This window comes from Aulonocara sp. 'chitande type north' Nkhata Bay, linkage group LG10 (genome assembly GCF_057382095.1).
Source record: "Aulonocara sp. 'chitande type north' Nkhata Bay isolate Kocher_YH1m ecotype deep benthic linkage group LG10, A_spYH_male_GT1.1, whole genome shotgun sequence".
In the NCBI taxonomy this organism is placed as follows: Eukaryota; Metazoa; Chordata; class Actinopteri; order Cichliformes; family Cichlidae; genus Aulonocara; species Aulonocara sp. 'chitande type north' Nkhata Bay.
This window is the reverse complement of record NC_141353.1, coordinates 2,877,302-3,165,659: the sequence shown is the minus strand read 5'-3', so window position 1 is coordinate 3,165,659 and position 288,358 is coordinate 2,877,302. Positions and strand designations below refer to the sequence as shown.

The following is a 288,358-nucleotide window of genomic DNA, read 5'->3' as shown; positions in this document are numbered from 1 at the left end:
TAGTTACCTTTTTCGACATCATAGTATGTAAATGTTGACAACAATTACATATGTACAATGACTGTACTACATACTTTACCACAGTAAACATGTTTCAGTACATCACTGTGCCAGTGTACTGTAGTTTTGTAATGGATGGTTAGTCTGACTGTTTGCAGGCCTATTCCATGTATGTATTTTTGTAAGTGCATGCTCTGTTTTTGTAGAGTTGAAAGCTGATTAACCACCCTTTAATTTTTAATTTGTCACGTCTTGAACCTTTTCATTTAAATTTTACTGATGTACCTGGAGAGGTGTGAGACATGTTTATGTACTGGCATCACCTTTATGCAATGAGATGACAGGAAAAGTGATGTAACTACCATCACAGAAGACAGATGCATCTATAGGCGTTGGGATCCCTGGCCACTGCTCCCCAATCTAGTATAAGCAGTTGCACACTGCTGAGATCTTACATAGATGGGTGTTCCTGATAGTAGGTAGATGAAAGAGCAATCAGATATAAGAGATCCAGACTGTCCTCTTCTGTTAAAACCAGCAAAAATATGTTAAAGAGTAATAATAAAACAACAACAAGCTGCAGCCAACATAAAGTGGAAAAGACTGCTTACACCTTCATATGGGTTTGGGAGAATATATTTACTTTTTAAAGATTGTGTCCAAAGATGTTTTACACAAGGTTTATGTAAAGCGGCCTACTTGGGTTTGAAGCACAGTTCGTCAGTTCTAAATAGGAACTTGAATTAGAAGTTTAGTTCCCCGTTTGGACTTTGGTCATTATTTTCACATTGTAGAATACAACAAGGTTGGTGATAAGTTGGTAAGGTGGTCAGTGAAGACGTGGTTGCATTAGTAAATGGGTCAAACAGAGAGCTCTCTAAACAGGATTGTGACCCATTTATCTATTTTAAACCTTCAGATTAAGAACATTGTGATGGAAATGAAAAAACACTAGCAGGTATGGATTAATTCAAATACATTTCATCTATGTAGCGGTGCACTGACAGCAGCCATCATTCCGCAGTTTTAAAATTTACTTTAAAGAATTTTGTATGGCTATGTGTGAGTGCTGTTATTATTTCACACATAGAAACAGAACATCATTGCGTGAGAACCAGTCTAAACCAGACAGGCTTCCTGCTTACGCTTTGATGTAATACAAAATTACACATCTCTAGTACAAGTGGTTGCAGAATCAACTGTTGTCACCAACTTGACTATTTGTCATCAAAACGGTGCTTTAAGTAAAGTAGTCATGTAGTTTATCACACTTCCCATGGAAATGTTGTCATCCATAAACAAGAAAATACTGACATTAATCTCTGCTTTTCTAAAATAACTATTATATTTTATTATTATATGTGATAATGTAGATACAACGAGGAACAAAGGTTGATGGAGGGATCACCAATGTCTGTTGAGGAGCAGTGGCCAGAGATCCCAACGCCTATAGATGCTGCTGTCTTCTATGATGGTACTTACATCACTTTTCTTTTAGAGCCCTTTAAAATGTCAATTTCTCATAAAAAGAAATTCAATCCAACAAAATTTACAGTACATTTACACTAACACTTCATAGTTTTCTGCTCCTTTGCTGTTTGACTCTCAGATTAATAGAATATCTTCACTAACTGTGATTGGAAAATACTTGCATATAGACATAGAGTAAAATGTAAGGTATAAAGGTTTATAACCAAGGCAGTACTATCCAAGGTACTTAAACCTTTTCATTATGAATACTTTTGAATGCACTGTACACAGACAGTCCTTGCCCCATACAGCAAACACAGTTTGCCACAATACATTTTAAGTTTCAAATTCTAAATGAATATTGATTTCCCCACAGGATCTGTGCACTTCTTCAAAGGAAACTTGGACTACAAATACGACTCCAACTTCAAACGTGTGCACTCCATCAGTCGTGTTAATGAGCTGCTGGAATGTGAAGTGAAGGAAGGCAATGAAACAGTGACAGAGAGGAGATAAGTGAAGTAATGCTTTCCCTGGAGCTTGACGGTGCTGTGCATGCGTACACAAACTTTTACGTCCAGTAATAACCACAATGTATCGAACAGAAAATAGAGAAGTGGTTAGTGTGTGGTTAGTCTTACCTCAGTGTGTAATACAGTGATGTAACATTGGAATTTGTACAGTTTTCATGATTTGAAATGTGTGTTTTAATCTAATTTTGCTGCTAATTTTAATTTTAAATCTCTCTATACAAACATCAACATGTGATATAGAGCTATTCAGCCAAACGTAACATTTATTTTAAGCTCGTGTCGTTCCATCAGAGGGATTTATTTTTTACTTAGCAAAGAAAATTTGATATTTTCCTGATTAAAAAACATCTTTGCTTTTATGTTGAAACATATTCACTGTGTGTGTGTGCGTGCGTGCGTGCGTGCGTGCGTGCGTGCGTGCGTGCGTGCGTGCGTGCGTGCGTGTGTGTGTGTGTGTGTCTTTTTACTGCTGTTGCCTAATTTACCTGAGGCTGAACATTACTTTATAAAGTCAAAACTCTTCATCCCTGTGTCCAGTATTGTGTAACACTGACAGAAATGTAGTTTTCCTATAACAGTGACACAAAGTGTTTGGGGATAATTACAGGTAAGGTGGAAAACACCCACCTGCAGTCGACTCACAGAAAAAAAAAGTTTCAGTTTCCAAAACTTTGTGCGGTTGGGCACTATTGAATGTGTAGAATAAACTGACTTGAATTTTTTTTATAATAGAAATGTTGACAATGTCATGACCAATTCCTGGCAAAATACTTCTTTTCATTTGGAATCATGTTGGATCGTGCAAAAACCAAAGTGTTCATAATAAAAAAAACACTTTCAATTCCTCTATTGAGTCTTTGACAGAATATTAAATTTATGTTAACACATCCATTACAAGAAAACACAGGTGAAAGTGTTTAATGTGACAAGAACATCTAACTGTGATAACTGTTCTGAGCTTATTAAGTCCAGATACCAAATACCATGTGTGAATGTGTGTGTGAATATGTGTGTGAATATGTGTGTGAATGGGTGAATGACTGAATGTAGTGTAAAGGGCTTTGGGGTCCTTAGGGACTAAGTAAAGCGCTATACAAATACAGGCCATTTACCACTGAGAAAATAATTTTTAAATAATTACAGCTAAGAATTAAACTAGCTCTGGAAACTAAATTACAATAAAGTGATAAAAATAGTAATAATTCTGGAACAAATACACACAAAGAAAATCCTCAAATATGTTTAAATCTGCTTTAAATCAGCTATAAAGTCAATTCTGCACAAGAGCTTGAAAATAGGAATAGTTTTTACCCTCTACACCACAGACTTCAGCCACTGCACAGAGACCTGCCATCTTCAGAAGTTTTCTGATGACTCTGCGGTGGTTGGATGCATCAGCAGGGATGATGAGACAGAGTACCGGGCTGTGGTCGACTCCTTTGTCACGTGGTGTGAGCAGAATCATCTGCAGCTCAACGTGGCAAAGACCAAGGAACTGATCGTGGACTTCAGGAAGACCAGGAAACACTTGACCCCTGTTTCAATCCAGGGGGTCAGTGTTGACATTGTGGAGGACTATAAATACCTTGGAGTACACACTGACAATAAACTGGACTGGGCTAAAAACACCACAGCACTTTACAGGAAGGGCCAGAGTCGTCTCTATTTTTTGAGGCGACTGAGGTCCTTCAACATCTGCCAGAAAATGCTGAGGATTTTCTATGAGTCTGTTGTGGCCAGTGCGATCCTCTATGCTGTTGCATGCTGGGGGAGCAGGCTGAGGGTCGCAGATGCCAACAGACTTAATAAACTAATCCGTAAGGCCAGCAATGTTGTGGGGATGGAGCTGGACTCCCTCAAGGTGGTGTCGGAGAGGCGGATGCTGTCCAAGATAAAGACAATGTTGGATAACACCTCCCACCCACTCCATGACATGTTGGTCAGTCACAGGAGCTCGTTCAGTGAGAGACTGAGATTACCGAAAAGCACCACTGAACGACACAGGAAATCATTCCTGCCTGTGGCCATCTCCCTGTACAACGCATCCACTTAACACACTGTTTGCTGCTACAACTACACATGTTTCTTTTCCAACTATTTATTTATGAGTGACTTATGTATGTATGTATGTATATATATGTATATATTGTACTATTCTTAGTTAGCGTATTGTCTGTCTTGTCTTAATGTTGGTTTAAAATGGAGCACTGTAACAAAAAATAATTTCCCCCAGGGATCAATAAAGTATTCTGATTCTGATTCTGATTTTAATTTTATTTCTAGAACTTTCATAAAGTTGAAAGCTGAGCTTCTGTGAGCTTCATAAAATCATTAAATCAATTTGATTTTCTTCACACTGTGGGATATGGAAGTCAGATCTGAATAAAAATCAAATGAACTAAAATCTGATAATTACATATTTGGGGCTGTTCTAATTATCTCATGACCAATTTCCTCTGCAAACTGCAACAATGATTCAACATCAGTGTTTTTTGTACATGTAACACCGTCATGAGCAATCAAAGCCAGAGTTCCCCTCTTCACCATAAAAGGAGCATTTCGTTAGTCACTGACGGCAGGTAGTTACTCAACACATCCAAACTCCAGCCTATATAACAGCTTCTCACAGCACTGAGACACAAGTTGCACACAACGAGGAAGCATGAAGACTTTGACTCTGAGCATTCTGCTTGGCCTGGCAGTGGCAGTTTACTGCATGCCAGTATCTCAGATTACTGGGCAAGATGAAAGTTTTGCAAAGGTATGTGTACTTGGCTGTTTTTTATTTTTTGGCATAGGCTAGAGTGGACAAACGTTGTGATTATTTTAATTGTCCATCCCATGTTGTTATTTGTCTTGTTTCTTGAGCTTAAACATGCTGACAGATATTTGAGTGTAAAGCTCTGAATATTTCTCTCTTCCAGAACTACCTGAAGAAATTCTTCAACCTCACAGAGGAGGAGGGTCCAGCTGTCAGAAGGGGCATCAGCCCGCTGAACAAGAAGCTGGCTGAGATGCAGAGATTCTTTGGTCTCCAGATCACCGGGTCTCTGGATGCTGACACTTTGGCCATGATGAAGAAGCCCCGCTGTGGGGTTCCCGATGAACAGGTCGCTCGTTTCTCCACTTTTGATAACAACGCTAAATGGCAGAAAAACAGCCTCACATACAGGTGAATGATCTAAAGACACAACATAACACACAACGTGAGAAAATGTGACCACACTAATGATTTTCTTGGATATTGTTGTGCTCTGCAGGATAGAGAACTACACACCTGACATGTCTGTGGCAGAGGTGGATGACTCCATAGACAAAGCTCTGCAGGTGTGGGCCAAAGTCACTCCACTGAGGTTCACAAGGATCTACAGCGGCATTGCTGATATTATGATCTCCTTTGGTCGCCGGGGTGAGTCTAAAAACACACTAAGTAATATAATCACTGAACGTTTTTATTGTATTATTGCACAAGACATGACCATCCCACCTATCAGTCAGGAACACTAAGCTTTTTTAGTGTCTGTGTTTTGTTTGGCCAACCCTGAAACTACTATCTTCTAACAGCACATGGTGATTATTACCCCTTTGATGGCCCTGATGGCACTCTCGCCCACGCATTTGCTCCCGGTGATGGCATTGGAGGGGATGCCCATTTTGATGAAGATGAAACGTTCACGTTCCGCTCAAACACGGGTAAGTTTGTTTACTTTTATGAACTGTGGTGTCCAAATTATTACTCTGTAGTGTGCGACCTGAGTTATCCTTAGCTGTAACCAATTGTCATTCTGTGTTTTCTACTTCAGGCTACGTCCTCTTTATGGTTGCTGCCCATGAATTTGGTCACTCTCTGGGCTTGTCTCACTCCAATGACCCCGGTGCTCTCATGTACCCAGTGTACTCATACAGTAACCCTGACACCTATATTCTTCCCCGGGATGACGTTAATGGCATCCAGTCCCTCTATGGTGAGTGCTAAATTCTTTTTTTGGTTTTATTCAATTAAAAATATTTGAGTTGACCAAAATCTTAGAAGAGCCTGTGCATAAATAATTTTACAACTTACAACAGTGTGATATTTATTAAATTACCTCCAGGTCCAAATGAGGATATCATTGTACCTGGACCTACAGCCCCCACTACTCCTGATGCCTGTGATTCAACGATGGTTTTGGATGCTGTTGCCACACTGCGAGGAGAGATGCTCTTCTTCAAGGACAGGTATCACAAAATAAATGCATGAATACCTGAGCTACTGAGATTTGCTGACTGATCATTTACATTAATGTACATTTTCTGTGTGTCTTCACAGATTCTTCTGGCGCAACCACCCTCAGAGCAACACACCTCAGCAAACTCTCATCACAAATTTCTGGCCCGATGCCCCTGTTGACATTGATGCTGCTTATGAGAGCCAACAATCAGACCGTGTCTTACTTTTTAAAGGTATGCTTTCTCAGTGTCCACCTAATGCAGCACTCCTTTGAAGTCAGCATTTTTGTGCCTTTACATAGCTTTACTATAAAGTCTACTTCTTATTTGTTCACAGGTCAGCAGGTGTGGGCTTTCAGCGGCTATGATCTTGTAAGTGGCTATCCTAAATCAATATCCAGCTTTGGTCTGCCTAAAAAAGTGAAGAAAGTTGATGCGGCCCTCTATGACGAACAAAGTGGGAAGACTCTGTTCTTTGTAGGCAGTGAATACTACAGGTGTGTTCCACTAAGACCTGAGAAAATTAGGCAACTGATTTTCATACAGCAGCTTACAAGTTGTATTACAAATGTTAGATGAATCTAAATACATTTTTCTTTTCCCAGTTATAATGAGGCCACAAAGAAGATGGATAAGGGATTCCCCAAACAGGTGGATGAGACCTTCTTGGGAATGACCTCCAAAGTGACTGCAGCTCTGCAGCAAGGAGGTGAGCAGCAATTCAGGCTTGAAGACCACTGAAACGAGACAATGATTTCTGTTTTTGATATTTCTGTTTTTATCTTTTGAGTTTACATGTAATGAATGATTGCTATTTTAACATGTTTAAAAATCCCTCTGGTCTGTTATGCAGCACTAACATGTAGCATCTCTGTTCTGCAGGGTACACCTACCTCTACAGTGGACCACAAATGTTTGAGTACGCCATGTGGAGCGGGAGGCTGTACCGTGTGCTGCCGAACAGCTACTTCTTGCCCTGCACCAAATACTAGAAAAGATTTTGAATGCTAAGGCACAGTAAAAAAAAAGAAAAGAAAGAAGAGTAACTGTGTCAATATATTTTTGGATATTTAATTTTATTGTTAAAAAGTTAACAGCAGCGTATGTACTTAATACTGTTATTGTTATGTTAACTTTATTAAGCTTTACCATAACTTTTTATTTTGTTTTATTTATGTCACACTCATTATTTAATTTTTCCGTTCGCTAATTGTTGTTGTTGTGTTTTGACCTATTTATGTACACAAAAGGTCAAATGGAGTACAGTAAAAATAAATTGACATCATCAATAAGCACATTTTAAATGTGTTACTGTTGTGTTACAATGTTACAACCATAGGTGGATAAAGTACACACACTGGTAACTCAAGTATAAGTACAGATCTTCCTGCAAAAGTTGAAGAACTGCTTCTTTACTCAAGTAATAGTATCGTATTTTTCGGACCATAAAGCGCACCGGATTATAAGGTGCATTAAGCAAACAAAGCAGTCATATAAGTCAAACTTTACTCAACTCATTCTTCTTGCTTCCTCCACTTCCGTACCATTGAATCATTAATACTGAATTCTGTCGCAGCTGCTCTATTCCCGTGTTGTTGCAGTATATTAATGACTAACCTCGTATTGTGGATGGATTATCTCAGTTGTTCTCCTGACTGAAGTTTGGTCCGTTTACAGCATTCTGCCATGCCATTGCATTTGTCCCTAACCATCAGGAACCCTCACGTTAACTTTTATCGAGTGGAAAAAAGTTAGCGTTCATCCTCCAGCTTCACTGTGTTTATGTTATGCTAACATAGCTGTGTCGCTAGCGATCATGTTGCACATCATTATATACCAGCTAGCCCAACTTCAGTAACCCTACAAACGCCACTGCTGTTTAGTTTTCTGTCTTCATTTATGTTTGAAGTGATAGCAGAGCTGTACGTTTGAATTTTTTCAGAAATCTCTCATTCAGAACATGCTATATCATGTTTAGGTGGAAGCTAGCGAGCTAACTTCCTACTAACTTCTAACTCCATTAAATTTACTAAATTCTGTTTTCATGGATGCCTGGATGTTAAACTTAATTGTTACACCTGGTAAAGCAGCAACACTGATCATTTTATTAAAGATGAAAGAATTTAGACAGTTTTTAACTCTCACTGATGCCGCAGTGTTTGTTTGACTTTGGGACCTGAAATGGACGGAGTTTAGGACCCAGATTACTCTGCGAGGCTCCTGACTACAGTAGTCATAATGCTCCGACAATCCATTAAGCCTGTGGCTTCGTAGTTTAGCAAAGTCGTACTAAAATGTTTTTTGACAGATTTTTGAGCGCTTTGTACCACATAAAATCGGTTTGAGGTCAGTAAGCACAACCAGAATTCATACATAAGGCGCACCGGATTATACGGAGCCCCGCAGGGGACATGGGAGAAAAAAAAAAATTAAGACGGACTTTTGCGAGATCTCGCAAAACAAACTCAGGATCTCGCAAAAGTTTTGCGAGATCTCGCCAAAGTTTTAGCCGCATTCTTCGGAGGCCGCCAGCTCAAAGCCAACCAACTACATTCACGCCTCAAAATATCTTAAAAGTGTATTTTGTGACCCAGAAAGAGTAATATTACAACTAAGTAGCTGCCGCCATTGTTGGAATTCAACTTTTGTGAGATCTCGCAAAAGTTTTGCGAGATCCCGAGTTTGTTTTGCGAGATCTCGCAAAAGTTTTGCGAGATCCCGAGTTTGTTTTGCGAGATCTCGCAAAAGTCCGTCTTAATCTTTTTTTTCTCCCATGTCCCCTGCGGGGCTCCGTAGGATTATATGGTGCACTGTCGATTTAAAAAAATAAAAAATAAAAAATTAAAGGACTTTAAATGGTAAATGGACTGGTTCTTATATAGCGCTTTTCTACTCTCACTGAGTACTCAAAGTGCTTTCTACATCTGGTGCATTCACCCGATCATACCCATTCACACAAGCACATTATCTAAGGTTTTTAGTGCTTCTATCTGACATTCACTCGAATTCACACTCCAATGGATGCATCAGGGGGCAACATGGGGTTAGTATCTTGCCCAAAGATATTTGGCATGTAGACTGGAGGAGCCTGGGATCAAACCACCAACCCTCTGGTGAGTAAATGACCCGTGATTTTTAGCTAACTGAAACACAGTTGGTCATATTATAATAAAATTCCACAACAGAAAAGAATACAATTTGTATTTTAACTTGGAATTAAATTCTTAGGAATGTAGGGTAGCAGAACAAGTAGAATAAAAGTAAAATACAAGAGATAAATGATTCTAAAAAAAGCCTGCACTAGAGTGCCTCTTTTGTTCAAGCAGCCTTTGAATAACACAACGTTAGCATACTTTGTTTTGTTTTAAATGTTGCTTCACAATATGCAAAAACAGAACTTCAGCAGTGACAGCACAGTGATATAGTGGTTAGAGCTATTGCCTCACAGCAAGAAGGTTATATTTTTAAATCCATCCTGGGATCTTTTCCCTTTGTAGGTACTTCAGATTTCTCCCAACAGCCCAAAGACATGCATGTAGTTGGGTTAATTGGTGATGCTAAATAGGTATGAATGACTCTGGTGAAGCCTGACACTGGACTAGATAAGTAGACAAAATACAGCAGCTGCACCTTCGACTTACAGATATATGTAGCAAACTACACTGAAAGAGTTGGTGTTTATAGATGCACAGTGACAGGAAACAACTCACCTCAAATATCTTAAACCTAAAGTAATGAGCTGTTTTGATAATGCAGTTATACAAATAGAGATATTTCTGTAAAAATGTAGGAAGTGATAGTCAGAAAATAAAGAAAAATGGTAATAGTAAAACTATCTGCGAGTTTTACACCTGAAACTATTACAGCTTTGTGCTAATGGATAATGGTGACTAGCATATTCTTATGCTTAATATTTAGCGTATATAAAAAATAAAATAATTATCACATTTAACCCTATAGCTTTAGCTAGTACACAAGCATGCTAACGCTTGCTAATTTGCACAAAACACAAATGATATGTCAGCATTTTGATGTGATGAGGGAAGGTCACAGGATCACCAAAAATATTACAAGTCATTCTGAGTACTTTTATTCGAATTAAGTTCTAATTATTTCATAATGGAAGTGGCTGAACTACAGTAAAATCATATAAAAAATATCATATTAACTATTGAGAGAAAAATTCAGAAAATATCAGCTTTGATTTTGAATACCGTGATCATTAGTTCATTGGTCTCAGCTTACATAGTTCACAAGTAAAAACAAAGATTTATCAAAGATTTCTAGTTCTTAGGTTTTGTTCCTGTGCCCCTGATGTTAAGTGTAGGTTTAATTCTGTCATGTTTATTTTCTTGCTCCCTAGTTGTGTCTCATGTCGCAGTTTGTTACTCCTGTCCCTGTGCGCCGTGTTTGTCCTATTCAGTGTCAAGAGCGTGCCTCTGCGCCTGTCGTGTGTTTCCTCTTTTATTTTGATAGTCCCTGTCCTGTGTGCAGTGTGTCTGATTTTGCTTCCCTTGTCTCATTAGGTCTTATTTGTCCCAGCTGTGTTGCCACCTGTTCCCAATCGTCTCATTGTCCTGCTTGTGTATTTAAGTCCTTTGTTTCTCTGTTAGTTGTTCCATTGTACCCTTACTGTGCTGTGTTTTTTCCTCTGAGCTCCCTGTGATCCTCGTCCTTAGTCTCTAGTTTTCAGGTTTCTAGTTTTCTAGCTTCCTAGTGTTAGTGATGGCCAAATGAAGCTTTCTGAATCATTGAAGCTTGTGTTCATTACTCAAAGCTTTTCAACACAGTCGTCTTTGGTGACATCTGGTGGCCAAAAATATGAAGAGCAGCTTGAATCCACAAAATAAAATGAACTGCTTCATTATGACTGCCCATGCTACAGAGTGGAGTTCACAGTTGTTAGGTTTATGTTGGCACAAACCTGTTGCTGACTGAGACGAGCGCTGTTCCTGCCGCTCGAACCCCAGTCACTCTCAGTCAGCTCCCCTGTAGCACTGCCTTTTATTGTGGTTACATGAATATGCATAGGTTCCTTAACATATGACATCTTACACATTGTGAACAAAGAGTACCTCGTCTGTGTGTAGTGTAGGTATGTGTGTGTGTGTGTCAAGATGTGACCCTGTGAATGATCTGCTGGCGCCCGTGAGTCCAACAGTTCACCTAAACAGACACAGAGTAGGTGTCCTCCTATACTATAAATCAGAAAAAGAAGGTACGACCTCTCTCATGACCTTAGGATGTGTGTGTATGCCAGAGTGCTCTGGAACGCACACAGAGTCTTTGTAGACTACTAAGGATCAGACATCCTGTCATTATACAATCGATTAAATACCTCTAAGCATATATGATTATATGTTTCTAAGCAAAAATAACAATCCAACAATATAACTCTGACAGCAGATCTATCTGATGTTGGGCCACCGTTGTGTTGCTTTGAACATGTATTTTTGGGGGTGAAGAAATTGTTATGTTTATTTGTTTAATAAATAATTTTCATCAATAAACTTTCCTTGTGCCACGGTGTGGTCTTCCTTTGCTTGTGACTTCTTGATGTTGGTAAATACAATAGATTAAAATTGCATATAATATACATATAAAAATGCACAACTCATTATGGAGTATGCTTCTGTTGTGACCAAAATCAACTCAAAATACTCCCACATGACAGAACCTCCTTCCACCCTGGCTGGCTGCATATCTCTCAACAGAATAATCACTGGTTTGCTGTCTCTCACCATCAAAAAACTCCACAAATCCCGCAAATGATTCACTTCCTTATAAACCACCGAATCAAGAACCAAAGCATTTAATGAAGCTTTTTAATGACGTCACTGATCATGTGACTCTGGCCAAATGAATCAACTGCATGGTCCTCGTCCAAGTCTCCGGTGATCAGAATGGGAGGCTCTCTGTCAACATTCACTACTCCTCCAATCTCCAGCTCACCACCTTCTCTGCTGTTTGAATCCCAGGCCTGCAGCGGCGGCTCGCGACGAACGAAGAAGGATGGTGAAGTGAACAATACAATACAACTTCATTTCTATAACACATTAGAAATCTTGCCTTTCCCTCTAGTTAATATTTCTTTTATGACTTTATATCATGCACTTTTATGCTCATTTAAATTCTTGTTTGCTCTGTACCTGTTGCTTTCCTATGTATCAGTGACAGTTATCTTCTTGCATACGTAGTACTTGCTTTGGTCCTATTTCTATTATCCTCCTCCTATACTCTCTTACTTGTTAAGCACCTTGGCATACCCTTGGTTTTTAAGTGTGCTTTATAAATAAAGTTTATTGTCATTATTATTATTATTATTATTATTATTATTATTATTATTATTTAAAGACCAGAGGTACACCAAAGTGCTTCTAAATACAATAGTAGGAAATAAAAATAAAATTACATAAAATTAAAGGATAAATCAGCAGTCTAATGTAATGCAAATCAGTTTAACAAATGCAATAGTTATCAGCTTCTTCTAATTCAGGAGAATAATGCAAACTAAAACTACATAATAATTCACAATCTTTAGTTAGGGGTATAACATGGCATAAAATAATATTATAATCTAACAGATGCAATAGTAAAGTGCAAAAAACACTACCAGATGAAACAAAGCACTAATTAATCGGCAATGCTAAGTTAAATAAATAAGTTATTGATCGTAATTTAAAAGATCAAATAATTCAGACACGGGAATATCAACTGGAAGATTATTCCGGTAATATAATAATATAAGTTAAGATTGCATATAGGTGCAATTGCAAAGTACAATGAATACTACCTAATAAAAACTCTAACTAGCCAGGAATGCTAGATTAACCCTTTAAGACCTACCATAGAACCAAGTCCGCCAGAGCTTATATTATATTTTTACATGCTGTGGAGCCATTTTTGGGAGCATTTCAAGTTGCTGTACATCAATACAACCATTATAGCCCAAATTTTAATAATATGTCTGCATTAAGTGCATAGTAATTACATAAATTACAAAAAAGTGCAATAAACTACAAAAAGATTGAAAATCGTTTTTGTTTTTTTAACATATATTTCTAGTTAGAGAAATTTAAGAGGCTTATCTCTCAAAACTGTAAATATAAAAAAGTTGCACAAAATAGTTTCCCACCACAGGAAATTTATTTTGAGTGTCTTAATAGGTTTATTTTTGAAATACACCAATTTTTATACACTGCAGGAAAAATGAATATAAATATAAAAACTACAGGCAGACGTTGTTTTATTACAAGAGACAAACAGACCTGTCACAGCTATAAATGAACTTAAAGTACCTGAGTTTCCCACTGTGTTCTTCGCCTCCTACAGCTTTAGACAAAGGGGAGAAGCAATTTTAATACATAAAGATATTAATTTCTCAGTACTCACATTTATAGATCCAGAGGGTAGATTCCTAATCATTAAATTATCTATACTTAACAAAAAGCTATGTAAGTACATAGCTTCTTCCACTTTTTTTTAGTGCACTCTCTGAACACCCAGATTGCGCACTTCTTGGGGCAACCTCAACTTTGGACTACATGAAGAAATGGATAGGCTCAATACAGCAGGAACTCAGCACAATTTGCGGTCCACAAATATAATAATCAGACAGTAGATGAGCGACTTTGGTCTTGGCGACGCATGGCGCTCCCTTCACCCCAACTATAAGGAATATACTTTCTTCTCATATGTCCATCACTCCTACTCTCATCACGATTATTTTGTAGTGAGCAGCTCACTGTTGAGTGACATTTCAGACACTGAGATACACCCTATAGCTGTCAGCGATCATGCTCCTCTGTCGTTAACACTAATACATCAGAAGAACATTCCACCAAGTAAAAACTGGAGATTAATACATCATTGCTCAAAGATGAAGAATTTATTCAACATTTTATAAAAGGAGTGGACTTTATATTTAGACTATAATGACGTTGGAACATCAACATCTGTTCTCTGGGAAGCAGGGAAAGCTGTGATGAGATGTAAAATAATTTCTTTCTCATCACATAAAAAGAAAAAAAAAAAAGAATATTCAGGAATTAGAAAAAAAACCCAAAATCTTTAGAAGAAGCCTACGTGTCCCATCGGGAACAGGAAATGCTGAACAAAATACACAAAACAAAACTAGAATTAAATGAAATTATGAATAACAAAACCCTCAATTCTTAGTACAGAGACTTCGCTTGCAAAATTTTGAACACCAGGGCCGTGCAGAGATGTTGAAAGGGGTGGGTGCTCAAAGTTAAAAAGGGGCACATAGAACCAGGGTGAAGAACAACAACACACATTCATCAAGAATCTAATATGGAATCTCATCACACTATATCACTGTCATCAGGGCTGCCACGATTAGTCGACTATCAAAATCGTCGACGACTAATTTAATAGTCGACGCGTCGTTTGAAGCTTTGTAAGATCCCAAGAGACGCAGGAATAAGTAGCAGGATTTAAGAGTGCAATAACGGACTGAAACAGAAGATGGCAGCACTGCATGTACAAGGATGCCAGCTGCCGTTAAACCCCGAAGAAGAAGAAGCTGTGTCCCACAATTCATAGCGCAGCCCATCTCAGTTTCCAACAATGGCGGCAGCTAGTTAGTTTTAATATTACTCTTATTATTCTTTCTGGGTCACAAAATAAACGTTTAACATATTTTCATAAACTTCACCGAAACTATCTGCAGATTTCATTAAAATTTAGTGAAATATCATCTTGTCTTTATTTTTAGTTAGCACAGACCTTAAACACTTAAAGATGTAAGCTAATGATAGTTATATAAGAGCAGATGCTGCTGGTGCAATAAGCTGTACGTTTTACGTCCATTTGATGCATGATCTGATTAGTCAACTAATCAAAAATAATCAGTGACTAGTCGACTATCAAAATAATCGTTTGTGGCAGCCCTAGGTACAATGTTGCTGTTGAGGGGTTGCTGCTGCTCCTGCTGCTGATAGTGCTGAAGGGCAGGGCTGTGTTGATCTGAGACTGTAGACATTAAAGAATCCATAGGAGAGATGGTAGCTGATTACAGTTTTTCTTGATTGCTTAAACACATTTCTTGAAACTATGCCTCGTATTCCCAAAACAGTAAACACAAATCCATAACGTCTCACCCAATTTCCCAAACACCGTATTGTTAGGTCAAAATGAAGCTCTATACTCAAAACCAATCACTCTTGCTGAAAAACCAAACTTTGCCACAGACAGCATTCACAAGGCCCCAAACACACACATGACAACATAATCTTACACATTGGTGCAATAAATGTAAAACAATATTCCCCAAACTGCCAAGTTATGTTCCTTGTGGTTCTTCCCCTCAAAAACCTTTTCAAATCATGAACAAAAAAGATGAAACCAATGTAGATACAGTGGCACATTTTTATTCATGTACCATACAGTATAACACACACCAAAAACATTAGTCCACCTCAGCATCCTGTCTGTGGTCTGGGTCAGGCCAGAGAATCTCATCCACATCACAGGCTATATTGGCCCTAGCCAGGCAGCAGGGTTAAAATCCTCATGCATGCCTGATCCACACTGGCATGCATATACTGATATGTCAAGGTAGGCATCTTCCATGGCCTGGAGGAGGTGCACATGGACATATGGTTCTTTGTCGTACACTTTCCACCGCCATGCCCAAAATACTCCTCTATCAGGTTTAGAAACGGAGAGTATGAAGGCAGAAAGATGTTAGAACACCAGTCATCAACCATAGCAATGCGATGGAAGCTAATGTAATCCCAAACAACAACGCAGTGGGACTGCTCTGGTTTGTGCTGGTTCCCTGCAGTCCCGCTGGAACATATGTTATCTCAGACTATCAAGAAAAGCAATGAGAAGCATAGCGTTATAGGGTCCTAGAATGGCATGGCAGTGGAGTAACCCTCGTTGGCTGATGGCTGCGCACAGAGTGACATTCCCTCCTTGCTGACCAGGGACATTTACAATAAGCCAATGGGCAATTATGTTCCTTTACCTCCACCTCCTCCTCATTCCCTGGTGTCCTAGACCTCCTCGTCCTCCTCAAACTCTTGCTTTGCATGTCTTTGGATCCATTGTTTCAAACCTGAATGAGCTGACTTTTGTCTATCCATCAAAGTTTCTGATTGGTGTGTGATACATTTTGACTCCTAGTGTTTCCACTTTGTTACAGTTTTTCTCGAAAACTCTATTGTTTGAACCAAAGTCTCAGTTGCCTGAACCCACTTATTGAATCAGTCACTCTTTTGGCAAAACCATAAGCACTTTTCACCTGTTTAGACACATCTTGTCAACATATTATCATTGTGATGCACCTGTGTTGCATAATGGTGAGCACTGGTGGCAAAAGTCAAACACAATTAACGCTCAGGTGTCACCGGTTGAACACAACTCAAAATTTATCACACTTGTGGCTAATGATGTAAGGATACATATAAGCCAGATCACTGGTTTGTGAGGCACTACAATGGTTAGAAATCCAAGAAGAGGAGTTCGTATGAGAGGAGGTCAAGGTGGTCAGCGAGGACAAAGAACAGTAATATCAGATGAAATCAGAGCTACTGTGATTGTCCATGTTCTTGTCCATAGTATGACAATGAAGGAGGCCAGACTAAGGGTACAACCAAACAGTAGATTCACTGTGTCTACCATGATCCGAAGAGCACAGGTAGTTACCTTTTTCGACATCATAGTATGTAAATGTTGACAACAATTACATATGTACAATGACTGTACTACATACTTTACCACAGTAAACATGTTTCAGTACATCACTGTGCCAGTGTACTGTAGTTTTGTAATGGATGGTTAGTCTGACTGTTTGCAGGCCTATTCCATGTATGTATTTTTGTAAGTGCATGCTCTGTTTTTGTAGAGTTGAAAGCTGATTAACCACCCTTTAATTTTTAATTTGTCACGTCTTGAACCTTTTCATTTAAATTTTACTGATGTACCTGGAGAGGTGTGAGACATGTTTATGTACTGGCATCACCTTTATGCAATGAGATGACAGGAAAAGTGATGTAACTACCATCACAGAAGACAGATGCATCTATAGGCGTTGGGATCCCTGGCCACTGCTCCCCAATCTAGTATAAGCAGTTGCACACTGCTGAGATCTTACATAGATGGGTGTTCCTGATAGTAGGTAGATGAAAGAGCAATCAGATATAAGAGATCCAGACTGTCCTCTTCTGTTAAAACCAGCAAAAATATGTTAAAGAGTAATAATAAAACAACAACAAGCTGCAGCCAACATAAAGTGGAAAAGACTGCTTACACCTTCATATGGGTTTGGGAGAATATATTTACTTTTTAAAGATTGTGTCCAAAGATGTTTTACACAAGGTTTATGTAAAGCGGCCTACTTGGGTTTGAAGCACAGTTCGTCAGTTCTAAATAGGAACTTGAATTAGAAGTTTAGTTCCCCGTTTGGACTTTGGTCATTATTTTCACGTTGTAGAATACAACAAGGTTGGTGATAAGTTGGTAAGGTGGTCAGTGAAGACGTGGTTGCATTAGTAAATGGGTCAAACAGAGAGCTCTCTAAACAGGATTGTGACCCATTTATCTATTTTAAACCTTCAGATTAAGAACATTGTGATGGAAATGAAAAAACACTAGCAGGTATGGATTAATTCAAATACATTTCATCTATGTAGCGGTGCACTGACAGCAGCCATCATTCCGCAGTTTTAAAATTTACTTTAAAGAATTTTGTATGGCTATGTGTGAGTGCTGTTATTATTTCACACATAGAAACAGAACATCATTGCGTGAGAACCAGTCTAAACCAGACAGGCTTCCTGCTTACGCTTTGATGTAATACAAAATTACACATCTCTAGTACAAGTGGTTGCAGAATCAACTGTTGTCACCAACTTGACTATTTGTCATCAAAACGGTGCTTTAAGTAAAGTAGTCATGTAGTTTATCACACTTCCCATGGAAATGTTGTCATCCATAAACAAGAAAATACTGACATTAATCTCTGCTTTTCTAAAATAACTATTATATTTTATTATTATATGTGATAATGTAGATACAACGAGGAACAAAGGTTGATGGAGGGATCACCAATGTCTGTTGAGGAGCAGTGGCCAGAGATCCCAACGCCTATAGATGCTGCTGTCTTCTATGATGGTACTTACATCACTTTTCTTTTAGAGCCCTTTAAAATGTCAATTTCTCATAAAAAGAAATTCAATCCAACAAAATTTACAGTACATTTACACTAACACTTCATAGTTTTCTGCTCCTTTGCTGTTTGACTCTCAGATTAATAGAATATCTTCACTAACTGTGATTGGAAAATACTTGCATATAGACATAGAGTAAAATGTAAGGTATAAAGGTTTATAACCAAGGCAGTACTATCCAAGGTACTTAAACCTTTTCATTATGAATACTTTTGAATGCACTGTACACAGACAGTCCTTGCCCCATACAGCAAACACAGTTTGCCACAATACATTTTAAGTTTCAAATTCTAAATGAATATTGATTTCCCCACAGGATCTGTGCACTTCTTCAAAGGAAACTTGGACTACAAATACGACTCCAACTTCAAACGTGTGCACTCCATCAGTCGTGTTAATGAGCTGCTGGAATGTGAAGTGAAGGAAGGCAATGAAACAGTGACAGAGAGGAGATAAGTGAAGTAATGCTTTCCTTGGAGCTTGACGGTGCTGTGCATGCATACACAAACTTTTACGTCCAGTAATAACCACAATGTACAGAAAATAGAGAAGTGGTTAGTGTGTGGTTAGTCTTACCTCAGTGTGTAATACAGTGATGTAACATTGGAATTTGTACAGTTTTCATGATTTGAAATGTGTGTTTTAATCTATTTTTGCTGCTAATTTTAATTTTAAATCTCTCTATACAAACATCAACATGTGATATAGAGCTATTCAGCCAAATGTAACATTTATTTTAAGCTCGTGTCGTTCCATCAGAGGGATTTATTTTTTACTTAGCAAAGAAAATTTGATATTTTCCTGATAAAAAAAAATATCTTTGCTTTTCTATTAAAACATATTCAGTGTGTGTGGGTGTGTGTGTGTGTGTCTTTTTACTGCTGTTGCCTAATTTACCTGAGGCTGAATGTTACTTTATGAAGTCAAAACTCTTCATCCCTGTGTCCAGTATTGTGTAACACTGACACAAAGTGTTTTGGGATAATTACAGGTAAGGTGGAAAACACCCACCTGCAGTTGACTCACAGAAAAAAAAAAACTTTCCAGTTTCCAACACGTTATGCGGTTGGGCACGATTGAATGTGTAGAATAAACTGACTTTAATGTTTCTGGTAAATGGACTGATTCTTATATAGCGCTTTTCTACTCTCCTGGAGTACTCAAAGTGCTCTATACAACATGCCTCATTCACACCCACTCATACAAGCACTTCTAAACACAAGTGCAAACTAATCTGCATTCACACACATTCACACTCCGATGAATGCATCAGAGGACAATTTGGGGTTAGTATCTCAAGGATGCTTGGCACGCAGACTGGGGAAGCCAAGAATCAAACCACCAACCTTCTGATCAGTAACTGATCTGCTCTGCCATCTGAGCCACCCCACTGATAACATTAACACTTCACTGTAGCAATTTCAAGACTTCAGGTAGTAAAGTGAATCTGATCTTGTCTTGGCTCTGTGTGAGGCACACGTTTAAAGTACATGTTGTGCATTAAGGACAGGGTTTTCAAGAACTTCAGCTAATAGACTTCAGCTTGGTCCACGGGTTTGTTCCACGCACCTCAAAAGGTGGCTCATTGTAGAAGATGTGGTTGCACAATTGTAACAGAAATGGTGGCAATGTCAACATTAATCATCCTTTCCTGTATGTGATGTGCAGCACTTGAAACCCTCCATGACCAATTCCTGGCAAAATACTTCTTTTCATTTGGAATCATGTTGGATCGTGCAAAAACCAAAGTGTTCATAGTGAAAAAAAACCTTCCAATTCCTCAATGCAGTGTTTGACAGAATATTAAATTTATGTTAACACATCCATTACAAGAAAACACAGGTGAAAGTGTTTAATGAGACAAGAACTGTTCTGAGATTATTAAGTCCAGATACCAAATACCACTGAGAAAATATGAAAGAAAACTAGAAACTAAGTTTTAAATAATAACAGCTAAGCTAAAAGAAGGAAACCAGCTTTGAACCCTATATTAAAATGAAGTGAATCAACAACAACAACAATAATAATAATTGTGGAAAAAACACACAAAGAAAATCTTCAAATATGTGATTAAATCTGCTTTAAATCAGCTATGAGGTCAATTCTGGAAAAGGAAAAATGGACGCTTGTTTTCTTTGTTTGAGAGCTTGAAAATAGGAATAGTTTTACATTTTATTTCTAGAACTTTCATAAAGAGGGAAAACAACTTTAACCTGAGTTCACTGAGCTATATAAATCCAATCCATTATTATTATTATTATTATTATTATTATTATTATTATTATTATTAAAATCTGATAATTACAGATGTTGGGGCTGTTCTAATTATCTCATGAACAATTTCCTCTGCAAACTGCAACAATGATTCAACATCAGTGTTTTGGGGTTTTTTGTACATGTAACACCGTCATGAGTTCCCATCTTCACCATAAAAGGAGCATTTCGTTAGTCACTGACGGCAGGTAGTTACTCAACACATCCAAACTCCAGCCTATATAACAGCTTCTCACAGCACTGAGACACAAGTTGCACACAACGAGGAAGCATGAAGACTTTGACTCTGAGCATTCTGCTTGGCCTGGCAGTGGCAGTTTACTGCATGCCAGTATCTCAGATTACTGGGCAAGATGAAAGTTTTGCAAAGGTATGTGTACTTGGCTGTTTTTTATTTTTTGGCATAGGCTAGAGTGGACAAACGTTGTGATTATTTTAATTGTCCATCCCATGTTGTTATTTGTCTTGTTTCTTGAGCTTAAACATGCTGACAGATATTTGAGTGTAAAGCTCTGAATATTTCTCTCTTCCAGAACTACCTGAAGAAATTCTTCAACCTCACAGAGGAGGAGGGTCCAGCTGTCAGAAGGGGCATCAGCCCGCTGAACAAGAAGCTGGCTGAGATGCAGAGATTCTTTGGTCTCCAGATCACCGGGTCTCTGGATGCTGACACTTTGGCCATGATGAAGAAGCCCCGCTGTGGGGTTCCCGATGAACAGGTCGCTCGTTTCTCCACTTTTGAAAACAACCTCAAATGGAAGAAAAACAGCCTCACATACAGGTGAATGATCTAAAGACACAACATAACACACAACGTGAGAAAATGTGACCACACTAATGATTTTCTTGGATATTGTTGTGCTCTGCAGGATAGAGAACTACACACCTGACATGTCTGTGGCAGAGGTGGATGACTCCATAGACAAAGCTCTGCAGGTGTGGGCCAAAGTCACTCCACTGAGGTTCACAAGGATCTACAGCGGCATTGCTGATATTATGATCTCCTTTGGTCGCTGGGGTGAGTCTAAAAACACACTAAGTAATATAATCACTGAACGTTTTTATTGTATTATTGCACAAGACATGACCATCCCACCTATCAGTCAGGAACACTAAGCTTTTTTAGTGTCTGTGTTTTGTTTGGCCAACCCTGAAACTACTATCTTCTAACAGCACATGGTGATTATTACCCCTTTGATGGCCCTGATGGCACTCTCGCCCACGCATTTGCTCCCGGTGATGGCATTGGAGGGGATGCCCATTTTGATGAAGATGAAACGTTCACGTTCCGCTCAAACACGGGTAAGTTTGTTTACTTTTATGAACTGTGGTGTCCAAATTATTACTCTGTAGTGTGCGACCTGAGTTATCCTTAGCTGTAACCAATTGTCATTCTGTGTTTTCTACTTCAGGCTACGTCCTCTTTATGGTTGCTGCCCATGAATTTGGTCACTCTCTGGGCTTGTCTCACTCCAATGACCCCGGTGCTCTCATGTACTCAGTGTACTCATACAGTAACCCTGACACCTATGTTCTTCCCCGGGATGACGTTAATGGCATCCAGTCCCTCTATGGTGAGTGCTAAATTCTTTTTTTGGTTTTATTCAATTAAAAATATTTGAGTTGACCAAAATCTTAGAAGAGCCTGTGCATAAATAATTTTACAACTTACAACAGTGTGATATTTATTAAATTACTTCCAGGTCCAAATCCAGATCCCGTTAAGCCTGGACCTACAGCGCCCACTACTCCTGATGCCTGTGATTCAACGATGGTTTTGGATGCTGTTGCCACAATGCGAGGAGAGATGCTCTTCTTCAAGGACAGGTATCACAAAATAAATGCTTGAATACCTGAGTGAGAAATCTCTCATAGCAGAGCTGGCTTCTGACATTGGCTGATTGGTCATTTACATTAATTTACATTTTGTGCATGTGTTCACAGATTAGTCTGGCGCAAACTCCCTCAGATCAGCACACCTCAGCAAACTCTCATCTCAGCTAACTGGCCCGATGCCCCTGTTAATATTGATGCTGCTTATGAGAGCCAAAAATTAGACCGTGTCTTACTTTTTAAAGGTATGCTTTCTCAGTGTCCACCTAATGCAGCACTCCTTTGAAGTCAGCATTTTTGTGCCTTTACATAGCTTTACTATAAAGTCTACTTCTTATTTGTTCACAGGTCAGCAGGTGTGGGCTTTCAGCGGCTATGATCTTGTAAGTGGCTATCCTAAATCAATATCCAGCTTTGGTCTGCCTAAAAAAGTGAAGAAAGTTGATGCGGCCCTCTATGACGAACAAAGTGGGAAGACTCTGTTCTTTGTAGGCAGTGAATACTACAGGTGTGTTCCACTAAGACCTGAGAAAATTAGGCAACTGATTTTCATACAGCAGCTTACAAGTTGTATTACAAATGTTAGATGAATCTAAATACATTTTTCTTTTCCCAGTTATAATGAGGCCACAAAGAAGATGGATAAGGGATTCCCCAAACAGGTGGATGAGACCTTCTTGGGAATGACCTCCAAAGTGACTGCAGCTCTGCAGCAAGGAGGTGAGCAGCAATTCAGGCTTGAAGACCACTGAAACGAGACAATGATATCTGTTTTTGATATTTCTGTTTTTATCTTTTGAGTTTACATGTAATGAATGATTGCTATTTTAACATGTTTAAAAATCCCTCTGGTCTGTTATGCAGCACTAACATGTAGCATCTCTGTTCTGCAGGGTACACCTACCTCTACAGTGGACCACAAATGTTTGAGTATGCCATGTGGAGCGGGAGGCTGTACCGTGTGCTGCCGAACAGCTACTTCTTGCCCTGCTACTATAAGCCAGTTTTCTAACTTGTTTACAGAAGATTTTGAATGTTAAATAAGGCACAGTAAAAAAAATAAAGAGAAACTGTATCAATATAATTTTGGATATCTAATATTATTGTTGAACAATTACCAGCAGCTTATGTACTTAATTTTGTTTTTGTTATGTTAATCATTGCTTCATTGAGGTTCACCTTTTTATTTTGTTTTATTTATGGCACAGTCATTATGTAATTCTTTCACTCGCTAATTGTTTTTGTTGTGTTTTCAACTTTAATTACTGTGACTTTATGTATACAAAAGATCAAATGGAGTGCAGTAAAATTAAATTGACATCATCAATAAGCACATTTTAAGTATGTTACTGTTGTGTTACAATGTTACAACCAAAGGTGGATAAAGTACACACACTGGTAATGTAAGAATAAGTACAGATCTTTTATTTACAAAATACTGATGCAAAAGTTGAAGAAGTGCTTCCTTACCTCTCATATATAATCCAAGTATAAAAGAAAAAGTATCTCTTTGGAGTTATTTTTAGCTAACTTAAACTCAGTCATATTATAATAAAAATATACAATAGAAAGTTCTTACGAATGTAGAGTCGGTAGAATAAAAGTGATATAGAGATAAATGACTACTAAAATATTAGGGGTGCAACGATACACAAAATTCACGGTTCGGTTCGGTTCGATACTTTGGTGTCACGGTTCGATATTTTTTCGATACAAAAAAAATGTTCATGCCTTTTTAATTTGTCATTTATTAAAATTATAACTATATATTTTAACTCAAAAGTACAGTTTTTAAATTTAATGTTGCTGAAACAACAAAGTAATAAAATATATATATATATATATATCTGATTGAGGAATCACTCATCTTTGGAAAAGAGAGTTTATTACAGAGAAATGGCTCTTACCAAAATAAAAGCTATACGCTTCTTCTGGACTATATTCTCAGCAGCATATTAAACATATCAGTTCCCCATGAGGAGAATCATGTGCTAACGGCTGTCTAAATGACTCGGGTAAAGTTTGTAGCATGCGTGCTTGTTGTTTTTGTCTGCTTCCACTTGTCTTTGCACGAGGATGATGTCGGAGTAAATGTGCAGTCATATTCGTTGTGTTCCCACTAGTGCTGTCAGCGTTAATCTCGTTGAAATGACGTTAACGCCACAACACGGCAAGTTTACGAGCTACCGCGGATCGCCCCGTGCCTGGGGCTGGACAGCCAACACGTTAACGAGCTAACTGCGCTAACGCAGTAGTTCCCACCAATGTAATTGAGCATTGCACATCCGACATACTGTTTTACTTTAGTCCATGACGCGCTTACCTTCAGGGTCATATTTCACATGAAAACCAAAATAGTTCCAAACGCCAGATCTGAATGAGGGTGGGGGAGGTTCAATTTGCCATGTTGCAAGGAGAGCTAAACTTCTGTCTCGCTAGCTTGCCCTGCGCTCAGTGAATCTGCGTTCGACTACTCCGCCTAGGCTGCACTGTCGAGCGCAGATCCACTGAGCGCTCAACACAGACAGCATCGTCAGAAGGAAAGTTGATCAAATAAATTAAAAATTTGTATTGTTCAATACATATGAGTACCGAACCGAAAGCACTGTATCGAACGGTTCAATATCGATACGAGTATCGTTGCACCCCTATAACATATATCAGGATGTGAGAACTAATAACTGAGTAGTGTTAAATATCAACACTTCATCGAGTTCTTCTGATCCCTCAGAGGCATCTGATGGAAGACAAAACACTGTTCAGTAGACCATTTCACACTTTATTCTCTTACACAATACTTCTAGAAGGGTGATGCATCCTGCATGACACATTGCCGTGGATCTCCAAATGGTGGTGCGCCCCTAACAGTTTTATTACAGAAGCTTGAAACTGTGAGATGGTGTGCAGTTGTGGGTCAGCAGAGTGAAGAGTAGGGGGCTCAACACAAATCCTTGGGGAACCCCTGTATTCAGTGTTCTTGTGCTGGAGGTGTTGCTGCTGACCCCGTGCTGTCTTACTGTCAGGAAATCCAGCAGCCAAAGCGAGGTGCTGATCCCCAGCAGATCCAGTTTGTGAATTAGTTGCTGGGGAATGCTGAACTGAAGCCTATGAACAGCATTCTAATGGTCGAGCGGTTTGACCAGTATGCGAACTGAAATGGATCCAGGTTGGGGGGGAAGAGATGTCTTGATTTGATGCATGACTAACTGTTCAAAGCACTTCATAATGATGGGGGGAGTGCGACCGGATGGCAGTCGTTAAAGCAGGAGGGAGATGACTTCTTTGGTACAGGAATGATGGTGGAGGCTTTGAGGCATGTGCAAGCCTGGGTCAGTGATGTATTAAAGATGTCTGTGAAGACATCTGTGAGTTTTGCAGCACAGTCCCTCAGTGCTCGTCCAGGGATGTTGTCAGGACCTGGGGCCTTGCGTGTGTTGATCCTGGCAAGGGATCTCCACAAACTGTCTGGGGATAGTGTCACCACCTGATTGTTCGGGGAGCGGGGGGTTGAATCTTCTCTGCAGGGGAGAAGTTCTGTGCCTCAAAGCAAATAAAGAATTTGTTTAGCTCATCTGATAAAGGGGTGGAACTGACAGCAGTCTGTGGAGTGGGCTTGTAGTCTGTGATGGTTTGTATTTCTTGCCACAGCCTCTGAGTGTCTCTGCTGTCGCTTGCTTATTACCCACCAGTCTACTGTTGTTTACAGCACTGTTACACCCCTGAAAACAGGGGGAAAAGAATCACGAGAGTGATTATGACTTGCGTCTCTCATGCAGTAGTTTATTGCAGTGAAAATGAGCAGAAACGTTTCACATTCTGTACTGCTAAATGTCACATGGTGGAAGAAAAACACTAATTAATAAACCGAAATACTAAAGTGCTTACTATACATATACTTGAGCAGGTTTCCTGACAAAATGGCTGACAATCGCGGCATTTTTAGCTCCTGCAGTTATCGTAATGGCCATTACACAGTACAAAACACAGCTCAAAACCACCACGCACATGTGCACAAAACTGTAATATAATGCTTCTAACGCTTACAAAACAATGAAGGATTACCTCTTAAATATCTTAACAGTGTACACATTGAAAATATATCAACTTTTAAACACTTTTACCTGAAAACAGGGGGAAAAGAATCACGAGAGTGATTATGACTTGCGTCTCTCATGCAGTAGTTTATTGCAGTGAGGAGAACGCGCGAAAGCCCCCTAGTGGAGAATAGAGACATTACTAATCGATCCCAGAAAAGGCTTACTAGCCGATCACTGATGTATAGATTGCAGTTCTCTTAAATAACATGAAAGCCATTAATATAACATGAAAAATAATAAACTCTTAACCACTTTCTTACCATATTTACATTATTTGCATCCTTATATCAACAGATATGAATTAGTATTAACTGAACAGTTTTATATGCAGTAGTTCTTCAATCTGTCACATTGACCGCTGTTTTTTTTTTTTTTTTCCAATGACTGCCGACTAGAAAGGCTCATTTCTGCTGTTCAATACCGAAGAAATTTAAACTTTTTTAAAATTATGCCAAATTTTGCTCTACTGCAGAATATTTTTAAGGTTATCTGCTATAAAAAGTCAGGTCAGGAAAATCTCCATCCATCCATCCATCCATCCATCCATCTTCATCCGCTTTATCCGGGGCCGGGTCGCGGGGGCAGCAGCCTAAGCAAAGAGGCCCAGACCTCCCTCTCCCCAGCCACCTCCTCCAGCTTATCCGGGGGAATACCAAGGCGTTCCCAGGCCAGCCGAGAGATATAATCTCTCCAGCGTGTCCTGGGTCTGCCCCGGGGCCTCCTCCCGGTGGGACATGCCTGGAACACCTCACCCAGGAGGCGCCCAGGGGGCATCCTTGTCAGATGCCCGAACCACCTCAGCTGGCTCCTTTCGATGTGGAGCAGCAGCTGCTCTACTCTGAGCCCCTCCCGGATGGCCGAACTTCTCACCCTATCTCTAAGGGAGAGGCCAGCCACTCTTCGGAGGAAGCTCATTTCTGCCGCTTGTATCCGCGATCTCGTTCTTTCGGTCACTACCCACAGCTCGTGGCCATAGGTGAGGGTAGGGACGTAGATCGACCGGTAAATTGAGAGCTTCGCTTTTACACTCAGCTCCCTCTTCACCACGACGGACCGGTGCAGCGTCCGCATTACTGCAGCTGCAGCCCCAATCCGTCTGTCGATCTCCGGCTCCCTTCTCCCATCACTCGAGAACAAGACCCCGAGATACTTGAACTCCTCCACTTGGGGCAGGAACTCATCCCCGACCCGGAGTGGGCACTCCACCCTTTTCCGGCTGAGAACCATGGCCTCAGATTTGGAGGTGCTGATCCTCATTCCCGCTGCTTCACACTCGGCTGCGAACCGTTCCAGTGCGAGCTGGAGGCCCTCACCCGATGAAGCCAACAGAACCACATCATCTGCAAAAATCAGAGATGAGATTCTGAGGCCACCAAAGCGAAAGCCCTCCGCCACTTGGCTGCACCTAGAAATTCTGTCCATAAAAATTATGAACAGAACTGGAGACAAAGGGCAGCCCTGGCGGAGCCCATCACCCACCGGGAACGAGTCCGACTTATTGCCGGCAATGCGAACCAAGCTCTTGCAACGGTTGTATAGGGATCGAATAGCCCGTAGCAATGGGCCAGACACCCCATATTCCCGCAACACCTCCCACAGGACACCCCGAGGGACACGGTCGAATGCCTTCTCCAAGTCCACAAAACACATGTAGACTAGTTGGGCAAACTCCCATGCACCCTCAAGTATCCTGGAGAGGATAAAGAGCTGGTCCAGTGTTCCGCGACCAGGACGAAAACCGCATTGTTCCTCCTGTATCCGAGGTTCGACTAACGGACGAACTCTCCTTTCCAGCACCCTGGCAGAGACTTTCCCAGGGAGGCTGAGGAGTGTGATCCCCCTGTAGTTGGAACACACCCTCCGGTCCCCCTTCTTAAAGATGGGGACCACCACCCCGGTCTGCCAGTCCACAGGTACTGCCCCTGATCTCCACGCAACATTGCAGAGGCGTGTCAACCAGGACAGCCCTACAACGTCCAGAGCCTTCAGGAACTCGGGGCGGACCTCATCAACCCCAGGGGCTCTGCCACCAAGGAGTTGTTTAACTGCCTCAGTGACCTCGCCCCCGGAAATTGGCGGGTCATTCCCCTCATCCCCAGACTCTGCTTCCTCCTCGGGAGACGTGTCAGTGGGATTAAGGAGGTCCTCAAAGTATTCCTTCCACCGCCCGACAATTTTCTCAGTCGACGTCAGCAGCGCTCCGCCAGCACTATACACAGTGCAGGTAGAGCACCGCTTTCCCCTCCTGAGACGTCTGACGGTTTGCCAGAATCTCTTCGAGGCAGTCCGAAAGTCTTTTTCCATGGCCTCTCCGAACTCCTCCCACACCCGAGTTTTTGCTTCAGCCACTGCCCGAGCCGCATTCCGCTTGGCCTGTCGATACCTGTCGGCTGCCTCCGGAGTCCCACAGGCTAACCAAGCCTGATAGGACTCCTTCTTCAGCCTGGTGGCTCCCTTCACCTCTGGTGTCCACCATTTGGTTCGGGGATTACCACCACGGCAGGCACCAACCACCTTGCGGCCGCAGCTCAATGCAGCAGCTTCGGCAATGGAGACGCTGAACATGGTCCATTCAGACTCAATGTCCCCAGTCTCCCTCGGAATGCTGTTGAAGCTCTGCCGGAGGTGTGCGTTGAAGATCTCGCGGACTGGGGCCTCTGCTAGACGTTCCCAGCACACCCTCACTACGCGTTTAGGTGCACCAGGTCTGTCCAGTGTCCTCCCCCGCCACCTGATCCAACTCACCACCAGGTGGTGATCAGTTGACAGCTCAGCCCCTCTCTTTACCCGAGTGTCCAGAACATATGGTCGCAGGTCTGCTGATACGATTACAAAATCGATCATCGACCTACGGCCTAGAGCGTCCTGGTGCCACGTGCACTTATGGACACTCTTATGTTCGAACAGGGTGTTTGTTATGGCCAAACTGTGATTAGCACAGAAGTCCAATAACAAAGCACCGCTCGGGTTCAGATCAGGGAGGCCGTTCCTCCCAATCACGCCCCTCCAGGTCTCGCTGTCGTTACCCACGTGAGCATTGAAGTCTCCCAGCAGGACAACAGAGTCTCCAGGTGGAGCACCCTCCAGCACCCCCCCCCCAGGGACTCTAAGAAGGCTGGGTACTCTGAACTGCCACTCGGCGCATAAGCGCAGATGACTGTCAGGACCCGTTCCCCGACCCTAAGGCGCAGGGAACAAACCCTCTCGTCCACCGGGAAAAACCCCAACGTACCGGCAGCAAGCCGAGGGGATATTAGAATACCCACCCCAGCCCGCCGCCTCTCACCAGGGGCAATTCCAGACTGAGACAGAGTCCAGCCCCTCTCCAGGAGACTGGTTCCAGAGCCCAAGCCATGTGTAGAGGTGAGCCCGACTATATCTAGCCGGTACCTCTCAACCTCACGCACTAACTCAGGCTCCTTCCCCACCAGAGAGGTGACAATGTCCCTATTGCCAGTCTTGGCAGCCGGGGGTCAGTCCGCCAGGGCCTCCGCTCCTGGCCGCCACCCGGCACACAATGCACCCGACCCCTATGGCGCCTCCTGCGGGTGGTGGGCCTGCGGGTGGATAGGCCCATGTCTCCTCTTCGGGCTGTGCCCGGCCGGGCCCCATGGACTAAGGCCCGGCCACCAGACGCTCGCCCTCGGGCACCCTCCCCGGGCCTGGCTCCAGGGCGGGGCCCCGGTAACCCTATCCCGGGCAGGGTAAACTGTTCCCTCGGTGTCCTTTTCATAAGGGTCTTATGAATCACTCTTTGTCTGGTCCCTCACCCAGGGCCAATTTGCCATGGGAGACCCTACCAGGGGGCAAAAGCCCCCAGACAACATAGCCCCTGGGATCCCTGGGAAAATCTCCTTCATGATATTTTTTTGGTTTTATCCTCAGTTACTGTGATACAAAGCCATGTGCTGTGATGCTTACACCTCTGATGAAGTGTCGGTACTGATAAATGATCAGAATTGTAATATTTCTGACTGTCTGACTCAAAATTGAATCGAATTCAATCGAATCGTTGATCAAATCAAATTGGGACGTTGTGATTTGGAATTGAATCGATTCTAGAAATCAGTGACGATACCCAGCCCTATTTGGTCATATTTGTTGAGCTGCTGAAAAGTTGCATTTGAAGTAACCTCTGTTGTGTCCACATACTATTGCATTTGTTCTGTAGATGCATTTACCAGAAGCGCTAGAGGGCGCTAGTGAGTATGTTGTTCTGGTTGTGGTATTTGAAAGAAGAAAAATAAAAATAAAGAAAGGAGTTATCTCCGGTGATCATCTGTTCCTACCTGCATGTGTGTGTAATGCCTGCTGAACTAACACCATACAACAACCTCCCAGTTCATTCACATCACAGCCCACTTTAATTTCAAAACCTTGTTACAGGTCATCCTATTGATGAATGCATGCGCCATATTTTCAATTACCGTCCATTCATACTGATGGATTATGAATAAATGAATGAATGTTGGAGAGAGAACAGCCAAAAACAAAAATGAACAAAGAACAAGCAGTATACAATCATCAGGTTAATGGCAGGTTAAGCATTACAGAACAAGAAAGAAAAGGCAACTAGCAAAGACAAGGAATCGTAGGGAAGCCTGGGAAATTTTGAAGAGTGGAAAGAATATCAATAAAAGTTTAAAAGGGGGGTAACACAAAAATATATTACCAGGACACATGACCATGATGCAGTTAGGTCTGTAGGTTTTTTGTTTATTTGTAGTTTTGCCTCTTTACACTACCACCTCCGCATGTGTCTGATTTGGCAGCTCTTAAATGTTCTGTTTTGCCCTTCATTTACATCCACATCTCATAACATCCCACAAATATATCAAACAAAAACACTGGGAATGAACTTGAAAAATTGAGGAAACATGGCTCACCTGGCCATGAAACTGTCAAGGTTCCTGGGTGGTTCACCCAGTGTTTTCCAGTGTTTCAGCAGAAACTGCTTAGCCCACCTGTCTCTCAGGGGCCTGCACAGGCTATCGTTTCAAGGCTGTTGCTGCCTCTCAAGCCTCCAGAGTGGCCTCTACCAATGCCTGAAGTGGGAAGAGCATCAAGGTAGATAGATAGATAGATAGATAGATAGATAGATAGATAGATAGATAGATAGATAGATAGATAGATAGATAGATAGATAGATAGATAGATAGATAGATAGATAGATAGATAGATAGATAGATAGATAGATAGATAGATAGATAGATAGATAGATAGATAGATTAGATTAGATTAGATAGGGACAAACAGTTTTTAAATTGTACCCAAGTCTGTCTTCTGAAGAGTTTGTTAATAAGTTTCTGAGTATGTTTAATAATGGTTCTTGACGCAATGGTTCATAGATTATTTACAACTTTTTTCATTAACTTTCTCAGGCAACCATGTAGAGCAAATTAGCCTTTTCCTATTCGAAGCACCTTAAACACTCCTGGTTTTCGGTCCTCACAGACTTAGTACTCATAATCCCAATATCTATTGTTCTAAAGATTGCATCTCCAGGCAACACGTTTTCACTCCCAAAGCGTAACATTTTATGCTAGGTGACAAATCGTCAGTATATTACGCCTTTGGCCACCTAACACATCCCTATATTAAAATGAGGAAACATAAGAACTGTTTGGAATAAATCTACACATGTACATTTATTTGACTTAAATCGCTTTGGAAAACACTGTCTAACACGATTAAGGTGGTGGTTAAAATTAGGGATAAGGTTAGGGTTAGGCCCGGAATACACAGCTGGAATGTGTGTTACTGCGGGAGCGTCATTCAATTAGATTTCATCCACAATCCGGCACATTACATAGGAACGCAGAAAGGTAACCTTTCGCATTCCCTGGAATGCCTCGGGACGTGACAAATCATCTGTATATTACGCATCGGGAGTGAGAGCGGGCTGCCCTAGGTGGAGTATAAATTGCCATCTACTTTTCCTCAGATCCACCACCCCTTTGGTCAATTCCTCCATTAGAGCCAAAACACCTGAACCCCGTCCCTCCATGCCTCAAGTGTAGCACGATCTTGCAGAAGTGTTCGACAAAGCTTGGTGCTGGGTTCTTTTTCATGACAAAGAAAAAATCAAGGTGACAAACAAGTACCCCTCACCCCTCCTGTAAACTGAATTGGAACTCCTACAAGGCAACACCATTTTCACTAAACTGGACCTTTGTAATGCCTATTACTTGGTAAGGATTAAAGAGGGAGACAAATTTAAAACAGCATTCAAACACATCTTGCGCACTTTGAATACCTTGTTATAGCATTTTGTTTGACCAGTGCTCTGGCAGTTTCCCATTCCCTTGGAAATAATGTGTTTCAATACTTCATTTATCACTTTGTCTTTGTTTAGTTTGATGATATTCCCATTTCCTCTAAGACCCTCCATCATCATTAAAGCCATGGCTGTTTGGTCCTCTAGCACCATCTTAAGAACTGGCTCTGTGTTAGCGGTGAGAAATGTGAGTTTCACACATACTCTGTTTCATTCCTTGTTTTCATTGTGGTTAAAGGACAACTCAAATCTGACCCTGTAAAACACCAACTTTCTACAGTGCAGTTTTGAGATTCCTTTCCAGGCACCTCAACTCCCATTGAGGTTACTTGACAGTGTGAAGTAACCTCAATAGGTCGCCTAATAGGGTAATGCAAGGTCTCACAATGGTTTCACCTGAAACCTGTGGTGATATTGACCCACGCCTTTTTTCACACATTGGCTCAGAAGGGTTGGTTGTGTACAAAAACATTCGTTTACGAACTGAGAAACTGGGATCGAATTATACTTGTCCCTTTGAGTTGACTCTATCATTACTCCTGTCTCTGTCCGGTTGAAATGACCACAGAACAGGAAAAGTCACCATATTTTTCATGTCTCGCAGTCTGGATCAGTCCATTGGCTCCTCACAATTTTGAAAGTTTCTTTGCCTTGCCTGCAAAAGAGTATCTTACCTGCTTTTCCTGTGCTCAGATTTGCTTGGTGTCTGTAAGTAAACATTTGGAATTGAAATGGTTTGGATTCCAAGGAGAACCCAGACGGTGACTAGAACTCTCACTCCTGGAGGAGTATGTTTTTCTGATATGATGAATGGTGAAATGTTGAATGGTGATGGTGACATTTGAAAGATAATTTTCACACTTTGGTTTTTATTTATTGCCAAATCCATGCCACATCTTTGTTATGTCTGAGCTATTTTTTAGCCATTTTGACATCTATCATTCCAGGAACTAACATCTGAGAAAATTGTTGATAAGCTGCCAAAATGGAAATGTCTGGATTTCTTGTCTCACTGTCTCACACGCACACTGTTATGTTTATGGGTGTGGATCTCTGTTTCATCATAGACTGCCCACATACACCTGACTGTGGAGATAGACCTGATGTTTGAATCATAATCTCTGTTTGGAGGGAAACTATGATGACTACTCATATAACGATGGGGTTATCAGCATGGTTTTTACACACTGTACTGCAAAGTTACCAAAACAAAAGCCAAAAGGATGTATAACAATGAGCATCAGCCTTTGATATCCATTCAGTCGTCTCAGCATGGTCTGGAATTTTTTCTTTTTTTTTTTAATACTTCATTACCTCATTACCTTAAAAGGCAGCAGATAGAGGGTACTATTCTTGAGAAGGAGGAAGAGTCCCTGAAGTGTTTGGGTAATTTCAGTCATGACAACTCAACATTCAGTAGTAAAAGATCTTCTGCCTACAACAACCTCTGTGATTCAATCTCTGTGATTCATGCATCAGATCATCAAGCTGCAGTAACAAGTCATAGGTTGAGTTATCAGTTCCCATCAGGTTCCGCTGCAATCACAGTGGACAAACTGGCTTTTTAATGAGGTTTTCTGACTTCTGGAACAGAAGCATAAACATTGTAAGAATGCTGGAAATAGGTACTGTTACTACAGTAGAGTAGTGTATTTTGAAGCCTGTTTCTAAATATGAGAAATTTTAAAAAGTGACAATTTCAGTTTCTAATTGTAAAAGCATGAACACTATACCACTGAAGTATGATTCACAAAATATCTATGACGTTCAATGAATTTGCCCCAAATAAGGTTAAAAAAACCTCTTTTTTCTTGCTGTCATGCAGTCAAAATCCTGACGAGTCTCTGATTCATGTCACAACAGCACTCATATATATACAAAATGATGAAAATGCATACTTTCTTTTTTTTGGTTCTGTTGATGCATTACAAGCTCTCTTGTTTTCCAAGACAGTCATCGTGCCCCACTACCGGTGGACCTTATACAAGACTTCTTGTAATCCTTATACGAGACGATTGCGGATGACTGATGCAGTCTGTGTTAAAATCTGTTAACATCAGCCCATTGTGTAATGGAGTGTTGTAATATTGACCCATATAATTGCCCCCAAAATAGGTACTCATATATGCAATCATGGAGACACAAAAGAAATGATCATCATGTGGTGCATATTTAAACCATAGAAAAAACTTTTTTCAAAGTGTTTCATTTTATGTTTTCTTAAAAAATAAAAGAAGAAAAGAAGAAGGACCTAATAGACACTTAATAGATACTTTTTCATAACAGGTACTAACTGGTCATAGTTTACACATGTACTAGCTGGGTTTTTTTTAGCATTGTTCAGTATATCTAAGACACAATCCAAACGATACTACCATCAGTGTCCAATACTGAAAAGAATGGCAGCACTGTTGTGCACCACATGCAAAATTGAGAGTAAACAGAGGGTTTGTTGACAGCACGATATATCTTGTTTGGGTTTAGCCTCAGGACACATTGCTCACTTATCAGTAGAAAAAATAATCTAGGTACTCCCTTTTGTGATGGATTCGATAAATATCTTCTGACTTGTGCTAAACCGCCTTAAGCAAAATTTACAGTGTCTGTTGTAATATAACTTCGAACAACATGCAAAATTAGGAAACATATTCAAAGTAAAATGACAAATATACAATAAATGTTTCATCTCCCTCCTGTTTAAATACATAGAGACAATATTGTCTGAATGAGTATCAGCAAAACACTGATGAAGAAATACACTAGCATGATCCTACAATGATATGTACAGCAGTCAAAACTCACTGGTTTTATTATCCCTTACTGTTTCACTATTAACATAATATTTGGTTTAAAAATCTGTAGTTTTGGTATGTAATGTTTTGTAATGTGTCATCTCATAATCACAGAGTTGATTTGGGAATTTTCTATCTGTGCTGATCTTCTCCTCAGTCATGTCATCCTAAATATAACTATTACTGAGTCATCAGCTCTACGATACTTCCCCTCCACAGCCTATATAACACCAGACTTCAATGTATGCACACAAGTCAAAACAGTGAAGAAGTATGAGGTCTCTCACCGGGTGTATTCTGTTCAGTCTGGCGACTGCAGTTCTCTCTGTGCCGCTTTCTGAAGTTTCTGTGGAAGATGAAAGTTTTGCAAAGGTATGTATATGTTTCCTTTGCTTGTCCTATAATTGTAACACAAGTCCTAGGATTATGGGGTATTAAGAATATTGTTCAGATCTCATGTTTTTTGACAGAACTACCTGAAGAAATTCTTCAACCTCACAGAGGAGGAGGGTCCAGCTGTCAGAAGGGGCATCAGCCCGCTGAACAAGAAGCTGGCTGAGATGCAGAGATTCTTTGGTCTCCAGATCACCGGGTCTCTGGATGCTGACACTTTGGCCATGATGAAGAAGCCCCGCTGTGGGGTTCCCGATGAACAGGTCGCTCGTTTCTCCACTTTTGAAAACAACCTCAAATGGAAGAAAAACAGCCTCACATACAGGTGAATGATCTAAAGACACAACATAACACACAACGTGAGAAAATGTGACCACACTAATGATTTTCTTGGATATTGTTGTGCTCTGCAGGATAGAGAACTACACACCTGACATGTCTGTGGCAGAGGTGGATGACTCCATAGACAAAGCTCTGCAGGTGTGGGCCAAAGTCACTCCACTGAGGTTCACAAGGATCTACAGCGGCATTGCTGATATTATGATCTCCTTTGGTCGCCGGGGTGAGTCTAAAAACACACTAAGTAATATAATCACTGAACGTTTTTATTGTATTATTGCACAAGACAGGATCATCCCACCTATCAGTCAGGAACACTAAGCTTTTTTAGTGTCTGTGTTTTGTTTGGCCAACCCTGAAACTACTATCTTCTAACAGCACATGGTGATTATTACCCCTTTGATGGCCCTGATGGCACTCTCGCCCACGCATTTGCTCCCGGTGATGGCATTGGAGGGGATGCCCATTTTGATGAAGATGAAACGTTCACGTTCCGCTCAAACACGGGTAAGTTTGTTTACTTTTATGAACTGTGGTGTCCAAATTATTACTCTGTAGTGTGCGACCTGAGTTATCCTTAGCTGTAACCAATTGTCATTCTGTGTTTTCTACTTCAGGCTACGTCCTCTTCATTGTCACCGCCCATGAGTTTGGTCACTCTCTGGGCTTAGGTCATTCCAATGTCCCTGGTGCCCTAATGTACCCAACGTACTCCTACAGAAACCCTGACACCTTTGTTCTGCCTCAGGATGATGTTAGGGGCATTCAGTACCTCTATGGTGAGTACTGAGGGTCTGAATATTGCTTTGGTATTGCTGCTCGTTTTGACCTTTGGTGGATTGTGAAGCAGGGCTTCCCAAAACGTATCTTTTGAATTCTAGGTTCAAACTCTAGGAAGGATCCCTCTGTGGATGATCCCAAGCCTCCCACTACTCCTGATGCCTGTGATTCTACCATGGTATTGGATGCTGTCACAACCCACAGAGGAGAGATTATCTTCTTCAAAGACAGGTTTCAGATATGCGCCGCAGCAGAGTGCTAAAACATCTAAATCCACAGTTTAGTAATGATTGTTTGATGGCTCATGTTTGCCTCTATTTATTATCAGCTTCTTGTGGCGTAGCTTCCCCCAGAGCCAGACTCCACAGCAAAGCCTCATCAGAAGCTTGTGGCCCAGTGCCCCTGTGGACATCGATGCTGCGTATGAGAGCCGACAGTTAGACACAGTGTTTCTGTTCAAAGGTACTGGTTTCTCCTTATCTATGTAAGAAACACATTCCATATTTTGGAATCTAACTTAAGCGTTTTCAATCGTTTTCTACAGGTCGCAAAGTGTGGGCCTTCACTGGCAACCAGCCCGTGCGGGGCTACCCTAAAACACTAACTGCTTTTGGTCTGCCAAAAGGAGTGAGGAAAATCGACGCTGCCCTTCATGATGTAAACTCTGGCAAAACTCTCTTCTTTGTAGGCAATAATTACTTCAGGTGAGTTGAAAGTTTACCAGTTCCAATTTTCACTGTGAGCTACTCTATACTATTAACGTCAACTGGATCAATCTATTTTCTGTTTTTCTCCAGTTATGATGAGTCCAGAAAGACTATGGAGCAGGGATATCCCAGACTGGTGAATCAGGCCTTTGCAGGCCTGACCAGAAGAGTTACGGCAGCTTTCCAGCACAAAGGTGAGTGGTCCTCACTGCTAACCTGAAATTAGAGATTTTAAAAAATGTCTTGCCAGACTAAAAGTCATGCTACTGTCATTGTAATTTCCACACTTTTAACATAACAGCAGAACCAGAAGCAGCTCTAAAACCTCTTGAAAACTCTTTAACTCTTAAACTATATGCTCCAGTGTAAAACCGAAAAGTAGCACCTACTTTATAATGAGTCTAAAAACATAACCTCCCCGAACAACAGTTAAGTATTAAGTACTGAGCTTAGAGACAGTAGTAGGTGGATTTTTTTGGCAAAGTCTGCTGGCTGTATTTATGCTTTAAGCTAAGCTAACCGTCTTTTAGTTTAGTGTAACCAACACATGAAAGCAGTGGCCTCATGTATATCATTGAATTAAGACAATGTATTATTTTTGTGAACCATTTCTTTAACTAGTATTTAGACTAACACTAAGCCATTGTTCTGCAGGTTACACTTACATTTACAGTGGACCCTACATGTATGAGTACGACCTGGGGACTGGGACACGGCACCGTGTGTTGAGGAACAGTTACTTCCTGCGCTGCACGAACCCCTAGACGAATGGGTCTTTGTTTTTACAGTATGTAGTAATTGTGCAAACTAAGACAAAAATCTGTAAACAAAGCCTACAGTATTATTCAAGTACTTCACTGAAAACGTTTAAACTGCACTTTTCTCAATTTCTTTTTAAACATATAATAAAAGTGGGGCTTAAGGAGTCAGTACTATGATCTATAAATATATGATCTACACATCCTTGCCTCTGCTAAATTATTTTGATCCCAGGTGGACACAAAATCTTTGCCCTTGCCTGAGTAATTCATTGTACTTTAACAACAGTTACAGCTCAAATAAGATTGTTTAGTGCTGCAAGTTTTGCTGAAACAAAACAAAACAAGTTTATACTGGAAACAACTAAATTAAAAACTGATATTGGTATCCTGATATGACTGAACACCCTCTAAAGATTTTGAGAATATTAAAGAGAAATTGAACCACTGACCAAGTAGTATTATGTTAAAGGGGGATTTAATACTGCATTGTGCTATAGCTGCAGAAGGTATGAGATTGATGAGCACTGCATTAAGTAATTAATTTTGAGAATATTTTAATGACCTTCTAAATGCAGCTTCAAATTTATTTTCTAAATGTGTTTTGTTGTAATTGCTCAGATGACTTCATTTTAAAAGGAGCATTCACTAATAAATACACGAAATGACTTCATTGTCTTTAGACTGTGTTTCTTAACTATGATATGAAAAATGACTGTATGAATTTTAAATAACTGATGGCTACATGTCTTATTTATATAAAAGCTGAACTGTTTAAAAACATCTGATACTTTTTGGTTATTATATCCAATATAAATAATACATTCTCACACAATATAATAAATACATAACATGGCTTCTTGGCATAACAACACATCTGTACGGAGCAGAATGTCATGGTCATGGGTCATTGATTCAGTGCTTTGTGTTCATGGACTTCTTGACTAATCATTATGATGTTTCTAGAGTGACTCATATTTATTAGTTTAGTTTTTTTTGGAAAAAGGGGAAAAAACAACCTCTGCTTACCACACAGCCTGACACAGAAATCTGTACATAGACACCCCCCCCCCCCCCCCCCCCCCCCCCCCACACACACACACACACACACACACACACACACACACACGGTGCTGATGAAATACCCTGATGTCCTGCTTCAAGGCTTTTCAGACTGAAATCAACATGTTCTTGTTGATGAAGTGAACATGCATGAACATGACGTAAATTCCTTTACATGCAGATCTCCCCCTATAGACACACACACACATTAACATTGTAATGCTGGTCTTATTCACAACACTGGCACTGAATATTTCCATAAAAAATATGCAACTAGCTCATTATAAGCTTTAAAGTCTTTTCCACAGCATTGAAACATAGCTGCTAATCATGTTAATAATCTGACCTTTGCTGAAGGTAAGCTTGTGCTCCATATTATAGCGAATACTTGGATTATAATTCTTTAGCTGATCAGATAATGATCAGCTTGCCGTGCAGGGAATTATGTGTCATTTTGCACGAAAATACTTTTGCATATTTCCAAATATGCTGACAACGTATTAACTGACTCATTGCACTCTCTAACCTAGTCTGAAATAGTTAATACCAGCAATTAAACTATACATTTTAAATTGTTATTATTTTAAGGGAAACATTAACCTAACCAAAGATACAATGGCATAAATTGGGCCTCCTGCTTCTTTGATTTCTTCTTCGTACTTTCCTGCCAGACAAAAAATGCATACTGGAAGCAAGGAAACAAAACATAAGGAGTGAGGGGATGAGTGAAAACACAACAAAGAACAGAGGGAGAAAGATGCAGGCAATATATACAGATAGCAGATAAGGATGGAAGAAGGAACAGGTGGGAAAACAGCTGACACTAATCATAGGGGACGTATATGGGAAGTGAAACTGAACGATGAGGGACTATCAAAATAAAACAGAAAACCAACACTGAGACATACCAGCTTGACACAGACAAAAAGGAAGACAGAGACAGGATACAGAGGGACCAGTCAGACATGGGGTAATGACTGGGGAACAGAAGATAAATAGACTACAGAGGACAAAATATATGACGAGAGAAAATAGCAATGCACTTGTAATACACACACCCCAGACTTAAATACAAGAGCCCAAACCTCACACGAAACCCAAAATACTGACTCAAAGTCCCTGGACCATGAGAGAATCAATTTATATTCTACAGCCATTTATTCATTAAGCAGAAACGTTTCCTACTGGCACTTAAATGAATAAACAATAAACAGTGGAACTGGAACCTGTGAAATACTGTAAAATAAAATATTTATTTATATTTTTTATTTCAAGGTAAATGTGATTACTGTGTGTTGATCTTAAAATATATATATATATAACCCAATATATTTTATTTAAGCAATACACATTGGATGTTGTGGATGAAACTACAATAACTACAATGCTTAGCCAAAGATGACGTAGGAAGCACACCTCCTCCTGTGATTGGCTGATGTGTTTATTCGTGCGCTGCTGAAGGTGAAGCGTTAGTCAGTTCTGTGTCTCAGTCCGAAATGTCATCCAGTGGACTTTTAACCATGCACGCTCAAATCTGTAAACGTCTGGTAAGTGATGGGCTGTGAAACTGTCATCTTAGGTTTGTGGTCATGTTGTTGTAAGAAACAGGAAGGCTAGGCTGGCAGCACAGGGCCCTGGTTAACTTCAAGTAGCTGTGCTAACCTTGCTCTGTGTGTGTGTGTGTGTGTGTGTGTGTGTGTGTGTGTGTGTGTGTGTGTGTGTGTGTGTGTGTGTGTGTGTGTGTGTGTGTGTGTGTGAGTAGCGTCCTTGGCAGGTTAAAGTAATGCAAACACCTGAAAACATACTGTACTTGTAGCTGGTTGGTCAGAGTACTTTAAAGAAGCAGTAGTAGTATGCTTTACTGGCTTCAATACAGTCGACAGTGTATCAGAAAGGACTAGTTGACACCAAAACAGGCTAGCTATAGCATCAGCTGCAGCTAGCTTAGCGCCCACAAAGAGTACCATTGAAACTCTAGCTCCTGTCACTTCATTAGGCAGCTGATATTGCCTGAATACCTGCCTTTATTGTCATATTTTTCACGGTGACAGTTTTATTCTGGAGCTTGATTCTAACGTGTGATGTTCGGGTCTGTGGGACACCTTTTCATTGTTTAGTAAACGTCAAGTTTTTCAGATTTATCATTATTTCAACAACGGCTAATTTTCAGTGAAGAACATAAAATAACCCATTTTAATGATCTCGCACTGTAATCGTGTTTGACACGTTTCGCCCCAGTTATGACAGATGGCTTAGCTGCTGCTTCTGGACAGGTGAAGCGGCAGGATTTGGGTTTGTTGTTGTTGTGTTTGTTTGTTTGTTTGTTTGTTTTTCCCCGGGACGGAGTCATGTGCGCTGGTGTTTGTAATTATTAAGTGAATGTTTTTTAATTAAGACAAACGGCCACGTGCACATGTAAGAAAATTAATACTAGATCTCTCATTGTTATTTATGCTGTGGATTGTGAAGACTAATATAGAGTATTCATTCACTAAAACACCAGAAAGTGTAATTGAATAAATATGATTTTATTGGAATTATTACTTGCTCATGCAAGTTTTTTACTTTTAACAGAAAATGATATTTGCTGCATCAAGTGGCTTCACACACAGTCTAACATCCTGCACATTCAGAAACGTATTATTTTGACTGTAGTAATGAAACCAATGAAAATTAAAGAATTGTTGTGCTATTACTATAAAATATAATTTGTTACTATTTTTTTTAAAATAATTGTCATTACAAATGAGTCCTTGACCTCAAAAAACAAAAAGAGAAACTTCTCTTTCTTTTTTTATTCCCACTAATACTCTCGGTGTAATTGTGTCATAAAAAACAGGAGAGCTGCATGCAGATGCAATTTCAGTGTGATTAAAAACGCAGACGCAGACTGACACGTTGCAAAAGTTCAGGAGCAACCTCTTAACTGTGTTGTGTTTGCTTAGATTCAAAAAGGTATCTAAAACATCAGAGCTGCTTCTAGCTTTGTTTGGCAGTGTGGAACAACCTGATGATGGAAAGTGTCAGACGACTAAAACATCAACTAAACGCATCCAAACTCTTTTTTTTTTTTTTTTTTTTTTTTTTACAAAGCTGAGGAGGTGACTTGGAGGGAAAAAACCAGGCCAACTCAGTCTGAAAGCTGAAAACCTGTGTGGCTGTCACATTCAATATAGCCCTCATTTGTCAGTATGTTTAATTCTATAAATTGTTTTAAGTAAGTACTCTGCTCTTTACAGTCACAGCTTGTTGTCTTTAACAGTCTCAATGTTTTTCTTTCCCTGTTTGTGTGGGATTTAGCCGCGATAACACATGCTGTTTTCATAATTATCAATAGCCTGATATAACAAGTACCCTTATTTAGACTTGTGAAGCAGCTGCCTGTGTTATTGTTTCACAGAATAGGGTTATGAGACTGTGTCAATAGTTAAAAGTGGCCAGCAGATGTTCTGGTGGAGACGGGTGTCAGAAAGTTTCAAAGCCTCAGGACGTTTAAACGTTTCACAAAACCTGTTTCTACTATGTGGTGTACATATGGTAAATGGCCTGTATTTGTATAGCGCTTTTACTAGTCCCCCCTAAGGACTCCAAAGCGCTTTACACACACATTCACACACTGGTGGAGGCAGCTACAGTTGTAGCCACAACTGTCCTGGGGCAGACTGACAGAAGCGAGGCTGCCATATCGCACCATCACCAACACCAGTAGGCGGTAGGTGAAGTGTCTTGCCCAAGGACACAACGACCGAGACTGTCCGAGCCGGGGCTCGAACCGGCAACCTTCCGATTACAAGGCGAACACCCAACTCTTGAGCCACGATCGCCAATGTGTGTTTTGTGTTTCTGCTCGTGCTTTTTCCAAACGAGGTTCAAACATTTCAGTCACATTCATCTGCCTGTTCTCGCATTCTTGTAATTCTCCATATCGTTGAAAGGATTCTCTGAGGAGTTTTAGGACTTTTAGATAAGAGAGAACATTTGGAAGATAACAGATGGGAAGAGTTTTCAGAACGTGAGTCATTTTGCCTTTATTGGATAGAACAGTGCAGAAAGTAGACATCAGCGCAGGGCGAGAGTGAAGGGGTATAACACACAATAAATGATCTGGGGCTCTAAATTCCATACGTTGGTCACTTCCTCAGCCAGGTGAGCCAAAGCAGCACCATCAGTTCAGAGTCTGAAAGTGAGCACGAAGACAGGATTTGACACTGAACACCTGCCCCAAAGCAAACCCTTGGATATCAAAAATGGTGACACTGAATAGTCTCCTCGCCCAAAGAATGAGCCATTGAGCTTGACTGGTAGCATCGTGCAACCAGGGCCAAGACAAATGGTGGTCCATCTTGTGGAGGGCATCAAAGCTGATTTTTACTCTTCATCCTAGATCCCATCTACAAATATACCAGTGTCAGTAGATGTTCCCTGATTTGATCCGTAGCAACAGAAAGACAAGCTGCAATGTGTGTTTTAGAGGTGGACGGCAAGTAGTACATATGTAACACACACTGTTGTATAGGGTAGCACAAAAAGGCTGCTTGTAGATGATATATCAATCTGTTGAAAGATATAAATGTCAGTAGTGATGACAGTTTGCTGCCTTTATATTTGATTCAATTTTCTATTTCTATTACATTTTATGACCAAAAATCAAACAGCATATTTCATAAATGGGCTTCAATAGAAGTAAATGACCAAATATTAACCATATATATGGTCTATCTATATTTCTTGGACTTGGGGTAAAATAAACATCTGTTAAGTACTTTTAGATACGTTGTTATTGTTGTATTGGTTAATAAAAACCCTAAATGTGTTGGGTCCATCAGATCCACAAAACAAAGGTCAGACACCTGTCATAAGCATTATATCAGCTGAATACTTATGTTCACTTATTATTTATAACATTTATGATCTTGTCACTGTAGGCTCACAAGTATCTGTCAAGAACCTACACATCTCATCCTTCCCTCAATGTAAGTACTATCACTGAGAGCCTGCACTGATAGTTAATCATCTGTAGAGCACAATAACATATATACACTAAATTGTATGGTCATAGGAAGTCGTCATTGTCAGCGCAGTCCGCACTCCGATGGGATCCTTCAAAGGCAGCCTAGCTTCAGTTCCAGCCACCAAACTGGGCTCTATTGCCATCAAGGGGGCCATTGACAAAGCAGGTATGTTTGGCCACTTCACTTTCACTGCTCGGACGGATCCACTTTCCTCTGTTGCTTGATAAACATCGGCTGGTGCTGTGTCCAAACAATAGGTTGAGTATCTGTCTCTCATGAGTGGAAACAGGGCTGCATTAAAACTGAGGCAGCTGTGCATGTTCAGTATGTTGCCTTTGTGTTTAGGAATTGCTCCGGAAGAAGTGAAGGAAGTCTACATGGGCAATGTGCTTCAGGCTGGCGAAGGACAGGCCCCCACACGACAGGCCTTGCTCGGAGCAGGTATGACCTCTCGGCTATATTTAACCCACAATATTGATACATCTGTGGTGCCTTGAGGGATATTTTTGAGTCTGCAATATGAATTATTCCCAATTTCTTGAGCTAAACACTGTTTTTTGAATATTATCTCTTGACATTGGAGTTCAAATGTGCATCCAAGCAGAATCCAGAGCTGGTGAGAAGTTGTCTTCATCTAATTTCTGTTATAGTAAGAATGATGTCTCTGATTGCCTCTACAGGACTGACCCTCAGCACACCAGCAACAACCATCAACAAAGTCTGTGCATCTGGAATGAAGTCCATCATGATGGCAGCTCAGAGTCTAATGTGTGGACACCAGGTATTATCAGCATTAAATATGCAAGGTGTAACAAAACACGAGTGCAGATTCTTCTGAAATACTGCATCTTTTGCTGTCATGCTAGTACTCGATCACAGATGTGATCCTGATAAATGCATAAATGCACGTGTTTATCAGGACTGAAAGAAACTTTTGTTTATAATGGGTTATTCTGGCTTTGTAATGCAAATTACTCTGACTATAGTTCTATATGTGTGACTTAGGATGTGATGGTGGCAGGAGGCATGGAGAGCATGTCCAATGTACCTTATGTGATGGCAAGAGAGACCCCATCCTACGGAGGAGTGAGGATGGAAGACCTCATTGTGAAGGACGGACTCACTGATGTCTACAACAAATTCCACATGGTGATCCTCATGTTCTACTTATTATTGGAAAATTATAAGGCCTATGTGCATTTAGAGCATTATAATATTGTTGCTCTCTTACAGGGTAACTGTGCAGAAAACACAGCCAAGAACTGCAAAATCAGCAGAGAGGAGCAGGATGTGTACGCCATCAACTCTTATAGCTGCAGCAGAGCAGCGCACGAGGCTGGTGTGCTGGCAAAGGAGATAATACCTGTTACTATTACCCAGAAAGGTACAGGAAGATATACCATGTTTGTCTCGGCCCAGTGACTTTAATTAGTGTTATTGCACAGCTAATGTTGTTGATGGGGTTTTGCAGGCAAACCTGATGTGGTGGTGTCTGAGGATGAGGAGTGGAGACGGGTCGACTTCAGCAAAGTCCCCAAACTGAGAGCTGTGTTCCAGAAAGAGAACGGTAACGATGAGTTATAGAGCAACATGAAGCTGTGTGAAGCATCCACATTCTTCTTGCACTTTAACACTAATTAAAATAAAACAAAAAGATTAAAAATGAGATTTTCTTTAATATTTTTAACTAAGACGTGTAACATCAGACAAATACAGTGTGTACTGTTTTTATTAAAATAACTTAAAAAAAATTGTACAAGTAGTTCTGCTGCTACAGGAAATGTTAATAACAGTAATGTGGTTGCTCATCTGTGCGTTATTAAAGGTGTAATTTATTTTGATGGGTCTCTTGTTATTTTTTTATTTTGCTGTTTTCAGGCACGGTGACAGCAGCCAATGCCAGCACACTGAACGACGGAGCTGCAGCTCTTGTTTTAATGACAGCAGATGCAGCAAAAAGACTCAATGTGACTCCACTGGCCAGGGTTGTTTGTAAGTTTTTCGTGGACGCTTGCTTCATGGAGAGCTTTACTGTTGGTTTGCTCTTGGTTCGCACTCACAAGGAGAGGAAGGAGGCAGTGCTGGTCGATATTGCTGGAAAAAACAAAAAGACAGTGTAAAACCTAACCCCAATAATTACCTGACACCATATGATCAAGTACTTGGTGACAGTGGGAAAGAAAAACATTTAACAGGAAGAAACCTCTGGCAGAACCACATTGACCACATTTTTTATGCTTTTTTCAGAGCATTTAAAATCACAAGAAAACAGCAAATAAGTTTAAGCATTGATATTCGTTAGAGGCATCTTTAAAAGAGGGTTATTGCAAACCCAAAGGCCGACTGGCTCCAAATAGTTGGACCTGTATAATGAACTGGGTAGAAGCTGACTTGATACATTTGACCATCATTTGTTCCAGTGGTATCTGTTCAACTATCTTCATTAAAGTAACAAAAATCTGTCATAAAAAATCTTCTGTTGTTAAACCGTTAGCTGGCTTTGTTTAGTTGTTGTTTTTCAATGCATCCATTTGAGTCTGACACCAGTTCTTCAGCATTTGTTTATATCAAGTCACGGTGGTAAAATGAACTCCTTTTGAAATGAAAGTGTTTCTTGTTTCCTCCTGAGAGTATCTTTGGATGACTTTTGGTTGCCAAACAGTTCATATATATCTGTACATTCTCTGATTTGTTTTACACAGCTTTTGCCGATGCTGCAGTTGCACCCATTGATTTCCCCATTGCTCCTGCATTTGCTGTACCAAAGGTGGGTTATGAGCATGTAGTCTGGCACTTACATTTTCTAATTATTTTGCAACAATGACACAACCCCCAAAAACATGGTTTTACAGATGGAGGCCACCAACAGTTTTTCCCTCCTCATCTTTTCAGTTTTTTCACTAGTTTGATGAGACTAGTCCTCTATTAGGCCAGTCTCTGTATCACCTTATGCTTTTAGTAGTCTGAGGCAATACTTGGGACCCTACAGAGGTTACACAGGTAGACCAACTCTGACAGGGTGACACATCAACATCTGCCATTGACAGAAGGCTTTCTGTGTCTCCCAGCACAATTTCAAGAGCATGGGAGAGATTCGAACAGACAGGCAGTTACTTTAGGATAGCTGGACTGGGCCATAGAAGGTCCTTAACCCATCATCAGGACTGGTGTCTGCCCCTGTGTGCAAGGAGGAATAAGATGAGCACTGCCAGAGCACATCAACAACTCGTGTAGGAGGTCACTAAAGAACCCAGAATAGCATCTAAAGAACTGAAGGCCTCACTTCTTCCAGTCAAGATTACATAATATAAGAATAAGCCTGACCACAAATAGGAGAGTTCCAACGACAAAACCACTGCTGACCAAAATAAACACAAACTCCATTTTTCAAAAAATATCTTGATGATTTTGGTAAATAACCCAAAACCTTTGGGAAATATTCTGTGGACATGGGAGACAAAAGGTGAACAAAGAATTCAACCAAGTCCAACCTGAAAGGCTCATCGTCAGTTATCACAAATGCGCGATCCTGCTTCTTGCTGCAAAGGGTGACACAACAACACAATGACATCATCATTTAGAAACTGCATGTCGTATTTGCCTGGGTTATATTTGTTTTGTGATTACTAAAGATTGTTCATATTTATATTTTTAGGTTAAATTAAAAGTATATACAAAAGCATAATATAATAATTATTTAGACCCATATATGTGTATGACTAGACCCGTGTGTGTGTGTGTCTGCCAGGTGCTGGATGCAGCAGGGCTGAAGAAGGATGATATTGCCATGTGGGAGATCAATGAGGCCTTTAGCGTGGTTGTGCTGGCTAACATCAAGATGCTGAACATCGACCCAGCAAAAGTCAACGTTAATGGGGGAGCTGTGTCACTGGGACACCCCATTGGGTAGGTGACACAACAAAATGTTACAACTTGGCTTTAACTCACCTGGTTCTTCTCAAAAGTATTTTTTTCTAGTAAATGTGTTTACATTTGTCTGAAATATTCAGATGTGGCCCATAATATTGCAAACAATACATCATAACTGTTTCTCTTCGCAAACAAGAAACCTGACACGTGACAGCCCTGCTAACCTTTTTGGCTTTGTCAGAGTTAATTATTTAACTGGAGCAATGCTTAACCACAGGTATGTGGATCTTCTCTAAGCACTGACCTTAGCAATTGAGACTTTGTTGACTATGCTTAAAAAGCCAGCTCTGTGCCAACAAACCACATAATTTAAATTAACTCTACAAATTCTGCGAAACAGTGTGCTCAAATGTCCAGCCTGACTTATTCTAGAAGCTTGTCAATGGCTAACAAAGGTGCCATGGCCGAGATTAACTTGCTAAGAGACATTTAAGCAATATAAATAGGTGCGTATGTATATATTTGAGCCTGTGTGTGTATATATAGTATTAAATATGTATAGATGAGAGAAAATCCAAAATAAATTCAAACCTGTTTACCCAATTTATTGAAAGTCATTGAAGAAAAATCTCAGAAAAATCATTCCACTCTGGAAAAAGAACAGTCCAAATTAATCATTCCCAAAATGACTATTCATGGCAGGCTCAGCCTACGTTTGAAGCCGCCGAGGTGTTCGATGGCGGGGCTGACGTGATGTCACTGTTATGAATGAAATTTGCCACAGTCCAATAACTCCAGCCGTACTTATCTTGTCCGTTTAACATCTTTATTGCATTCCATCAGTTGTATTTATTGTTCAACAGTTCTCTTTATCCAACCTCATTTATCATAAATCACAACAGCATAGCGGTCACAAACTGTTTGCTTTTTCCGACCAAACAACATCTGACACTAATTACGTGTGCCTACCTTAAATACAGTCCCATGTTTGATTTCTGTGCACTTCTGTAGTACGCCATGGCTTTTTAAACCTAGAGTAGAAAAGAAACTATTACCCTCTATTTCTCTTTCCTCTGTCAGGATGTCTGGTGCAAGAATTGTGGGTCACATGGTGCACAACCTGAAGTCTGGTCAGTACGGGCTGGCGGGCATCTGCAATGGAGGCGGCGGAGCTTCTTCCATTCTGATCCAGAAGCTGTAAGAAGACCTGGCAAGAAGCTTCTGTTCCTTTAAGAGTGTTGAACTGTGCAGTGACTGTCTGCTGGTTCCAAAGGACTCTCACATCTATAAGCTCCTGTTAATTGTGAAGAAAGAATCTGTTACGTTAATGTCAGCGGCCTTAGCAAACAGCAACACGGGACTCCTGTGATGTCGTGACTCCAGTGTACAAAACACTCCTCTTGTTTGAAAACACGTCTTGTGCAAAAAATAGAATAATGTTTAACTCTGGTTAAATAAATAGTTTTTTGAAAGCACTGTCTTGTTATTGGTCTGTTGTGAGCGTGTGTATTTACTGGGTATTACTACAATTACCAGTTTGTGTTGTTTTTCAAACTGGCCACTAGATGCCGCAACTACCTTTCTTAAGTTAAGCTGTTCTTACACTGGATACATAACGTGCCAGAGATAAGCGATAACATTGACTGTGCTCTGTTTGGCTGCATTATCTGCAACAGCAATGTCTTTTTAACCTTTTGAAATTGGGGATTAACACTGGGATTTCCAGGCTTCTACCGTTCTACCTTTAAAAGCCGGAGAGCAGTCAAATGCTGGAAGTGGAAGCTAAATTGGCTAGTCATTCATATGTATATTAGGTCGTTACCTAGGAATTCTGGAGGGAGGGGAGTGGGGGTGAGTGATTGAGGGGGTGGGGGAGTGGAGTGTTTCAGTTTGCCATCTTAGGGAGAAATCAACACATGTCCTTTGTATGTCCTTTGTTGCTGACATTTATTGATGAAAACAGTACAAAAAACCAACCATTTGTACACATATTTACAAATAATGATAAAAAGTGAGTGAGTACATTTCAACATTTTCAGCAATCACTCACAATCCTGGCACTGCCACGGTATCTGTCGTCTGCATTTACCACATGTGTACCTGTAGCAGTGAACACATCGCACAGTGGCCTGATTTTTTTTGCATCTGTGTTTGACCTGACACGTGGCCCTTTTTCCAGGGCTCGGTGTGGAGGGTTGTGTCCGAAGCAACTGATCTTTTCTTGCCTTCTTCGCAGCTACATGAGAGCGAGCCAACTCCCTTGCAAGCTCCACCAGGAAGTCCACCCGTCTTTCCTTCGTCCCGGTGCATGCTTGATACAGCACATGTGCATTCAGTGCTGCCATGTCAATCATGTTATAAAACACGGCGACTGGCCAGCGCCGTGTTCCTTTGCGGACAGTGTACTCCCGAACCATCTGGTCCATCACATCCACGCCACACTTTGTTTTGTTGTAAAGGGTGACAGTGTTTGGCTTCCTTTTGGTAGTGTTATCAGTCTGAACCACGCTGTGCATGCTGCTAAGAATATAGACTGTCTTCTTCCGTTTGGCCGCATACGCCGTCAGCGTGGCAGCAGAGGTTGAAAACACCTAAGAAATAAGATAAATTGTTATTTCCATAGCCCTTTTACACACAATGAAACACATAAACATAGAACCACAAAAGACCTGCAACATACCTGAGTGGTGAATTCATTGCGATCTGTCTGTCTAGTGGATTGAGGAATTTCCCTGCGAATCTTGTTGACTGTGCCGAGGATGGTGGTTTTCCGTCCAAGAAGTTTTTGCGCAAGTGAAAGCGATGTGAAGAAATTGTCCGTGGTAACATTTCTGCCCTTGTCTAGGAATGGTTCCATCAGCCTCATTACTACATTTTCAGAAAGTCTCTCCCCAGTGGGACGATTGGGGTCCTTGCCAAGATATGGGAAGACATTGCAAATGTACTTGGATTTTAGGTCGCAGGCCACCCAAAACTTGATCCCAAACTTGTCAGGTTTACTTGCAATATACTGCAGGAAACAGCACCGAGTCTTTGATGGGAAAAGCTGTTCATCAACGGTGATATGTAGACCAGGGTTGTAGCACGTGATGCAGTTGGTGACAAATGATCCCCACACACTGGAAATTGCAGCGAACTTATCAGTCTTTGCTCGATCACTGCGGGTGGACTTGTCATCAAAGCGTAGGTGTTGCATGATGTCTTGGAAGCGGTTTCGTGCCATAGTTCCAATTATCTGTGGGTTTCCCAGGTTTGCTGACCAGCAGTCATTTACCGATGGAACCCTGTAAACCCCCCGCAAGATGACAATTGCAATAAATGCCATTAGTTCAGGGAGGTCCATGAACCAATGAACATGCTCCGTTTGCTGTGCATGTTGAATAGTCCATTCTTGAATGCTATGAAGCATGTCAAGAGTGATGAAACACAGGAAGCTCTGAAGGCGACTCGAGATACTTCTCCTGGCCTTAGCCGTTGGCTCTCCATCTGCAGCGTACGGTTCTATTGGGGTGAAAGGGAGACGGGTCCCCACATGTTCTTCACGCCACACTGTGCCATCTTTCGCTGTCTCAGTCCCCAAACAAGCTCTCTTTTTCGGTGGAGAAGCAGTCTCCTCATCTGCAGTGTGAACAAATTCAAATTGTGAGCAATGGGAAGGTCAAACAAACTTACTAACTGAGACAGCGAAAGATGGCACAGTGTGGCGTGAAGAACATGTGGGGACCCGTCTCCCTTTCACCCCAATAGAACCGTACGCTGCAGATGGAGAGCCAACGGCTAAGGCCAGGAGAAATATCTCGAGTCGCCTTCAGAGCTTCCTGTGTTTCATCACTCTTGACATGCTTCATAGCATTCAAGAATGGACTATTCAACATGCACAGCAAACGGAGCATGTTCATTGGTTCATGGACCTCCCTGAACTAATGGCATTTATTGCAATTGTCATCTTGCGGGGGGTTTACAGGGTTCCATCGGTAAATGACTGCTGGTCAGCAAACCTGGGAAACCCACAGATAATTGGAACTATGGCACGAAACCGCTTCCAAGACATCATACAACACCTACGCTTTGATGACAAGTCCACCCGCAATGATCGAGCAAAGACTGATAAGTTCGCTGCAATTTCCAGTGTGTGGGGATCATTTGTCACCAACTGCATCACGTGCTACAACCCTGGTCTACATATCACCGTTGATGAACAGCTTTTCCCATCAAAGACTCGGTGCTGTTTCCTGCAGTATATTGCAAGTAAACCGGACAAGTTTGGGATCAAGTTTTGGGTGGCTTGCGACCTAAAATCCAAGTACATTTGCAATGTCTTCCCATATCTTGGCAAGGACCCCAATCGTCCCACTGGGGAGAGACTTTCTGAAAATGTAGTAATGAGGCTGATGGAACCATTCCTAGACAAGGGCAGAAATGTTACCACGGACAATTTCTTCACATCGCTTTCACTTGCGCAAAAACTTCTTGGACGGAAAACCACCATCCTCGGCACAGTCAACAAGATTCGCAGGGAAATTCCTCAATCCACTAGACAGACAGATCGCAATGAATTCACCACTCAGGTATGTTGCAGGTCTTTTGTGGTTCTATGTTTATGTGTTTCATTGTGTGTAAAAGGGCTATGGAAATAACAATTTATCTTATTTCTTAGGTGTTTTCAACCTCTGCTGCCACGCTGACGGCGTATGCGGCCAAACGGAAGAAGACAGTCTATATTCTTAGCAGCATGCACAGCGTGGTTCAGACTGATAACACTACCAAAAGGAAGCCAAACACTGTCACCCTTTACAACAAAACAAAGTGTGGCGTGGATGTGATGGACCAGATGGTTCGGGAGTACACTGTCCGCAAAGGAACACGGCGCTGGCCAGTCGCCGTGTTTTATAACATGATTGACATGGCAGCACTGAATGCACATGTGCTGTATCAAGCATGCACCGGGACGAAGGAAAGACGGGTGGACTTCCTGGTGGAGCTTGCAACAGAGTTGGCTCGCTCTCATGTAGCTGCGAAGAAGGCAAGAAAAGATCAGTTGCTTCGGACACAACCCTCCACACCGAGCCCTGGAAAAAGGGCCACGTGTCAGGTCAAACACAGATGCAAAAAAAATCAGGCCACTGTGCGATGTGTTCACTGCTACAGGTACACATGTGGTAAATGCAGACGACAGATACCGTGGCAGTGCCAGGATTGTGAGTGATTGCTGAAAATGTTGAAATGTACTCACTCACTTTTTATCATTATTTGTAAATATGTGTACAAATGGTTGGTTTTTTGTACTGTTTTCATCAATAAATGTCAGCAACAAAGGACATACAAAGGACATGTGTTGATTTCTCCCTAAGATGGCAAACTGAAACACTCCACTCCCCCACCCCCTCAATCACTCACCCCCACTCCCCTCCCTCCAGAATTCCTAGGTAACGACCTAATATACATATGAATGACTCCAGCATTTGACTGACTGCTCTCCGGCTTTTAAAGGTAGAAACGCAAAATGATGACTCCGCGGGGGTCTAAGGTAGAAAACCAAAATGACTGCTCTCCGGGGGTCTAAGTGGTTTAAAGGATCAGTTTGCCTCTGATTATAAGAACTGCACTTTTCCCCTCTCTTAAATATTCTCTGCCTGAAGGGAAACAAACATTTGTCTGTAATGATAAAACATGAATTAAACTATATTATTTATATTAAGACAAGAATGTAAAACAAAAAAGATGCTAGACAGATACCATTTTTGATGGCTAAAGCATTTGTAAATATTCACAAGGTAATCCATGTCTTTAAATAGACAGAATTCGCCCATAGAGTTTAGTGGACTCATGTTTGTGGGGTGCGGTTTAAGTGTAGTGTTGCTGGAAATGTATCATGTTTTTCCCCTGTGGGTGAACACCTAGTCAGGATATGCTGCTCAGTAAAGGTAAGTTTCATCAAAACCGGGGGAAGGAGGGTGCAATGAGTGGTTAGCTTTATGCAGGATCGTTTGTTTCCTCTAATTAGCTTGAACTCGATGATCCCTCATTATCCTCACACCCTTTCAAAGTCAGTTTAAGGTTGTGAGTGTGTCATTTAGACATTATGTACCTCCACCCTGTCCTTCATGACCGTCATCTTTCTTTCTCTATTTTGCATTTCCTGACAGTTGGCACATTCATACAGAGTTAAATTTTAACAGGGTCTGAAAGTCCTTTGTCCATTCTTTTTTAAAGTCCACTTATTTAGACGTCACAAATTAAACTCAGGGAACTCTTTGCTTTGACAGGACCGAGATTTACACTTAATGTAAGTGCATATATTACACCTTTTCACCCTATTTTTAATCTTCATGTTATGGTTAGCAGAATATAGTAGAATCTTATTAGGCCCCAGAGTAGAGCTGTGAAGACTGGTAAGAGATGGAGCTTTGATTACCAAAACACGTGCCTTATGCAAAAGAACCTAAGCTTGTATGAGATGCACAGGATTGTTACACCAATCTGCAAACCTCTCGGAAATATATATAGAACACTGTCTTTCATCTGTACTGAAGTATGGTGCTTTGTAATGGGGCTGGTATTGTATCAAAAGCATTGTTTGTATTTGTCTCAATCCGAACGTGTGTATTTCAGTCTGTGTGGAGATTTGTGTGTGCGTAGCAAAAGTTACATGTTAAAAAAAAAGAGAGAAAAAGTAAAACTGCATGATTGTAACTTGTGATGTTGTGTGTTGTTGTTGTTTTTTATAGAGATTTGCGCTTTAATACTTTTGAACCATTCATACTCACAGAACAGACATGAACACACAGACATACTGATTTCTCTACGCACACACAAATCTGATTACACGTACACGAACTGGAATATGTACATGTGAATTAAGATACTGAGATATGCCCATATTCTTTGCACCTGTCATTTTTTTATCCAGTTGTGTGTAAATCCACTTGAGCACCACATGCTGGGTGCGCACACAGTGGGAAAGGGCGTGACTCTGGCTGTTGATTACATTCGAGGCGAGAAAGAAAATGAGACGGGGAGAGAGAGAAACAAACGAGTGCGGTAACAGAGTCAGAGAACCGAAGGAAACTTTCGAGGTGAGAACTAGTAAATAATTCTAAGTAATTTAGCTGTCCTGGATCACATGATACCTTCATACCAAAGTAAGATGAGCAAATATTTATTCAAAAATGTTCTCTCTTCAGTTTAAATCTTATTTGTGAATAACAGAAAAGTGTAAACGAGTATTTCTGTTTCATTTTAATATGTGTGTGTTATTTTTTAGCTTCTTATTGTGGGGCCAAGCTGTTCAGTTTAATGAAAAAATACAAATCTGCAAAGATGTGTGAATGTTTTTATACCTGTGTTGCACCTAACAACTAGTATTTAAATGTGTTTAAATTTTACACATCACTTTTCAGGTTTCACAGAGTTCTTCTTCTTCGGGCAGTAAAATCAGTTTCACTATGAATAATAATCAGGTATGGTCACCTCAAGTGTTATTCTCAGGTTGTTATTTGACTAAACATACATATACAAACAGGCTCGATCTGATATCTCAACTTTATAACTGAATCTAACAAACCGATGCTGATGAAATGATTACCTCAGTGACAGGTAGAGCAAATAAATTCATCTTTTTTTTGTCTGTATATCTCCAGGTGAGCGGTCCCATGTATGACAACCAAGTGTTTAAACATGAAGAATATAGTCCTCCATATTCTGTAACACAGCAGATCCCCAGCCATTCCTCCATCAACCAGTATTATACTTCAACACCCGGAATACCAGCTAATCCAAGGCAAACAAAAGGTACTGGAATATTTGATTTGACCAAGGTTGTCACTTGGCAAATATCCATCTGGAAATATGTATTGCACATTCACAGAATCATTAACTTATTTTTGTTCCACATTTTAAATCCACACATACTAATTTAACCTAAATAATTAAAATTGTTTCCTTGATTAAATGAATACAGTTTCAATCGAGTCTTTTCTAGAGACACAAGACAACGTGGCTAAAATAGTTTTAAACTGTTGTTGTCTAAAAGTTGGCAGGCAGAAAGCCGTGGTGACTGTTACACCAACTGATGAATTTATTGATTAACTGATTTTTAAAGTCGATAAACTTGAAGAGTTTTACGGTGTTTCCACAAGTTAAATACTATGCAAATTTTAATATGCAGCATAAAATAGGTAACTGTAACTTCCTCTTAACCACTAGATACTCACAAATTCAGAACGTAGACACTGAACTATCCAGACACACCTTTCTGAATATGACTGCATTCATAGAGAGTTGCAAACTATGAAAGATATACAAAACAAAACAATAAAACACAGAGTGGAGTTATACTTTTGCATAAAGTTTATTTATATAGTGCAATGCAGAAACTCTTCATAGCACCTACGCCTATTGCAGCATAACTAAGGGAGGATTCAGGGTCACCTGGTCCAGCACTAACTATATGCTTTAGCAAAAAGGAAAGTTTGAAGCCTAATCTTAAAAGTAGAAATAGTGTCTGTCTCCCAAATCAACAGTTTTTCCATGAATTTTTACAAATTGATACAGGATTGTCTTTTTTTTTTTTTTAAATCTTGGCCTTCAGGAAGAAAGAAATGTCACTGGAAGTACATCCTGAGTGCATTTCTGTGTGTGACTGTTATCCTGGCAGTGCTCGGACTCTTGCTGTGGTACTTCCGTGAGTTGATCTGGAGACTGTGCAGCTGCATAAAATTATTTTTATAATTTAAGTATTGTAATATGGCATGATTCTGCATGCTCTTGTATATATATGAGATTCACAGTAGTAAATGCATGTGCTCACAGTATACTACCAGTGTCTACTGGGGAAGTCGTGTGGAAAAGGTGGGATGTGTCTGAGCCATACCTGGTGGTGTGATGGAACCATTGACTGTCCAGATGGAGAGGATGAATCTCAGTGCTGTAAGGCATTCAAATCAGTGTCTCAGTCTTCCACACAGTTATTTAGTGTACGAATCTATTTTTTAATAGACTTGATGTTTCACAGTTCGCCTCCAAGGGGCCAACTCCATGCTGGAGAGTTATTCATCAAGCAGCCAGACCTGGATGCCCGTGTGTGCTGACAACTGGGATGATAACTATGGACGAACTGTGTGCAGACAGATTGGTTACAGCAGGTGCTCATTGTCCTTTCCCACTGACACACTTTTGCAATGTGTGGTGTAAAAAGCTCACTCATATTACACGACTCATGATTTGCATTGCTACTGGACCTTGAATAATTTCCAAACTAAAGCATTTTTTTAAAATTACATACAAAAATATTTTCTTGGATTAGATATAATAGATATTCGTTTGATATAATAATGTGTGCGTCACATTACTGTAACTCCTCAGCCCTTTGACAAAAATGATAAGAATCATCTTGTAATTTTACACCTGGTGGCCTGTATGATACGTGGGTGATAAAGTGTTTGTTTTTTTAGCTGCACAGACCTACTGCTTACCTGTGGAAACAATGGATGTACTTAGTTTTTCCACCCACTGAGACAACAACTAATATTCTTCTGAAATGACAAATGTGCAGTATTGATTAGTACATATTTTTCAAAGTTCTAACTCAGAGGGAATGTCCTTGCGTGACATGCATGTATGTGTGAGTACAGTCTGCTGGTCTCATCTCCCTGTCACACGTGCCTCTTTGTCCCACAGAGATGATTATTTTGCCTACAGCCAAACCAGTGCAGGTTCTTTGGCCTCCAATGGATATATGAGGCTGGAGTCTGGAAGTAATAGTGGCTCACTAATACAGTCACAGCTCACTCACAGGTATACACAACCACATATCACTGAGTGCTCACTTCATACACACCACAGCATTTATAAAATGTGCCGTTTTTTTCACTTTCAGCTTACTGTGCTTCTCCAAAGCTGTCACACTTCAGTGTATTGGTAAGCTACTGTGTTCTCTGTGACATACGTGAAATAATAATGTAAATCCCCAAAACTTGATTCTATTTATCTGGACGTCGTGTTTCAGTGAAGAAGCGTTTCCTCACTTGGATGAGTGATGGACAGAATCAAGTTTTGGGGATTTCCTTACTTGGATGATTGATCATACATCAATGTAATCATTTAGTCTGTCCATTTGTCTGGTGCTACAGTGTCTGAATTGGTTTAAAAGCTTGAAAGTCAGCGAAAGTAACATTGAGCTCCTCGGTCCTCAGAATGTGGCAAGAGTTCAGCAGCTCCGAGCAGTCGTATTGTTGGTGGCACAGAGGCTGTAAATGGAGCCTGGCCATGGCAGGTCAGCCTCCAGGTTTCAGGTCGACACAGCTGCGGAGGCTCCGTTATCAGCCGATACTGGATCCTGTCTGCTGCACACTGCTTTAAATAGTGAGAGCTTCTATTCTCTGCTTTCTTTCACCCGAACATGTCATTGTGCTGTTGAACAATAGCAAAAACATAATCCCTCTGACGGAAGTAATCCTGATTCAAAGAACTACCTGTGTGTGTGTCATATTTACAGCTTAATGACTTAGGTGTGCCTTCAAAGACAAAGTACACAGGATATATGGGAATATTACTTTATTGCAATATATTTATTCACATGTTGGTAGAAAGGTAACTGTGTCACTGATAGCAGTGAAGCACGCGACGTGTTTGCAAGTTCAGTAGGTTTGTCTCTTTTTCGACAACAGGTTCACTTACTGTGTTTATCCCACAGAAGACATTAACATTAACTATCTTAGTTGAAGCAGGCCTAAGGTTTGGCCATGCAGCTTTGACCACCATACATTCAATTAGATGATAAAACTGTGTAAGACTGGAACTGCCAAATCGTTATCATACAGTGTCCTCAATTTCTCAGTGAGAGCCACCTTTACTTTTTATGTCGAGTCTCCAACTATCAGTTGTCGAGTCCTCCACTCAAGTGGAGGATTCATAATGGATCAATAGTGACCTCGTGTTCATCTTTTATCTACAGTGTTTTGGCTAATATTTAATAAATCCACCATGCCCATTTCACCTTGTCTTTTCCTTGGCAGTTCCTCTTCTCCTTCATTGTGGAGGGTATACTATGGGGACGTGAACTTGGAAAACATGTTTAACAGCAGAGTTCAGAAAATCATCAAACATAAAGATTTTGACACAAGAACGAATAATTATGACATTGCTCTCCTAAAGCTTGATACACCTCTGACTTTTAACAGTAAGTACTTGGAAGTTAATTTCACATGTTAATTTCAATGATACTGTGATTACGTGATTGCAAATCCAGCACTCTAAGGTGATACATGCTTATGCCTCAGATAAAGTTCGGCCGGTGTGTCTCCCCAATGTTGACCTGAACCTTTCTGCTAATCGTCAAGCATGGATCACAGGATGGGGAGCACTGCAGTCAACAGGTGAGGCAAAACCATAACTGAATATGTCAAACCTTCAGCCTTTGGCAACAGCCTTTACCATAACACCCAAAATGTAATTCAATGGTATTTATTTATACCATTTATTTATTTATATTTATTTATTTACACCATTTATATAGCACCAAATGTTTAAAATTGTAAGGAAAATACTCTACAATAATGCAACAATGGAACAATCACATAAGCAAGCACTTTGGTGACAGTGGGAGGGAAAGACTCCCTTTTAACAGGAAGAAACCTCCAGCAGACTCATGCTCAGGGAGGGGCGGGGTCATCTGCTATGACCAGACCAAGCAGAGGACTTAAATACACGGAACGGCAATGAGGAAAGTGGAAACACATGGGGAACACAGCTGATACAAAGTGACGTCACAGGGGAAGCAAAACTAAACACACCTCGCTAGTGACAGGACCTTTGAGCCAGCTTCAGGCTTCTCAGAATGAAAAAAAAGTATTCAGACCTGAGTGGGTCTATTCCAGCAGCTGTCAATGTAGTTTGTGTCCACGTTGACACAAACACAAGAACACAAGACAAATTTAGGGGTTGAATACTTTTTTCACAGCACTGTCTAATATAAACTACGTTGAGTGAGAAACCTGTAACGCTCCTTTTCATTTTTCATTGTCGATTATTTCAGATGGGACTTAGCAAGCACTGCCTTTCATGTTTGTCTGAGTTAACAGTGTGAATAATCCTTTTTCCAGGGTCAACCCCCAAAATAATGAATCAAGCCAAGGTGACCATTTACAGCAGGGCCACTTGTAATGCACCTGAAGTATTAAATGGTGAAGTCACCAAGGCCATGTTCTGTGCAGGTAGCCTGGAGGGAGGAGTTGACTCCTGTCAGGTCAGTCTGATCCTCCTGTCACACACTCTGAGATGTAGCAATACGTGTACAACCTGAGATATGTCTGTGGTTCTGTGTGCTGCAGGGTGACAGTGGAGGTCCCCTGGTCGTGAAAGAAGGAAATCGATGGTGGCTGGCAGGAGCTACGAGCTATGGTTATGGATGTGCTTTGAAGAACAAGCCAGGAGTCTATGCCAATGTACCATTCTTTATTGACTGGATATACGAAAACATACAGGTACGTATGCAATGGGAGGAGAATAGAGAATAAAGTCCTGTGAAATTATCTGTTGATTAATCAGTGGTGTCAAATGTTTATCCTGTATTTTCTCTGCCACATCAAATATACATTTATATTTGTAAGTTTAGCTAGAAAGTCATAGCAGTGCTTTATTTGTGCGTGCTCTTCTGTTCACTTTGTACATGACATTGAATGTTTGACTGTTTTTCATGTTGTGTGAAATAATGTTCTCTGATACATAATTTGGTGATTAATAATCATCTAAGAGAACAAAAGAGAATCTGCTCTTCCCCCTAAATCTAATCATACTTTTTTTTCTTTACCTCCATAGAATAACTGAGACGTCGGAACTACTTGAGTTACTTGCAAAACAAAAATCAACCAACAAAATAATGGATCAGCATTTTTATATTCTTGTTTATAGCATGCACTGAATTTCTTGCATTTGGACAAAATAAAGCTATTATTTGGTCCAATAAAACTAATTTTCAGCAAAGAGTTGTTTTTTTGTAAATTCACATTGTGCGATAGATGTGCTACAGAAAAATGTAGCTTTGCTTTTCTTACTTCTGCCTGGCTAACGAAGCTTGCTATGCCATGCCTGATACAATGAAATGAATTCATACATGTGCCTTTTAGCTCCCACCTCAATTAAGTATGATGTCCTTGAAGTGGAACAGCAAGGTCAAAGCCAGGAAATCAAATTTTGACTGTGTCACATAATGTTATGGTAAAAAATGGTAAATGGCCTGTATTTATATAGCGCTTTACTAGTCCCTAAGGACCCCAAAGCGCTTTACATATCCAGTCATCCACCCATTCACACACACATTCACACACTGTTGTGTTGTATCTCATAACTGTTTCAAAATAAAATATGACCAATGTCAAATGTTCTGAAATAAGTTGTACTTTAAGTGTTCTGTGTGCGCTGTGGATGACAGCTTTGCTCACACTGGAGTCTGTTTCCACATATTATCAGAACAATCAGCCAGGAATTCAGTTCTGCCCAGTAATAAGTGACAAATCAGTTAACTAATGGTAGTTAATGTTTTATGGTATATTACTGTCACATGTTCTAAGGCACTTGTCTAAAGACAGGATTTTTTTCAGCTACTAGCTGTTATTTTCCATTTCACTGTCTTAGCTTTGATATTTACATAATGTTTTTTTTCCAAGTCCTATACTAAAGAGTGGTTTCACAATAATAATGTGTGCATTACTGTGAGACAAGTGCTTAAAATACATAGAATAAAAAAATGCTGTATTAGAATGTTATTGTGGATAATAGCTTAAAGCAGTTTTCATTAAGACTAGCAAAGTTTAAATAAATACTAGTGTCTTTCTACTTGAATAAAAGAGTGAATGAGGCTCTCGCTCCATTCTGATGTACTTCCAACCTTCAGATCAAATTCTTACTTATTCTTTAATTGCTTCTTTTCTCTTAGCAAATGTGCAGGAGCTGCTTAAATGCACACATTACTTGCTGTCGACCTTTTAGGAAGACTAGTACTTTTACTAGCCTGATCTACTAGTTTTTTGAATTACTTTACCAAATGCAACTGGTATATCACTGGTTTACGCAGACCCCAGTTCAATCAGAGCCAATTTAAAATGTCAATAAATAAATAGCAACGATGATACAGAATGCAATGGTTCATAAATGCATATTTTATTCACAACAGAGCATAGAAAATGTATCAGATGTATTTAGACTTGTCTCGAAAAAGTTGGGACAGGTGCAAGAAGAGAATGAGCGGTACTGGCCACGTTTTACTGGACACTGGACATTATATTCTTCATTTCCAGTTAATACTTGTACAGCTGCTGTTATTGTGTACATATTTATTTATATTTCTTCATACATTCTTATATAGTTCTAAATTGTGTATTTTGTTGTACAGTTATTTTATTTTCAACTTTAATTTATATATTTTATCTTATTCTTTCCCAGTTAAATTTACCCTTCATTCTAATTTGTGTTGTACAGTTATTTCATTTTTAACCTTAATTTATATTTTATTCCTTCCTAGTTAAATTTACCCTTTTTAATTTTTCATATTTATTTCCTATCTTATTCATAGCCTTTTCCTTTTTTGTTTGGTCACGAGCAGTTGTCAAAGCATTTCACTACATATCGTACTGTGTATGACTGTGTACGTGACAAATAAAATTTGAATTTGAATTTGAATTCAGTAACATGATCGGGTTTAAAAAGAGCATCTCAGAGAGGCAGGGTTTCTCACACTTATAAAGATAGGCAGAGGTTCCCCAATCTGCAAAAAACTGTCTATAAAATGTGAATAAATTTCAGAATAAAGACTTTGAATATCTTTTTATCTACTGTACATAACCATAGCCCATAACCTGGCAAAAGATTTTAGGGATTTGGGACAAAGTTTCCATGATCTTTGGGCCCTCAGGTGGCAGTGCATTAAAGACGTGATTCCTGAAGCCTGAATCAATTCACCATGCCATCCACTAATGCAGGTCTCTAGCATGCAAAGGAGTCATGTGATCCAGAGACACCAGGTCCTCACCTGGGCTGAAGCAAAGTGGAACTGAAGAGATACTTGTCATCTGCATCTTGTTATCAGGACTCAAAATGCTTACTGATGGTATGGGGGGCAGAATTACCTATTGAACTAGCAGCTTGCACATCTGGAAAGTCACCATCAGTGCTGAAACATATATACAGGTTTTAGAGCAACACATCCAGATGATGTCTTTTTTTTTTTTTTTTTTTTGGCCTGTCCCGTTTGGCTCTTTTGCCATCAGAATTGTTGTCTAAAGGCAAACAAAGATGCCCAACGGATTTACTTTACCAAATTGACCATCCCAGCCTTGCCGTAATGGTCCATTTGATTCACCTGTTATTGTTTATTTTATTTTCACTTACTGAATACGGGACAGACTTGACTGGGGAAAAGAAGGGGAGAAAGAAAGAGGGAAAGAGAAACAGCTGAGAAGAGGGACGGGGAAGAAGGGCAAAAGACAAAAACCAACAGAACGGGCAGAAAAAAAAAAAGAAATAAAAAATGCATATATCGATCACCTGGATCACCTGCTGAGAAAGAAAAAAGAAAACAAGCAGAAGAGAACAAGAGTACTAGAATAAACAACATCACAATGATATATGGGAATATGACAGTAAATACTAAATATTAAGCATTATTGTGCAGCACATAAGATCAACAGAACACAGTGTGCTTTGAGGTAGGAGCCAAAAAGGGTGTAGTTTGTGGGTGTGATCACCCGTGTGTACACCTGTGAGCATGGACGCGCTTGTTTTTTTTTTTTTTTTTTAAAAGGTTCCTTCATGTAATAATCTGCTAGAGGGTGTGGGGGGGCCACAGCCCCGTCCTCCAGGGCATGAAGCAGGTATGGAGGAGATCAAAACTCCAGACATCCAGAGGCCCCCAGAACACAAGAGACCAAGGAAGACCAACAGAGGGGCAGCCGCGCCACTGTCCCAGAAAGAGCTGAGGAGAGTCCCAGATGAGGGCTCACTCAGCAGCCGCGGAGCAGAAGTCAGGGGGAGTTGCAGTGACGCGCCCGTGAGCTCCGCCGGCAGCCAGCTGCGCCTGAGTGACCGAGGCACCCCACCTCCGAAGTGGCCCGAGCGAGCCCCAGGCTCCAGGCCCCGATAAGCGGCCGCCAAGGAGTGAGCCGGTGTGTACCTGGACGCCCATCCCCGGACACAAAGAACCACCAACGCACCGATGTCTGAGGGAGTCCGCCACTGGCAGGGGAAGTGGTGGTAGGGGGAGATAGGCCTCCAAACCTTGGAGGGCCTGAGATGTCCCCAGAGAGGTGGCGCCTGACACCCAACCTGACATATAGACACAGACATACAGGCACACACAGATACAAACATCCATTCCCACCCTCATGCTCTCATATGCACTTACTCCACACTCAACCAACGTGGAGACAGACATAAAGAGACGCTGTACACACGATCACACTCCCCAAGCGTACTCTACAAACCGGGTCTAGGTACCCTTGCCCCTGGAGGGGGAAACTGCACCCAGACCCAGGTGGTGTTACCCTTTTCCCTGTGGTGGGGGGAGGCAGACCGCCCCGACTCCGCAGCAGCAGGAAGGCCCCACACCCCAGACCGCAGTCGGACGGCCAACTCCTCCTCCTAGCCCCCCCGCTCCAGCAGGTCGCAGAGAATGGGGGTGAGAGAAGACTCCAAACCTCCCTCCACCCGCTCATTGTAGTGTTGATGCATGTGTGTTCTAAGGTGCATTTAAAACCCAGGAGGGCTTGGAGCTACCTGCCAGAGAGCAGCAGGTAAGCGCATGGTCCCTCCTGCTAGCCCTCAATGTCTACGTGTATTTAAAATTGAGAGGTGGGCAACGATGCCAGGGGTGAGGTGTACACCCTGATGGTAATTTGGACTCCGTGTATCGTGCCCACCCCCAAGATCCTATATGTATGTGTAATGAGAGTGTGAGTAATGTGAATGTCTAAGTTGTGGGATAAAATTGAGGCAGAGGCAGCCAGAAGGGGACAGAGGGAGGGGAGGGGGGGTAGCCTCCTCTGCACCCTGGTGACATACCCCTACTCCAAGGCCCTGCATGTGTGGGTGGTTGTGGTGGAGCGGGAAGAGGGAGGCAGCTGGAGATGGGGAGGGAAGGAAGGGAGGGGCAAGTGACCCCTCCCTGGGGCCAGCTCCCCCGCTGACCCCAGTAGGCACCCCCATACTCCGCGACCCGCCAGGGAAAGGGGGCCCAGGCCCATCCAGACCGGGGCCCAGTGCAGCAGCGCCTCCCGGCCCCACAGAGCCCGGGACAGTCCACCCAACCCCACCACAGAGAAAACTGCACCCACCCCACCATCCACTCATCTTCCAGACTACATAAGACAATAAACACCCAGGCTGAGATCTTCCTCCACCTCTCCTGTATCTCCCCCTCCTGCAGAGGGAGCTCCTGAGGAGAGGAAAGCTCCTGCAAGATGTGACAATCTCCCCCACCAGTTGAAGAGCCCCCCACGTGGTTCGATGCACCGGCGGCACCCTGCTCCAGGGCTGGGCCCCCATGCACCCACCCGCCCACAACCCCGGCAACACACCAACCAGGACCCAAGCCCCCGAGGCCCGGTCCGGGTCCCAGCCCAGAGACGGAGCGCCCCCAGAACCTCACGCCCATCCCGGACCCACCCAGGGCCAGCCAGGCTACCAGGTCAGTAACCCACGTCCGTCAGCACAGACCCTCCCCTAGCCCCGCTGCACGCAGCCGCGAGGAAACAGTCACCGGAGAGCCAACAGAGCCCCTAACCGGACATGACCGCTACCCCGGGTTGAGCCCCCAAGGAAGATGCCTCCGGGGAACCCCCCGACGCCCTAAGCCTGTCCCTACCCCCACACCAATCACAACAGTGAAGGCGGGACCAAACTATGACCCCCCACCCCCACTAGGTGATGGAGCTGATCAAAGGAGCCCAGAGCAATTGATCTGATGTGGTGGCAGAGGCTGTATCAAGACTAATGTAATCTAATAGATAATTTCTATATTGGTTAGAATTAAGATTATTTTTATTTTTCCAGTTCATGAGGACTGTTTTCTTGGCTATGCATAGGGCAGTGAAAACCATATGGGCGATATTCTTTTCTGAAGTGACATTATCTAAGCTGCCCAACAAACACACTAAGGGGGAAGTTGGAATGTTACATTTCAGACACTTCGATAAGTCTTCACATATCTCGCGCCAAAACTTCTGAACTGGTGGACAGAACCAAAGAGCGTGGATATAATTGTCCGGTGAATTGGTTTGGCAGTGTGAGCAGTTGTTGGTAGACGTAAAGCCCATCTTGAACATCCGATGACCTGTATAGTGCACTCTATGTAATATTTTGTATTGAATTAATTGAAGACTGGGATTTCTAATTAGATGAAAGGTTTTTAAGCAAATCTGAGACCAGAAGTTTAGGTCTAAGTTAACTGATAAATCCGCTTCCCATTTTGCAATAGGAAGTGATATTGATTCATCTGTTTTAGAAAGCATTCTGTATATTTTGGATAGTAATTTGGGGGTTTTAAGAGTAAGAAATTGAACCACACTTGGTGGTGTTTGTAGTTCAACTTGACCCGGTTTAAATTTCTTTTTTACTATGGATTTAATTTGTTGATATTCTAAAAATCTTTTCTTGTTGATCCCATATTGTGTAACTAGTCCGTCAAATGAAATAAATTCTGTTCCTTCTAGTATATGTTCTAAATATTTGATTCCTTTACCACTCCAATCTGAAAAGTTTATCATATTATTGTTTTGTAATATGTCAGGGTTGTTCCAGATAGGTGTACGTTTGCATGGGATTAATGAAGACGCCGTCAATTTTAGAAACTCCCACCATGCTGTCAGAGAAGAGCTGATGTTGATGCTTTTAAAGCATTCATGTCGTTGGATGTTTGAGCTGATAAATGGTAGGTCTGAGATCTCTAGATTATTGCAAAGTGCTTGTTCTACATCTAGCCAAGGTTCATCTAAGAGGGTATGTTTTAGCCATCCTGAGATAAACTGAAGCCTGTTGGCTAAGAAGTAGTGCTGAAAGTTAGGCAGTTCTAGTCCTCCTTTATCCTTGGTCTTTTGTAGTGTTTTTAAGCTTATACGTGGGGGTTTATTTTTCCAAAGGAATTTGGACATACATGAATCTAGAGATCTGAACCAATCTTGTGGCGGTTTAGTTGGGATCATTGAGAATAAATAATTTATTTTTGGTAAGACCATCATTTTTATAGCAGCAACCCTTCCCATGAGTGATATGGGTAGACATTTCCATCTAGCCAGATCATCTTCTACCTTCTTTAAAAGTGGGATATGGTTTAATTTAGTTAGATCTGCAAGCTTGGGAGAAACATTAATACCTAAATATTTTATATTTCCCGATTGCAGTGGTGTAGAAGAGGAATTATGGAGGGAGCAATTAATCGGTAGAACTGTAGATTTTGACCAGTTAATTGAGTAATCTGATATTCTTGCAAAAGAGTTTATCAATTCAATCACCCCAGAGATATTGGTTTGTGAATTTTGGGGAAAAAGCAACACATCATCCGCATAAAGGCTGATTTTATGTTCCACGTTCTTGCATTTTATGCCCTTAATTACTGAATTCTGTCTAATTGCTGCTGCTAGTGGTTCAATAAAAATTGCAAACAGTGAAGGGGAGAGTGGGCATCCCTGCCTGGTGCCCCTCAAGAGACAGAAGCTGGAGGATGTCTGGTCATTTGTTCTAACACAAGCTGTTGGGGAATTATATAATATTTTTAACCAGTTTATGAAAGAGGATCCAAAACCAAATTTGTGTAAAGTTGCAAATAGAAATTTCCAGTTAACTCTGTCAAATGCTTTTTCTGCATCTAAAGAGAATATTGTAGTTTCTAGGTTTTTATCGTATGAGTAGTCTATCAAATTAAGTAATCTACGTGTATTTGTTGATGAGTGCCTACCTTTTATGAAACCAGTTTGGTCAGGATGAATTAAGAGGGGGGTTATTTTCTCCAGTCTCTTTGAGAGAGCTTTGCAGATTATTTTAAGGTCTACATTTATAAGGGATATTGGACGATAGCTTGAGGGATATACAGGGTCTTTGCCTGGTTTTAGCAGGAGATTAATGTTTGCAGAATTCATATTTGATGGAAGTCTGCCCTTTTCTTTAATTTCCAACAACGTTCTGTAGAAAACTGGTGCTAGAATCGACCAGAATTCTTTGTAGAATTCTGCAGGAAAGCCGTCTGGACCTGGAGCCTTATTATTGGGCATACTTATCAGGGCTTCCTGGAGTTCACCTGGTGTCAGTGGTGAATCCAGTGCCATTGCTTGAGTGTCCAATAATTTTGGAAGAGTTATGTTATCCAAAAACTGATCAATTTCTTTTTTAGATGGGTTTATTTGTGGTGAATACAACGTTTTATAGAAATCCCTGAAAATGTTGTTTATTTGTATCGGATCATATATTGTGTTCCCAGATGAATCTTGAACAGCACATATAGTTGTTTTTTCTTTATTTATTTTTAGCTGGTTTGCTAGAAATTGACCGGATTTATTACCATGTTCATAATTTTGTAGGCGTAGTCTTTGTACTAAGAATTTTGTTTTTTTATCAATTATCTCATTTAATTCTAGTTTTGTTTTGCGTATTTTCTTCAATGTTTCCTGATCTTGGTGGGACGCGTAGGCTTCTTCTAGTGATTTGATGTTTTTTTCTAATTCCTGAATATTTTTGTTTTCTTTTTTCTTTTTATGTGATGAGAAAGAAATTATTTTACCTCTCATCACAGCTTTCCCTGCTTCCCATAGAACAGAAGCTGATGTTTCGGGAGTGTCATTATAGTCCAAATATGAAGTCCACTCTTTTTTTAAATATTTAATAAAGTCTTCATCTTTAAGTAGTGATGTATTAAATCTCCAGTTTTTTCTTGGCGTAGTATTATTCTTGTGCATTAGTGTTAAAGATACAGGACCATGATCGCTGACAGCTATAGGGTGAATCTCAGTGTCTGAAATGTCGCTCAGCAGTGAGCTGCTGACCAAAAAATAATCCAGACGAGAGTAGGAGTGATGGACATGTGAGAAAAAAGTATATTCCTTACTGGTGGGGTGAAGGGAGCGCCATGCATCGCAAAGACCAAAGTCGCTCATATACTGTTTGATTATATTTGTGGACTGCCAATTACGCTGAGTTCCCGCTGTATTGAGCCTATCCATGTCTTCATTTAGTCCAAGGTTGAGGTCGCCTCCAAGAACAAGTGTGCCATCTAAGTGTTCAGAGAGTGCACTGAAAAAACCGTGAAAGAATGAGGGATCATCAACATTTGGACCATATACACTTGCAATACATAGCTTTTTATCACGTATAGATAGTTTAATGATTAAGAATCTGCCCTCTGGATCTATAACTGTATCGAGTACTGTGAAATTAATATTTTTATGTATTAAAATTGCTACTCCCCTTTGTCTAGAATTATAACAAGCTGAGAACACATTAGGAAACTCAGGTGTTTTAAGTTCATTCGAACCTCTAAGAGGTCTGTGGGTCTCTTGTAAAAGGACAACATCTGCCTGTAGTTTTTTGAGTTGGTTAAATATTTTTAACCTCTTTTCTCTGGAGCCAGCTCCATTTATATTCCATGTAATGAACCTCAGTGTACCCATAGATGTTTGTGTTTAACTAGGGATGTATGCTGTGTGCGTCGCTTAGACAGGTGGAGAGAATACGTCACTTGTTCATAAATAAAGAGAAGGAGAGAGAGAAAAAATGTGTGGCGAGATGCTCCCTGAGTCGGACTTTGTGTATGCATAGTTACTAATATGAGTAGGCTTGGCTTAAGTGTGTGTATCCTAAACGACTGTGTGCGCTGTCTGACTGAAGTAAATGTGCTGCCGTTGAGCGCATGGTGCATATGTGTCGAAATAAAGGATGTTTGTGGATGAGTGTCAAAGCAGGTGATCGAGGCAGTGAAAGGAATAAAGAAAGAAACCAAGGACAGGGGTGAGCAGCATAAAACCAAGAGGGGGAAAAGAGAGGAAAAAAAAAAACCCAGAAACAAAACGTAAACATTCCAATTAAATCACTGACGGAGAGTGACGGTGTTAATTCTGCTATGAAATCACACTTTAAGATGCGATTTGTTAAACAGATGTTAATGCAAGTTAGTGTGAGTGGATGGGGAAATGGTGCAGCTGATTCTTATCTGGTGTGAGGTTAATACAGCCAAGGAGTGATGTTGGGGTCGCGGTGGAGCTGTCCGTCCACGTACAGCCGGTCCACAGCGATGACAGCGCGGGAGCCCTTCTGGATGAAGCCGCGTCGGATTGGGAAGAGGACCCTGCGTCGTTCCAAGATCTCTTTGGGGAACTGGTCGTTCACGCTGAAGTCCGTTCCTTTTAATTCCCTGCCGCGGCTTTTCACATGTTGCTTTTGTTTGAAGTGGCCGAATTTGGCCACGATAGGACGTGGTCTCCCGGCCGTTGCCCGAATGGGGCCGAGGCGATGTACCCGATCGAAGACGATGTTCTTCACAGTGTCCTCCGGCAGCTTCAGGTGGGTTTTGATGAAGCTTTTTACCGTGGTCTCCGCGTCCTCTCCAGTGGCTTCTGGAATACCAGAAAATACCAGATTATCACGCATGCTACGAGCTTGTAGATCGATAACGGTTTCTTTTATTTTTTTATTTTCTCTATTGAGCTGGGTAACATTATCTGTGAGACATTTCACCGACTCCCTTAGCGTGGCATTTTCAGCAGCAAGCGTTTCCACCTGCTGCTGGCTGTACTCCAGGGATTCTCGCAAGCATTTAAATTCTCGGTGAAGAATCTCCACCAAGGACAGCCTTGCGTCGAAACTGGACAATCGCTTGTCGATTGACTCCAGTATGTCAGCAATATCTTTGCCGGCTGGCGATGTTGAGCCGGGGGAATCTGCCGGGCGTTGTCTTTTCGACGACGGCGTCTCAGGTTTGGCCGGGGAAGCTGCACACTGGGTCTTCTTCATCACGAGATCCTGAAAGCACTGATCAATATAATCTTGGAGAGTCTCTAAACTCTCCTCGTTGTTCTCCAGGGTGTTGGAGATTATTTAGACAAATAGTGTTAGTTATAAGACAATTGATAAGTGTATTTGGTAATGCTGAAGCTTAAATGAATTTGTTCAAATCTAAACTACCATTTGCTTTAATTTTCCGCCAAAATCTCCGGCGTCTGACGTCAGTTACAACATGAGTCGCTTACCTTGTCCGTCACTTCCGTCACTTACCTCTCCCTCCACCCTTACCTCTCCCTCAATCCTTACCCCTCCCCCAAACCAATCTACTTGAAACTGCAAAAACATAACATGATGTCTTTTTTTAAGGGAATTGTTTGCATATTTCAGTAAGACAATGCTGAACCATATCTCACACCTCTTACAACATCATGGCTTCATAGAAGAGTCAGGCTGCTTAACTGCCCGGCCTACAGTCCAGAACCTCTCACCTACTGAGAACATTTGGCACATCATAAAACAAGACATAAAACAAAGGAGACCCAAGACTGTTGAGCAGCTAGAATTCTACATCACACAAAAAAGCAAAAACAAAAAACAAACAAAATCCTGTCCTAAATGTAACTGGTCTCTTGAGTTCCCAGATGTTTCTCCATTGTTGATGCTGAGATAATGCTGCACAGCGGTGAACATGGCCCTGTCTCAACTTTTAAATTGAAATAAGATAAGAATGAGATTTGCAAAATATTGCATTCTTTTTTTATTTATGTTACAACCCAAGTTTTTTGGAATTGTGATTGTAAATGTGTTTTCCATTTTTGTGTTACCGATGTCATCTTGTTTTAAAGACTTACTGCCCATAAGAAAGTTATAATTACTGTGAAACTGTGCATTATTGCAACGTTGATCATGTTTGTTGATGGTATTACCAGTAAACAGTCAATGATGAGTCATTTACTGACAAGCAGACTTTTGAAAAAGGTGTGTCACTACATACAAGGCAAATTTCCTGTTTCCTGTTTCCTGATCCTTCCTGGAACCTGTTTGTTTCCTTCACCTGATGTTTTGCGAAACTCTGTGTGACAATTCTGAAATAGTTTTTCAGTAGTTTGGATATTTATAAGGGTTTGTTTAAAAATGGACATGTTTTAACATAAAATCACTCATCATTTCTTCTGATGAGTGATTTTATGTTAAAACTATTGCAAATCTATTTTCAGTATTATATTCTACTAAGTATGACATGTGATTATAATTATATTGAGCGATTGTTACATAATAGCTTATTTGTTATATATCATTACATCTTTCATGTTGAAATTACAAGCAGAATTCAGTGTCGGTAAAGACAGCACAACTAAAGATCCTCAAACAAACACAGTTAATGTGGGCTATAGCGCCCTCTCCTGGCAGCCACAGCCACACTCACATATGTCACTCTACATCTTTTTGCGCTCTTTTAATACGATTCTTTTTATTTCTGTTCTGTGAGTCGTTTTAATGGAATTTGACTCCGAGAAACGTTCTTATCAGATACAGCAAGAAAGATAAAATGCATAAAATGCTGTGTGGCTAAATAAATTCCAAAAGAAATACTCACCACATTCCCTCCTGCGTGTCACATTAAATTATTGCTTGATCTTCACCAGCTAGATCGTTTTTTTCTTTGTACCTCATATTTTAAATATATTTAAATATATATTAAATATATATTATAATGCTCTAAAAGACAGATTTGCTTAATTTGTTATGAAATAATGAAGGGAACAGGAACTGTTTTCCAGTCAATTATCCAGTTAATTTAGAGTATATGAAAAATAAGGGACTGTTAGACATAAATTACTGTAATTCTAATTAATGCAAAATGTTTGAAGTCTGCATTTCACAAATTTCTCTTTACTGGTGCACAGAGGCAAAATAAATTATTAGTATTATTATTATTTTTATTATTATTTAAAAAAAACATATAATAAGCAAAGTGTCCATGTACAACAATTAATGACCTAACTGTACACGGTGTAAACATTTTGTCATTAATGCTCTGATATAACAATAATGATTCAGAAAATGTTCCAGTTCTAGTGATCACAGAGGAGAAGTCAATCACAGATGGGTTTAAGTTCATATATCTGCCTGGCAGACATTTAGATTTAGAAGGAATTAATATTCTTGTGACTTGTGTGGATTAGCAGTAGCAATCTGTCACTACATTTAATAGTGTGCATACACTAAAGTTTCAAATCTAATATAAATGTCAACAATACATTTAAATACATTTTTATATATATGGAATATATGTGGTTTATTAAGTTTATCAATTTTTTTTTTAAAGATTACTTTGGAAAGACTCCATAATACTGTTTCAAGGTGAAAGAGCTGCGGCGCACATTTACACACCTGAGCTAACAGCTGGCACGATGTGAGGAGAAACAGTTTTCTGTTTGTCCACATCGCAGCATGGCCAGTTTTCATACGCAGATTTCCACACAGGTTCTTCCTCAGGTTCCCAGAGTCACCTTCATCATCAGTTATTTATTTGTATACTGTGGAAAAGGTTGACATGGGAAGTCAAATGTCTTTTAGCCCCTTTCAGGTTCATTAATTATAATATTTTCAAGTACAAACTCTTACAGAACATGCAGTCGTGTCATTAGCTGACGATTTAGATGAACTGTCAGTTTATCACAGTTTATTATGAGCTAATGATATATCAACTGAACTTCTAGTGGTGTTTTCCCATCATTTATGTTGATTTATTGTAGGCTCGTACTCATAAAATGTGAGCACTATTTTCATCAACAGTGGTCAATACAAAAGATACCAGTAGCAATGAAATGCTTTTTTAATCTGCAGAAAACTGGGTTTGTTTGCGTGCATCAGAACTGAAGGATCGTTTTGTTTTGTTTTGGGGTTTTTTTGTATTGATGGATACATACTACAGATCCATTTATTTATGTTGGTAGCATTTTTATGTTTTTCATGTTGTAGCTACTGTTACCAACTTTAATCAACGACGTATGTTGAATGAGATGATCACACACTTTAAACGAAAATCAGGTGGTTTTTCCAGGTGTATAAATGTGACATTTCATAAATGGGAAATGCGTAACCAATTATTAAATCTATAAAAACGGAGTTGTGCCTTTTACACTGCGTGTGCCTATGGTCACGTGTTACGTTACCAGTAACTCCAGCAGGTGTCAGTGTGGATCGAGGAGAGGCTGTGAAAGGGGGAGAAAAACTGTTCTCAAACTACAAGATTTTCAGGTAAGGGCTGACTTTGCGGTTTTAGTTTTCTCTCCTCTGCTAAAGTATTGGTTGCCTCAGTTTTTCCTGCCTTTTATCTTTGTTTGCCTGTATAAGTGATGTTTAAAACGTTTTATAATAAAAATGTAGCATGCTAGCAATAATACAGATTCACAGTAAAGGAGCAAAAGCTCATTATTAATAAAGTAAAGCCAGAACAGGTCATTATAGGAACACAAACATACATTTATTTCTGCTGCTATCATATGTGCAGTCTTTTTTTTTTAACTTCAGCAGATGGTAGGGGTTTTTAATATCACTCCTTTTTCCCCAGTGGTAAATACTGTGCTGAGGGTTGTCCTTCCATGATGGTTCCTCTCCTTGCTTCTCTTCTTTCTCGAGTTTCTGCTGCCTGAGGTATTCACTAAGCATGTGGTCAGTTGTGGCTGTCTTCCCGATGTACTCATGGACCTTTGTTGTTTCATCCTGGACAGTGGTTCTGACACTCACTAGTCCTCGGCCTTCTTCCTTGTGGTTAGCGAACAGTCTCAGGGGGCTGGACTTGGGGTGAAACTCTCCATTATTGGAGCTTTCTTGCCTTGATGTTAGTGGCTTCTATGGCAGTTTATTATCCCAGCAGGGTATATGATGACTGTCAGGGTGTAGGTGATGATTGCCTACATCTTGTTCTTCTCAGCGGACTCCTCAGGACTTTCCTTACTCTCTGCAGGTATTTGGTGGTTGAGGCTTTCCTAACTATCCTCAATGTGCGCAATGAGGATATATCGTTCAAAGTCAGGAAAAAAGCAGATGATTCATTTTTCCTCTTTAATCTATTTATAACAGAATTGCTTTTTAAATATCCCACTTTTGACGTTCACATAAACACAAATACATACACAATAAGAACCAGAACATGATACTATATCTCGTTATATCAGTCAAATAACTACATACATTCTCTATGAAATTTTCTCCTGTTACAGAACTGCAGGTATGATTTAATGTTCTAAAACTTGTATAAATGCCAGACATTTGTTGATCAAAGTACAGTGAAAACTGGTGTAAAATTCAAGCAAAACATGAAACTGTAAACAGAGTGTTTCATTCAAGGTTAGAGCGACTGTTGTCCACTTATCTACCACCATCTGCTGGTACAAGGCAACATAACAGGTCCATTCATGGTGGGAACTCTGAAATTGGTTTATATTTGACTCTTCAACAATTTGTTATTAGAATCAATCATACACTGGACACTGTGGGTTTACTAGTGAATGAAGGGAAATGTTCAACTTTCTCTGGTTATAAGTAGTAGCTAAATAAATACATAACATTAAATAAAAACATGGAACTAGATGCACTGTCAACAACGAACATATTCACTGGTTTATCCTGGGCTTTGATCTCCTTCCATCAGCTTGGCTGTATAATCACTGCTCATGGAGGTTGGCTCGCTGGTTGGCATATGCTCAATCCCAGAGCCTGCATCTGCTACCTGTTTGTACCAATTAACAGGCCCATGATACTGCACTGACACCTCTTCAACGGGTTAACAGATGCCACAATTAGCTAATCATTTGAATAGCTGCCTGCTTAGCGTGAGGACCCTTGTTGCATCATCTCCAACTGTGGGGACCGCCTTTCATCTATTTGCCTTTTTTTCTTGTTGCCTCTCAAATGAGGCATGGGAAGGCCAGGGAACCCCAGTGTGTTGAGCAGTCTTTTTATTATATCCCTAAATTAGCTCTCCAGTCTCACTGCTCCAGGTGATGGTGACACACTGCTGGATGGCAAAATTCACTGCATACAGTATATTATAGATGGATGGGCGGATTTTCAAATGCTCATATTTGTGGTACTTGTGACAAACAAGTGCCCAGCTCAGAAAATGTTATTTATTGTTCCAGGAAACTTCAGAGTACAGCTGATCATGACCTATTCTCCCGAGCATTAGGGGTGAGGAATGAGGTGAAGTTTAGAACTTCCCAGGTAGCTCATTAGTTCCCTTTGTCAATGCTGGCATGCTGTTCTGACAGTTGCTGATTACAAAACAGTGCAGCTCTGTATTGTTCTGAAATAGTCACAGTCTTTTTATTTTATTTTATTTTAACATGTAAATTTAATTTGAGTGTTTCTAATGACAAATTGTGTACTGCTCTCCTTGTGTGTGTGCATGCGTGCGTGCGTAGGTACACAATTCAGCAGCCAGCCAAACTCCATTCAAAAGAATACGGGAGTCAGGATATAGCGTCCAAGCTCCAGGGGCTTTATTTTACGTTGCACCGCCATACACCATTGAATCAGAGTGAAACTAAAACAAAAACAAGAATACAACAGTAAGGTGATTAACACACTGATATTACAAATTCCTTTATCGACTCTACAGCAAGTCAAGGCTAGCAACAAAAGACAAAGAAATATCCATGTAATCGGTCCTCCTATGTATACATGACATGAGATTAGCTTAGCAATATAATTATACACAAAGTTAGGCTTTAGAACACAAAACTACCAAAATGTTACTAAAATATGTCGCTATACTAGTGATGGGCAGATGAAGCTTCATGAAGCACTGAAGCTTTTCATCCAATTGGTTCACCCCAGCGCAAAGCTTCTTGAAGCTTCATTTGCTGTAGTAGGACACCTACTGGATGTAAAAATATTAGTTGGCATGAATTTGAAGAGTGTGGCCTTTTGCACACAGCCTGTAAATGTCAACAACAAAAGGAGTGTGTAAAACATGTATATTGTAGTGATGCAGTATACTGTGTATATTTATACTGGCAGTATGGAAAATGATTATTTGGAAATGCTTAAAATGGAAATGATCATTTACTGTGAGGTGAGGTGTGGTTGGGGTGTGGACAGTAGTTGTGCTTTTGTAACGTTGAGGTATGGACAGCTACACACTGAGGCTTTGAGCCTCAGTCCTGCCTGTTCACATTTTATTCTGTAAAAACTAAATTTCCACTGCTTTTATGACCTTTTTAGTGGGGAGAACATAGCTAGGATTTAATGATTTAACAAATCTTTTAAATCCTTTGCCCTCCACAATGCTAAATGGCTGGGAGTCCTCAATCACCATGCTAACCAGGTCTTCATCTATTTGAGATTGTTCTCCTGAGGAAAGACAATAAAGACAAAGCACAAATATAAATATCACACACGTAACTTATTACAGTTGTATGATATTGTTATATCATTTAGTAACATTACTGCATGCTATATTATCATGGCATTTGATGGCTCACCTGGTCTTGCTCCACAATCGGTGTTCCCCTTATTCTCATGCAAAGCTCTGTAGTGCCTAAGCATGGATGAGGTCTTGTTGTTATATCCCAGCTCCCTGGCACATAGCAAACACTTCACCTTGTACAAAAGTAAAGACAGCTTAACATAAATTGTATTGCACCATCAGTATTATGAAAAACCATCTTCTGTAGAAATTTACATACCTTGTTGGGAGGAATAAGATCAAAATGTTCCCACACAGGGGAGGACATCCTCCTCTTCTTAGCCGGCTCCATTCTCTCCTGACTTTCTCTCCTCACTCTCATAAACCTCCAAACTGTCTCCAAACTCTCACTAACCGCAACTCTCAAACACCCACATTTTGAATGAAGTCTGAGGGGTTTATATCTCTATCATAGCTTGCGGCAAAGTTTGAACCACTTCATGAACCAGTGACGTGGTACAGCCGGGCAGCGAGGCTTCGGACGTCATCATTTTCAGCTCCTCCCATAAATGAAGCAAGCCTCGATACGTGCATCGCGGAAACGCTCCCTCAATTACTCGACACAAGCTTCGAAGCCTCGATACAGAACGTCACATCACTACTCTATACTCTTAAGTCAACAAGTACTTACAGATGATGCTTTCGAAGGCATAAACAAGAAAGAGGATTGCAGCGGATAACTACAGGAACACTTCAGCACATGTGAACCTGTTTACCCCAACTAACATAGCTGACTGTCACATTAACAACAATTTACAAGGCCCAGTAGGGGGCACTAAATTCAAGGCAGAACACTCCCCGCCTGGTATCTTTAAGATGCCACAAATTAGTCTGTAACTATAAAGAGATATATTTTCTTATAACATTACTTTTTCATGAGAAGAATGACCTCAGAGACAGGCCTGAGGAACCTTTTTTCTGATCCTTGTTTGGTGACCTTGAGCTCCACTTTGCGAACTTTTCCATCACTGCTGGGAAAAGTGTCTGTAACAAGTGCCATAGGCCAGTCATTGCGGGCTGCCTCATTATCCTTCAGTAGGACAACATCGCCCTTCTCAATGTTAGGACATGACTTCAACCATTTCTGACGAGCTTGGAGTGTGTGTAGATACTCTGTTTTCCAGCGCCTCAAGAAATGGTCTGCTAGGTGCTGGACTTGCTGCCATTGCTGCTTGATCCTTCTCTGTAAACTTCCCAGGTGGAGGTGGTGCGCTTGCCTTTTGAGTAAGGAGCATAGCCGGGCAAAGTATTTCAGGTGAGTTGGCATCTGAAGAGACAGGAACTATAGGCCTGGAGTTAATAATAGCCATTACTTCTGCCATTAAAGTGCACAGTACTTTGTGAGTGAGATGGGAACAATCTGTGCGCATTAGCATAGAGTCTAAGATCCTCCTTGTAACTCCAATCATGCGCTCCCATGTGCCCCCTACATGTGAGGAGTGTGGAAGGTTGAACTCCCATGTACAACCATAATTGTTCACATATCTCTGTACTTTTGAGTCTTTTACTGTTTTGTGGTACTCGAGTTTGTTGCAGGCGCCAACAAAATTAGTCCCACAGTCAGAATGCAATTGTTTACATGGGCCCCGGATAGCACAGAATCTTCGGAGACAGTTAATGAAGGATGAAGCATCCATGGACTCAATCACTTCAATGTCAATGGCACGAGTACTTAGACAAGTTAATAACACCGCCCAGCGCTTAATGTAGGCCAGTCCTCCTCTTGTGTGCCTTGCAACTACATTCCAAGGCCCAAAGACATCCAGACCCGTGTAAGTAAAGGGGGGAGAAGTACTAAGTCGTTGCTCTGGCAAATGCGACATCTTCTGCCTTTCAGTTCTGCCTCGCAGCTTCCGACAAATGACACATCCAAGAAGAACACTGCCTATGCATCTTTTGCCACCTATCAGCCATATTCCAGCTGCTCGAATCACACCCTCTGTGAAGACACGGCCTTGGTGTTCCACTTGTTCATGGTAGTGTCGTATGAGCAATGTAGAGACATGATGTTTGCCAGGCATAATGACTGGGTGCTTCTCCTTACTGATAAGATCAGCTAGTTTTAGCCTGCCGCCAACTCGAAGCAGACCATGAATGGATTCAGCTTTGCAAAAGGGCTTTTCTGGCTGATATTGTCTTTCTTGGAGAGAGTGTCTAACTCCTCAGAGAAACTAGCTGTCTGCACAGAGCGAATAATAACACGCCTTGCCTTGGACAATTCACTGACAGTATGTGGCATTGAAGAAAATTTCTCAACCCTTTCTGGGGTAAGTTTCTTCTCCTCTTTCTTACTGGCACAGCATGTGACTTGTGGCCGGATCTCTTTATCCGAGTCTGGGTCAACAAGACTGAAGATCTCTTGCTGCTCAGCAGAATTTTTGTGTTGTTCATATAAGAACGCTGGTCCAGTCAGCCAGTTCGTATTAGAGCTGAGAGGCTTGGATTGATCTTGAAGCATGATCTGCTGGATTATGTTCTGTGGGCACATATCGCCACTGTTCTGGCTGCGTCGATTGTTGAATTCGTTGAACTCTGTTGTGAACATACACATAAAAGTGTTTTGACTACTTATAGATATATCCAAGCACCACTTTGCTATCACAAAAGAAGGTGACTGCATCAAGCTCCAAGTCCAACTCCTGGACAATAAGTTCAGCCATTTCCACCGCTAGCACTGCCGCACAGAGTTCTAATCTGGGGATGGTGGGCTCACTTAATGGTGCCAGTTTGGCCTTCCCTAGAACAAAGCCAATGTTTATCTGTCCTTCGTCGTCAGTTGTTTTGAGGTATGCTACAGCACCGATGGCTTTGGTTGAAGCATCTGAGAAAACGCAGATTTATTTTTTCTTGGCATTTGAAGGAGAGTTGAGTGTGTAAGCTCGAGGAATATGCAGCTGTTGGAGGTCTTGTAGTGAGTCCCTCCATGCTTCCCATTCACTGTATTTCTCCAATGGGAGTGACTCATCCCAGTCGCTTACTGAAGTGGATAGTTCTCTTAGTAGGAACTTTCCTTGAATGGTGATAGGAGCTACAAACCCAAGAGGATCAAAGAGGCTATTTACTGTGGATAAAGCCCCACGCTGTGTGAAAGGTTGCTGGTTGGTCGATGCTTGAAAAGTGAATGTATCTGTAGCCACTTCCCAGCTCAAACCAAGACTGCGCTGTGTAGGAAAAGGTTCTGCTCCTAGGTCCAGATCCTTGATTTCTTTCGCGTGGTCTTCTGCTGGAAATGCTCTCAGCACATTCATGTTGTTTGATACTATCCTGCCTTATATTAGACTCTGAAAGAGAGGCTTCCGTTCTCTTAATCAGGGAAATGGCTTCCTCTTCAGTTGGCAAAGAAACTAGACCATCATCCACATAAAACTCACGTTCCACAAAGCGTTTGGTGTCTGGCCCATGTTGCTTTTCTCCCTTCTCAGCTGCTCTCCTGAGGAGGTAAGTAGCCACTGCCGGTGAAGGGCTGTTGCCAAATACATGGACTCGCATCCTGTACTCCACCACGTCTTTGCTTGGGTTATTATCACGGTACCACAGAAAGCGCAAAAAGTCTCGATGATCCTCTCTTACCACAAAACTGTAAAACATCTGTTCGATGTCTGCTGTCACTGCCACCTGCTCCTTCCTGAAACGCATAAGGACACCTAAGAGACTATTATTCAGGTTTGGTCCAGTGAGTAGAACATTGTTCAGAGAGATGCCCTTGTATTGTGCACTAGAATCAAAAACTACTCTGATCTGGTCTGGCTTTCTTGGATGATAAACTTCAAATGTTGGTAAATACCAGCACTCTGTCCCCTGTATCAGTGGAGGTGCTAGCTCTGCGTGGTTGTTGTCCAATACATGCTGCATGAAAGCAAGAAACTGCTCCTTTTTGTTTGGATTTCATTCCACTAAATTCAAGGCAGAACAAATTGCCCAACATTATTTTGTGTTGGTGGACATTAGGGCTGCCATGATTAGTCGACTAGTCACGATTACGTCGACTATCAAAATCGTCGACAACTAATTTAATAGTCGACGCCTCGTTTGAAGCTTTGTAAGATCCCAAAAGACGCAGGAATAAGTAGTAGGATTTAAGAGTGTAATAACGGACTGAAACAGAAGATGGCAGCAAGTGCATGTACAAGGATGCCAGCTGCTGTTAAACCCAGAAGGAGAAGAAGCTGTGTCCCAGAATTCATAGCACGGCTCTGCTTAGTTTCCAACAATGGCGGCAGCTAGTTAGTTTTAATATTACTCTTATTATTCTTTCTGGGTCACAAAATAAACGTTTAACATATTTTCAGGCGAGAATGTAGCTGTGTAAACCTCAAATATCTGCTCAGTTTATCAAGACACCACATATTTTCAAAAGCGCTCCAACGTTTTCGGAGACGTCTGTTACCCACCAGCTCGATAGCTAGCCGGGGTTCAAGGCTCACTAGAGCCGTGAGAACACCGGACTCCTGGCAAATCGTTTTCAAACCCACCGCCGTCTTTCGCTACTCAGGTTAAACATGATATATAAGTCACTTAGATAACTTAAAAATGTTATCCTTTTTTTTTTTTTTTTTTTTCTTTTTTCTTTTTTCGCCTGTCCCATTTGGTTCTTTAGCCATCAGAATTGTTGTCTGAAGACCAACAAGGATACCCAATGGATTTACTTTGCCAAATGGATCATCGTGGCATTGCCGTATTGGTCCATTTGGTCGATCTTTGTTTTTATTATTTATTATATTTTATTTTCAGATGTTACAGACGGGACAGACATGAGTGAGAGATAGGAAAGGGAGAAAGAAAGAGGAAGGAAAGGAAAAACAGAAGGGGAGAGGGACAGTGAGAAAGGGGGGGAGAAAAAAAATAAAAATCTCCTGGATCACCTGTTGAGAGAAGAATAGAAAACAAGCAAAAAAAGACAAAAAAAACAAAAAACAAAGCAACATATTAAACACAACACCATCGCATTAATCTAGCTAAGTGTAAACAGCAGTAAATACTAAATATTCAATGTTGTTGTGCAGCACGCAGGACAGATGTGCTTCGAAGTAGCAGCCAAGAAAGGTGTAATTTGGGTCTACGAGCAGTGAACACCCGTGTGCATACCTGTGTGGATCAGCGCGCTTGTATTCCAAAGGTTTCTCCATGTAACGATCTGCTAGGGAGTGTGGGGGGGCCACAGCCCCGTCCTCCAGGGTGTGAAGCAGGTATGGAGGAGATCAAAACTCCAGACATCCAGAGGCCCCCAGAACACAAGAAACCATGGAAGACCAACAGAGGGGCAGTCGCGCCACTGTTCCAGTAAGAGCTGAGGAGAGTCCCAGATGAGGGTTCACTCAGCAGCCGCGGAGCAGAAGCCAGGGGGAGTTGCAGTGACGCACCCGTGAGCTCCGCCGGCCGCCAGCTGTGCCTGAGTGACCGAGCCCCAGGCCGAGAGGCCGGGGGCACCCCACCCCCGAAGGGGCCCGAGCGAGCCCCAGGCTCCAGGCCCCGATAAGCGGCCGCCAAGGAGTGAGCCGGTGTGTACCTGGACGCCCACCCCCAGACACAAAGAACCACCAACGCACCGACACCTGAGGGAGTCCGCCACCGGCAGGGGAAGTGGTGGTAGGTGGAGATAGGCCTCCAAACCTTGGAGGGCCTGAGGTGTCCCCAGAGAGGTGGCGTCTGATACCCAACCTGACATATAGACACAGACATACAAGCACACACAGACACAAACATCCATTCCCCCCCTCATGCTCTCATATGCACTCACTCCACACTCAACCAACGTGGAGACAGACATAAAGAGACGCTGTACACACGATCACACTCCCCAAGCGTACTCTACAAACCGGGTCTAGGTACCCTTGCCCCTGGAGGGGGGAACTGCACCCAGACCCAGGTGGTGTTACCCTTTTCCCTGCGGTGGGGAGAGGCAGACCACCCCGACTCCGTAGCAGCAGGGAAGCCCCACACTCCAGACCGCAGTCGGACGGCCAACTCCACCTAGCCCTCCCGCTCCAGCAGGCCGCAGAGAATGGGGGTGGGAGAAGACTCCAAACCTCCCTCCACCCGCTCATTGTAGTGTTGATGCATGTGTGTTCTAAGGTGCAATTAAAACCCAGGAGGGCATGGAGCTACCTGCCAGAGAGCAGCAGGTAAGCACATAGTCCCTCCTGATAGCCCTCAATGTCTAAGTGTATTTAAAATTGAGAGGTGGGCAACGACGCCAGGGGTGAGGTGTACACCCTGATGGTAATTTGGACTCCGTGATTGTGCCCACCCCCAAGATCCTATATGTATGTGTAATGAGAGTATGAATAATGTGAATGTCTAAGTTGTGGGATAAAATTGAGGCAGAGGCAGCCAGAAGGGGACAGAGGGGGGGGTAGCCTCCTCTGCACCCTGGTGACATACCCCTACTCCAAGGCCCTGCATGTGTGGGTGGTTGTGGTGGAGCGGGAAGAGGGAGGCAGCTAGAGATGGGGAGGGAAGGAAGGGAGGGGCAGGTAACCCCTCCCTGGGGCCAGCTCCCCCGCTGACCCCAGTAGGCACTCCCACACTCCGCGACCCGCCAGGGAAAGGGGGCCTAGGCCCATCCAGACCGGGGCCCAGTGCAGCAGCGCCTCCCGGCCCCACAGAGCCCGGGACAGTCCACCCAACCCCACCACAGAGAAAACTGCACCCACCCTGCCATCCACTCATCTTCCAGACTACATAAGACGGTAAACGCCCAGGCTGAGATCTTCCTCCACCTCTCCTGTATCTCCCCCTCCTGCAGAGAGAGTTCCTGAAGAGAGGAAAGCTCCTGCAAGATGTGACCATCTCCCCCACCAGTTGAAGAGCCCCCCAGGCGGTTCGACGCACCGGCGGCACCCTGCTCCAGGGCCGGGCCCCCATGCACCCACCCGCCCACAACCCCGGCAACACACCAACCAGGATCCAAGCCCCCGAGGCCCGGCCCGGGCCCCAGCCCAGAGACGGAGCGCCCCCAGAACCTCACGCCCATCCCGGACCCACCCAGGGCCAGCCAGGCTACCAGGTCAGTAACCCACGTCCGTCAGCACAGACCCTCCCCTAGCCCCGCTGCACGCAGCCGCGAGGAAACAGTCACCTGAGAGCCAACAGAGCCCCCAACCGGACATGACCGCTACCCCGGGTTGAGCCCCCCAAGGAAGATGCCTCCGGGGAACCCCCCGACGCCCTAAGCCTGTCCCTACCCCCACACCAATCACAACAGTGAAGGCGGGACCAAACTATGACCCCCCACCCCACTAGGTGATGGAGCTGATCAAAGGAGCCCAGAGCAATTGATCTGATGTGGTGGCAGAGGCTGTATCAAGACTAATGTAATCTAATAGATAATTTCTATATTGGTTAGAATTAAGATTATTTTTATTTTTCCAGTTCATGAGGACTGTTTTCTTGGCTATGCATAGGGCAGTGAAAATCATATGGGCTATATTCTTTTCTGAAGTGACATTATCTAAGCTGCCCAGTAAACACACTAAGGGGGAGGTTGGAATGTTACATTTCAGACACTTTGATAAGTCTTCACATATCTCGCGCCAAAACTTTTGCACTGGTGGACAGAACCAAAGAGCGTGGATGTAATTGTCTGGTGTATTGCCTTGACAGTGTGAGCAGTTGTTGGAAGATGTAAAGCCCATCTTGAACATCCGATGACCTGTATAGTGCACTCTATGTAGTATTTTGTATTGTATTAATTGCAGACTGTGATTTTTAATTAATTTAAAGGTTTTTAAGCAAATCTGAGACCAGAAGTTTTGGTCTAAGCTGACTGATAAATCTGCTTCCCACTTTGCAGTAGGAAGGGATATTGATTCATCTAATTTTGAAAGTGTTCTGTATATTTTAGATAATAATTTGGGGGATTTAAGAGTAAGAAAATGTGCCGCACTTAGTGGTGTTTGTAATTCAACTTGACTGAGGTTAAATTTCTTTTTTACTATGGATTTAATTTGTTGATATTCTAAAAATCTTGTCTTGTTGATCCCATATTGTGCAACTAGTCTGTCAAATGGAATAAATTCTGTTCCCTCTAATATATGTTCTAAGTATTTAATTCCTTTACAACTCCATTCTGGGAAATTAATCATATTATTGTTTTGTAATATGTCAGGGTTATTCCAGATAGGTGTACGTTTGCATGGGATTAATGAAGACTCCGTTATTTTTAGAAACTCCCACCATGCTGTCAGAGAAAAGCTGATGTTGATACTTTTAAAGTATTCATGTCTTTTGATGTTTGAGCTAATAAATGGTAGTCTGAAATCTCTAGATCCTTGCATAGTGCCTGTTCAACATCTAGCCAGGGCTCAACTAAGAAGGTATGTTTTAACCATTCTGAGATGAACTGAAGCCTGTTGGCTAAGAAGTATTGGTGAAAATTAGGCAGATCTAATCCTCCTCTATCCTTGGTTCTTTGTAGCGTTTTTAAGCTGATACGCGGGGGTTTATCTTTCCAAAGGAATTTGGAAATATATGAATCCAGAGATCTGAACCAATCTTGTGATGGTTTGTTAGGGATCATCAAAAATAAGTAATTTATTTTTGGCAAGATCATCATTTTTATAGTGGCGACCCTTCCCATGAGTGATATGGGTAAAGATTTCCATCTAGTCAGATCGCCTTCTACTTTCTTTAGAAGTGGGATGTGGTTTAATTTAGTTAAGTCTGAAAGCTTAGGAGAGACATTAATACCTAAATATTTAATATTTCCGGATTGCAGTGGGGCAGAGGAAGAATTATGGAAGGAGCAGTTAATGGGGAGAACTGTAGATTTTGGCCAGTTAATTGAATAATCTGAAACTCTTGAAAACCAGTTTATTAAAGTAATTACCTCAGAGAGGTTGGTTTGTGTGTTTTGCAGAAAAAGCAACACATCATCCGCATAGAGACTGATTTTATGTTCTATGTTCTTACATTTTATGCCCTTAATTGTTGTAGCCTGTCTAAATGCTGCTGCTAGAGGTTCGATAAAAATTGCAAAAAGTGAAGGGGAGAGTGGGCATCCCTGTCTGGTGCCCCTCAGGAGATAGAAGCTGGAGGATGTCTGGTCATTTGTTCTGATACGAGCTGTTGGGGAATTGTATAATATTCTTATCCAGTTTATGAAAGAGTTTCCAAAACCAAATTTGTGTAAAGTTGCGAATAAAAATTTCCAGTTAACTCTGTCAAATGCTTTTTCTGCATCTAGAGATAATATTATGGTTTCGATGTTTTTATCGTATGAGTAGTCTATTAAATTAAGTAATCTACGAGTGTTTGTTGAGGAGTGCCGACCTTTTATGAAACCAGTTTGGTCAGGATGAATTAAGAGGGGGGTCATTTTCTCTAATCTCTTTGAGAGAGCTTTGCAGATTATTTTAAGGTCTACATTTAAAAGAGAAATTGGACGATAGCTTGAGGGAAATAAAGGGTCTTTGCCTGGTTTTAGCAGGAGACTAATGTTGGCAGAATTCATATTTGGTGGTAGTCTGCCATTTTCCTCGATTTCCTGCAACATGTCGTGGAATACTGGTGCCAAAATTATCCAGAATTCTTTGTAGAATTCTGCAGGGAAGCCGTCTGGACCTGGAGCCTTATTATTGGGCATACTTATCAGGGCTTCCTGGAGTTCACTTGGCGTCAGTGGCGAATCCAGTTCCATTGCTTGACTATCTAGTAATTTTGGAAGAGTTACGTTGTCAAGAAACAGATCAATTTCATTTTTAGATGGGTTTATTTGTGGTGAGTATAAAGTTTCATAGAAATCCCTAAAAATGTTGTTTATTCTTCCAGGATCATATACTATGTTCCCCGATAAATCTTTAGCAGCACATATAGTTGTTTTTTCTTTATTTATTTTTAGCTGGTTAGCTAGAAATCGACCTGATTTGTTACTGTGTTCAAAATTCTGCAAGCGAAGTCTTTGTATAAGGAATTGTGTTTTTTTATTAATAATTTCATTTAATTCTAGTTTTGTTTTGCATATTTTGTTCAATGTTTCCTGATCTTGGTCGCACGCGTAGGCTTCTTCTAGTGATTTGATGTTTTTTTCTAATTCCTGAATATTTTTGTTTTCTTCTTTCTTTTTGTGTGATGAGAAAGAAATTATTTTACCTCTCATCACAGCTTTCCCTGCTTCCCATAGAACAGAAGCAGATATTCCGGGAGTGTCATTAAAGTCTAAATATGAAGTCCATTCCTTTTTAAAATATTTAATAAAGTCTTCATCTTTAAGTAGTGATATATTAAATTTCTAGTTTTTTCTTGGCGTAGTGTTATTCTTGTGCATTAGTGTTAAAGATACAGGAGCATGATCGCTGACAGCTATAGGATGAATCTCAGTGTCTAAAATGTCACACAGCAGTGAGCTGCTGACCAAAAAATAATCCAGACGAGAGTAGGAGTGATGAACATGCGAGAAAAAAGTATATTCCTTACTGGTGGGGTGAAGAGAGCGCCATGCATCGCAAAGACCAAAGTCGCTCATATACTGTTTGATTATATTTGTGGACTGCCAATTGCGCTGAGTTCCTGTTGTGTTGAGCCTATCCATGTCTTCATTTAGTCCAAGGTTGAGGTCACCGCCAAGAATGAGTGTGCAATCAAGGTGTTCAGAGAGTGCACTAAAAAATCCGTGGAAGAATGAGGGTTCATCAACATTTGGACCGTATATACTTACAATACATAGTTTTTTGTTCAATATTGATAGTTTAATAATTAGAAATCTACCCTCTGGATCTATAACTGTATCGAGTACTGTAAAATTAACATTTTTATGTATTAAAATTGCTACTCCCCGATGTCTAGCATTATAACAGGCTGCAAACACGTTAGGAAACTCAGGTGTTTTAAGTTCGTTTAAGCCTGTGACAGGTCTGTGAGTTTCTTGTAATAAAACAACATCTGCCTGTAGTTTTTTAAGCTGGTTAAATATCTTTAACCTCTTTCCTCTGGAGCCAGCTCCATTTACATTCCATGTGACAAACCTCAGCATTCCCATAATTGTGTGTGTATGTCTAATGAAGTATGCTGGGTGTTTCGTTTAGACAGGTGGAGAGAATGTGGAAACATCCCTTGTTTATAAATAGAAAGAGAAAAAGAAGTGTGGTGAGAGGCTCCATAAGTCTGACTATGTGTGTGAATATTCACTAATATGAACAAGCGTGGCTTGCTTATGTGTCCTGCAAGTCTGTGCGTGCTGTGAGGCTGTTGTGAATGTGCTGTATGGGCTCAAAATGTGGTCATAAATATTTTGTACTTGTAAAAAAGATTTGTATGTGTAAAAAAGATTTGTGTGTGCGTAAAAAAGATTTGTATGTGTAAAAAAGATTTGTGTGTGTAAAAAGAATTTGTGTGTGCGTAAAAAAGATTTGTATGTGTAAAAAGAATTTGTGTGTGCGTAAAAAAGATTTGTATGTGTAAAAAAGATTTGTGTGTGCGTAAAAAAGATTTGTGTGTGGACTTAGAAAAAAAACCCCTGCAAGTTACAAGTACGGATTTTTGACCCTATTTTTCTTCCCTTCATCTGATTGGTCAATGTCACATCAATCACAAATGTAACAATCCAATCAGAGAACAGATGGGTTTGGCTGTCGAGGGGCGCTTTTTTTGAACTGCAGGTCTTTGAACGGAATAAATGCCCTTTTACATGCCAACCCAGCCTTTTCCTTCATCACCACGAAGGAAAACAGTCTGTGGTCGTCCGAGTTTGGTGATTTTTGTGTCACAGGTCTACGTGTTTAATACAGGGACTTCCACAGCCTTTTCAACAGCGCTGCGGACCGCGGGGTGGGGGCGGGCAGTGTTTTGGAAATGACAGTCTTCATTACAAAGCTTTCTTCATTATGAATTAGCATACATGTTTTTATTGAACATTTGAAGAACTAGCAAAAAAAAAAACTCTTGTAGAGGACATAAAGTCAGAGATAGAAAAGACAAGGAGCAGGTGCATCTAGTACAGGTAGAGCAGCTGCTGCAAAAACCCACAGAGCCCAGCAGCCAGCGTAACAAATTCTGGATCCTTTGCTTTTAGTTAGCATTAGCAGCGTATCCTGCATCCGATGTGAAAGGACTTTTATGCTGCGCACTGTGACTCACAGCAATGGTCCTGGGTCAGCCCTGACTTTGTGTTAAACTAATCCTAAAGTAATAATGGTATTTCTAACCACTGATATACCACAACTTTATCCTTTCAACAGCTACTGAAAGTTAGGGGACCTAGCTGCTATCAGATATTTATATAGCGATCCTCCAGCTTCAAACGGTATCACCCTTCAAGGACCTGCAGTTCAAAACAGCGCCCCTCCGACAGCCAAACCCATCTGTTCTCTGATTGGATTGTTACATTTGTGATTGACATGACATTGACCAATCAGATGAAGGGAAGAAAAATAGGGTCAAAAATCCGTACTTGTAACTTGCAGGGGGTTTTTTTCTAAGTCCACACACAAATCTTTTTTACGCACACACAAATCTTTTTTACACATACAAATCTTTTTTACGCACACACAAATCTTTTTTACACATACAAATCTTTTTTACGCACACACAAATTCTTTTTACACATACAAATCTTTTTTACGCACACACAAATTCTTTTTACACATACAAATCTTTTTTACGCACACACAAATTCTTTTTACACATACAAATCTTTTTTACGCACACACAAATTCTTTTTACACATACAAATCTTTTTTACGCACACACAAATTCTTTTTACACACACAAATCTTTTTTACACATACAAATCTTTTTTACAAGTACAAAATATTTATGACCACATTTTGAGCCCATAGTGCTGCCGTTGAGCTGATGTGTTTGCGTGATCGTGGTGTGAAAATATGGAGAAATAGAGGGTGTTGTTTGTAGGTGAGTGGGGAAGTAGGTGATCACAGCAGTGAAAGACAAGAGAAAGAAAGAAACCACATGAACTGTGAGCAACAACAACAAAAAAGAAACGAAACGGAAACATTCCAATATTTTTATTTTATTTTATTTGTTCCTGAGTAAATCGGCTGAGTTTATTAAACTCCACCGAAACAATCTGCACATTTAATTAAAATTTAATAAACTACCATCTTGTCTTTATTTTTAGTTAGCACATACCATAACCTCCTAAGACCCAAACTCTTCCACGGCATGCATTTTAAATTCTCTTTGATATTTGGGCATATTGGGACCCGATGAATGTAAAAACAAAGAATTACCAGATTTTTTGTTTTACCTGATTTTTGTTTCTAAAAAAAATGAGAGCCACATATGAGGATATTCGTTTAAAATTTCGATAGAACAGTAGCAGTATAATGTCCTCGTAAGTGGATATCAAGCCCTTGTAGAGCAAAATTGAGTATTTTGGTCTAAATAACCCAAAATGTGATGTCCACATATGTCAGTGGTTCCCAAACTTTTTTTGCTGGGCCCCCCTTTGTTTTACGAGAAAAATGTTCGCCCCCCCCCCCCCGCGCGTGCACACGCGCACAAACACATCCTCCAACCACACACACCCATATTTTGCTCCATTGCAGTTTATTTCACACCTCAAACATTTAGTAAACAATTACAGGTAGTAATAAAATAAACTACTAACTCTGTTACGCTACGTCCAAACCTACACGGGTGATTTTGAAAACGCAGCTGTTTCGTCCACACGTAAACGACGTTTCGAATCACCGAAAACTGAAAGTTTTTTTAAAACTCCTGTTTTGCGTTTACGTGTGGACGAGGAATACAGAGTTCGTCACGCAACGTCAAAGGTATGTGCCTTTTTCACGTCACGCCATGCGCCACGTTATTGTTTACATGAGATGAATTGCAGAATGGCAGATAGAGACAAAATACTGTTAATCTGACTATCTGCAGTGTTTACACGCTTACATACACACGCAGTTACTAGAGGTGGGAATCACCATACATCCCACGATACGATATTATCACAATACTTAACGCACGATACGCTATTATTGCGATTTTTTAAAATATTTTGCGATATTCAGATTCTGTACATAAAGGTAAACTTTATCAATATTCATTTTATCTAATATCAAAGTCTCACACTCAGTCTTTCTCTCATTTCAGTCAGTTTTATTGTTGACAAACTGAACGGTTTGTATTACAGTCTAGTCCAACTTAACTGAATGCAACCATCTGGTACAATTATAGCTATTCTGAACTATGCAATTTATGAAAACTATGCAGCCCATTCAGCAACTGAAGAATTTGAAAGTAAAATAAAACTAAATATAATTTTACATTAAATAAAAAAGTTTTAAACTTAATTAAAATAAAACATGTCTTAAATTAAAATAAGTAAACTGTCATGTTTATTGCTGCCAAAAAAAAGTTAAACACATTTGGACAGTGAAGGAGTGTCAGGATTCTTGCTCAGAAAAAGGAGCTGATCAACATGCTCTGAAGTCAGAGCACAAAAACTTTTTTTGTAACAAAATATCGATTCCTGCTATCCCTGTATCGATACATTATTAGCAAACAAAATATCACGATACTACACAGTATCGATTTTTCCCCCCACCCCTAGCAGTTACTGTCCCTCCATTACAAAGGCAGAGGCGTCACATGTAATTATTTTACGTGTAGTTGTTTTTTTCATGTGTAATAATATTCAACATTGCTATCAATACATTTTTCAAAAAATGCCTCTCTGTGCAAAATGGGTTTAAAAACATAAACAACTGTGGAACACTGTTTGTCCGGGATTTGAACTGAGGGAACAAATCGTGGCAGGATCAGCCTGATGTTATTTGTATCCCACTGTAACTTTACTGTATAAAGAAGTAACATCTCCAAAATGTCAGGAGCAGTTAGTCATTACAACAAGTGTTTGTGAACTAAAAATCCAGAATGTGGGATACTGTTTGTCCGTGATCTAAACAGCCCAGCGCTGCTCCCGATGCAGGGAAAACCAATTCTGCAGGGGGAGACCTAACTCGGCACTTGTGCAGGTGAAGCCAAAGGGAAGATATGCTTCACCATATTTTCTAGTCTTTGGCTTAGAATGAAGTTGGTTTGGAAACATATTCAGCGATGCTTCATCTCCTGCTTTGCGTTTGTGTGGGCGCCCCGTGCTAGCAGTGTCCAAGCGTTTTGTTTTGTTTTCCCCCCCTTTCATCCCGCGCCCCCCCCTGCAATGGCTCTGCGCCGCCTGTAGGGGGCGGGCCCCACTTGGGAAGGTCTGACATATGTGGACGGCAAGTCCTAGGAGGTTAAACACTTCAAGCTGTAAGCTAGTGATAGTTATATAAGAGCAGATGCATGCTGGTGCAATAAGCTGTCCGTTTTACGTACAATGGATGCATGATCTGATTAGTCGACTAATCGCAAAAACTATCAAAATAATCGTTTGTGGCAGCCCTAGTGGACATGACGTTTCATCTGTCTGCTCTCATACGTACTGACTTGTTTCCAGGTGCAGAAAATACCTTTTTTTTTCAACTTTTAAAAGAAAAAAAATATGTTAGTAATTAAAAATATGTTGGTGGTTTCGTCTGGCAACAGTAGCCATGTATTTTAAAGGTTTTTTTAGTTCCACAAGCCAACTTTGGGAGCCAGGGACTGGACCAGGGACCTCCACCTGTGACCATTGCTCGACCCATAAAGCACTGAACCCTTATGGCTGTGTTTCCCATCCACTGTGTGCCGTGGAAGATTATCTGGTTTCACCTGATTAGTGCTCTAAGCAATCAGTGTGAGTAACAGGCAGAAAAATTACATTCTCTTCCACTAGAGGGCAGTACAACTACCTGCTCTAATTAAATTGGTTGCCCACTGGCAGTAAAACAGAAGAACATGAAGAAGAAATTAGATAATAGTCTTGCTGTGAGATGCAGTGCAATAGATAAATATCTGAAAAGAAAAAGTAGTCAGTCTGACCTGGTCCTGGAGAAAATTCCGACTCAGATGAAGGTCCTAACATGAGTAGTGGTCAGAAGAAAGCAAAAAAGGAGCCAATTCCACTATCCATGGTGTGCAGGGAAAAATGATCAATATGCTTTTTGTGACATTTTTGTTTGGTGGTGTGCCGTGTGATTTTGCCAATATGAAATATGTGCTGTGGCTCCAAAAGGTTGGGAAACATTGCCTTATGGCCCCTCCTGTGGGTGGAAGGCCCATAGGAGGATTATTTGAACTATTTGAACCTTTGCTAAATTTGTAAGTTTGCCCACTAACAAAGAGATGAGTCTATATTTTTGATGGCAGGTTCATTTGAACAGAGAGAGACAGAACAATAGCCAAAAAATCCAGAGAAATGCATTTTTAAAAAGTTATAAATGAATTTACATTTTCATGGAGGAAATGAGTATTCAATCCCTTTGTTGGCAATCACAGAGGTCAGACATGTCTTGTAGCTAGCCACAAGTTTTGCACACATCTCTGGGGGGATTTTGTCCCACTCCTATCACACCTATTTTGTGTGGGTTTTTGTGTATAGAAAACTTTAAATTGTTCAAAAATGTGTTTCAGACATTTAAAGTACATTGCTTTGATTTTTCTCCCTCAAGAAGTTAAATAAGCTGCAACTAGCTGCATATATGGTCCATGACTGTGCAAATAATTTACAGTAGTTTAACAATGTCACCTCTGGTGTTACACATAAATATATACTAAATATAGTATTTACAACATATGTTAAAAAAAATCTTAAAAAGTCTTAAAATCTACCTTCAGTTAATCTATGAACTCTTTGTGTAGGTTTTATACAAATCAAAAAGATGATTTTTCAACTGCAATTAGCCCTTTTTCATGTCCTGTTTCTAGTTAGAAAGACCAACTGCCCATTTTCAGATCAAAGTGATGTTTCTAATTGAAGGGGTAAACTATGTGCTACTACAAAAAGAAGCCAGTGATGGAAGAGGAAACAGTGTTGACATCAAGTATGAATGATGGTGGGTGATGTGTAACAACAAAACAGCAACACTGTTACTAGGGGCGAAGTGCTAATCTTGGGTTGGGGGTGGCGGGGGCTCAAATCTCAGAGGAAATGTAACTAAAAAAAGATTCTTGCTGGTGTGATTCTGCCCTAGTTCTCACCAACACTTTGCTGATAAGTGTAATTGTGTGACGCAGAGTACGTATGTTCATGCACATCCAAGCTTCCAAGTGCTGATGTGCACACACGAACTGCATGTTACCGTAATCCTGCCTGCGTGTGCACGACTGAAAACCCCATGTGTCATTTTTGCACAAAGAGTATGATCAATGCAACATCCTTCTGCAGCCAATGAGGAGCAAGCCCTTGTTACTGGGCAGTTATGTGTTTATTCTCCCTCTCCTGTTCTTTCGTGAGGTCGATGTCACGCGTCAAGCCTCATAGACTCTCAGATCAGCATGAGTCTTTACGACACACCGGGGTCCTGCGGTTGTGATGAACATCAGCACTCTTACTGGTTTTGTAGGTCAACCAGTATTTAGCTACGGGTGCAGCTCAACTTACAGCACATGTGCTTGTGTGCAGCAGGTAGAGCAAAGGTCACACAGGAATTTATATATATGTAGAGAGAAACATAGATAATAGATAGATTAAAAAAAACTAAATGATTGGCTAGAGCTGGATGAGCAAGTGTCATATTCAAATTTTTACAGTTACAAACAGATTTAACTTTCCTATTTTAACTGATGTGATAATATCACGTTTATTAAGCAAAGAAGACATTTTCAGTTGTTTTTTAATTTTTGTGTAATACTCTGATTTAGGAATTTTAATCCTGACTGAATGTTAAAAAAAATGTAAATATAACTAAAATAACAAGAGACAAGAAAAACTTAAAAACAAGTTTTCATGAATATTTCTATGTCTACACAATGTTTATGCTCAAAAAGCATAGAATGATGTTTGCACTGTAATTTCATTACACAAACCAGTGGTGCAGATTTAAAACATACTACATGAAATATTAGCAAGCAAAAGTGCTGATGTCACTGCTGTGGCTCATCTGGTTTTATATGTTTCTTTGCTAAGTGGTGTCAAAAGCGTTAGCTAACGTAGGTTAGATCAGCGATTATTAGCTTATTTTAGCTTTCGGCGCTCTTAGTCCACTGGCGTGACTGACGTCCTTCATTATTTTAGTTTCTTAAAGTTTCCTATTCTAGTTAGATTTTCAAATTGTACTTGATTGTTTAATAAAAGTGCTTTCATGGACAGTCTGAAAGGGTTAGGGTCTGAAAGAAACGCTGACTTATTGGAAAAGACATTTTTTAGCAAATGTATAGATTTCACATGACTTAGCTATCAATTATATTTGTTATCACATGTGGATTCTCCTCACTTTCAGTGTGTATTCTGAGACACTGCAATCGGCCATCCAAATAAATGGGCTTCTTCTGAAAGAAACGTAATGTGTACCCAACAGAACTGAGGGTGGAGTCATAAAGGGCTTAGACATTTTCTTACAAAAATATCCTGTGGCATGAAACTCATTATACTAAAAAGAAAATTATACACTTCTTGTGTGCAAGGCAATATGTAAAAAACACAGGTTTGATCGTAGCATTGTCCCGCATCTTAGTAGTTATTATGAGTAGTACTAGCAGGTGTAATATTTCCATCTGAAATGTAAAGAAGGTACTCTAGTACTACCTTCCAGAATGCACTGTATAAAAGTATGCACCATTAACAGACCAAACAAACCTAGAGCCTCCATTCTGCAGTAAATTAATCCAAATTCATTTTAAGCTACACGTGAAATTTTTATGAGCATTAAATGCTAAGCTAGCTAAAATGAGGATGTTTTACGCCGTACACTTGTTCTGTTGTGATTCAGTGTTTCTGTTCCATATAAGATAAACAGTGCATTTTAAGAGGCATTCAAAGCTTTGTCCAGTCCTTCAGACCAGGTTAATATTTAACATTAACATTTACATCACTTTTCAACCTCTTATTCAGCATTATTATTATTATTATTATTATTATTAAAGCACACTTCTTACTTTTGGCTAGCAGTAATTGTATGTTTTTCTAAATCACCAAAACTTTGTGTAAATCATCCAACTTTTTAAAAGGTCTGTTTATCATTAACACACATACAGAGGCAGACAAGCCATCTAATGGCTACATGTTGTATTAGGATAAAATAACCAGAACATGCCTACAGGCTGGTTGAGTTCATCCACAACATCAGCCTTGACCACATGGTGGCATCAGTCCTCACTGACTCACCTCATGAATGCAGCATTACTGATGAGCTGAGTGTTGATAAATCCTCTTTACTGGGAAGGTTCAACTTTAATCTTAACAGTGTTTTTTAACCCTTTCTGTGAAAACCATATGCCAATAACTATAAGCCAGAAACATCTGTCCAAACCTCTCAGATATGTAAACGAGAGGAATAACAAATGGATTTCCTTGTAAGACGGCTAGTTACAGATGAAAAGATCTGCTCGCAGATTAAAAACATGTCTTATTTCCTTAGGATGGAAATGTGGGTGTTGCAGAAAATCTTCTTTTGTGTCTACTGGTGACATTTTCTTATGAAACATTAAGTCTGCCTTCAATTCTATAGATTCCCAGTTGTGGTATCTTTACCGGTGCTGTTTTTGCACAGTTAAACGTTTGTTTCCCCAGTGTTCTTGCTTGGTTGGTGAGTGTATTATTGCTGTTGACTATTTTGTATTTAGGTCAGTGTGGCCCCCTCAGGCTCTGACAAACCACTTTCTCCCCGAGTCCCTATGATTGACACATTTTCTTATGGCAAATGAAATCGTGCTCCTCCAGTTTTAAATTCTTGATGAGTAACATGTTATAAAATACAACACTAAACGCTGCTGTTGGTGGACTCCCATTTAGATATCCCTCAATACCGTTTAGTTATTCCCTGAATACTTCTAATAATACTGTTAATAATGAAGAGTACAAGAATATAATTATTTTGACGTCTGTTTGTTTATTCCTCGGATCTTGTTCCCATCTCTCCATAATACAAAACAAACAGACGTGTGTCCCCTCTGGGTGTGTAAGATCTTGTTTTGCATAGACTGTTGCATCACGTGACCAGGCATCAGAGATGGCTACCTGTTGTCCTCTCTTGCCCCTCATCCTTACCACTTCTAGACAACATGATAATAATCAGCAGCCTGGCAAAAACCTGAATTACCAGGACATCCTCTAAGAACATAATGCCCGTCTTAGACACTGGGCATCTGGTGGCATTTCCTCGCAGTATGTTAGATACAGGAGGGGGTGGGGCGTGGGGGGTGAGGTAAAGGAAAGAGGATGGGAGGGAGGAAGCTTTAAGGCTGGGATTAAGGAGGGTGAAGAGGGGGTGGGGAGATGTTGTGTGTCTGTGTGTGTGGGGTGGGGTGACCTGACCACATGCTCCGTCCGTAAAGCGCTTTTCTTCTGCACTGGCCCGCTGCCCTGGGCAACCGTTCCAGGTCAAACCCAGAGCCCCCACTGAGTGATGCACTGTGCTGCCGTCAACAGCCATTGTGATCTGCATATCTGCTCAGTCAGCCTCTCCTGTGTGATTTTTCATTGTGGGCACTAGGGCTGGGCGATATGACCCAAAATTCATATCTCGATATTTTTTAGCTGGATGGCGATATAAGATATATATCTCGATTTTTTTTTTTTAAAGCCATAAGTTAAGAACAAAAAGAGAGTTCTTAGTCACACTGTGTCCCAGATGTCACACGGGCACTTTTATTTACATACAGCGTAGATGTACATGAAGAAATTACTCAAAAATAAATTATCAGCATTTATTAAATAATCATGGTCCATAAATAAAAGAAAATGTTGTTTTTGTGCATAACAAAAAGCTCACAATTGTGCAGTCAAAATGTAAACTAATAGACGCTGAGCATAATAACAAAGAGACAGATTTCACAGCTGCACCACGTCTCTGAACAGGTGCCATTTGTGGTCCTTATACACACACAGTACGTATCACTCCGCGAGGCTCCTCCCCGGTAGCCATAATCCTCCGACATCAAGCCGTGCAGCTCCGTAGCTTAGCAAAGTCATATTAAAATTTTTTTGACAGATTGCTGAGCGCTGTGTACCACATAAAATCGGTTCGTGGTCAGTAAGCACAACCAGAATTCATACATAAGGCGCACTGTCGAGTTTTGAGAAAATGAAAGGATTTTAGGCCGTGCAGCCCCTCCGCGGTTAGCTCGTTAGCGCGGTTAGCTCGCTAACACGTTGACACCGTCCAGCCCCACGCACGGGGCCATCCGCGGTAATTCGCTAACGGAGATTTTCCGCTTTCATCTTGTCATTGCCTTGTCATTGTCAGGTGAAGCTATGGGGGAGGCGGAGTTGTGTTCAGTGAAGGAGAGGCGAGGCAGAGTAACGTTGCGTAGAGACAAAAGTGGACGAAAGAGAGGCAAACCTGCGGCTCCACAAGTATAATTATAACGTAACATAGACTATATCGATATAAACGATATTGTCACATCTTATATCTCGTATGAAAATATATCGATATTTTTAAAAAACTCGATATATCGCCCAGCCCTAGTGGGCACAGTTCTTCACTTTGAGAACTACAAGGCAGGAGCTCAAAACAAACAAACAAAAAAAGTAAATATGTGGTAGGATGGATTAGAAGACGTGAACATGATTACTTGGGATATAGAATTCAGTTAAGCTATCTGGTGATTAGACTCCGATGACCCATCATTGCAGAGGGGAATCTCAGCAGAATTAGGAACCTGGAGTCTAGACACTGGTGGTGGTGAAGGTGAAAATGAAGGCTTGGGTGGAGCCTGCATGAATACGGTGAGGCGGAGATTGGGAGGCGGTGCGTTGCATGAATGAGAGCCTGAAAGGCAGAATGACAGATTACTGAGACTTAAAGTACAGAGAATGGAGATTGGTGCGGAGAAGGCGGGCAAGAAGATGATTGGACTAGAACAGTTGTGTCAGCATTGAGTTTTACGTGGTGGGAAAGTGGACGTGATGTAAAGAATAGGCTAACAGCTGAACACCCAGGAAAGCAAACAGATGAGTAATTGTAGGTGTTCCTCATTCAACTTATGCATAAGCTTTATTTTAAGGAGAGACAATTTGGAAGAACTGAGTATGAGTTACTGAGATTTCAGTTAAGTTGTTCTACTGTTGTGACCCATAATAGTAGAATGTAATCTCAGCAGTGATAGGAATTATGACAGCAACCCTCACCCTGATAAGAGCAATCGTAATGTAGCAGGGAAATTCAGCTCTATAAAAATATAAATGTTAGAAGCAGCATTAACAAAGACACAGAATATATCTATTAAAAATAACGGAAATGAAGAGGTCCAGGGTCCAGGCACCAAAGGGGAAAGAGTGACAAAAGCAATAGAATGAGCCTCTAAGGCTCAGTGGTCTAAAGCAGGGGTCCCCAATCCCAGTCCACGAGGGCCGGTGTCCCTGTAGGTTTTAGATGTGTCCTTGATCCATCACAGCTGATTTAAATGGATAAATGACCTTCTCAACATGTCTTGAAGTTCTCCAGAGGCCTGGTAATGAACTAATCTTGTGATTCAGGTGTGTTGACCCAGGGTGAGATCTAAAACCTGCAGGGACACTGGCCCTCGCGAACTGGGATTGGGGACCCCTGGTCTAAAGTTAAGGCTCACTGGTTGTCTAGCTGTTAGGTTTGTAGCATAAACCTATTCGCTGGAACGTTAAGACAATATAATTACACTGCTAAGCAAGACACAAATAGGCAAAGTTCTTCATGTTACTCGTGCACGGGAGAGAACCGGACAACCGCTTGACTCCAGTTGGTCTCGTCCGTCCTCCTGTAACACTGCCCTTTTATTGAGGTTACATGAATATGCATAGGTTCATTAACATACGACGTCTACATACAAACAAAGAGTACCTTGCCTGTGTGTGTGTGTGTGTGTGTGTGTGTGTGTGTGTGTGTGTGTGTGTGTGTGTGTGTGTGTGTGTGTGTGTGTGATCAAAGGGTTAAACATCCTTGGTCAGGAAGAGGGTAGCCTCCCCCTCACCCTAGATGGTTCATCCTAGATAACACGGTGAGGAAGTCCTGCAGTTCATCTAAACAAAGAGCACTTAGACTAGAACAGAGTAGCTACGTTAATCCTACCATAAAACAATAAGACACGGTATGACCTCTCATGCTCCCAAAGTGCTGTCTAATACACACAAAGTTTGCAGACTATCAAGGATCAAAACCTCTACCAATCTACAACTAATTACAAAACTCTAAGCATATATAAGTAAATATTTCTAAGCATAAATGACAATCAACAATACAAATCTAACATTTCCCCCCTTTTTGACCTTTATGCTTAAAAAGTTCCCAGGTATGAATACCTCATGTCTGACAGTTTCAATGCAAACCTTTTTATACTCAGCATATGTCAAATCACCCTAAATTACTGAAAAGGTACACAGTTTAATAAATGTATTAGCAGTTACCCCATTCATTGAGCTCATCTCATGGCAAACTACATCTTACGAGCAACCAAAGAAATTGTTAATTTAATAGTGAAACTAAAAAAGTAACATTTTCAAAAACATCTCAGCTTGGTGGTGCTTCCTCCGGGTGTGCACATCACATGTCTCTCTGCAGAGTGGTTTAAGCTCTGCAGGGCGTCATGAATGTCTCTTCCAGTTGTTTCCATCACTGTCCATAGGACCAGAGTCCAAATGTATGTAGAATAGACATTCAAACATACCAGTTGGTTTTGTTGTTCGTCAACATGGGTCTCAGCTATTTCCAAGCTGCAGACCTCTCAGCACTCTAGTTTTATGGCCTCTTACCAGCCCCCATCACCTGACTTCAGACCTTCGTCTTGTGAGGGGGATATTTATGACTCCTTAATTGTCCACGCTCTGCAGAGAAACACCTCTGTGGAAAGGGTGCAGGGTTCAGTTGTCTTACTGCTGTTATGCAGTAAGACAGCCTTCAGAGTGTCATCGTATGCACAGTATAGTGGCACAGCATTAGGTGATGTTCATAGGAAACTGCTGTCATCACCACCATAGCTTCTGGTTCCTGTGCTTTCATAGAATCATGATGTCATCCCCGAACTCCTTCTGCGCTGTCGATGGAGCTTGGCACGCTCCCCTCATCCCACGAGTTTTCATGTTCCAACGCTGCTGAAGGTTTAAGGCAGAGCACGTCGTACACCTTAGTTGTCTTCCTCAGCGTCAATATTGAATCTTTCATTTTATTTAAAATCTCCTGGAAGCTCAGTAGCACAGCTCTCTGTGTGATGTCTGCTGTGCTGAAGATGATCTCTGATCCTCCTGAAGCCTCTCTCCTGGCCTCAGCTCCCATCTTGTGGACGATCCTCTCCTCTATTTTGCAGGCAGTTTCATGGTCCTTGCTGTGGCTCCAAGGTCTGATCTCATGATGGGCCCCAACCAGCTTGACCTTTGACCTCAACCACTGCCTGGCTGTCGGCTATGCCTGGAATGGTTCACGCTTCTCACTGGGCCTCTGAAGATTTCTCAGGAGATTACTGCTGCACCTGTATTTCCTTGCTAAGAAGAAAAACTTCTATTTGGAGAGCATGTCAACAATCATCAAACCACATTCTTTAGTTCAGTGAACTTCACTTATAGGCCATCAAAGCCTCATCTGAACATGGATGCACCACTTGCATAGGTTTAATATTTGTAAATAAAACGGCTAATCACACAAATCACTGCAACAATAATAGTAAACATTGTTTAATGTTAATCCTTGCACTCCACCTCTTGACGCATGGACATTCCCATGCGTCAACTCACCAAACCTGGATCCCTGTCTTAAAGAAAAAGATTAGCTAGATCATGTCCCAGGCAACATCAGGGCATCTCCTCTGGAGTAGCTCCGTAACCCTGCAATAAAAGATGTTAGCGTGTGTTGCATATTAAGTTTGCTTAACACCTGGCTCTCCCAGGAGCCTGCATACACACCATCACGGCCTGGAAAGCAAAATCTGGAAGTGAAATCAAACTTCATACCTGTAAACAATTGTATCATAAGAGTAATAAGCATTCAACATCAGCAAGACAAGTGTCATGTGCAGGTTTTCTCAAATCAGTAACTACAACTATTACCCTAATTCACCTCAGACATGGATTATCCCATGTACTCTGTTAACATTAATGTAATCAGTGACTTCTCTTAAGCAAAGTCACTCCACTCATATATTATTATTATGGGTTCAAAAGTGGCCAGCAAATGAGCCCATAATAAACTATTCCATAAATACCGTAATCTCTTATTTGTTTTACCCATGTCACTTGTCCGCTTCAGCTGAATCTACCACAGCATTCTCAAAGAAACAAACATTAGCAATACACATTGACTGTGGTCAGACGGAGGTCAGACACAGGTCAACGGATTCTAGAGGTGCCATAAAACACCATTAAGTTAACACTCGCTGTGGAAACAGTAACACTGGTCTCATCACAGTATGTCTCAAACTATATTAATTTCTCCATCAACATATGCCTGTAACTACAGTTTTCTTCACACATAAACCCAGAAATCTCGTAGTAGAGAAACATTAGCCAGTATTCCTATAAATCACATGATCAAACACATGAAGAACCATAATGCTGTAAAAACGAAAATGCAAATGTTAGCGCTTGCGCAGGCGTATGCATACTTTGTCACAGATATCTCTGTGAGCACACAAGCTAGTGAATGACGCACACATAGTAAATTCACAGACACAGAAAATGGCATTTAAAATGTTAAATCATCACGCAACCTCGAGTGTTGCTGTCATCTTTCTGCTCCTGTAAAGGGAAGCACACACAGACTCATCTGCACCCCTGCCAGGCGGGGGTCAACTTCACACAGTCGTGTTACATCAGTAAAGTCTTGTCAGCTTTTGTCAGCTTTTACCAGTCAGTCAGTTTGTTTTCCTTTCACTCACTCATTCATGCATTCATTCTTTCTTTCTTTGCTGATAGTGGAACCTATCGTCGCATTTAGTTTCCACTCTCAGCAAAATGACGTCATTTCAAAAAAAAAAAAGAAGAACTTTAGTTTGGATTACATCGCTGAATCCTTTTGGACTGGGACTGTCATTTAATAATTGTCCCAAATAAGTGGCTTTCTCCAGAGTCCATTTAAATGTGGAGAACTCACTTGGCACAATTTTCTCGACGACGTGTAGCGCTTTTTTTTCCCGACGTGCAGATCTGCTTAAAGAACAGAGATTATCAAACAAAACTTTCAGTGCACTGTGAAAGTATCAAAATAAAAAGGCCTTGTTAAGTCATGACACAAGCTCCTCATCTCAGGAGGGTAAATCATACCATTAGCATGGTTTATCATACCATCATACTAATCGGCAGGCTCAACTTCACAACAAAAGAAAAATCATCAGCTAGATTCACTCCAAATCAACCATCAGCTGCACAACACACAACATAATCCTAATGTCTTATTAGCTATGAGTTTAATTACCAGGTCTGTGCTCTTCACTCATTTAGGCCACAGATCTATTTTATTCAATTTTCCTTTTCCCTTCATCATAAAACATGTGACATGCTGTCATGCACTTCACAAAACAGTCTGTTCTGACGTATTCAGAGTTGTGTATCTAAATACAGGATTCACTCGCACATCAAAGCAGGAAACTCAGTGTTTTAGAGTCTCTACTCAACACACAACAACTCCAACACATCTCATTCACTCATACTAGAATTCAGTCACCTTTCATTAATCTAAAACCAATCAACTAATTTGCATATCAGCTATTAACCCACTAAGTTGACAGGACGACAGAAAAGCATGTTCAAAATAGTATCACAAAAGACAATTTCCCTCATACAGTAAATTACATGTGCTGCCTCAATCAAGCAGGAAGCTTCTCCCAATTTACCATTTTAACAACTAAATTTATTGTCTGATCACTGGTTGGTCAAACCAGGATCTTTTTTCTCACAAAAGTTAAATTGTTGTCCTGCAACTTGGAGAGTCAATTTTTTTTTTCTTTAGGATAAATTCAGCATTTGATAACAAGTGTCTGCTAAATTGACACTATTGTAACACTGATGAAAGATAACAAGCTAATTTTCATTACATGTGTTTGTGTTATTAGGCAGGTCTAATGCATGTCTGTGGAGCTACATCTCCAGCAGAGCATGTTCTTAAAGCTGCCTTTCCTACACACTTCTCTGCTATTATTTAATCATTTCTTAACTAATGTGCTATGAGTCTTCATGAGTCATTTTGTGTTTGGAATTGTTAGTAGGGTTAATGCATGTTCTGCTTGTGTGTGTGTGATTTTGTATATGTTTCTATTTTCGCAATGTTTCAGACTCCGTCTCAATTTTCCAACTTAAGCAGTCAGTTTTCTTTTCCCCAGGTTTGCTAACCCAAATTTTGATTTCCCACATTAAATAATTCCTATGTGTTCTCACCTAGTCTTCTCACTCTGTTGTCCTCTCCCACTTCAACAGTCCAACAGCCGGCAGTTCTCCTTCAGCTTTGTCCTGTGTCCCACTGTCTCTTCTTGCCATTTTACTCCACAGGTGGCAAATGTCAAACTCCAACTGTTCAGTTCTCCTCAAACGTTTTCTTCACATGCACAGTGAAGTCACAGCCACTCTCACTATTGTCCTCTGATGCGGTTGACTTCGTGCTAGTGGCTGAAGTGCTGCTGCTGCTGCCTTCCTGGGCGACTTCTTAGCAGCTGCTGCCGGTTTCTTGGCTTTGGCCGCGGCGGGCGTCTTAGCTTTGGTCTCAGTAACCCTGTTCATCTTGAAGGATCCGGAGGCCCCGGTGCCCTTGGTCTGCACCAGAGTGCCCTTCGCCACCAGACTCTTGATGGCGGTCTTGACACGGGCCTTGTTCTTGTCCACATCGTAGCCTCCGGCAGCCAGAGCCTTCTTGAGGGCGGCCACGGACAGGCCGTTGCGCTCCTTGGAAGCGGCCACGGCTTTCACAATCAGCTCGCCCACGCTGAGGCTGACCTTCTTGGGCTTGGAAGTCATCGTCTTCTTCTTCTTGGCCTGAACCTCGGCGCAGGGCGCAGGGCGTGTTTATGATGGAGCCTTTCCCACCACAGCGCTGGCACGTTGAACGCATCATGAAGGGTCCATTTCTTTCATGTCGCTAGCCAGCATGCTAGCTGCATGTGGCTTGCCCGAGTCACTCAGTCCTTTTTGAGCATTTCAACATGCTGCCACCGCCATCTTGCTCGCCCCTCCGTGGAATTCATCCAATCAGACAGGAAGATGGGTTTGCTTTCTTCTGCTGCTGTTTATCCACATTGCTGCTGCTTTGCTGGGACTTTTTGTGCTCAGGACTTGCTGCTGTCTCTTTATCATGGAGCTGCATTCCTTATCTTCAGGGAGGAGTGAGCTCGCTTGTGAGGTTGAGAAACACATGGCACTGTAAATAAGTCAGCCAGAAACTTGGCCTGCATGTTTCCAATGATGTTAAACTATAACTTTCTTCCGACCGCTGCATGTGGAAAATTGATTCAGGTCTGCTTTTCACCTGAAAGTGACAACTAAGACATTTCATTATTATCATCACTGCTTAATCAACACATATCTCTCTCTCTCTCTCGCTCTGTGTTTTTGTGAACAGTCCTTTCTTAAAAGCAGAAAATGAAATTATAGTTGTTTTTTTTTTTTGGTTGATCAACACAAAACCTTTTTCCTATGATTATTTTTTTCTACAATATAAATTCTCCCTCTTATTCACTCTTTTTTTCTATTTTTTTTATTTACAATAGCTGGTGACCTGCAAAATCACCGCTGTCACTCACAATCAAAGGCAATTACTCTTGCACAGTGCACAAAAACACTGTGATGTCAGACACATTCACACTCACTTTGTCATCTGCAAAAATAAATCACATGGCTGATGATATGTGCCATGGTGATCCGTAAATATGATCACCAGTTTATTTAACTATTTTTCAACCCAACAAACAAATAATCAAAAACATGATGCTGATGTTATGAACACTCTACACACAAGTCAAGATGCAGGAAAACTGCTCATGGAAACGTTGCACACTCCAGTTATCACAGTTATCATAGCGCTGTTTCCCTCTCTTAGAGTAGTTCTCAGACAGCTCTCGATCTGATAATGTGTAGCCTGCTCATCAGCTCAGAAGAAAAAAAAAAAACTGCAACGCAACATCACACAGTAGTTGCTCTGCCCACAGCGGCAAAGTCTTACACTTTCATATTCAACTCAGCTTCTCCATCATGTACTTTTAGATGTTTCATACAGGGTTGAGCATATTAGTTGTTTTCACAGATGTGCTCTATATCTCAACAATGGCTCATAATAAGACGAAAGTCTTCCACACAGGTCAAGTGCCTCTATGCACTTCATTAGTTTAAATATTTACCTATATCACTTCACCTCACATGTCATCGTACTGAATTTAAGCAATCACAAGCGTAATGTAGATGACTTTTAACAACTATCCACCTCAATTACGTCTATGGTCTGGCACACAGGCTGAAGAGTTAACGTTTTGTGTCAGCAAGGGGTGGGGGGACAGCCACCCACCAGAGCATAGCTGCTGATGTGGGCTGGCCTTCTCCACACGCTCTTCAAGGCTGGTGTGTTTTCTGAAAACTTCTAACATTTTAATCTCTTCCATTTTTAAGCCTGCGATTAACCGCACAGCTCAGGTCCGCGTGAAACCCGCGTGACCGCGCTCGCGTGAACCCGCGCAGCTGTGGAGCCGTCGCTCTCTCTCTTTTTTACATAAATACTTTGTGCTGCCGGGAGCAAAGTCCAGCACAAACGTCTGTCTCCCTCCGACTCACTCTTGGTTGCTTAGAAACCCATGATAACAACAACAGTCGGTGTCACAGACCACATGTTCTGCTCCGCACACACTCACACACAACAACAACAACGATGACAACAATGACAACGACAACAAAAACAACACAAAATAGGCCTATCGTCCAGCACAGTCTGGACCCCGCGGAACTTCTCAACGCCCCACAAAGCGGCGGAGAACTCACCTCTAGCCACACAAAGTAGCGAGGAACCTCTTGCTCCACAAAGTAGCAAGGAACCCGGGTATCGCTACACAAAGTAGCGAACTTCTCAACGCCTCACACAGTGGCGGAGACTGCACAACGACACGGTTATAGAGTCGGCCTCTTCTCAACGCCTCACACAGTGGCGGAGACTGCACAACGACACGGTTATAGAGTCGGCCTCTTTAAACTTACTTGGCGTTGCTTAGAGTGTAATATCAGCCCGAATCCCGCCGACCGTCATTCATCGAGGAGAAAAGACAGACCGCGAATCCACAGGAACTTCCTGGCTGACGTCAGTCTTTCAGCGTGCCTCTCCCCCCCTCGGTGAATGCGATTCCAGGGCTCCGGCTCTCGAAGGACCAATTAATGTTAGGTTTGTAGCATAAACCTATTCGCTGGAACGTTAAGACAATATAATTACACTGCTAAGCAAGACACAAATAGGCAAAGTTCTTCATGTTACTCGTGCACGGGAGAGAACCGGACAACCGCTTGACTCCAGTTGGTCTCGTCCGTCCTCCTGTAACACTGCCCTTTTATTGAGGTTACATGAATATGCATAGGTTCATTAACATACGACGTCTACATACAAACAAAGAGTACCTTGCCTGTGTGTGTGTGTGTGTGTGTGTGTGTGTGTGTGTGTGTGTGTGTGTGTGTGTGTGTGTGTGTGTGTGATCAAAGGGTTAAACATCCTTGGTCAGGAAGAGGGTAGCCTCCCCCTCACCCTAGATGGTTCATCCTAGATAACACGGTGAGGAAGTCCTGCAGTTCATCTAAACAAAGAGCACTTAGACTAGAACAGAGTAGCTACGTTAATCCTACCATAAAACAATAAGACACGGTATGACCTCTCATGCTCCCAAAGTGCTGTCTAATACACACAAAGTTTGCAGACTATCAAGGATCAAAACCTCTACCAATCTACAACTAATTACAAAACTCTAAGCATATATAAGTAAATATTTCTAAGCATAAATGACAATCAACAATACAAATCTAACACTAGCGAGCCTGCAATAAGGCTCAAAGGCTATTGGAGGCCTGGAGAGAGGTGTAGGATAGAGACTGCAATAATGCTGGAAGACCATTGCGGTCGAGAGAGAGCAGAGAGACTACATTAAGGCACGAGAGTTGATAAAGGCCAGGATAAAAAAGATAACCTACAAACGAGATTGGATGCCTTCAGTCTCTCTGACCGATCATAGCCGAATGTAATCTTGGCACTATATTTGTCATTGAGGAAGGAGAGTACACACCACCCATGGTCCAGAAGGTCTTTGGTCAAACAATGATTTTAATGAACACACGTGTGGGAAGACACTCTGTACGCAGACAGCCAGTAGTCCTCGACTTAATCAAAGCATGAACAGATATTTTATAGCATCAGGGTTTGTTTACTGACGCCCCTTCATGCGTCACCGGTACATTTTATACATAGATCAGATCAACATCATCATGACTTTTCACCTAGAAAATCATCTTCTATTTTCATGGCGTGGTACTTTCCGTTCTTATCTTAAAGTGAATTGTTCCTCTTTCTTGTCTAGACAACAAGGACGGTTCCTCTAAATAAATTTAACTAATGTGTGTGTATGTGTTGACCTCACATGCTCTTTGTGTCACCTCTTCACCTACTGTCTGTGTCTCGTCCTCAAATGCTCTTTCTCAATTCACCTGTTGCACTTCTGACCTTTTACCAGACCAGAGGCTCACTGAGACTATGTGTATGTCTTCTACTAAATAAATGTTTTAATCAAGAACCTCTACTTAAACCTTAATATAAAATGACCTGATATAAGTGTTTTGTAAGCATGTATTGCGATTCCTTCTATGGCTCCAAGTCACTTGCACAATAGATTGTCCGAACATCGCGCCGAACAAAGCTTCCGACCCCCAATTAATTGACCGAGCTCCAACTCTTTAATAAGCACAGATATGCATTGTGTATGAAATAGTCATAACTGCTTAAGGCCTTCTTAAAGCTATCTGTTACATTGTTAAAGCCTCGTCTTAGCCTGCGGCTCAAAATAACTATCTGCTTTCACTTCTGCATACAACTTCCTGTCAGCCTGCAACTCAGTCTTTCTGAAAGAGACACTGTTTAACCCCTGAATGCAATATAAACTCCAGATTATATTATTAATGCAATGGTAATGATGACAATTATTTAACAATAGCAGTAAAATAATTTCCCTTCTCCACATGATGCATGCAGAAACTCTTGTGGTCCACTACCTGCAGAGACTAGGATCAGCTGTTAGATTCTTAGGTGAGTTCTGTGAAGCCTGGGGAACTAGGATGGCCTAGGAAAGAATGAGAGATGTGTACGGGGAGCAAGCTGTTTTTGCTCTCCAGAACTTGTAGGCAAATGGTAAAAGCTTGCAGATGCAAAGAAACTGAAGCAAAGTTGCAATTTGCACAACAATAGAAATGGGTGCTAGATTGAAATAGCTAAAAACAGAAAACTACAGTGAGGAAGAATTACCCTAAAGTAATGCAGTGCAGGATCTGCTTGTCCTATTACTACACAAGAGCTCAACCTACACAGGACAAGAGCATCATTATGGACCCAAAGATGACGTTGCCTGAATCAAAATGATTGAGAAGGCAACTAATGCAGCACTGAAAGACAATCTGAAAGGCAGAATGACAAAAGAGCATTGATATTTAAATTAAGCAGAATGGAGGCTGATTGGCTTAGATAAGGCAAACAGGAAGATTAACAAGGCCTCGAGCAATGACCTCAGCATTGAGTTTGACATGGTGGGAATATGGAAGTCATGTCATCCTGGAAAGCACATTTGTGTCAAAGAAAAGCGTTACCATTCAGTACTTCAGGTCAGAGGAAACAAGATTATTTGAAAATTAGATTTTTACACCTACCTCTGTCCAACAATAGTGATTAATTTGTCAATCATTTCCATAACAGATGGGTTACTTAATTTAGTTGGCATCCTAAAAAATCTACAGATACTATTGATGGAAAGCCAAAACATCAAATACTCATATAAAAGAACCGCAGACTGTATAAATGATGGTTGTAGCTACCAGTCAGTTAACCTTAAACCTGCATTGACGTCAGCCAGCGCATATTGGGAATGTCATAGGCACCGATTGGTTTTCTATCGCCCATTTGATGGGAGTAAGGGCGCCCAGGGCTGCCACTGCCAGGGGGTTATAGCTGCAATTGCAAAAAGACCTTTGGTCTGTGGAAAAATGGCTCTTGGACTTGACTTCAGTAAAACTTTCCTGATGAGTTTATGTGCTCATTCACTCTTTTTGGGTCATATTGAATAAAAGATTGAGCCCATTTAAAAAACTTTGGTCAAATTTTCAGATAGAAGGATTATGCAGTGTATGCTTATTAGGTAAAGACTAGGAATTGACAAGTCATTAGCGTTAATGAGTGTGAAGTTTCACAGTCAGCTCGATCCGTTGGTCATCACATCCAGTTTAAAAATACCAACATTTAGAAAAAAAAAAAAAAAAAAAAAAAAAATACCAACATAGCAACAGCAAAAACTCTCATCTCAAGGCTTCTAAATGGGACTTCATAAGCCATAAGTCATGTTTTAAGGACCCTGGAATGTACTGCATGCCTTCTTTGCTCACTAGCAACTTCTTGGCTTTAAGTATATTATCTCTTCCTGCTGTTACTGCAAGTTCTGTAGGCGTGTGCATTTCAGTCTTTGGAGAGGCAAGTGGAAACGGTGGACCGGTGTGTTTATTACACGCTTTGCCGGGATCCATGGTAGCTTTTTATATGTCAGTCTAATAAACATAGTTAATCGCTACATCTACAGTGGGGCAAAAAAGTATTTAGTCAGCCACCGATTGTGCAAGTTCCCCCACCTAAAATGATGACAGAGGTCAGTAATTTGCACCAGAGGTACACTTCAACTGTGAGAGACAGAATGTGAAAAAAAAATCCATGAATCCACATGGTAGGATTTGTAAAGAATTTATTCGTAAATCAGGGTGGAAAATAAGTATTTGGTCAATAACAAAAATACAACTCAATACTTTGTAACATAACCTTTGTTGGCAATAACAGAGGTCAAACGTTTACTATAGGTCTTTACCAGGTTTGCACACACAGTAGCTGTTATTTTGGCCCATTCCTCCATGCAGATCTTCTCGAGAGCAGTGATGTTTTGGGGCTGTCGCCGAGCAACACGGACTTTCAACTCCCGCCACAGATTTTCTATGGGGTTGAGGTCTGGAGACTGGCTAGGCCACTCCAGGACTTTCAAATGCTTCTTACGGAGCCACTCCTTTGTTGCCCGGGCGGTGTGTTTTGGATCATTGTCATGTTGGAAGACCCAGCCTCGTTTCATCTTCAAAGTTCTCACTGATGGAAGGAGGTTTTGGCTCAAAATCTCACGATACATGGCCCCATTCATTCTGTCCTTAACACGGATCAGTCGTCCTGTCCCCTTGGCAGAAAAACAGCCCCATAGCATGATGTTTCCACCCCCATGCTTCACAGTAGGTATGGTGTTCTTGGGATGCAACTCAGTATTCTTCTTCCTCCAAACACGACGAGTTGAGTTTATACCAAAAAGTTCTACTTTGGTTTCATCTGACCACATGACATTCTCCCAATCCTCTGCTGTATCATCCATGTGCTCTCTGGCAAACTTCAGACGGGCCTGGACATGCACTGGCTTCAGCAGCGGAACACGTCTGGCACTGCGGGATTTGATTCCCTGCCGTTGTAGTGTGTTACTGATGGTGACCTTTGTTACTTTGGTCCCAGCTCTCTGCAGGTCATTCACCAGGTCCCCCCCGTGTGGTTCTGGGATCTTTGCTCACCGTTCTCATGATCATTTTGACCCCACGGGATGAGATCTTGCGTGGAGCCCCAGATCGAGGGAGATTATCAGTGGTCTTGTATGTCTTCCATTTTCTGATGATTGCTCCCACAGTTGATTTTTTTCACACCAAGCTGCTTGCCTATTGTAGATTCACTCTTCCCAGTCTGGTGCAGGTCTACAATACTTTTCCTGGTGTCCTTCGAAAGCTCTTTGGTCTTGGCCATGGCGGAGTTTGGAGTCTGACTGTTTGAGGCTGTGGACAGGTGTCTTTTATACAGATGATGAGTTCAAACAGGTGCCATTCATACAGGTAACGAGTGGGGGACAGAAAAGCTTCTTACAGAAGACGTTACAGGTCTGTGAGAGCCAGAGATTTTCCATGTTTGAGGTGACCAAATACTTATTTTCCACCCTAATTTACGAATAAATTCTTTACAAATCCTACCATGTGAATTCATGGATTTTTTTTTCACATTCTGTCTCTCACAGTTGAAGTGTACCTCTGGTGCAAATTACTGACCTCTGTCATCATTTTAAGTGGGGGAACTTGCACAATCGGTGGCTGACTAAATACTTTTTTGCCCCACTGTAGTTTTTTGTTTGTTTTTATCAGAAACTACATGAAGATTGTTGTGAAATGGGAAAAACAAAAAGTCATTTATTATCCGTCAGTCATAGAAAATTGTTTCTTTTTGCAGTGCAGCCAGTGAGACCATTTTTCTGGGATGAGCAGGAGTTCATTAGAACTAAAACCTTATTATTCTGGCAATTTGTCAGTTTGTTGATAAAATTAGCTAGAACATATTAACTTGTCAGTTGGAATGTAGAAATATGACTAGTGTATAATTCTAAAGACCATTTTTATTTCAGCAGATTTATCATTTCTGTCAATATACAGCATGAGTGCTCCAGAACTGTTTCTTTTTTCTTTAGTTTTTTGGGGGTGAGGAGGTGGGGGTTGTTTGGTTGGTTTTTTGTTTTGTTTTGTTTGGTTGATGTACATCCAAGTACATTTTTATTAGGACTTTGTGTCTCAGTGAACTTAACTTTTAACAAAAACAGTAAACTCGTTCTCTAGGTATCTGTGGGATTGACTCACACATTTCCTTTCTAGATTGAAGGGAAGAGTGTGTGTTGCTAAGCTGGACAGATAAACCCAGGCCTTTATTTATCAATGAGAAGGTCAGAATACAGATACTGTATCATGCTAATCTTACACGTTAGAAGAATGGACACAGACTGCACCGAGGGGACACTGTACATCAGTTAAGTTTTAGCTACTAAAACTAAACCAAGCTGTCATATCAAAGCATTTGCACAACACATCCTGGAAAGACTTTATTGCAGTAACAGTAATGTAACAAGTTGTTGTTAACTGAGGTGAAGTTATCTTCACTTTGCCTGTCCAGTATGAAGATACTCAGTTGAAATACATGTGATCTTTTGTCTTCCACTTGTCAACTGTCCTGAATTTTTTAAGGACACACTGCACACCACACTGAGATATGCCAAGTTTTCAGCTAATACCTTTTTGGGAATTCACTTCTTGATGCAAAATGCTATTTTATGCTTGTCACACAGTGTTATCATTTTTGTAGCTTCAACGATTTGAAACTGAATTCTTGCTAAGTTGTCTGTGTTGTGTAGGCAACACTAGTTCATGCCTTAAGTTAGATGTCTGGGTTTTTTATGCTTGAATGATTCATAGATTGGTGTTCAGTGGCTTAACAAACAAACTGAAACGAGTGAAAAAGCAAAGAAAAAGTCCTTCAGAAAGCCTGGAGAGCTATTGGCCGAGCTGACTTTAAAAATTACAACAAAGCCTAACCTTTTAGCAGAATTTAACTGATAAGGGATGGTTCAAGACTTCTGCACATTATAGCAACTATCACCCCATGGCTCTTTTAAGTTTTCATCAGAGGCAGTCTTTAATATCAACAGACCTTGCTATCACGCCAAACATTTTCAAGTCTATTACATAGTTCCCCTGTCTTTTCTTTTACTGCCTACTAAAATTAGTACAGACTGCAGCATTTGAAGCCCCTCCTGCACACCAACTCCACTGAAACCTCCCAGAGAGTACAACATTTTACGCAAGGTGACTTCCAACTCCTGACAGTTTTTCTGTCAAGGAAACATTGGAGATGCCCCAGGGCAGATCGCCAGCATCAAGGCCAGATGGGAGCCCCACACTCTACCTGCCACCCCACCACCCCCCGTCCCTTTGCCAGTCCCCTGACACCCCCTCCTGCCATCTGTGCTGACCTGCCCCTAGCTGTCAACAGTTCAAGAGCGGGTTGCATCGTTTCAGTCGACAACACAGCTGTGCAGATGTTGTCAGGGTGAAAAGATGGTGATGGCGCCAACAGCAAGGCTAACATCTGCGGTTCCTGTGGGAACAGCAGAGCAGCACTTTGCAGGAAAACCAGTCGCTGTGATACCGTGTCAATGAGCTGACAGACGTGGTGCTTAACGTTCTGTGTGGAATCATTAGCATTGCTCCTGTTTCACAAAGGCCTCGGAAAACCTCACACAGCCTTACAGACCACCTCCGCAGCATAATACTTTGTCAGTTCAATAAATATGTTCTAGGGATTAAACCCAGATTAAGACACTGTAAACAAGACAGATTTACATCAACTAAGTAGATCACAGAGATTTGATACTCAAAGCACTCCAAGCATAATCCAAATATCATCACAGTGTGTATGCTTCTTAAATCTGTATGATTTACATGTTGTTCTCACAAGTGGCTTAATAAAAATATATTAGCAGGACTCTTTCCCACACTCGCTCTCCCCCACATATCCCTCCCTCCCTCTCTCCATTCTGCTTTATGTCCTCTGTGGCATGTGTCAGGTATAGCTGTTCATTACCCTAGTGTACTTGTGCTCTTACTCTCTCGTGCTCTCTCCATTCAACAAACAGACAAAGAATACATTTATAAGATAAGATAAGACTTTATTGATCCCACAACGGGGAAATTTTTGTGTCACCTCAGCTCAGGTACAGATATCAGAAGGAAATACAAAAATACAAATAAGTACAATCAATTAAAAAAAGTAAGATAACACACTATATACAATGGTAGCATACACAGTATGTGATTATGGATATGGTTGGAAATATGGAAGACATATTTCTGTTGTGTTCTTCTCCACTGTGTGCGTCTCTGAGAGTGTAAAAGAGAGACAGGGCTCAGCAGAGAAGGGTAAATGAGTAAGGGGACTTCATACATTTTTATGACTGTACCGATAAGGTCAGTCATGTGCTGTGGTTACTAAGCAACGCTGCCACCCCGTGTTGGACAGTTACAAAAAAAAGAGTCAAACTCAGAGATGTTTACTATTACACTAACTGACAGTCGCCCAGTATCTCTCAGGCGTCTTAGCTCAGCCTCATGGTGCAGTTACTATAACACATCTCACACATCTCAATCTTGCATTGCATCACATTATGGCACATTATGCACATTGGCTCTCTTCCACAGCATGTCTCTTCCTGTTAAAAGGGAGTTTTTCCTTCCCACTGTTGCCAAAGTGCTTGCTCATAGGGGGGTCATGTGATTGTTGGGTTTTTCACTGTATGGATTATTGTAGTATAATCAGTATACTTACAATATAAAGCAATATAAAGTGCCTTGATGTGACTGTTGTTGTGATTTGGCGATGTATAAATAAAATTGAAATTGAATTGAATTATCCCAGAGAAAGACATTTTTTTGTTCATCAAGCTGTAAGGCATAACAATATATTTTTTTAAAATATTGTCTGCCAAATCTGTGGGGAAATAAATAATTTTAATTAAAAACAATGATTATTAGTAGGGCTGCTCGATTATGGCAAAAAATGATAATCACGATTATTTTCACTGAAATTGAGATCTCGATTATTTGACGATATTTATTTAACAATAACAATGTATTGAATAATGACTTTAAAGATTGTCAAAAAATAATATAAAATAGTGTGCAAATACTGATAACAGTGCAAATGTTTGCAATATAAAAAAATTAATGAAAAATGTAAACATCTATGTTTAGTGAACTTTGCAGTGTTGCTCTGTGGTGCAGCTACGACACTGTAGCAAAGTTTACACACTGTGTCTACTTGATCCACGTCTGACTCCGCGAACCCATAATGTTTCCACACCACTGAAGTTTTTTTACCTCTCTTTTCAACCAATGGCAGTCACTCTCCTCTCCAAATAACTTCTGCTTAGCTTTCCGAGCTTCCCTCAGGTCCTCTTAATCAGCGGTCCCCAACCCAGTATCGGTCCATAAGTCGTTTGGTACCGGGCCGCGAGAGTTGAGGCTCAGGTGTGAAATGTATAGTTTTCAGGGTTTTTATCGGTTTTCAGCGTTATTTTGTTAGCGTTTTTATCGTTAACTCGGTTTTCCTGGGTCTTTCCACGTGTGTTATGAATAAATTTTCTTTTTTTCAGTACCGGTACTAGTTTTATTTTGTTGTATTTATCCGCGACACCTTAAAGGCCGGTCTGTGAAAATATTGTCGAGCATAAACCGGTCCGTGGCGCAAAAAAGGTTGGAGACCGCTGCTCTTAATTGTTGTGACACGTGTTCGAAATGCAGAGAGGTGCGCTCGATTTGCCACACGGAGCAGCGCGAGAGTAAAGCACGAGGGAGGGGCTAATAATCGGCTCAGTCATTTTTAATGATCGTTGAAAGCCCAGATCGTAATCGAGATTAAAATTCGATTAATTGAGCAGCCCTAATTATTAGTTTATTACGTCAACATTGACTATGATTATATTTAAGGAATTCAAAACAGAAAACCCCTTTTTCTGTTTTGCAGTATTAAATTCATGACTGCGTTTTATGGGCAGAAATCTGTGCCATCAGAAACTGAATTTGAATAAGTTCAATTTGAATTTGAATTGCTCAGATTGAATCTGAATTGTAACTTGAATAAATGCTTTTGAAAACTGAATTTGAATTAGTCTAATTTGAAATTGAATTTATGGTTTGAAAATGATCATCACTAAATTGAAATTGAATTTTATATTTTGAAAATGAATTGATTTGCTTTGAAACTGCATTTTATCCTTTAAAAATTCAGCTCTCGAATACTTTCAGTTTCACTTCTCACCATTCAATTTCAGTTCCAAAAGTCAGTTTTTTGGAACTTACATCCGGTTCCGGTTCAAGCGCAGATTAATAGAACTACGTTTTACTAGCGGACCGAAAGTGTTACTGACGGGAATCTACAGCGTCTTGAGCTGAATTAAGACTTCAGAAGTCATTCGTCATGTCGAATGACCAGCGGATAAACTCTCAGGTTGGTAATAAATGTATTACATGTATAAGAACAAGCGTCATGTTAACAAATGATAGCCGTACGGTAACTTTTATGCTTATTGTAGCTGCTAGCTAAAAACGCTAATTTAGCGTAGTTTGCCCTGAATTCAGCTTTGACAACAAATATGATCGACTGTTTCTAGTAGAATTCCAAAGTTGTCATCTTGGACCCTCTCAGAGTACCCCCTCTGTATGCTTGCAGAGACCCCTACAGTAGGGAAACATGCAAAACGGTGTCCAAACCTTTGTATTTTAGCTTTATTTATGTCTTACACAGCATCCCAACTCTTTAGCTAACTTAATAACTTTAGCTAAAGTGAATAGTTAGTCTAATTCATTAGTGCAGCATTACTGGATCACCTCTGTTTGAAGTGATATAATATGATATACAACTATCACTGTGTTTAACTACCATAATAATTCTACTTAATTAGATTTTTTTTTTTTTTAAACATACTGCTCCATTACTATGTTTGACAGGCTGAAGTTGTCGGGTCACCTCCTAAATCGACCATCTTTTACAGGTGTTTTGTGCCAGAAATGGAGTGTCCACTGAAGACTGAAGATACTGAATCTCTACGCCTTGCCATCCATCCCTCTTGTGCCTTCATCTAGACAAGAGACAAACTTAACCACTCTCATATGCTCTGTACCTACATCACCTTCCCTGACAGTCGTAGCTTGGCTCATCTGAGGGTGAAATTATAAGAATGTGTTATTTTGCAAAGTGCTCTCTAGGGTTCCTAAATAAAATATGGCATTGAGGTCTTTTGAATTAATCCCTTCTTCTGAAATATAAGAACCTCTCCTGGTTTTAATGGCACTTTGGATTTCCTTACTTTCTGTTCCACTCCCAACCCCAAATAGATGCTGACAAGCTGCCACAGTAACATGGAAGAGGGAAAGACGTTGGAAAGGACTACTACAAATAAACCTAATGCCTAACAATGAAAAGTGTAAAATAAGAACAATAATAATAATAATAATAATAAAGATAAAAGATGAAGTAACAAGTTTTTAGTTTTTTGTTTATTCCAAATGATCATCCAGATGTCTGTGACATGTGATGACAAACACCATAATGGAAGGCCTTTGTCATCACATGCTTAAACTCATCATATATTTTTGCATATGCTGAACAGGCCAGTCAGACATGCTGTAACTGTGGGGTAGAAAACAGCATGAACACCATACGGCAGGTGTCTCAAACTCCAGTCCTCGAGGGCATGGAGAAGTTGCATGACACTGGCCCTTGAGGACTGGAGTTTGAGACCCCTGTCATATGGAATATGACAGGTGTGGTTGAACTGCATGAAGACTCTGAAGTTTCTCTTCTCTTCTGGCAGGACAGGAATGTGGCCTTGTCCTGTGAGCCACTGTAAGGATGTACTTAGAGTAGAACTGGACTGTCACCGGCCTCAGGCTCTTCACCCTTTTCAAAGACAAAGCAGTCATTTAGATAAAATATTAGATATTGTTTACCTGTAAATGCACAAAGTAAATTTAGAAATGTTATTATTGTCAAGAGTGAACAAGCACTGATAGTGTAATCTACAGCTGTGGCCAAACGTTTAGAGAATGAGAAGTGTTGTTTGCTTATTTACAAAGTTTGCTGTTTCAGTGATAGTTGTATATCACATTATATCATTTCAAACAGAGGTGACCCAGTAATGCTGCACTAATAACTATTCACTTTAGCTAAAGTTATTATGTTAGCTAAAGAGTTGGGATGCTGTGTAAGACATAAATAAAGCTAAAATACAAAGGTTTGGACACCGTTTTGCATGTTTCCCTACTGTAGGGGTCTCTGCAAGCATTCTGAGAGGGTACAAGATGACAACTTTGGAATTCTACTAGAAACAGTCGATCATATTTGTTGTCAAAGCTGAATTCAGGGCAAACTACGCTAAATTAGCGTTTTTAGCTAGCAGCTACAATAAGCATAAAAGTTACCGTACGGCTATCATTTGTTAACATGACGCTTGTTCTTATACATGTAATACATTTACCAACCTGAGAGTTTATCCGCTGGTCATTCGACATGACGAATGACTTCTGAAGTCTTAATTCAGCTCAAGACGCTGTAGATTCCCGTCAGTAACACTTTCGGTCCGCTAGTAAAACGTAGTTCTATTAATCTGCGCTTGAACCGGAACCGGATGTAAGTTCCAAAAAACTGAATTTTGGAACTGAAATTGAATTGTAGAACTGAAACTGAATGGTGAGAAGTGAAACTGAAATTATTCGAGAGCTGAATTTTCAAAGGATAAAATGCCGTTTCAAAGCAAATGAATTCATTTTCAAGATATAAAATTCAATTTCAATTTAGTGATGATCTTTTTCAAACCATAAATTCAATTTCAAATTAGACTAATTCAAATTCAGTTTTCAAAAGCATTTATTCAAGTTACAATTCAGATTCAATCTGAGCAATTCAAATTCAAATTGAACTTATTCAAATTCAGTTTCTGATGGCACAGATTTCTGCCCATAGCGTTTATTCTGACGACGTCCATGTTCCAATAGCAGAAGTGAAGCAGGAAACTGGGGGTGAGTGAAAGAATCTCTTCTGTCAAAGGCTGTTCATGTTTACATTTTAGGAAAATTACGAATATCAAAATGACAAATTACAAATATCTCTTTAACATTTGAAACGTTTAGAAAGGTTTTTTTCTGATCTTATTTGAAAGCACGGTCAGAATTTAAAAATGCAAATTCCCATTACATTCAGTAGTTTGTTGTTATGTGTGTTTGCCGTGAGCGGATGAAAGTAACCTGTCAATGAAATGATCTTTCTATTGTAAAAGTCCAATTTTAAATACCAATGACAGTAAAGATTTGGGAGCCAGAAAATTTCACTATTTCAAAAAGTCACAGAACAGTTTAAACCATCAAAATCTACATTTCTCATGAGTACACATTTAGTATGTCAGAAACCTCACTTCGTTATACACACTGCAACTAAAATTCCAAATGAAACAAAAATGAGATTTCTAGATTGAAATAAAATAAAATCTTGTGAATCAACACCTCACTATATTCATTAACTCTCCTGCTTTAATTTCAAAGACCTAAAACCCTTGAATTACCTCTGGATGACCCTACTGACCACTTATATCTGATCAGAGCATTGAGCTGTGAGATGCAAAGTAGTCAAACAGTTAAATCAATGAATAGATCTGCGATAGTAGGCTGTCAAGGAGGTTTGCTCTGCACAGCCAGTTGCTTACAAAGCAAGATAGTGAAATCAGCCAGGCAAATTCTGTGTTTTTTAACCTTGTTAATCAGGACTTGGCGTTTGTAGTTCCTCATTCTTTTAATTAACCCTCTCCAGGCAGGCGTGGCAGATTTGCAACAGTTAAAATCTAACAACCTGATTACCCCACATACATATTTTATGAGTTTTTTTTACTCAGAAGTACCACTGCAGGACTTGGTTGTGTATTAGCAACAAAAAGTTTAATTTGAGCCTGAGAGGGTTAATGTACGAAGGATATAGGTTGCATTTCAATCCATAGTTAAATAGAGGAGCCTGTTAACTCATTTCTGGTAGATTAGCAGCCCAGTTATCTATGACAGTAAAAAAAATATTATCTGCCATAGATAACTGGGAACCTGAGATCCCGACTTTCACAACTGAATGCAATTAAAATACATTTGAAGCTTTCAGTTGTGAAAGTCTAATACGAATTTAGTTACTAGCCAGTATCAATAACATATCAATACCACAACTAATTCTTTTGTTTTTTGTTGGTATGTATTTCCTTTTGAGCCAAGAAAATGAGGAAATCTTCCTTACAAAAACAACTTTTGATGTTTTAAAGTCTTATAGCCCTTCACCATATTGTCTTTGAACGTCTCACTAGTGCAAAATTGATGTAACACATTAAAAAAGTAATAATAAATATCAGCCACTAACATCTGTAACTGTCATCTCATTTTGTAATATGTTGATATAGGTCATTAAGACCAATTTTAACTGATACAGATGTGATGTTCAGGTATCGGAGCATCTGTAATTAAATATATAACATTTTTACATCACTTACTTATTAGTAATTCCTTTTAGTGTTCTTATTTATATTTTTCTTTATATTTATATAAAGATTTATTTATATATTTAGTTATATTTCTTTTCCAGTTTCATATTTTTGAATTAGCAGTATTATTAGAAAAACTTATTTCAGTTACAACAGATTATTTATATAAGCAGTTTACTATATATAAAATAAGGCCTGGATTCGATGTCTGCTGCTTTACCTTTGAGAATATATTTTGTATTGTAAAGCTGTGGTGTGGAAAGTCTGGCATTTAGCTAATTTTCAATCAGAGCGTGAATTGTGACTTTGTCTCTCATTCTTTTCAAAATGTCTGGGCTGAGGCTAGGATTCATAGATTATCTAATGAAATGAGGGTCTCAGGATGTATGCTAGACTACTGCTCCTGCGTTTATGTCTCATAAGGCGGTTTAAATTATTCAGCAGTCTGACCCAAGCAGTGGAGCTCCTTCATTCCATATGAGTTACTTATTCAGATGAAGCTGCCTTGGTCATCTTTAAAACAATATCAGAAATATGTTTAATAGGTTTGTTTAAATGTAGTCAAACATGAGACTATTTTATTAATACAACAATTAATGTTTCCTTTGGGTCTATTTCTAAGTATAATTATCAAATAGATTACATAGCTATTATAGTTAGCCACGCTGGACTTGCTTCTTGTTTAACTCATATACATATATTTTGTAAATAAGGTGCTAAACCTGTTTCATCAAGAAAAAATATGCAATACATTAACAATCAAAGATTTTAGTTTACAGAGGTATCAGAGGTTTGTGAGGGCCATTTGTAAATCTTTTCTTGTGTATTTTTGGAATAATTCTTAGTGGATTTTAAGGGTCGTGAGATGCAACTGTTCACAGTTTCCCTGCAGTGTTTCCTTCTTCTGGTATCCACAGTTTTTATTTTTATCAAACGCTTCTTTCATTTCTCTCCAAACATACATTAGATGTACTGTACTAGACAGATGTACTTGGGTACCTGCCTATTATACCTACCAGAGCTGCACAACCATAGAAATCCATGCCATGAAACTCCCAGTGTACAGCCCCAGTGTTGATGACACACCTTGTATCTCAGTTCTTGGATACCTCGCTCTGTAACTTTGTATGGTCTGCCACATTGTAGCTGAGTTGCTGTGGTTCCTAAACGCTTCCACTTTGCAATAACATCACACACACAGCTGATGCTAAAATATCTAGGAAGGAATACCTTTCATGAACTGACTGGTTGGAGCAGTGACATCGTATTACATTACCATGCTTGAATTCAGTGAACTCTTTAGAAAGACCCATTGTTTCACATTTGTTTGTAGAGGCAGACCTCGAGATACTTAAAATCTTCCACTTGGGGCAGTAACTCATCCCTGATGTGGAGTGGGCACTTCACCCTTTTCCGGTTGAGGACCATGGCCTCAGAATTGGAGGTGCTGATTCTCATTCCATAAAAATCTTGTCTATAAAAATCATAAAGAGATTTGGTGAAAAGGGACAAGCCTGACTGCTATTTAGATATAGCTGTTTATAAACTGTCTGTGAGCAGTGTAGGACAGTATTTCTACTATTTTTTTAATAGTACTTAATTTTCAAGAAACATTTGCAACAGAGTTAATTGAGCTAGAAACAGGTAATTTAGCCATTGTTAAGTTGTTAGATGTTTCTTTGTGGATAACAATGGTTGTCATTAACGACTGTCATTCTGCAGTACATGTTTACTTCTTATTCTTATTGCTCTGGCTGCCTCTTTTAGATCTCCTTCTATTTCACCCTATCCTTTTCTGTCACACCAACCCCCTGCATGTCCTCCTTCACTACATCCTCTGATGTCTTCCTCTTTTCCTCCTGCCTGGCACCTTTATTATCACCCTGACACTAATCTCCACCCACTCCACATTGCACGCACTCTCTTCTTTACCTCTCTTGTGCACCATTTGTTGTTTTAGATGGTTGAACCCTGGTATGTAAAAGCATTTGCCCGCACTATCTCAACTCCGCATGTTCATATTTCCAACTGTCTTCCGCTCATTCCCACATACGTACTTTGTCTTGTGTCTATTCATTTTCATTCCCTACTCTCCAGTGAATACCTCCGCCTCGCCATACTCTCCTCCACCCGCTCCCTATTCTCAGTACAGATCACAGTGCTATCTGAAAACACCACAATCCACAGTCTCCCAACTGACCTGATCCGTCAGTTTGTCTCAGAGCAGATCCGTGATATAGTCCCATACCCACCTTGAACCCGTCTGTCACTTCTGCTACACACCTCACCACTGTCTCACTGTCCTCATACAAGTCTTGCGCCAGTTCCTTAACCACTTCTGACTTCATCATGCAGAGCCACAGTTCCTGTCTTGGCATCCTATCATGTGCTTTCTCTAGATTAGAAGGGCACAGTGAAGCTCCTTTTGACCTTCTCTATACTCCATAAACACTCCAACAACCATCGCATCTGTAGTACTCTTTTTCTGCATTAAGTCATATTGCTGCTTGCTGATTGTCACTTTGCTTCTTAACCTAGCTTCAACAACTGCTTCCCATAGCTTCACGGTATGACTCTCCAATGTTATCCCTCTGTAGAACATCCAACCAATCTACAAAATAAATGTGGTCAACAATATACACATGTATATTTCCAGTTGAAGACACATGAATAGCAATCAAACCAGAGTTAACAATTTCCCAACACTTCTAAGAGGTGAAGCTCCTCAACAAAACAAACCAAAAGGAAACTTGATGTCCAAACAATGAATTACACACTTTGGAACAAAGTCTTTGAACCTACTGGGTGGTCTGATTTCTCTATCCTACGTTCTCTTACAGCTGATTGAGCGCCTCCAATACAAGCGCACCCTCATGGATGGGGGCGTCGTGGTGAACCATTAGAGAGGCCCGAGTCATAGACAGGGTCTGGAACTCTGCAGTCCCATTAAGAGACAGTGGAACCTCCTGGATGTGTCGCGCAGCTAGAGATTTGTCTAGCTACGTGGAATTTGTGAAGTTTGCCCCAAATCACATTCTGTAGCCATCCTAAATGCATCTAACTTCCCGTCACAGATTGTGACACAATGACATCCTGTACATATGCTTCGACTGCCCCTTCTAATGTCCTTGCGCAAAGGGCAACTGGTTGTTGTTCATCTCCTTGCTTTTACAACAGAGTGGTACCCAATCCATAGCTGCTCGCATCAGTGCTTACTATTGTTGGCTTGCCAGCGTCGTAATATGCTAATGCCGGTGTTGTAGTCAACATGGCTTTCACTTTTGTGAATACTTGTTTCTGCACTTCTCTCCATGTCAACACAGTGTCAGTTTTGAACAAACCGTTGATTGGGTGCGTGATGGTGCCCAGATAGTGTAGGCTGTGAAGTCCTGCATCGGGTCTTAGCTAAATTTTTACATACTCACAGTTCAATAGCCTCATGTCCCCAACTTTCCACTTGCACCCTGCTGACCATCCAGTATGGAAATCTCATTTGTTATGATTTGGATGCTTGATTTGACCACGATTTCATGCCCTTCCAAACACAACCCTCCCCATTCATCTGTGTTTAAGGGTGCTTCAGTAGCTGTTTACACCACATGTAATTTTTCACTAGAGATCATAAGATAAGATGAGATAACTCTTTATTGTCAAAATTGTAAAACTGTTCCATGTCAGCACTAAACACAACAAACACAACAAAACACAACACAGTAAACAGTAAAGTTGATATAATGTGCAAAAAAGTATGACTTAATTAACTAAGGTATGAATGTTTGTTTCACATTACTGTTTGTCCATGACCTAAGCAACCTGAATCTTTTGCCAGACAGCAGGAGTTTACACACACTCGTGTCCTGGGTGTGTGCAATCCTGTAGCATGCTGCGTGCCCTCTTGAGACGGCGAATGCTGTACAGGTCCTTTAGGGAGGAAAGAGGATGTCCCATGATTTTTTGGGGTAATATTAATGACCCCTTAAGTGCCTTTTGTGTGCCGTGGTACTGCTAGAGGACCATACAGAGATGCAGTATGTTAGCATACAGTGGGGCAAAAAAGTATTTAGTCAGCCACCGATTGTGCAAGTTCCCCCACTTAAAATGATGACAGAGGTCAGTAATTTGCACCAGAGGTACACTTCAACTGTGAGAGACAGAATGTGAAAAAAAAATCCATGAATTCACATGGTAGGATTTGTAAAGAATTTATTCGTAAATTAGGGTGGAAAATAAGTATTTGGTCACCTCAAACAAGGAAAATCTCTGGCTCTCACAGACCTGTAACGTCTTCTGTAAGAAGCTTTTCTGTCCCCCACTCGTTACCTGTATGAATGGCACCTGTTTGAACTCATCATCTGTATAAAAGACACCTGTCCACAGCCTCAAACAGTCAGACTCCAAACTTCGCCATGGCCAAGACCAAAGAGCTTTCGAAGGACACCAGAAAAAGTATTGTAGACCTGCACCAGACTGGGAAGAGTGAATCTACAATAGGCAAGCAGCTTGGTGTGAAAAAATCAACTGTGGGAGCAATCATCTGAAAATGGAAGACATACAAGACCACTGATAATCCCCCTCGATCTGGGGCTCCACGCAAGATCTCATCCCGTGGGGTCAAAATGATCATGAGAACGGTGAGCAAAGATCCCAGAACCACACGGGGGGACCTGGTGAATGACCTGCAGAGAGCTGGGACCAAAGTAACAAAGGTCACCATCAGTAACACACTACAACGGCAGGGAATCAAATCCCGCAGTGCCAGACGTGTTCCGCTGCTGAAGCCAGTGCATGTCCAGGCCCGTCTGAAGTTTGCCAGAGAGCACATGGATGATACAGCAGAGGATTGGGAGAATGTCATGTGGTCAGATGAAACCAAAGTAGAACTTTTTGGTATAAACTCAACTCGTCGTGTTTGGAGGAAGAAGAATACTGAGTTGCATCCCAAGAACACCATACCTACTGTGAAGCATGGGGGTGGAAACATCATGCTACGGGGCTGTTTTTCTGCCAAGGGGACAGGACGACTGATCCGTGTTAAGGACAGAATGAATGGGGCCATGTATCGTGAGATTTTGAGCCAAAACCTCCTTCCATCAGTGAGAACTTTGAAGATGAAACGAGGCTGGGTCTTCCAACATGACAATGATCCAAAACACACCGCCCGGGCAACAAAGGAGTGGCTCCGTAAGAAGCATTTGAAAGTCCTGGAGTGGCCTAGCCAGTCTCCAGACCTCAACCCCATAGAAAATCTGTGGCGGGAGTTGAAAGTCCGTGTTGCTCGGCGACAGCCCCAAAACATCACTGCTCTCGTGAAGATCTGCATGGAGGAATGGGCCAAAATACCAGCTACTGTGTGTGCAAACCTGGTAAAGACCTATAGTAAACGTTTGACCTCTGTTATTGCCAACAAAGGTTATGTTACAAAGTATTGAGTTGTATTTTTGTTATTGACCAAATACTTATTTTCCACCCTGATTTACGAATAAATTCTTTACAAATCCTACCATGTGGATTCATGGATTTTTTTTTTTCACATTCTGTCTCTCACAGTTGAAGTGTACCTCTGGTGCAAATTACTGACCTCTGTCATCATTTTAAGTGGGGGAACTTGCACAATCGGTGGCTGACTAAATACTTTTTTGCCCCACTGTACTTGATAATGACACTTGATATGGCAGACACGTTTCCACAAATATATGTCTATCTGTCTGAACCCATCAGAACCAACACTTTCAACTCCCTATCTATCCTTCCATCCATCCATCCATCCATCCATTCAGCCAGCCAGCCAGCCATTTTCTTCCACTAATTCAGTTCAGTGTTACAGGAGGCATAAGCCTATTCCAGCGGTCACAGGGCGAAAGGCAGGGTAGACCACTGTTGACCCTTACCTTTTATTAGTATTTTTAATTTGGCTAGAAACAGAAACCAGAAGTGAAAAGCTAAAATTAAAATAGTAAAAAAAAAACATAAAATAAAAATAAATTAATAAATGGGTGCTGTATGTAAACTGAAATAGTAAACTGACTAATTATCATGGTTCAAGATCATTTTCTTGTGTATATCCAGTCGGCTTCCAACACTGCTACTATTTTTAGAACACTTGATGAACGACCTGCTCTGTCTCCTTGTGCTTTAGCTCTGCAATGCATACAAGATTTCTTCTAATGTGTCAAAATGATGATCTTTCATCTTGATTTTAATTTTGGGGGAAAAGATAATGTCACAACGAGCCAAACCTTTCACGTGGCAAAAAAATCCTGTTTTCAGTACAATGCACACATTCACTGTTTCCCCTGACGTATAGCTGCTCTCTCTGTTATTTTTTAAACAAAGTACAGCAGTACAGCATTATATGGCTGTCATTTGTTTACTTTCCCCGTCACTCATTTACTACTTCCACAGAAAGAATGAAAGCGAGAGGGGCACGGCTTACCGTCAGGGCCCAGATAACTTTGAAGCGGTAACGGTAATGCTGCAGTGCGTTAATAAAATAAGAATAAAGCATTTAACTGACTAGTATTTCAAGGGGTCTTGACCAGTTGTTCATATATTACAGGTTTGAAGTAGGATTGTACTGGTATGAATGGTATTAATATTGTTAATTTCAAATCTAATGTCCAAACACTGGGAAAGCAAAACCAGTAGTTGCTTGTCAAATGTTTAGTCATTTTCATTATCTACAGCATCATAACACATCGTGTTGCAGATCATAATGCTTAATAAATGTATTAATTGTTTCCAGTATCTGTTTCCATCACTAAATTCTTAATGTTTTAGACATTAAAAATATTTTAAAATATTTGCATTTGATTAAAGAATCAGTGCAGTTAAATAACAACATGGTTTAAAGAGGATAAAACCTTTGATTTGATCCAAACCTCACAACATATCATGGAGTTAATGCAGGGATTAGAGAAATAAGGATTGAGCTCTGTATGACCATACAGCCAGTGATTTTAATCCAATCTCTGAACCCCGTCCACTGGGATGAACACTGAAGACAATCATTTAACATATGGCTGAATGATTATCCATAACAAGGCATAAAAGGTAATGAATCAACAAAACCAGTGGGGAAATGGGCTGATGCCAAATTAATTGATGCTCTTGAGTTAACATGTTTTCTCAATAACCAACCTATTTATTCCAGTTGTAAACATGTTATTAGCACAATACAACTGTTTGGTGGTTTTGATTTCTTGCTTCTCGGACAGCAGTTATTAAAAATGTCTGTTTGAATTGAATTTGCTTAGAAGTTTGTCATAAGGTGCGATACAGGAAAATTTTAGCAATTCAGCACAATGTAGCTTAGCCATACTAGATACAAACCCCTAAGTCTGCATTTAATAGTTAGTATAGATAGCATAGATACTACAGGTACTGATGTGTGAGCCAGTTTAGCCTCAAATTTGCTAGCAGTCTGAATAGGTAGCTGCCTGCAACTGGGGCAAGATATATAGAGTCCCCGACTGCAGACCAGTGCTATACAAAGGCAGACAGAAGAAGATGAGACATGCGTATACCAGGGAACAAAATGCCATAACTGAATGATCAACAACCCCCCCCTCACTGCTGGGAGTCAAGGAGATTGACAGAGAAGGGGATTAGGCAAAATCCACACATACATACAAACAAAATACTTTGTGCACAGTGTCTGCATGTTTCCTTCCTGCTATCTTATTTTGGGTAGCTTCAGTCAGTGATAATGATCAGTTTTATTTTGGGGATGCCTGGCTGGAAGCGCATGGAGGGGCCAGACGTGCGTTGACAGGTCCTGTATTCCTGGCGCAGCGCATGTTCACATGCAGGTCTGATGTGGATGCTAAGTCCTAAAGACAGATACTGCATCTAGGCTGTGGGCTAAAGCTCGAGTCGCCGTTGAACATAAATTCACTAAATCCAAACAGTCACATGACAGCAGTGTCATAGCTTCCAAAATTATTTCAATACAGCACTGCTGTTTGCTCACTAAAGGTTTAAAAGGAAGCGTCTGAATCTTTGTGTCTCAGGCTGGTATAAAAAAACAAATAAGGTTGTTTTTCAGGTGTGTTCTTCCTTTTTACAACTACACGCTAATTACAAATTATAAAATGTTGAGAGAAATATCAACGCTAATCATTTAAAAAATGTGGCTTTACACTTCTCTATATGCTTGTCTTCATCCAGTAGCAGTTTCACAACTTAATTCTCAGTCTCCTCCTCCTCCGCTGTGGTTTGAATGGAGGTGAACTCATGCAGGGGGCTGTGGATGTCTAACATGGCCGCTGTTTGATACCCCCTGGTGCATTAGGGGGGTCGCTACTTATATTTGTCAAGGTCAATTAATGAATGCCGGGGTAAAGCTGGCAGGGTCCCCAAAATGCCCCCGGGGCTCATAAATTACCCAGAAGACACATTAAAGGACACGATTTGATCTCCTCCAATTAAGATAATTTAGATTTTTTCCCCTTAACCAAATGCCTACATAGCACCCAGTCAGGTGTAGCCTACATCACTGTTTCTCCCTGCCTCCCTCCCTCCTTCAGCCTCCATCCTGCAGCCTGCTACACCACAACAGTGGCAACAAACCATAGAAGGATGTCCTGCCTGAGCTAATATTTATTTATTTATATTTTTTTGCTTGCGTTAATGCACAGTTCACCCTGCGTGGCACCTTGATCCGTCATAAAACAAAAGAAAGGGTTTCTTTTTTTTGTATCCCCCCCCCCCCTTTTTTTTTTTTCTTTCTTTCTGATTTTTCTTTTTTTACGCCAGAGGCTCAGCTGTGCCCCCCACCACCCCACCCCTGCACCTTTAAGGCAATGGAGAGGGAGGAAAGCGGCTGCGGAGAAGGAAGCGAGGTTTTATTCCACGGTGCTCTGAGGCAGGGCAGGTTATAAGCGCAGGGACCAGTGTGCGCAGTTTGTGTGTGCGGCTGCGGGGGGAAGATGCGTGTGCTTGTTGCTCGCCGGATGGAGAGAGGTGGCGAAGAGAGAATGAGTTTCCAGCGCAGCTAACAGTCAACTCCATGCGCTTTTTAATCCTCGACAGAAATTCCAACTTTTTACGCATTTTTTTCCCCGCACATACCTGAGATGACACGTTTGCCTCTTTTCAGGGCATAGACTTCTAATTCATTCATTCTTTATTGATTCTTTTCATTATTGGAGGCTTTTTTGGTTCTTATTTTTTATGTTTTTAATATATTTTTTCTTTGATGTTTTAATTTTCTATCCGTGGATTTCGGTGTGCGCATAGGCAGTGCGTCCTGTGCTTTTGAGCCTCTGACTCAGCAGCAGCACAGCTCACCTGGTCCGGAGCGCACCGAGCCGAGCTCCCTCATGTTCCACACAGAGCAGCACTCCGGTACGGGGGGACGGCTGCACTGAGGCCCGGCACGGTGCGGTCAGTCCTAAAAAAAAGAAAAAGAAAGGAGGGGTGAGACGCACAGTTGTGGATCATATACCATCTCCCGTTGTACCAGGAGACAATCAGCAGCAGGAAAAAGCTCAAACCTCCTCCTCTTCATCTTCTTCCCAACGTGAAGGATTGAGAGAGAGAGAGGGAGAGAGAGCGCGCCAGAGGGAGAGAGAGATTTGCAGGCTCCCTTTTCTTATATTGCAATTGACTTGGGAAAAAATAAAAAAGGGGGGAAATAAGAAGAAGAAAGAGTGCGTGGAGAGAAGAAGAAAAAAGCATAAGCTTGGATATTGAACGGAGCGGGGCATGTGGATATTGGCTCTTTTCTTTTTCCAGTGCATCTTGAATGGTAAGTGATGCTTTTGCGCACATCGAACTTAAAGTTTATGCTGATTATCGAACAGAACCAAGCTGCAATTAATATGCGGGGTGGTCTGGAACCATTTCTACTTTGAGGATAATATTTATTTATATTTTGTCCCGGGAAAACGATGGGTAGAACAGGCTGTTGCTATGTCCTGTCACTGACAGTGGGGCTTTTGGTGGGAGGTTGATATTTACTTGCACAGTAACCTTTAATAAAGTGAAAATGTTTTATCCCCTCATACACCTTCGATATTTAACAATAACCTTGTGCAGATAGAGAAGCAGAGAGAGGGGAGAAATGTAGGTTGTGGATAGGTGCAGCCTGTACTGCATGAAGAACGAGGCTCTTTACAGGAATATTTCTATTTTCTTTTTTCTACAATGATTTTTTTTAGTAAAATTTAGGGTCAAAATAATTGGAACAATTATCAGTTTTCATTCTAAATTTGTACAGAAAGGATTATTTATTCCCTCTCTTGAAGCTAAGCTGGGCCTCAGTTTGGCTGCATTTTCATACATCATTTTTAGGTGCCGGATCTGCACTGTTTATAAATCAGATTTCTATTTGTATAAATTATGAAAGTAATATTTTAGTAAATCATTTTGTGGGAACACAGTTGTGTGTTACTTGGTGCAATCAGCCTTTGGTTGTTTTAATCTCTATTCTGCTTTTGAGAGGCATTCAAACAAAAACCGTTATTTGCATGAAATAATTTCTTTATTGACATTCACAATGATTTTCTATTCAAAAATCTACTCATGAACCAAGAAATGAGCTGGTGAATATGTCAGATATTTACTTTCATTCTGTAATTTATTTAAAGTAAAAAAAAAAATTAACAAAATGCTTTGCACATGTAACTGCATGTTTGTGTGCTTTCTCTCAGATCTATTAATTGTCTCCTTGAAAAAGAATGAAAAGGTTGGCCAGTTGTTTTGTGTGTGTGTGTTTCTTTTTTTTCCGGCATTGCACCCGCCATATTAGAAGCACAGACATGGAGTCATTTTGAATTGGGGGGAAAAAAAAGAGACAAGCCCTTATCACCCTTGCCCAAATGCACATCTCGCAAAATGCATCCACATCCCGTTTTGTATACAGTGAATTCCTCAAAAGATTGGCTTGATAAGTGGTAGTTGTATCTTTCTTTGGAGTGGGGGTAACTGATTTTTTTTTACAGCGAACACAGGAATTGGAAAAGGGGGGTGGTGAGGGACACGGGGCTGTGGGGTATAGGACGGGATGTGCGCATGTTGGGGGGCAGAAATCGTCTCGAAAGAAAATTGAGCTATTTTGAAGATCTTTTGAAAGATACGTGGAAGCAAAGGGGTTAAAAAAACAAGACTGGACACAATGTGAACTGAGAGTAGATGATGATGCATCAAGCAAAGATGACAGGAAAACCATTTTGTTGCCAATGTGAAGGGTTCTGTGAAGGCAGGGTTTATTTATAGGAGAGAATGGATTCAAAGCAAATTCTCTTTTTGCTGCAGCCGAGACGAGAGAATTTCCAAGAACACGAGAGGACACTGGTGTTCATTTGAAATCTAACTAAACGCTGTACTGAAATCCCCGTTTGCAGAGCGAGATCCATGGCTTAGCTTGCTTGTGAATGGCTTTTTTCAGTCTCTTTGGTCCAGGCAACAGTGTTGCAAAATGGCTGCTACTAGAGACATCTACATGGAAACTTTGAATGGCAGCAACAGCACTTGTAATTGTGATGAATGCTACGTTCGAGGCTGCTGCTGATGCGGTACCATTTGTATCAGCAGACTTGAATCGTCTGACGCTGACCTTTTCTTCTCATTCAGAGATCTGAGCGTCGTTTTTGTGTCGGAAAGTAGAATTGACCAGTGTTCATTATGATGATCCCTGTATTTTTCCTGTGCCATGCTAAAATTGACAGTACACAGAATTAAAAGGCTGTGAGTGGTGATGTTAGATGCTATTGTTTCTGCCGTGCATTTGTTTTCAGTGGACAGACCTGCAAAGACTGCACTTAACGAGCCATTTCCATCCGAATCGTACATTTTTACACCTCTTGTGGATGGAGAGATGAAGCTTTACGAAATAAAGGCTTTTAGAGCTCTGGTCTGGTACAGGCTGCTGAGGTTGTCTCTATGGAGACCTGGGTAATGAGTGTTGCTGCAGTGTGGGCTTTGGGCTTGACAAACACTGCACTCTGTTCAGGTGACCTGATCAGTGCTTCTCGATACACATCACGGCCTTTCATTAATTTTCAAAAACTGATACACGTCTGTGCAGGTGTCGTTTGCATGCACTATATTTGCATTGGCTCTTAATAGAAAATGTATTTAAAGATTGCAGCTCCTGGCTATTTGCACAGCTTTTCAGTGATCATTTATGAATAGTATCTACTGTACAAACTCCATTTTGCTCTGAATTGCTGTTTTCCAATTTGAGGACACATTTGCAAGCTCATCTACAAGAGATATAAACAATTCAGCACTGTAGAGAGTAAAATCTGCTGTAGAGTTCACTCCAGTGGTGCTTGAGCTTTTAAAGTGCTCTTACAAAAGTGTCTATCCTAAATGGAATAGGAAAAACATTCCAGTTATGAAGAGAGAAAATTGGGGAAATGGCATAATGTTGTTTTTGCTTAGCTATGCCGGGGGGGAAATCTGACACATGCTCAATTGGACACTAATAAACTGTGTAAATATACAGTGAAGCGCCTCAATTGGCTCTTAGTATCACTCTGTGCATGTTTATTTTTAGCTTTTAGCTTGGGATGGAAAGGGGGATGCTGGAGAAAAGGTCTTTATCGTGTTATCAAACATGATTAATGTCGGAGCAGACTTTAGTTTTCCTCAGCATTTGTTTCTGTTTTACAACATCGTACTGCAAACTTTTCACAATAACCAACAACTGTTTCCAGTTTTAAAAATATAAAACACCAAGACCCAGGAATATTTATTCAGATATGAGCAAATTATGTAATGAAACATCACTAAACTGACATAAATCAGCGATGTGTATCTGTACACAGTGGCTCGGTCATACCTATATATTTTTATATTCATATCATTGTTCTAATCAGTAGAGCGTATAGTTGTAAATTTCTCACACTAAGTAACAACTTTCATTTGCTTTCCACAATATTTCCTGTCACAGAAGAGTGAAAAAGGAACTCGTGTTGGTTGTTCAGGAATTTGATCCATGTTATGTAAAAGATTGTGTTCCTCATCAAATATATACGTAGTTAAAAAAACACTCAAAAAATGATTCATTCGATTCAATTCAGTTCAGATTTTACTTTCATACTTTGGTAGCAGCAGTTGTTTTAAGGTGCTATATACTGTAAGGTAAAGACTCTGTAGGACTGGAGAGAGAACTCCAATGATCACATGATCCCATATGAGAAAATACTTTGCGACACAGGGAAGGAAGAACTCCCTGAAAGCACACAGCAAGACAAAGCTTATTTTGCCAACATCTCATTGAAGTTACAGCATCTTAGTCTTAATTTTTCACAAGTGTACCTCAGCGCAAATCACACATCACTACCTTCAATCGAAAAGAGTTTTCTGAAGATAATCTAGGAGGCGCGCTTCCCTGAAACATTTTACGACCAGACTAAATGTATTGTACACAGCTAAAATGAATTTCCTTATCTGTAATTTACAAGTGGAAAAATGTGTCTTGGGTTTGCTATTTTTAAATTTGGAGACGACTGCACACCAAATTTTCCTCCTATTTTACAGTTTTAGCCAATCGTCACCACACAAAACAGTGTTGCTTAGAGGTCGCATCAGGGCCAGTAGGAAACTAGGTCTGTGCAGACTCTGGTCTTTTGGTATACATCTGTCACTTCACATAGAGACAGAACGGGTTGACGGAGTCACAGCAACACACATCAGCAAACAATAACTGAGCTCAGTTCCTCAGTAGCACGTTAATATCAGCACACCAGTCAATGCAATGTAGGCCACTGGGAACATGAGTTTAAACTCAGCGTGTTTACTCTGTAAGTGCATAGTTGTCATGTCTTGATTTTGTTCAGTTAGGATCGGCACTCATGCTCGAGATAGTCATTTCTGACAGCTGTATTCATACATTCATGTTTACCGTTAGTAGAAACTGTAAAGTCAATATATTCTAAAACCTAAATGCGTTTATTATGAAATAAACAGTGTTTGTGCTCTTATATTAGCTGAGAGTGTCGCAGTAGGATAGATTTCGTTCACATTTGTTGTTTTTCTTCAAGGTGTTATGAAATCTGGTTCATTCGGTAATGTTAGAAGGCATTAGAGACTTAGTGTTTTTGTGGACTCGCTAATCACTCCGGGATTTGTCCGTGCCATCGGATCGAGGTTTTTTTTGTTTGTTTTTGCCACTGCATGCTTACGCCTTAGCTTGGCTGTGAGTAGACTCAAGCATATGTTAATGGATGCACATTGAACTGTTAAAGGTTTCATTTAACCCAGACCAGAATGCTTAAGGAGATGATAGTGTGTAGTGAGGCAGAAAAAGAGGAGGAAGAGAGGGGGGAAGAGGGACGCACACAGTCAGCTTGTGTTATGTGGTATCTAAAACTCAAAGAGTCATATCAAATCGCCCTGCTTTTCCATGCAGAAACAAGATTATTCTCAGCTTTTTTTTTACACTTATGAAGACTGAACTGCCTTTTTTATCCTTTGTCCAGTTAAAGTTCATGGCTGCGAGTGCCACAGCCCAAATTAACTGGTATAAGTGACAGAAATTGCTCGAGCCCTTTGTTCTTGACATTGTAATGATAATTCAGAGCATCCTGCTGCTTTTTTTTCTGGTTCTAGTCCATATTGCAGCTGACAAGTGTGATAGTTCATTAAAGATATATGAAGATAAACTTAATAAGGTTAAAGTACAAAATGCTATGCAATCATTAGATCAGCCAAGCACTACAACATGCATTCAGGCTTATGGGTGTTTCACAGCTAAGTGGTAACTATAAAGGTTGTTGTCGGTGCTTATGGCTATGGTATTCATATACAGCACATCTGCACATCTAGCACTTAACATGGACTCACAGATTAAAGGTAATACTCAAAAGTATTGAATGACATTTTGACAGAATATTGGCTCAGATCAGTTTTGCACAGTTTAACTGATGGATCACTGCAGTTTAGCTTGTTGTCTAACCTGATTACCAGAACATCTTTGACATTTTGCGTGACATATAAGCTGCATTCTTCAGAAATGGCCTTGCGTGAGTGTACAATGAGACAGTGTTACAGAGCAAGTAAAGTGGTTAAAAACAATGGACTAGAGTTTCCGGTACATCTTATCGGGACTAGTGATTTAACAAGATCACAGTTACCTAAGTTATTTGCATATGTAGGCTTTCATTAGAAAATAGGGCAGTAGGTTAATGCTGTGACCAGTCAGGTACAACAACAGGTAACATAAGCTCTCAAAATAAAGACCTTGGCTGTTTGTCCTTGAACTTGGAGGATTTTATTGAAATGGACTTCATTTCTAATATTCCAGATAAAATGTTACATTTTGACTTTTATTATCTAAAGCATGCAGTGTATCACTGTGAAAGTAGTGAGTTTAGCATATGAAATACACTCTTGGACTTTATTTGGTTCATCTGTTAAACTGCCCTTTAACACAAATGTCTAATCGGCCAATCACATTGCAACAATTCACTGCATTTATCCATACGGGCATAATCAAGCTCAAACTGGGCATCAGAATGGTAAAGAAACGTGGCATGGTTATTGGTGTCATACAGGTATGTTAAAAACTGCAGATCTATTGGAGCTGTACCGAACAACCACCTCTGGGGTTTGCAGAGAATTGTACACAAAAGACAAAAATATCAAGTGAGCACTGTTGATGTCAGAGGTCAGAGGAGAATGGCCAGACTACTTTGCACTGATAAAAACCAAATAACCACTGGTTACAACCACGGAGAGCAACATGCTGAATGTTGAAGCAGCAGAAGACCACTATGGGGACCGCTCCTGTCAGCTGTATCCACAGAAGTTTAGAGCTTGGCTGTGGTTATCCATCAGGTATAAAAATAAATAAACACCAGAGCCAAGTTCTAGACACATTATGGAGTGGCCCCTTCTACAAATGGAATCAAAACTCAATCCAAGGGCACCAGTTTAGCTCAGCTGGACTGAGCGGGCAACCATATGCTGCTGAGGGCGGCCGACCCGGGTTCGAGTCTGACCCGCAGCCCTTTGCCGCATGGCTTTACTGTCAGTCTTCACTGTATCTGTCTAGTAAAGCCAGTAAAAAAATATTAACAAATATATTAAAGGGAAAAAATCAATCCAAAAGGGAGAAGAACACTAAACTTGTGCCATGATTCGGTTGCAATGAGCAGATATGAGGTTAAAATTGTTGACAAACACTGTTTCCCATCAACAATATTTGATAATGGAGCATCTACATAATGCACTGAATTTATATATGTTTACACTTACCGTTTTGCCTGATTTGAAATTTTCATATTATTTAAAAAAAAGTATGTAGAACAGACAAAAATGATGCAACTACTGCAAAACAACACAGATCTGTGCACAGATCAGATTGCTGGTTTTACCTCATAGACCACAGAGGGAAGTTCTCATTTGTTATCCCTGAGAAGACGTGAAGGGATGTCAGCAAATTATACTAAACTAACACTGTCTAAACAAAAAAGAATGAAACCAAAATGAGACGTTTACAACAGAAGCATCTGAAACACAGTAATATTACAAAGTATTCCTCTTGAGCTTCACTCCATATCGATTTCATGCTGTTTACACATTTTCACGTGAACAAAGTGAACGACTGCGTTGCTTGCGTTGCAATGATTGCTGCCTGGGATGAAACACAGAGGCAAGAGGTTCAAACAGCATCTCATTCATGTCAGTAATATAAAATACCTCAAGCTTGCAGCAGATTAACAAGACCAATGATGGCAGACACAGTGATGGAAGCATTTTTGCATGTTCGTCCAAATTCGCTGTCCTTGCGTTAATTGTAGACTTTAGAATGTGATTTCATAAAAATATTAATTGAGTCTTGCCCTGAACAAGTGGGAGCAATGTTCTGCTAAACTAAATTATACTGCTGGGAAATGATTTTATCAGATTTTATCAGCTGAACTCGAATTCTGTGGTCAGTTTGTGTAGAGGGGGGAAAGCTAAAAATGAACCATTTTAGAATAAACCTTCTTTATGGGGGGAGGTGTTTACAATAAAGATTACCCAATGTTAAACCATAAAAGACAATCACTGACAAAATAGAAAATACTCACTTGTAATTTCTTCCTCTGTGGCTGACATATTCATTAAGCATACCAGACCGTGCTGATTAACATTCACAGTCCAGCTCTTTTCCTGTAGCCCAAAATGTGTAACATTTTCAAACATTCTGGCAAATGTTTCATTAAAGTGTTGCTCGCCCCCAGCTCCATTCCGCTCCAGTCTCAGCTCTATCAGGCCTTCCCCAGAAGTGATTATGCTAATTGCTGTTTGATCAGATGATTAAATTATAATTTGATTAATCCCAGGCACTAAACGCTCTGAATATGTTGATGTGTGTTTTGCTGCCTGGCAGTGTTTGCAGGGCCCCTGTCACCGGTGCTGCCAGTATAATTCACACAGCTCAGGTATAGGACAGGGAGTACGCGAGGCTGCGTCGGAAGGTAGTTACGGACACGAATGAAACAGCGGTGTTGATGTACAGCTGCGCAGTAATCACAGAAAACATGATGGTTAATAAAAGCTCACTCCCATCTGTGTGCTGATTGAGTGCAGCTCTAATGCAGATATCTGCCATTTTCTCAGCCGTCGCCTGTCCCTGTTCCTCTCAATTGACTGTGTATCCGTCAGAGTGATTTATATTAGTGAGGGTGCAGATAGCCTCGTACAGGACTGCATGGTTTTTTGAAGTTCTGTAAAGCTAGCATTGCTAGTGTGACTGTGACTTCTTAAACCTCCTGACTGGATATAAATGAAAAAGCTAAAGTACAGCTAGACACATGAAAACATCACATATTCTAAACAATCGTTAAGAACCACAAAAATCCACGCTTAACAAATTGGCTCACAATTTTTTTGCATAGAAGCAATAAGGATTGTCTTTTCTAGTGGGGTTACTAAAGACAAAATGCTGTTGCCTCAAAGGGAAATGGTGGGCTGATGAGTGGAGGAGGAGGAGGGGGGGGAGGGATGAGGGAGACAGTGATGGGAGGGGAGCGGTGATATTTTTCTGAGGCAGAAGAGTATGGCCGTGAGCAGAAAGGCAACAATGTCTAGTCATCTGACCCACAATCCCATTTAACCCCAGGACTTTGATTTGCCCTCCACTGTTAACTGCCACATTTCGCCTCCTTCTTTCTCTCCTGCAAATGGCATTCACTGTGCCCCGGGATAATAGGAAAACAACATGGCAATGAAGCAAAATGTCTTCCTGTTATAGCTCTCTACAGAGGCGGAAAATTCTCTAATCTGTTCGTGTGATACACAGTTAAGGAAATTCTGTTGTGTTTATTTTGATACAATAACCAGTGCCTATGAAAGACCATATTTACACAACTGTTTATATGTTCATCTCTATAAGTCCAGTAAATGAGTGAAATAAATACATCTATCCATTTAGGGCTCAGGAAAAATACATCTGCCAGTACTTGTAACACACCAAATACACTGTATGATTTTTACTCGAAGGATTAAGCAGCCAAGCATCTTCTTTTAAAAGTTTCCTTTGTACTGATCGAGCATTTTAATCAGAAGTGGAAATTTACTTTTTCACCAATACAACATCTCACCAGTCAAAGTTCACACATGTCCCACACATTTGCACTCGTGTTTAGCAGACCGAATGAGTGAGCATTGTTGTTTCTTTCCTTTGAAACGATGAACATGATCCCAAGTATTCTGTCGGTTACGAATGGAGCACGTGTCTCATCTAAAAACATGTCAAAGTGATCAAAAGGTGGAAAGTGAAATACACCAGAGCTGTCTGAGCTTCAGTAAACTTCTCACCCAGTGGTGACTAAACATGTTGGCATGAATGACCAAAAGCTGAAATCCAGCATATGTCAGATCAAGTCAAAAGGACAAACAGGTTAGTGGTGAAGTACACTACCGTGCTTTCTCTCACTTTCTTCTCTTTCTTTCTCACAGAGAAACAAAATCCAGCTGTACTGTAATTACTCTGCTCAGATGCATACCAAACGTCTTTTCTTTAGGCTCTAAGCTCCTGTGCTGTGTCACAGTACCAGTACTGTGGATGATCTTCAGGCTGTCAGCCTTCCTCCTCCAGCAAATCTCCTCATTCATCCCTTCCTGCTGGGTTTAATGTCCTCCTCCTCAGCTCACCTGAGATCCTCTTTCTCTCTCTCTCTCTCTCTCTCTGTCGGCTCAGTCAGTTGAATGGTACTTGATGGTATAGCGAGCAGAGGTAGGAGGAATTTTACTCAAACAGAAATAATGCCACTCTCCCACCCTCTAACAGCATGCACAGCGTATATTGTGCCTCACTAGATTTTATACAAATTTAAGTCAAGTGCTGTAGCACTGTTCAGAGATACAAGTCAAGAACTCACGAGAGCATCTCTAACTAAAACATCCTCTCTCAAAAAACGTACTCCTATTGCTGAAATAGAAAAAAAAATACCATTTTCAGTGCAAAATACGCAGTCATGTTAACGTTCTTGGGGTGTACTCGGAGTGACTGACAATATTCTCTTTTAATAAGTACATTAGTTCTTGTACAAAGAAAATTAAGTTAAAAAATACTTCAAGATCTTAGGGAAAATGTATGAATTTGGTTTTTCTAAGCATTATGCTTAAACTAATGCCTCTAAAGCCAAGTAATTATTATGACAAATTGTTTAAGTGAAGGGTAAAGAAAGAATCGCTTTATGGATGTTCTGGGATTTGTGGAGTTCAACTGATTCTTTGAAAGCCTCACAGTGATCTCATAACTGCAGGTTGCATGAAGCTATAAGCTGCAAGCATAACATTTATCTTTCATCCAGAACTGAGATAAAGACATTTAGACATTTAAGTCCAAATTTCAAATTTCCCAGAATGTCAAACTGTGTTTTTAAAAAGCATTATTTGAAATGGTCATTGTCAGTTGATTCTAGTACGGGATATCCCACCCACACGTGTCCTGGCTGTAGAGCAAGAGCATGGCATCTCATGCTACATGTGCTGTACCGTGTTTCTCTCCATCATGGAACAGATGTTATAGACGTCTGTGAAGGTTCAGACCCAGCAACACACTCAGACAAAAACTGGTTCACCCGAAAGACAAAACTCCAAAACACAGACTTAACAATGTGGTGTATGCTGTACAGTGCAGCGAGGAATGCTCAGACCTCTACATTGGACCGGTACCGGTCCGAGGCCCGGGGGTTGGGGACTGCTGAGGTAGAGGACCATCAGGGGGTCCTTTTGTCCCTCTTTGGGGGGAAACTCCCACTGGGGTTAAATCTGGGACTCTCCACCATTTGGCCTTAGAACTGAAGAAGCTTCTCAGATGAGAGGTGAAACGTCTTCAAGTAACTTAAAGAAGTCCAGATGCTTTTCTTTCCAAGCTCCTTAGACTAAGATGTTATAGACATAACATTTTCTTTTTCTCTCAGCCCATGGCTGTTAGTAACTGTCAGTAGGCTGGCCATATCTCAGCTTCTACTTTAGTTTACCTGGTGGTTAACAAAGTAACCCTAAATGTGGATGTAACACAAGGCAATGAAATGAATGAAGCCTGTCTATGAGGTATGTTGACTTATTATTAAAAGGTGCTAGAATGGTGTTGCTAGTTGTTCCTGCTCACCTTGAACCCTGAGTGTACCTCTCCACTGTCACCTCCATCTAACAGAAGACCACCAGTCGTTGATCCTTCCATTACATCTTCTGCTGGCAGACTGATTCAGAGCCAAAAATAAGAGAAAGGCGTGGCGCTGAAAGGGAAATCTAAAGGTAGTTCTAGTTATAGGGCTTTGGAGTTGACGTCACGCCGCAATGCATTATGGGAGCGCAGCGCCATTTTCGGGGTCTACGAATCAAACCAAACACACTGTGTTGGAACGACGACTACAAGAAAGATGCTTAAAAGCAGCTCAAAAGAGAATGAACTGTATAGAGACCGATTGCGTCCAGAGGCGAAGCGGCGGTACTTGCAGAAAATAGTGTGCATTGGAAATGTGGACCCGTATGAAATACGGCCGTGGAGTAGAAACCCTGAAGACCAACCGCTACTGACGTAGCCTGACATATGTTCGTACCTTGTCTGTGGAGTCAGCGCGTACAAGTCGTCATTCAAACAAAGGTAAGTCAGCTCGAGTACTGCAAGTGAAATGCGTTTGATTTCCCTGCAAACATTCAGATTAGTGCAGCATAAATTCATTCATGAGGGGAAATTACAGTGAGAACATGTGGAGGCTGTTAGGTGGATAACATAATGAGTTCAGTGCATTGATGTGACATTGTCCTGAAGGATTGTTATTCTTTATGATTAAAGAAATTGCACTAATTTATTCATATTTATTATAAATAATCCTAATTATACATCTTGCTTCCATGTTTGTATCCTGTGTCACTAAAAATACATTTTATTTTAGTTTTATACATCGATTAATGACCTGCAGAATCTCCTTATCATATTAAGTGATTCATAATTGTCACTATATGCTTTCTCCATCTCTAAAGTGATGACATCCTTGCATTACATACTTTAGGTTCATTTTCTGCAGGCAGATTTAGAATATAACATGCAGCATTCTATAGATGGACACATAAAGAAATGAAAAATTACATGTATGTGCTAACTTTCTAAACACTTTGTTACATTTATGATAAAGTAGATAAAACACATTTACGTCGGCCTTGGCTCATTAGTTCTTGTCTTTAAATGAACTTTGTCTGTGTGTGTTTCAGGTCCTGCACTCTCAAAGACTGAATGAACCAGCATTGCAGCCATGGGTCACTGTGAGCATCACAGGGAAGGTTGAAACCGCCCACTGCAGCTGTATGGCCGGAGTCGCAGAGACCTGCAGCCATGTCGCTGCTCTTCTGTTTAATGTAGAAGCAACAGTGTTGATCTGTGGCACAAGGACTGTTACAGATGAACCTGCATACTGGGTTTTGCTGGGCAATGTGACCAAGATACCGCCAGAGGTTGGCCATAAGATAGACTTCTCCTCTTCAGCTGCCCAAAAAAAAGGCTCTCAATCAAAACATAAACAGACCATCTGTAGTGACAGGGAAAAGGAGCCGTCCTCAAAACAGAAAAATCCCACCTGCTACTGTGGAGGAGTTGTCACTGCTATTGGATACTTTGCTGGAGCACAGTAAAGCTGTGGGTTGTGGGAATGACCCATAATGTTTTATCTAGGGGTCTAGATTTATGCCTGTAGTGCACTGCCGTGTAAATAATTTGCATTTACTGAATATATACCGACTGAGTCCCACTGTTCAAAAGTTGAATAAAGAAACAAACTAATTTTTGCCTTTTTTTTTTTTATTAAAACCACTTTATAGAACATCACATCAGTTACAATGATGATATCATTTATAGTTTACAAATGACAAAATGTTTACACAAAATCATGAGTGTTTACATGATATCACCCACTACTAACATTACTTTATTTACTGTATCTTTTGAAAAAATAACAGCACAAGACTTAAGAATATTTAACAGGAGCAGGTTTCATTCTTCTCTGGTTTTATTATCACACTGTTCACCAAAACGCAGCAAACCTTCACCATCTTATCCAGGAGGGTCACCTCTTCACCCTCACATGGAAGAAGTCATCTGATTGGCATGGTGGTATGTTTGCAGCAGGTCCCTTGTGTAGCACTGGAACCCAGTCATGATGTTTCATCCATTTCATTAGCTTGTTTGCTGCAATAATGCCAAATAATTAGCAACTCTATAAATAGAGGGTAGTTCTGCAAAATCACTCAGTAGGATGTTTGTTCTAAATTGCTATGACCTCAGAGCGCATAGAAAATAAAACTAATAGGCTATAAAGAGAGATATGAACATATTTAGAACTTACCGGAATGAAAATGTCTGGAGCACCAACAGATATTTGGAGATGGAAGAGAACTGGATATCAGCTCATCTCACAGCTGCTATCCAGGCTGGACGCCTTCGTTTGGTAACATCAATACACGAGCTGCCTCATGTTGCTTCCAGGTTGGGAAAGAATTAAAAGATAAACCCTTTTCAACCTTATTCTCTTGCCGGTCGTGTGACCGAACATTGCAGCCGACCACACAGCAAATACGAACCATGGTTGTTGTGTGTGACTTCGCTCCCTTTTCACTTGCGCTAGACCCCCAAAATCGGGTCAAAATCCTTTCCACGCCCACCCCCCGTGACATCACGCTCCAAAGCCCTATTCGGCCCCTCCAAAGAACCGATCGACAGCTGAACAGGGAAATATGTCATCCATACATGTCCACTGTTAAGGTTTGGAACAATTAAAGCATCGGAGCGGCAGCAATATTATCTGGTTACAATAATAGAGATGTAAGCAAATGTACCCTACTTTGTTGTCTTGGCCCTCTTGAATTCAGTGCTTTGGTGGGATGAGCCAAGGGTATTGATCCTTGTCAGCTCTCTGGAGCCACAGCAAACCTATGATGTCCTAAAAGTTAACACATGCTTGAAAGAATTATATCCTAACAGTAACTGAACATTTGAATTGGTTGTCCCTGGTGCTGTTACCCTCAACAAGGCCGTTGGTTAATGGCAGAGATGCTCCCCACTGCTTCCCTAGCTTGGAAGTTTGCAGCTCTTCATTGTCCCTGTGTGGGAGGGTTAAACCACAGAACTTGAGAAATTTTGAGAGAGAAGAGTTGGAGGAAAGTTTAAAGAATCACCACAGGTTATCCTGAAGTGGAACAAGAACGTGTGACTCAGATCTCATGGCAACCAATCCAGAACTTGATAAAGCGTTCATTAAAGCCAAAAATGTTTTGAGAAAAGTGTGTATTACTGAACTCAGTAGGAGTCATCCACTGAATATCATGAATATCTGTGTTTCAGACTAAAGTAACTCAGTCTGGACCAGACTTGTGGCTTGTAGGTAGATAAGAAAGCTAATGTGTCACAGAATAGATATGGATGGCTACTTTTATTGTAGTTAGCTCCGTAACTCATAATGAGAACTGACTTCTGTGGCTCCAGAAGGCTGGGAAATGACTAGAGTCTACATTAAGCTCTGATCCGCGCTTGAATTTCCATATGACCTAATATTAGGTAAATGCAGTCATATCAACATAGCATCACTTGGGAAGCGTAATGGAGCATTATCTGAGATGGTTGTTTCTTTCTCCTGATGTGCTTTTGTATGTTAGTATCAGTGGCAGTTACTAGAACTTTATTTACTCCCTACCTCTCCGTCTCAGTCTATTTGCCGTGTTTGTCCTTTCCCGCCTTAGTGATGTAACTGATTAATGTCTTCAAAGTGCACAGTATGTAGGAACTCCCTCCTCTTATGTTAGCGCTTATGTAAATGAGCATTCATATGCATCAACTAACCCACTCCACAGTGATTCTTTGCTCACCCTCCAGAGAGTTGACATCAGAGAAGGGTATCATTGGTTTTACATAGCGGCTGCGTGGCACTGAGCACATCGCTCAACATTATTCATGAGGGCAAATTGGGCGCCGGTGATTTGGGAGAGTGAGGGGACTCTGTTCTTCGATCAGTGCATCTCAGCTCAGTGCAGCGCTTCTCTTTACCGCTCATTGTGTAAGCCCCTAGGGCAACAGTGGAGAGGGTAGGGGGTGGGGTGGGTGCTTGCTTACTCACTGCCATCATGAGGCCATCCTGTTCTCCACCCTATCTCCACCCCTCCCTATCCAACCCCCATTTTCTACTCCCCCAACCACCACACTCTCCTCCCTAGGCAGCCACTGCAGAGCTTTGCCTTAATTACCTGCATCGCCTGCTATGAGCTGTCAGTGTGGCTCAGTCCTTGTTTGCCCCAGTGGAGATGCCCTAATGTCTTGATGCCCTGGTGCCCGCTGACCTGGTGCAGACCACATAGGCCACATTGTGGTTAATACCCAATCGGGCTCCAGTGTTTAAATACATTAACAGCCTTGGCTGAGCACATGTTTTTGGGCTAATAGCTCATTGAATGTGATAAAATCACAGAAGAAAGGGTGAAAATCACGCTTTTGTTGTGGGAACCAAGCAGTCAACCCGGATAATATGTCATAAATTGTAGATTTTTTTTTCTCTTTTGTTGGCATTTCATCGGGAAAAAAAGGAGCCTCCATACTCATTCAGTAAAAGTTGATTAATGATGTTTGGTTGAGGTAAATACAAGCTGCGCAAAAACCCCCTGACACATCAGTGGTCTAATGCACAGGCTAATGCATAGGCCTATTTATGCTGTGTGTTAGTGGGACCTGTATTGATCTCACATTTACTTAAATGAATTGCCTCAGTGAAGCAACCACTGACTGGCATTGGTCTGCAAGCAAATACTGAAGGAAAAATATAAACATTATTTGGTTAATATTTTTGAGATGTTATATAACTGAGAATTTTTTTAACCCCTATCTTGATTTTTAAAAGATAACTACAACTGTTTCCTGTCTGCTATTCTCTGTCATGCTGGAAGGCTAAATCAGCAACATTCCTGCCTGCATTGACTCCCTGCTGGCTCACCAGTGAACCAAGCCCATGTCAGTCTCTATGTTCATGGGCTACCAGACATTAACCCCACCTCCCACACACAGACACACACACACACACACAAGCGCACAGATCCATCTGACACGCCTGTGTGCACTCTCCGTGACCGAAGCTTGTCTGTTGCCCTTGAGCTCCGAACATAGTAGCAGAGGCTCTGCAAAGAGAAGATTGCATGAGGAGTCACCTGCAATCCATGATTAGAGTCTTCAGCAGGGCCTGCCACCAATAGGTGCTGACATCTGGGAGCGTGCCAAGCATTATTCCACACAGGAAGAGGCTAACTCAAATGGACCCCCATCCCACCCCCACCGGTTCCTGCCCCTCTTCTGAGAATTGCTAAGGAAGAACACGCGCAAAAAAAGTGAGAGTCCATCTATTATACATGCGTGGGATTCATAATTGAACAATATCACTTTTTCCTCTTTGTGATTTTGGCTCTGGGAAAAGTAATGTCAATTAAGACAACTCTGGCACAAGCTGCCATGTAGAAGCTGTTAGAGAGTATGCCTCTGTGTGTGGGCATGATGGGCGTGGGAGAGGGTTGGTGTTCCTTCAGCATGATAATGTGATGGCATGTGGGTAACGCCAGAGCCATGTTAAGGGAACAGAGAACGGATGCACTGAAGGATTTAAATAGTTTGTATAAACCTAAAAAGTGTTTTCTGACAGTTTCATGGTATAATGATTCGTGTCATTTTCGCAAGAGTGAGCCTTTGTAGATATTTACAGTAGCTTCATTTGGACTTATTCTTTTAGACTTTGTGACACAAATGACTCTGTCACCAGAAAAAGAAAATCCCACCTGGACCCCAGTGGCTGTGTGTGGGTGGAGCTGCCTGAACCACTTCCACAGTGAAATTCCAGCCACAGAATGACCAGAAACAAAACAAAACAAGACTCATTTTTTAAAACTGAAAAATCTCCCCACAGCAGACACGGCTCCTCTCCCGGTAATGACTTATTTTGATGCATTTCTCCTCTATTTTATTCTTTACCGTCAATCTGTCTTTACAGTACTTAAATAAAGCAGTAGCACCCCTTCCAATTGTGATTTTCTTTTCTTTTTAGCTAGTATTCATTTAGTTAATGTGCAATTATTAGTGTTTATGTGTCAAAATGATCCTGTTCCATGATGTTTGCTGTCTTTCAATTGCTGTTTTATATTAATTTTTAGTAATATTGATAAAAAGCCCATTAATGTGAGAGACCTATGAACAGAAAATCCAACAAGATGTGGACCAAAGTGTTGCAGACTGCAGCCATTATCTGCCAACCAGGCTGACGGCTGACTGAGTATTGATAGGGTCCACATAAATCTTTTATCTCCTGTTTCAACATTCTGCTAGCTCTTGTTTTGATCTTGCTCGTGCGGTCCCAGCGTTATCAACAGATCCTCAAAAATGTGCTTTATCCGGCTGCAAAAACAATGCGTAAGGTATCTCTGAGATGCGCATGTGTATGTGTTACGTCTTTCTATTTTATCACAGCCGTTAATAAGATTATTATTTAACGGTGGTACACACGCTTGATGACAGCCAGCAGCCTCCCACGTGCTGTCTCTTTGCTTGAAAGAAACAATTATGATAAATAGTCTTGGGCTGTTAATTTATAACTGAATATTCAATATTATGTTCCCCAAAATACAAATTGTGTTTATGTGTGGGTTCTTCTTTATTAGATATTACTCAGTGTCAGAGTAAGAGGGAATAGACTGTGAGGAGTGTCTACTTTTAACCAGATTCAGATGCATTGCTGGATGTAGGGCCCAAGTACCTTAATTATTTATAAAGTAGTTGATTTTCTTTTTCAATTTTCATGAACCGTGAGCCACAGCACAGCAGAGCATATGTGTTGTTTAATTTTCCAAATTTTTAGCTGCAAGAAAGGTCCAGTGGATAATAGTGGATAATAAATGCAGATCAGGAGGTGGCTTCATGCGTTTTGTTTTGTTTTTGCTCTGGTTTGTTGTTTTTGTACCTGTATCCTTGTGTAAAGGTGGAAAAAATCAGAATGTTGAAGGCAGGGTTAAAGTAGTGTGAAGGAGAGATGAAGGTTAGAAGAGAATGCAATCAGACAGCTGGAAAAGAAATAGATACAGAAAAAGAGACTGAAGAGGAATAAAAAAGGTAAAAACCTTCATTTCAAGGAGGTTGTGGATGACGACTAAGCTGAAGCGTGCTTTCGACCTCTGTCAGAGCATCTCTTCCACCCTTTTCTTTGCATTCTCGTCCCATCTCTGTGTACATAGCGGCCTCTGTGCCACTGTCTGAGAGCTTTCCAGCTCTCCCATCTCCCCATCCAACCCCCACCCTGACTATTTTCCTCTAAAACGTAAATGCACTCCCAGTGTATCTATCTGAAACTGTTGGGATATGGTGGGGTTTTATATCCATCAGGCTTTCTCATCTTAAAATAAACATCCAAGCAGTAACGTGTAGAGGTAGTTTGGGGGTCTTAATTTTTTTCACGTGTATGTGAAACAAAAGCAGTTGTGGGGTGAACTCTTTCTCACTCTGTCACTTCTAACAGTTATGGTAAAAGCTGGTTGTTACCACTACACCGGCCAAGGTGAATGAAAACGAATATTATTCTGATATGAAGAGAATTTAGATTCTGTCTGATTTTTTCTTACTGACCTGTCATTATGAGGTGTTTTTCAGAACTTGTGATCTATATTAAAAGTCTGGCACCCAGCTTGACCTGACAGTAGATAAAATCGAAGTACTTTTGTTGCCTGCTTTTGTTGATAGCTTCATATACTGGGCTTCCCCATAATTGTAAATATAGACACTATATTGGAAAGAAAAATCATGCAGTGTGACAGATCTAACTCTTGGATTTCCTCAGCCTTTACATTGTACAGCTTGTTGAAGATCAGGTTCAGACTGAGCTCATACATCTGTTTTGGAAGAAAATGAACTGCACGGCGGTGAAAAAGTCATCCATATAAAAGAGTCTCGCTCCCTGCTATTCATAACAGATGCTGAGATTTTATGACCATCTTGATGGCAGACTTTCCTGCTTGAGAAAACCACTGACAAGCTGTTACTCTGTGTGATTACATGGCTGTAAATTAACCCCTGAGAAGTTGTCTGTGTATCATTATAGTTGGAGAGGGCCATTCTAAATTATTTATTATGCCTCTGTCTAATGATTTTGGCCTGCTTGCAGCTTATGTACTGTGTTTATGACAGCATAGTCGAGCTCCGAGAACAACTGTTTTGAGGAAATAAAAATCATAATAATGGTAAAAGGTTTATGCTTCATAAATGAGCCATTTAATTGTTGACTGACAAGTTTAAAGGGTTAATAATATGTCACTCTATGACACTGACAAGGGTAGGGGAAAAAGCAAAGGAGAAAAAACACAAGGGACTAACCTTCAAAATAAAACAGAAATCAAAATGAAGTCAACAAGATAGCACGGCAAACGAAACACTTGAGAGTTGCCCTGGAATATAAGGGCAGTAGTGTTAAGGCAGTTTAAAAAAAAATCAAATGAACACCCTCACAATAATTGTACTGTAGTTAGATTATTTGTATAATTGCTTAGTGAGAGGTTTGAGGAGGCTCTTGTGCTGATATCATGTATTAAAGCTGAATGCTATCTGTCCAAACCTTTGGTATCTGCACAGCAAACATGAGGGGGCACTGTGGACAGACCCACACAGTGGGCAGCCCATTGTGGGCCCCAGGACCAACATGAAAATAAGGGCACATGTGGGCCCCAGATGGGCTTTAGTGGAGTAGCCTATAGAGTGGGCTGCCTACACTAAGTGGAGAGAGGAGCTCATATCTGCCCAATTATACAATACAGCCACCAATTGGTATAAAGTGTGGACCAGAATGTTGCTCAAAATAAATAAACTCCTTATTCAATTCAATTTTATTTATACAGCACCAAATCACAACAACAGTCCCCTCAAGAGGCTTTATATTGTAATGTAGACCCTACAATAATACATAAAGAGAAAAACCCAACAATCGTATGAACTCCTATGAGCAAGCACTTTGGTGACAGTGGGAAGGAAAAACTCCCTTTTAACAGCAAGAAACCTCCAGCAGAACCAGGATCAGGGAGGGGCGGGGCCATGTGCTGCGATTGGTTGGGGTGAGAGAAGAAAGACAGGATAAAGACATGCTGTGGAAGAGAGACAGAGATTAATAACAAGTATGATACAATGTAGAGAGGTCTGTTAACACATAGTGAGTGAGAAAGGTGTCTGAAGAAGAAATACTCAATGGCTATTCACAAGGAATCACCACATGGTTGATTTGGTCCCACGTGGGGCCACACATGTGGGTAGGTCCATAGTGGGTCTGACCGTATAAAACCCATATCGGGACACCAACATTCAAAACTACTGTAAGCTCTGTGTTCACACGCCCAGTTGGGGCCCACGTGGGATAAGTTTGTGTTTGCTCCACCCACACAGCCCCAAAGTTCACCTATAACTAGTCACTGTGGACCTGCATGGGCATTTTTGCCAGTTAAGGTAGGTAACATTTAAGTCTAAACATAGCCAAGCTGGCAATCAATAAAGTCTCCCACAGCTGAACTGTGTATCATGGTGACTCTACCCTCTCTTGCCACCTCATGGAAAAAGAAACTACAGTCTTGTAGCTGTCGACAACTGCAGCCATTCTCTTTTCGACACCTCCAGGCCCGGCCCTCTGAGTACTGTATGTGTGAAGTGAGTGCAGCTAGAAATGTGCAGAAACATGTGTACGCCACACTGTTTGTTTGTTGTTACAGGTTGAACGACCAGTGGGTGGAAGTAGCCGGTGACTTGAGAACGCTCATTAGGAATTTATGAAGCGCTAAAATGTTTGGTCTCTGGGGAGGGGGGATTGGCAGCCGTCGCACAAGCATGCTGGGGACAGGAGGAGGTAGACCGCATTAGCAGAGAGCAGACATACAGTAGAGATGCAATATTTACAAAGGGTGACTGACAGAGGCTGCTCATGCGACAGCTCTGCAGGACTGCTGATCACTCTCTGTTCACTCGCTCTGTGTGCAGTGAGGAATTATCACTTCCAAGTTTGTATATGTGCAATTTTTTTATTTAGTTTGGAGATGCAGATAGCAGAGCTGATTACAGTAACACATTGTAGGCAATACTCGTTTCTACAGCACAAAGAAGCATGTGGGCAGCATTTCAGCAAGCTTCATCACATCTACAGTCTTTGCCGTTATCATCCTTGTACATTCTGGTAAAAATATGAATTCCATTACATGTAACGGCGCATGCATACAGGAAGTGGCTGCAAGCAGCATAGCAACCAGAGACCACAGAATATCAGTGACCTTCAGTGACGTTGAGTGAAAGAACCACTTACAATATTGCATATTTCAATAAAAGATCCTCAGTCACACTTTTGTGAAAATTAAGGTGAGCTGAACAGTCAGCTTAAAAGCACTGCATGACAACCAGTCATTTTAAATGTGCATGGGCCATGACCCTTATATCATATTAATGAAGAAACTTTTGTCATTAACTTCATAGGTGGTACCCTCCATGGACCCTGGTGACACTGTCACAATAGATCTAGTAGAGTCCTTTTCAATGCATTGCACATTACAGAGGCAGCATCCAATAAATATGTGTTTCAGCTATGTTTAAAAGACATTAAAGACAGCAGTGTTCACGTTTGCTTAAAACTTTCTTTAAGTTTTAGTTGAAAAAGTGAAAGAGTAAATGAGTAAAGTATTATTTTTGAAGCAAACTAAGCCCGGATGTGTCTTCCATCTGAATTTAGACGTAATGTAACATATTTTTAAACCAAGAGCTTTAACCTGAAAAACAGTGTCAATGGACGCTTGGTGCTTGGTGGGATATTCACCTGTCTGATAGACAAACAAGTTTCATGAGCATCTCTAAATTTGAATTGAAACATAAAGCAAACTGATGTTTACCTTTGTGTTTGTGAATGAATGCTGCTAACCAGAGGTGTGGACTCGAGTCACATGACTTGGACTCGAGTCAGACTCGAGTCATTAATTTTATGACTTTAGACTTGACTTGAAAAAATGTTCTAAGACTTGTGACTTGACTTGGACTTTTACACCAATGACTTGGGACTTGAATTGGACTTGAACCGGTTTACTTGAAAAGACTTGATATTTTACCCCAAATATAAAATTTAACACGCATATTATATAGAGATTGAAAATGTGACGTCATTCACGGGTAGAACCGCAAAGGATTCTGGGAACTCGTGGCAAGAGGTACTAGCGCACGCAGGCTTTCAATTGAAATCACAGCGATAAAAAGAAACACAAAAATGTCAAGAAGCCGTTGTATTATTAACTGCAATAGCCGGTCACATGACAGCCACGGGCAGCCGACGGGTAAAGAGATCGGTTGTTATCGGATTACGTCGTTGAAGAGAAATTGTTCGAGCCATGTTTCCGAAGTAACAAAGACGCGATGGATGGCCTGGATTGCAGCCATTCAAAGATCAAATATAACGTCCCAGAACACTCCAGCTCACAGGTTAGTCTGCTCCAAGCATTTACACGAAGGTCAGTGTTTTTTAGTACTTAATACGTCATTTTCATAACATAATTGGTGATATAGGTTACAAGCAAGTCTGGCGCTGAACAGAAATTGTCGCGCTATGCTCCTTTGTTTATTGTGCATAAATAGTGAATTGTCCTGACACAATATTGCGTTTCGCTTCTGTTATTATGGTACATTGACAAAAACATATACTTTTATTCACAGGATAAAACAGTTGTTTTGTATCACTAATTGCCCAGTACGATTACAGCATACAGTATTATTGTCACTGCTACATTTCTGTGATGCTACCAGAAATTATTTCCACTACTAATTAATTACCGTTGAGCTCAAAGGTCCTATTAATAAACGGTTAATGAATGTGTATTTATGATGACGATTTGTGAGACTGGTAAACTTATGATACGTACGATGGTCTTTACTTTCTACACGGTGCATTTCAAGGTCCTGCACCCATCCGTCGGTAAACTGTACCTGGGCTTGTTGCAGTGACCTGAAGTTACTAAACTTCATGAGTGTATGCACTCACTCCAAGAACCGTATGATTATAAATATGCATATAAATATGCTACGATGAGATAGCTGACTTCATCTAACTAGCAAATGTTGTCCAGGCTACGTTGGTGATGCAGTTTTTTTTAATGTGTATGATATTTTTGTCATGCGGTTTTAAAGCCGGTCCTACAACCGCATCCAAGAATAACATGCAGCGTATCTCAGAACTGTCGGTGAAAATTATTCTTGGAGCTAGGTTTAATTGAGCTGCATTTTAAAGAGGTGCAATTTCACAATTTGTGTATATTTTCTAAGTTCACTATTTTGTCATGTGTTGAGAAAAACACAGATTTTAAAATTACATGGTCTAATATTTACATTTAGCATATAACTGCAACATTATTTTTTCGTTGTTTTTTTTTTTTAAAGACTCGAAAGGACTTGAAATTCAAAATTTCAGACTTGTGACTTGACTCGGACTTTTACACCAGTGACTTGAGACTCGACTCTGACTTGCCTGACATTACTTGAGACTTGACTTGAGACTTGACTTGAGACTTGAGGATAAAGACTTGAGACTTACTTGAGACTTGCAAAACAATGACTTGGTCCCACCTCTGCTGCTAACTCAGCTCAATTAGGACTGATCAAAACCAGTAGAAATAAAACACATATAAAAACAATTATGTGATTATGATGAGCAGCACTCATTTTAATGTCTTTTACCTATGTTTCTAATGGCGATCTATATAATTATGACGCATCTTCTCTTTTGCCTTGGCATCATTTCCTGTAAGACACAACACTGTTGTTGAATCTCATCTATTGGTGATGAATCTCTTAAATAAATATTACCGCTGAAGGTTATGCAATTTCCTCGGGGAGAGAAAATCGTATAAAAGGAACTACAGTAAGTGACAACTGTGATACATATGGAGTGTTTGTAGATTTATAGAAACATGTTACAAACACACATCATGACTTTATTTTGCACTGGATGTACTAAACGAGTTCTGCTGTCTTACTTGGGTTCCAGCCAATAAACATATCCTGGCTGCATGCCGACAGTGTGGGTTGTCCATTACAGCACAGAGCTGCATTGTCAGTTTTTATCCACAGCGGTAACTTACTGCTGGGGAAGTGCATCACATTACATTGACTTGCTTCATTAGTTAAGATGACTAGAAAACATCTTCTGTTGCACACATGACAAATTCACAGCTTACCAGCTGGTGCATGTATTTTGGCAATATCCAAATGGTAGTCACCGAAACGTATTCTCAGTGAGTGCTTGATGCCACAGCAGTAATATGCTATATCGTTGTTGTAATGATGAATAATTTATTTTTAAAATGCAAAATTAAATATTGCTGTAATGGCTTTTAGATCTATTGTAAAATGTAGGCACAAATGTGTTTGTCAAGAGAAAACGTATGGATATTTCCCTATGAGGGTTAAAATACAAGTTCCCATTTAGAGTTTCCAATTAATAATTAGTTAAGCTGAAAGTGCTGAGTTTTTTTATTTAAAAAAATAGCCTGTAATGGCTTTTTAAAAACATACATTCACTGTGATTACAAAGAAACAAATTCGTCAGAGCTCAAAGAAATTCAGTAGCATAGGTCCTTAGCTTGGAGTTTGTTCTCCTCATGTTTCGTGGGTTCTCTCAGGGTACCTCCCCCAGTCCAAAGACATGCAGTTAGTGGGGATAGATTAATTGGAAACTCTAAAACTAAGTGCCCACAGGTGTGAATGTGTCTGTGTGTGGCGACCTGTCCAGGGTGTACCCTGCCTCTTGCCCCAAGACAGCTGGGATAGGTTCCAGCCCCCCCGCGACCCTGAAAAGGATAAGCGGCAGAGGATAGATGGATGCAGGTCCTTCGCTTAATCACCTCACTTTGGTGTGGTATTGCAGACAATGCATAATATCAGAAGGTGTTAAATTGAGCATAGTCATTGTCTTGATGTGTTCCATTTTTGTGACGCCAATCCATCCTGGTGAAAACACGATCAGACCCTTTGGTGAATACGTTGTGGGCCGCAGGCCTTTCTTCTGACCGCACCTTTTAGAAGAATTTTGTTTCTATTTCTCGGTGAGCGATTTAAAAAAAGTATTTTCTTAACAATAATGAAAGTTACTGAACTGACTCTGGTATGGATAGACGCACTTTGTCTGTAGGCAGGTCTGGCTTTCTCTGCAGCTCTGTAGTTTCACATCTACTACTACTCTCTGGGGCCTTGCTGCAGTGTCTCTTCATAGACAACAAGAAACACACTCCTGCCACCTCTTATCACTGCAGCGAGGACAAACACAGCAGCCAGCCTGTGAAAAACACACTTGGCCTAAATTAAAGAAAAAAATCAAATGCAGTAGAGCACTAATATGTAAATATGGTTGTTCTCTCACAGATCTTTGAACGGGTCCTTTCTTGGTAGTTATTAAAGGATTCGCCGTGCCGTGTCTGACGTGGTTTTCTGATCTCATTTCTCTCTGCAGTTTTCGGTGAAGATCTACGTTCCAGCTTATATTTTGTCAATGCATCTGTGCAAGAGGTAGTGTTTGCCAGCACCACAGGGACATCGGTGCCCTGTCCCGCCGCAGGTGTGCCTCCTGTCTCACTGCGCTGGTACCTGGCCACCGGCGAGGAGATCTATGATGTGCCAGGGATCCGTCATGTGCACCCCAATGGCACCCTTCAGATCTTCCAGATCCCCCCTTCCAGCTTCAGCAAACTCATCCATGACAATACCTACTATTGCACAGCGGAGAACCCCTCAGGGAGAATCAGGAGCCAAGATGTTCACATTAAGGCTGGTCAGTTTCTCTGCTCGTCACTCTGTTTTGTTTTCCATTGGGTCGTCACATCGCAAATCAGCAAACTTTTAGAACAATTTATGCTCCGATTTGGATACAGATTGGTCAAAAGTTTAAACATATACAATAAGTGCTGTGACATTTTAAGTTGACATATCAAATACTTTTCAAGATAATTTTTTTTTGAAAAATGGTCTGTCAACCCACTTTCAGGTCATTTTTCATACAATGGAATCTAATATTTAAACATGAGTATATCAAAAACTAATAAAGATAAAAGCCTGAATTTCTATTTTTCTAACTATAATTTGGTGCTTATGTTAACAAAAGTCTAATAACTAGATATTTAAAATATGAAAAACTGTCCATCACTGCTTCATATTCCCATATTTGAGAAATCAAAAAACTTCACATAGTTCAGTTCAGTTCTTTTTTATTTCAAACATATACATTCACCAACGTTTCATAAACATAGAAAAAGACTAGTGACAATGTCTGAATAGTATATAATTATATCTCACAATTATGCAAAAATAAAACAGAATCTTAAAATTCTTAGTCACAAAAAATAAAGAAAATTATATTTTCATTCAACTTTTATATAAAGTAAAATCCCAAAAGAACAAAATTCAGATTCCAGTTTCCAGATGATACTCAGTTATAAGTAGAAATCAATTCTTTTGAATGTTGCGAGGTAGTTTCACTGATCAGGCCATGTGGACGTGCCAATTTGATCTTGCAAGACTACCCATGTGAATGAAAAAAGCATTTTCCTCAGTACTGTGAATAAGAATTTCTTGTTGAAAGGCATTCTACATGCTTTATTTTGCATTATTGTGAAATACAGCTATATAACTTTCAAAAAATGTCCATTTTTTTATTAGTGTGTTTTCAAATATTAGACTTTACAGGATGAAGTATATTTGAGGTTGAAGTATCTGTCACCAAATACAGATCCTGATTCAGTTTAATGGTAAGAAAGACCAGTTAAAATATCAGGATTTTATATTTAATAGCTTTTTGCTCAAACATTGCTTCAGATTTCAATGTGCCATAAAAGGCCTGAAAGCTAGTTGGCTTTTTAAACATCTATATATATATATATATAGATATATATATATATATATATATATATATATATATATATCTACACACATATATTTGTGTGTATATCAAAAATATTTGATATATGAAGCTAAAATTTTATAGCAATCATTGTAAAAAAAAACTCGAGCAGGAGGCCCGTGTTAATTTGGTCCCATTTTATATTAAAACCTGTCTGTCCTCCCCTCCTAGTCCTACGAGAGCCCTACACTGTCCGGGTGGAGGACCAGAAAGCCATGAGAGGCAATGTGGCGGTCTTCAAGTGTATTATACCTGCCTCAGTGGAGGCCTACATCACTGTTGTGTCCTGGGAGAAAGACACTGTGTCAATCACCCCTGAAGGTAAGTCATGGCATTTTTCTTCACTACAGTGACTCCTGCATCAAAAGTTGGCGGCAGTGTTTGGTGACTGATGTGGACCTTGTTTGCCTTTTTGCTGCATTGTTCTTGTACAGTTGCCTTCTCATCTTGTTTTGAGAAATTAGGAGAGATTTGCATATTAGTAAACTGGAGTGAAAAAGTGGTGTGGTGGCTATTTTTGGTACTGACAGAATGATGTAATATGCTTTCTTGATATACTAGGAAACACACAGTGGTAGAACTCTGTTTAGTTTGCAGAAAAGAGATTTTATTTGGGAGCATTTCTACAGGTGCAGGTACATGCAGTGAGATAAAGCTTCACAGTTTCATTGATAATGAATACACTGTAGTAGAAAGGACTATTTGTCCTGGCCAAATGCTGATTACAAGTGTTGTTTGTCAAAAGAAGAAGAGAGGCTTGTGCGCCATCTCAGGCCTAGCTTATCCTAGCTAGCCGGAGTCATTCAGTGTATGTGCACGTCTGTATTTCCACATCTGTCTGACCCAATGACAGTTAGGTCCCGCTCTTCTTCCTCTGCCCGGTCTTCCACAAGAGCGCAGACTGCCAGCCATGTCACTTAGTCTCAGTGTATTGACCCATTTCTCTGGCTGATAGGAAGCACTGCAGTGCCCCGATCATTCAAATCACTTAAATGGAACACTCGCCTCCGTGATTGTTTCCCAGCCCTGGGGGGCAAATTCACTTTATGTGGGGCATTTAGCAAACTCAATAGGCAGGAGCTAATGCTATTTTGCGTTTGGATGCAGGGCAAACGCCGGCTAGTAGCTGCTTTTTTGTTGATGTTTCACATTTGAGGCAAAATCGTTCATGTTGAAATCTATAGCAATCTCTTAATTGTCCATAAATGGATTTGCCGCAGGCATGTTTTTCAGACACAGGCATATATTCCTGTACTGCAGTCTTTGTCATTGAAATGCATCGCATCTGGACCTTTTAAACTTATCGCCACACTGTCGCATTGTGTGAAGGGAACCACGTTTTTTCACACACCCCCGATCCTCGAGGACCTTTTCCACTGGTTATCTTTACAGAGAAAAGTCTTTGCGCTGAAAACACAAAGTGTTTATCTTGAGCCGTAAAAATCGGCCCATCTGTAGCCGTCAGCCATGTAAACGCTGTCAGAAAAAATCATCCAGCCACCAATCCACTGCTCTTCTCAATGCTAAATAATGGATGACGGAAGCCTATGAATCCATGAGCAAATGGTCTTTATTCACATCTCAGTGCACACATCCTACTGACGCACCGTCCATTCCCCTTATCCTCTGCTGCACACATTTTAACTGTGCTTTGTGCGTGTGCGTGCCTAAGTCTATATTCACACTAACTGACAACTCAACTCAAGATGGCTTGACCCCCTACATCCCGATGACCAACCTTCAGTGTTTAAATATTTCATGACTAAAAATAATATTGACACTTGAAACAAAAAACTTTGTGAAATGTAGCTTTTCTGTCTCTGGTATGAATAATTGACTGCGGCTCTCTCAGTGTGGAAGGTGTAGCGTGGTGTGCAGACAGGCCTTCTGCGAGTCTCACTGGACCGAGCCTTGTCGAGTTGTTGCAGTGTACACTAACAAAGCACCACTTTAAAAACCCTGGTGTCCATTAGAAAAGAATGGAAAATTATAATGCATTCAGCCAGGACATCCAGTAAAAGCAACAATGCGCTGTCGTTGTCTGATATAGTGCTTATATAGTGGGCTGCTGCTTCAGAAAACATGCTTTTTATGCTCCAGTATTTTTGGTCTCTTACAGCTTTGTTTTACTGAAAGAACAAAGATAATGCTTTGCAGTGAGGTGGAACAACAGATAGTTAAGAGTTGATTCGTGGCCAAAATTGAAAGGACGAGTGATTACAGCAGGAAAACACAGCTTAGGTGTTCCACACATGTGGATAACATGACCATTGAGCAGCTCAGTTTTGTCTAAAAGAAATCTAAAGAGATTTTACTGATGACTTTAAAGCCCACACTGAGCTTGCACCGTGGTATATCCGCCTGAGGCCCAGCCTATTCATTTTTGTCCTCTGTAATGGACATTTGTTTTGGTCTATATCTTTTGACTTATTTGAGTTACCTTCTAAGTCCTGATGTGCTCAATAGAGGACATGCTGGCCTTTCCAATGATATCCCATGTGTGTGGGTGGCCTATTTCCAGGAAATCACAAGAAAAGTTAAACTGAAAGATGCTTTTTCCTCAGTTCTCAGGAGGATATCTCGGGTCTTCTGACATAGTACATGCCCATTGGTAACCTAGCAGGTCCTCGGCTGAGGTTCTGATCAGAACCCATTCTCTGTAAGGAGACGAGCTCCTCCTTGGCAGGCTCCTTTTTTAAATCTCTCATAAAGACAGAACTTTATAAACAGGCTTTTTCAGTTCTTCCACTTTAAGTTATTTTTATGTTGGCTTTTATAAAGTTTTATCATTTCTTCCTAATGATTATTTTTATTTACTTTAAATTTGTTTGTAATTTACCTGTGTTTAGATTTTCAATTTTGTCTTCCTTGCTAGCGTTGTTTTACCTTTACCTTTTCTTGAATGTTTTATTGCTGCTGGTTTTCCTTCTCATCGTATGAAGCACCTTTTAATTTTATTTTCAAAAGTATCTACGTAAAGATTCTTCTTCTCTGTCTTTTTATTATTATTATTATTATTATTATTATTATTATTATTACATTGCTGTTGTCGTTTTAAGAGTATTTACTGTTTAAAGAGGAGAGAGGAGGGAGAACTGGTTTTACTGTTTTTCTATTACATGATAGAGTATCGAATATTGAATATTAAGGCTCTTGAAAAACACTGTGTTTGGTCACTAAGTCATAAACCTGCCTAACTGATGGGAAAAAAATCTTCACTTATTTTAACATAGTGTAGATATACCTAGTATGTTTGCTCCCATTGTAACATATTTTGCTTCATGGACATGAAATATCATCACATGTTAACCAGGTGTATCCAACCAAAGCCCATAAAACAAGCGCACATTCAGGTCATCACATTATGTAAACTGCTGCCGACTGCTTGACCAACAGAGCTAATCACTGTCAGGATTCAAACAGTCCTCAAAAGTCACTGCCCAAAGCAGAGGATTTAAAAGGTCCGTTACAAACAGGAAGGAAAAACCGGCTGCTGTAAAATATGTGTTGTGCATATTTTACAGCAGCCTGTAAGCTGAAACAATGATTGAACTAGAGAGATAACCAACTTCATTATTATTAAATGACATATTGTGTTTATTTATATTTCTGGACTTTTTTACATTGTAGTAATAGAGTTTAAGCTCAGACTGATTTCCCGTCACGGTCACCTCCTGTGGCGATGGCAGCAGCTGAATTTCTGCTATGAAGATTATAACTATAAATACTACTACTAGTACTACTACTACCACTAAACTATAAATGGGGGATTGCCAAATCAAACACGTGGCTCAAAAGTGGGGTTTCCATACTGGATCAGTTGAGGTCCTAGTTAACAATGGCCGCCTCCAATGCTACTACCAACAGGGTGCTGGTTGCACTGTGCTACTCTTCGCCAAAGATAAAGGAAGGGGAAGGTGTGCTAGGAGGCAGTGAGAGAGAAGTGGGCAAAAGTGTAGACTAGTAAAGTCACGAGTCCTAGCTGATATGATGCAGAGAAGGAAGGTAGATAAAGTATATTTTGTGTTCAGGAGACGAAACAAGACCAAGGGCATTGGAGGTGAAATTTTCTATTATATTGTAGATAGGAAGTAAAATGAACTAGTGGCAATTTTGAAGAACATTTGAAGAGTGTTGTGGAGGCGAAGAAGGTGACTGGGGCAAACTTCAGTGGGCAGGTAGGTGAAGGGGACAGAGGAAGCAAGGAGGTGTTGGCTAGGTAAGATGTTAAAGAGAGGAATGTGGACGGCCAGATGGTAGTGGATTTTGCTAAAAGGACAGAAATAGCTGTGGTGTGGACTATGAACTTGTAAGAGATATTAAGAGTGGAAAGGTCCGGATGACATTCCTGTGGAAGTATGGATAATCCTAAGACAGAGAAAGGTAGACTTGTTGACAGGATTGCTTCACACAATCATGGAGAATGAGAGGATGCCTGAGGAATGGAGAAGTGATTCAGTACCAATATTTCAGAACTATGTCCAGATCTGTAGTAACTGCAAAGGGTTAACATTGATGAGTCATACCATGAAGCCATGGGAAAGACTTGTTGAACCTTGGTTAAACAGAGAGGTGACAGTCACTGAGTAGCAGTATGGCTTCATGCCGAGAAAGAGCGCTACAGATGTGATGTTTGCCATGATGGAGAAGTATAGATCAGAAGAGGCTCCTTGTGTCTTTAAGAAATCACATAATAGGAAGGCTAGTGTAGGACATGTATGAGAACATAAGGGAGTGGTGAGTTGTGCAGTAGGAATGAGATATCAGTTCAAGATGGGGGTGGGACTACATCAGGGAGCTCTGACCCCCTTCTTATTTGCAGTGGTGATGGACAGGCTGACAGATGAGGTCAGGCAGGAGTCTCCATGGAGTTATCATGTTTGCGAGTGACAGTAGGGAGCAAGTGGAAGGAAGCCTGGAAAGGTGGAGGTATGAACTGGAGAGAAGAACAATGAAACTCACTAGAAGTAAGACAGAAGGGACTCAGTTTGAGCAGTTTGGAGACAAAGTCAGAGGAAAGGTTGAGAAGGTTTGAACACGTGTAGAGGAGGGACAGAGGATGTTGAATGTTGGGGCGATCGTGGCTCAAGAGTTGGGCGTTCGTCTTGTAATCGGAAGGTTGCCGGTTCGAGCCCTGGCTCCGACAGTCTCAGCCGTTGTGTCCTTGGGCGAGACACTTCACCCGTTGGCTACTGGTGGTGGTCAGAGGGCCCGGTGGCGCCAGTGTCCGGCAGCCTCGCCTCTGTCGCCTCTGGCTGTGGCTACAATGTAGCTGCCATCACCAGTGTGTGAATGTGTGTGTGAATGGGTGGATGATTGTGTATAGTGTAAAGCGCTTTGGGGTCCTAGGACCAAGTAAAGCGCTATACAAATACAGACCATTTGAATATGGAGCTGCCAGGCAGGAGGAAAAGAGGGAGACCTCGGAGGTTTATGGATGTGGGGATGGAGGAGTTACAGAGAGTTGTGTGAGGATGATACAGTGAAATGGAGGCAGATGCTGTGGTGACCTCTACAAGGAGGAGCCAAAAGATTAATAATATATCCACTCATTAAAGTTAAGTGTATCTATCCCAACACGCATAGACACATACGAGCACATATTTGTACATTTGTACATGTACATTGCATATACTTTATGTATGTTTATACATACATAAAATATATATGCAAGCATTAATGTGAACTGTTGCCAAAAGGTTATGAAAACCTCTAAAAATGTGTTTTCATCAGATGTTTAAAATAATCCAGAGATTCAGCTGTTCTGATGGGAGGTTGTTTCAAAGTTTAGGTACTCAAATGTCAAAAGCATGGCTGCCTGAGGATTTAAAATAAAAGTGTAGAAGAGCTGAAAGGCCCTGATCAGATTATTGCTGAGACCAACTGCTGGAATAACATCTCGGCAGCCTGGCTGCTGCATTCAGGACCAATTGAAGGGAAGCCAGCAAGAACTAAGTAGTGCACGTGAAAAAGTGAGTTGTAGTAATCTAAAGGGCAAAAGATTAGAGTGTGTACTAAAAGTTGTAGTTAAGTGGCAGATGGGCTTGATTTATGTGTTTTTTTTAGTTGAAAGTAACAAGACTGGGTGACTGAGAGATTCACGCTGCCTGTGGGAGGTCATTGTAGGAGCTGGCCTCCTTAACGATACACGCAAGGATAAGGGCAGGGTGAAATGGACCCACTGACTATAATTGTATGCTTACATACTGCATACATTCACACACACATATACAAAGAAATAAAAGAAATATATGGGGTTTTTTTAAAAATGGATTCCAAAGATATAACAGTCATGGACAAGCTGGCATAACAAAAGCAAGAGCATTCATTCATATATCACCACAGCTGCAAACTTCAGCACAGCTCGGTATATCTGGAAGTTGTGGTTCATACCTGCTATACACAAATGTGCTTCCTGCAGGGTTACTTTAGGGCGTCTGTAGCATTTCTGGCTGCAGCTGTGTTGCTGTGCAGGGCTGTTCCCCAGGTGCAGCTTGTGCTGCAGTCACTGAGGAGGCCTTGTAGTCATTCGCCTTGGCCTGGCGCTGCCTGCTCTGCATTCAGCACCAGTAAGGCTGCGAGGGGGCCGACCCCCCAGCGCTACACTGCAGACACTCACATACACATACAAACACACACGCACTCAAACAGGGGCTTGTTTTCATTCAGTGCACGAGCTAAACACGAGGCCCGTCGGCTTTCACACAGATTCTCTTTGCTCTGCGTAGCCTTTTCTTATTTCTCCTGCAGTTCCTTTTTTTGTTCTCTTGCTCCCTCTTTACACTATTTCTGTCACTTTCTCCTACACATATAGAGGACCTGTACCCTTCACCGTAGTCATTTATTTTACAAATGAACTAATAGTGCTAGATTACACCAGTGATATCTCACACTTTGCAGCGTAGTACTGCTGGTTTTGGTAGCGTGTAGAGACAGTTGTTTTTTTAGGAGATTACAGATTGCTCTAACACATGCATGCAGTCTGTCTATATGCTGAGCCTTCTTGTGCATTTCACAGCTTCTTTCATGTTTGTTGACATTTGGGATGTGTGTTTGAGTTATTTCTGCAGCCAGCCTCGATCCCTGCAGCCATTGCCGGGAGGGAGAGGAGCCAGCCACACTATTTCAGTTTAATTGGCTGTGTATAATGGGCCTTTGAAGTAAATATCAAGAGTTGCAATCAAAAGGCTGCTGGACGTCATCATGCATTGCCACAGTCCCTACTGTTTCCTCTCCACCAGTCCTGCATTTACAAAGCTACAAAGTGAGAAGTTTAGGGTTGCATTGTTGATCTGAGCTGAACTGTGCGTTTCCAAGGTAGTTGTGTAACTAGTGAGACACTGAGTCACCCTGAGATGTCCTTGGAGGCAGATGTGTTGTGCCGCACAGGTTAAAAGGTTAACAGATCATGTAAATGTTTCATTAAAGTGCACATGCATGATAGTTTAATTGAAGGTTATGTTTGAACATATAATATTAAGATAATCCCCCGTTCCTGCTTCACAGCTTCAGTGTAGCCCCAGTGTAAACATTTGAGTAGCGGGTCGGATTGGAGTTAATCCTTCACCATATACTGTGGGTTGTAGCCTGCAGGTAGTGTGCTAACATGAACAGCTTTTCTTTGGAGCTGCCTTGCAGCTTCGCCCTTTTCTCAGGGCATGTAGGAAGTGCAGCCACTGGCAAAGCACAAACCTGAGCTAGGGACCAGGTAGGTCGGGTTATGGTTTCACCAGCCTCTGTGCAGTAAAGATGTAGAGGGAGGGGAGGAGGGAAGGAAGTGAGGATAACACTCTCTCTCTCTCACGCTGTCTCTCCCTTTCCCTGCCTCACTCTGTCGACAGGCAGGGTTGGGAGGCCGACGTGTGACGGGCTGGATGTAGTCTTTTTCCAGCATTCGTCTTTCTGTCTGCCCATGATTGGCTGGAGTATTGTTATTCACACAGAAAAATGGGTCAGGTGGCCTGTGGAAAATGGAGTGTTTGCATGGACGGATGGACAGACAGCACAAATACACACATGCATACCTACGCATGCAACCCACACAGAGCAGGATTATACTCAGCCGTGGCGCAGCGCTGCCAGATAAATAACAGATAAATGAAAATAAATCCAGGTTATGTGGCGAGCGTCTCTCGTGCCGAATTCACTGTGTCCTCTCACACAAGCTGCGAGCTGGTTCTCTCCTCACACCCAGTGGCAGGGGCTTAGCGAGATAAATAAAGGGATGCACCGAAGGAAAAAAAGAAAGCTGGGAAGAAAATCAATACCTGTGTGCATGAAGCTGGCTGCAGCTGCCACAAAGCATTATGGGAACATGACGGGTAGATACACTTAGGCTGGGCAGTGTGCAGGCAGCATGATAAGCTTTAAGGGGAAAAAAAAGCACGCAAACCTTTTGGGCATCAAAACAAGATGTACATAGATAGCGACAAAGATGGATTGTCTGAAATCCCGTTACGGTATCATGAATGGAAAAATAAATGCAAAGAATAATGATTAGAGTTCATGAATTTGAGTGTGACAGAATGACTGCTCACAGTAAATATGTGGATATGTGGTAGAAAATATTAATATCTATATGAGCTTTGCAAAAAAGGTGCTACTGGACCAGAATATAAAAAGTAGTCACATTTATTTATTTAGAATTATTATTATGACTTTTTAGGACAACCCTTATACTGTACTGCCTAATAAGGCTTGTTTGGCAGCTGAACTCACAGTTACAATGTAGGTAGGAAACATGAGTGTATCTGCATGCTAACACTCTGTGTGCTTACTCCAAGTCTTTCCGCACACAGCCTGCTGCTCCGGTCTCAGCCTGAGACTGACAGAGATATTAATTAAATTGGCTGATGCCCTTTCTCTCTCTTCGCTGCTCTGGCACCGCAATGATCACACTCCCACCTCCGTACTGTGCTGTTTGCTCACCAATAACCGCAATTTGTTCTTTATTAAACTCTCGGGGCAGGGAACAATTAGGGTGTGAGCTGGAGGTGGTGGCATATCTGTGTGTGTGTGTGCGTCTGTGCGTGCACGCATGTGTAGATTTGAGCACAGGCTGGCTGGAAGAGGAGGGTCGAGGTACTAAACACTGCTTAATCTTTGATAAACAGTGAGGACTGCTTTGTGCTGCTGCAGTTTGCCACATCTTCTCCAGGCTCCTCAGCGCTGTGCAGGGCTAGCTCAAGGCTGTCGCCTCCACAGCTCCTGGACCTGGATGGGAGCCAGGTCATGCATGGCTCCCTGCCAGGATACAGATTAGCTATAAGTGCAACATGAGCTAATGGTGGAAGGAGTCGCCAATTAATTGGCACTCAGACATTCTTTGGATTGTGTGGACTTGGAGTTGAGTCTTATCAATAGATCATAGAGTTTGGTATGGCAGACTGATAAATTCCCATGTCACATAATGGGGAAAAAAGATATATTATGTGGGTACATAGATGTCAAACTATTTAAATCTCAAGATATACTTAAGGCCCAGACCTGAAATCTTTTGTGTACTTGCCTCCACTCTTCCCGTGATGATGGGAAGAACTAGAATGTGACAGAATGATGCAGATGCAATGGACATCCTCCCCAATTCTGCACAACATAAGATTGTCAGAACCTTACATAGTGCAGAGGTGTTATTTAGGGACAGTAATTGGCGGCCTTTAACAACAGAAAAGATCAGACTGAGGCAATGCACGACAACAAAGCAAACAGCAAGATCCCAGGAAAATGTGCTGAGTGCTCTGTCAGTTCGGACAAAAAGAAAGGAAAAAGAAAGGTGATCCCCGCCCCCAGCCTGTGAACCATGTTTAACTCAGCTGTGCTTTTACGTCAGAGAAAATTCAGAGAAAAACAAAAATGATTTTCAGGGAAGACCTTTGACTGGTGACAGAGGCCGCTTCAAACTGCAGCTTCTGTGGAGGAACCTGCAGAGAGGCTGTTTAGTGTGTGTGTGTGTGTGAGAGAGAGAGATGGAGAGACAGAGAGAGAGGAAAAAAGTGCATTTGTGTGTGTTTTAGTGTGTAGGAGGAGGAAAAGGGGGAGTTGGCTGTGAATGGATGCTCTTATCGCATGCATACAGCTGCTGCAGTGTCTTTGAGAGACAGAGGGGCTGTCCATGCATGCCACTCACTCTGCCTATTCACAGCCTCCCTCCCTCTCTACATCCCTCTCCTGCTTTCTGTCCCTGTCTGTGATGCATTTTATGGCAAGGAAGTAAACGAAAGAAAGAAGGGAGAAGAAAAAAAATCATGACTTGGGCTTTCACGCAGATTCATGATGCGCAGGCCCCCCGTTTCACATCCTCGTGATGATTCTTACACCAAGGGACAGGCAAGAAATTAAATGTCATCGGACATCACCGCATCGCCCCGACTGACGTGTGATGGTGTGCACAAACGCGCAGCAGTCTTCCTTTGTTCACAGACCTGTCTTAAACAGTGCCGTTTGCACTGTTATCATTACTATTCACAGATTTCGTGGAAAGAAGTAAGAAACAAACACGGTACCAGCCGTAGCTGTTAAATAAGCCAATTGGCTAAAATGCCAATGAAGAAACCTGCCTCACAGTGCTAAACAGAGCTATGAATAATGAAGTGAATTAATTTGGTTGAGAATCGGCGCCAATACAAAGGTGACCCGTAGAAAGGTATTTCCACGACGAGCCGCCACGGGATATCACCTTGATAGATGAACATTTCGGACAGCTCGGGAAGAGAGATCCCCAGACAACACAAGTTACAGACTGTATCCTGGGATTTGTAGCTTTCCCTGCACACTCCCCACATCACACCCATGTTTGCTTAAGTGCCCTGTGAGGTGTGGATACCCTGCTGCAGCAGCACTTTTCACAGTTTGAAGCAGAAAACAACCATGTAGGTTATTTGGAAATACATTTTGCAAAGAGAAAATGTGTTCCTTCATTACAGCTTAAATGTATCCTTTACTTTAAAAAACTAACTCAAAGAAAAAAAACGATATATATATATTTCCTATTTTCTGATTTCATTACTACTATGCACCATCACGACAGAAAACTGACAATAAAATATTTTAAATTGTGTCAGTGAAAAAAATACCTTTAAAGCAAAAAAAAAATATTCTACCTTTTTAGTTATTCATTTCCATTTAAATTAAAATATATGTGTGTGTGTAGATAGATAGATAGATAGATAGATAGATAGATAGATAGATAGATAGATAGATAGATAGATAGATAGATAGATAGATAGATAGATAGATAGATAGATAGATATGTATTTTTTTTTAAATAATGGCTTTAACAAAATGAGGCCTAAAATAATGTTGAGCCATTTTATTGTGATCTAATTGTAATCACAGCTGACTTTTTCTTTTTCTTTTTTAAAGGAAAATAAAGAAGTAAATTGAAACAATTATCCCATATTTTGTTTCATTTGTATCTATACATTAGAACTTTATGTCTTCAAGAAAATGCCCTGCAGAGAGAGAATTGTCGACCTGCCGTGCCGATGTTTTACATTAGTTTGTCAAAGGTGAAAAAAACGAATTGTTTGGAAACGCTTGCATAATCCTTTAGTTCCACTCTGCTGCTATAGCGAACGATACAATACCAAGAGGGTCTGCGTTAAACTAATTCAAAGGACAAAGAAATAAAACTGATAAGTTAACGCATGAAGGCTCCTTTGCATAATCTGAGTTAATCCATAATGCAGAATACAGAGTGAGCTGTCTAAAAATATCTCTGACTGCCTTCAGAAATGAAGGAAACATTTCAGTTCTGCAGCCACCGATAATAACGTTACAGTTTCAGGTTTGTGGAGGTTTGCATTACCTCACAGGTAACCAGCACAAGTGTGCAGAAAAAGAAGAAAAGCACTAAAATTGACTCTTTTCTTCTTTTCGGGTGTAAGGACTGTAGAATTGAGCGTTTTCTGCTTTGCTGGATGAGCAGGGACGAACCCCAAATAGATTTTTCTCTTGCATACAGTAAATAGTCGTGTTGTTGCTGAGGGCCTGAGTTGACGCTGTGAGCTCAGCCTGATTGGCTGGAGTTTGCTGTGACTCGCCGCGCGCTTAGCCAATGACGGTTGGCTCTGGCCTTTTTTTCCCCACCCTAAATAAATTGCCTGGAGAAATTGAACAAAAAATTAGAGAAAGAGAGAGAGCCTTTCATCTAATTGAGAAGCTCATATTAACTGTGGTGGTAAGATAAGCTCCCCTCTCTGAGCAGCTATTAGGCTTGCTGTAGCAGTTTGCTCTTTTTTCCTGCTTTTTGTTTACTTCCCAGTTAGATTTTTTTAAGCTGTCACCTCAGTGCTCAGGTTTGAATTTACAGGTGCAGTTTGCTGGTATTTATTTGTGTGTGCGCACTGCTCTACCTGCACACATGCACGACTCAACCAAAATGGAAACCACGTCACGTGACCTTGGGCAGCCTCCATTTAGACACACAGAGAAAAACAGGAACACACACAGACTCACACGTCTTTCTTAGCTCCTCAGCTTTGCTGACTCCAACTTGTGAGCAGATATATTCAAGCACAGAGCACCAACATCACATGTGAGCTGAAGTCCTGACACGTCCTACATGATGTGTATAAATGTGCATTTAACTCTGATTCCTATTCTTCTGTGTCGCGCCACATATGCATCCCCAGATTGTGGTCCGATTCTTTGGGTGCAGACATTCTTCCTGATTACACCCCCACCACCACCTCCCACATCCAGGATTACATTTCTACAATCTAATCCTGGTTTGGCTGCCTGGGGTGGAGGACTGCGACCATCTAATGACGCTGATATTGCGGGACTCTTGGAAGCGGAGGACAGCAATCAAGTGGTGTTGCCGTGCTGATTTTTTTTAAACTACTGTCAGTAAAAGTTAGGAAAAATCGTTGATAAAAAGATTTGCTCTGTCTAGGTAGCTGCTGCCACCGCCGCTGCTGCTGCTGCTCTGTCTTAGTGCCTCTTTCAGTCCAAGGCAGCCATTTTGTGTTAGCAACAAGAAAACGTGCTCAGTTAAAAACAGATGTGTTTAACTTTTAAAGTTTAAGCAGCAGTTCTTTTCTTTTTCATGCTTAACACGAGAGGGTCCATATGAATGTAAATCCTCCCTCCCACTCAAACACACACACCTGTCCTCTCCACCAGAAACAGGTGCACTGCTCATCAGCTACAATCATTCTCCTGGAGCTCAAATAGCATCTTATGTGTGTGTGAAAATAGCAGCGCTGTAGTAGCGATATTGTTTGCTTGTGCGGAGCCTGAGCAAACACACCTATGTGAGTGATCGGTCGACCTATTCAAAGAGGCCCCGTAATGGCCTGCTCCTTCCAGCCTTGTTTGCTCTGCGTTTTGTAGCTTTGGCGTCTGGCAGATGGGCCATCGGGGATTATTCATGCTAACGAAGAGAGGTTGAAGAGGGTGGGGGGCTAGGGATAGGGTAGAGGGTTGTAGGTTATTTATAACAAGCAGATCGCTGACAGGTCTCTCCTTCCAATAGATATGTTTGCGTGCTGACACTGGGGGCAGTTTATGAAATCTGAAAATCATATGAATTTTTTTGCAATTATTTGTATTTATTTTTCAGACTTTTTCAGTTATTCATTTTCTAGAGATCGTCTTTGGTTAACCTGCTCGTGCTTCGAGCAGCTGGAGTCACAGTCAGTGTGGTTCGATGCCCTTGGGACCGCACACCCTTACTGGACAGAGATATAAAAGGACCCTTCTAGTGTAATTATACAAGGCCTGCGTCGAGACAGGATGGCCTAATCCCTGACCACCCTCCACCGCACCAGTGCTTGTGTACCACGCGCACTACCGCTTCCCTCCCCACCACTTAACATATGGAGATGGAAGGAATTAGCGCACTGGAAGAAAATAGACGAGTCAAAGCAGCCATCAGCTTAGATCCCACAGTGCTCTTCCTTGAGTGAGTTTCTGGAGGTTTTCTCTTCGTGTGCATCCTTTCTCTTCGGTGCTGCCGTGGTCATTTTGCATGTGATTAACTCATTCACGTGCACCTGATAGGCATTGCTTTCATTTCTGAGGGTGGGCTTGAGCACATAAAAGGAGCGTGCCTTGTGTAAAAAATGCTCAATGTTTAGGACCACACCTTCCACAAAGCCACACACTGACCCCAACAGGCTACTTCCGTGACCCCCCCCCCCCCCCCCCCAACATGCCCCACCCCAGGTTCAACTCAGATCTTGTTAAATAGGATTAAGCTGGCTACCTGCCATTCAGCGGCTCGGACAGGACCTCTTATCATCTGTCTTCAGATTGCTGCCAACAACAACATAATGCACAACGACCTACATTAAACAATGCCACATGCAGGTTTTGGTCTAGCTCTGGATCTCATGGCCAGCGTAGGTATTGTCTCCCCAATGCTGATTTAGTAGGTTACCAGGCCACTTACCTGCCTAATCAGGACCTGATGACCGGCTTCATCCTGAAAGGCATCGAGGCTCAAGCCAATTAAATATTTTCAAACAGTCTCAGTGCGTGTGTGTACATTGAACTGGCTTTTTTAGGTTCTTGTCTAAAACAAGCACATCATTTCTTAGTAAAGAAATGACCTGACTCGCCTACACTCCACCCTCACAATTATAGATAAGAACTGATCGTGTTCAGTAGAACAGGACACGGAGATAAACGAGACAGTGCAGTCAAGTCCGAGCCCTCCGAAGCACACATGACATGTCTCGAGCACCCTTCCGTACTCTCCCTCGAAGCAGAGACACCAATTCAGTGGCGTAAGAAGCTTTGCGGCCAAATCCCCAGTTGATCTTCATAAAGTTTGTGTCTTACAATTAAGTACAGATGGTTTGCAGCTGGTTGTAAGGCTAGTAAATAACTCGGGCCTCTATTTTCGCCAGGGATTTGGTAGGGTAATCCCTCTCTCTGACAGTTTACCAGATTCAGATCAGTCTGGGCTTTGCTTTCCTTCCTCCACTTCTTCACTCATTTTTTTCTCTCTCTCCTGTTATTCCCCCTCATTCCATCAAAAGCTCTTTATCCTCATTTGAATATGTTATCATTTAGTGGTAACACACGCATGACATGACTTCCACTGTGTCTAAGAACAGGGATGTGGGTGATGTGAACCCCTTAAAGCCCCTTTTATTCTGGCAAATCCACAGCGTAGGCTTGAAGCAGTGTCTGCGTGAATGTGGACGTGTTGAGACACTGTGGATCCAGGAAGGTTAGCACATGCTAATGGGGATCCGGTAAAGTAAACAAATTCCCAGCTGCCACATTGAATGTTCGTGGAGATACATAAACATTTGAGGCTTGGTAGCCTCATTTCTGCTAGCTGAAAAAGCAAATAATGAAATTCAATCTTTCATTCAGAATTCAGTGAGACTTTTTAAATGTTATATTTAGGTATTAATAAATATAATATGTATCCTATAACATGTCTTTCTCTGGTGTGGCCTCTCTCCTGCAATTTTTTATCAACTATAAACCAAATCATGTTAATTCAACTTAGCTTTATTTAATATTTTCACCTAGTTTGAGAAACAATGCATTAAAAAGCATCATTTATTTATAGAAAAACCGTTCTTCGGTACAGGATTTCCTTCAACTATGGCTACGTTCACACTGCAGGCGAAAGCGCATCAAATCCGATTTTTTTTACCCTTTGCGACCCATCTATCCGATCATGGTCTGACAGTGTGAACGGCACAAATCCGATAGTTTCACATCTGATCTGGGTCACTTTCGTATGTGGTGCTGAATCCGATACATATCCGATGTTTTAGAAAGCGACTGCTGTTTGATGGTCAAGTCGCATTAAATCCGTCTTTTACGTCACCAACACAAGACAGACGCCAATTATCAGCGCCGGAGAAGACATCGCGAACGCTTCCTGGCCATCCAGTGTAGATGTCAGTGAAACTGTTGGGAAGACAACGTTGGAGAATGTGAACATTTTATTTGTACTGTATAATCTGCAGATTCTGACAGAAATCTGTAACTATCCTTTGAAGCACCGCTCCTCTCTTAAACAGCAATAAGGATCATTATTAGGTTATTTACATTATTATGTAAATAACAAAATAACTTCAAGCAAAAATTGGGAAACATGAAGTCCGAAGTCTTTATATTAAGGCCATCAGTCAAACAATACTGTTTGCTCTGGGTCTAAACAGAGCGCGTTGTGTGTGACGTCTTCTTTTGCGCATGCGGCCGCTTTGAGCGTTCACACTAGAGCGCGTTTGCTGTCGCATTTTATTTGTAGTGTGAACGAGCAGACAAAAAAATCTGATTTGATCAAAAAATCAGAACTGAGCATCAAGACCTGCAGTGTGAACGTAGCCTAAGTGACCCAGATCGGATTTGAAAATATCGGATTTGTGCCGTTCACACTGTCATGCCATGATCGGATATGGGTCGCATAGGGTCAAAAAAAAATCAGATTTGATGCGCTTTCGCCTGCAGTGTGAACGTAGCCTAAGATTTGAGTGAAAACAAATACTGTTATTGACCGAAATTGTTTTCTCATAATCAAACAGCCTTAAACGTAAACGTATGGTGATAGCTTTAACATCAGCTTGAGTATAACTTTGCATTCTATTATATTTTTATTGCTCGTCTAATGTATGCCAGTATGCGTAGAGGACCCTTGTTAAGAGCAGATCTCTCTCCTGGGACTGTGTCAGGGCCCAGAGGAAGTAAAACTCTAATGAGCACGTAGTTACAGCGCTCACACATCCTGGAGGAGCTGTGATCATCGCTTGGTATAAAGAAAATGCTCCCTAGGAAACAGCTTGACCCTGCTGCTCCTTGTTTCCTCATCCTGCCATTCCTATTATTCAAATATATTTATATATTTATATCATTATTTATGTGCTGTAAGTGGAAGGAGCTGACACAGCAACATCTCATCTGGATAAGACAGTAGCTAAATGCCCTAGAAGCGCCTCAGGATACGAACAGATGGGAGTGTTTAGCAGCCTTACCCACCTACTCCTGCAACCCAAAACACACACACACACACATTAGAATCCACACACGTCCTCCGTGTCTTATGCCCCACCTCTCCTTTTCCCTTTATTCTCCCCCTGCACCCCCACCATGAGTCTGCCCCCACCAAATGTTCAGTTAACCTGTCAGCTCTCTTTGCCCAAAATTCAAGATGCCATATGCCTCACTCTGACTTCTAACCCTCCGCTGCTGCTCTTCCCCGTCTCCTTCATGGTGACATGAAAGTCCCCCTTGAAAATAAGGATGTCTCTCCTCTGCTGTTTGATTCAGAACGGCTGGCTGAGATCACAGCGATTGCAGGCGTAGCTTGTCTTGTATAATAAAAGCAGTCACTTAGCATTACATGACACAGTAGGAGCGCGTTCACCGCGGCTGCATCCATGAGACTTTTGATGGTCTATCTGGGTAAATACAACAAATAACTTGTGACAAAAATAAATGCCGTGCTATGTTGTTTGTAAAATGCTGTGTTGGAAAAAAAGAGATCTGACTCAAGTGTGTAACGTCTAACAGAAACATCGGCTGGCTGCTCAATGAGAGTGAGTGATTGTTAAAACAAACATTTAAAATGAGTCCCGGCAGGCCAAACGCTTGTCCTGCGGTATAACATCACATAACTGTTTCTTCTGCAAGCTTTGGCTGTCCTGTCCAGTGAATTCTGGGCCATTTGCCCTTGCATGGAGGGCAGCTCCCAGCAGGCCTGGCCATAGTGACAGTTTGTTGTTGTTTATAAGGTCATCACCACTATAGGGGGCAGCATATTTATTACACTCAGCCCATAGCTCTGTTGGTCTCTGGCAGTCTGTTTCTCTGTGGGCTCCTGTCATAAGGTCAGAGGGTACTTACTATTATCCTGCTCTTGTCTTCGCAACAGGGCAGAGAAGTCACGGTGCATCTTGAAGAGTAAAAAGGTTAATTGGCCTTATCAAAACAAAAATGCCAAGTTTACATTGAAAGTCGAGCAAAATCTGCAATAACCAAAATTTCTGCCATGCAGATGTACACCAGTAAACGACCCGACTAACATGTTCTGCCAAAACAGTTTAGCACTTCAGACTGGCCTTTTCTGACCTTCAGCTCGTGGAACCTGTTTGGGTCGGACCAAAGTCCATTTTCACACCTGAAATCTGAGTTTGGATCAACCGGAAAAGTCCAGAACAAACAGGTCAGGTCTAAAAGGTGCTCTAAACTCTGTCTATGCTTTCACCAGATCACCCAAGGAGGATTATTTTACCCACTGACACAGCTTCTGCTCAGAACGTACTTTCTCCATGCAAATTGTCCGTTATACTGTTCACCTGAAAGTTAGCCAGCATAAGATGTGAATCACACCAGGTGATTCCTGTGTTTCCATATTTACACTCCCTATCCATTTACACTGTCATGTACAGCTACCTGAAGTGTCTGGATAGTCGCAATTGTCATGAAGTTCAACATGAGAAGTGAAAAGACTTCTGAGCGCCAATAGAAAAAAGTGGGGAAAGTTATTGTTTGATCCCCTGCTGAATTTGTAAGTTTGGTCATTTGCAAAGAAATAAAGTTTCTAATTGTCATGGTTTTAACATAATATCAACCAAAGATCTGCATAAAACACATTACATGAAAGTTATAAATTGGTTTGCATGTCTCTGAGTGAAATAAGTATTTGATTCCTAAGTGAAAAGTGACTTAATATTTAGTGCAGATTGTCAGAGGAGTAGTTGTTTTCCACAACATCGTAATTAATGCATGTTTGTTAAAACAAGGTCGATATGATACAGACTTTCTACAGGAGGTCATACCATTGTTGTTGCTCCCACCAAGTCTACTTTGGAAAGTTACAACATTGTGGCTCATAATCAAAAACCTTGCGGAGAATATGAGCAGGATCGTTGCTTCTGGAACTATTAAGCTCTGGTGGTTACATACAAGAGAGGCTGCAAATGTTCACAAAACACAGTAGCTAGCACAACAATCACAGTCCAACATTTGAAGTATGAATAGTTTCATTTCAAGTCATTCATCAAGTCCAGTTGCTAACGTGATTGGTTTTTATATGCAGGAACTTTTTCTTTTCCCATTTTCTTCTTATTTACATCATATAGTAAAACTTACTGTCTTTGGGTTTTGGCTGATCACACACACACAGACAAAAGAAAACACCCTGATATTTTATGAAACAAGTGATGTAGAAAAGCAAAAAATCTATTAAAGAAAAAAGGTGCAGAATATATTGTATTACAGTGCTTAAACCTTTAGATGCAATAAGCAACATCAGTGTTAAATTTTCATCTGAGAATCACATGCAATAGACTCAAGCATGCATTGTATTCTGAAAGAGACACAGAGTAAGGAAGTGTCTGGGAGTGGGAGCAGCAAGCTAAGTAAGGCTGTTAGAGAGGAAGCGCTGACAGTCCAATCCAGCGCAGCCACCATTCAAAAGACAGCTCCTTTTGTTTCTGCCTCCCTTTCTTCTGCCACGCTAGAAAAAAGGGTGAATCTCTGTGCGCAGTAACCCTCTGACACCTCCCTCTGATCTGCCTCCTGCACTCTACCTCCTCCACCCCACCCTTCCCTCAGCACCACCACCCTTTCCTCCCTGTACTACATCTCTTCACCAGCACACTCGTTTCTCTTCCACCTCTCCCCCTCCCCATGCATATGCCAATGTCTAAGAGTCACTCTCCTGGTTGCCACAGTAACCATTACAGCCCCCCCCCCCCCCCAACACACACACACACACACACACACACACACACACACACACACACACACACACACACACACAATCTCCCTCTTTCTCTCTATCTTCTACTCTCACAATGCACCTAAACAGGAGAACGTGTCTCAGTCTGACAGAGACAAGGGAAATTTGGGGGAGGCATATTTCCGAAAGAACGCTGTTGCACATTTGTCTTCTCCTCTACAGTTTTATCCACATACGCAGCACACTGCAGACAAGGCAAGAGAAGAGGGCTGAAGAAAAAACAGTAGCAAATGAAGACCTGGAAAAAAACAAGTGCAAAGCGAGCAGACCTAGAATGTCAGTCTAATTTTTGTTTTTTGTGTGTTTTGTTTTGTTTTGTTGTAAATACATTCACAGCACCGGTATCACCGCTGCTAACCAGCTCTCTCCACCTGCTCCAGCCATATTGCCCCATCCCCCTCCTTCATATCAGTCCTCCCACCTCCTTCACCCCCCTGCTTTCCTCTGCCTTCTGCCTTGTCGTCTGTGAGTGGCAGTCAGGTGGTGGTGGTGCTGCTGGAGTATCTGCCTATGCACTATTGTACCTTAGACGAGTCATTGAGCACCTGAGCTCGCCGTCCCTGTCTGCCTGCCTGTCTGTCACCGTCTCGCTCTTTCTAAATGTGCCCACTGCCCAATTGCACTCTCATTACCTCCTAATTAGTCTGGATGCAACAGCAACTGGTAGCACAGTCACAAAGAGAGCCGAATGTAAATCAGTTACAGCCATTCTGACATTATTTGTAAGACTTTTTTTTCCTCCACTGGGTGGTGGCATGTTAAATGCTCCCCTGGTGATTGTGGTAATTTAGAGCAATATGGTAATAGGGTTGCTGATGGCTATTTCTCCTCTCACCAGCCGCTGTTTTTGTCCTTTCATGAGCTGTTGTTGGCCAAATTACATCGAGGGTTTAATTGGGTATTTTAGATCACGGGCATCACAGTTGATGGATGATATAAATCAGCTCAGTGATCATTGATTATCACTTTTCAGAGCATGCATCATAAATTAGCCCATCATTGGCTCATGCTGTTTTATTTGTATAAGCTAAATAAGTATAGCGGAGCAGACTTGCTGTTGGTGGCACAGTCTTTGAATGAATTGTCTCTTTTATTCTGAATTTGGTTTGCAGTGGCGCAGATATGAAACAGGGCTGTGATTACAGTACACACTTGTGATTGCCTTTATTATCTAATTTAGTATAAATATACTAATCACAGTCAAAATGTTTTATTTTACTGAGCCAATTCTATGTTAAAGTCTGGATTTATAGTCTGGATCTATATTGATAAATAGACTGCAACACAGTATGTGGATGCAGACATGCCAAATGTGTTTAAATATGAAATGTTTTCATTTATTTTCTAACTCTTGGGCTTCATATCTGCATGACTAAATATATAATGGTGAAAGTTTCAAAACACTTCTTCTTATTTATTAGTTTCTAGTTTAAAGCTTGTTTGGCTCATTTCACACATGCAGGCTTCTAGCAACATTATAGATTACAAGTAGCATAAATTGTTCTCTGTAATTGCCAAACGTTTTAACAATTGTTCATGCAAAGAAATAGCCATTATCTGTTGGCCTTACTCCTGTGTGTTTTCCTAATTTTAAATCAAGTCTGTAACTTTGGCCACCTCACCTTATCTGACTTTCTGCTGTCTTTCTGATCTTACTGATATGTTCAAGCTTTTTTTTTCCATCAATAAGCTTATTGAAAGGTTTTTACCAAACATATTACAGCCACTCTGACCGCACATCAGTGCTTTAATTGCACAGTAGTAATATGTTGTATGTAAAACGAATCTGTGAAATGCTGGAAAGAGTAACATGTTCTTATTAGGAGACTTTAATATCAATTGGTCAGCTCCTTCTTGTCCTTTAAGGAAAAAGATAAGTTCATCAGCGTCGGCTTGTTGCCTGTCTCAGATGATCACCATTCCCACCCGGGTCACGGTCAACGCAGGAGGTCATAGGTCATCATCATGTATTGATCATATATATACAAATGTTCCTGAGCATTGCTCTAATATTGTTTCTATTCCAGTTGGTTATAGTGACCATAATCTTGTAGGTTTGACCAAGAAAATGAAACCACTGAAAACTGCACAAGAGATTATTTTTCATAGATCATACAAAAATTTCAATGCAGATAAGTATATTAATGACGTAAAAGAAATTCACTGGACTGACATCTGCCTCGAGAGTGACCCTGATATGGCATTATCTATGTTTATTGAAAACTTTTGCTACCTGGCTGACAAACATGCCCCCTTAAAAAGATTTACTGTTAAAAAGAACTACGCACCTTGGTTAGATAATGAACTTAAGGTTGCAATGTCAGAAAGGGATATAGCAAAAGCAAAAGCACATAAGTCTGTCAGTCCACAAGAGTGGGCAAGATATCGCGAGTTAAGAAATCAAGTAACTAAACTGAATAGGCACAAGAAGAAAGAATATTATCAACTTAAGCTCAAGGAGGCCAGTAAGGACAGCAAGAAGGTGTGGAAAGTTTTAAATAATATAATGGGTAGAGATCTTGCTCCGGTGGTGTCTCACATCTACACGGGTGGAACGTTTATAAGTAAAGCTAAGGACAATTATTTTGTGAATAACTACAGCAATAAAATAACAAATTTAAAATCTAATATGAGCAGAGGCGATCCCACCTTATCACGTCGTCTTATACAGGATGTTATCGTGAATAATAAGCAATGCCAATTTAAGTTTGAGGCAGTGAGTGTGGAGATGGTAGAGCGCTTATTGATATCACTTCCTGACGATACATCCTCCGGCTCTGATAACACAGACAGCAAACTGCAAGTTTGTGTCCCTTCCTATATGTCCCATATGTAATAGATCTTTGGCATGCAGCTTATTTCCATTGCAGTGGAAAGAATCGAAAATAATTCCCATCCCTAAAAACAAGAATGACGTTTTTAATGGTGTCAATAGCAGATCTATTAGTCTGCTCCCCGTTCTAAGTAAAATTATGGAGAGGATTGTCTATGAACAAATTCAACATTACCTAACAGAAAACCAGTTACTCGCTCAGTTTCAACATGCCTACAAACCTGGTTATTCCACCAGCTCAGCTCTCAGTCACATGACAGATAACTGGTACAAATATCTAGATAATGGGAATTTGGCCGGGGTGGTATTTTTGGATTTTAGTGCTGCATTTGATTTGATAAATCATGATCTTTTGATAGATAAACTAAAATGTTATGGATTTTCACCAGCTGCTTTGTGCTGGATGGAAAGTTATTTGTCTGGAAGAAGGCAAAAGGTTTATTATAACGGTTATTTCTCGGAGGGCTGTGAAATGAACTGTGGTCTACCCCAAGGCAGCTGCCTCGGTCCACTTCTGTGTTCAGTCTTTACAAACGATCTGCCGTACGTCCTGGATAAATCTCATCTTGTAATGTATGCTGATGACTCCACCGTGTTTTATTCAGCCAGTAGCTACTCTGAATTGACCAGCGTGTTACAACTAGATTTGCTGAACGTGTTTGACTGGATAAGTAAAAACAACGTGATTTTAAACGTGTTTAAATCCAAAGACATGTTAATAGGAAGTAGAGGACGCTTAGTCAACAGCCCACAACTAAATCTTTCCATAGCTGGATCGGTATTAGAACAGGTCACCCAGACTAAATTACTTTGTGTTACCATAAACCACCACCTTTCATTGTCTCAGCACATCAACTCTGTTATTAAGAAAATGGGACAGGGCATAGCTATAGCTAGGAAATGCTCCTTTTATATTACTTCTTCAGTTATGAAAGATGTCATTAATGCACTAGTGTTATCTCATCTAGAGTACTGCTCAGTCATTTGGTCAGCAGCTAATAAGACAGATCTGAACTTCAGTTAGTCCAAAATAGGGCGGCCAGATTAGTGTTAAGGTGTTCATATTATACAGATATTGATAAAATGCGCGGTAAACTTTCTTGGCTTTCTGTACAAGTTAAATTATACTATGGCTTACTTGTATTTTTAAAGAAAGCAATACTGGTAAACACACCACACTTTTTTATGCTCAGTTGCAGCATCCAGATGAAATACATAATCATGCCACACGATTCTCAACTAACCACAATTTAGTGACTCCTCGAGTTAAAAGTAACTTTCTGAAAAACTCTGTTATATTTAAAGCATCTTTTCAGTGGAATAAGTTGCCTTATGCAATTAGAGAATTGGCTTCTATTCATAATTTTAAAAATCACCTAAAAGCCTATTTAGGCAGTTTTTAATTTATTTGTAAAAATTGTAGAGGGTAATGTCACTTGTAATGGAAATTGTGTATTTTGTTTGAGTGTTTTTTATATTTTTTAATATTTACATGCTTATATTTTCAGAATTGTAAAACCTTATTGCGGATGTAAGAGCCAAATTATGTGGACAATTTGCATCCAACTTATTGTGTAACATTTTATTTGGTGGTATTTGATGATTTGGGCCCCAGGAAGACTAGCAACCCCTGTTGTGGAAGCTAATGGGGTTCCTTATAAATAAACAAATAAACAGTTGATCTACTCTCCTCGACGATGACGGCTCCACACCTTTATGGGCCCAAAAAATAAAAAAATAAAATAAGTACAATAACCATGAAAAATTAAACTGAAGAACGATTCACTTATCCTGCACGTTTGCCAAAATGAGGAGTTAAATGACTTTTCATTTGTCGGACAGACTTTTTTCTTTAACATAGTGACTTAACTGAAAGACATGACAGACTGCAGGTTTGTCCCTGATCAATTATAGCTGATCAACAGACTAGCACTAGTGCTTTTGTCACAGGAATGGGGACAAAATATCTGTAGTTTAGCATAGTGTATATTGTACTGGTCACGAATAGACTTGCACCAAATACCAATATGTTAAAAGACTGCAGAATGCTGCAGTCACCCATAGTTTGTATTGAAGGTACACACTTGTCTACAAACACTCTCCAACTACTCACTGTGTGGTTCTGAAACTAAGAGTGGAACACAGACTTTTCACCCTGTTGCAGATGCTGTCGTCCTGGTAAAAAATAGTTAACGTGGGGTACATTTAAAGCTGTGTTGGCATAAGAGCATCGTTTCACACACAGTGGGTGAGAGGATGACAAGACAGAGAGAAAGAGAGACCTGCACTGCCTGTATCAGTCAAAGAGCACCTAATTATGGTTAACTTTGCTAGCATGTGGCAAAGAATGAGCTTTCCTGCAGTACACAGACAGAGACATGTTCTAACATTTGTATAATTCTTTATCCCTTTTTTAAACTTTGTTAGAGTTGACGACCTTCATGTATAAAATGACCAATAGGCTGTTAACTGTTAGCTAACTTAAGAGATGCCTAGTTTAGGTCCTTTGTTTCCAAATATTACAGGACTGGCATTCTGCAACTTAAGGGCTCTTCTGTTCATCCCTGCAGAGCATTTTTTTAAATTATGTCGTAAAATGACATAAAACTTGTAGAAAGGTCATTAACCCCCTCAAAAAATGTATAAATAAAGAAACAACTTAAGTCCCTTTTTTAAATAAAAAACCCCAAAAGCTACTTTTAAAAATTCCTGAAAATTCTTTTTTTTTTTTTTTTTTTTTTTTTTTACACCTGGCAGCAGTTTTTCCTGGACTATCAAGCTGTCAGGAGACCAATCAGATTCTTCCCTGTAATTGCTCCAATCTAGCTAACATACACTCTCACACAGTCCCACTTTGAGCCAATCTCCAAACATGGCCACAATCCTGCTGCACTACATTGTGCTAAGCAATGAAATGACTCCCTACAGACCCATCGTCAGTGGCGCTAGTGCCAGGCCCGCCAGCGGAGGGTTAAGTAAATATTGGGCAAAGCAGCTGCTCTCAGAGTACCATCGTCTGCCTGTGTTCCTGCCTGGTCCCAGCCTGGTATAAATCACACACAGCAATTAGTGCCACGCTGTCCCCCTGCTCTCGTTAAACAACCCCGCCTGCTGAGGAAGCCCGTAAACACCAGACACCAGCCTGAATGGGTGGCGGAGGGAGGGCTGGGTGGATGGATGGATGCACAATCACGGGGGCTCAAGTTTAAAAAAATAACTATTTCAGACTTCAGACATTTTCCCTTTAAATTTTAGTTTACCTCAAACTAATAAATGTGACTGTATATTGTTATGGTAACCTGATCAGAACAGGCAGACCACTTCTGGAGGCCTTTAATGGTGATTAGTAACACTTTGAGTGTGGTCCTATATTGAGCATTGTGATTTGTACAGTGCTCGCTCTCCTGTCATGCGTTAGCAGTGATAGACACTTGCATCCCACGCCTGTCTGCCTGGCTCATCTGGAGTGATAGTCTGAGACTTCTCGGGGTTTGCATCTGCAACTCAATTATTCACACCTCAAAGAAATTAGCAGCAGAAGGTGGCGAGGTGTGTTCCTGTAATATATCAGTTCAAGAAGTCAATACTATGTAAATATTCACACCTTTTATGAGCCTAATGAGTCATTTACACTTTAGAGCAGCAAACAAGCTCTGGTTCATGATTAGACCATGAACAGCAACATGCAAGGCCAAGACGATGGAAAGGAAAAGAGGGGCAGAAAATAAACGAGGGGAGCCTGATTTGGTCTCCACAGCAACATTGATTGATATTCTTCAGGTGGAGCAGCTGTCAAGCGGCCTGGCCACTGCAAGCTAATACTCTGAGGGGGGAGGGAGGAGAAAGAGGAAAGGGAAACACCAAGGAAAAGGGAAGAATTGAAAAGCGAGGACACAGAGGAGACAGTGACAAAGAACAAGATGGGCAGGAGGAGGAGGCTAAATTGAAATTGCTGTATAAAGAGAAGGAGTGTTTTTTTTTTAATTTTTGCTTTTTGCTTTGATTTGAGCCATTGTGAGAATGGCAGAGGCTGCTGTGGGAATTTTATAACAGTCGAGTAGACAAGTGGTCTTGTAAATGGGGGCGTGTCTTCATTCTGTGTCCTGGACATCTGGAGCGAGAGAAAAAAACATGTGGAGTCAGTTTGGTAAAGACTGATCTGACATATCTTACATTAATCATCGGGGTTTTTTCAATTTTGTATTTGATCATCAATCTCTGTTTGTACATATAATCTTGATTGTGGTTAATGCAATACAATCTCAGTGTAGTTCCATGAAGCCCCATTTTTTTCAGTCACTTTCCTGTATTTTATTTTCTGTTGTCCATCCCAGAATTTTAAAGAGAGTAGTTTGAATGAATGATCTCCCTATTTTCCCATGCTTCCATGGTAACAACAATAATACTGCTACTACTAACAAAACTAATTTCAGAATGTAAGAAAATGAAAATAAGATAAATCTAACAAAAGGAAATAAAATGGATAGAATAAGAAATTGAAAAAAATAATAATAAAAAATTGTATTAAAAAGAAAAATAACCATTATTGTATTGTATTGTATTGTATTGTATTGTATTGTATCTTTATTTATTTCAGACATAATAAAACAAACAACCAAAAAAACCAAAAAAAACAATATATACTCGTCTACATGTACTTTCGTTTACGGATACGAATATATGTGTAGATACACACACACACACACACGTATTTGTACAGACAAGCAAAAAAGAAATATAATAAAATAAAACACATTCGTCTAACATGAAATAACAATTGTTTGGTCTGAAAAGGAGTAGGAAGAAGTATACACATACTTATTAACTCCTACCCCTGCTCAACATCTTATTAATCCCACATATTTACCTAATTCTCCTCATCACATATTCCACACAATACACAAAAAACTTATATCAACAAGGCTGGCACGATATTTATAATTTCAATACGAGTTGACATATTTATACATACAATGGGTGATTGTTTTTTTCAATATCATATCCTTCCAAAAGTAATTTTCGAAGTGTCTTTATGAACTTGCCAATTCCTGAGCATTGCTGTAATTCTGCAGTAAAGCTATTTATTAAAATCAAATAAAATGAAACATTATTTCTTTTTATTTAATTCTGTTTTATTTAAATGCAGTGTTATATTTCTTATATTTTTACATTTTCATTTGCTGTTATAAAGACCATCAAATGTCTCAGTAATACATTTAACAAATTCAAATCTACATTTTCATTTCATACATTGTCCGATTTATAAAGCTGTGCATACATATGGTGCTATGTCTTTGTATACATGCATACTGTCCCTTTTAGCCACGAGTGGCTGCAGAACCTCCCGTATTTCACCTTTGACATATTAAAAAGAACACTTTGCACCTTAAATTGTTAGACGCACCAATATAGAGTTACAAAGAAGGAACTCAAGAGAAGGAACCAGGACTGAGAGGGCCTATAAATATAGGAGTGAAGTCTGTGAATGGCAGATTTTAAATATTACTGCAGATTGATGAGTTTGTCAGTTGGAGAAATAGGATGGTGGCTCAGTGTGATGAGCTGTTTTGTTTTATGTAAAATTATTTCTCACTGACATAGAAAACTTGCTTTGCACAGAGCTTAAGTGTCTCTGAGGCCTGCACCTTGTTATCACATGTTTATGAATATTTGTGTGGAAAAGTTTCCCACGTGCTTTTTGCTTTTTGTCACCGTTTTTATGATCGGGCCCTCGACTGTTTACATTTCTTTTCAGCTGCCACTCAAACTCTTTAAAATAAATAGAGATAATTATCCATTTAATTGTTGCACAAAAATGATTCGTCCACAGCAGGAATGACGGCGCAGATGTTTACAGTCATCTGTGACTACAGTGGAAAAAGATGCAGCAAAAAAAATAAACAAGGCTAAAGAGACATTTCTGTGGTGAGCTTATTACTGTTAGCAATCAAGCAGCGGCCTGCTTTTTTGCTTTCACCATGTTTTTCAATATTGTGCATGAAAACCCTTCAACATCACACAAGGGTCTGCTAGAACACTAGACCCAAACAAATCTAGAAACGAGTAGAAGATCCAGACCTGCAGGCAGATCGTCGTCTGCCAGCACGACTGGCTTCTCACCAACGTCTCTGCAAAGGTTTCAGAAGGTGCCGAAGCAACAGTTCAATTACAAGTTTGTTTCAATGAGACCTACTTTCATTTATTAGTCCAGCTGGATATTTGCAGCCAGGTTGTGCTGCACATTTAGAGGAAACTGTGCAACCACACACACGTGTGTATTTGCTCACAAAGATGCGACGCACTACATGGAGCTGTTTTTGAAGCATAATTCAGATAGCAATGGGTGTTGGATTAAAGCTGTGAAAAGATTTGTCAGCAGGATTATGCAAAAAGTAAAACTAGAATACTGCATGCACATCACAGCTCACACATTGTGGCGCTCCAGTTTCACCCATTTACTGCACTGTGGAAAATACCCTTTACTTGTGCTCAGCATCGCACAGTAACACACATAGCAGCGCCATCTGAAAATACACAATACTAGTCACATTCTCATAGACGTAGTGACCGGCTGAACATAAACTCTGCCTTGCAGTGATCAAACAGTCATGTTTAAAAAAAAAATCTCATGATGCATTTATTTAAACTGTGTTTGTGTCAGAAAAAAACATTTTTTTATGTGAAACTGGTCAAAATTTATATATTTAAATACTGTAAAGGGAATTCAGACCAAAATTTAGTTTCACTTTATGTTAAAATGTATTAACAGGACTGAACATGTGAAGCAAAGTTTTCTCACTGCAACAACAGTGAAAGGAAAGAGATGTTTACAAAACCAACTATAAGAACAGGATCACACAAAAAAAGTCGAACAAAAAAAAGAAAAGAACCAAGTTCTTTATCAACATTTAAAGATTTTGACCTCTACATAGCTCACTGATGACCTTGGAATAAAGTGATGTAACAGTACAGATTTGCATATTGCAGAGATGAATCGATTGAACCAGACTGAGATTATGGCCCTCAGGGCTTCCGTTCCCCAAGTATGTAGAATATAACATTATAATACTGCCTGCACACACGTATAATTATAATTATAATTATATTTTAGCTAATTTTAACTCTTATTGATTAATATGATAAATCTAAGCTCTGAACTGGACTGTTCTGTTAAATGAATAGTTTACTTTTTAAACTTTTAAGTTTTTGCACAAATACAGAAGGTTCGATAATATTTGAGCAAAGTACAATTGTGGGTTTGCCGTATTTTCTTAAGTGAAGCAATGTCTCACTATTCCTCACTATAACTCCATGCTGAAGACTCGCTGTTTTAGTTTACACTGAGGATCATTTCCAATATATTTTCATTCGTTTTTTACATTTATTTAGTTAAATAAATAAGGTAAAAATTCACTGATCGGAATAATGAGATTTGATTCAGGACAACAAGCCGATTTGCCTAAGAGATTTGTAAAATTATCTTGCTCCAGTGGCTGACTCAGGCCCTAATTTTAATACTAATCATTTTCAGGCTAAAACCCCCAGTAAACGTCATGTCAGGACGTAGTTTGTGCAAAGTTATGGATGGAAGCTGTAGCTCCAGGCTGTGATCAGACAGGGTGACTCATTAGGGAGTAGAAGTCTTTTCATTTCTTTCTGTATAATCACTGTAATGTAGATTTCAGCTTTTTCATTTATAGACTTTTATAACCTCAGCTCGCCAGAATGATCTCAACTTGTCAGGATTTCATTTTTTGAGATTTTAGACTAGTTCTATTAGTAATTAAAATACTTTGAGCCATTATTGGAGTAATTCTGTCATCTTACACGGAGCAGAGGAAGACGTTTTATGTGTCAGTGATTAAACTACTTCAGGTGTTTCATTTTAAGAGACTGCATTTCTTCCTAATATCCCCCTTCGCTGAGCTTGTGCACAGCCATAATTTTCATTCATGGATCGCCATCTCTGTTCAGCACCATGGAGAGCTCCACTCGACATGCTTATCTGAATGTTTATTGGAATCTGGTTTATCCAAAATCGTGAGCACTATAACACAGATATTTACTTAACAACTGGTAGCCATATTTTTATTCTTTTATTTTTCCATTTAGCTTTTAATCCAAATGTTTTTTATTTAAAGTTTTTAATTGGTCTTTTGAGCTCAGTGATCCAAATGTGGTTACTTTTTGTTACTTGAAAAAAATAAAATAAAAAGACAAACAACAGACTTTATGAGATTCTAAACGTAAAATATGCTGCAATAATATGTAGGTCAGTCAGCAGCATTCATCATCCCTGTCTACAAACAGTGGGGCCAAGGCCCCCTGCATATAGGATTACTTTACAATTAAAGATTACATTCTTAACATATTATTAAATATATATATATATATATATATATATATATATATATATATATATATATATATATATATATATATATAGTGCGAGAGGAACTGACCTGAAAAATAGGATCATGGCCAAGCTTGAAACCTGGATCCCCCGTAGCCGGTTACCAAGATTACGTGAAGTACCCTCAGAAGGTCTGCTAGATGATGTTAATGCAGCACTACGGGCAATACCTACAACCACGATTACCGACACTAACAAGGTGATCTACAATACGGCAACAGTGATCAGTGAGATGCTTGGCTACAAGTTGAACAGCGACAAGGGGCAGTACCCTCCATGGAGAAGGAGGCTAGAGGGCAAGATCAAAGTAGCACGGAGGGAGGTTAGCCAACTAACGGAGTTGCAGAAAGCTGCGACAAATAAGGTGCCTAAGAAATACAGCAAGCTCTCCATACCTGAGGCCTTGGAAACTGCCAAGCAAAGACTCACAGCCTTGGCCAGCCGCTTGAGGAGGTACACCAGAGAGATAGAAGGCAGGAGAATAAACCAGCTGTTCTCCACAGAACCAGCAAAGGTGTACTCTCAGTGGCAAGGGAACAATAAGAGAACAGCACCACCAAGGCTGGAGACGGAGCAATACTGGAAGAGCATATGGGAGAAGGATGCAACCCATAACGGCAATGCTCAGTGGCTAGAGGATCTGAGGGCAGACCACAGCGACCTCCCTGAACAGGGTCCAGTAACCATCACAGTGGCAGATATCCAAGAAAGGGTCTCCAGTATGAAGAGTTGGACAGCACCAGGGCCCGACATGGTTCACGCCTACTGGCTGAAGAAGCTGACTGCACTCCACGAGCACCTGGCAGCACAAATGAACCAGCTGCTAGTTAACGAGAGACACCCGGAATGGCTAACTGAAGGCCGGACGGTCCTGATCCCCAAGGAACTCAATGGGGATGTGGCGTACAACACTAGAGGCCAACTCCAAGCCCATAGCACAAGTCACCATCAAGTGCGGGATCTACCAATGACCACTGCTGTTCTGCATAGGCCTGAACCCCCTCAGTGAGATCATTAACAAGACTGGCTACGGATACCGACTACGGAACGGAGCAGTTGTCAGCCACCTCCTGTACATGGATGACATCAAGCTGTATGCCAAGAGTGAACGAGACATCGATTCACTGATCCACACTACCAGGCTATACAGCAATGACATTGGAATGTCGTTCGGACTGGAGAAGTGTAGTCGGATGGTAACAAAGAGAGGGAAGGTAGTCAGAACTGAGGGGATTGAACTACCAGAAGGCAACATTGCAGACATAGAGGACAGTTACTAGTACTTGGGGATCCCGCAGGCGAATGGGAACCATGAAGAGGCCGCTAGAAAAGCTCCAACCACCAAGTACCTGCAGAGGGTCAGGCAAGTCCTGAGGAGTCAGCTGAATGGTAAGAACAAGATCCGGGCCATCAACACGTACGCCCTGCCCATGATCAGGTACCCTGCTGGGGTAATAGGCTGGCCAAAGGAGGAGATAGAAGCCACTGACATAAAGACAAGAAAGCTCCTTACCATGCATGGAGGGTTTCACCCCAAATCCAGCACCCTGAGGCTGTACGCTAAGCGGAAGGAAGGGGGCCGGGGACTGGTGAGTGTCAGCACCACAGTCCAGGATGAGACAAGGAACATCCAAGATACATTGGGAAGATGGCCCCAACTGACCGAGTGCTCAGTGAATACCTCAGGCAGCAGAAACCCAAGAAAGAGGAGGGAGACGAGGAACCATCATGGAAGGACAGGCCCCTGCACGGTATGTACCACCGGCAGATAGAGGAGGTGGCTGATATCCAGAAATCCTACCAGTGGCTGGACAAAGCTGGACTGAAAGACAGCACAGAGGCACTAATCATGGCAGCACAAGAACAAGCTCTGAGCACAAGATCCATAGAGGCTGGGGTCTATCACACCAGACAAGACCCCAGGTGCAGGCTGTGTAAAGATGCCCCAGAGACAATCCAGCACATAACAGCAGGGTGCAAGATGCTAGCAGGCAAGGCATACATGGAACGCCATAACCAAGTGGCCGGCATAGTGTACAGGAACATCTGTGCCGAGTATAACCTGGAAGTCCCGAGGTCAAAATGGGAGACGCCCCCAAGGGTGGTGGAGAATGACCGAGCTAAGATCCTGTGGGACTTCCAGATACAGACGGACAAAATGGTGGTGGCTAACCAACCGGACATAGTGGTGGTAGACAAACAGAAGAAGACGGCCGTAGTGATCGATGTAGCGGTTCCGAATGACAGCAATATCAGGAAGAAGGAACACGAGAAGCTGGAGAAATACCAAGGGCTCAGAGAAGAGCTCGAGAGGATGTGGAGGGTGAAGGTAACGGTGGTCCCCGTGGTAATCGGAGCACTAGGTGCGGTGACTCCCAAGCTAGGCGAGTGGCTCCAGCAGATCCCGGGAACAACATCGGAGATCTCTGTCCAGAAGAGCGCAGTCCTGGGAACAGCTAAGATACTGCAGGACCCTCAAGCTCCCAGGCCTCTGGTAGAGGACCCGAGCTTGAAGGATAAACCGCCCGCAGGGGCATGCTGGGTGTTATATATATATATATATATATATATATATATATATATATATATATATATATATATATATATATATATATATATATATATATATATATATTTTTTTTTTTTTCCCAAATTCAATTTTGTAGCCTGAAGGATTTGTTTTATCATTATTTCCTCCATTGAATTTATCTTTTATTAAGTTACGTTACTACTGTTTGATACTGGTGAGTATTTTTTACAGTGAACTGGACAAAGGGTAAACTGCTAAAACTTTTTTTCCTGCATCTCCAAAAAGTTGATTCTGTTCATGTGGACGTATTGTGTGTGTTTTGTGGGAGGAACGTTTCGTCACTCATCCAAGTGATGAACAGAATCAACTTATTGGAGATTTACTTTGAGAATGCATCAAGACGTTTTTTTCCTGCACATACTTTGATCATTCCAAAAGTGCTTTTCTCCTTCAGAGTTGGAAAAGAAGGGAAACATCTGTGTTTCTCCCAAACCATACATTTTGTCTTGCCATAACATCCTCGCACTCTCCCACTCCTCTCTTCCACCTTTATCTCTGTCCCATCACTCGCTCTTCCCTCCTCCTCGGTGTGGTTCCTGAATATTTAATAAGCCTGAATTACTGAGGCTCTCAACTGTAATGACGGGAAAATCAGACAATTAAAGCAGAAGGGCACCGGCTTTAAATCTCACCTCCCCCAGAGGATCCAGAGATTATTTAAAGTGGCACACTGTTTGATTATCTAATCCTCCTCTTGCCCCTTCTGCTTTACTCACAGAGCAGCATCGCCTGCTCCACTTGCCACCGCAAATTACCATGAAACACCACGCCGGGCTGTATTTAAGTTCTTTTTCCATGAACGGGAATATTGTGCCACATGGTCTCAGGGGAATGGCACCGTGGGAGTAACTCTTTTAGCAACTGAGGTTATCACAGTTTAGCAAGGGCTTCAAGGATTGTCTTGTTCACACTTAGGAAATGTAATTAATAACCACGCTAAGAATGCACATTTGCATGGAAACCACATTATTTACGTCATGCTGTAAACAAATAAGCGTGTGTAAGTGGGAGAGAACATTTCTGTTCCCCAGGTGTTGCAAAGATATTTCAAGCTCTTCCTCTTTCCCCCCTTTTATCCAAGGCTTTCATCAAACATGAGTAAAAGAAAAATAAAGGCATGACATTGTGTGGGACCCACCAAGAAAACCCTTCTTTTTTTAACTTTGCTCTCAGAACAAAGCCTGTCTTGGTGGTGTTTGGCGCTAAGTAGAATTGTTGTCAGCTTGACTTATTATCCAGACAAAGTGACGGATTGTGATGAGTAGATAGTAATAGCTTCTTTAATGCCTGCCAGTGCCACCCACACACACACACACACACACACACACACACACACACACACACACACACACACACACACACACACACAGATGAATATTCATGATTATACAGCTGAGGCTCAACACTGGCTCATTTAGCGCTGGCCAGAGAGAGGCCAATGATAGCATTGTAAACACACAACCATCAGAGGTTTAATAGCTCAACTCCAGTACTGGCTAATTGCACTGCACACACAGCCACACACACAGAGGCAGGCACAGATTTGAAAGCTATTGTGATGAGATTTCCCTCTTCAGTTTTGATTCAACAGACAAACATTTGTTTGATGGGGAGAAAAAAAAAGAAGAAAAAAAACATACTCACGCAGCTGCCTCAAAACAGTCTGATGGAGAAAAGAGACATCCAGTCATAGTACGTCAGTGTCTGCCAAATAAGTCCTGTACAAACACACTCCATTCTTCCACTGCGCTTTGTTTGGTTCTGTTTAGATCTGGGGAGATAGAATTTCATTGGACTGTCTATACAACCGTACAGCCAGTTGAGCCGAATATAGGCACAGTGGAGCATAATGGGCAACACAATAGCTTCCACTGTTGCTCTCGTATTAGGTTGACATGATGGTTTCCCACGTGCGTCTGCTGTGTTATATTTCAGAAACATTTAATATATTCACCTTAACTTAGATGTGAAATAGTTTCCCAGCAAACAGTCAGTAGTGTAAACTACTTACTGTCATACAAGTGAACAAACACTTTTGTGGCATTTTGTTCCGCAGGGAGTTTGGATGCCTTGTAAGTCTGGAGACAGACAGCATCCAGAATCTCTGCATTTTAACTGAGAAATGTGGGGCAACAATGAGGCTGAGCACCTCAGGGTTTAAGCTCGCCTGCTACCTCCTGATCTGAGTGTCGTTCAGTGCCTATTTGCATCCAGTTTTAATAGCAGTTTATTCAGTCAAGCAGAAGATGACATCTTTTTCTTTGGCTGACATATGAGGCTGTTAGCCTGAGGCTACTGTGTGTCTAGTTAATGAGCAGAGGGATCCTGCTGATGATTAGGACCGGCAATAAATAAGCTCAGCCCCCCACTCTGACTCTACTTTGTAGTGGGAAGATCTGGCCTAGAACAGGATAGGCTGCTTTAAGTTTTTGATCAAGGTGGGATGAGAAATGAGAAAATGTGTTTATTTTGTGTATATATAATTACAACGCCCAAATTGTAATTATATATATGTAATTATAGATTTATTTCTTATACTAGCAAGAAAAGAAGAAGAAAAAACATTTTTTTCCCTTTTATATGTGTGTGTAGGTTAAAGCAGCTACTCCAGAAAATGAAAACATACGTATTTCTAATTTAAATTTTCAGGTTGAATTTTCCGAGTGAAGACTGCTGATCTTCATTTTTATACACGTGTATTTAGCCAAGGCCAAAGAATCCATCTGCGTTCTCAAAGTTATACAGCTACAGTTATACAAGTCTAAGAAAGCGCAGTCTATAGCATGTTTTGTGAGCATGTCATTTTTAGATACACGGTGTACCGAAATACAGAGTGGTTGCATTTACTCGAACTGTTAGTCTAAAAAGTCATTCTCAGTACTGAAGTTATATATATATATATATATATATATATATATATATATATATATTAGGGCTGAACGATTATGGAAAATAATCTAATTGCGATTTTTTGCCCCAATATTGCGATTGCGATGCGATATGCGATTATTTTTTAAGGTATTTGTCTTCTGTATTATTAAACAAAGACAAGCAATACATCATATAGTATGGCCAATACTATATTACATTAATTTTAAACTGTTCTTTCCTGGAAGACAGACCTCTGTTATGATGACATGAGGTGATGCATGAATTGATGACTGACATTTTTATTTAACTTCTTCAATCACAACAGTATATTTGAACATACACAATAGTTTATTTTTAGCTTACAAACATCTGAGCATAAAGTGCTGACAAGGAACCCTGGTGTAAACATTAAAATGAAAGTCAGTACAATGTGCAGATTGCAGAAATATACATAAAAAAAATCAGTGGCTTTACCACACTCAGTTTTTCGACATCTGTGAACTACTAGACAGTCATTCAATTAAAAAATAATATTAAATAAATAAAACTAATAAATAAAAAATACACACATCTTACTGATCTCTGCAGTCAGTAACATTACACATAAAGTGCAAACATAATAGCAATTGTATAAACACACACACAAACACGCCTTTAAAGTTTAAAGGCGTGAAATTGGACGGTCTAGCCTTCTGAATCAGAAGGCTAGTTCTGATTAGCGTCACCGCTGTCTCGGTGGAGTTTAATAAACTCGGCCGTCTGCTTCTTGCTATCTAAAATATAACCAGACACTGGTGTAAATTCTCGACTGTCTCATACTTCTGTTTAATAAGTTTTCTGTTTGACGTTTAGTCAGCTGTGTGAAAACCAAGGAGGAACCCACCCGGGGGATTAATAAAGTTTTATTTTATCTAATCTAATAACTTTAATCTCAGCCAAACCGATTTACTCACGAACAAACAAAACACTGAAAAAAGCCCAACAATAACATTTTTAGGTTGTCTAAGTGACTTATATATCACGTTTAACCCGAGCAGCGAAACTCCGCGGTGATCTGAAAATGATGTGCCGGGAGTTGTGCCGTTCTCGGCCGCATCAGTAACCCTCGAGCTCCCGGCTAGCTGTCGAGCTGGTGGGTAGCAGACGCCTCTGAAAACGTCGAAGCACTTTTGCAAATATGGGATATCTTGATAAACCGAGCAGATATTTGATGTTTACACAACTACTTTCTCGTCTGAAAATATGTTAAAAGTTTATTTTGTGACCCAGAAAGATTAGTATGAGTAATTTTAAAACTTAGTAGCGGCCGCCATTGCTGGAAACTGGAGTTTGGCTGGGCCGCGCTATGAATTCTGGGATATGGTAGTAATTTGGACAGCCTTCGGCGCGTCGCTGTGACGTAATCTGTCTACAAATGCGGCCTCAGGAGGATGCAGCCCATGAATTGTATAATATAATCGCAGTATAATCGCAGCCTTTGCGGTTAGAAAATTGCACTTGATCATGTCGCGATATTATCGCAAATGCGATATATCGTTCAGCCCTAATATATATACACACATATATATATACATATACATATAGATGTCTTAAATTTTTCAGTTGCCCAATAACACAAAGAAAAATATACATTTCTCAAATTTAATAAACTGTAACTACAGAAAGATGTTGACCTGAGAAACCTTCCTTCCTAATAATGATTTTCTATTTATCTTAATTAAATAGCGACTTTAAATTATTTAAGAATTGTTAAAGCCTGTGTGTGCAGCCATGAAGTCAAAATACTAGCTACTAGTGTTCTAAATGTTACAATGTTACAATGTTCTACATGCATTTTTTGCTGTTGATGCAAGGCCAAGTCAGTGTTAGAGGTGGTACTTCTAAGTGTACAGTATTTCCTCAGAGAAGAGCTAAAAATATTCAGGATCTGAACCAAGTTATGTTATTTATCACTGCATGCACTGACACAAGTAGGAAGACACAAGTCTGTCTTATTTATCTAGCCTGAAATCACAAATCCCAGCTCCATGTTCAGAAAAATAAAGAAATAAAAAGAAGATATCAGAGAAAAGAGTACACAGGACAGCCAGACCTTCAAAAGAGGGAGGTAGTATTAGTAAACAGAAGAACTGTGTATGCCTTTTGATCCAGTACTGAAAGATTGGTCGGGACAGTATATGTGCATGATTGTACATCTCCACCATTTACAGTATTGGGAATAGTGCTTGCTAAGCGAATGGTGGTCAGCATGTTGCCATGGTAACCACAGCAGCTGTCAGTGTGTGCCTCCTGCAAGAATGACAGATGACTTTTATTAGAGGGGCTGTAAATTGGTGGGGTCCCCCCACTCCATAGAGATGCACATCCCAGCCTGATCATTTTGGAGTCATTCTGCCAATAACAGTGACCAGGCCTAATTACAACACAGGCCCTCCTGGGCTCATCATACACTCATTATTACAGACTACACTGGCAGTCCTGGCAGCAGTCACTGTGTGACATTCTCATGGTGGGAAACAATAAGGCACAACATATGGTGGGATTATCACCACAGTTACATGTTATTAAAAGACAAGTGTTTTTTATTTAAAAGTAATTATAGTTTAAAGGGGCCTTTGTGATGATTCCTGTACATTCACATACATCAACACAACATTGTTTTTGTGAAAATTGTAGTTTTGTTAAACAGAGGGTGCATGCACGCCATGCCATAGTTTTTCTATGGAAAATGCAAATCTGCAGTCACCATTGCAGTGGTGATATTCTCTCAAACGCAGAGTCAGTCTTGTGTCTGCTTTTGTTTCATTTCAATCCTCCACACTTCCAAATGTTGCATCCTAACTGGAAGAGTTTGTTCACCTTGGGTTAGTCTTCGGCTGTGTAACAAGCCTGGCTTATCTTTTTATTTATTTATTTTAAATCAGGCTGTGTGACTTTGAGTGGCCAAGGTTACGGTGACACTGTAGGGCTCGGCTGTCTCCGGAGACCACATTCCACTCACTAATACACTCCAAGACAGTTGCCCACTGGGGACACTGCCAGCAGAGTGATGAGGAAGCAATTTTTATCTGCATTGTTTAGCTGACTTGGTTGCTTTCCCATCAGTGGTGTTCAGGCTGTGGGTGTTGATCAGGACAGATGACTCAGAGTTCTTCAGAGGAGTCAAAGGAGCACAGGTTGAGATTTTCAAGGTCATGGAGAAAGAAAATGAACCTATATTTTTCTGTTAAAAAAAGTTGTAGTGCAGCTTCATTTAATATCTTTTTATTCCATTTATTTTTACAGATTTGCAATAAGTCGGGCTTGTTCCGGGTTGGTGTTGGACTACACCAAGGCTCCCTTTGTCACCAAATGTGTTTAGAATTGTATGCACAGAATTTCAGGTGTAGCTCAGTGCTGTAAGAATCTCATCTCTGCTCTTTGCAGATGATGTGGCTCTATTGCCTTACTCAGGTGGTGACCTTGAGCTCACACTTGAGCAGTGTGCAGCTGACTGTGAACCAGCAGGAATTAGAATTAGTACTAAAAGTTTGAAGCCATGATTATTAGCTGCAAAGAATTCCCATCATGGTCATGAGTTCTGGGTTGTGGTGAAAGAATGAGACTACCCATGTGAGCAGCAGAAATGAAATATGGATATGCCTTAGTGATAAGGTGAGGAGTTCAGTTGCTATTCCTTCAAAACAAGTCAGCTGAGGCAAATCGGACAAGGGCGCTTCCTGGGTGAGAGCGAGGCATGTTCTAGTGGAAAGCATGGCATGCTGGAGAAATTGCATCTCCCAGCTGCCCTGTGAACTCCTCAGTGTTTCTCGGATGAGCTGGAGGAGCTGACTGGGGATAGGGAGGTCTGGGCTTCTCTGCTTAGACTACCACTGCGTCGTGACTGCAGATCAGTGGCAGAAAACTGATGGACGGATGGAGGAAATGACTGAAAGAGCCAGGCCAACTCACAGTTTTAAGTGTATGTTTTGGGGTATGTCACTCAGTAGATGTGAATGCTTAGCTATGTCACCATGTGTCATTGTATTCCACCTCATCACAAATCCTTTATTCTTAGTCCCTGGCACACACTAACCTGTGTTCAGCGGTGACATCTCTGGCCCAGGGCAAACTCTCCTTGGTGAAAAGTGTGACACTTGCATTGTAATAGGAATATAATTCTGGCCGTTTCTGTTTTTATGTCCCACAAGCAATTTAAGTTTCATTGATACTGCAAAAGCTACCAGTCTGAGTGAACAAATAGTCTCCTTACAGGCTCACTGTGGCTTATAAGAGGATTGATTCAAGCTAATGAGTCTGCAGCCACAGAAAAGGGCTTGTGTTTGTGCCACTGATGATGCCAAAGCAGCTGAACGGGGTGACGAAGGGAAGAGGAAATGGCTGATATTTGTGGAAGCCACCTGGGGTGAAGTGAAGCCATAGTTTTGGAATATAAACTAATAAACGCAGATGTGGACAGAACAGGAAAGGCTGTCTGCTAGATGGTGTTAGTATGCATTAGACTGAACTCAGAGGAGAAAGGAATAGCGGTGCACCTCCGATCATTATTATTGACCATTCCTCTTTGCAGCTGTACACAGCTTAAACACATTAGGACTCCCTTGCATGTACACATGCATAGAAACATGTATACTCACAAGCACATGCTCATAAAGAGTTTAATATATGCACAAGCCAGTGGGATATGAGATAACTGCAGTATAAGCGAACACTGAAATGGTCTCAGGTTATAAGGACATGCACATATGCTAATAGAGGCCTCCAGCTCTGTGTTGAGCACTATATTCTGTTGTTGAGAGTGAGAACGAGCTAACAAAGAATCGAGAGCACTATCAGTTATCGCACTGACTCTGAAGAGTTCTTGTAATTTAAATAAAATCCAGCCGCCACCACCTTCTGTTTCTTTCCAGTAGTCTAAATATATACCTAATACGCATTAATTTACCTACTGCTGAAAAAATACTAAGAAGTGTTGGAAGATTCAGAATACAGAAATACTACAGTCAGATAGTTTCCATCTGCAATACTTTATATGCAGCACACCTCTTCCATACAAACAGCTGTAAAGTGTGTTTTTTATGGCCACTTCAGAGAGAAACATCACCTGGTGTTTCTAACTCTGTGCTTGCTCCACAGTGCAGGACTCTGTGTAGAATGTGGGACTGCTGCCCTGTGATTTAATCGGAGACATATCTTGTGACGTTTGTGAGGTTGTGTGATGACTGTACAACAGGCTAAAACAGGCATCCTGTTTCGGTGTTTGAATGTCATAAACGAAGGACTTTCCTTGTAGAACAGTTATCAGCCTCTTGAGTGTACAGGCTGTTGAGTCAGAGTCAGCCAGAGAGAAATGATGTTTCAGGACAGACAGAGAGAAGCTGCATTGAACATCCTGGTCTGATCCATCAGCTGCTGTGTCATTTGACATCTTTGATGTGGACAGATGTTACAGGGACAGAGCAGACTGCCACCTCTGTTTCCTCCAAAATGGAGATGAGCATGTAAAGCTTAATAACAAAAGTTTTCTCTCCAGTTTCCATACTGAGTCCCAAATGTTGAAAACATAAGGTGAGGAAAGCACCCCTTCCTGTTCCTCCGTGTGGATGAATAGAAAGCCAGAGTTGACGAGAGCAACAACAGGATCAGAGTACAAAGCAGAACAGGTGTTACTGAGAACAAATACGAGATAGATCAAGTTAAGATTAAGTTAGATATTGTTGGAGGTGAGTTCCAGATTTGCAGCAACGTTGGGCAAGCTAGAGCAACTTAAATAGTGGCCCCTGTTGGACATTTGGATATCAGCTGAACAATCGGCTGATGTGGGCCAGTACTGAGATCAGCTGCACAGGACTTCATGATGTGCATGAATGCTCTACCTCTGTTTCTAAAAGATAGAAAGAGTTTAAGTTTCAAATGTAGCAGTGTAAAAAGATTTATGTTCAAAAGCTTGATAATGATGTACAGTGAAGTGAAAGCTGTGTGGAGTGCATTCAGTCAGAATTAGGTGTCAAACTCAATTCTCAGATGAGAAGCTGAAAACACAACAGGGCTGATGTTGCCCATTAAAAATGAAAATGCCACATTAACTTAGTACTATTATCTGTTTTCCTCATCCATCTTTATTCATCTGTCCTACAGAGGAATAATTTCCCTTATAGAACTGTGAGCTGTATGACCCGATGCCTCGCCTGGGTGATGCTGGATATCAGGGATATATCTGCAGGAGAGTCCTGGAGATGTATCAGGCTGCAAGATAATTTTGCAGATGTACTGAAGACAGCACCTAGGGAGTGGTGTGCAGGAGAAACTGACTCCAAATATTTAAGACAGGGCTGGTTGGCACTGCAGTAGCTATCTGTCAGAATAATACATGTATTGTATTTCTAATTGAATACTGTGACATACTATAAGGTTTCACAAGTCCAATGATAATGTCTGGGTAGCAGACAGATGCGTGTATCCTCTCATCTTAACTGATCTTTAATTTATATTCCTTCACTGTAATAGTGACATTTGCAGTGTTTCCAATATGAGGCACACACAGTATAGAGGTATGTGATCTGTTAAATAAGACAGATTGTATTCTGAGAAATTCACAAATAACCCAAAGATAGTTTAAAGACCATAAATGCTCACACAAACCCACGTACATGTGTGTATGTGTCTCTTTCCACGTGCATTTAAAGCATGTGCTCCCCTTTCCTAGCCTTTTGTCATAGTGACAGGCAGTCTGTTCTAATGAAAGCTCCTCTCATTCATAAGGCTGTCAGCTTTTGATGCCAGAAAAGTTGCAGCGGGAAAGAAGGAAAGCAGGAGAGAGGGACTGCAGAAGACTTAGCCTACACCTAATTTTTCCTTTGCTTTCTCTGAATGATTTCATTCCTAAAAAGCAACTGCATTGCAGTTTTAATTTGATGATGTGTCGTGGCTTGTTTCCATGCTTAAGTAACTAAGGACTACACATGCAAACACACACATGGATCCAGTGTCTCTCAGTTGTATCACTGGTTGAGTAGCTCAACCACAAGCAAGGAAAAAACTTCTTCAGGATATCGATGCCCTGGTCTCTTTTTTCTATCTAGGTCAACATTTGCTCACAATAGCATCTTGGCCACCCTCCCCTGTGTATTCCCCATTTTCTTTCTCTGTTTTCTCCCCTCTGTACTCACATTCACACCTTTCTTATTGCAACACCTCTGTCTTTGGTACCAATCATTTATTTCTAAATTATGATAAATGTTTTGGGTGTTTTTTGCTTCTACATAAATGTAGGCAGTAGTAGGGACAATGTGTCATTTTCCTAATATTTGCCATAATTTGAGGGTTTTTTTTATTTTTATTTCTGAGCCGTTTCAGAGATTGTCTTAAGACCTTCACACCTTTTTCCATCATTTTAGGCACGCTCAATGCAAAGGCCTCTGCCAGCAGGATAAACCTGTCTTAATGTGTCATGACAAGACTAAATGAGAAGATTCAACATCCCATAAAGCATGCATTATTATATCTCTAGCAATACTGCCAGAATCCCCCACCGTACGGCGGCCCTATTTGATGCCCAAACCAGATAGGCTCTTCCATCATCTGTGACATGAAATACCCCGATAGCCACCGGCTACAGAACACATCGCTCCTCAGAAACACTGACTACCTCTCTCTACTTCCATGTGTTCACACAAATTAGCATTACATTAGCATGATATTAGCACATCCGACCTGCACATCCATGCCTTATCAAAGCACTCTGTGATCCCCGGCTCCCCGTGCTTTAGTCTGGATCAGAAAAAAAGAGCGAAAACCTGAGTGAGAAAGAGAGAAAGACAGAGCGTTTCCCCCGAGAGAGAGGGAAGAGAGCGATGAGCTACATGATAACGAGCTGTGTTACACCGCTATACAACACACAGCCTTGTCACTGCGCCTCAGAGCTGATTTAGCTGAGCTAAATGGGCTGCAGCAGATGTTTGGTGACTACAATCACACAGAGCTGCGTTCCTCACTTGACTTGCAAATATTTGCTTAGAGACTTCAATATTGGCTTTTCTTTATTTCATTCTTTTTGAATGTGTAAGGTGGTTATTCCAGCGCATAAAAATGAATACACGCATCATGCTTTCTCTACTGACACCTATTACTGCTGCGCTGTGTTTGGTACAAAATGTTAACCGTCGCTTGTGATGAAAACCCCGAGGCAACTGATCCTGTACTTTCATGAACAGTTTTTGAGACAGTTAAAAAAACTTATTGACTAAACATAAAAAAAACTGTGGTTTAATTCTATCTAGTGATTTTTCTTGATAAGTATTTTGATTAAAGTCTTGTTGCTGCAAACAGTGAAGCTCAGTTGAGATAATGCGTTCTGAGGAGAGTCTGCACTCTGCCGTCTAGTGAACAAGCAAACCACAGATAGATTTTCCAGAATGTTTAACATCACGCGGACTGACCACAGGCTATACTCACAGGTCACATGAAAGTGACGTGTTTGGTACTAACTGGCCCACATGTAGTTTACTGGTGTTCACTGAAGATGTTGCTTTGCTTTCTTTATATGTAGGTAACGTCACCTAATATGTTTTATTTATCTTTTCATTTCCAGTGCAACGGTTTCTCATCACATCCACGGGAGCCCTGTATATTCTGGATGTGCAAATGGAAGACGGGCTGTACAACTACAGGTGTATGACACGGCATCAGTACACCGGAGAAACCCGACAGAGCAATAGTGCCCGCCTCATTGTGTCAGGTGAGAGGGGGATACCACAATTAGAATGAATAGGAAGTTCTGCAGCTTGATATATATTAGCTTGTATATTAAGCTGCACTTCTGGGTTGAATGGTCACTTGTTTCACGGTGCAAAAAACTACAGAGTTGTATTATGTGCATATATATTGGTTGGTTTCATTGTGAAACGTTAAGATGAGCGTTTTTACCATCTCCATCTTTGTGTTTGTAGATCAGATTGATTTGGAGTAATCGCACTGAGACACGAAACGATACTGCACGCTCTCTGTCCAGTGACTAGGTTGCTCGTTGTTTTTTGACTCTACCTGTAATATACAAAATGAACATCAGTATGTTTTCAATAAGGCTTGAAAGTAGTGACTCAGTACTAGCAACCGCAAAATTAAACTCTTCACCAGCATGTTTACTGAGGTCATAGGTCATGAAAGTTTTCCTGGATTTGATACAACCAAATGTATTTTTATAAAACAAACACTCGGAAAGCACAACTTCCTGCAGTGTTTTATACCGATGTCAGCATTGTTAATATGGGCATCTTGTGTAGTATATTCATCTTTCTGTATCATTGTGTCATATAAGGTTGTATTGGAAAAAATAATGTTTTAGAGAGGTCAAACAAAGAAAGTGCTAATGTCCCCCAAGGTCTAATATATTGCTTTAATGTTTGAAGATTTTCATGGCCTACCTATGACCTTGAAGCACTACATACTAAAATAGTGTATTTTATTATCTTTACCCATATGACTGGAGCAGAATCGGCTGAAATCTTTGGCTTATTTAAGCTGTAAAAACTTGAGACGTAAAGCATCGTACTGAAGAAATAAAAATGGGGTTTAACAGCTTTCTCTCCCTTTCATATGATTGTTTTGGGGTTTTTTTTTTTCAAAGTTAACTTTGACTCTGAAGGTCAAAGTCAAATGCTTAGCCAACCCGGGTAATCATGTCCCCTAAGGCCTAGTATATTGTTGTGAAGTTTGAAGACGATTCATAACAAACTGTGGGTAATATGAAGTTTTTGCTGATTTCACTGTTTTTACTGTTACAGTGATGGGAGATACCAAGATACCAATGACAGCTTATACTGTTGATGGTATCTGTCAGACCGTTAGAAAGAAAGAATGCAGGTTTAAGCCCTTTACCCGGCACAGGCTAATTGAAATCATGCCAAAACAACCAACAGTGTGTTTTTCTGCGTTAAACAGATGGCCAAAGAGTCAAATTTACACTACACAGATGTTTGCATAACAACAACCAACAGCTGATATGCGATGGGATTTTTTTTCCAAGTTTCATATTTAAAGCTTAAGGTAATCAGTGTGTGAGTTTCAATACTGCGGTGTGTTTGATCTGATAAAAGTTTCATAATGGCATTCACATCGGCCCCAGCATATGTCAGTAACAGCAGGTAAACCCTCTAAAAATGTCCCAGTCTGTTGCCTTGATTTCAGTTTAGAATAATATGGTTAATGTGTTGCAAATACCAGCTGGTGATACCACACACTGTTGGATAAAATGACACAAGACAAGTAATCAGACACAAGGACAGGAAGCACCATGACACAGTCAGATAGGGTTTGCTGTTGATTTAGTGTGCCTTCAGAAACACTGACTGCATGTGAGAGGACCATATGGAAATAAATGTGAGCTTGTAAAAAAAAACATGTTGGTCAGTTGAATTAAACGGAGGGCGACAGGATAAAAACCCTTGAACTAAAGAGTGGGTGACAGGCAGTAAAGGCCATGAGAACTCTCCAGTTTGGGGGAGGACTTCAGGATAGAAAAATACCCTCCTTTCCAAAACCATTTAAAGAGTCACTCTGCAGATTTCAGAGTATTGATGCAGTATTTTTAGTTTGTAAGACATTCATTCACAAGATAGGCAGGGTTGTACCATGTTTACTGATGGGGGGGGGGGGGGACTAGAGCCATTACACTAAAATTTAAAAAATCCCATTCTCTTCCTTTGGCTACTCATGAGTTCACGATTAAACACTTTTCCACTTTTAACTCCTTGTGCTGCATTTAACCCTTTTTGAACCCACGCAGATCCGACCAATTCTGCACCCCACATCCTGGATAGCTTTGAGCGCCGTGAGGTGATGGCATCTCATCGAGTGGAGCTCCCTTGCAAGGCCTCTGGTCACCCTGTACCCAAATACCGCTGGCTGAAGGACAACCGCCCGCTGGAGACAGACTCGCGCTTCAAACAGAGTGTGACAGGCCTGCTCATAGAGAGAACCCAGCCCAGTGACACAGGGACGTATGTGTGTGAGGTGTGGAATGGCTACGGCAATGCCGAGGTGGTTGGCAGGCTGCAGGTAAAAGGTCAGTGTCCTTGTGATGGTGCTAAGTAAGGCTGTGGAGTTTTTTTTATTATGGAGCAACGAATCAAAAGAGGCAGATTCTTTTGCTTTTTAAGTGTGAAGCACTTTTGTTTACATTTTATCATCTATCTAATGATGATAACTTGGTACCTCCACTAAACTACAGAGCCCCTCAAGGTCATGGTGAGTCCGCGGAAGGTGAAAGGCAGCGTGGGAAGCCAGGTTTCACTGTCCTGCGGTGTAACGGGCTCCGAGGAGTATCAGCTGTCCTGGTATCGCAACGGAGAACTCATCTACCCCAGTAACAGTGTCCGCATGACAGGCCAAAACAGAGAGAACCTGGTCATGGCTGGCATGGCCAAGAGTGACGGAGGAGCCTATCAGTGCTTTGCCAGACATGGCAAGATGTCTGCCCAGGACTTTGTTCAAGTCATACTGGAAGGTCAGAATTCACAGTGAGACGTGTGGGTGGGAGCAGTGCGTGTGCACCATTTTGGTTTTGTGTGCACAGCAATTGTGTGTATCTATGCATATGCAAGTCCAGACTGTGCTGTGTGAAGCTCAATCCTGCAGGGCCCAGCCCTTTTTTATAAGATTTTCTGAAAAGCCTTGAGCTGTACATGAGCTGGTTGCTGCTGCAGTGTCTCCCATAACCAGGGTACTATAAGGGGAATATTGATAATCAATAATGCTGTGGAGCCAGAGAGGAGCTGGATTAATCTGCTCCTCATTCTGACACTGCTTTTTATACTGGAGATGTGCATGTTTTCCACTAAAAGTGCAGATTTGGACAAGATTCTCATTCAAAAGCATCAGATATGAATTGACATGCATCCCTTATGAGGGGAACAACAAAATATACATCACCGTGTGAATTTTCTCCCTCTGTGCAGATGGCACCCCCAAAATTCTGGCTTCGTTCAGCGAGAAGGTCTACAACGTCAACGAGTTTGTGTCATTGTCGTGCACAGTGAAGGGCACGCCAGAGCCGCGGGTAACGTGGACTCTGGACGATGAGCCCGTGGTACGGGACAGCCGCCATCGCATCTCCTACTACACCAATGCCGAGGGCCACGTGGTGAGTCATCTGAACATCAGCCAGACTCAAGTCCCCGATGGAGGAGTGTACCGCTGCATCTGCAACAACTCAGCTGGGACCGTTTCCTACCAGGCGCGAATAAACGTAAGAGGTGCTTGTCAGATCAACTCTTCCAACACACCATCACATATACACATCGACATGCCTTGAGTCACTCTGTTTTGACGCATTTCTGATTGGCTACTTTAAAAGTGCACGTGATGAAAGAGGTTTTATTATGCTGTCGTGTTTCTAGCTTTTCACATACTTTTAAATCTGATAGCGTAGCTTGGCTCTGTTTCTCCTCAGAATATAGCAAGACGCCCAGAAGATGCTTTTCCTGTTATCTTTCCACTTTTCCAGTTTTTTGGGGGTATTTTTGCGTTTGGATTTCACCATCTCTATATCAGGACAGTTATTACTGTTGACTGTACTGCTATATGCATTCTACAGGGACATGGCTTGCTGAATTGCTGCTGTCATGTAGTGACACTGGGGCGCTCAAGCTTGCCGTGCTTTCCAGAACATTATTATTTCTCTATTGCAGAGAGGGAATGTTGCTTTCTTTGTACAGATTGGTCGGATTTGATTGCTGCTCAGTCTTGCATGTTGTGGGGCTAAATAGGGCGATCCTCCAGCCCTTAAGCGAGGGTTCATGGATGCCAAATGCAGCCAAGCAATGAAGATAAATCTCCACAGGTGCCAACGCGGAGAACGTGTAATGACTGCTTCTCACGTCATTGGCTCCTTAATCGTGCTAAAGAGAGTAGCAACCCAGGATACGCTTGTATTCCAAGTACACTGCAGAGCCTAGTTAAACTGTCTTCTCCAGTGCTTTAAAGAGACACCTAATAGTCCATTTCCCTGATAGACACTGAGCTATGGAAGCCTATTGGTTATTCTGTTGGTTTTTCACAAGTGTGCACAAAAGGCGGCAACGTGAGTAATGGCTTTGATAATAGCTTCATGAGTGGAGAAAGCGAACATTCGACTCTAATGCTTGTCAGAAGCAATCACAGCCTGCACCAAAGAGGTGGGAGCAAAAGGTAATATTCACTACAGTCTCAAACAGAAAGATGCACCAATCCCTGAATCTGGCAAAGCAGGATGTGACGCGAACAGAACAGCAGAACGGTCCACCCTGTGATGATTCGTAGTCTCATTTGTGTTTTACGGTCCTTCTCGCTTAATCGAGCAGTCTGTAACCCCTACGCACATCTGGGTCATTTTTTATGTCACAGTATCAGAGTGAATCGAGGCATGTACAACTTTGTGGTGTCTTAAAAACACACAAAACACAGAAAAGCTAACTTTCACACCACAAACCACCTCAAAATCATTTTAAGAGAGTTGTCTCTCCAATGTGTCCTTCAAGGGCCTGCCAGCATCAGACCAATGAAAAACCTCACTGCCATCGCTGGGCGGGACATGTACATCCACTGCCGTGTCATTGGCTACCCCTACTACTCCATCAAATGGTACAAGGACTCCAATTTGCTGCCGTACAACCACCGACAGCGGGCCTTCGAGAACAACGGCACCCTGAAACTGTTTGACGTGCAGAAGGAGGTGGATGAAGGAGAATACACGTGTAATGTGCTGGTGCAGCCACAGCTGTCCACACACCAGAGCGTTTACGTTACAGTGAAAGGTATGAAACAGTCTAATTGATTTTCAGACAGACAGCACGGGACTCGTTCTATATTTGGTCCAATAAAACAAGATTTAGTTCATTTAGCTGTGCGACATCATCACGTTTACCCATCTGCGAGGCCAATAAGCAGCTGTTTCAGATGTACGTTCGCATTTGTACGGTACTGTATTGTACTCTGTGTTTGCAGAATACATTTGTGGTTACGCTGTCATTAATCTCTTTGCAATTCAAAGGGAACGGCTTTATCGGTGTACACACTGACCCCGTAGTGCCTTTCCATCTGAGGTGTATGCCCCCTTTCCTCGTTGCAGAAAACACAGATATGCAGAGTGATATTTGTATATCACTACCTATGAAAAAAGCACTCACATCACTGATAGCAAGGCACCATCTCCATCATCCCAGCCAGCTTATCTGGAGCTCATCTGAATATGCAGCAGGACTGAGAAGAGCCAGATGATGATAACCTCCGATGGCTCTCTTTCTTCAGTGACGCAGCATAATTTCAACTGTCCTATGGGCCGATCCCCACCCCCCCACACCACCCACTCTCACTGATCTTGACGTGCTAACGAGCGTTTGAGGGGGAAATCACACAGCATAGACAAAGCGACACTTCTATTCCACCTTGGCTAATTTGCCTCTCAGCTGCTTAGCATTCCACCGCTGCCGAGAGGGAATCCCCAGGAACCTATTATGCTTATTTTGTTGTGAATTAAATAAGCGCTGAAGTGCTGCTTATTCCAATGTTATTTTAAATCATTAATTTTTCAAAGCATCTGGTTCTCACGATGGCTACAGTGTCCCCAGAGAGCCGAGTGAGAGTGAATGCTATATGCTTATGTTTTGAGAGGCTTCAGCTGCTCCACATGAGGCGAGCTAATAAAATATTTCTTGCTTTCCTGAAAAATCACAGCTTAATGTGGAAAATAAGGTGATAAAGAGAGAACTGGGCCTAATGAGTTGCTATGCGAGTGTTTTGTAAAGTAGCTCAGCCGCGGTGTATAGTATGTTAATGTGTTGATTATTAATGTGCATGAGTGGTTAGTGATTTTGAGTAGCTCTGGCTGAAATTAAACAACCTGTAACCCGCAGGCCTGAAGCATTATTACCGTCTCTGTTACAGTCCCGCCCACCATCCAACCATTTGAGTTTCCCCGGTTTTCCATCGGCCAGCGAGTCTTCGTCCCCTGTGTGGTTATGTCTGGTGACCAGCCCGTCTTCATCACCTGGCAGAAGGATGGTCGGCCAATCCCGGCCAGCCTGGGCGTTACCATAGACAACATAGACTTCACCAGCTCCTTGCGTATCTCTAACCTCACACTGATGCATAACGGCAACTACACCTGCATCGCACGGAATCAGGCTGCTGCTGTGGAACACCGGAGTGAGCTCATTGTCCGAGGTGAGGAGGGGAGAGATGGGTAAGAGAGTCAATCTGGATGTGATTTACAGAAGTTCAGTGCTGTGGAAAAGTTTGGATCCACCCCTCATTTCTTTATGTTTCACGTGCAAGCAGCCAGACTTTCTTGTAAAAAGATTTTTTAACTGGCTTTGAGCAGTAATTCTCCAGGCTTTCTGAAAGTTTAATCAATGAAAACTGCCAAAGATTAAACAGTTTGGGTACTTTTTCAAGTGGTGGACAAAACAAGAAGTGACAGACAGCTATATAAAAAGTTATGTACAGCATAGAGGCCTGATTTGAGGTGTGGTGCTTTTATTTGGAAGATTTTGCTGTGAACAGACAACATGCAGTCAAAAGAGCTCTCCATGCTGGTGAAATAAGCCATCCTTAAGCTGCAAACACAACAAAAACCCCATCTGAGATACTGCTACAATATTAGGAGCGGCAAAATCTAGTTTGGCACATCCTGAAAGAAAGAAAGCACTGGTGAACTCCGCAAGATCGCAGAATCATTTCCATGGTGAAGAGAAACCCGTCCACAACAGCCAACAAAGTGAACAACACTCTCCAGGAGGAAGGTGTATCGATATCCGTGTCTACCATAAAGAGAACAGTGCGTGAAAGTAAATACAGACGGTTCACTGCAAGGTACAAGACCTCAACAATAGAAAGGCTGGATTGGACATCTAAAAAAGGCAGCACAGTTCTGGAAAAACCTTCTTTGGACAGATGAAACCAAGATCAACCTCTACCAGAATGATGGCTAGAGAAAAATACGGAGAAGGTGTGAAACACCTCATGATCCAAAGCATACCACATCATTGGTAAAACAGGGCGGAGGCAGTGTGTTAGCCTCGGTGTGCACTGCTGCCAGCGACAGTGGGACACTGTTTATTGACGATGTGATACAGTAAGCAGCTGAATGAATTTTGAGGTGTTCGGAGACATACTCTCTGCTCACATCCAGCTAAATGCAGTCAAAGTTCTTGGGTGGCGTTTCTTAATAAAGTTGGACAATTACCCAAAACATACAGCTAAAGCAACCCAGGGGTTTATTGAAGCAAAGAAGGCAAATATACTTGAATGGACCAGTCAGTCACCTGATCTTGCTGTCGCGGCCCAGTGGCCACCAGAAGTATGGACTCGAGTGTAGACAGCACACGGAAGCACGGAGAAAGAGTGAAGGCAACACTTTCTTTACAGAGAGTGAAGGAAGCAACAGTGTAACTAAACCTACACACGAGGTCCTTGGAGATTCAACCGAAGGAACTTAACAACAATAAAGATCACTGTGAACTAAGCACTTGAGTTTCACAGTGATAAACTGATTACCATGAACTATAACAACACTAGGATTAACGAGAGCATGGCTATGATAGATACTAAACAACAACACATGAAAATCACAAAACAGTAAAAATTCCAAGCTATGAAAAGAGTCCATGAGTGTTGCCCAAGAGCTGACGTGTTCAAGGGCCAGCAAACCCGATACGGGGTAACTGCCCGCACAGGAACCCTGTGGCGTGGAGGTAAGGAAGAGGCTAGACTGGGGTCACGGAGCCGGGGAGTTCGGAGTCACTGTAACTGAAGGAAGCAGACGTCAAAGGGAGTTCTAGACACAATAGATTGCGTGCAGTCTTACTTTCTGCAGGCGGGCGCAAAGTGCGAAGGGGTAAATGGTCTGGGTGAGCCGAGAGAGAGTCCAGAGAGGGTCCGAGATGTTCCAGTGAGTTTGGCATGTAGGCAGGCAGCAGTGAAGCGGTGAGGCAGCCGGGCAGGCCAGCGACTGAGAAGAGGTTAGTTTATGGCAGGTTAGGTAATGACATCCCAGAGGATTACTGCGAGTGAAAGAGAAGCACAGGTAAGTATGAGCAACACTATGAGTATCAAACATGAGCTGTGACAGCCTTCACTAACTGAGGTTATCAGACAATCTGCCGAAGAGGGATTGTGAGCGCTGGCAGCCAAATTACTTCCAGGTGCAGCCTGTCAGTGATGAAGCGGTGACTCCGCCCAGAGGTGGAATCACCAACGCTGTGGAAAAAGCCAAGTTTACTCTTTAACAAGATTTCAGCTGGTAAAGACTAAACTTCAGACAGAAAGGGCCACAAATAAACAGCAACTGCAGTAAAGGCCTGGCAGAACATTAAAAAGTAGGAAGCCCGGCATCTGGTGATGTCCATGAGTTCAAGACTTTGAGTATTAGAACTGAACCCCTTAAATGAAGGGACTGTGTTAAAATGCTTTAGTTCCTCACATTTTTATGCAGTCTTTTTGTTCAACCTTCTGCAGTTCAATCGCATCGGAGTTACTTCATTTCAATGGGCGACCATGGCTCAGGGGGTTGGGAAGCGTATCTGTAACCGGAAGGTCGCGGGTTCGGTCCCCGGGCTCTCTGTCCTGGTTGTTGTGTCCTTGGGCAAGACACTTCACCTGCTGCCTACTGGTGATGGCCAGAGGAGCCGATGGTGCGATATGGCAGCCTCGCTTCTGTCAGTCTGCCCCAGGGCAGCTGTGGCTACAACTGTAGCTGCCTCCACCAGTGTGTGAATGTGAGAGTGAATGAATAGTGGCATTGTAAAGCGCTTTGGGTGCCTTGAAAAGCGCTATATAAATCCAATCCATTATTATTATTATTATTATTCAAATTTGTTGTGGTAAAAAACTTGGAAAAATCAGGAAAAACTTGTCTCTGTCCAAATATATATGGACCTAACTGCATCAATGATCTCAAACGGTGCACATTGTGGGATCATCCTGATAGAGAATTGAACAAACAGCAGCCAGCATCCAAAGACAATCGATGAATGTCCTTCAAGAAGCCGGGAGAACTTTCCCAGAAGACTGCTTAAAGAAACCCACAAGAGTTCAGAATGTCTTCAGCCAGAAGAGGCCCTCTGGGCAGGTTTGTGTGGCTGTATGTGGCCCACAATATAAAATGAGTTTGACATTCCTGCTTTAGCCCTTTAGTAATTCTAAACCTTGTGAGAATTGTATAAACTTTTTTGCATTTATGTATGTTTACACGTTTCAATAAATCACTGTTCCTATTTCCCATTTTCCTGGAAAATGTAAAGAAATGAGGGGTGGCTGCACTTCTCAGGAGTTTAAGAAAGCGGATGTTTGCGGACCACACTGTACTTTCACTTGGTCTTTTTCCCCATTCTGAACTGAAATGTTCCTGTGACTTTTTAGATGTAAAGATCTCACAGTAAGGTTTCTTCACTTGCAGTTCCTCCCAAATTTGTGGTGCAACCTAAAGACCAGGATGGCATCTACGGGAAAGCAGTGATACTAAACTGCTCAGCTGAAGGCTATCCTGTTCCTACGATCCAGTGGGAATACTCTAAAGGTAAACCTGCAAAGTTTACACACACGTTGATTACACAGCCGTCTCCCTGAGGTTTGTTGCAAGTGTTGGATGTTTTACATGTTTTCAAACACTTTTAAAATCATTCTCTTGAGTTGAGAAGAGTTGCTGCATTGAAAAATACTGTTATTTATTCATTATTTATTTATTTTACCTACAGCAAGCTTATCCTCTGTTGCCAGCACACCTAATACGATGTCCACAGCCATGAGGATGAATGCATAAAAACCCTCAAGCCAAACCTGCGTTTCAAGGAATAGTTTTCTGTTTCTCTGTAACGAGGAAGTGGGTGTGAAATTATGTAACTGTGGTACTTCACGTGTAACATTTCTCAGCCCAGCTGGACACAACAGCAAAGTTTGAGATATGAGATATAAGATAAAAAAAATGCATAATTAGAGTTTTTAATTCTTTCAGTTAAACTGGCAGCTGCAGAGCAAGAAGACGTGTGTTTAATGGTTTGAGATCTCTGAAGGTTTTCATAACATAAACACATAAAATAACAATGACTTGTTTTTTATTCCTCTTCCATTGGACTAAAGCTGGGCAAACACTGTGCGACTTTTTCAGTCGCGTTTTTCAGCTCCTGCTCAAACAGTACAATTGAATCGCAGAGGTTAGAAGTTCATAGGTCACGATGCAGGCTCTCACACGATACGGCCCGATGCTCTGATGCGACCTGAGTGCTCACACTGTGCATCCATAACATGAAGCTTATAACACAAAATCTGTCTCTCGCTCTCGCTCTCTGTCTTTCACTCATTCAGACACACACACACACACACACACACACACACACACCGTCAACTTTGCTAAATTGCTAATGAAGAAACGCTGACCAGGCAGCTGTGATTGAGCAGCAATGTCCATCCAACTCTTTCCACGGCTGTTGTGGTTGTGATAATGTTGTGAGGCCACATCGAAAAGACTCGGCTGAGCTTGCCAAAGTTGGTCCAAGTTGGAAACTCGGGCCGATCCCTAAAACTGTCGCACGACTGAAAAATCGTCTCCAAATATCGCACAGTGTATGGCCAGCTTAATTTTCCGTCCATCGTTTGGGGGGCGCTGGAGGCTGTTCCAGCTGCTATGGGTGAAGGCAGGGGGACACCCTTGATGGGTCTCTCAAATTCACAGCTACGAGCAATTTAGATTCACCAATTAACCCCACTAGTGGGGGTTAGTGGACTTACGTATAAATGAAAAATTCTGAGTTTGCACAATCTCAGTATTTGTAAGACTCTTTCCTCTTTTAATGTCAGTTTTACTGTGTAACAAATGCATTACTATTGTCCCTTACCACCATTTCTCTTTTGAAAACTTCAGATTTACAGTATAGGCTTAATTATAAAAAGGAATTGTGGGATATGTGGTACTCAAACCGTACTAGACTAACACTAGCTCATTTGAACCCATAAAACAAAGCCTTACTATTTCTGTAGTATAAATAAAATGCACAAAATGTAATGTTTTTATCTGTAAAGGTTTTCATTGAGACTTTAGCAGGAGCATCGAACAGCAAACTGGACTGCCTCATGCAGTTTACTATTGACAAACCGTGTATTTTCTCTGACAGGCGCTGGAGTCCCACAGTTTAAACCCATCCCCCTCAACTCAGGCTTTCGGATTGAAGTGTTGGTCAACGGCTCTCTGCTCATCAAGCACGTGCTGGAAGAAGACAGTGGTTTCTACCTGTGTAGAGTCAGCAATGACGTCGGGGCCGACGTGAGCAAGTCGATGTACCTCAACGTCAAAAGTAAGTCTGACAGGACGACAGCACCTATTAGAGCCAAAGAATGTAAATTTGGCATGTTTGGTTTTTGTCCTGTTGACTCTCCTCTTTCATGCACCGGCTGCTGGTGCATTAAAACAAAAAGTTAAAGCTAAAGCACAAAGGTTAAGTGAGCTGAACTTCGACAGTCAGTCAGGCCACCAGAAAGATGTCACCACGGTTGCTTGCGCTGTGCTTTCTGCCTGAACGAATCCCACGAAAGCAACGCACACAGCCTCTACACCACATCTCTTGGAGAAAGTACAGCATTTATCTGCTGTGTGGCCAAGGATTTAGCTCCCCTCCATTAATCCCTGAATTCTGCATGCGAGCAAGAGCTGCCATGTGGAAAAGAGGGCTGTGGAATACAGCAAGGGAGTTTGGAAGAAGGAATAGGTTATCCACGTCTTTTCTCCTCATCTCTGTGTCCTATATGTCTTCTATCTTGTCTTTAGTTTAGTAAGTAGAAGAAAATGTTAACTATTTGCTGAGTTGTTTGTGTTCTTGTATAGATAATACACTTTTTAATAGGAATGCTGCCCTCTTGAGGTTGAAAGTCTGTTTAATAAACCATGAGAGCGCATAAATTATTCCAGCGCATCTTCTCAGAAAGAGAGATGTTGAAAGCAGCCTGCAGAAATGGTAGGAATGGTTTTAAGAGCTTCCTTCAAGGTGAAAACAACAACCTCAGAAATAATGTATATGTGAGTTTTACCAAAAAGTACAGTTACTTAACTTTAGCTGGTGATTGTGGATGTGTCCGTGGATGTGTGAGCTCCAACTGCTTTACTGCGGCTCGGCGCTCATTTTGATTGGTTGCTGTTAGATAAAGCTTTTGCCACCACGGCTCTTATCAAGCCCGAGCAGGGTATTCCCTGCTGAGTGTCTAACTGTCTGCCAGCCACAGCCAAATAGGCTCCAACTCCTTTATGACCCCCTCTGTCTGATTGAGGCCCACCATGTCACCTCATAGACAAGTGTGCTCAGAAGCACCAGCTCTCAGTGTAGCTGCGGTTTGGTGTCTTAGGCCATTTGAGTGTGAGTCACGGTTGAATTTTCTTATTGATACTTGAATCCTCACACCTCTGTGAAGTGTTGTGTCTTTAATTTATTTTTTAACACACGTTCCTCAGACCTCAGAGTTCTTGAACTTGGTAAAAATCTGAACCTTTAACTGGAACACAACTCCTTTATTGGGTGGCTGTAGCTCAGGCGGTAGAGCAGGTCATCCACTGATCAGAAGGTTGGTGGTTTGATTCCTGGCTTCCCCTAGTCTACATGCCAAATATCCTTGGGCAAGATACTAACCCCAAATTGCTCTCCGATGCATCCATCGGAGTATGAATGTGTGTGAATGTTAGCTATGAAGCACTTAGAAAGATGTGCTTGTGCGAATGGGTGAATGCACAAGTTGTGTAAAGTGCTTTGAGTACTCAGATGAGTAGAAAAGCGCTATATAAGAACCAGTCCATTTACTTTATCTCTCAAATGTCCTTAAATCATCAGCTGACAAGCTACTTTCTAAATAATCTTTCCCCTTTAGGTTTTCTGAAACTCTCAAAGCTCGGGACGTCATAAGATCATCATTTGCAAAGTGCGTGCTCTAGTCCAGTGTGTATCTTACAAGAGCATCGAGTTGTATAAGCAATATTACAGACTGATTATCATTATGATTAGTATATTGTGGATTTGACATTGATAACCACCAGAAACACCAGAGAAGTACAAGGAGAAAAAATCATTTGTTGACTGTAGCTTTCTCATTTACGCTTACACTTCACTTAAGCTTTGTCAAGCTAAGCCTAACCGGTTTGTAGCATCGTAAACCCAATATCTCCAGGTTGTCAAACTGTGTGAAAAGGCAAAACCTTTATGGAAAAACCGTTGGATGTTGGATTAGATGGTATACATGTTAGAAACTAACAAACGTTTAGTTAGTCTCTGCATTTGGATTACAACTTTGAGTTTCTAACACAGTACACAACCTAATCTCACTGGTTTGAACTCTTTATATAAACCACATTATTTATAACACGTGTCAAACACACTGCAAGATTTGGATTTTTATTTAACAGATTATTTGTCTTTGTCTTCTTTATGTTTGCAGCCCCTCAGGTGCATGCTGTGCTCCTGAAGCATCTGCCCGTTGTTGTGGTAGTTGTCCTGATTTGTGCCTCTTCTGTGCAGTAACCCAAATCTCCCCGCGTGCCAAGGGAGCCACACCTCATCCTCTATCCCGTGTGTGTCTGTGTGTGGACAATGAGCTCATTAACCCGTACAGTTTCTCTCTGTGCTTGACAGAGACGGTGCACCACAGTAATGCCTGAATCTGTGATGTCCTGTACACCGTGTGCTGCCTTTATGTTGTTTATTCAGACCAGCCTACACTAATTGAACAGTGGCAAGCACTTAAGAGGCTTAGGAGCCAATTTGAGAGGCACACAATCTGACGCATGCTGGACCAGTCACGTGATGGACAGACGGCTTGATCTTCACTCACTATTATTGGCCGTCCACATGTGGCTTGATGCATTGGCAAACAATAGATTGAATGAGAAGCTTTAACATATGTAAGCATAGAAATATTTATGGTGAAGATGCTGTCAGTTTTGTGTGCGTGTGGGACACAGGTGAGCAAACAAGCTCATAAGCCCACACAAAGACAGAGATTTCACACAAAGGTGTGCACACTTTACTGTAAAGGCACTGATACAGTGCAGAGCAGTGCAGCCATTACTAAAGAATAATGGGCCAGGCAGCTAATGCAGTGCTTGGGATAGATCCCACTCCACCAGGCTATTGTAGTGGACTGCCTGGGAAATGAATTGCATCTATTGTGATGTCTTTGCTTGGCACTTTCATTGTTATGAGTGTCTGTGCATAGGCTCATGTCTCGTCATAATACACCATGCATCATGCAGGATGAGCACCAACACTACACTAACAGCCAGCAGAAACTGCTCGCGCTCTCTGCCGGGGGAGAGCAAGTGTGTGCACATGCACTCTGTTTGTTTTTCTCTCATAGGCTTCCTTATTTGAGTAGTAATCACTTTTTGTCCTGTGTGGCGGCTTGAATGAATGATTTTTATGTCATTTACAGTCAAGCATCTCTACCTACAAAACAGATGCTATTCAGTCAATTCATTACCAATCCACAACAGATGCTATCAGAGGCGGTCAACAGCCACTCAGTGTTTATCAGGGCCAATTAAAACCAATCAAGCCTGTTAGACATCATAATGCCTGCAGACGCAGTGATGAAGCGTCACTCGAGTGCAGTGCTAAATGGTCTTATGGTCGCGGAGCAGTCTCAAGCACAGAATCCTCTTGGGGCCGGGTTTTAAAGAGACTTTCATCTAAATCCAAAACAGTTTAGTTTTCTGCTGTCTTTGATCAGGAAATGAATCTTAAACAAAGACTTGTTTTTCAGTGAAGAAATAAATTCTTCTTTTTAAAAAAAGAAGCTTTGTACAGGATAAAAAGTCTGCAAGTAATTCTGAAAGTTCTCTTGATACCTTTTGGGACTCACCGCATCACTTCCTGTTGCTTTTACTCTCAACACAGTGCAAACCTGTAACAGACCTTGGAGGTTCAGGCTGGATTCACTGGGTAAACAGAAGTGGTCGACTGCAAGAACTGCAGTATATTTTCAGTGTATAAGAAAGTATGAGCCTTGTTTTGCACACTCCACTAGTCAGTGCTGGTAAGTTGTCTACTTTGCTGGATTTAAAGTAGTCAGCACTTTTTTTTTCTAAATGAATTTTAGAGAAATATTAAGCCCAGTTTAACCCTTGGACCAGTTAAAAGTGTGACTGTGAAACAAAGAAGTTCCCTTGACTCTCATTGTGTTTATTGAGCCTACTTGCACTAAGCCACTGTTCCAGTGTGCAGGCCTATATTTGCTATCATGCTTCACGTCCAAGCCAATTGTGCAGCTAAAGGAATTATTTCAGTACATTGCAGGCAGCCAGTGAACCAGTCATCACCGCAGCGCAATACCCCACGTCAAGGCTGCCTCTTCCCCAGCGCCCACTTACAGTGTGCCCTCAAGGCATAAAGCTAGATGCATCTCAGCTTGTCTTTTCTTGTCAGCCCTTGTGGCCCCATTGAGCCGGGGTGCCCTTTGGCTCACATTGGCCAGGCTGCCTGTGTAGAATGTAGACTAGCATCCCAGTGTTCACACCACGGAGGGATCCACAGCTTGTATTTGTGGAGAAGCCGGCTCACCGTAAGTCTTCTTGTTAATTCAAAGGTTTCACTTTTTAAAAGCAGCTATTACATCAATCACACAAGAGATGCTGTATACCAAGGAAAAAACGGATCGTCACCACGACTGATGTAAACAGTACCCTCCCAAGAGAAATTCACACCAGGATCCATACAGGAGAGGTGCCACTTTAATTATTACGGTGTGAATGAGAGGTGATCCCTGATAAGTGCAGCGCCAACACAGCAGTCAAACTTTTCTTAAAAGCCATTAACGATGGCATAGTTTTCTTTTTGCAGGATGTACAAAGTGAAGCTTGGTGTCCGTGTCCATTTTATTGTTATTAACAAATAAATAAATAAAAGTAATCCTGCTTCACCACCTCTCACATCTCATTGATCCTCTGAGACGGTGTGACTGCTTTCTTTCTTTGATCTCATATGAATAGCCCCACGCCGACGTAGCCATTCACCCATAATTATATGTTAGTATTATTCTCCTGACTCCACCATTTGGCTAATTCTGTTTTCCACATCGCTAACACCAGCAGTTACAGGCATTAGAAACATTTTCTTTTTTTGTGTTGTCTTTTATTTCTGCATTGCGACATTCGGGGTGTGATTGTGTAATCATCATCATGCTCCCGTGGAAATCAATGGCAGGTCTGCGTTCTATTCCTGGCTACTACAAATGGCCCTATTTCTAAGAGTACAGACGAAGGAGAGAGCGCGAGAGAGAGAGGAGGCAGGCAAGGAGAGGAGAGGAGAGGAGAGACTGTCCGATGCTGGTTGGCATGGTAACCTGGCCAGGTGAAAGGGAGCCTGGGAGAAGGGGGAGAGGGAGGGGGTGGGGTGCTTTTGTCTCAGGGGAGTAGCCTATCAGCAGCCAGCCTATCCCCCACAATCCCCTGCAGGCTTAAGCGTATCATCACTGCCCTCTGGGTTGCTGTGGAGGAACAGGGCTCTCCTCACCTCCACATAAAAGACACAATGTGCAGTGCAGTAAACATACACAACGCAGTCCACTGTTTCCTCTCTTGAATGCTCATGCCTTCCTTCAGCCTTCCTTGGCAACATGTCACATCTTACTGGTTCCTACTGGAGACCAGTATGTAAGCGGTTTTCCTGTGTGTGTGTGTGTGTTTGTGCATGACTCTAAGCTCTTTATGTGTGCTTGAGTTCATCATGTCATTGTGTGTTTGTTTTTGTTTAATGATATGTACAATCCGTCTTTTCCAGACATCTGCACGCACACCTCCAGTTATGTTTAGAGCTGAATTAGGCATCGGGGAGCCGGTGCTTTCTGACATAAGGAGATACCCTTTTCCCACCATCTGTCCTCTCATTCTCTTTTTCTTTCCTCCCTCTGTCCACACTCCTTCCCCTGGTTCTGTTTCCATAATTCTGCTGGATATTAAAGAAATATATCAACACAACAATTACGAGGCCATAAAATCAGCCTCGGGGCTGGCGCAGCTGGGCTGCTCACACACAGGGTTGTACACACATACATTTACATAGACACAAGCTGCATACGCCTCATCTCAGAGGCCTCTTCATGGTGCAGAGGCACTCCTGCTTTTAAAGAAATGTTTGCTTTTGTCTTTAATCTCAAATCAGGATTTCCTATTTCATTAATGTGGGAAAAAATAATAAAAAAATATATTATCCCAAAAATGGAACCTTTGGGGGGGTTGTTCCACAGTATTTTAAAATTTGAAAAGGCTGCCAAAAATTTCATCCAATGTTTTCTGTGCATTTCAAACAGCAAATAAATGTAAATTTTCTTTGTCTGCTGTACCCAACTAAAGCACTGGTTTCTACTGGTGAGCCTCTCCGAGGTGGAGCAGCTGCTCTGATTATTTTTTGTTCGATCAAAAAACTGTAGGTTTAGCTTCTACAAAGACTGGTTTACATATACATTCATTAATTTTTTCCTCATTGGTTTCCTGTCACATCAGTTACTGTTGTTGCTTGGAAAACAGGAACTGCTACTGAGGCATTTAGGAAACATTTGTAAATTGGAACTACAAAAGAAAAAAAACCTGTAAAGGGCACAGCGATAGTTTGTGTACAAAAACCTGAGCTGCTTCTCGTGGTTTTTTTTTTTTTTACCTTGCTTCCAATGATCCAAAACTTTTTGGCATTTTTGTAAAGTGCTCTCGAGCGATAGTTCCCCCGGCTTTCTGACTGAAGGTCTTTCGATTCATGTTGGAGATCTTATCAAAACTGATGAAATTATAAATGCAGAAAAGTACCATCAGATTTTTATCCACCATGCAATACGATCTGGGAAGTAACAATTTCATTTTTCAGCATGGATCCAAACACACTGTCAATGCAATAAAAGCAAACCTGGATAGAACATCACACGATGAAAGACTGATAGTCATGGATTGGCCCCCCAGAGCTTGAACCGCAACATTATTGAAGTACATAGTCTTGACAGTTAATGGAACAGAATGCAGCCTTCTGTAGTGAACTTTCTAGTGTTTAAAAGCTGGATCCATGTCAGGAAAACATTATAAGTAAACTCTACCAATTCTGCTGCCGGTCAAATATACGACCAGAATCATACCAGCGGCTTGTTGATGGCTACCAAAACCATCTGGTCGAACTTGCTAAGGGACACTTAATCATATATTAGTGGTGTATGTATATATTTGAGCCTGAATGTCTCATTTTTGATTAGTGGAAATCCCAAAAAATTTTAAAGTTGAGCACCCAGAAGACATTGTTAAAAGCCCCAAATTACTGTTACAGTCCTGCCCATGATGAGTGAACGTAAACGTCTACACAACTGTATAATGATGCTCTTGTGATGAGCGTAGTTTCAATGTTTCTTTACAAAATGCCAGATACTAAAATATCTTAAAGTTTACAGTACACAGGTATTCTCCACACCTGATGAGCCGAGCCTTCTCAGTCTCTTCGTTGCCCTTCCTTTTTGTCGCCTAGCGTAGTATCCCACTGTGCCAGGAGTGTCAACAACACGGCCCCGTGCCACCTCGGAGCCACTTACATGGTGAAATGAAAGTAGCTTTGCTCTCAAACGATAACGTTTACATAAAGCCGGAGAGGTTATTTATTTCCACTCACTTTTCCAAATGTGTCTCACAAAAAATTCATACTTGTCATGCAAAATAAATCAGCGTTCTTTTCCAGAGCCGAGCCTCAAATGGCGGCAGAGTGAATAAGAGATGAGGCTTAAATGTTCGCAACCTCTTGCCTGACACGTCCCATCAGATCAGCAGAGTAACGCTTTGTGTGTGTGTATGTGGGGGGGGGGACGCAAAATGAGAGCGAGCACACGTGTTGGCGTGCATGCGCAGGCAGAGGTGTGTTTATGTGTGAGAGCATCTGGGAGTGGAAGGTTGTTATACACTCTGCTGTGGGTGTAATGAGCCATGTACAGTATGTCGTTAGTGTACATTTAGTGTGGTGTCTTCAGAGTGTTGTTAGAGCATAACTGTACCACTTAGTACCCTACGATGCACGCCAGAGCTGTGCGCTGCCATCAACACAACATTACAGGTTTTATATCTGCTGTTTCAACAAAACACACGTGAAGCTTCGTGTTTTTTTCTATTTATTTATTTTTGCTTTCAGCTTTTATCGTATTTTAATATAAAATTTACAAAATGAATACTAAACATTTTTGCAAAACTAAAAAAACAACGTTTGCTCTGTAAGAAGTTCCAGAAAAGGAATTCGTTCATTTTTATTTCATGATGTTTATGTTTAGGACAGCAGAGTCATCAGCTGCTCCTCACCTTCCAGCCAATCATAGGCCTGCCTGTTAACTGTGTTATTTGATTGTTTATGCTTTTTTTACTACATAGTGCATCTTTAACTGAGGAACATCTTTCTGATAGATATAATATTACATTGAATATAATGAAATCATAGTGTCAGTTTACTCTGAATGGGTTTTAGGTATTTTAGGCTTACAGTGTTAAAAGGAGCTATAAGAGCAATTAGTTCCCAAGTAATCGCTTGCTTAAAGAGGCAGAGGTGAAGGGATGAGGACTAGCAGAAAGTACAGATATCACTATTGTTGCGCCTCCTCGAGGGCGTAACAACAACACAACAACTCCAGAAACCCAGTACAAGTGTTATACGCTGAGACAAGTTTAATGGCAGCTTTCTCACAAAAGCAATGACCCAAATTCATAAAACAAATGTTGGGGAGAAAGGGACAGTTAGGTTGTGCCAAAACCCCCCCCCCCACAAAAAGACAAAACCAAAACGTAGCTGAGCTCTTACCCCAGAAAAACAAGGAAGGAAAAAAGTCCACAACTCAAAACAAGCTCAAAAATGACATGGGTGGCACCAACATACTTACCTAAGAAAACATGCAGCCTGCAGACACGTGACACTATTGAACATACTAAATACATGTTTCACTCTTCTTGCGTTCTTTCTCTTCTCTTGAGCTTTCAAGCATGAACAGCCTGTTTAAGATCACGCCGACGCATCACAGTGGAATTTAAGTCCAGATTTTGAAACCTTTTTATCATTATTGTTGTATAAATTGTAATTACCAACACAGTTTTTTTATGATTTATGTTTCCACTAGAATGCCCAAGGTCTTCAACTGAAATATGGAATATTGAAATACTCAAATATAAAAAATGTAAAGAACTACTAAAGCACATTGTTATTTTTTCTTTATAAACATGCAAAAATACAGTTATTTCCTTTATTTTTTTCTTGTTTTTTATGGCATGTGGTCTGATCATTTTTTAAACTGCATATATATATATATATATCCCTCAAGCTCCCAGGCCTCTGGTAGAGGACCCGAGCTTGAAGGATAAACCGCCCGCAGGGGCGTGCTGGGTGTTTTTTTATATATATATATATATATATATATATATATATATATATATATATATATAAGCACATACTGGTTTAAAGCTCTTTCTCACACTACATTTGAACATTTATTCGAAAATTGATACAACAGACGGGCATCAGTAGATCTTATATGCCTACATATTTATATCAATACTGATACCACAACAATATCTTGTCAATACAAAATATCAATATCTTAATTAAAAGTTGTTGTTCCTTTGAACAACAGCTGGTGTTTACAGAGTACCGATGTCACCTGTGAAATGAAACGAACAAAATCTTTTTCTCTCCACTTTGTCTTCACACCAGTCCCCGCTATGATCACGTCCTACCCCAACACCACATTGGCCACGCAGGGCGAAGAAAAGAAGATGAGCTGCACGGCCCACGGTGAGAAACCCATCATGGTGCGCTGGGAAAAGGAGGAACGCATCATCAACCCTGAGACCAGCCGTTACGTGGTTTCTGTCAAGGAGGTGGGCGATGAAGTCATCTCCACCCTGCAGGTAGGAGGCTGAAGTGGTCAGTCTGAGATTATATTTTGTTGGTGTATGATGATGGTTTAATATTTGGCGCAGTTTCCATGTGAGTTAAATTAGATTTAAACCTAATCTAATTGTTAGACTGTATTTAAAGATGGATACTGTATGTTTGCCATCTATGGGGATGTGCTGGGATGAATCTGTAGCATCGTCACATCATTACAGACATAAGAACAAAGGGAATATTGTATTTTTACATTTACATTCAAGGCCACAAACATTCAAAAGCCAAAAACGATGGGAAACAATTTTCTAAATGATGTTTCACATCCTGCCAAGATCCTTACGCTGAAGCAACATCCCAAAATAAAAAGATACAACAATTATTCTCACTTTGTTGCTTCGGCAATACTAATGGACCAAAAGGCATCCATTAGATGTATTATTCTACACCCATTCATTATTCACGTCCTGTCGTTCCTCTGCATCCACTAGATCATGCCCACAGTGAGGGAGGACTCCGGCTTCTTCTCCTGCCATGCCATTAACTCTTTTGGTGAAGACAGAGGAATCATACAGCTCACGGTACAAGGTATAACTTCACCAGACTGAAATGCTCAAATAAAGCCATAGATCCTTTTAAGCCTCACAATAATGCATCCTCCAGTAACACTGAGTTAACTTTGGGCCTTGTAGAGCCCCCGGACCCCCCAGAAGTGGAGATCAGAGAAGTGAAAGACAGAACCATCGCACTGCGTTGGACGATGGGGTTCGATGGCAACAGTCCAATAACAGGCTTTGATATTGAGAGCAAGAATAAATCAGGTACAGTGAAGCTCATTTGAGTCCATAATTACAACATACTGGTGTAATACCAATCTGGAAAACAGCTAAGCCAGTAGAGAGACGTGAATTATCAGTGCATTCATTTAATCTCAAAGCTATAATTTAATGCACTTAGCCTGATTTGACCTCTTGAGTTCAGGCCCACCAATAAAACTTGGCCTTTCCCCCTCAGCCTCCTGGGATACTGCACAGAAGACCAAAGACGTCTCCCCTCAGCTCAACCAGGCCACCATCATCGACCTTCATCCTTCGTCCACCTACAACATCCGCATGTTTGCCAAGAACCTGATTGGGAAGAGTGAGGCCAGCAATGAGCTCACCATCACCACTGATGAAGCAGGTGAGAATTAAGAGATTGAATCCCTCACAAAGCCAAATGCATTCTGTGCTGTTTTTCTCTGCAGAACTAAATAATGCAAGCACGCAATTATCTGATTTTCAGGACTGTGAATAATGTACAGTAAGACAAAACTCGGTGTAGCAAAAACGCACGATGAAAGACAACAATCAGAGTGTGACCAACGAATTAGAGACAGGAGGCAAAAGGAGGTGAAGAGCCAACTGTGTCACTTCATTAACAGCCCGGTGACATCAGCCCATCGGCTCTGATGCATTATTGAACACACGCTGACCCTGCACTAAAAGCAAAACTTTTCAATTAGCAGCCTCGGTAGTAAATGTCACACTCTGGTCAATAGAGAAAAGCAGGAGGGAAATTACCCCCCCCAGTGCTCCCCACTCTGGCAGCCTCCCCTCACCCTCAGCAGCCACCTACATATACAAGCTCCATATATTTATCCACAGCCTCACTCATTCAGTTGGTTCGATGTGCACACTTTAATCAGACGTTTATGTCGTTGACATGATCTCAGCTCCTGATGGTCCACCTCAGGATGTGCAGCTGGAAGCCCTCTCCTCCCAGAGCATCCGAGTCACATGGAGGGTGAGTTCAGCTGATCCTGTGTGTTACCATAGACTGAATGTGTGCAGTCTTTAGCTGTATACATATAGATACAGATTTATCTCCAAATCCAGTGCTGTTCTCTCCACTGTGTCCATAAGCATTTAACCTGCTGCTCCTGTGGATTAGCTCAGCAGCGAGCAGAGTAGCTCAGCTCAGGTGTTTCTTTATTTTACTTTGAGGATTTGAACCAGTTTGCTGTAGGATATTTTATTACTCTGCTTTTTCAGAAGAAGTTACAATATTTGCATCTCTCATCTGCTTAGTTGAAAGTCGGGGAATCCATTAATTTGCAATGTGCAATAACATGTGGTCTTGTTTAAAGCTTGCATTGTTGTATTTCAAAGCAATTCAATTCATGCATCCACGTCATGCTTTCTCAAATGGCACACTGCTACGCTTTAAATCAGCGGTCCCCAACCCCCGGGCCTCGGACCGGTACCGGTGCGTGAGTCGTTTGGTACCGGGCCGCGAGAGTTGAGGCTCAGGTGTGAAATGTATAGTTTTCAGGGTTTTTAATCGGTTCTCAGCGTTATTTTGTTATCGTTTTTATCGTTAACTCGGTTTTCCTGGGTCTTTTCACGTGTGTTATGAATAAATCTTCTTTTTTTCGGTACCGGTACTAGTTTTATTTTGTTGTATTTATCCGCGACACCTTAAAGGCCGGTCCGTGAAAATATTGTCGGGCATAAACCGGTCCGTAGCGCAAAAATGGTTGGGGACCGCTGCTTTAAATGGTAAAAAAGTGCACATTTTCTCTCAACCAGCAAAAAGAAAAGGTTTGTGCTGGTGCTTCAGTTCTCCCAGTAAATGATTAAGAAAGACAAACAGAATGATTTGAATATAAATCATTTGCAGCATTACAACATTTTCTTTTCCTTCAGCAGAATGAGGAATGCATTTGGATGCATCACCTACTTGGTGTCATGTATCGTTACACCTTCTTGTTTCCTGCCCGTACTGACCATTCAGACCTAAATACGCCCTTAATGCATTTTTGATTGTGTTTTTGTAGGTTGGGTGTTACAAACAAGATGGATTTCATTACCAGATGTGAACAACACATGATAGGAGCATGAGTGGAAAAAATCTGATTAACTGACAAATTATCTGTGTGTGTGCTAGCACTCCCTCGTTAGCACAGTGTATATTTAATTCAGCCAGAAAATCTCTAATGAGTGTTGTCATTTTTCTGCCAGCCGCCCAAAAAGCACCTCCAAAATGGGGCCATCAAAGGCTACCAGGTAGGCTACAGGGAGTACAGCTCAGGAGGAAACTACCAGTTCAGTGTGATCAGCGTGGAGACCACAGGGGACAATGCAGAAAGCCTGGTGTTGGATAATCTGAAGAAGTTCACCCAGTATGGAGTCGTGGTGCAAGCCAGTAACAGCGCTGGGACAGGGCCGTCTTCCACCGAGGTGGCTGCTACCACACTGGAGGACGGTAAGAGGGGAGGAAATAAAACTATTCTTATTATTTGCAGTTTCACATCAACATTTTAATGAATGAGAAATGTTGTACGCAGAAAATGAGACAAAACCCTTGATCTAAATACAGCACGAATACATTTGGAGTATCACATTACAAACACAGCTGTGAAGGAGCCAGGTAGCGTGGTTTAATGTTGCAGCTATTTGTGAGGATGTAACACAACCTAGTGGAGATCACTGGGTATTACGTGTGTTGTCAGTGTTTGTTTTTATACTCTGGGTTTTTTCTACTCAGTGCCCAGTCGTCCCCCAGAGAACGTCCAGGCCGTTGCGACTTCCCCAGAGGTCATTTCACTATCCTGGCTGACGCCTCCTAAAGAAGCTCTGAATGGCAACTTGCTGGGATTCAGGGTTATCTACTGGGCCAACCTGCCTGATGGAGGTACACGCGCGCGCACACACACACACACACACACACACACACACACACACACACACACACACGAGAGCATGCAAACCTGAGTTTAGATTAACATGCATTTTACAAAAATGCATCTCAGTCTCCAGAAATCTGCACTTCCTCCTCAAATAGAGTATAATTATAAACTATTCCTGATAGCATTTCTTTCATGAAAACATATACACACACAGGTTGGTGTGATCTGCACTACTATGAGTCTGCTTCCAATCAGAGCAGAGGTGGATAACCCTGTCCGATGCACCTGTGCAGGGGGCACACCTAGCCTGCTAGCATGTCTGAAGGATCAGTGTGTGAGCTAAGAGCCAGATCAAGCCACAAGTCAGAGAGAGCTGCGTTCCCTGGACAAGGATCACCTGATCTGTTAGCACAAGTGCAGTCAGTGGATAAAGAAATGTCAAGAAATGTAGGTCAAAGTCATAACATCCAACAAGGATGAAGGGGCATCCGTTTTATAATTATTTAATACATCTGTTCATTTAATATGTTTCCATTTAACATTTTAATATGCTAAAGATTTGTATTTCTATTATTTTATCCAACCACGGTCTTTATTGTTTATTTCAATTCAATTCAGCTTTGTTCAGTCACCTCTAAGCACCTCTAACAACCTCTATGAGCAAGCACTCGGTAGTAGTGGGGAAGGAAAAACTCCCTCTTAGCAGGAAGGACAACCATCTGCTGTAATTCCTGCATTCTTGTGGACTGATGTTCTAATTTGTTAGTAGCTACAAACAGATAAAAAAAATAGGGATGAAGCTAAGATTTGTGCATAAAACATTTGATTTGTTTGTGTCGGTGAATGAGGCCCGCTGTTTTCTTACATTTAGATCCCCACACTGAGCCTAGACCAAATAGTTTTACTTGACCAGTCCACATCCAAGGACACTCTGACAGCTTCACTGTGGTTTTGGAGCGTGTTGCCCAATTACAGCAGACTTAGTGGTCCTAGTATTCTGAGATGTCCTTGGGCAAGATATTGTTGATGCCAATGGCAGGCCATCACTTCTGAGGCTATTACTGTAAATATGTGCACGTGTAAAAAGATTTATAGAATTGCTAAGGTTAAGCAGTGCTCTAAGTTACCATCCTGACATGCCGGCTCAAAGCGTTACTGCGTGTGACTTTTTCTTGGTCATTAGAAACAAGTAGCTTTTAGTGTAGATACTCAGATGGATTTTTAAGGCATGGCATAACCTTCACTGCTGGCCAACAGGCTGTATGCTGATGGAAGGCGGACAGCATAGCATGGCAGTGTCAGCCAGATTGCTTGTGACAGCATGATTACCTTTGCCCCTTGCACTGTCACATCACATTGGCCTGCCTACAGAACATGAACGCTCAAGACTTGACAGCCATGGCTAGTTTGCATGGTAACAGTGAATGTATTCTCAAAGCTACATTAAAATGCTATTATTTGTAAATATTTGTGTTTTTAATTTTTTATATATACTGCAGCCTAACAATTAATATATTGAGCTGTTTATTGCACTCAGTGCCAGACAAGTGTAGTACATCAGGATGATGGAATAATCTCATTGACCAGCAGAGGGAGTTATAGAACCTGCAGCGGTGCAGGCTGTGCCGGTGTTGCAGTTTGTAGGACAAGAACAAACTGGATGTTATGACTTTGTTCATTTGTTTTTGTTTTTGTTTTTTTGTAAATACTTCTGTTGAGTAAGAGAAATCAAAGTATCTAAACTCTAAAAGACAACAGAACTGAATTTTTGAATACTCTGCCAGTGATTTTCCTGCTTATTCAGTCTATTTTTTCTCCATAATGTCAGCAAAACAGTTAAAAAACTAGAAAGTGCATTTTCTGAAGAAACTGCAGTGTGAATGCTTGAATCTGAATGTATGCACTGAAATGAATTAATTACTGAATTTAAGTTAAAAATCTTGAATGAGATAAAAAAAAAAAACCCGAATTTAACCTGAAAACAAAAGTGCTGAACTGCTAAAAGCTGAAGGTTACACAGAAGAAGAAGTTGGAAAAAAAAGCTGAAAATGTTTTAATTGTAAATTAGAAAAACCTAAGAAATGAGAAAAGAACATTTAGAGTCAGAAAACATCTGAAAGAATATTAAAAGGTCATATTCTTTGAATCACTGAATGACTAAAATGTGATCCCTCCACTTGGACCCACACAGTTTAAAAAGTTTACATCTCTGAGCTTTGAAAGACAAGATGTTGGAAAAAGAACAACGATGGCAACGTTTTGAGGGTAAAATGATGGCTGTAACACTGTGGACACAGCAGCAGTTGAAAGAGAAGTGCTTAAGATGAATCTTGGTACAGTGGCAGGCAGAGCTCGTTAAGCAGGCAGGTGTGAGCCTGGTTGCTATAGTGACTGCACCCAACGGCTCCATACACACGTACACAGACATGCGCCTCACTTTTGCTGCTTAAAATGAACAGAAAAGTCAGGCCGAAACAAATCGCTCCCAAATGAAAAGTATAGGTCGTATTGACGAAATTCTTTCACCGTGAGCGGCAGCAATGTCCAGTCTACCTAATTCTCAGTTTTCATGCCTGTGGAGTTTATTATATGGACGTGGTGATAGTGTAAAGACACCATGCTCTTCTGATTTTCAAACGAACCTTCTGAGCCATTTTAACATTAGAGTCTATGGAAGAGTTGGAGGGAGGAGGCTGTGCATTGGTGACATTTACGAAAGAACCATAACACCTAGGACAATAGTAAACACATTGGATGAAAGAGGACAGCGATGGCTACGTTTTGAGGGTAAAATCATACCTGTAGAGCAAACGCTGCGGACACAGCAGCAGTTTTAAAAAAGATTTTAAGATTAATTTTTTTGCTCCTCTCACTCTAGCAGTTGAGCTGCCTCACTCTAGCCCCAACATTCCGTCCCATACACACCCATTATAAACTCTGAAACGGGTGAAAAAACATCATGAAACTTAAACTGGAACTGAAGAAAAAGTATAATAGATATTGAAAAGATAAATACAAGTTGAATAGTTGAATGTCTTGTCTTCGTTTTAAAGTTTGAATGGTGGCTCTATGTGAACGTATGTTGAAGTAGTAAGAGTTTAAAAATGAGTAAGTTGAATGAGAATTTGAAGGGTCTCCCCATTGAAATACATGGGAAATTTTTGTTGAATAAAGTTGAATAAAATTAAAAATATAAATGTTAAAAATGAGAAAAGTAGAAGCAGTCATGTCCAAAAGAATAGGAATCTAATGGTGTTTGAATGGTTTTTCTAAGTTGAACGGTTTTGAAGGAGATAGATTACAAAAAACGTACGGAATAGATAATAATAAAATAGAATAAAGATTCGAATAACAATACTGTGAATGCTTTTCAAGCATTCACACTAATAATAAAGATTCGAATAACAATACTGTGAATGCTTTTCAAGCATTCACACTAACTAGAAAGTGCATTTTCTGAAGAAACTGCAGTGTGAATGCTTGAATCTGAATGTATGCACTGAAATGAATTAATTGCTGAATTTTGAGTTAAAAATATTAAATGAAATTTTAAAAAAACAAACAAAAAAACCCAAATTTAACCTGAAAACAAAGGTGCTGAACTGCTAAAAGCTGAAGGTTACACAGAAGCAGAAGTTGGAAAAAAGCTGAAAATGTTTTAAATGTAAATTAGAAAACCCTAAGAAATGAGAAAAGAACATTTAGAGTCAGAAAACATCTGAATGAATATTAAAAGGTCATATTCTTTGAATCACTGAATGACTAAAATGTGATCCCTCCACTTGGATCCACACAGTTTAAAAAGTTTAAATGTCTGAGCTTTGAAAGATACGGTGTTGGAAAGAGAACAATAATGGCGACAATTTGAGGGTAAAATGATGGCTGTAACACTGTGGACACAGCAGCAGTTGAAAGAGAAGTGTTTAAGATGAATCTTGGCACAGAGTGAGAGAGAGCTCGTTAAGCAGGCAGGTGTGAGCCTGGTTGCTATAGTGACCGCACCCAATGGCTCCATACACACGTACACAGACATGCACCTCACTTTTGCTGCTTAAAATGAACAGAAAAGTCAGGCCGAAACAAATCGTTCCCATATGAAAAGTACAAGTCGTATTGACGAAATTCTTTCACCGTGAGCGACAGCAGCTTCTAGTCTACTGAATTCTCAGTTTTCATGCCTGTGGAGTTTATTATATGGACGTGGTGACAGTGGAAAGACACCATGCTCTTCTGATTTTCAAACGAACCTTCTGAGCCATTTTAACATTAGAGTCTATGGAAGAGTTGGAGGGAGGAGGCTGTGCATTGGTGACATTTATGAAAGAACCATAACACCTAGGACAATAGTAAACACATTGGATGAAAGAGGACAGCGATGGCTACGTTTTGAGGGTAAAATGGTGGCTATAGAGCAAACGCTGTGGACACAGCAGCAGTTTTAAAAAATATTTTAAGATTAATTTTTTTGCTCCTCTCACTCTAGCAGTTGAGCTCTCTCACTCTAGCCCCAACATTCCGTCCCATACACACCCATTATAAACTCTGAAACGGGTGAAAAAACATCATGAAACTTAAACTGGAACTGAAGAAAAAGTATAATAGATATTGAAAAGATAAATACAAGTTGAATAGTTGAATGTCTTGTCTTCGTTTTAAAGTTTGAATGGTGGCTCTATGTCAATGTATGTGGAAGTAGTAAGAGTTTAAAAATGAGTAAGTTGAATGAGGATTTGAAGGGTCTCCCCATTGAAATACATTATAAATTTTTGTTGAATAAAGTTGAATAAAATTAAAAATATAAATGTTAAAAATATGAAAAATAGAAGCAGTGTTGTCCAAAAGAATAGGAATCTAACGGTGTTTGAATGGTTTTTCTAAGTTGAACGGTTTTGAAGGAGTAGGCTTTCAAAAAACGTACGGAAAAATAATAAAATATAACTAGAAAGTGCATTTTCTGAAGAAACTGCAGTGTGAATGCTTGAATCTGAATGTATGCACTGAAATGAATTAATTGCTGAATTTTGAGTTAAACATATTGAATGAGATTAAAAAAAACCAAAAAAACAAAACGAATTTAACCTGAAAACAAAGGTGGTGAACTGCTAAAAGCTGAAGGTTACACAGAAGAAGGAGTTGGAAAAAAACTGAAAATGTTTTAAATGTAAATTAGAAAACCCTAAGAAATGAGAAAAGAACATTTAGAGTCAGAAAACATCTGAATGAATATTAAAAGGTCATATTCTTTGAATCACTGAATGACTCAAATGTGATCCCTCCACTTTGATCCACACAGTTTAAAAAGTTTAAATGCCTGAGCTTTGAAAGACAAGATGTTGGAAAGAGAACAATAATGGCGACAATTTGAGGGTAAAATGATGGCTGTAACACTGTGGACACAGCAGCAGTTGAAAGAGAAGTGCTTAAGATGAATCTTGGTACAGTGGCAGGCAGAGCTCGTTAAGCAGGCAGGTGTGAGCCTGGTTGCTATAGTGACCGCACCCAATGGCTCCATACACACGTACACAGACATGCGCCTCACTTTTGCTGCTTAAAATGAACAGAAAAGTCAGGCCGAAACAAATCGTTCCCAAATGAAAAGTAAAAGTCGTATTGACAAAATTCTTTCACCGTGAGCGACAGCAATGTCTAGTCTACCTAATTCTCAGTTTTCATGCCTGTGGAGCTTATTATATGGACGTGGTGACAGTGGAAAGACACCATGCTCTTCTGATTTTCAAACGAACCTTCTGAGCCATTTTAACATTAGAGTCTATGGAAGAGTTGGAGGGAGGAGGCTGTGCATTGGTGACATTTATGAAAGAACCATAACACCTAGGATAATAGTAAACACATTGGATGAAAGAGGACAGCGATGGCTACGTTTTGAGGGTAAAATCATACCTGTAGAGCAAACGCTGTGGATACAGCAGCAGTTTTAAAAAAGATTTTAAGATTAATTTTTTCGCTCCTCTCACTCTAGCAGTTGAGCTGCCTCACTCTAGCCCCAACATTCCGTCCCATACACACCCATTATAAACTCTGAAACGGGTGAAAAAACATCATGAAACTTAAACTGGAACTGAAGAAAAAGTATAATAGATATTGAAAAGATAAATACAAGTTGAATAGTTGAATGTCTTGTCTTCGTTTTAAAGTTTGAATGGTGGCTCTATGTCAATGTATGTTGAAGTAGATACAGTTTAAAGAGGAGGAAGTTGAATGAGAATTTGAAGGGTCTCCCCATTGAAATACATGGGAAATTTTTGTTGAATAAAGTTGAATAAAATTAAAAATATAAATGTTAAAAATGAGAAAAATAGAAGCAGTGTTGTCCAAAAGAATAGGAATCTAACGGTGTTTGAATGGTTTTTCTAAGTTGAACGGTTTTGAAGGAGTAGGCTTTCAAAAAACGTACGGAAAAATAATAAAATATAACTAGAAAGTGCATTTTCTGAAGAAACTGCAGTGTGAATGCTTGAATCTGAATGTATGCACTGAAATGAATTAATTGCTGAATTTTGAGTTAAAAATATTAAATGAAATTTTTAAAAAACAAACAAAAAAAACCAAATTTAACCTGAAAACAAAGGTGCTGAACTGCTAAAAGCTGAAGGTTACACAGAAGAAGAAGTTGGAAAAAAGCTGAAAATGTTTTAATTGTAAATGAGAAAACCCTAAGAAATGAGAAAAGAACATTTAGAGTCAGAAAACATCTGAATGAATATTAAAAGGTCATATTCTTTGAATCACTGAATGACTAAAATGTGATCCCTCTGCTTGGATCCACACAGTTTAAAAAATGTAAAAGTCTGAGCTTTGAAAAACAGTGTTGGAAAGAGAACAACGATGGCGACGTTTTGAGGGTAAAATGATGGCTTTAACACTGTGGACACAGCAGCAGTTGAAAGAGAAGTGTTTAAGATGAATCTTGGCAGAGAGAGAGAGAGAGCTCGTTAAGCAGGCAGGTGTGAGCCTGGTTGCTATAGTGACCGCACCCAAGGGCTCCATACACACGTACACAGACATGCGCCTCACTTTTGCTGCTTAAAATGAACAGAAAAGTCAGGCCGAAACAAATCGCTCCCAAATGAAAAGTAAAAGTCGTATTGACAAAATTCTTTCACCGTGAGTGACAGCAATGTCTAGTCTACCTAATTCTCAGTTTTCATGCCTGTGGAGCTTATTATATGGACGTGGTGACAGTGGAAAGACACCATGCTCTTCTGATTTTCAAACGAACCTTCTGAGCCATTTTAACATTAGAGTCTATGGAAGAGTTGGAGGGAGGAGGCTGTGCATTGGTGACATTTATGAAAGAACCATAACACCTAGGACAATAGTAAACACATTGGATGAAAGAGGACAGCGATGGCTACGTTTTGAGGGTAAAATCATACCTGTAGAGCAAACGCTGCGGACACAGCAGCAGTTTTAAAAAAGATTTTAAGATTAATTTTTTTGCTCCTCTCACTCTAGCAGTTGAGCTGCCTCACTCTAGCCCCAACATTCCGTCCCATACACACCCATTATAAACTCTGAAACGGGTGAAAAAACATCATGAAACTTAAACTGGAACTGAAGAAAAAGTATAATAGATATTGAAAAGATAAATACAAGTTGAATAGTTGAATGTCTTGTCTTCGTTTTAAAGTTTGAATGGTGGCTCTATGTCAACGTATGTGGAAGTAGTAAGAGTTTAAAAATGAGTAAGTTGAATGAGAATTTGAAGGGTCTCCCCATTGAAATACATTATAAATTTTTGTTGAAAAAAGTTGAATAAAATTAAAAATATAAATGTTAAAAATGAGAAAAATAGAAGCAATGTTGTCCAAAAGAATAGGAATCTAACGGTGTTTGAATGGTTTTTCTAAGTTGAACGGTTTTGAAGGAGTAGGCTTTCAAAAAACGTACGGAAAAATAAAATATAATAATAATAAAGATTAGAATAACAATACTGTGAATGCTTTTCAAGCATTCACACTAATTAGAATGTAACATATTCAAATTGCTTCTTTTGTCTGACCAACAGCCTAAACAGCCAAAAACTATTATCTTCAGCAATTATGTCAAACAATGAACAGCAGCAAGTCATCACACCATCTGCAAATATCCTTTTGGCTCGGAAAAACAATTAATCCACCGTTCGAATCAATTAAAGTCACGGAAGAGCTGCAGTTATCTCGCAGTTGCAGGCACCAGAAAAATACGGGCCTCTGATTATTGTCACTTTTCTTTATCGGGATGTGGTTCCAGTTTGATGCAAACATAATTTTTGATTTTAAATTTTTTTTTTTAATTTTTGTTCCTGGATATGAAGACTGTGGGCCAGACACAGACAACCACAGTCTTGGTTAACCTGTACATCCTATTGTGTTTTTCAAGTGTTTTAAACGCTCGCCTCCTTAATGAGGAGAAGAGCAGTAGCTGGGGGTCCGTTATAGATCTCTGGAGTGAAATGAAAAACTAGAACTGTGGACGAGAACACATTGTGGTGAAGGAATACAGACACATTGAGGTGTTGATAATCCAGAAGTTAAGAGCTGAGGGAACCATGTACGCTTGGATCCAGACTTGTTTAAATTTTGTGACTGAATATGAAATCATCTCAGGCTGTGCTCGCTTAGGCCTGATATTACTTTTATGTATTTGAGCCTCTATATTTTAGTAGTCACATGTTTGGACCAGTGGCAACCTGTCACATAACGGGATTATTTACAACAGGAGACATTATGGGGATTTTTGTTTTCCACAAAAATTATTCAGGAACCAGAATATTCTTACATATACTGAAGCCCGATTTAATACTGCTGTCAGTGTGTTTAGAGGATAAATCTGAATTTAAACAAGTTCAGAACCTAAACATATAACTGTTTAGGTTAACAAAGAAAGACTTTTAAGTTTCCTGAAGATGTCTCCAAGGTCCTTAGATTACCATGACCTGGATGAGTGAGAGCCTACACAGACATTATATGTGCAGTTACCGTATTCTCAGTCTCATTTTTTCCAGTTGATCCAGTCAAACATAAACAGTTTAACATGTCAGAAGTGAACAGAGATGTGTAGACACCACGCTGATTTATTCACTATTCTCCAAACTCATCTTCTTCTGTTTTCTGTTGGCCAGAGCTCGGAGAGATCAGGAACGTGACAACCTCTAAGCCCTCACTGGAGCTGGATGGATTGGAGAAATATACCAACTACAGCATCCAGGTGCTGGCCTTCACCAGAGCTGGTGATGGTGTCCGCAGTGAACAGATTTACACCCGCACCAAGGAGGACGGTAGGCCGATTAAGTCACCTCTCCAAATAAAAAGGCAGCTGTCAGGTTGTAGCGAGCTTCTGTCATAGAGGTTGTTTCATGGTCAGGTTATGCTAAGATCTGTGCTAAAGTGAATTTGACTCACTGCCTCAAGGAATTACAATATCTCCCCTCTTTACACTAAATGTCAGTTTTTCTAGACCAACAGTATTTTACTGGGATAAAAATGAGGCAGGATCCTAAATATACTTATTAAGTAGAGAGCAGTAAGTCTCGCATGCAGCAGAGAGAATATGTTATGTGGCCATCTGTTATCTAGCTGTATAATCAGTGTAAAAAGAGCCATAAAAATCTTTCAAGTATTAATATTAGCTTAATGTACGGAGTATATCAACTAAATTATCTCATGCTTTCAGTTCCCGGTCCTCCGGCGGGGGTAAAGGCAGCAGCTGCATCCAACTCAATGGTGTTCGTGTCCTGGCTTCCTCCTCTCAAAGTGAACGGCATCATCAGGAAATACACCGTTTTCTGCTCCAACCCACACCCCACGGTAAAGCACATCAACAAAGTATCATTCAAAAAGACAATGTTACACTGTTACACATTGTTGCAACATTGTTTGTTCGTTTTTTAATTCAAGTTCCGGTTTTAGAGCTAGCTAACCAGGAAGATAACCAGGAACCTGGAGCTTCGGCTCGAAGCAAAGATGACTTATGTTTGTTTAATAATTACAGTAAAAGTAAAGTAAAAACAAAAGTTTACAAAAAAACAGAAATAATTAGTAATTGTGTGGGTTTCTTTAGCTTTAAAGAGCTTTACACCTGCTCAGCATAATGCTACAGCACCCTAAGTTTTCATAGCCCTGCATATCAGGACATTTAGAACCATTTATTTATTACTATTTGAAGCATATATCACACAAGAAACTGTAAATATGTGATGTGTCCTAAAGATGTGTGTACACACAAGGCATGAACATGTGAAACACAAATATTTGTAGCACCTAAACAACTATAACATTTGCAGAGGTGTACAAAAAAATCACAGATAGTGAATAAATGTGAACTCTGGCCAGTATAGTTTGAGCTGTTTGAGAACTGGTCGTGGACAGCATCAGTCCAGCTGGGTGCAAACACGATATTTGTTCATTACTGGTTTGGGCTCAATAGAAAACATCAGCATGTGTAGTTTTACCCCTGAGTGTTTTTTTATGCACTGGAGTCATTTATGAACGTCCTCCCTCCTCCAGGTGAGCAGTGAGTTTGAGGCAGCCCCAGATGTATTCTTCTACCGCATCCCCAACCTGAGCAAAAACCGTCAGTACAGTGTCTGGGTTGTTGCAGTGACTGCTGCGGGCCGTGGAAATGCCAGCGAGATCATCACTGTCAAACCCATGGCTGAGGGTCGGTGGAGCTACTCTCTTATAAAATGTGCTTTTCAATGCTGAACAGCTCTCTGTTGCCTGGTATCACGTTTGTGAGCTCAAAGTGCAAAGTGGATGCGTAAAATGTGCAGTTTGGGTAAAAATGACTCTTAAGACAAGGAGCATTACTAAATGTGAATAATGCTGCATTTGGCCCTGGGAACATGTTGCATGTTCTGTAAACGCAGATAAGCTGATGCATATACCAACAGGTCTTTATTGTCTGGAGTCAGCTCCTATATTAAGCGCCCGCTGCAGAGCTTTCTGGTCTTGCACTGTGCATATCTAATACCAGTTTGTGATCTTTGCAGTTACGATTCTTTCTATTGCTCCCCTGTAGAAAGTTGCAATAATTGTCACAGAAATGTATTCTTCACTAGTTTCTTTAAGAAGTCTGTCAGGTTAGACATGTGTGAGCACACCTTAAGTTAAATTCTCCATCTGAAATATTTAAACAGGAACACATGTCTTTGAATTTCACTGCAGGCTGATCAGTTGTGTGTTTTTGCAGCTCCGGCTCGGATCCTGACCTTCAACAGGACCGTAACGACCCCCTGGATGAGGGACATCTTGCTGCCTTGTAAGGCAGTTGGCGATCCTTCACCAACCATCAAGTGGCTGAAGGAGATGTGAGTAAAATACTAATCACTGAGGATCACTGAGGATCTTTTCACAGCTGAATATTTGTGGATATTGTCTCCTTAAAATATCCAGTGTCTGTGTGGCACACTAGAAGCTGAAAGTTAATCGTAAATGCATCTCTGCCTCAGCAACGGGACCCCAGCACCCGTTGTGATTGACAGCCGGCGCAGCGTCCATACGAACGGCAGCCTCGTTATCCGCACAGTGAAAGCAGAGGATTCTGGGAACTACACATGTGTGGCCAGTAACAGCTTTGGGCTGGACAAGATTGTCCTAAACCTCCAGGTTCAAGGTGAGAATTACAACATGGGCAGAAAGACAAAAGAATGACACGTTATCATCTTTTTCAGTGCTAGATTTCTTTCTTTAAATCCTGCTGTTTCCTTCAGTTCCTCCTGACCAGCCTCGCCTCACAGTGACCAAGACAACCACCACCTCCATCACCCTCTCCTGGATCCCAGGAGATAACGGTGGCAGCTCCATTAGAGGTCAGAGAGATTCTGCCTGTCCTTCTCTGTCACTGCTTTTTTTACCATTTGATTTACATTCATGTCTCCATCTGTGCCACCTTCAGGCTACATCTTGCAGTACTCAGAGGATAACAGTGAACAGTGGGGTAATTTTGCCATCAGTCCAAGTGAGCGCTCTTACAGGCTAGAGAATCTCAAATGCGGCACCTGGTACAAGTTCACCCTAACCGCCCAGAATGCCGTGGGCCCCGGACGCATCAGTGAGATCATTGAAGCAAAGACCCATGGGAAAGGTATGAACTGTTCTTCTTTAAGGGGCATGTTACAGGTTAGTCGTTGTGCAGCCTCCACTTATTTAAAAGTAAACTTAAAATACTTAACAATACAGCAAATGATTGGAGTGATAAACACATTTTAAAAGGTCAAAGAGGTTTTAACTTTTTTCCCTGAGAAATAATAATATATACGGTGTGATCAAACCTGTGAAGAGCCAAAACCTTATTGGATTTAAACCAGACCGATCCTTCAAAATTCTCATGCGTGAGCAGACTGCAGTTATTTTTAGATCATTGCCTTTTAATTATCCTGGATCTTCTCTGGTGTGTTAACTTAATTTTCATTTTTTGGAGCAATGGAAACAACTTTTTAGTGTACTTTGTGCAAACACACAATGGCTCAGTGGCAATTCAGGAGGTTGCACTCCCTCATCGGGGCTTGAGCTGACAGTCTCACCCTGGAGAATAAATTCTCATTGTGGACTCCTCAGCTGTAGACTTTCTTACCAGGACACCCAGATCCTACCACCCGCTCAGGTTTCAGACCGCCGCCTGTGCAGGTTTCAGATCCCTGGTGAAATCTCAGAGCGCGCTCGACAGATCCACCAAATTTGAATTTGGTTTCAGTTTCTGAAAACATCCTGATTTAGAAAATAAAGTGATAGCACAGAATGTGTTGCATCTGATTAAGTGTACACACAGTCACTGGTAAATCCTTCCTGCAAATAATGCACTCTGTCACAAAGTTCATGAACTTGACAGTGAGTTTACTCAAATGGCTTCCTTATCACGATAGCTGCCAATGCCAGCATGGGTCCAAATCTCTGAGGTTTCCTGTTTCCAGCACTTTGTTGAACGTATGCAACAAAGAATAAAGACTGTGTGAATGCAAAAGCAGGTCTAATCAAGGTGTACTTCGTCTTAAGCTCTTAATTTTGTGTCTGAATGCTGATTATTTTTCCTTCTTCCCACAGAACCTCAGTACTCTAAAGAACAGGAGCTCTTCACTAGCATCAATGCCACTCGAGTCAAGCTCAACCTGAACGGCTGGAATAACGGCGGATGCCCGATCACCTCGTTCACCCTGGAGTATCGGCCGGTAGACTCGCCCACTTGGACCACGGCACAGCGCACCTCCCTCACCAAGAGCTACGTCCTCTACGACCTGCAGGAGGCCACCTGGTACGAGCTGCAGATGAAAGTCTACAACAGCGCCGGCTATGCCGAGAAGAGAGTCAAGTTTGGAACACTCAGCTATGATGGCAGTGAGTTCACATGGTGGCAGGAGACCATCTGTTTCCCACTCTTTTCTTCACAGGGAGCAGAGTGATTGTCTGTCGTGGGCTACTGAAACCAGCAGGGTACTGTAGCTGCGTGATTCACTGGCTGCTCCAGAGGTAGTATCATGTGAACACTCACACTTTAGGAGGGAATTGGTGATAAAAGCCATAAGTTCTCAGTAACTATAGCATTAAGAGTCTGACTAAGTGTGAGAGTTTGAGGCAAAGAGGAATAAATTACCTTTTCTGTTAATGGCAGAGCTCCAGGCTCAAGGAGACTGAGCCGCCTTTGACAAATCGGGCAATAAAAAGCACATTTCATACCAAATCTAGTGGCTGCAGCTTGGCTTTCATGATGACGCCGCCTTCACAAGCCCTCTGAATTCTAACACAAGAATCAAATAATCTCCTGATCTCCTTTGAGATAAAGGATACCAGCATTACCAGCTCATATTGCACACCAGGGGCTCAGCAGTATTCTACCACAATCACTTCTGAGGAACAAATACTTCATTTCCTCCCTCACTCACATTCTGCGACTGCTGAAGAGAGGGTGGGGGTGAGCATTAAGCTGTGAAGGATGAGTTCATTGGTACTGAGGTACAGTTGGGCGAAATGAGAACAAAGCATTAGTGTCAATTTGACAAAGGTCAAGCACAACGATTAGGAAAGGGCAGCAGCTTATGGTGAAACACAAAATTTGTAATGCTCTTGACTTTTTTTTACTCATTAGGATTCATTCAGTAGCTTTCATTTAAAGAGACAGATCAGGGGGTTGTCATGCAGGTTGTGTCTCCTGACACTGTCACATGACCTCTGCACAGGTACCATCGCACCTTTAGTGAAGGCGCCCAATGTGAGCGAGGATAACTCTGGGAGCGGTGAGGGTTTGAAGATGATGGTAACCATTTCCTGCGTGTTGGTGGGTATCGTCGTGATCTTCATCGGCCTTCTGGTGCTGAGGAGGAGGAGGAGGGAGCAGAGGCTCAAGAGGCTCAGAGGTGAGATGATGGGGGTCCCCGCACGTGATGGGCGGGTTTCCCAAATCTGCTACGTGCTTGCCTCTAACATTTTCTCTTTATGTTTCCTAGATGCAAAAAGCTTGGCTGAGATGCTCATGAGGTAACATCTTCATTAAGCCGTCATCATTTACCTCAGCATGCACACAGACGCAATTACAGATCTTTTTACTTCCACTCATTTTTCATCTGCTCTGTGCTTCTCAGTAAAAACACGCGTCCAGCAGAGCCAATTAACAAACAGCAGCAGACGCTCCGCATGCACATCGATATCCCCAGAGCCCAGCTTCTCATCGAGGAGAGAGACACCATGGAGACTGTTGGTAAGCACGCAGCGAGCACTGATGACACAGGACATAATGTACGATGGCGCGCAGGCTAAGTTTGTTTCTGCTGCTGTCTCAAAGATGACAGGTCCACTGTGCTACTGACCGACAACGACTTCGGGGAGACACAGAAGCAGAAGTCGTCCACAGTCACCCACACTGTCCACTACCAATCAATCTCCCAGGCCACTGGTCCACTGGTAGACGTGTCTGATGCCAGACCAGGAACTAGTAAGTCCAGTACGGACTCTTTTTTTAACTTCATAATACATTAAAATGTTTATGTGTCCTTTTATTTTCCCAGAACTCTCTCCTTTCATGAACCTTCCCTCTGTCACTTTGCCTTTTGTTTTGGAAGTTATGAGGATTCATTGAAAAGCTCAGCAGACTGCTGCCACACTCATACGCCACATTATGCTGCTTCATAGTTACAGTGCTGTTGCCATGCCTGCTGTTCTGGAGTCAATAAGGTGTTTCCTTGTGGAGCGGTTTCACTACAGATTCTATATTTACATGAAATCCACTCCACAAATAGACTTCAGCTGGTTTATTATCAGGTATAAATAGCTGCAGGATGGCTGCACAAACTATTATTTGCAGGACAGCTTTTAAAGTCAGCGCCATCATCCCTCGGTTGTTCTTTAGCCTTTGTATTTGAACCCCACTGTGGAATTACTGCCACAGAAGCCACAGTATGTTGAACTCAATGCCACAAGCACGAAAAGTTGGACGAAGTTTTGTTGCCATTGGATGACCTCCTTCAGGTTCGAGGCTCCGGGTCACATTTAGAACTGGGTGACTTGGTAATCTTGGTAATCCACACACTCTTAAATCTCTGCGATGCCGTCTCAGTGCAGCAGTAGCTGCTGTGATATCGGCACAGTTAGTGGTAAATTGTGCACCGCCAACATTAGTGAATCAGATAAAGTTCTTGATTTTAAAATTCCTCCCGCCTCTTACATGCAATCTTCTCACTGTGCTCTCTTTATAAATACTGACAACACTTTTTTTACACTCGTGCAACATGTTAATAAATTTGGCTCAATAGCTCTCATGCAGTGAGCTCACCGTTAGTTTTTATTACTTTAGTAATCAAAGTCTGCATAGTGACGCAGAAGAAAATCCACTGTAATCCCAGAGACTATATACTGTTGCCACTCTTTTCTGTTGTAATCATGACCATTTCATTGAGCCAAGTTGTTGCTCGACCTGTTTAAATACCTTGCGTTTCTCTGCCTCGCTCTCAGACCCGACAGCCCGCCGCACAGCCAAAGCTGGCCCAGCTGCTCGCAACAGGTACGCCAGCCAGTGGACCCTAAACCGCCCCCACCCGCCAGTCTCCTCTCACACTCTGAGCACTGATTGGAGGCTGCCCACACCCAGAGTGGCAGGCTCTGTTGACAAGGAGAGTGACAGCTACAGCGTCAGCCCATCTCAGGACACAGGTAAATGACACAGAGCTGCTCTGTGTGACCCTACGTGTCTAACAGCATAGCACCTGTATTAACCTTCACAAAATGCCATTGCACTAATTCTAACAATGATCCACTCCACTAACTCTGGGCCTGATCCAGACCGTGCACGGAGCAGCATGGTGTCAACAGAGAGCGCCTCCTCCACTTACGAGGAGCTCGCCAGAGCCTACGAGCACGCCAAGATGGAGGAGCAGCTGCGACACGCCAAATTCACCATCACCGAATGCTTCATTTCTGACACTTCGTCAGAGCAGATGACGGCAGGCACCAACGACTACACCGACAGCCTGACCTCCAGCACACCATCCGAATCAGGCATCTGCCGCTTCACCGCTTCCCCACCCAAGCCTCAGGACGTCAGTCGGGTTATGAACATGGCCGTGCCCAAGGCTCACAGACCGGGTGAGGCCAAGCTGTCCAGAGGCCACACGTCAGCCTGCCTGAAACTATAACTGCTCAACATCTCTAATGTTTACCCCTAATATTAACACCAGCAGTGAATTCATTCAAGCTGATAGTCGTCTTATTTAAAGTGAAACCACAAGTCGAATCTGAATGAAAACAACTTGGACACAGATGCAGAAGCATTGTCTAAAAATTCATTATAAATGTGGCAAAAAAGAAAGGCAGCGATATCTGCTTTAAAAGGCACAGGAACGTTTTGATAGTGTGAGCAAATCCCAGCCATTATAATGTAAATCCACATGAATGAAACTGTCCATTACCTGATTAGCGCATGCATTAGTGCATTACTGCTGATTTGGTGTTTTGTGCATTTCAAAATAAGAGTGCCCAGTTATTCCACACGCCTTCAATGTCACAGGAGTGGAAGAGTAATTTGGCTGAAAAGAATAAGCAGGATTATTTTAGCCTGATAAGAACAGGGTGAGGTTGTTCAGGAGTGTCTGTCGTCTTACTGACCCTGCTCTGTGTTTGTTGTCCCTCAGGGGGCGAGCTGGTTCACCTTCCTCCCTATCTGCGCATGGACTTCCTGTTAAACCGAGGCATGTCTTGCTCGGGGTCATCTAGGGGGACAGCTAGTGGGGAGAGAGCGGCCATGGGTCAAGCCTGCCTTGAGCCCCAGAAGAGCCGCTCGCTGAAGCGGCCCTCTCGGATGGCGCCCCCGACACCTACAGAGGCCCCTCAGGCCAGCAGGGACCCAGTGGCCCAGTGGCAACCCGGATCAGCGGCCACACTCCCCCACAGAGAGGGCTCAGAGCTGGCCCAGGCAGCCAAGCTCAGCACCTCCCAGGAGTCCCTGCTGGACTCCAGAGGACATCTGAAACAGAGCAGCAACCCCTACGCAAAGTCTTATACGCTAGTATAACAGCAGGGGCACCTGGGGCGGGACTAGAACTCACTCTAACGCTGGACTTAACACTCAAGTGCAGTAAACTGACTTTCACCACACAGTTCTGTATATATGTCCCCTCCCTCCGAGGACGGGGTCACTTTTACTAATGTCCTTTTATTTATTTTAGACTTTTCTTTCACCTCTTGTTTGTATTTTTTGTTTTGTTTTGTTTATTTGTTTGTATCACTTGAGAAAAAAAAATTTCACTCATTTGGAGAGGAGTCCAGTCGGAGCTTTGCCAAACTAATTGAGTAATGAGGGAGCATTTATTTATTCTTGTTCATTCTTTATAAGAAATTGGTGATTATTAATTGTTAGTTGTCAGCTATTATTGATCATTAATTACTGATTACCAAGTGATCTATTATCACCATCACTTCTCCAGTGTTTTCATAAGAACCTGGACATCTTTTTTTCTTCCTCTTTGGTTTCTTTTCCTGGTTTCTGGAAGATGACGATTTGGAGTCATGTTTTTTCCTATGGAATTTTCTTCTGAAGCATTCAGTGAAACTCGGAGAAATCTCGGAACAAAAGCAATTGAAACTAGAGTCCAAACTTTTCAGCTGCTCTCAAATTGTTACTTTTTTTGAAGAAAAAAAAATCTATTTCCTATGGATGCATGGGGACTGACCAATTAAAAGACAATGAGGATTATGATCGCGGCTGGGTGGGCAGCCCAGTCGAGCATTTTGTCACACTATGAAATGATCCAATGTGAAGATTTATTATTCTTATTACTATAAATATATATATAAAAAGAGAAATCACTTTTATTTGTGGATATTACAGGGAAGAATTGATTTGGTTAATAAAGTCCTTAGTCATGTTTGCACATATCTCATTTTAATTAGGAAATGGAGTCTCTGTTGATCTTTCTCTGTGTCCCATTCTCTGATGGTGCAATATGAAAAAAGATATGAAAAGTCTATGGAAACTATTGCTCTATACTGTACTGTAATGATGATAAATAACTATGTTGTGAGTATACTTACAGGGCCGGACACACTCCAGCTTTTGTATTCAGGTGTAGTTTACCACTGCTTGTCTGCCAGGTTGGTAAATGATGTTAGCTAGAACAGGGAGGTTTTTGAGTACTGATGGTTTGCACTTCACAACAGCCCGACTCAAGTGTGTCCAGATCCCTTCTCTCAGTGCACTAGGTAGAGTCTTCAGGGCTCTCACTGTCCTCAGTAGATTTACTGTTGCTGCATTGCAGCAATGCTCCTCTACAGGGAAAAAAAAACGTGAGACAATCCAGCAGAATTCCCCCCTTCGAACCAAACCTATAATGTCTATGGGAAGTATCTGAAAAAAAAAGTTCATGTGGATATATACGTAAGAAACTGTTTTTCTGTTCCTGTCTGCCCTGGCCCGTTTCTGTTCTCTTTCTTTCAGTTAGCCTGAGGGATCCAAAATGCTGTGAGGTCATAATGTCAGTTTCTATGATTAGTTTCTATGATTAACTGTCTTCATTATGATTATACATTTTAACAAAAAAAATGTCACTTTTTATTTTTAACATGAGTGTTCACCATGGTGGCACTGGAATAAAGAGAAACTAACACAAAGGTTCAAATTTGATTAATAAAATGGCTGTTCCCCAAAGTGTCCCTCGCAGCTTTGATGGTGGGGCGGAGGTGACGGAGCAGACGGGCCCAGAGCGGGTGGAGGCCGCGCTCCCTGCCTGCTTGGGCCGTGAATTTCGGCGAGAGAGATGCCCGGTCTTCACCTCGTTTTTGTCACTGTGACAGCAATGAAACATGAGTTTCCTAATGTTGAGCGTTGTACTCCCTACCTGCAGGTGGCAGTGATGTGCTGCTCAGTACAGTCTGGTCAACACAATGAGCCTGCAGTGTGCTGAGACCCTCTCTATCAAACCTGCTTTAAACTAAGATGAGCAGCTGAGTCTGCCCTGAATCGTGGACGGGATGTTTTCCAGAGATATTCAGCAGCAAATGTGCAGCATGGAGAGATTTTGTCAGAAGACAAATGACGAAAACACCAACAAAGCCTCAAAATCCCAGAATGCACAGCAACAGTGTAAATGTTTCTTTTCCTTAAAGCAGGGGTGTCCAAGCCATTTTATTCCCTTTGATCGTATGTAGTGAAAGTCCCCTTTCTGTCAGTGTAAACAGTGAGATATAAGAAAAACAAGCGCAATTTCAACACTAAGTCTTGTTTTTTCTACATGCTGCTGTCGTAAATGAAAGAAATCTGTGAGCATGAATCTTAAATGTGTAAAATACAGAAATCTGGAATTCAATTACTTTAGTATGAATAGGAAAAGCTATCAGTAGGAAACACTAGGAAACTTCTGAAAATACAGTTGAAATTCCAGGGTCCTTCTTCACCTTTCCAAAGCTGATTCTCAACCCCGGGCGTTATGTTTGACACTCCTGCCCTAAAGGAAAAGAAAACAGGCAGTACAGTTGAGTCATTTTCCCCGGTGTCATGTTATTCCCACTGACATCTATTGACTTACTCTTTAGGGTTCCCAGTTTTGAGAGAGAGTCAGACGTCTGAACTGTTCATGATAAGCTATTATAATTTTTCATCCTCAGCTCAGATGTGTTTTAAGCAAAATTTCAAAAGTTTCCGTAGCTTCAGAATGAATCCCACGTCTGTGCTCAGGGATGACTGTATAAATCGAAGCTGACTGAAAGCACAAAACATTATTTTAAGAATGCCTAACACACCAGCAGCCTCACTTTTAAACGCCATGACATCCAGTGGTTTGCAGACTCCTAATGTCAGTGGCTCCACTCTCTCCATGAGGCTTTGCAGCTGTTGACTGCAATAACTGAGAAATTACACTGTAAATTATATACAATTATATAATTCATTTAAAATAAAAGCAGTTCAGATTTATTTTGAAAGCAGCCTTTGACCTTTACTGTGAAAGATTGAAAATCTGTGATCAGTTTGATTTCAGTTGTGTCGTCCATCGATGACGTGGAACATCAACGCTGATTATCCAAATTTAGATCAGTGATGTGACAGGTTAAAGCAACTAACCGTGCTCCAGGTAACTCTGCTACTGTCTCGTCTTTGGGTTTATCTAGAAAGACGCATTTGTATAAACAGGGCAGGACTGTTTATACAAAACTCATTTAAGAAAACCAAATGAATGAAACACTCAAAACTAAATCAGTTATATTTCTTTTAAATGTGACAGCGATGCCCCAGAACAGACTTTTTATCCAATGTTGTCAGAGTTTAATTATATAAACATGTCAGATATTTAATTATAGATGGTGGTGCTTGATGCCATATTGCCATAGAATATGAATGAATGCCCAAATGACTGTGCTGCCGGAGCGGGTGGAGTCAAATTTACTTAAAACAGTTCAGGTTGACCTTAAACATATCTGAAATCTTCCAAACATACTTATCAAATTCAGTTGTGGCTCTAAAATTATTCCCACAATCTTAAAACTGATGTATTTCTTCAGTTTTGAACTTAATTTTAAATAGAAATTCTCATAGAAACATTTTTCGTTTTTCTAACTTAGTGCCAGATGATTATGTTGCAGCCACAGTTGGTCGTGACTAACTGCTGTGGTGCCGTACACTGAGAAACTCTAGGATGGATTTAGCTCTGATTGCCTGAAACATGAAACTTCATTTCTAAAGACTACAAGTGTAATTCAGATCATTCATCTGAAATTGGGGAGTGGGACCAGTTCTTTCACTACCAGTGCCCCTCTGTACCACATGACTGTCCACGGTATTTGGAGGCATCAGGTTCACTGCTCCAGAACACATTTTAATAAAAGGTACTAACTTCATTTTAAGCTTTTTTTGGCATTAATCGATAAAGTTTAGTATAATTATTGTCATTTGAAAATCAAAGCACTTCTAGAGCTTGTGAGGGTGACATTTGGCCGGAGCAGGAATGCAGTTGGACCGATAACAGCTTCTTCACCATAACAGACATGTTCATTGAGGTTTTCAGATCATTTCACACATTTCTGTGGTATTATTAAGAAAGGATAAAGAGAACTGCCAAGCAATAAAGTGCCACTTAACAGGCAGAAGGCACTGTGGGACATGTAGGCTGAAGTTAAATATCACGCAAGGGACGAAATGCGCTGAAAAGACTGGAGTGAAACATATCAGTTTAATTTTCTGCTCTAATGAAGTCAGTGTCAATTTAAAGTGTTGTTAAATTTCAGCCTGTCAAGACTCCGTCTGGTGTTGCTGCAGAGGATAAGTGTGAACAGTAGTGACAGAATTATGAAGAATCTTCCTAAACTGGTTTATTGATTCTGAACTCACCAGCCTGCCATCCTGAAGAGTCCACCTGAGCCTCACACGTCCTGCCTGCTAAATTGCTTCCATGGTCTTATATCACAAGACACAGATTAGCAGGAAGGTGTATTACTCAGCATGACAACTGTATCTGCCATCCACCTCCAAAGTCCACAACAAATTAAGCACGGTGACAGAGATTTACTCACCACCACACTCAGTGGTTAATAACAGCTGTCATAAATAAGGTTCAGGCTGCACTGAATTCTTTGCCTCTGATCAGCCTGAGAAATATGAATCCATCGTTTGCAGAGCTGAGGAAGTGGTTCTGAAAACGTAAAGTAATAAGCACGGATGCATGTCCCAGTGCAGACCTGAAGCAATGAGCTCTGAGCATGGCTCAGGCAGCTGGCATTGTTTATGTTGTCATTTATTGGATTCCAGATATTTTTACTCCTCACAAACTCATTTAGTGAGTTACAGCAAAGGAGTTTATGTGATGATCACAGAGAAATCCTTACAGTGTGATCTGTTCGCACTCAGCTGGCAAAATCAACATCGATATATCCAAATGAAAAAGCGAAGAGATCAGATCAGATCAACTAATCAGAAATTTCTACAGATTTCACTGAAAATCTAAATTGAAATTGTTCCTTACAGATGTATTCAAGAATGTGAGTGTGCCCAACTCGTACTTAGCTGGGACACACATTCATACATGTATATAAAATCCCAATTTAAACACAGCATGTTGGGAAAAATGCCTACATAATAAAACTTTGCTGAAACTTAAACCTTAATTTGTGCAAGGGCTGCTATGAGCACTCAAGAAATGTAAAATAGAAGAAGTTTGGAACTATCAGGACTCTTTCTGAAGCCGGCTGCCAGGTTATCGATCAGGGAGGTGATGAAAAACCCAGGGCCAAAGGCACAAACCCGCACAGAGAAGACACGTCATCATAGATGCTTCCCTTCCAGTCTGAAGTTACTTTACACAATATGCTAAGAAGAAAGGGATAATCTGCCCACATCCAGGTTTGCAAATCATAAAGACACAAAAGAAGAAAGAAAACTTCACTTTAGTTTGTCATTATAGCTTGAGTTTACTTGTGGGAATATGGCAAATGTTTCAAATGAATTTTACAGATCATACAGTGCAGTAGGATGCCTGGACAGTTTCTGAAAAGAACATAATACACAGCATAACAAACATGTCATTACTTCCTGATAAAATCGTTGGTTTAATATTCTCAGCTTCCATTACGAATGATTTTAATGTGAAATAATACCCAATATATCTACTAGGAAACAGGTTTAAATGAGAATTTCACGTCTTCCACTCCACTGAGGTTCTGTTACTGAACACTGTGGTCAGCAGCTGTGCTTTTTGATGAGATGGCAGAAGAGCAGAGATTCACCTGCAGCACTGTGTTTAACGCCGTATGATATTGTTGCTCTGAAACGACACAAAAACCCCACGTAACTTACACTTAAAAAGTCTGCCTGCATTATAACTCAGTGTTTCCATGGTAACAAATTAGTAATGAGTAGCACTGCAGGGCAAAAATAGGAACACGTGGCTCAGCATTTGTGGTCTGCCATGCTGCGAAGGTGTTTTTAGAGCCAAGTGGAGACAGTCCAGTCACATACTGAATCCTGTCATGTCAACAAGCCCCAGGAGCTCATTTCTGATGCGTAGAATGTAGCTCATTTCTACATTGCTTAGATTTTATGCTCCTGGACACTGTTTGTGACAATCGAAAATAAAAATTTAATTGGATCTCCTGTTTTGTTTTTCCAGTTTTAATTAATTCATGATTTTGTTTTCTAGAAGCCAAACATCTGCTACTAGAATGATGGAGAAATCTGTGTTTGAGAAAGTTGTACTTTTAAGCTGCTTTAAAAAATATTTAAATTCAAAATATTCAACAGTTTGGTTAGTGCAACTCTTTTGTCCACATTACCAAAAATGTAAATCAAGTTAAGGGCACAGGTCCATAAGGACAAAAGGATGTTGAATGAGAAATCAACGACGTTCATGAATCACTTAAAACCTCTTTTCAAGGTCAATCATTAGAACCTTTTGATCCCAGCTTGTATATACTAGCAAAAAAAATTAACTAGTGCAATATTTGTATAGCACTGTGATCAATGAAAATAGACTTTTAACTGCAGCACACAAAGTACATTGTGTGTGCATTTAACCACTTTCACAATCGTCACTAAAGTTTTCGTATAATCTTGCAGCTTTGCACATGAATGCTTCACTGTCAGCTTTTTCAACTTTCTTCTTAAATCACAGATGTTGAAGCATGTGACCTGCTGCATGCGGTGCACGAATTCTGTAGCAAGGAAAGAAATACTCAAAAAAAAAATCACTCCTTTCCGTTGTCTTTATTTATTTCTCTGTAGAAGTGGGTATGCATGTGTGCACGTATGTGTGAGCTTTCATGCATGCATGTGTGTGCTTGTACAATACACGTGAGCCAATCTAAAAATAAACAATCACACTGGAACCACAACAAAGAACCACTATCACAACATCTGCAGTCTCAACAAAGATACAACTGAGAGAGTCATCGGGGGAAAAGTGTGTTGGAGAGGAGATCTCTGACATGTGAACACATTTAGAGACACTAAACTGATTGGATTTTAAAGACACTGGTAACAGTATGGAATCATTCTGCTCAGCCACAGGAAGAAGCCAGTAACAGGCCTCCAGTGGAGCCCAACTCTTCTGCTGGTACTGTGACCCAGATTATAGCATCAATCAAAGATCGCTGTTTAACATTACATGAGAAGACCTGCCAGCTTCCTGTTTATGTGGGTGTGCAGTGAGTGTGAAACCACACTGTAAAGTGTCACTGAAGTAAAAAAGAAATAGCAAAATTATATTATTATCTAAATACATACACCAAGAAAGTAATAATGCAACATTTTGTATATAGTAAAGTTATTCATTATGCACAGACTTTCACAAAGGTACAATTTAACCGCACCCTTCTACCTCCACCTTCAGGAATCTCGCCCTCACCCTCCCTTTCCAGTTCATAATGATGCAGTTTAATTGACATGCATGACCGGGCCCACGTCAGCTGAAGACGAGGCTAAGAGATGCCACTCTACGACTTCACATCCTGCTTCTTTTTCTGGAATTTCCTGAACTGTGACTGGATGGTCACAGCAGCCTTCGCCGTCTCCGGGGCGTCCATGTCGATGTCGAAATCCGGGGGGAGGTTGTTCTTCTTTTCTTCTGGGGAGAGAGGAGACGTGGAAATGTGAGAGGACAGCAGGACTTTCAAGAGGGGAGTTCATAAACATATCAAAAGTTCCTGAAAGATTTCTCTCAAGGCACAATCTATGCTGTCCACTTTCATTCTCTGTCTCTTTAGCAATAAGTGGGTGTTCGCTGTTCGGCTAGCTGCACTCAAATGGGAAAATCCACCTGTTAACCGTAACATTGGGGTTGGCGAAGTGATTTATGCGGAGGAGAGCTTGTTTGAGTCACCAGACCGACAAGCTGGTGTCTGACGATCCAGCTTTTCCTCAACAGGCCACAACCAAGAACTGAACCACCAACTTTCCAACTGATGGATGACCTGTTCTATCTTCTGAGCAAAATGAACCTCTAGTAATGTGACGTCATCTGAATACAGTGCATCAAATGATAAAGGACTCACTACTGCCCCCCTGAGGCTTGTAACATATAATCACCAACACACTTCATCCCAGAGGGTCAAATACTGTTGTTCTGTAAGCTGCAAGTTTGTAATTCCTGTCAATAATTAGGATGTAAACTCATCCAAGTTAAGGAAGTTTGGGGCTTTGTTTTCACTCACTAATTTGTCTCACTTTCACAGGATGGATTCAAGCTTCAAAATTACCTGGTAAACCTGTGCGCTGAAAAAATATTTGATGCCAAATGACTTTTTATGTGTTTTGGCAAAGAAAACCTTTACAAGTGTCCACATGTCATGAACTGGGAGTCTCAATATTTCTTACCCTTGGTGTCCAAAACGCTAAGTTTCTGTTTTATCCTGTGAAAGAGAACATTCAGCAACCAGGGCTGTTTTTTTATTCCTAGTTATTACAGGTATTGTAAACTTTTGGTTTTACAAAAATATGTAAATTTGCATAAAAGTTTTTTGAGATGAAGACTAGCTGGTTAGTTTGACAAACTTGGCTAACCTCTACTCCTGACACAGAGAGCAAGGTAAAGTCGCTTCTACTTACGTTATATTTTCTCTTTGTATTTAATTTCAAACCATTATTTTACACTGATCCGCCAGCTTCATGAGCCTAACTTTTATCCTCGTCAGGCTGGAAGATCCTCGACAGCTGAGGGAAGCCTAATGTTTTACAGATTCAAAGAGACCGGTAAACTCTGGGCATGGGGAAGCCATTAAACGAGCCATTATTGGACACGAACACAACAGTATAAACGGCGGTTTATAAACACAGAAAGAAAACATTTAGTAAAGATTTTGCAGTTTACTGCTCTGTTGCAGTGCTGCAGAAGTGACCTCTTTCTTGTTAGATGTAAATGTCATTACAGATGGCTGACATTCAGTAAAAGGACAGAGCAGAAGCTCCCAAACTGACAAAAGAAGCAAACGGGGAACGTGCTCTTCACAGCGCAGCAGAGAAGATTCTAGTTCTTTAAGCCAGAACCCAAAACTCCTTCAAGCCTCCGGGTGCTGTGTGTGAAGGGAATGAGATGCACTGTACTTAATTAAGAAACAAGCTTCTGATTAATAGATTCAAAGCAACAAAGATGAAGTGCCCAAACAGGGATAAACAGAGAAGACAGAAGTGCATCTGGCTGCTTGATCACAGAACATGAACATGTGAAAAGTTTTACAGGATATCTCTTCAGTTCTCACGGCAATAAAAAAAAACCGCCAGAAAACATCATGCTCATTCATTCGCTTTTTTAAAAGGTCAGTTGTTTATTTGAGCATTACAGTTTTCATGCAGTACAGTGCTCCGTGCGTGGTTGTGCACTCTTGCATGAAAGGTGATTTTTTTCCAAATGGCCTACTTACGCTTAGATGGTACCTTTTGTTGACCTTGAAGCCCTTGGATGACAGTGAAAAACAACTTTATATTTCATAACTGCAGAAGCCACACACACATCTCTCTCTATTACACACACACACCATCACTCTTTATAGTCACACCTGCTCCACATGGCTCATGCCCTTTACACCACAAAGAAACTTTTAAAAGCACATCAGGCTTTAGGTCATATGTATGTCATACTGCTGAACCAATGAATGAATCCCATCTGTAAATCATTGCTGCAGATCATTTACATATATATTACAGCAACCTTAGAGTATATGGACAATGATTAGTGAAGGCCTAGGCAAACAAACATTGGAAACATCTATAATCTTGAAACAGGGAAATGTAAATTATCCCAGACTGCAAGGCACTGTGGACTTTGGCAGTAACTTTGTTTCTATCTTTATCTGCTGGAGTCAGAAAAGAAAAAAAAGTTTAAATTAAGAAATAAAAGATAACAATTCCCATATGTTTAAGTGTTGCTTAGAATTCTGAGTATATTAAATGGTACAGTCCATGAATGTTGTAAAGTAAATTAGTTATTATGTTCTGTATTTTTAAGAGATATAGCTTCGTCCCACAAGCCCCACACAATGGGCCGCCATGTTTGACTTCAGGTTTTGCTGCTGTTCTCTGGGCCTCTTTCACGCCACTGTCCGCATACGCACATGGAAGAGCAGGAAGGTCTTGCTGACAAATATAAACTGCTACAGTGAGAAATTGCTTTTTGAGATTTCCCTTTTTCTGAAGCTGGAACATGGCATGTAATTTATATGAATGGATTAAAAAAATGTTAGAGGTGAGAATAGAGACATTGGAGTGGCTATGCCAAAGCAAACAGGCAAATGACAGCAGTTGTATGGCTCCATCTATGTGAAGGAGGTTTCTATACAATCTATGCAACACATGTCATCTTTGGATTTGTGATTCCTGATATTGTCATGTGTTGAGCATTATTCATTTTGTGAGTGCCTTTTCTTTCCTAGATAGAATTCAAGGGCACACAGCTTACCACCTCTTCTTAAAAGGAAAGACCAAAACGGACAAATGTCACAAGAATGCAATTCACACGTGTCAAATTCAATTTAGTGTCCTCAAATTCCTCCTGATCACTGCTGTCATGTCCCCCTTCGGACCGAGCCAGAGCTGCAACACACTTCATCATCCCAAAGGTTGAGACAAAAATCCATTTCAACACGGGGTCTTTACAGGGTTATCAGCAGCCCCAGAGACGGAGGCGAAATAACATCCGGTCCTTCTGTGCTGAATGAACTATGGAACTGTTTGGCAGTGAATGGGCTGCTATTAACCTGCTACACTGATTGTGTGAGAAGAATGTTACCTTCGAGCAGTGGAGGAGATTACATTCAGTGAGTGCCGTGAAATTGAATTCAGAAAATGTGCAGACTACAATGACTTACTTAGATTTACTTACAAGATTTATGACACCTTCTCCATGGTCGAACAGCTGCTGAATGCATATTCCTGACAGGATATATATTTTTTAAGCTTAGTTAGCGACTGATAATCCTGCAAGCCAGACTGATTTTCTCACCTGAGCTCAGGTCTTGAAAAATGCCATTCACTGGTGTGAGGTTCATTAGAAGCAGTCTTTTGTTCTTCCACACTATCATTTTGCCAGGATGATAGTTCTGCACTTAGCACCATTTATGAATTTCAAAGGATTCTGCCAAGTATTCACAGTCCAATTTTGCTGTTTATAACTCAAGGGATTAGAATTACTTCATCGTGCCAACAATACCATGGCCCAGTTTACAAAGTAAGTCACTGCCATGCTAGAAAGAACTGGTGTGTTGTTTCAGATAAACAGTGAAGAAACAAACTGAAATTAACTATTCAAATTAAATAAGAAAAGCACGACAGGTATACTGGAGCACAATGTTAGATTTCATTTTATCAGCATGAAATTTCACAATAATAATCCTTAATTGCAGAGAAAAGATTCAAATATGAGGATTTAAAAAATATATACTTGTATTTATTCATTTATTTATTTTAATAAAACTGGTTGTAACACTTTCTTATTGTTTAAAGATGTCAGATATAAAAAATTATGTTTTTGCCAAGTTGTATCATTACCAAGTGAAAACCTCTGAGGATGAAAAATGAAGCCATAGCAGCATTGCCAAAAACGACTGTTTTGAGGCTGGTTTAGAGGCCATGGGTCCTGATACGCTCCCATATTAAAATGCCCAGCTTCAGCTCTGTAACTAACTGTAACGGTCCTGGGTCGTTTGACCCAGTGCTTTGAGTTTTATTTTGATGGTCTATGTTTAAGTTCATTTATGTCATTGTCCGTGGTCCTGTGTGTGATGTGCGGGTAGCCACACCCCCAGGCTGGGCCATCACCGGCACACCTGCTCTCCATCGGGGTGATTACCTGAAGAGCTACTTAATAACCTGGCGCTGACGGATGCTCCACGCCAGTCCGTTAATCACCTCTCTGTGGTAACTAGACTCCCGCGAAAGCGTTGCATTACTATCTTGTTGGAGCTGCGTTAAATCTGCCTACTTGTGTCTAGGTTTCGATCCGGCGTTCAGCGTCTGCCACCTGCCTGTCCTCCTGCTCAATTGGATCACCCGGTGCATCATCTGGCCCATCCACTACCTCCACGGACTTCCCTCCCCAGCTCCCACGGTCCCGCTCTAATCGTAAGCCGACTGGTCTAACTCAGTTTTGATGTGTTTCCTCCGCTTCCCGGCTCCCTAGTAATCTTCTCCCCTTTCTGTTGCAGCCTCCCACGGTCCCGATTCCGGCTTCCTCGCATCATTGTTTCCCGGGTTTTGTAGTTCCTCGTTTTGCTCCTTTGGTTTTCGCCTTTTGTTATTATAATAAAGTGTCCTTTTCTGCTAGCGCTTGAGTCTGCGTTTGGATCCTTTTGTGCACGCGCGCCGCGGCGCATGACAATTTAGTTACCTTATGCCCCTACGTTGCCCAGTTATAGTTCATTTTTTATTAGATTCCCCTTATGTCTTCACCCCTTGTGTTTAAGTCGCCCTTCATGTGGTTCATTGATGCCTTTCTCTCCCATCTGCTCCTCTTGTTTACATGTTTTCCACTTGTGATGCATTCCTTCTGTCACGTGTTTCCCCCCAGCCATCATGTTCTGTTTGTGCTTAGTTATGTCCGTGTCTCATCCCCAGTCCCCTTTCCCCCTCTGTATTCATAATGTGCGTGTCCCTCAACAGTCCGTGTGTCATGTCTGCGTCCTGTTATGTTTCCTGTTTTATTTTGAAGAGGTCTGGCGTTCTATGTTCAGTGTATTTAGTTTCACTTCCCCTGATCACCTCCTGTGTGTATTTAGTCTCCGAGTTTTCACTCATTCCTTGTCCGGTTGTCTGCTTTCCTGCTATGTGTGCTTGTTACTACATCCATGTTTCCAGGGATTTCGTGTATTTATGTCAAGTCTTCACGTTCCAGGTTTTTCATGCCGGGTTTCCACGTTCATGTTCCAGTTTTTTTGTGTTATCGTTGGATCACCCAGTTTAGGTTATAGTTTAGTTTCACACTTGCCCTTCTGTTTTGTATTGTTCCACCGGCCTTGAATAAATGGCTCGTTTTTTGTCAAGCTCAAGTTTTGTTCTTTCGAATGTCAGGACTTGGGTCCTCCTCCTCACTCCATACAGTCTGCTTCAGCCAGATTGTGACACTAACATGTGCACAAGCTGGTGTGAAAAACTGTCTTGGTGGATTTATGAGGTTGTGTTTGTTTGTTTGTTTTTGTCTCTCAGTTTGTTGTTTTAACTTGATGGTTTAAAGCAGAATATATCTTAAAATTAAATATGCAAAAATGCCCAAACACTTGAACTCTAGTGTGGGTACATTTACTCAAGAACTGTGCTTACTAAATGCAAAAAATACGCTTATTTTACTGTAAATCTTTTCCACCATGTTCACAGCTGTGGATAATATAAAACCTATAATGTGCTTTAAAAACACTTATGCAGTGCTTTAAATTAAACCACTCAGAAGTAGAGAATATATGAGAAATTTAGCTTGTTATTGTGGTGTTGAAGTCACTTTAGTGTGTAAAGATTTATGCACGATTGTCTTTTAAACAATCTAATCTTTGGTGAAAACTTCACATTATTTAAATTCGGTTTAAAAATACCTTGGACAGATGCTTTGCTGTTTCCGGTCATTGGGCCAGATGCTTGTCTCTGCAAAAATGAGAAGAGAAACAATGAGCAATTAAAAGTTACAATTAACATCAGCCTGAGATGCTACATGTAAACCTGCCTTCAACCCAAAATATGTTGTTCATTCCCCCAAGTACCAATCTGATCGTTTCCTGGACCAAAACAAGCATCTGCTATAGTCACACAGATGTGAGCAACACATAAGACAATTGAAAGGAGAGGTGTGGTTCTTTGTGAGGCGAGCCAGGATGTGATAAGCTGATCTATAATCCATGTTTCTGCAGCAGAGACAAGTTTGCTCTACCTGCTCCTGCAGCTCCTGAGAGTTCTCTGATGGGATGATGCCGTTCGCCTGCAGTAAGACTGCATCCAGGCTTACAGTGTGAGCCGAGGCTCGCTTCATTCACAACTTCTGCTTTTCTAAGAGTTTCCTTCACATGGACCTTTGGTTTCGTGCCGTTTATTTGGGGTGGCTGTGGCTCAAGCACTAGAACAGGTCAAAGGTTAGCGGGTCAATCATTGGCTGCATACCAACATATACTGGGTTCTGAGCTGATGTGCATACAAAAAGTGGTTGGATTGTTAATAAATATTTATTACAAAGTATAAAAAGTACTGCAACATGCAGTTTACTGCTAATCATGCCAATACTTAATGCTACAAAAAAGGCACGTCTTATTTTTTATGCTTGATATTGACATGCACGGACTGCGACTGTGTAGAGTATAATTATATAAAGTATTAAGTATCATTTTAGTTTGGCATCTGTGCCATCAGTGTTCCTCATTCTTGATAAACACACAATATGGCCAAAAGTATTCACCCACCCATGTAAATCACTGAATTCAGGAGCTCAGTGAATTGCAGCCTGGTACCGTGATTGTCAGGGACCTGGATCTGAGCGACCTGGGGTCCCTGAGCAGTTATGGACTTGTATTACATTATATGTATTTTTGGTGTTGCTGTCCCTCGTTCTCCCTGCTTGCAGGTATGTGTGTGAGTCTGGGTGTGTCTGGGAGCACCTGTTTACAGGCGCCTTCAGGCCTGGTAGGTGTGGCCCTGCCAGGTGGTTGGCCACACCTGAAAACCATCACACAGCTGACGAAGCCCCGTAGGAGGAGCTACTTAAGATTGTGGTGGAGCTCTCTCCGACGCTGGATCATTGCGTGACTTCACGTTAGTCTCTCGTCCGGTCAGTACGGTTAGTCTGCTGCATTGTGTGTGTCTTACAGCTGCCTGTTTGTTATCTCCCCAGGAGAAGTGTGGAAACGAGAGCTCAGCGAGCATGGGGTGCTCAGACACTGAGGAGCGGGGACAAGGAACACTGACACTGGGAAGAGGACGTCACGGGAGTCGGGAGCGCACTGAGGATTTATTGTTATTTTCCATTTTCACTGTAAATAAATGCAGTTTGCATTCAGAGCTCCACGCCTTCCTCACATCCCCACGGTTGGCCAGTGTCAACCGTGACAGTGATAGGATGTTACTTGTCCAGTCATGAAATGTCTTCACTACTAAATATTTCACAGTCAGCTGTTAGTGTTATTATAGCATAGTGAAAGTAACTGGGAATGACAGCAATTCAGCCACAGCCATGCAAAATCACAGATCGGGCTCAGAAAACGCTGAGACGCACAAAGGTCGCCAAGTTTCCGCAGAGTCAATCGCTACAAACCTCCAAATTTCATGTGGCCTTCAGATTAGCTCAATAACAGTGTGTAGAGAGCTTCATGGAATTGGTTTCCATGGTCAAGCAGCTGCATCCAAGCCTTACATCACCCAGAGCAATGCAAAGCATCAGATGCAGTGGTGCAAACCACACCGCCACTGAGGAGTAGAGACGTGTTCTCTCTAGCTCTATAGTCCATGAAGTAACAAATCATGCTTCTCCTTCTGTCACTCAGATTACCAAGTCTGGTTTTGGTGGTTGCCAGGAGAACGGTACTTGTCTGATGCTTTGTACTAAATGTAAAGTTTGGTGTAGGGGTGATTGTGGTGTGGGGTTGTTTTTCAGGAGCTAGGTTCATCCCCTTAGTTCGAATGAAAGGAACTGTTAATGCTTCAAGAAAACAAGACATTTTGGACAATTCCATGCTCCCAGCTTTGGGGGAACAGTTTGGAGATGGCCCCTCCCCGTTCCAACATGACTGCACACCAGTGCACAAAGCCAGGTCCATAAAGACATGGATGAAGAGGTTGGTGTGGAAGAACTTGACTGGCTTGCACAGAGTCCTGACTTCAACCTAATAGAACACTTTTATGAGAATATAATAGAATATTCAATGTGTATAGAGGGTTTATATAGCTCTGCTGCCTGGACGCCTAGATAAAGCCAAATATCTCCCCCCAGAGTCCCCTTATACCATCAGGAGAGCAAGTAGAAGAAAAACTTGTTTGGCAACTTGGCCATCTGTTTTTCTGTTTACATGCAGAAATCTCCTGGGATTCCTGGCATCGTGCTTACTGTCAGTTGGTTGATTGTGGTCTGTTATTCAAGAGGGCAGGAGGCAGTGCCATGAAGTGATGGTGCCATACATCACACCTCCACCCACCACAAGCGAGCATTCAGCCAGAGCTGAGATCCAGGAGGAGAATGACAATAAGAGTTGAGCAATTGTTTCAGTACAATGTGAAGATGGAGCACAATATTGATGAACAGTAAAAAACGGCAGGTCAGAACTGGATCCACACACGTGTGTGTGTGTGTGTGTGTGTGTGTGTGTGTGTGTGTGTGTGTGTGTGTGTGTGTGTGTGTGTGTGTGTGTGTGTGGTTACTTTGAGTGAGATTATTTTTGTCTTTGTCTCAAAAACTCATTTTGAGTTTAAAGACGGAGACTGAACAAGAGCTGTATATATCATTATCATAGCAACTCCTGCATCATCACCAGGTGTATTTTAGCTGCAAGCTATGGCAACAAAGTATGTTTAGCCTTATTGGTTCATGAAATATAAATAAAATGTTTTCCTTTAAAGTCTGGAGGACAGCGTTCTTTTCTCCAACATGCCCACTCCATTCTTCCCTTAACAGTCTTCCATTTTTCACAGCTTACATGACGGCTGAACTTCTAATGTGCACACTCTTTACACATTAGCACATTTTTTCTGCACTATTTGATTCTCTGTTCCATTTCACTTCTTCAGCAGAGGTTTCATCTCTTCAATTTCAGAACAAGAGCGCGCCTGCAGTCTATATCATAAGATGACTTTAGGGAGCAACGAGTGACTTTCATATGAGTTGTTTGTCACGGCCCATCCCAGTTTTTACTTAGGTTTAGGGATGGGTATTGATAAGATTTCCATGATTCCGATTCCATTTTCGATTCTGTTTAACGATTCGATTCTTTATAAAAAAGGAGAACAATAAGGTCGATTAGCTTAGAACTGTGTTTTATATCTTCTCTTTGAACAAGATAGAAATTTAGGAGTAACATGGCCTTACAAACCCAACAGTGAGATCTTAAGAGATCCAGCCTACGGCTCTTCAATCGGGTGTCACAGGGTCCCCAGGAAAAAAAATTGTAAATGTAAAATAATAAAATAAATATTCTTCTGTAGCAATAACAAAGTTTAACATAAATTATTCTGTAGCAATTACACAAGAATATCCAGTAATGTCCCTGCCTACAATTAAACACATTCACTTACTGAAAATCATCTGCTGTGGCAAACGGGTGCCTTTGACCACAAACTTAGTCACTGCTCGGTGACATTCGTCTATCCTGGCCTGAAAGGAGACGCTACCAGTAGACTGCAGTGAGAACTGCCAGCATCTGAGCCAGCCAGGCTCTGTCTCTCTCATCATGGTCACTAAATGCACAGTAATGGCAGGTTTTGTAATAAGGCAGATCGCGCTAACATAATATGCACTGTTAGTTGATTGTTTACCTGCCGCATTAATGGGAGAGGACGTGCAAACGTTACCGCTGCTGCTGGTTGAGATTCACGAGTCCGGAGCGGAATTAAAAACACGACATTCATTTAAGGTCATCGCGTGTTTTGTGAGCAAATGCTTTTGCATATTCGTAGTGTTTCCTGCCTTAAATGAAATATCTACTTTTCAAGTATTGCAAGTTGTCCTGTTGTCATCAGTTCTCGTAAAGTATAACCAAATTTTTGAGCGTTTGAGCCGCTTAGGTGCCATGTTTCCTGCCAGGTAAATGACGCTCCGCAACGTGTTGACATCATTCGGGGCGACTGGAATCGATAAGAGAATCGTTTGCATCCCTACTTAGGTTTGACTCTCATCACTTGTGTCCTTAGTTCAGTTGAGGAAGCAGCATTGTCACTGTGCAGAAATGTGTTTGTGTTGCATGTCCAGGCGGCTGGCCGCCTGTGAGCTGGGGCTCACGACTGTTCCAGCCGTGCCGTGTCCATCTGCCACGCGGCCGACCTCCAAACCAGCATCGCCGGCGCCACTGGATTCGCGGGCGGCCACCTGAACTCGCACCTCCCTGTTGGGTGCCGACGGTCCAGGCTGATTCCCTCTCCCACTCGCGGCGGGGGAGTAGGTTCAGCCAGATGGCTCCCTGGCCTCAATCGGGTGATGGAGGTATGTGGTGGGGCGCGGTCTGCGGTGCCGTGCAGGGAGGGTGGACGCACCTGCACGGCATCCTTAATCACGGCCGCTCAGTTAAAAACACGGGGACTCAGGGGTTGTGGTGTGATGTGATTTCAATGAAATGGCTCTAAGTGATGATCTGTGGTCCCACTGTGCCTTATTTACACCACAGAATATAGATTCAGGAGTGGAGTAACCATCAGCTATCTACTCTACATAGATGAGATCAAACTGTATGCCAAGACTGACATCAATGTATTTTCACTTACACAAGCAGCTTTTTTATGTGCATTAAAGTTATATAAAAAATTTGCAAATGCAAATGCAAATTCTTTGCTGACAGTTTAACCAAAAGGCATTTCCAGTGGAAACTGGCCGACATATCCTCAGCATAACCATGTAGAATATCCACACAACTTAAAAAGAGGTTATACACACACAATACGGTAATATTATGTTGAAGCGCAGTACATATCACTCCGCGAGGCTCCTGCCAACGATAGCCGTAATGCTCCGACAATCCAGAGGTGGGACCAAGTCATTGTTTTGCAAGTCTCAAGTAAGTCTCAAGTCTTTATCCTCAAGTCTCAAGTCAAGTCTCAAGTAATGTCAGGCAAGTCAGAGTCGAGTCTCAAGTCACTGGTGTAAAAGTCCGAGTCAAGTCACAAGTCTGAAACTTTGAATTTCAAGTCCTTTCGAGTCTTTAAAAAAAACAAACGAAAAAATAATGTTGCAGTTATGCTAAATGTAAATATTAGACCATGTAATTTTTAAATCTGTGTTTTTCTCAACACATACAAAATAGTGAACTTAGAAAATATACACAAATTGTGAAATTGCACCTCTTTAAAATGCAGCTCAATTAAACTTAGCTCCTAGAATAATTTTCACCGACAGTTCTGAGATAAGCTGCATGTTATTCTTGGATGCGGTTGTAGGACCAGCTTTAAAATCGCATGACAAAAATATCATACACATTAAAAAAAACTGTATCACCAACGTAGCCTGGAAAACATTTGCTAGTTAGATGAAGTCAGCTATCTCATCTTAGCATATTTATATGCATATTTATAATCATACGGTTCTTGGAGTGAGTGCATACACTCATGAAGTTTAGTAACTTCCGGTCACTGCAACAAGCCCAGGTACAGTTTACCGACGGATGGGTGCAGGACCTTGAAATGCACCGTGTCGAACGAAAGACCATCGTACGTATCATAAGTTTACCAGTCTCACAAATCGTCGTCATAAATACACATTCCTTAACCGTTTATTAATAGGACCTTTGAGCTCAACGGTAATTAATTAGTAGTGGAAATAATTTCTGGTACGCATCACAGAAATGTAGCAGTGACAATAATATTGTATGCTGTAATCGTACTGGACAATTAGTGATACAAAAAACCTGTTTTATCCTGTGAATAAAAGTATATGTTTTTGTCAGTGTACCATAATAACAGAAGCGAAACGCAATATTGTGTCAGGACAATTCACTATTTATGCACAATAAACACAATAAATAAAGGAGCATAGCGCGACAATTTCTGCTCAGCGCCAGACTTGCTTGTAACCTATATCACCAATTATGTTAAGAAAAATGACGCATTAACTACAACAGCAGACTGACCTTTGTGTAAATGCTTGGAGCAGACTAACCTGTGAGCTGGAGTGTTCTGGGACGTTATATTTGGTCTTTGAATGGCTGCAATCCAGTCGCCTCTTTGTTACTTCGGAAACATGGCTCGAACAATTTCTCTTCAACGACGTAATCCGATAACAACCGATCTCTTTACCCGTCGGCTTCCCGTGGCTGTCATGTGACCGGCTATTGCAGTTAATAATACAACAGCTTCTTGACATTTTTGTGTTTCTTTTTATCGCTGTGTAACTGATTTTAATTGAAAGCCTGCGTGCGCTAGTACCGCTTGCCACGAGTTCCCAGAATCCTTTGCGGTTCTACCCGTGAATGACGTCACATTTTCAATCTCCATAATATGCATGTTAAATTTTATATTTGGGGTAAAATATCAAGTCTTTTCAAGTAAACCGGTTCAAGTCCAATTCAAGTCCCAAGTCATTGGTGTAAAAGTCCAAGTCAAGTCACAAGTCTTAGAACATTTTTTCAAGTCAAGTCTAAAGTCATAAAATTAATGACTCGAGTCTGACTTGAGTCCAAGTCATGTGACTCGAGTCCACACCTCTGCGACAATCCATCGAGCGGTGCGGCTTCGTATCTTAGCAAAGTCGTACTGAAACATTTGACAGATTTTCGAGCGCCGTGCACATAAAATCATTTCGAGGTCAGTAACACAACCAGAATTCATACATAAGGCACACGGGATTATAAGGGGCTCTGTCGATTTTTCAGAAAAATCAAAGGATTGATTTTAAGTGCGCCGTATTTTCCAAAAAACACGGTAATAACGACGGCCCGCTAGCATGCGCTACCAAAAAATAGTGCTTTGTTGTGTATTTGATGGACGAAAGCTAAACCAGTTCCACCAGTGAAGCTGCAGCATTTTTACAAACCAGTTCTGGTTCATCAGTTTCATTCAACGATCCGCTTTCGCTCTTCTTATTCTGCGTCGCCGCCATGTGTGTATGAAAACAAAGGCACTGCGCATGCGCGTTTTACCCATATTCTATCGCCATATTTCATTTTCTTATCGTTGCCCAACATTACACTGTGAAAGGTATGATATGGCCCAGCCCTAGTCCATACCCAGGTATTTAAATGCATCTACTTTTGCTATCTCCACTGCTTGCATGTTCACCTTTGGTTCCCTGACAAGATGATCCCACAGTAAAGTTGACCGGGAGGTCGAGGCACGATGTGCCTCGACCTCCCGGTCGGCTTCGAGCCGGCATCCGAAGAATGTGGCTAAAAGTTTTGCGAGATCCCGAGTTTGTTTTGCGAGAACTCGCAAAACTTTTGCGAGATCCCGAGTTTGTTTTGCGAGATCTCGCAAAAGTCCGTCTTAATTTTTTTTTCTCCCATGTCCCCTGCGGGGCTCCGTACTTCGGGAATTTACAACTGTGCGTAAATCCCCCCTAATATTGGTATGATCCAAGCTCAGACACTAAGCGGGGCAGCTGCTGCCTGCGAGTGCGCTGTTAGAGAAACGCAGCCAGGCGAGCTGAAGACTCTTCTGATAGGTTAGTAGAGTCCATGTGAGTAAATTGGTGGCACAGCTGTGGATGCATATAAGGCAAAACACAGAGCCTGTTTCTTTGACATGGGAAAATCCAGAGATGTCAACCAAAACACCAAGAAAAGAATTGTGGAGCTCCATAAGTGTGGCTCAATTATGAATACAATTTGGTGCCATTTGCAATTAAGAAATACAGATAGTTTCTCTCTTTACTCTGAAAGTTAACAAATATGTTTTTATATTTATCAATCTAAAAAATTAAACATTTAATCTGATTTGATGTTACAATTAAAAAAAGTGTTTTTGTCTGAAGAGTAAATATCTGGTTTCAACTGTATATTTGATGATTGTCAGCACAAAGAGGGAGAGAGAGGAACAGAGAGGGAGAGAGAGGAACAGAGAGGGAGAGAGAGGAGCAGAGAGAGAGAGAGAGGAACAGAGAGGGAGAGAGAGGAACAGAGAGGGAGATGGAGAATGAGGACAGAACAGAGATGAACAAGAGCAGGTGAGACACACATGTTAGTCAAATGGTCGTTTACCAAAAGTATCACCGTATCATAGGGACTCATGTATCTCGTACCTAGTGTTTCTTTTTAGGTTTGTTATTTTTCAAATTCTATATTTATTAAGTTTTGCAGGCTTGTTTGCACAACAAGGCTAAATAATTATATAAACTTTTCTCAATCTAAATAGTGGACTTTGGTAGAATTAAAAAATAAGTGTAGTGCAGGTCTATGATGATTTTTAGTGCTGCTATCATCTAGTTCTGATTCTGGTTCTGTCTTGGTTACTGTTGTAGTCCTGTTTTAATTCCGGATCAGTTCTGGGTCTGGTTGAATTGGGGTTCAGTCCCGGTGTCTTGATACAGCCCTGATTTTGCTCTGCCTTGCTGCTTAATTAAAAAACTAGTTTAAGGTGTCCTGCACATGTGATATATTTTTTTCCTATATGAAGTCATTCTTTTTTGAACAAAACTCAAAACAGAGCCTATTAATCTTTTTCCTTCATTTCTACCCCCCCCCCCCCCCCCCCCCCCGCAAACCCCCCCGCCGCCAATGCATACTACCCTTTATGGCTAAGCCCCGGGTGTTTCAAATGTCTGGCTCCGCCTCTGGCATACAAGCAGCCAATTTCCAAAGAAAAAGCTTGAACATTCATAATTCATAATTAATTCATAATTAACAAACATTCATAAAGCCTGGAGAAGTATTGCTCAAGACCGATTAAAAACTTCAGGCTCCTTTGAAGCCAAACAGAAAGAAAGACTAGCTTGATCTTAAGTTCTGTTGTTATTCTACACAGCACTTCTACTGTTTTTACTGCATTCTAGCTCTGTAGTATTTCCATATTTTGTGATTAGCTCTACAAGACATGATCAAATATCCCTCCTCGCATATTTTTTATCATTAAAGCACATCTAACCTCCTGTAGCTGTCCACTTTCCATTAATGTTCACACTTGACAGCTGTGACCTTGACATTCTAAGGAACAGATGTGACACCAAGCTGAGATGCCTGCTATCATGATTATTAAAACTGCCAAAGGAGCAGGTACCACAGACATGTTTGTTGTATATAATTAGAAAAAGAAAAGAAAACTTCTTAGCAATTTATATTCTACAATAGGAAACACTTTGCAATGTACTTTAAAGAAGATTATTTGATATGCACACACACACACACACACACAAATATATATATACATATATTAGGGGTGCAACGATACTCGTATCGATATTGAACCGTTCGATACAGTGCTTTCGGTTCGGTACACATATGTATCGAACAATACAAAATTTTTAATTTATTTTAACAACTTTTCTTCTGACGATGCTGTCTGTGTTGAGAGCTCGGTGGATCTGTGTTCGACTACTCTGCCTAGGCTGCACTGTCGAGCGCAGATCCACTGAGCGCAGCGCAAGCTAGCAAGACAGAAGTTAAGCTCTCCTTGCAACATGGCAAATTGAACCTCCCCCACCCTCATTCAGATCTGGCCTTTGGAACTATCTTGGTAAGAGTACTGACCCAAACTTGTGGACACTGAGCAAAGAGATTTTTGCTAGTTTAAAGTTTTGGCACAATGTAGTATGGAAAGCTGAACTACCAGGTCAATCAGTAGCATTAGCTGTTAAAACATAATTGAACTGATCGATTCTGCACTTTGTTATCTGGATTTACTCTGAAGTCTTGGCCCTGCAGCACAAACATAAAGACAAATCTGGGGAGTCAGGGCAGGAAGCTGGATGAGAGCAGACCACGAGTCTCGTACACGTTCTGGTGCCAATAGCTAAACTGAACCTAAGTTTGTGTTACTGGTTGGTGTTTGAGCAGATTATATGCAGCTTCTATTTCTTTTTTAGCTTGCATTGTCTCAGAGGAGGATCCACGACTGTTGCAGGCTTCCAGTCCCATATGCCAGAAACAGAGGGAGCTTGACAAATGGATTGCAGTGATGATAATTATATTGCTAATGATGATCTCCTCCTGTACAGTGTGTGCCACTATGCCTATCATGGTTGACTGGCAACAAACAGAGCTCGATAAACACCAGAAATTATTAGTTTTCTCGTCCTTTGTGCTCCTGTATCACTGGTCTTTCTTACCATCAGAATTAATCACAATCATGATGTGATCTGGGACAGATACATCAAAACATGTCAAAATATTGACTAGTTCAAATAAAATTAATAAAATCCAGCACCCCTCCAAATTGCAAAAAAAAAAAAATTACTGACCATTTCTGAATATACATAGTTGAATTAGAGAATACTATAAAATAAAGTATGTAGACTATTTTTGATGTGACATAATTAATCACATATTTGAAGAAAATGCCATTATCAGCTGTCATGCTGGACGGAGCAAATATAACAAGTTGTATCACAAAAACAAAAATATCTTTAGATTGTCCAAATAAAACCAGATGGTACTCTAATTATAATTCAGAAAATCATTTTGTTAAATATGTGCTTCTTCCATTTTAAAACCCGGGTCGCACCATCATCAGATTTTTAGAATATTTTCTGCTCTGAGTTATAATAAGAGCACCACAAGGAAACTTTGACCACTTTCAGTATCTTTCAAAGTATTTGATATATGAAGCTAAAATTTCAGAGCACTCACTGCATGTGTTAAAACTTGGGACCATAAAATTTTCATGCAAATTCGAGATGGCCGAGCAGGAAATATGTGAGAAATGACCCACATGTCATCCTACATGGAGTGCAAGGAAACACGTGAACTTAAAGTGACAAGTTTTATTAAAAAGTTTGGCAGTTTTTAAATAATCAAAGCCTTTCAATGGTCATACAATTCTTGTTTTTGTTTGTTTGTTTTCCTTATTTTGTTTTGTGTGTTTGTGGCTAACGACCTAAAACATTATTTGTCTAAAAATAATGAAGTGAATTAAGTTTAATAAAACTCTTTTATCATCAAGTTCTCTTTGTTTGTTCGGTCCACATTGCAAGAATTCAGATGGAGTCTATCCAGAATTTGCTCTTTAGCGGGTTGGTTTCAGTGTCAGCAGAAACTTACATGTTTTTCTGCAGCTTCTAAAGATTTGTTGTTTCCGTCACTCCTTCCTCATGTGATGCTCATGTATGTTTTCTCTCAGTGACTGATTTCATAAGACCTGGCAATTGGTAAAATAAATAAATTACCTCGGTAGTGTGTGGGGGGCTATTTTTGGTTCTTTTTGCAGCTCCCTAGAGAGACTCCATGCTGCACTCAGGATCTATTAACAATTTAACGAGAAGACAGCAAAACTAGGTCACAGACAGCTCATCCCAGCACCATTACAACTGTGTAGCAGCTTCCCCACCACCAGACTGGAAGCAGAGATGACAGCATGGAAGAGTGACACTGCTGAGCGATGACTGACTACCTGAGCAGTGTGATGACACATTTGATGGACTAGGCTTTTTTTTTTTTTACACATTCATCCCAGATTTACAAAAAAAGAAAAAAACGATATAAAAATAGCTTATTATTTTCTTTTCTTTTTACTGTACAGGATGTGACACTGAGAACTACAGCTTAGGTACAACTGTCTGTGGGTTATGTAAAACATCAGCACTCGCGGCAGTAAAACACCAGTGAATGAGGCTAAAGCCATGCTTGTAGCTCTGAGGCTGTACCACGAGCTTATATAAGCACAATAAAAAGGTTACACATCAGCAAACAACAAACCAGGTTTTTGGCCTTGTTACCATGTTTACTATTTTGAGCATAGTAGTGCAGGGCTGGAACGTAATTTTATTCAATTTTATTCCACAACATCTTTGACTTGACTGTAGCTATCTGACAGGCATTCTCATGGACTTGCCTGTGTCCCATAAAGAGTGCATGGAGCTTGTCAAGCTGAGACTGATGGGAGATTAGCTTTGTAGACAAGCCACTGACTGTGCTTTCACTGCTGTGAGATCAGTTAACAGCTGCACAAATTGTGGGGAACGAGCTAGCATTAGCAGATAAACGAGCACTTTCATCATAGCAGATTAGCTTCTCTTGTAAACAAGCTTGGTCACCATGTGTGATGTAAGTAACTTTTAATATAGACTGTGCACATTAGTAGTGAAAGCTTTAATGATAAATAGGGGAACTCTTGCCATGTTCGATTTAGTAAAACAGTCAAGTTGAAAAGACGAATTAATTTGTGTTCCACAGGGTTCTGTGCTGAGACCAGTTCTATCTACATTATTCACGCTTCCCTTGGGACACCTGCAACAGGCTATCTAGGGTGTACTCTGCCTCTACCCCTGTAGTAACTGAATTCAAGTAACCCTGAATTTGGTAAGTGGAAATGGATGGATGGATGGAGCATACATTTTTCTCTTTTAGGTTGGACTATTGTAAGTGATTATTACCAGGTTTTCCTAAAAACTCCCTGTAAAGCTTTCATTTGATCTGAAATGCTTCAGCAACAGTCCTGTCAGGGACCAGAAAGAGAGAGCATATTTCTCTTATACTGGCTTCTTTTTATTGGCTTCCTGTTAAACCCAGAATTGAATTTAAAATCATTCTCCTCACATACAAACAAGGTTGTGATTTATTGAATTGGATTGAATTGAACTGAACTGAATGCATACTTCAGCAGCACTTTCAGATTAACATCTGAATCACTCGGTTGACCAAATAAACAAAGTTTAACCAGTTGTTTTGCTAATATATCAGCTACATTTTTCATTCACTTTAATTCTTCTGTAGATAAATAAATATGCCACCCATCATCCTCACTGCCATTTGTCAGCCTCCCTCTGTTTCTGTTTCTGTAGCATGATAATCTGTAAGTTTTCAGGCCCCTCTTCTGTGGAACCATCTTCCAATTTGGATTTGGGAGACAGACACTATCTCTACTTTCAAGATTAGGCTTCAAACTTTCCTTTTTGCTAAAGCATATAGTTATGGCTGGAGCAGGTGACCCTGAATCCTCCTTTAGTTATGCTGCAATAGGTGTAGGCTGCCGGGGGATTCCCATGATGCATTTCATGTCTTCTTCAGTCACTTTACTTTCACTCACTATGTGTTAATAGACCTCTCTGCACTGAAAAGTACTGATTCATTAAACCCCTCAAACTCAACTGAAAGTGTCTATCTCACATAAACATCTAAAACAGCATATTTTCAATATATGGAAGGAGCAGTGTGCAGTATTTTCCAGCCGGAGTCATTCAAGTAAAAGTAATAAAAGATCAGCATGGTTTTCCCAAAGAGCATTAGTATGCATTAGGCAGAGTGTGCATTAAAAACTATACTCATAGTCTTAAAAAAAAGCAGTTGTAAACACTGAATACATAATTTAAAACAATAATAAGCAACAATGTGCTGCACTGTTGCACAGAATGACTATAATGTATCTCCAGAAACCTACAGAGATTAGAGCCAGCTCATGTTCTTCCATCCTGTATGCCAGAAATATCCCAGTGGAATTTAAAAACACTCCGCTTCTGTCGGTACTTTCTCCCAAATGGATGATGCTGTTATGATATGAACTGCTAAGTGGTGTGGCAAACCATTTTAGTAAAAAATAAACAAACTAACAAACAGATGAATGAAGCTCATATCGGTTTAACAGTTAAAGGTCATTTGCTGATTCTGATTTACACATAAAGGTTAAGAGAGTCGTTTACTGTTCTCATTCAGGGAAAGGTAATACCACTACTGGAGACTGGAAAGTCAAGAATCTCCAAGGGGCATAATGTGGTTGATGTGATGGTTTTATAACTTGATAAATAAATTAGGATTTCGCTTTCAATTCAGGGTGGCTTTGCATTTTATGTCAGGCAATGGCCACAAGCGAATTATAGCACAGTATGAGTTCTTCCTATAAAAGATTATTTGTAGTTCCCCAGAGAAGTGATGAATGGCATTTTGGGAACCTTGGAGTAAACCTGTACATCTGCAAGGTTCCCTACAAATCCCATCTTGGTCATTTAACCGCAGTCAGTTTTATTTTTTCCCACGTTGGCCTTACTCATCCCACTCTTCCCCCGCTGCTGTTTGTCATTTTCCATGTGCAGAAACCAGGAATGCCACCAAATTACTTTAGTGTAATCTCTGTTCACTGTTTAAAGCAGGATTAGGGTTAGTGTGTGCATCTCATTTAGAGAATTGGAGATTGAAATGACCAGAAATTGACATTTATGGTCAATGAGCAAGAAAAAAACATCACATGGAATCAACAATATTTCAGTCAAAATTTATTTGAACATTTTCTCCCAGTTGCAGAGATTTTTTCCTCTAATCATCACTTTAGTCCACATCTCTATCACCTCATCTTCAGTCAGCAAAAAGGAGTTTTAAGGAAAATCTATCCCTGAACGCTTTCCCCCACTCAGCTTGCTGTCCTTTTTACACTGATCAGCAACTTCTAACACTCTTATCTCATTAATTTAATAAAAAAGGCTCTAGTCCACTTTGGATGATGAAACTAAATGCTTTGCCAAGCAGCCATGATAGCCACCACTCTCAATATAATTAAAGTATGAGGTAGGTGAACACAACAGGAGACCACTTAAATGTCGATGCACTGATTGAAGGACAAAACAGGATATCCCCATTAATATGGCCTTGTGGCCATCTTTCAATAATTACATTTTCAAGCAGATTTTTAACAGATGACTAAGAAATTGCCATTTAATCATCCACACACTGTACACGCCACAGCCCACACGCAACAACATGCTTAAAGTGAATCATCACAATGAAAATGACTTTGATTTAAAAGGCTAGTCAAATCCTAAAAAAACTGTAATGTCAAGCAGCACTTAAGCACAGCTCGATTAACCTGCAGCAGAATCACAGAGACATTACAAGAAAATCAGATTTCCACATCTGAGTACAGTCTTGTTGACACTAGCTTTTAGCAGGTGGAGGTGTCCACTAAAAGCTGCTGCACAATTTGACACCAGGGCTGAATCTGTTTTATTGCATTGTGAGTCTCAGTTGTGTGGCTTTGTCCATCTTCCTCGTGGTTATTATTGTGCAGTGCATCATGACATTGTCCACCAATAATTTAAAAAAATCTATCTGTTCATGTCCGATTCACAGTCACAGCTGTCACCAGTCCATCACAGACAGACAGCCACTCAGTCTCTCTCACCAGAACCTAACATATTCCAGATAAGAGATCAACACATATGAAATCACCACCTGTCTGTTTTCCAGAAACAAGTGTAATTCCAGAGGAAACTGGAGTCCCTGGAGAGGAAAACTTTATTCCTGTTGCCAGGTCTCTCTTGGAAATGAGATTTTTAATCTCAATGAGATTTTTTTACCTGGATAAATAAAGGATTAATAAAAAAATCCCCTGCATCTCCATTCTGTGTGACAACTTTGCTAATGACTTCACCATTGTGCTACCAACACTGTGCACCGAGAAGTCAAAAAGGTGATAAAAGTGAACGTCTGAGACTACTGCCTGAATGCAGTAACGTCAGTCTCTGTAGTTAGCGCCAGGGTGAGGAAGACCACATCACTGTCCTAAAAGTTACTTTATTTACCACAACAAAGTCTGAACACTCAATTGCAAATGGCATTATTTATTCCAGATTAACTCAGTGCAGGCCACCGGTTAGGGGTGTGATTAGCACTGGGTCCTGGGTTTGAACTGATCATCTGGCCGGGGCCTTTCTGTGTGCAGTTTGCATGTTCTTTTTGTGGGGGCTCTCTGGGTACCACCATAAGGGTTGGTTAATCGGTGATTCTAACTTGGCCATCGGTGTGAGTTTGAATGCTTGTCTGTCCTTCTGTGTTAGCCACAGCGATCTGTCCATGGTCTATGTCAGCTGAGACAGGCTCCAACTCCCCCGTGACCCTGAATTAGATAAGCAGCAGAAAATGGATGGATAATTTAATGCAATCCATTCAGTAGTTGTACTATCACAGTGATAACTTAGCTCATGTTGCAAAAAGAGACATGTTCCTGGTGGGTGTTGGACCTTGCCATCAGAGGCCTGTACTACAAAGCAGTATTTCATCTTATCCAGAAATCTTCAGGGTAAACTCTGGGTTTTCTGTACAACAAAGGTGGTTCACTTCTTACTAGAATATGTTGCCATGGTAGCTGGAAACCTGCTCCACAGCAGGTTATGTTCCAGATAAGAGAACAACACATATGAAATCATCATATTCCTTTATTTTTTCTGATATTAAACAATTTCACTACAGTTTTATTGTTCTACAAGCATTAATAACAGGACAACTACTCAATAACTGCGGATATACCAAGTTTGGACATAGACTAAGGCTACATCTGTGGCCCAGTGCTAAGTGGCTGGGAGAATTAGCACCATTAAGTCCAATGGCCATGCCTCTCAGCCATAAAACAATGGCTTACCTGCTCACGTTTAGGGAGGAGTTCATGAGTAGGAAGAGAGCAAAGTAGAGGGAGAGATCTGGAGTACAGTAACAGATAGTACCAGTCTGTTGCCATAAATAGAGAGCTAAGCTTGAAGGTGAAGCAATTTACTCATTGATCTACATTACTACGTATTGTGGGCAGTAACTTAAAGAATGAGCTTGGGGATACATGTGGTGGAAATGAGTTTCCTTCAAAAGGTGTCTGGAGTTAGAGATAGAGTGATGGGAAGATGGAAGAGCTCTAGGCCGCCACTCAGCTCACAACAGATCCTCGGAAAAGTAAAAGAAAATTGATATTTACTATAATAATAAAGAACTTAGGATTTTCATGGTAAATTTGAGTTTTACCTCAACAGTGGTTTATCTGGTTAAACTGTATATACACCATCTGACTGCTCACTTGCTTCTTGAGAAGGGGTCACTGGCAGTATGTCACCAAAATAGAGGTCGTATACCTTTATAAATGAAAACATGACCCAGGTGTAAAGCCGCTACAGTCTGCATGTAACCAAAGAAGCACCGGGCAGCGGCATCCTCACTGCCCTCAGTGACTGAAACAGGAAAAATCATTAAAGATGTAACCAAGTGAATACAGAAATCACAAATTGTTGTTAGAGGAGATTTTTTTTTACAGTTATCCAGTAGCTATGTGACCAATCCAGATGTGTTTTTCTCTCTCTTACATGGATCTGCCCTGTGCAGCAGCCTACTGTACACACTGTACTTTCAATGTACTTCTACTAATCCCACAAAAGGGAGGAGATGTAACATGACCAACAGCAGTCGCTTTTGCATGGCTGGCACTTTTCCCCCTGAACCACCACGGGGCTGGGTATTGTAGGCAAATCTCCAGGTGAGAAACTGGGCTACACAAGGAGTCATTATCTTTAGCTGGAAATCTGAAAAGTGGAACGGACATATCTTGGCAACCACAAACAGCTGGCTGAAACCTCTCCACTGAGAGCCATCTAATTAAATTTTTGTTCAACAACCGGAGGCTTAAGCAAACAAAAAAAAGACTAAAACTCGAAACAGCACAACAGCAACTACAAGCGACACTAGGTTACTTACACTGGAAAATTCCCATTAGACACGTACACAGCAACTAGCAACTAAATGAAAGTTTCTATTTTATGTAGCTTTAAATAAGAAGATGATGCCGAGTTCAGACACATTGGTTGAGTTTGAGAAACAAAATGTTGAGAGATTTATGGATAATATGCAACATAAACATCAGCAATGCAGTCCTCACCAGCCTAAAATGCTGCTAATGTAATTTCAAAGCCTCTTACTGGCTGGAAATGCAGAATTGTTCATCACTATGGTGACAGGCAGCACATTTAAGCCACTTTCTCGACAGGAGCCTCAGACTGCCTGATGTTTGTGGACACTGCCAAAGATGAATCAGTCCGAGCCTGAACAATACAGCAGGGGATCACTTATGGCCTTTTTTTTTCATGAATCATAGCACAGTGTAAGGCTTAATACGACAGTGATACATGCATTGATTTTTAAAACACTACCAATCCAGGCAGTAGGTTGGCTGGTGTAGAGTGCTGTCTGGCTTTGAAACAGGATTTAGCCTCGGTAGATTGCTGTAATGCAGTTACACAGTGTTTATAGGCATATTTATTGCTTATATGCACTGCCTATACTTGCTTTAGGTGGTAAGATCAAGTGTCCCTAGAGAAATAAGTCTCCGTGTTTTTGATAAAGGTCTCCCCCATTGTCTAGACAACTTAATTGAACTACTTAGATCATACACCCGTGCTGGGGTACTCAGATCATCTTCCCAGTCACTTTTAGTACAGCTGAGATCCCGGTTGAAGACTACAGGTGACCGCGCATTTGCCTTGGCTGCACCCAATTTGTGAAATAACCTCCCCATTACTATCCGTGAGTCCGATTCCATTCAATCCTTCAAATCGCGGTTAAAACCTGTTTATTTAACTTAGCCTTTTCTACCAGTTAATGCTTGCTGCTACTTTAGTTCTATTCTTAACTTTAAATTATTTTTAAATTTTTCTTGACTCTTTTATCCTTTGCACATATTGTTCTATTATGCTTTTATTTGTATTTCTTTTGTTTCTGTGTTTTTAATGCCATCAACCTGCGAGCATACATGGTACTTGCCATGGCCTTCATCTGTCTCTATTACTTATATCTGACCCTCTTGTATGTTAACTTTGGCATACCACTGTTTTTTAAAGTGCTATATAAATAAAGTTTGTTGTTGTTTTTAATGATTCTATAGTGATGTGAGTCTTCTCTGCTTCTGGTGGGAATGCCGGTTATCTTGACGAGCATTAAAAGTGTGTGGGATTCTGAGCGCAATAAAAAAGAGCTAGAAGAGCAGTGTTTAAAGGTAAATGGAGCCCACCACTGATTTGCATTTAATTATTCATTCAGAGCAACAGATTCCTGCCCTGGTCTTGCTGTTTTTAAAGACACAAGAATCCATCACAGACATGCGCTATGCAATTTTATTTCATGACTTTTCCTTTGTGTAATAATAACTTATTTATTGGACTTTAACTTCACTCTGTAAGCAGCACACAGGAGGGGAAGAGAGAAGTCAGTGAGTTTGTGTATGTGTGTATGTGAGTGAACAAAAAGACATAACAAGTCTCCAATAAAAGATTCATAAGGTAGAGACAGCTGGTGTTCATCACAATTTACATACACTGGAAGCACTAATCGAGTGACAAAATTACTGCATAATAAAGCCCAACAGTGGACTCAGAGCTAGAGACAGGTTAAAAGTAGCCTTGTATTATATGGTTTTAGTCAGTCCAGGTTCTTGGGTTGAACGAGCGGTCTTGTTGGAGCCTTGGCTCCTTGTGAATGCTCAAGGAATGTTTTATTTCCCTGGGTTCCCAGCTATCCTTGAATAATTCAGAAACAACAGGACTTACCCTGCCAGTGAACACTCTTACTTCTAATCCACTCTGACATTATCAGACTGGCTTCTTCTATCACATCTGAATAGTTGTGTGATTAGACTAACTGTGTAGGTCAATGCTGCCTGAAATGTCACTGGTAGCCATATTCACCAGTAAAACTTCAACACACACACACACACACACACACACACACACACACACACACACACACACACACACACACACACACACACACACAGAGTTCAGCGGTTTGAGGAGTGGCTCAAACAACCTGACTGTGCTGGCTGTCATTTTAAGTTTGTGAAGTGATTAAGATCATCAGAGCTGCAAAAATCCCATCACGTATGCTGAGAGTCTGCCTGGTAGCTGCACATCAGTTCCAGTCATGACAACAGAAGCAATATTCATCTAGGCTGTGACTCACTGTAACACTATCGCTTATCGCTTTTTTGCGTAAAATGTAGGAATGTGTGGAAAAATCGAGAAAAGCGCACACTGAGCTCATTCTTCATGTTAAACATGTGTGCATGTTATTTTTATGGCTCTACACCAAAGTTGAATATCGATTATCTCAGCAGCAAGAGTGTTGGACAAAGCGAGGGTTAAATGTTATTATTATTTGAATCTGCAGCTCTGCTCTTATAACTTTATACCAAGTCCGGAATATCAGTTGTCTCTGACGCCAAAGTACAAACACAAAGCGGAAAAAGCGATTTACTAAGAAGAACCTACCTCACTCATGGCTTCGCTGTGCGTGTCTGCGTGTGGATTTCTGTGATGCTCACCGGTCGACTGACTGAAGGTACCGTCCTCTCCACGCGCGCACATTCCGCTTTTATAGCGCAGGAAGCCCCGCTCCCCCCTCACCACATTTCCATGAAGCCAATGGGCTCCTCGTCTGTAGCTCAACACTAAGGAGCAGCCTTCACGTCTTCACCATCTGCTGATTCTGCGGGTCCGCTGAAAATAAAATAAGCCATCAAACACATTTTTTTTCATGTATTATATGTTTACTAAACTGGATAGTTTGATGTGAAGCTCCTGTTAATCCCGAACCAGTACTGCATGTTCCAGTCGCTGTGGTCTTACATTTCCGATGTTTTCTGGCTAATGTTGATTAATTGTTAAAACCTAAAAGATTAAACTTTTCAACTATTTCAACAATTTGAATTTTAGTATTAATCTCCAGTCTATAAATGTATATCAATTTTAGTTGATTAGTTTATATCAATTGTAGTGACTCTGCATCATGAGGACAAAGCAATGGTTGAAAATTAAGCAGGGAATTGGAATTTAACCACGCCTCTGACTATTGGTGAATCTAAAAAACACCATGAGAAATGCAGTGAAGGAGACTTGTGGATATTTCTTTTGAAAAAAGCCACTTTTGTAATGTTTTTTAAACCACTGTGTTATGCTGTGGATTTTTGTTTGTTTTATGTTGTACTTGTAGCATTTTTAAGATGTGTTGGGCAGAGATGCCACCAACCGGGGGGCGAGGCGGGCGCACCCCTCATAAAATAAAGATAATACAAAGATGTCTCCAATATTATTTTTCCAACATTTTCAAACAATAAAAGTAAGGATTCATGAAAAAAATGATACTTTTTCATGGTGGCTCCTGCTGCTGCTTGAGACAGAGCACATTTGGAGTATTGTTTGGCATTTTGATCAATAAAAATGTATTATCCAGAATGTATTTTTTTTATCCACCCACACAGGTGTTTTTACTCATAGCTGCGTGGGTTTGCAGAGCCTTTAACTACAAATAGAGTGGGCAGATATGTAGTATTAATAAGTAGCACTGTTAGTAAGCGGAGATCAAATTTGCACTTTTGTACTTCCCAGCAGTATTTCTCACGATGATGGTGAAGTCTGGTTGGCAGAGCACTGATGCTGTGGGGCTCCTTTGCAGCAGCAGGTGCCTGAAGGCGTATTGGGGTAGAGGGAATATTAATAGTACATATAAAAGAGGAACCCTGCTGCAGAAAACTGCAAAGTTGGACATTATTTATTTCCTATTTTATCTTGAAGACCTGAAAGTAACATTTTATCCCGGTTAAATACTTCAGTGAAAGAGTTCAGGCACACTTACCGCTGTAAAATGTAGCAGGCAAACTGATGTGCAATGTTGCTATAGATCACTTTATAAGATGTCTCATTTATGTCAGTGACTACTGATTTTACAATAATGCATAGAGTGTTTTCACATTATGAATGTGTGCCTGATTCAATATATAACACACTGACTGATAGCTGGGATATGTTTTAATAGGTTTTATTATTACTCGTATTATATAATTAATTATTATCAGCAAATCCAGTTGAAAGGGGGAACATTGTAGCCACCGTAGCACACCATGGCCATATTTATCAGACTGAATGAATGTGTTACCCCGTGTGTGTGTGAATCAGTCCTGCTGCCTTTAGAGGACAAAAAAATCTGTGTGGAAAGAATCAGTAATATCAGGCCAAACTATGTTATTATTACTGGTTTTGACTACATCAGGGAAACTAATAATTGCTCCCATTAAACACTCACATACCAATAAAACAAAGTTATTGAGTGTGAAAAAATACCACAAAGATTTTTAACATATTCGTGTTGATTTTATGGCTGAAACTGTTAATTGAGGAGAAATATATGATTTAGTCATTTGTATTCACAAACTACCAAACTGTTGCTGTGCAACAGAGAAGAGCACTGGAATAAATTATGAACTTACATTTTTGCAGGGTTTTTTTCTTTTTCAGATTTATTTTTGCCTGTTCTTACAGTTTTCAGAAAACCTTTTTCATAACTTTTCATGTGCATGCATGTGTGTGTCTGCACACTCGTGAATCAGGCAGAGTTTGAGTAAACCGCAAATCAGTCATGTTTTAATCAGAGCCTCAAGCTGCTCACAGATCCACCACACTCAGTGTCCCTCAGGATCCACCTGAGGTAATAACTGATCATCGGTCACTCAAAGCCCTGATTCACTGGGACTGCCCACACACGTCAAATCTCATCGACTCCTTGAAATGAAGTCTTCACCAGTGTGCAGAGCTTATTTTTAAAGATTTTCATGGTGTTGTTTCATTTCTCTCTTTTCACAGAGATGTTAAAGAAGGATCCTCAGCTTGTTTTCTTAATCGGTCCCAGTCCTATTTATCAGGAGCATGCTGAACATGTGGAGACTGTGTGGCTGCAGCATGGCAGAAAAACAAGAAATACATTCAAAGCATCTCTGCAGCTATCGTTGATAAAAGAAAAAAGAAAAGAATGGATAAATAAACAAAATACATCTGGTGGGTTTTTTAATGCATTTGAACTCAGTGCTAATGAAACGTCTTTTGCATTATTCTGTTTTAAGCTGCTCAGGATCTTTTTGAGTAATACTTTACATCAGGGGTCCCCAACTCCAGGGCTCGAGGGCCGGTGTCCTGCAGGTTTTAGATGTGTGCTTGATCCAACACATCTGATTTAAATGGCTAAATTGCCTCCTCAACATGTCTTGCAGTTCTCCAGAGGCCTGCTAATGAACTAATCATTTGATTCAGGTGTGTTGGCCCAGGGTGAGATCTAAAACCTGCAGGCAGTGGCCCTCGAGGCCTGGAGACCCCTGCTTTACAAGTAACAAAGGCTCACTTTGGAAAGCTTCAGTGGCCTTTACCAGGTTACCCAAAAGTTACAGAATATATGCAAGACTGTTTGTTTATTTCTTTATCTATCTGTCAGTTGTCAACACATTTGAAAATAAAACATATGTAAAGTGTTTAAAATTGACCATCACCACTATAATGGCAACAAATAAATAAATTAGCTTCAGATTTAGATTTCCACATGACCTGAAGCAGAGCTCCAAATAACGCAGCTTGGGATATGTTGACACGCAATTTTGTGCCAACAAGCAAACCCAATATTATTTTAAATCCAATAATAAGAGTCTGAATTAGTCTTTTGTGTTAGATGGATAAACAAGTAAGTTCCATGTGATTTCCAGTAATTAGTTTTTCTTCGTTCTGTTGTTTTTTGTCTTTTTGTTATTTCTCATTTTGTTTTGAAAAGCAGTTTTAGGTTTGTCTGCAGCTCAGGTGGTAGATTTAGTCATCTACCAATCATCAGGCTGGTGCATCAATCCCTGACTTCTCCAGTGTACATGCCAGAGTATCCTTGTGTAAAATGTTACTCCCCAAGCTTCCCCCTGTGCAGTGTGTGATTGGAAGAGTGAGACTTGTGGGAGAAAGTGTTCAAATGAGTAGAAAGATGCTATAAAAGAAGCAGTGTGTTATAAAGGACCTGCAGCCCCACAGCTTTCAAGTCTCTTACTGTTTTTAGATCCCTGCTCTGGAAATTCAATTAAATTTTATTTATACAGGACCAAATTACAACAATAGTCGACTCAAGGCGCTTTATGTTGTTAGGTAGATCCTACAATAAATGAAATCTCTGAATAAAAAATGTCACAAATGATATTATTAGTTACATCCTTAAATACATCAGCATTTACAGTATATGGATGTGTTTCTAGAATGTGGTGAACATATTGGCTTGCTGATCGCGTCAGCAAACTCTTTCTGAACTCTAGACCCACTCTGTCTCCGTATCCTGAAGACATATTGACAATCTGACAAAGTGGGCACTCACGCATTCTCCCTTTGCACGCTAAGTTGCAGGGTTATCTATTACCAGATGCAGCACAAGTAAGCCCTCTCCCCCAGTCTGACAGTCACCAGCTTCATTCTGGCTCTTGTAATGCTGCTGAGGCATTTTTAGCAAAGAAGCTGCTACCTCGAGATCAGCTATTTTTAAGACTGGTCTTCTGAAGAAAGAGCTTTCAAAAAACTGGAACTTTGTGTTGTTTTTGATCGCTCCATCATACTGTGTGAGGAAAATTCCTTGCCTCCCTTACAGCTTAAGGCAATAAATCCCATCACTAAATCAGATAGTTGTTTTCAGTCATACAGCAGCTGAATACACTATGCGGTGATATTAGGAGGTAAACGCACAGACAGTGGTTTCTGTAAGCGTTTCTGACCCCATGCAATGAAAATGAGATTTCAGAATGTTTTAATGATAGTATGCAGACAATCAGACGATGAAATATTCAAAGTCTTCACAATTTTAGTTTTTCCACAGTTTGAAGAAGTAGTTTGCTGCAGATTACTCAACATCTGTCCTTCTTTACCTGTGAGAAGTTCTCCCTCTCTTAGATGTTCTTTTCAAACCCAGTTATGTTACTATTAGTTGCAAAATGTTCCTCCAGCTGTTTGTTTTTAGTACCATTTATTTTTCCTTCGTTGCCTTCCTACATTTTTGAGATGTTTTGCTGCCATCAAGCTTTTATTTTTTCATGAAATAGTAAAAGGTCTCATGTCGAACATGTCATATGTTTTTTGTTTTACTGGGAACAAAACATGGGATTTGAAAATCTTATTCAAATTTTAAACAGCTTTTTTTTTAAATTGGGGCTGTAAATTAAGAGAAACAACACATTAAAGTTTGGTTATTCTGGACAAAACAAAGCATTTAATAAACTAAAGACTTCACTTTATTCATCTGTCATTCTTACTTTTTTACATTTCTTAGTTTGTGGAATTATTGTGGCATGATAGTTAGCACTGTTGCCTCACAGCAAGAACATCCTGAGCTCAATTCCACTATCAGGCCGGGGTCTTTCTGTGTGGAGTTTGCATGTTCTCCCCGTGTTTGTGTAGGTCAGGGGTGGGTAACTCCAGGCCTCGAGGGCCGCTGTCCTGCAGGTTTTAGATCTCATCCCGTGTCAACACACCTGAATCAAATGATTAGTTCATCACCAGGCCTCTGGAGAACTTCAAGACATGTTGAGGAGGTCATTTAGCCATTTAAATCAGATGTGTTGGATCAAGCATACATCTAAAACCTGCAGGACACCGGCCCTTGAGGCCTGGAGTTGCCCACCCCTGGCGTAGGTCGTCTCTGGGTACTCAGACTTCTTCCCACAGTCCAAAGACATGCAGTTAGTGAGGATAGGTTAACTGGAAACTCTAAATTGCCCATAGAAGTGAATTGTTGTCTGTGTCTATGTGTTAGACCTGTGACAGACTGGTGACCTGGGATAGGCTCCAGCCCCCCACGACCCTGAAAAGGATAAGCGGCAGAGGAAGGATGGACCTTTAAAGGAACAATAGTTCAACAGTGTTATTACAAAAACAGCCGTTAGCAACATGGATGGTTGTGGCAGCAATAATACAAACTGACTGACTTACACAGTTCTCTGAATCACTGTCCCAACACTTTCATGAATAACGACAAAGAAAAGGTCTAGTCCTCCAACATTTGTGTACTGTACAGTATGCCTGTAATGCGAAGGGCATTTTCTTGGACTTTGTTAAAATATAAACAAAAGGAGAAATAAAGGGGTTACTCATCGGGCCAGGTAATTTTTTGATTGCTGCTTTTCCTAGTAGAAAATGATTAGTAGGATCCAAATATTCCATAGTTTAATCGACACTATGACACTATCGACATGTTCTGCCAGCCAGTGGTTTTTGCAAGCAGGATGCATGTGTGCGCTTCCAACTCTGCACAGGAAATTTGATGATTGAAGTCTGCTTTGTGAGATTAATTTGTTGGACATTCCTAATGCAAGCGTGAAACTGCCCAGAAGTGCCCTGAAAGCCAGGATGACTCAACAAGCAGCACTATATATGGCTTATCAATAGTCATTACCATAGCTTTATTCATTAATTTTATTGGTTCTGTTCATTACCACTTACATCCACTGCCAGCCTGCTGTTTAAGTAATTATCTATTTTTAGGAGGAACCAAGAAGCCACTGTTTCTGCTCTTCACATCCAATTACAATGCTGTAAATCGTAATAATCATATATGAAGGCTGAAATAAGCTACTAGTCTTCTACTCACAGAAAATGTGAACAACTAACAAGAGTAAAATCAAGGAGTATGAAGAGGATCTTCTTTCATATTTAAGCCATTAATCGCAATTTCAAAGACACTAAATGGAAGAGAACATTACAGACACTAATGTGATTTCAAATATGGAGACGTAAACAGTGCAGGTAATCGGATTTAGTGTCAGTTTTCTCAGACTTGAAGGGCTCTTACAGCAGCGCTGTGGAACCTCACTCTTCATCAAGACACTCTGACAAGCCTCCTCAGCACATCGGCTGTCTAATGTGAGTCACTCCCATCAGTTGTCCACACACAGAGATGCAGAGCCATAAAGCTGCTGGTTATTCCTCTCAGGCTACACAGAGGCTAAACTGCTTCTCTGTGACTGTAGAAATGATTCAGCTGTTGTCTCTCAGCTGATATGGTGTTTTCAGCCTTTATCTCTAAAATCAGTTACTGCTGGTTTAAGCAGATCAGATGAAACATTTAGCTGTGATGTCTCAGCTAACTCCACTTTGTCTCATAAAAACACAAAGTCAAACTTTCTCACTAAGTAGTCCCAAAGTTCATCTCAGAACCTTCAGTGGCTATTTGAATGAAGATCGCATTAAATCTACTCACAAATTAAGTTTAATCTCTAATTACATAGGAGTGATAATGAGAGCGATGTCACGTTATCACCTAATTGATCCAGTGGGGAGCGTTGCCAATCAGTGGCTTGTATTTGATCGTAAAGCTCAGCTGGACGAGTTTGCTGCATTCTGGTCGGTTTCACCAACAAATTCCAAAAATTGTTTCTTGGCCAAGTAAAGGTCATCTGAGTCCAGCTGATCCAGCAGTCGATAAAAACGTGCTGAATCTGGAATTACTGGCGTACATTAAAGTGTGAGAACAGCATTTCTGTGCCATAGCAGGAATTACGGTTCGTTTTGGCTTTTGACCACTTAAACAGCAAAAATGTCTGAACTTGTAATTGAAATCTGCTCATTTAAATCTGATTTTAATGGTTTAAATGGTCCAAAATATTTGAAATATTTATTATTTAATTTAAAAGTTTTGGTGTGGCTCAGTAGGGTTTCACTTGGCTATGGAAATATAAATCTCAAAAATTAGAGTCTAGATATAAGTGTGAGGCACTTTTTTGTAGGTATACCCATGTGGCCCCACACTCCAGTATACAAAGCTCCAATCTGGACACCACTTAGAGCCTGGGTGCCTTGCTGGAAAAATGCAGCCGTACACATCATACCGTCGCCAGGCAGTTTGGTTTCTACAATGATTGAAACCAATGAAACTACTATGAATGAAACTACAATGATTGGACCCCTCATTTGGTTTGTTTAATTGTACTATGCCTTTAATTCTTAAGGCCAGAAGGGCCCAGGCAATGAACATCCTATGGTACCTCTTTCAAATTGCCCATAGGTGTGAATGGTTGTCTGTCTCTGTGTGTTAGCCCTGCGGCAGACTGGCGACCTGTCCAGGGTGTATAGTCTCCAGCCCCCCTGTGACCCTAACAAGGATAAGTGGAAGGGAATGGATGGAGGGACATTTAGCTTCCGTTGTTCAATTGAAGGTGATATTTTCCAGCTGATTTCCAGGTGTTGTACTTTTGCGAACTCCTCATAGGGACAAATCAACATCATATTTGGTCAGTCTCAACTACAGACTTGGGCCACATTAAATTGTGGAGCTTTTGAGTTTTTGTCATAGGGTGAGTCTGTGGCGCCACGGCGATCATTTTAAATTAAGGGGTCAGCTCCCCTGCTGACCCAGCTGGCCCCAGTAGGGGTCACTTGCCCCTCCCTTCCTTCCCTCCCCATCTCCAGCTGCCTCCGTCTTCCCGCTCCACCACAACCACCCACACATGCAGGGCCTTGGAGTAGGGGTATGTCACCAGGGTGCAGAGGAGGCTCCCCCCCCCCCCCCCCCCCCCCCCCCCCGTCCCCTTCTGGCTGCCTCTGCCTCAATTTTATCCCACAACTTAGACATTCACATTACTCACACTCTCATTACACATACATATAGGATCTTGGGGGTGGGCACGATACACGGAGTCCAAAGTACCATCAGGGTGTACACCTCACCCCTGGCGTCGTTGCCCACCTCTCAATTTTAAATACACGTAGACATTGAGGGCTAGCAGGAGGGACCATGCGCTTACCTGCTGCTCTCTGGCAGGTAGCTCCAAGCCCTCCTGGGTTTTAAATGCACCTTAGAACACACATGCATCAACACTACAATGAGCGGGTGGAGGGAGGTTTGGAGTCTTCTCTCACCCCCGTTCTCTGCGGCCTGCTGGAGCGGGGGGGCTAGGAGGAGGAGTTGGCCGTCCGACTGCGGTCTGGAGTGTGGGGCCTCCCTGCTGCTGCGGAGTCGGGGTGGTCTGCCTCTCCCCACCGCAGGGAAAAGGGTAACACCACCTGGGTCTGGGTGCAGTTCCCCCCTCCAGGGGCAAGGGTACCTAGAC

General features: G+C 41.1%; 7 protein-coding genes and 1 pseudogene across 11 annotated transcripts; 6 read left to right on the top strand and 2 right to left on the bottom strand.

The window, feature by feature from the left end:
* The first annotated feature begins 4,626 nt into the window (after positions 1 to 4,626).
* Positions 4,627 to 7,509, top strand: LOC147320023 (collagenase 3-like). Its single transcript, XM_086307837.1, has 10 exons — positions 4,627 to 4,764; positions 4,928 to 5,175; positions 5,264 to 5,412; positions 5,568 to 5,696; positions 5,807 to 5,968; positions 6,098 to 6,221; positions 6,313 to 6,446; positions 6,550 to 6,709; positions 6,818 to 6,921; positions 7,095 to 7,509. The coding sequence occupies exons 1-10, from the start codon at positions 4,666 to 4,668 to the stop codon at positions 7,202 to 7,204; spliced, it is 1,419 nt and encodes a 472-aa protein (XP_086163963.1). The 5' UTR covers positions 4,627 to 4,665; the 3' UTR covers positions 7,205 to 7,509.
* Positions 7,510 to 20,915: 13,406 nt separating this feature from the next.
* LOC147320022 (collagenase 3-like) lies at positions 20,916 to 23,851 on the top strand. 2 transcript variants are annotated; one of them, XM_086307834.1, is made up of 10 exons: positions 20,916 to 21,053; positions 21,217 to 21,464; positions 21,553 to 21,701; positions 21,857 to 21,985; positions 22,096 to 22,257; positions 22,387 to 22,510; positions 22,628 to 22,761; positions 22,865 to 23,024; positions 23,133 to 23,236; positions 23,410 to 23,851. In XM_086307834.1, the coding sequence occupies exons 1-10, from the start codon at positions 20,955 to 20,957 to the stop codon at positions 23,526 to 23,528; spliced, it is 1,428 nt and encodes a 475-aa protein (XP_086163960.1). In that variant the 5' UTR covers positions 20,916 to 20,954; the 3' UTR covers positions 23,529 to 23,851. The 2 variants fall into 2 exon arrangements, with proteins under 2 accessions (XP_086163960.1, XP_086163961.1); XM_086307835.1 differs by lacking the exon at positions 23,410 to 23,851 and having other exon boundaries at positions 23,133 to 23,283.
* Positions 23,852 to 35,955: 12,104 nt separating this feature from the next.
* On the top strand, positions 35,956 to 38,680 carry LOC147320021 (collagenase 3-like). The gene is made up of 10 exons (XM_086307839.1): positions 35,956 to 36,054; positions 36,153 to 36,400; positions 36,489 to 36,637; positions 36,793 to 36,921; positions 37,032 to 37,193; positions 37,296 to 37,425; positions 37,523 to 37,656; positions 37,739 to 37,898; positions 37,992 to 38,095; positions 38,556 to 38,680. The coding sequence occupies exons 1-10, from the start codon at positions 35,956 to 35,958 to the stop codon at positions 38,663 to 38,665; spliced, it is 1,425 nt and encodes a 474-aa protein (XP_086163965.1). The 3' UTR covers positions 38,666 to 38,680.
* Positions 38,681 to 41,130: 2,450 nt separating this feature from the next.
* On the top strand, positions 41,131 to 50,078 carry acat1 (acetyl-CoA acetyltransferase 1). The gene is made up of 12 exons (XM_086307841.1): positions 41,131 to 41,268; positions 44,647 to 44,694; positions 44,781 to 44,898; positions 45,079 to 45,174; positions 45,414 to 45,514; positions 45,739 to 45,882; positions 45,967 to 46,117; positions 46,205 to 46,300; positions 46,612 to 46,725; positions 47,436 to 47,500; positions 48,482 to 48,639; positions 49,684 to 50,078. Exons 1-12 carry the CDS (start codon positions 41,218 to 41,220, stop codon positions 49,802 to 49,804), a joined length of 1,263 nt encoding a protein of 420 aa, XP_086163967.1. The 5' UTR covers positions 41,131 to 41,217; the 3' UTR covers positions 49,805 to 50,078.
* A 4,694-nt stretch (positions 50,079 to 54,772) lies between these two features.
* tmprss2 (transmembrane serine protease 2) lies at positions 54,773 to 62,498 on the top strand. Of its 2 annotated transcripts, XM_086307393.1 has the most exons (15): positions 54,773 to 54,889; positions 55,514 to 55,679; positions 56,004 to 56,063; positions 56,244 to 56,394; positions 57,194 to 57,286; positions 57,415 to 57,531; positions 57,617 to 57,746; positions 58,282 to 58,398; positions 58,481 to 58,521; positions 58,797 to 58,965; positions 59,619 to 59,782; positions 59,883 to 59,978; positions 60,705 to 60,847; positions 60,933 to 61,085; positions 61,420 to 62,498. In XM_086307393.1, the coding sequence occupies exons 2-15, from the start codon at positions 55,611 to 55,613 to the stop codon at positions 61,426 to 61,428; spliced, it is 1,512 nt and encodes a 503-aa protein (XP_086163519.1). In that variant the 5' UTR covers positions 54,773 to 54,889; positions 55,514 to 55,610; the 3' UTR covers positions 61,429 to 62,498. The 2 variants fall into 2 exon arrangements, with proteins under 2 accessions (XP_086163519.1, XP_086163520.1); XM_086307394.1 differs by lacking the exon at positions 54,773 to 54,889 and having other exon boundaries at positions 55,672 to 55,745.
* Positions 62,499 to 100,610: 38,112 nt separating this feature from the next.
* LOC147320018 (histone H1 pseudogene) lies at positions 100,611 to 108,649 on the bottom strand (annotated as a pseudogene).
* A 22,344-nt stretch (positions 108,650 to 130,993) lies between these two features.
* Positions 130,994 to 247,629, top strand: dscama (Down syndrome cell adhesion molecule a). Of its 2 annotated transcripts, none has more exons than XM_086307814.1 (33): positions 130,994 to 131,903; positions 157,117 to 157,434; positions 158,731 to 158,880; positions 203,571 to 203,717; positions 205,764 to 206,042; positions 206,208 to 206,483; positions 206,935 to 207,231; positions 208,495 to 208,770; positions 209,900 to 210,178; positions 213,411 to 213,530; positions 215,122 to 215,301; positions 224,692 to 224,888; positions 225,360 to 225,456; positions 225,561 to 225,689; positions 225,883 to 226,050; positions 226,583 to 226,653; positions 227,871 to 228,114; positions 228,397 to 228,543; positions 237,663 to 237,818; positions 238,214 to 238,347; positions 239,047 to 239,200; positions 239,732 to 239,849; positions 239,991 to 240,154; positions 240,252 to 240,350; positions 240,437 to 240,625; positions 241,582 to 241,872; positions 242,712 to 242,888; positions 242,979 to 243,009; positions 243,114 to 243,229; positions 243,314 to 243,463; positions 244,480 to 244,677; positions 244,807 to 245,109; positions 245,655 to 247,629. In XM_086307814.1, the coding sequence occupies exons 1-33, from the start codon at positions 131,861 to 131,863 to the stop codon at positions 246,032 to 246,034; spliced, it is 6,078 nt and encodes a 2,025-aa protein (XP_086163940.1). In that variant the 5' UTR covers positions 130,994 to 131,860; the 3' UTR covers positions 246,035 to 247,629. The 2 variants fall into 2 exon arrangements, with proteins under 2 accessions (XP_086163940.1, XP_086163939.1); XM_086307813.1 differs by having other exon boundaries at positions 243,314 to 243,472.
* A 3,761-nt stretch (positions 247,630 to 251,390) lies between these two features.
* pcp4a (Purkinje cell protein 4a) lies at positions 251,391 to 279,896 on the bottom strand. 2 transcript variants are annotated; one of them, XM_086307812.1, is made up of 4 exons: positions 279,744 to 279,896; positions 259,513 to 259,561; positions 255,358 to 255,390; positions 251,391 to 253,565 (listed from the first exon to the last, which is right to left on the bottom strand). In XM_086307812.1, the coding sequence occupies exons 1-4, from the start codon at positions 279,837 to 279,839 to the stop codon at positions 253,435 to 253,437; spliced, it is 309 nt and encodes a 102-aa protein (XP_086163938.1). In that variant the 5' UTR covers positions 279,840 to 279,896; the 3' UTR covers positions 251,391 to 253,434. The 2 variants fall into 2 exon arrangements, 1 of the variants encoding a protein (XP_086163938.1); XR_015131195.1 differs by lacking the exon at positions 255,358 to 255,390 and having other exon boundaries at positions 253,477 to 253,565; positions 279,744 to 279,821.
* Positions 279,897 to 288,358: the final 8,462 nt, after the last annotated feature.

Excerpts from the sequence above, each read along its gene's own strand:
- LOC147320023 (XM_086307837.1), top strand. The coding sequence starts at position 4,666 with ATGAAGACTTTGACTCTGAGCATTCTGCTTGGCCTGGCAGTGGCAGTT. Across the intron at positions 5,413-5,567 it reads GATCTCCTTTGGTCGCCGGG|CACATGGTGATTATTACCCC; the intron begins GTGAGTCTAAAA and ends ATCTTCTAACAG. Across the intron at positions 6,447-6,549 it reads CCGTGTCTTACTTTTTAAAG|GTCAGCAGGTGTGGGCTTTC; the intron begins GTATGCTTTCTC and ends ATTTGTTCACAG.
- LOC147320022 (XM_086307834.1), top strand. The coding sequence starts at position 20,955 with ATGAAGACTTTGACTCTGAGCATTCTGCTTGGCCTGGCAGTGGCAGTT. Across the intron at positions 21,702-21,856 it reads GATCTCCTTTGGTCGCTGGG|CACATGGTGATTATTACCCC; the intron begins GTGAGTCTAAAA and ends ATCTTCTAACAG. Across the intron at positions 23,025-23,132 it reads GTAGGCAGTGAATACTACAG|TTATAATGAGGCCACAAAGA; the intron begins GTGTGTTCCACT and ends TTCTTTTCCCAG.
- LOC147320021 (XM_086307839.1), top strand. The coding sequence starts at position 35,956 with ATGAGGTCTCTCACCGGGTGTATTCTGTTCAGTCTGGCGACTGCAGTT. Across the intron at positions 36,055-36,152 it reads AAGATGAAAGTTTTGCAAAG|AACTACCTGAAGAAATTCTT; the intron begins GTATGTATATGT and ends GTTTTTTGACAG. Across the intron at positions 36,401-36,488 it reads AAAAACAGCCTCACATACAG|GATAGAGAACTACACACCTG; the intron begins GTGAATGATCTA and ends TGTGCTCTGCAG.
- acat1 (XM_086307841.1), top strand. The coding sequence starts at position 41,218 with ATGTCATCCAGTGGACTTTTAACCATGCACGCTCAAATCTGTAAACGT. Across the intron at positions 41,269-44,646 it reads CTCAAATCTGTAAACGTCTG|GCTCACAAGTATCTGTCAAG; the intron begins GTAAGTGATGGG and ends TTGTCACTGTAG. Across the intron at positions 46,726-47,435 it reads TCCACTGGCCAGGGTTGTTT|CTTTTGCCGATGCTGCAGTT; the intron begins GTAAGTTTTTCG and ends TGTTTTACACAG.
- tmprss2 (XM_086307393.1), top strand. The coding sequence starts at position 55,611 with ATGAGACGGGGAGAGAGAGAAACAAACGAGTGCGGTAACAGAGTCAGA. Across the intron at positions 58,966-59,618 it reads GCTGCACACTGCTTTAAATA|TTCCTCTTCTCCTTCATTGT; the intron begins GTGAGAGCTTCT and ends TTTCCTTGGCAG. Across the intron at positions 59,783-59,882 it reads TACACCTCTGACTTTTAACA|ATAAAGTTCGGCCGGTGTGT; the intron begins GTAAGTACTTGG and ends CTTATGCCTCAG.
- dscama (XM_086307813.1), top strand. The coding sequence starts at position 131,861 with ATGTGGATATTGGCTCTTTTCTTTTTCCAGTGCATCTTGAATG. Across the intron at positions 224,889-225,359 it reads AAGTCATCTCCACCCTGCAG|ATCATGCCCACAGTGAGGGA; the intron begins GTAGGAGGCTGA and ends TGCATCCACTAG. Across the intron at positions 244,678-244,806 it reads CAGCCCATCTCAGGACACAG|ACCGTGCACGGAGCAGCATG; the intron begins GTAAATGACACA and ends GGCCTGATCCAG.
- pcp4a (XM_086307812.1), bottom strand. The coding sequence starts at position 279,839 with ATGTGCGCGCGTGGAGAGGACGGTACCTTCAGTCAGTCGACCGGTGAG. Across the intron at positions 259,562-279,743 it reads ACAGCGAAGCCATGAGTGAG|AGACAAGCATCTGGCCCAAT; the intron begins GTAGGTTCTTCT and ends TCATTTTTGCAG. Across the intron at positions 253,566-255,357 it reads ACAAAAGGTACCATCTAAGC|AAGAAAAGAAGAACAACCTC; the intron begins GTAAGTAGGCCA and ends CTCTCTCCCCAG.